At 42.2% G+C, this 288,358-nt stretch overlaps 1 protein-coding gene and 1 long non-coding RNA gene across 3 annotated transcripts; one reads left to right on the forward strand and one right to left on the reverse strand.

Annotated features, from left to right (window-relative positions):
• Nucleotides 1–4,378: 4,378 nt before the first annotated feature.
• On the reverse strand, nucleotides 4,379–231,811 carry PRSS12 (serine protease 12). Its single transcript, XM_040330091.1, has 13 exons — nucleotides 230,174–231,811; nucleotides 159,330–159,474; nucleotides 150,570–150,742; nucleotides 129,882–130,038; nucleotides 111,972–112,150; nucleotides 110,209–110,350; nucleotides 99,113–99,309; nucleotides 81,390–81,531; nucleotides 70,227–70,432; nucleotides 51,694–51,769; nucleotides 49,897–50,019; nucleotides 8,446–8,726; nucleotides 4,379–4,971 (listed from the first exon to the last, which is right to left on the reverse strand). The coding sequence occupies exons 1-13, from the start codon at nucleotides 230,595–230,597 to the stop codon at nucleotides 4,664–4,666; spliced, it is 2,553 nt and encodes an 850-aa protein (XP_040186025.1). The 5' UTR covers nucleotides 230,598–231,811; the 3' UTR covers nucleotides 4,379–4,663.
• LOC120918492 lies at nucleotides 19,549–20,365 on the forward strand. Of its 2 annotated transcripts, XR_005744384.1 has the most exons (3): nucleotides 19,549–19,657; nucleotides 19,835–19,974; nucleotides 20,140–20,365. It is a non-coding gene; the product is annotated as an uncharacterized LOC120918492 (long non-coding RNA). The 2 variants fall into 2 exon arrangements; XR_005744383.1 differs by having other exon boundaries at nucleotides 19,549–19,974.
• Nucleotides 231,812–288,358: the final 56,547 nt, after the last annotated feature.

Raw genomic sequence — 288,358 nt, forward strand, 5'->3', positions numbered from 1 at the left:
ATTTTTTTCTAAATAAAGTAGGCATTTTTTTTCTTTTAGAAGCAATAATTGTGATAATTTAGTAACTGCTATTGTGTTCTCTACAGGTTCCTAACCTCTTATATGTCAACTGATAAATATTTCATTTATAATTAGGCAACACAAGTAGGAAATATACTCATTTATACAGACTGCAACATGGGCCACAGAACTACTTCAGAAAAATAGCTTGGGTACATTTCAGTGTCAATATACATTCTGTACGTGAGTTTATTATTAATATATTATGAAACATATATATGTGACAAGAGTTCTTAAAGGAAAAATGCACTTACAAATATCCAGGTAACTCATTGGAAGGAGGTCAGCAATGACAACCTGCATATTTCTCCAATTTTGGTTTTCTCCTTTAGTTTGATATTTTTTGTGGTTCCTTTGTTGAATGATTTATTAACATATTTTTTTTAAATATTGCAATGTGGAAAATTAACAAAAGCATTACCATATATACTTGAGTATAAGCCGAGTTTTTCAGCACATTTTTTGTGTGCTGAAAATGCCCCCCTCGGCTTATACTCGAGTCACCTTTTTGCGCCTGATCTTCCGGACTGGCTGGCCGTAGGTCCCCTGGACCCCAAACTTGGCACACATATAGCCCCACTCTTCCTCTAAAAGTGTGCAAAGTTTGTTGTCTGGGGAACCTACGGATGGGGGGAAGCACCGATTTTTCAAACCGATTTTTCCATAGACTCCCACATTAAACAGTCATTTCTCTGGTGACTTTGGGGACCCGGTACCGGCCGGTCGTAGGTCCCCTGGACCTGGAACTTGGCACACATGTAGCCCCTTTTCTCCTCTACAAGTGTGCAAAGATTTTTTCAAAGCCGGGTAGCCCTTCCATAGACTACCATGTTAAACGTCAGTCTAGTCATGGACACAGTGAGGCATGGGCACAGTGAGGCATGGGTACAGTGAGGCATGGACACAGTGAGGCATGGGCACAGTGAGGCATGGGCACAGTGAGGCATGGACACAATGAGGCATGGACACAGCGAGGCATGGGTACAGTGAGGCATGGGCACAGTGAGGCATGGACACAGTGAGGCATGGACACAGCGAGGCATGCACATGGACACAGTGAGGCACAGTGATGCATGCAGATGGACACCCTAGGCTTATACTCGAGTCAATACGTTTCTTCGTTTTTTGTGGTAAAATTAGGTGCCTCGGCTTATATTCAGGTCGGCTTATACTCAAGTGTATACAGTACTTTAACTGGACCTGTAGTAGCATTATAAATGACTAAGATAACCTATACGGCCAATATGATATTTCTCCTCTCTGTGTCATTGGGGCCTTTGATTTTTTGGAATTGACTATTTGCATGGTTTCCAGTACCTTCCTGTTCCCAAATGTTTGAACCTGACAACAGACTGGGCAGGCAATTAGAGCTGTCATATGAGGGAATGGGGTATGCCTAGTCTACTCCATAACCCGGGAAGACCCAGGAAGACAAGAACTCCAACATAACAGTGAAGATGGTCATTGTAATACTAATACTAAGATCTGGCATAGAGTAAGGGAGGGTTATAACCCCTGTCAGGTTTTATTTTGCCATGTATGTGTCCCAATGGGGAGAATTCCCTTCACTTCCTCTCCCATATCAAAACAAAAAGTGTAAAGGAAAAAAAACTAAAAATGAACGGAATCTCTTGGGGTTCCCCCAGGTCACCAGAACAAGTGTCCCCTTTGGAAAATGTCCCCTCTATTACTGTTCTGGGGACAACCCAAAGTTTGATCTTTTATTTTATTTTTACTTTGAATGATAAGGATAAACAGGACAAATAGAGATAATCAATCTCCCTAACAGGAGCAGAGAAAGCAACAAAAATCTGACAGATATTCAAATACCTCTCCACTCTGTCCAAAACTAAAAAAAGTTTTTCCTTTAGTTATACTATAATACATTTGAGGGCTTGCTTTACAATAGATTGCATTTTAAATATTAAAAACAGGGAGGAGACTTTAAACTTTTTTAGCCTCGGGGGTAGACTGCTATATAAGGCAGGCAATACATTTTGCAATTTTCTTTCCTTCCCCATCAGCAGAATAAAATGATCACTGCTGGCTGCTATAGCCGCAGGCAGTGATTGAATGAAAAAATCAACTGGCTGATTGTACTGAAGTTGATTAATGGATCAATGTCAGTACAACCAGCCTGGTCATAGACAAATAGAACTGGCCAAATTTTGATCCGTCTATGCCTGGCTTAACCTCCTGGGCGGTGTTCCCGAGTCTGACTCGGGGTGAGATTTTTGGGCAAGGATCGGTAACCCCGAGTCAGACTCGGGCTCGCCTCGCTGGATGTACAGGGAGTTTCACTTACCTTGTCCCTGGATCCAGCGATGCCACCGCGCTGTGTGAGCGAGCAGGACCTCGCTCGATTCACACAGTGCCTCCGTGTGACGCCGATCTCCGTTCCCTGCGACGTTACGACGCACGGGGACGGAGAACGGCGCCAAATTCAAAAAAGTAAACAAACACTATACATACAGTATACTGTAATCTTATAGATTACAGTACTGTATGTAAAAAAAACACACCCCCCTTGTCCCTAGTGGTCTGTCCATTGCCCTGCATGTCATTTTATATAATAAAAACGTTTCTTTCTCCCTGCAAACTGTAGATTGTCCATAGCAACCAAAAGTGTCCCTTTATGTCAAAAATAGTTTTAGATCAGCTAAAAAACAGCGATAATAAATTATAATCACTTGCAGAATTGTGCGATAGCGATTTGTGGGGAAATTCGTCATAAAAAAAAAAAAATAATGACAGCAACAATTCTGCAACTGAGCAAATTTCAGTGATTTTGATTTGATTACATTATTGAATAATTTTTATTATAATTATATTATTATTTGTTATATTGATTTATAATTATTTATTATATTATAATTTATAATTTTGTTTTTAAAAAAATTTCATACCCGGGATGCCTATTAGAAGCTTGTTTGGTCAGATTTAAGTGAGTTATTTCTAAAAATGACAGACCTACAATATAAAACGCCAAATTTCCTTGCAAATAATGGTACCGCTTTCAGCATGTTTTTTCTGAAAGAATCATACCGCCAGGGAGGTTAAGGAACAATGAGTATTTAAAAGACACAATGAGGGATATTTACGCAAGGCAAATCCACCTTGCACTACAAGTGCAAACTACATGTGCAAAGTGAACTTGAAATTGCACTGAAAGTGCACTTGGAAGTGCAGTCGCTGTAGATCTGAAGGGGACATGCAATGAAAATAAAAAACAGCATTTTAGCTTGCACATGATTGGATGATAAAATCAGCAGAGCTTCCCCTCATTTCAGATCTACCCCTCTGATTTACAGCGACTGCACTCCCAAGTGCATATTCACTGCAATTTCAAGTGCACTTGTAGTGCAAAGTGGATTTGCCTTTCGTAAATAACCCCTAATGGTTCTTTTTGACTTGAACAGCTTTTGATAATGTAGTTAAGATGGATATATTGATTTCTAGAGGTACATCATGTCAGTTATCTGGCTGATAGTCTGTTACCAAAGCTAAATCTCACAAATAGCCTTAAAATTCCACAATATAAAATGTTGTTGTACCTAATCCAACACTTTATTTTTGTTATTCTAGAGCATTTGCTTTTAATTCCTTCACAACCATTGACATAAAAATGATTAAAACTGATGCTATACTTTTCATCATATCGGCAACAATTTAGCACAATTCTTACCAAACTGTACATTGTCAGAAATGACATTTTATTTTATGGTCTCCAATCTTCTTGCTGTCCACCAAGTCTTATTGGGCCAGATTCACAGAAAAAGTATGTCGGAGTATCTGCTTTTGGCTAAGATCCGACAGGCATACGGCTTTGTACGCCTTCGGATCTTAGGTGTAATTCTCCGGCGGCCGCTGGGTGGAGTTTGCGTCGTTTTCCAGCGTCGGGTATGCAAAGTAGCTGATTACGGCGATCCACGAAGGTACGCGCGTTTGTCGCATTCGCTTACGTCGGTTTTTCGCGTCACAAAGTTAAGAGTACTATTTACATGGGGTAAAATTACTCCTTCATGTTAAAGTGTTAAAGTATGGCCGTCGTTCCCGCGTCGAATTTAAATTTTTTTTTTTTTCGTAAGACGTCCGGGAATACGAAATTACATTACGCACGTCGTCGTTCAAAAAACACGTCGGGGCACCGTAATTTCGCGCAAAGCATGTGCAGAACGTTCGGCGCGGGAGCGCGCCTAATTTAAATGGTACACGCCCCATTTGAATACAGGTAAGTGCTTTGTGAATCAAGCACTTACGCTGAAAACTTGCGGCGGTGTAACGTAAAGGGGATACGTTACGCCGCCGCGCTGCTACGTGAATCTGGCCCATTGTCTGTAAGAGTGGCTTACTCTAATCTAGCATAAAGGCTGGCCTTTTGTCATTTTTATTTTTTTTAACAGCAGCTACAGAGAGGTAATACCAGTCCCACATTTTTTTTTACAACATGACCGATAAGGAAATAAAACTGTACATTTTAAACCCAAGCTAGTAGCCTAGAAGAGAAATCACAACATACTAGCTCCAACGTGCCTTGCTGTCAGTGTGAAATCCATGACAGTTTGGTCTGGCTACATTGAAAACATTTAGGCTTTTGCGATCTTTACAAATTGGTCAAACTTTTTATCCATGGTATTAAGGCAGACACTTTTGTGTATACTCCAGGAGAGTCTTTAACACCACAGCCATAACCCCAGGAGGTTACTCCATATACTACCCAGCTGCCTCCAGTTCGTTCACACACCAAAGGGCCGCCACTGTCTCCTTGACAGCTGTCCACGTGTTTCTGCTCAGGAGGACTTCCTGCGCAAAGCATCCTCCCAGTAAACCGACCCTTGTACCGCTCTTCACAAATCCGCTTTGGTAATAAAGTCACGGAAGCTTGTTGCAAAGTCCTTGAATATGCTCGGCCTAAAAACAAATGCATCAAAAGCAAATTAAGATGCACATTTTTTAAGTGACAGCATTCACTGTCAATTATTTTCTAAACCAGCAGTTGGGTGACGTGTCTAGTACTGTTGATATTTTATGGATCGGAGCCTCTGCAGGAGGTCAGAGAGGAGAGCCTAGAAAAACATTTGCCAGAACAGGGCTGTCAGTGACTGATGTACTTCCATAATGGGGATGACTTCAAGGAACACACTATGATTGACAGCTCTACTTCTTAAGAGAATTTTTTGGCAGTTACTTTATATTCTGGGACTTTGCAGTAAAGACTTTGCATTTTTTACAGATGGAAATGTAAAGTCCATTAATAAGTTGTCATTGAGACCCTGAGTCATCACTAATATAAATGTAACCTGTGTATTAAACTTAAAGCAGTATTAAAGCAACAAATATATATTTGATATATTGCAACATACCAATATTTAGATGTGGTGGATGTATTAGTTTCCTTTTCTTAGGCTTTTTTTGCAGTTATTTTCACCTTTTGATCTTTTCACCTTAAAGGAGAAGTACAGCCAAAGCTCATTTGACTGTACTCAGGGCCGGATTTGCTCTCCCTGCCGCCCTAAGGCCAGGTTCCGCAATGCACCCCCTCCCTGCCAACCGAATCACCCCCCCCCCCCCCCCAAATCAACGGAGAATGGTAACCGGATAGCAGGGGCAGAACGGTTAGTTCAAATATTTTTTGTTTCTGTCTTTTTTACTTTTTTATTACTTTTTTTATTTATTTGTAGCTTGTCGTTTACCTTTTTTTGTATGCTTTTCTTTTTTTCTATATATATATTATTTTTCTTATTCTTTACTTTTTAATTACTTTTTTATTTTATTAATTGAATTATTATTTATTTTTTTTTTACCTAACTTTATTGCTATCGCACAGGAGAAAACAATTCCCTGTGTAATAGCAATTGGAGGTGGCAGGTTCTCTTTATTGTCCCTGTCACCTCCAAAACAGGAGTCCTAGCACTGTGCTAGAACTCCTGTCACAGCTGAGATGGGAAGAGCACAGCTCACCCCTCTCACTGTGTACATCAGGGGGAGGGACAGGAGACAGATTAGGTGGCTAGGGGGAGAACGGAGTCCCGAAGACAGAGCCAGCAGAGAGAGGTATGTGGGGGGGTGGAAGGGGAGGACGGATGGCAGCACACATTTTACAAGTGATTTTGGCGACATCGCCACAATCACTTGTTAACGAGCGTGAGGATTGCCCCACACTACATTTAGTCCTGCTAGGAAGCAACTTACCGCCCTTAACTGTGTGTTTCGGTCGTCAGGAGACTCCATGCCGCTGCCGCCCCTCTGTGCCCTGCCGCCCCAAGGCCTGGCCTCAGTGGCTTTGTGGGAAATCCGGGCCTGACTGTACTTCTCCTGTGGATCACAGGAGTGAAGATCGTTTTGCACTACTGTGACCCGTTTTCGGTTGATGTCGCTACCGTGTGGTCAGAATCCCCCCACATGCCTGGACTGGCACCAGGCTCAGCCTCTATGCAAGCCACTGGGAGCCTGAGCGGGCCACTCCCACCCCCTCCACAGAGTGACCCTCCACTCAGTGAGTGCAGGAAGGTAGAGCAGAGAGCAATTACCAACTTTTCACTAAGGGAGCTCTGAGAACGGAGCAACCAGTGGTGTTTGATCGCTCGGTTCTCAGCCATAGAGCCTGCAGGGTACAGATGCAGCATCGGACTGATGCTGCATCCACCTAGGTAAGTATAATTAATAAAAAAATTCCCATACTTCTCTTTTAAGTCTGTTATTTTTAAACCTCTTTTAACAGACCAAGCTGTAGAGCAAAAGGGGCAGTTAGAGATTTGAGGCAAGCCATTTAACACTGACAGGGTTACTTACAATGGTCAAGCTGGAGTTCATCTGTAATGTGTTACTCAAGTCCATCTACAGTGAGGGAATAAATCATTTGTTCCCATAATGATTTTGTACATTTTGCCCACTGACAAAGAAATGATCAGTCTATAATTTTAATGGTCGGTTTATTTTAACAGTGAGAGACAGAGTAACAACAAAAATATCCCGAAAAACGCATTTAAAAAAAGTTTCCCGGGTGATGCACACTGGCAGGATTTGATGGGGCACAGTAGAGACAATTGATGGGCACACTGGCAGCATTTGATGGGGCACATTAGCGACAATTGGTGAGCACACTGGCAGCAATTGATGTGTACTGTGGCTGCATTGATGGCACAGTGGCTGCACTTGATTGGCACAGTGGCTGCGTTTGATGGGCACAGTGGCTGCGTTTGATGGGCACAGTGGCTGCATTTGATGGACACAGTGGCTGCATTTTATGGGCACAGTGGCTGCGTTTTATGGGCACAGTGGCTGTGCTTGATGGGCACAGTGGTGGCAATTGATGTTTTTTTTTTATTATTATTTTGTTTATTTTATTTATTATTTATTATTTTTATTATTTATTTATTATGTTATTATAATTATAATTTATTATTTTTTATTTATTATTTATTATTATTTTTTATTTATTATTTATTTTATTTTATTGATGTTTTTTTTTTTTTTAGTTTGTTTGCACCCCCCAAATAAATCTTTTCAGATATTTATTTGTAAAAAAAATTGAAAACCATTAATCATTTTCCTGCGATTTGGAAATGTCAAGGGGTATGAATACATTTTCAAGGTACTATATATATATATATATATATATATATATATATATATATACAATTATAGAGAGAGAGAGAAACAGAGAGACAGAGAGAGGGAGAGATTTTTTTTTTTTTACTTTGAAGCAGTACTATCAATAATTTGTAGGAGGTAAAGAGAAGAATATCAGGAGCTTAAAGCGGGGGTTCACCCCAAAAAAAAAAAAATTAACATTACATTCAGCCGAGTTGTCATAATGGCAATCGGCTGTTTTTTTTAATTTTATCCCCGTACATACCGTATTTTCACCGCCGCTTCCGGGTATGTCTTCTGCGGGACTGGGCGTTCCTAATTGATTGACAGGCTTCCGACCGTCGCATACAGCGCGTCACGAGTTGCCGAAAGTGCGCAGGCGCCGCATAGAGCTGACTGGCAGTCCGGCTTCTTTCGGCAACTCTTGACGCACTGTATGCGCGGTCGGAAGCCTGTCAATCAGTTAGGAACGCCCAGTCCCGCAGAAGACATACCCGGAAACGGCGGCGAAAATACGGTATGTACGGGGATAAAATAAAAAAAAACAGGCGATTGTCATTATGACAACTCGGCTGAATGTAATGTTAAAAAAAAAATTTTCGGTGAACCCCCGCTTTAAGTTGAAAAAGTGTAGTCATTCTTTTATTACTGCGCTAGAAGAAAAAAGTGCAGTCTAATGAGTTTCTATGATCCAAATACATGCTATAGAATTAGGCTTATTCTCAATAGAATAAGGCTTATTCTCAAAGAAAGCAATACATGTGCAATGTGTTAAAGAATACAAATAAATACCTGTGTCACCCCATCCTGTAATATAACAATTTGATGCTGTTTTCTGTGGCCTCTCTCGCCTCATAGGTAGACAGGCTGGTAAGACGTGGCTGCTGAATGTCACACACTGGTCTGGAGCTCCTTCTAGTCTTATTAAAGCAATATCATAATCACTTCCATCTGGTCTATAGTCTTTGTGGATAATGATCTGCTGGATTCCCAGATCCTCTTCGTACTCCTCTGGGACAAGTGTGTGATAATCTCCGACTCTTATCACATAATTACGAGTACTGTTTCCATATCTACGGTAAAAGGGAAACATGAAAGGATGGTGATTACAGAATCTTACACAGAAGTAATGCCCAAGCTGTAAGTTACCAGGTCCGATATTTACCAACAGGTCTCCAATGTGATATATGGTGCTCTATAGGAATAAAATAGAAAAGACTCTCTTCACAGTGCTAAAGCCAATATATTTAACCACTTGCCGACCGGCTAACGCCGATATACGTCAGCAGGATGGAACGGCTGCGTAAAGAATTGTACCTTTAAGTTGCTTTGAATTTGCTGCAGTGCGCGCATGCCCGCCGCGTGCTCCGTGACTGTGCCCACGGGCAGGGCCGGTGCAAGGATCTTTGACACCCTAGGCGAATCCTAATTTTGCGCCCCCCCCCCCCCTCCCCGCTGCGCCCCTGACATCACTTTACTCTGCCCTTGCAACACATGTGACCTATCTGACACCCCCCTTATCTGACCCCCCTTACCTGACACAATGACCCCCCCTCACCTGACACACTGACCCCCCCTCACCTGACACACTGACACCCCTTACCTGACACATACACTGACCCCCCTTACCTGACACATACACTGACCCCCCTTACCTGACACACTGACCCCCCCTTACCTGACACACTGACCCCCCCTTACCTGACACATACACTGACCCCCCTTACCTGACACACTGACCCCCCCTTACCTGACACACTGACCCCCCATTACCTGACACACTGACCCCCCCCCCGTACCTGACACACTGACCCCCCCCCATACCTGACACACTGACCCCCCCTTACCTGACACACTGACCCCCCCCCCGTACCTGACACACTGACCCCCCTTACCTGACACACTGAAACCCCTTACCTGACACACTGACCCCCCTTACCTGACACACTGACCCCCCTTACCTGACACACTGACCCCCCCTTACCTGACACACTGACCCCTCCCTTACCTGACACACTGACCCCCCCTTACCTGACACACTGACCCCCCTTACCTGACACACTGACCCCCCCCCCTTACCTGACACACTGAAACCCCTTCACCTGACACACTGACCCCCCCTTACCTGACACACTGACCCCCCTTACCTGACACACTGACCCCCCTTACCTGACACACTGACCCCCCCTTACCTGACACACTGACCCCCCCTTACCTGACACATACACTGTGACTGGCCCACCTGACTCTCACACACACCACACAGACAGCACCCCCACTCGGCACTCCACAGACAGTGTAATGTAGTTCGGAAGGGATCCATCCTCCTCCTACCTCGGCTGTTTGTGGCTTCATCGTCATCGACCATCATCCAGTCTCTGCTCTGGGGCCAGGCTAGCGCCATCCTCCCGCTCCACAGTGTCCCCGCCGAGACCAGGCCAGCGCCATCCTCCCGCTCCACGGAGGTCAGCTGCTCCTCTCAATGCTCCGGGCTCCCATCTCCATTGAGCCCCGCCCCTCCGCTGCACACACAGACACACAGCGCTGCACCAGAGGGACAGGCTAGAGCAAAGGAGTCCCGAAGCAGAGCTGTGTGACCATTCTAGAAGATGTAACAGTGCAGTGGGGCGCTCAGCGGGACACATGAGGGATTAGTGGTGGCAGCGCACAACGAGCGCTCAGGAGAGGAGAGCCGAGCTCACACAGAACAGGGGCTGTGGTTGCGCCCTAGGTGGTAGTGCGCTCCAAGCGGCTGCTTACTTCGCCTAGTGGTAGCGCTGGCCCTGCCCACGGGACCCGATGTCCTCCGGGTGCCCGCAATCGTGTCACAGAGTAAACAAGGCATTTCCCTGTTCTATCTAACTAATCTACACTCACCTTTTTTGTTAGAGGTTTAGTATTTACTAAAAATGATGAATAAATTCCCTCAATATCAAAAACACACCAGTTCCTTTGACCTTTTAAAGTGTTACTAAACCCACAACAGTAAAATCACCCTATATATGTAGTAAAGCATGCGTGTTATAGTCACTGTGGAACCTAAGGGGTTAATCCTCTGCATTGTGTTAATAGGTTGCTTGATCTTGTCTTCTCTGATCTGCCCCTTCTTCTACTGTCCAAAATCCATCTGCTGACAGAACAGAGCCTTTGGGGGCAAGCTGCATGTGCTCAGTTTGGTGTGTATTGCTAGAGAGTTTTTGTTTTTTCCTTGGGAGAGTGCATGTGATCAGCACAGGGCCAATCAGCACTGTCCTGCAGCCTCATAGGACAAACAGGGGAGAATAAAAACTCCTCCTACTAGCTTTAACCAGACACTGACAGAAGTCACAAGACTGCTATATACTGCTGATGAGAAAGGGTATTTAGCAGTCTATATTTACTAGAATAATTGCATTTCCATGTTCTGTGTAGTGTGGGAGACCAGATATAGTGAATGCAGGGTCCTGGGTTTAGTAACACTTTAAGTAGTTTTACTGTATCCCATAGTCGTGAATTTTAATTCACAAAGAATGGAAGTGCAGTCAACACTAGACATGTGCAGGACAAAAAAAAATGTGTTTTGTTTCGGTTTGTTTAAAATCGTTATTTAAATAAAGTTTTGTTACATTCAGTTTCAGAATTCGTTTTGTTAATATCCTATTCGATTTTAGAAAAATTCAACAGCATTAAAAAAAAATTTTTAGAAAAAAGTTATTGCAAATATGCATTTGAATTCAATTTTTTCCATTTAAATGCAGCTGTGGAATTAGGCTATTGATACTAACCATTTTCCAAAATTTGAATTTTGAATAGAATGAATTTGAATAGAACAGATTAGAATAGAATAGAAATAATAGACTAGAAAATAAGAGAATAGAATAGAGAAGAATAGAATAGAAAAACAATAAAGTAGAAAGAAAATAATATATAACTATTTTCCGAAAATCGAATTTGAATAGAAAAGAATAGAATAGAATATAAAATAATAGAATGGAACATAGAATAAAATATAATAGAAAATCAATAGAACAGAATAGAATAAAACAAAACATATAACCATCTTCTGAAATTTGAAGTTGAATAGAAAATATTGGAATACAATAGAAAGGAATAGAATTGAAAATAACAGAAAAGAATAGAAACAAATAGAATAGAAAATCAATAGAATGGAATAAAATAAAATAGAAGGAATATAACAGTTATATTCTTTCTATTGTGTGTTATTCTATATTAAGTTTTTTCTATTCTATTCTATTTTCTATTATATTCTTTTTTTTTATTTTCTATTCTAATCTTTTCTATTCAAATTCATTCCATTCAAAATTTGAGTTTCTGAAGATGGTTATAATCTTTATATTTTATTCTATTTTATTAATTTCTATTCTCTTATTTTCTTTTATTTTGGATTCTATTGGTTTGGATTATATTTTAATCTATTCTCTTCAAATTAAAGTGTATTCTATTCAAAATTTGAATTTCAGAAGGTCGAACTCTTTCTATTCTATTCCATTCTATTGCTTTTCTATTCTTTTCTCTTATTCTCTATTATATTCTCCTATTTTATATTCTATTCTTTTCTATTATTTTCATTTCTATTCTATTCTAAACTTTTGTTTTCAAATTCATTCACATTTATGAAGATGGTTAGGTTATATTCTATTTTATTTTATTATTTTCTACTCTGTTGTTTTTCTATTCTATTATTTTCTATTCTCTTATTTTCAAATCTATTATTTTGGTACACTGTGGCAGATGTTGATGGCACACTGGTACACTGCAAAATGTGTTGATGGGGCACTGGTGCACTGTGAAAGATGTGCATGGGGCACTAGTGGTACCCTGTGGCAGATGTTGATGGGGCACTGGTACACTGTGACAGATGTTGATGGGGCACTGGTACACTGTGACAGATGTTGATGGGGCACTGGTACACTGTGACAGATGTTGATGGGGCACTGGTACACTGTGACAGATGGTGATGGGGCAATGGTACCCTATGACATATGTTGATGGGGCACTGGTGCACTGTGACATTTGTACATGGAGCACTGTGATACTCTGAGACAGATGTTGATGGGGCACTGGTGGTACACTGACAGATGTTGATGGCGCACTGGTACACTGTGACAGATGTTGCTGTAGCATAACTGTTACATTCTATTTTATTCCATTGCTTTTCTATTCTATTATTTTCTATTCTATTCTTTTGTATTATTTTCTATTCTATTGTTTTCTATTCTATTCTAATCTGTTCTATTCAAATTCATTCTAATCTAAATTAGAATTTCGGAAAATAAATAGAATAGACTAAGGTACAATAAAATGGAAAGGATATAATGGTTATATTCTTTCTATTTTAGTCTATAATAATTGTTTTTCAATTATTTTCTATTCTATTTATTTTTTCTACTCTAGTCTGTTCTATTATTTTCAATTCAAATCTTTTCTATTCAATATTCAAAATTCAAATTTCTGAAGATGGTTATATTCTTTATATTTTATTCTATTCTATTGTTTTTCTATTCTATTCTCTTAGTTTATATTCTATTATTTCCTATTATTTGAACTTTTTTTAGAAAATCGATTTCAAATTTCTTCAAATTAGATTTCGATTCAAATTTGTTTTAGAATATTATTCGAATTTGTTTTTGAATTCGATTCAAATTTGTTTTCGAATTCTATTATAATTTTGTTTGAATTTTGGTTTGTTATTTCGGATTCGTTTAAATTCAATTCAGGAATGCGGATGCATACAAATTTCCGAACAATGAAAAATGTGTCCGAATTTCGGAAACGAAACATGTCTAGTCAACACACTACGGGCTAGATTCAGAGAGACTTACACGGCGTATCAGTAGATACGCCGTCGTAAGTCTGAAAATGTGCTGTCGTATCTATGCGCTCATTCTTAAAATGAGCTACGCCTGAATGTTGCCAAGATACGACCAACGTAAGTCTCCTACGCTGTTGCATCTTGGGTGCATATTTACGCTGGCCGGTAGGGGCGCTTACGTTGATTTACGCGTCAAATATGTAAATGAGCAAGATACGCCGATTCACAAACTTACATACACCCGTTGCAGTAAGCTACGCAGTTTACGTAAGACATACGCCGGCGTAAAGATAAAACACCTCTATAGGTGGCGCAGCCCATGCAAGGTATGGACGTCGGAACTGCCATCAAATTTTACGTCGTTTATGTAAGTCGTACGTGAATGGGGCTGTGCGTAAGTTCGGTTCACGTTGTAGGCATTGAGCCGTTGTATCGTAGGGAGTATTTGCGACGTGATTCTGAGCATGCGCGTGCATGCGCCGTACCAACGGCCCTTCATTTACATGGGGTCACGGTTAATTTACATGTAGTACGCCCACTACCTGACTAATTTGAATTAGGCTGGCTTACGCCGGCCCATTTTCGCTACGCCGAGGAGCAAAGTGCTATGTGAATACTGGCCTTGCCTCACTATGTTACGTCGGCATAGTGCAAATGGGATGCGATACGCCGGCCAAAAAATGCGCCCAGGTACGTGAATCTAGCCCTACATGTCCACTGTTTTTTTAATAACCGAGCAAAGGTGCACTGAAGCCCAGTGAGAAAGCTGCTTTCATTTTCCTGACCACACTGAGGCACTGAAAAGTAATTTATTACCAACTGCCTCACTTTGTGGCACATCACAGTCTCATCTCTGAGCTAGGTGTAAATCATTGTTCTACATCATCTGTATGCAGTTTAAACATACAAATATGAAAAAAAAAAATGTATCTGTCTATGTTTTTGTAAAGATACATTTATTAGAGTGCTGTGACCTTACGAAATGTTCAGAGGTTACAGACTGATTATATGGAAGTCATCTATATGCTCATACAAGAAATCTTCTAATAGACACAATTTAGGACAGATCCTGGATGTTACTTTGCAATATGTTCACTGTCACTCTTTTCAGGGAAGTGATCCCTGTCATGGAATGCTAACCACTTCCTGTCATTAAAGGAGATCTTTCTACCAACTAATGCCATACCAGCGTCCCTAACTGATGTGGGAGGTTCACAAGTGTTCTGGCAGCACTTGTCATTTTACATGCCAATGACTATAAATATACAGAAAATAGTGAAGTCACTGGCCGTCTTCCACTATCTCGGCGCTATGGAATTCACAGACCCTTTATAATAGAATGTTAAATGAAAATAATGTTATCATTATCATTTAAAATGAACACACATCCAAACTTCAGCAGCCGCTTTAAAAGCAATAAATGCACATTAATAAAACCAAAATAGTAAAACAACAAGTCCTTAAAAGTCTTGCAAATTACTAAAGCAGCGCTAATTGTCACTACTAAAACGTGACCAATCTTTCTTATAATAGTTCATAAGAGGAATGGAGGATAGAAGATGTGTCATGCCGCGTACACACCGGACCGTTTTCATCGGTTAACCGATGAAGCTGACTGATGGTCAGTCATGCCTACACACCATCGGTTAAAAAAACGATCGTTTCAGAACGCGGTGACATAAAACACAACGACATGCTGAAAAAAACGAAGTTCATTGCTTCCAAGCATGCGTTGACTTGATTCTGAGCATGCATGGATTTTTAACCAATGGTTGTGCCTACTAACGATAATTTTTTTTTCTATCAGTTAGGTATCCATAGGTTAAATTTAAAACAAGATTGTTTTTTTTTAACCTATGGATAAATAACCGATGGGGCCCACACACGATCGGATTGGTCCGATGAAAACGGTCCATCAGACCGTTCTCATCGACTTGACCGATCGTGTGTATGCGGCATCAGAGTCCAGGTAAACCCACAGGTGCTTCTAGACTACGAGGTGCTCTTCCCTGCAAGTAGCTTCCACCGTGTGCCACACACCCATTTCGGGTTTGTACTCACCAGAAAGTTGAGTTTATCAGGCACTGTCAAAATAGTATATTCAATCGTCCTCCATATCCAGACTGTACTCGATCCCAAAGCACTCTCCCAATATCCTCAGGTTTAAAAAGGGAAGAAAGACTCACAATAGTGTAATCCCCTTTTCTCCTTTTTTATTAACAAGTCCTTGGTAACATCCATAAAATCGATACAGTTCATTACATTTAGATTCAGTATGTATTTTTCAAAAAGACGCGCCATCCGTAGCACCATGGAGGCAGTGTGTGTATGTGCTGGTCACGTCTGCAGCTTACCAACAATACACTACTTCCTTACTGTGGAGCGCATATGGAACGCACAGCGTCACTTCCTACTGCCGCAAGGCCGCGCCCGGATGTTTCGTCCTTACGACTTCCTCTGAGGAAGTCGTAAGGACGAAACGTCAGGACGTGACCTCGTGGCAGAGGAAAGTGATGCTGTGCATTCCATATGCGCTCCACAGTAAGGAAGTAGTGTAGATCGAGTACAGTCTGGATATGGAGGACAATTAAATATACTGTTTTGTCAGTGCCTGATAAACTCAACTTTCTGGTGAGTACAAACCCCAAAGTGGTGTGTGTCACACCGGGGAAGCTACTAGCATGGAAGAGCACCTCGTAGTCTAGAAGCACCTGTGGGTTTACCTGTACTCTGACACATCTTCTATCCTCCATTCCTCTTATGAACTATTATAAGAAAGATTGGTCACGTTTTAGTAGTGACAATTAGCACTGCTTTAGTAATTTGCAAGACTTTTAATGACTATAAATAACCTGATGTAAAGGATTGTCTTCTGTCTGTAAACTGTGATAGTCAATAAAAAAACAAGATACCGTATTTATTTAGAAAAAAAATCAATAAAAAAAAATTTAATATATATTATCTGAATTCTGTCGCCCCCTACAACCCCCTACCCATCACACACCACAATAGAAAAAAAACAAAGGTATTCGTCTATGGTCCCTGAGTTACAGATATTTTTTTAGATATTTGGCATGCTCAGAAACGCAAAAAAAGGGGACATATTATCATAGGCTTTTTATTTGTTACCATTTTAAGGATGGCCTTTCTAAAAATATACACTTTCTGTGTATTTTTCACAAAGCGTTGAATTTTTTACTTGGCGGGATTTGTTAATAAAGCAGTATTAAAACCAAAAGCCAACAATTAATATAATGTTTTCTTTTATAGTCTTCCTTCCTTTTAGGCCGGATTCACACTTGCGATGCGAGAACCCTGCGAATCACCTCCATTTCAGCCCGCATATCGCACTGCGAACTGACAGTTTGGACATCAATTGGATCGCATAGGTGTGAACACTCATGTGATCCAAATCGGGTGCGTGTTTGGTCCAAATGCGGTGCGATATCAGCCATTCTAGCTGTATGGCTGAAATCGCATTGCACGGACATCGCGTGTGATTTGCACTGCAGTGTGGTGCGAATCACATGCGATCTCGCACAACACACCAGTGTGAACCCAGTCTAAATGTCCTCCTGTTGATCCTGTCAATAAACTTGTTTGTTTTTTAACACAAAAGGCTATCCTGCAGATAGGGTTGAGACAAACCATTTACCACTTTACCACCATTTAACTTTGGCCGTGAGCCACATAGGTTTTATTTTTAGCCTTTTAAACTTATTGCCCATGGGAATATACTTTGCAGTGAGTTCACAAACAGCCTTTTTTGAGGAATTCACATTCATGTTCTGTGCCCATTGATGCCAATATTCCCTCCCAGTCTAAGTTCTGGAGAGCAGCCCTCATCCTTGGAAAATTTGCTCTCTTGAAATTAAGTGTTTTTATAGCAAAACGTTAAAAATATTATGTTTTTTTTTTCAAACTTGTCACTCTTCTTTTGTTTATAGCGCAAGAAATAAAAAATAAAAATACCACCAAAAGAAAGCTCTATTTGTGGGGAACAGTGTTGCATGACCGCGCAATTGTCATTCCAAAGTGCGACAGCACTACAAACTGGAAATTGGCCTGGGCAGGAAGGGGGTGAAAATGCCCTGTAAGTGGTTAATACTATATGGTGTTCTTTGTTGATTTCTACTATTTTATCATATTGTTATAATAAAATATATATTTTGTACCTACATTTTGGTCTGCCTGTTAAAAAAATCCATGAGGGGTTTTACCGTGCTATATGCACCAGGTGTTTTTTGTGTATATATATATATATATATATATATATATATATATATATATATATATATATATATATATATATATATATATATTATTATTTTTTTTCGATCTATCCTGCAGTGCCTCTAATTCTCTTTCACATTTTTAACTGCTTAAAACTCATGTCACATACTAAAGCTCCAGGCACCTTTAACCTAATTAAGTTCTCACCAAATGTAACATTTCCATCCCTGCATCTGTATTCCTTTTGAATAGACACTATATCATTGATAGTGACAATGACACTCATCTTATTTAATTAAATGTGTCCGTTGTGTTTACAAAACCATGAGGCAAGAATCATTTATGCTATTATCACCGGCTTATTTGGGATTTTATGGAGGTTTTATACCAGCAGTTGTCTGTTCCTAATTTTCAGATCGCTTCTGAGCTTTTTGGCACGCTGCTGAATCTCTTTATTGGCGAGCCACGGATCTGGAAAGTGATGTAATCATTTTCAGAAAGTGCGTTCCAAGAATGAAGGGCGAGGGCGGCAAGATGCTATCGCTAGCCGAGAAATGTTATGTCCTGTCATCATATACCACGCTGGCACTGTTTCATCTATTCTTACAGGGGGAGAAATGTAACTCTCCAGTAACACGCAGTGTTAGCAGAGAAGTCATCAGGTCATGGAGCAATGTAGAATTTAAAAACAGTATTTATTTCCTCTGCAAAAACGTAATTCCATGCCTTGCTCTGCTGCCCTGGCATCACCCTGCTGCAAAAAGGGCATAAAATAAATCAGTCTAACCCTGGCATTGATTAGAAGGGCAGAGTAGACACAGACAATACCAGAATAATTATTCAGAGTGCTGCTGCCCATATAAAATGACCACTGTCATCAGGTAATAGCAACCAGTCTTGAAAATATAAATTTAAGTTTATTGCTGCTGCCTGGCTGGTAGCCAATGTTAAGTTATGGTAAGGGAGCTGGAACATAAAACAGAAGTCCAATGAAAAATTAATGAAGCCCCCACTCACACAGGGACTGGGACCCTGTATTCTCATTGAAGGTAAAGGCTGTTCACGAGTTATGCCTTGTACACACGGCTGGTTTTCCCGAAAAAAATAACTGCCTGAGAGCTTTGGTCGGGAAAACCGGCCGTGTGTATGCTCCACAGCAGTGTTTCCCCATAGGAAAACTGCGGGGAAAAAAATGCTGCGATTCACGACGGGAAAAAATAGTTCTAATTTTTTTTCCTGCAGTTTTTCTGTTGGGAAAACTGCTAGGGAGCATGCACACGGCCGGTTTTCCCGACCAAAAGAAGACATGACAGTTTTCCCGTCTGGAAAACCGGTTGTGTGTACGAGGCATTACAGTTTCTAACCTGGCATTGTCTAGGTGTTACCGTTCCTCAATAGTAATTTATTTTGGAACTTAAAGCGTGAGTTCACCCGAATTTTTTTTTTTAACATTAGATTGGGCCTAATTACGGGAAGCACAATCGGGTGTTTTTTTTTTTAAATCAATGCAGTACTTACCGTTTTAGAGATAGATGTTCTCCTCGGCTTCCGGGTATGATCTTCGGGACTGGGCGTTCCTATTTGATTGACAGCCTTCTGACCGTCGCATACAGCGCGTCACGAGTTGCCGAAAGAAGCCGAACGTCGGTGCGGCTCTATACGGCGCCTGCGCACCGACGTTCGGCTACTTTCGGCAACTCGTGACGCGCTGTATGCGACGGTCGGAAGGCTGTCAATCAAATAGGAACGCCCAGTCCCGAAGATCATACCCGGAAGCCGAGGAGAACATCTATCTCTAAAACGGTAAGTACTGCATTGATTGCAGTGATCTCTGCCTGTGATCACCCAGCAATCCACCCTTCCTGAAACATAGGATAATCTGGGTAGTTTGTCTCCTTGTGGCTGAACTTTTGTTCTCTGGCACATGCATACCCTCTCCTATATGGATTCCCATATCTGGTAAGTTACTCTCCATTTTTGGATTACCAGCTCTATGGGGTTACTCTTTTTTGCTATAAATGTGTGTCTGCATTTAACTCTTTGAATGCAACAAATAATGATATATGCATATTATATATATATATTATTATTATTTTTTTTTTTTTTTCTTCTTTCCTCTTTCCCTTCCTTCCCTAGGCGTGGACCTTTTTGGTAGGCTATGATTGTATATCCTCCCCGTGAACACAGAGACATTGATCTCCATATACAGCATTTTCCCCTTGTTTTTGGCGTACTTTCACACTGAGACAGGACTCTATCTACAGATCTTATTGACTGTAAGTAACTCATATCTGTTTTGATAAATGACATAGTTGTATGGCTGTCCTTTTCTTGTCTCCCCCTTCCCCATGTTTTTTAACAATTTCGGTCACTAGAGTTGTAAATATTGTTTAAGTTGAATTTTTTCTATGTAATATGTGTATATATCTCTTTTCTAATAGACATGTATTTCTCTGACACAATGATCGTCTGTAATACCCCTTGAAGAAGGATCACAGATACCGAAACGGCTGTCGGGTTGGACCAATTTTTGTCTCATGTCTGTTTTATTGCTTTACAAATAGGATCTGTATACCACTTGCATGTGGTTTTTTATCCTTGCTAGGACACTGTACGATGTCCTTACTTAAATTGTTTAAATAAATTTGCTATATATTTTTCTACTCATTCACGTGTTTGTGTCACTTATAAAGTCCCACCCTTGAGGGGGTATTTCATGTTTTTTCCTACATTTAGAACACACCCAGGGAACATACTTAACCCCTTCCCCGCCCCCTAGTGTTAACCCCTTCCCTGCAGTGGCATTTTTTTTTTTACCAAAAATACGTAGAAGAATACATATCGGCCTCAACTGAAAAATAAATTCATTTTTTTATATATATTTATTATTGCAAAAAGTAAAAAATATTGTTGTTTTTTTCAAAAAATAAAAACCACAGAGGTCATCAAATACCACCAAAAGAAAGCTCCATTTGTGGGGAAAAAAGGACATCAATTGTGTTTGGTTGTAACGTGGCACGACTGCGTAATTGTCAGTTAAAGTGACGCAGTGCCGAATCGCAAAAAGTGTTCTGGTCAGGAAGGGGGTAAATTCTTCCGGGGTGAAGTGGTTAAAGGAACAAGATGTTGTTTTGCACAGGAGTGAATGATTGAACGCATCTTTACCAGATTCACTAAGCTAAGTACATGTTTTTTACCCCTTATAGTATTATACTAAAGGCACTTGTTGGAGATATTCGCATTCTCTGCACCCTGATCCCACCCTATTTTGAAGCCTCTGGCTCTAATCAGGTGGTTAAAAAAAAAATACCATTGTAATTCATGCATCTGGCATCCTGCAAGGGGCCGAACAAATAGATAGGGGGAGGCTGTGATGCGTCCTTAATGGATGGGCCACCCCTGCAGGAGTAGAATGGGAACCTTCTGATGAGGACACTAGTTCTGGTGACAACCAGGGATTCCATCACTCTGGAAGGCTTTCCTCTCACTTTCTATTTTGGCTATGGGGCAAGAAGTAAACAGAAGTAAACAGAAATATCCACAATGGGACACCATTGGCAAAATAATAAACTGATAGGAGATGTAACCCTCCCTTAACCACTTCAGCTCCAGAAGATTTACCCCCTTCATGACCAGGCCATTTTTTGCGATATGACACTGCCTTATTTTAACTGATTGCGTGGTCTTGCAACACCATACTCAAATAAAATGTATGTCCTTTTTTTCCCCACAAATAGAGCTTTATTTTGGTGGTATTTGATCACCTCTGCGTTTTTTTTTATAAAATATATGCAGTAAAAAAAAATGTCATCCTCAATTTAGGCCAATATGTATTCCGCAACATATTTTTGGTAAAAAAAATCCCAATAAGCATCTATTGATTGGTCTACAAACTATGGGAAATGTTTTGCTTCTTTTAGCAAGACTGCGATATTGCGGTGGACAGTCGTTACTGACACTTTTTGGGAACTAGTAACACTAATACAGTGATCAGTGCTAAAAATATGCACTGTCACTGCACTAATGGCTGGGAAGAGGTTAACATCAAGGGCAATCAAAGGGTTAACTGTGAGTCTGAATAGTGTTTTAGTGTGCTGTGGGAGGTGCTTTTACTGTGGCCCATGGAGCCCTGTGATGTGGCCCACAACCTCCTGCTCTGGGATGGCTGGTTGGCAAGCCCAGTCATGTGAATGAATCCAGTGGTAGAGAAAGCAAGTGGCTGCAGAGCAGAGCCGCATAAGCCAATGCTTCTTGTATAGCACCGACTCCTGTCACAGGTGGAGTGATACCAAATATGGGCATATCTGTTCTGTAGTTATCAAACTGATCCGCATGTGCACCACCTACTTCCAATCCGATCAGCTAAAAAATAAAAACAGAAGGGGATCCATCCCCTTCCGCCTGAGTGGACTGAATCGAAAGGGCCCACAGAGTAGAGTGGGCTGTGTCTGTGTCTGCTCCGATATGCAGAGTGGACACAGACCTGTCATCTGCCTGCTCCACTCATTGTGGCCTGCGACCGGTTACCAAGTCACTTAAGTGGCCCTCGATCTTCAAAAGGTTGGGCATCCCTGCTGTACTGTATCTATTGAGGAGTATATGTCACCCTAAGAAGGTCACTTCCGATCTGCACTACAAAATACCTCTTCCCGCTCATGTGCAAACAAAGGACTTGTTGAAAGAAAAAGAAAGCAAAGTAAAGAAAGTTACGTTTATCAGTCTACTGTTTTCCCTTTACCAGTGGCATCTCCAGCTTTCATATTTAGGGGGCGCACATGGGGGACAGGGACAAAGGTAGGGGGGCCAACTATAAAATGCAATTATATATATATTTATATATCCTGGGCAGGGGTCAATATGCGCCCACGATACGGCGGCGTAGGCAAGTTACGCCGATCGTAGGAAGACTATTTTTAGGCGTATCTTAGTATGTGGGTTGGTGCATAGATACGACGGCGCACATTTGTACTTACGTCGGCGTATCTTAAGATACGTCGGCGCAAGTGCTTTGTGAATCCGGGCCATGGTCTGCAGGTGAGTCATCTGTACAGCCATGGCCAAAAGTTTTGAGAATGACACAAATACTAATTTTCACAAAGTCTGCTGCCTCAGTTTTTGAGATGGGAAATTGCATATACTCCAGAATGTTATGAAGAGTGATCAGACGAATTGCAATTAATTGCAAAGTTCCTCTTTGCCATGAAAATTAACTTAATCCCATAAAAAAATATTCCACTGCATTTGTGAAGAAGGCTTCAGGGTGCCCAAGAAAGTCCAGCAAGCGCCAGGACCGGCTCCTAAAGAGGATTCAGCTGCGGGATCGGAGTGCCACCAGTGCAGAGCTTGCTCAGGAATGGCAGCAGGCAGGTGTGAGCGCATCTGCACGCACAGTGAGGCGAAGACTTTTGGAAGATGGCCTGGTGTCAAGAAGGGCGGCAAAGAAGCCACTTCTCTCCAAAAAAACATCAGGGACAGATTGATCTTCTGCAGAAAATATGGTGAATGGACTGCTGAGGACTGGGGCAAAGTCATATTCTCCGATGAAGCCTCTTTCCGATTGTTTGGGGCATCAGGAAAAAGGCTTGTCCGGAGAAGAAAAGGTGAGCACTACCATCAGTCCCGTGTCATGCCAACAGTAAAGCATCCTGAGACCATTCATGTGTGGGGTTGCATCTCATCCAAGGGAGTAGGCTCACTCACAATTTTGCCCCAAAACACAGCCATGAATAAAGAATGGTACCAAAACACCCTCCAACAGCAACTTCTTCCAACAATCCAACAACAGTTTGGTGAAGAACAATGCATTTTCCAGCACGATGGAGCACCGTGCCATAGGGCAAAAGTGATAACTAAGTGGCTCTGGGACCAAAACGTTGACATTTTGGGTCCATGGCCTGGAAACTCCCCAGATCTTAATCCCATTGAGAACTTGTGGTCAATCCTCAAGAGGCGGATAAACAAACAAAAACCCACTAATTCTGACAAACTCCAAGAAGTGATTATGAAAGAATGGGTTGCTATCAGTCAGGAATTGGCCCAGAAGTTGATTGAGAGCATGCCCAGTCGAATTGCAGAGGTCCTGAAAAAGAAGGCCCAACACTGCAAATACTGACTCTTTGCATAAATGTCATGTAATTGTCGATAAAAGCCTTCGAAACGTATAAAGTGCGTGTAATTATATTTCACTACATCACAGAAACAAGTAAAACAAAAGATCTAAAAGCAGTTTAGCAGCAAACTTTGTGAAAACTAATATTTGTGTCATTCTCAAAACTTTTGGCCACAACTGTACACAATAGGGCAGAGCTGGGCAGCATTAGTAGCAGCACTTCACACTGAGATATCAGGACACATCACAGGACTAAAACTTCAACAGACAAGGGAATTTAAACTGGAAAGTTGGCAAGTATGAGGCAGCTGCTTTGGGCCCCACAACAGTGACAGGGCCCAGGGCAGCTGCACCTTTTGCCCTGCCTTAACCACTTCCATACAGGGCACGTATACACCTTCCCGCCCAAGCCAATTTTCAGCTTTCAGCACTGTCGCACTTTGAATGGCAAGTGCGCGGTCATGCTACACTGTACCCAAACAAAATTGGCGTCCTTTTTTACCCACAAATAGAGCTTTCTTTTGGTGGTATTTGATCACCTCTGCGATTTTTATTTTTTGCGCAACAACTAAAAAAAGACCGAAAATCTTGAAAAAAATTACGTTTTTATTTTTTTCTGTAATTTTTTTGTAAATAAGTACGTTTTCTCTTTCAATTACGGGCACTGATATGGTGGCACTGATGGGCACAGATGAGATGGCACTGATGGACATCGACGAGGTAGTACTGACGGGCACAGATGAGGTGGCACTGATTGGCGGCGCTGGTATGCGGCACTGATGGGCACACATAGGCGGCACTCATGGGCACACATAGGCGGCACTGATGGGCACTCATGGGCAGCACTGATGGGCACTCATGGGCGGCACTGATGGGCACTCATGGGCGGCACTGATGGGCACTCATGGGCGGCACTGGGCACTCAAAGGCGGCACAGATGGGCACTGTGGGGTGGCACAGATGGGCACTGTGGGGTGGCACAGATGGGCACTGTGGGGTGGCACAGATGGACACTGTGGGGTGGCACTGATGGACACTGTGGGGCGGCACTGATGGACACTGTGGGGCGGCACTGATTTACTTGTTGCCAGTCAGTGCCCATTTGTGGTCACTGATTGGCATCTCTTTTTTTTTGCATCTTTTTTTTTTTCAGACTTTTTTTTTTTTTACTTTTTTTGCCCCTTTTTTTTTTAGTTTTGCCCTTCCCTAGTGGGCATCCCTGGTGGTCCATGTGGCGATCCGAGGGGGGGCTGCGCTGATAAACAATCAGCGCGAACCCCCCCTGTCAGGAGAGCCGCCGATCGGCTCTCCTCTACTCGCGTCTGTCAGACGCGAGTGAGGAAGAGCCATCGACGGCTCTTCCTGTTTACATCGTGATCAGCCGTGGTTGGACACGGCTGATCACGTGGTAAAGAGTCTCCGTGAGAGACTCTTTACCGAGATCGGTGTTGCGGGGTGTCAGAATTTTTTTGTAAATAAGTACGTTTTCTCTTTCAATTACGGGCACTGATATGGTGGCACTGATGGGCACAGATGAGATGGCACTGATGGACATCGACAAGGTAGTACTGATGGGCACAGATGAGGTGGCACTGATTGGCGGCGCTGGTATGCGGCACTGATGGGCACACATAGGCGGCACTCATGGGCACACATAGGCGGCACTGATGGGCACTCATGGGCAGCACTGATGGGCACTCATGGGCGGCACTGATGGGCACTCATGGGCGGCACTGATGGGCACTCATGGGCGGCACTGGGCACTCAAAGGCGGCACAGATGGGCACTGTGGGGTGGCACAGATGGGCACTGTGGGGTGGCACAGATGGGCACTGTGGGGTGGCACAGATGGGCACTGTGGGGTGGCACTGATGGACACTGTGGGGCGGCACTGATGGACACTGTGGGGCGGCACTGATTTACTTGTTGCCAGTCAGTGCCCATTTGTGGGCACTGATTGGCATCTCTTTTTTTTGCATCTTTTTTTTTTTTTTTTTCAGACTTTTTTTTTTTCCAGACTTTTTTTTTTTTTACTTTTTTTGCCCCTTTTTTTTAAGTTTTGCCCTTCCCTAGTGGGCTTCCCTGGTGGTCCATGTGGCGATCCGAGGGGGGGCTGCGCTGATAAACAATCAGCGCGAACCCCCCCTGTCAGGAGAGCCGCCGATCGGCTCTCCTCTACTCGCGTCTGTCAGACGCGAGTGAGGAAGAGCCATCAACGGCTCTTCCTGTTTACATCGTGATCAGCCGTGATTGGACACGGCTGATCACGTGGTAAAGAGTCTCCGTGAGAGACTCTTTACCGAGATCGGTGTTGCGGGGTGTCAGACTGACACCCTGCAACAACGATCGCCGCGATGCGCGCCCCCGGGGGCGCGCAGCGGCTAAGAATCCTGAGGACGTCATATGACGTCCAGTCAGGATTCTACAACCACTTTGCCGACGTCAATTTGTCATTGGCGGGCGGCAAGTGGAAGACTGCCCTGGCATCAAGAGTACAACCACATACTGTATATATAATCAACCGTATGTTCATCTGCTATGCGGGCTCAATAAAAGCACTGATATTTAACACTAGGATTTGACTGGGAGCATCGCCTGGATTGCATCCTGATCAGCATGTCAGAGAAGGCTCCGCTGCTGCTAAGCAACCTGCAGGGAGTTCAACTGTCTACAACCATTAGAGATGGGCTCGGGTGTGTTTGAAATCCCACATGCCCAATCCCGCCAGGAAGCCAACACTCCACAGTGCTAATCACAGGCAGTGAGACGTTTCCTGATCTGTGCAGCTGCGGACCGGGAAATGTTTCACTGCCTGTGATTAGCGCTGTGCAGTGTGGGCTTCCTGGCAGGCTCTGGCATGTGGAGTTTTGAACATGCCCAGCCCATCTCTAACAACAAATTGTGCTGGCCCTCCTGTACATCAGCCCCATAAAGTAACCAGCTCTGGGTTCCAATGTGCTGCCGGCGCTGCCATGGAGACAGAGACCAGCGCTGTGAATAGCCGGGACAGGACAGCAACTCTGGTTATTCCAGCACTGGTCCACACTGGGAGGATTCCCCAATCCACCTATAATGTGTAGATAGGGAAATCGGATCATTTTTTTTTCATTCAACCTAATAGTTGAATGAAAAAAAGTGATCAATGTATGGGCTGCCTAAGAACTAAGACCAGCCATAGACAGTTTACATCTCAGCTGGTTCAGCAGGAATTGGCTGAGATTTGAACCATTAATGAGCAGATTCTCTTATGATTATGACTAGATTGCTATAGCCACTAGTGATAATCACTGTTTGTCGGGAGAATACAATTGCTGGGCAGGAGGAATATTCCCGTCACCACTGTCTGTGTTGATGGGGGAATCATGCAAGTTTCTTTCCTGCAATCTGTGGATGCAGGAAAGAAACGTGCACTGTATATTACCTGCCTAACTGAAAGTGAAAGTAAATTGTGAATGTCTTGAAAGAACAGGAGAGGGGGAGAGAGGCAGATGGGGAAGAGAAGGGATGCAGATAATGCAGTTCAGTGATTACAGTGTACTGAAGTCTGCAGTGAACACACTTAAATACGTTCCAGGCTAGAATTTCAGACATCATTCACACACAGCCAGGAATGCTGCTGATTTTCATATTTCCCGCCCAACGCCCACACATCCCCTCTCTTCAGATACAGCACGCTGGGATAGTGTGGGCGGGACTGGAAGGAGGAGGAGGAGCTGTATTCCTCCCTGCTCATATGTGAGGAGAGTGAGGGGGGGTGGCTGGACTCGCTGGGCTGTGAAAGAGTGTCATAGACTGACACTCGGCTCAGCTTGCAGTCACCACTCTCGGAATCGGCGGCTGTGGTTGTGTGAGCGCTCGCATTATGTAGTGTCAATGAGCAGAGGGAGGGGGGAGGAATCCCCTGCAGGGGCTGACTGGGGATGCTCTCCCTCTCAGGGGAGACTGTGTTACTCCAGTGGCAGCCTGAGCAAAATGCAAAAAAAATATATATATTCTTTTTTTTTATATATAATGTTGGGGGGGTCAGGGCCCCCTCTGCCCCCCCCCTAGGGATGCCATTGCCCTTTACTGTCCAATCATAGACTGGAAGCTAAGACAAGATCCTGTTGTATTACTGAGCTGCAGCTGAGAGAGGTAAAGTCAGACTGGCTGTGCTGTCTAGGAGAACTGTGTAAATGTCAGACATAAATGAAAATACAAATCCTTTGACAGTTAAAGTAACTCTTAAATATGATGGTTAATGAATAGCTTCTGGCAACCAGGTAAAAAATGTAATCATGGCGGTCATTGTCTTTTTTTAAAGTCACCCATGGGCAGCAGATATGACAGTTAATTAACTTCGAAAATATGTGCCACACATACCAAATGTCTGACCCATTGAATAGAACACTGAGAACTAGGAAATCCATCCTTGAAACTGAAAAACAGTATATGTTTCATGGGACTTTGATTGAATGGTGCATTCTCTGGACCTATTTCTTAAAACCCAGGAATTCTGCTGCACATTGCAGTTATAAATAGCAGCTAATAAGATTTGTTTTACTGGAGTCAGATCAGGACAATATGAATCTGGACATGAGTGCTGGCTGCGCTTTAGACTGGACCGCATTTAGCGAGTGATGTTCTAGACTCATGGGATCCCTCCTCTGGATCATTTTTCTTTCAAAATCTCCACAGCCTTTCATATATGATAACATTTGGCCTAACTCTGGAACTGAAATAAAGGTCATTTCATTTTTTTTCTCTTATCTGACTATGATTAAACAGAGGTTTTTCTTTTTCATGACGTTTCGTCAGACCAGTTTATTGGAAATATTGTTTTTGTTTGGTTTGGATTAGATACTGAACTAAGCAGAAAGTCAGCTCTTTTTGCTTTAACTCAAAAACAAAGCTGTATATGTGTGTGACAAAAGCATTACTACACCTAAATGTTGGGTTTTGATAGATAAAGGTTTCTTTATTAATGTCTTGATTGTCTCAGGAACTATTCTTTTGAGGCCTCTAAACCTAAATTCCCACACATCTTTTGCCACCTTTTCCAGGAGGGTCACAGAAAGATAAAAAGACAGAGGAAAGCTGGTAAATAAAAAAAAAATAAAAATAAAGCAACGGAGCAAAATATTTATTTTTAAACTTATTTATGTATTCATTTTTTATTTTTCTTAACAGTAAAACCATACTGGCTTTGGTGAGACTAAAGACAGAGGCGGCTCTCTAATTAGGCCAAGAAGGCGGTCGCCTAAGGCCTCATGCTTTCAGGGGCCTTGCGGCCACTTAATTTGCCTGCTGTGATAGAATGGGAGGGAATGTCCCCGGTCAGTGTCCCCAAGCTGGCAGGATGAGTGGATCGGGCAGGTAAAGGATTACCATCTTTCGTATAGAGCGCTGCCTGCTGCAGACAAATTTTAGAGGTGGAGGCAGAGCTGCCGGCCGCTGCTGAACCCACCAGGAGGTAGGGGCGGACTGGGCCGGGGAGAAGGGAGGTCTCTGTAAAAATGGTGTTAAATGGTTTTATCGCTTGAATTATTTTTCCCATTATGGGCGTGATTGGGGCCTTGTGTCTAAGTTTTGCCTAAGGCCTCGCAAAGCCTAGAGCCACCTCTGACTAAAGACTAAAGAAATCAAAACACCTTCCAACCAAATCAGTGCGTAGCACAGTAAAGCCTTTCTTATACTGAAGATATTTACAATATTCATTCTATCACATATCCTGAAAATCATAGAACTGTTCCTCATTTCAGGACAGGGCTGAACCAATTTAAATCATTCCTTTATGCCTCACAGCCAAATGTACTTCAAGAACTGCTGGTGTATAGTTTAATGTAGCCAAATACAGTGGCGGCCTGTCCATTAGTGGCACACAGGCCCCCCGCCACCCCTATCCATGCGTTCGGCCCTTTGATCTACATGCTGGGCGCCGGATGTATGGATTCCAATGGGGGGGCTGTGTTTTTTTGTTTTTTTTGAAGCACAGGATTAGAGCCAGAGGCTTTAAAAAAGGGTGGGCTTGGGGCGCAAAGCACTGCATCCGAAGTCCACCCAGTTGTGTGACAATAGTGAAGGAATGGTGGTGCTGTTCGTGACCCAACTAAACAGGGGAGGTGGAGGCGGGGAATCATTGGCCGCCCCCCCGGGTTATAAACAAGATAGGGGCCGGGATTCAGAAAGATTGGCGTTTCTTTAGAGCGGCGTAGTGCATCTGATATGCGCTACACCGACGTAACCTAGAGTGGCTCGTACTGTATTCACAAAGAACTTGGGGCCAGATTCACAAAAGAGATACGATGGCATATCTCCTGATACACAGTCGTATCTCTGTTTCTAACTATGCGACTGATTCATAGAATCAGTTACGCATAGATATCCCTAAGATCCGACAGGTGTAATGGACTTACACTGTCGGATCTTAGGATGCAGTACCGCGGCTGCCGCTGGGGGGAGTTTGCGTCGTAAACCAGCGTCGGGTATGCAAATTAGGAATTACGGCGATCCACAAAGCTTTTTCCCGTCGTTACGTCGTCGCGAGTGTTAGATTTCCGTCGCAAAGATAGGGCACCTTTAACATGGTGTACAAGTACTCCACCATGTTAAAGTATGCTTTTGAATTTTTTTAAAATATTTTATTTTTCCCGGCGTAAATCTTTTTTCACGTCGCGATTCACAAAATGTTGGCGCGTCGTAATTTTGCGCAAAGCACGTCAGGAAATTTGCGACGGGAGCATGCGCAGTACGTCTGGCGCGGGAGCGCGCCTAATTTAAATGGTACCCGCCCCATTTGAATTGAACTGCCTTGCGCCGGACCTGTTTACGGTAAGTGCTTTGTGGATCGGGCACTAAATCGGAAAAATTGCGGCGGTGTAACGTAAACCGGTTACGTAAACTTGCGCCCGCTGTACGTGAATCTGGCTCCCTTGCTCCCTTTCTTACGCCGGCGTAACGTAAAATGGCCGGCGTAAGCCCGCCTAATTCAAAGTAGGCTGGTAGTGGGCGTGTTGTATTATAATGAAGCATGACCCCATGTAAATGCATGGCCGAACGAACGGCGCATGCGCGCGCATGCTCAGAATCACGTTGAATTTACTCCCTAAGATAGGCCGGGTCCATTCATGCGATGTGAACCTCATAAAGCAGGGGTAAGTCATGTTAGGTATGGACATCGGAAACATTGGAACAGCTGTCGTATTTTACGTTGTTTACGTAAGTCGTACGTGAATGGGGCTGGGCCTACGCCCAGCCCCATTCACGTACGACTTACGTAAACAACGTAAACTAGCCGTTAATATGTGTTGAAGCCGAAGCAAGTGTAAATGAGCCCTTACAGTCAAGCTTTTACAAACTTTTGGCTATATATTGTATTTCACTGTGCCAAGGCCAGTAATGAGTTTTTAAAATAAGTTTATTACATGAAAGTTCCTCATTCGGCTGATGATTGCTGTATAATGTCAATGTGGAGGACATTTATAAACACTTCATCCTGCCACATACAAATAGAGGGAGTATTTGCAGAAGAATTTATTATCTGAGAGCATTAGCTTGCTGTGCACTTTAATAAATCATAGGTGTAAAAAGCTGAAGAGGTGGTTAAAGATGAAGACAAGGAGACGCCAGAGATGAACACAAGTTTACGTAACCCAATGAGGTAACTGGACAAGCAAACAAATGCATAATAAATGATATTTAGCCATTTAAGGTCAATTGACATCAGTTTAAAACCATATTTTACTGAAGCTACGAAGACACCTCACAATCATTTAAACATGCATCTTTTAAGGTAATTATAATTGTTTCATTATAGTGTTTGCTTATTTGATGATGAGACGAAAAGCCAATTAGCATTTTCATTGGAAACAAATAGATCTTGGATATTAAGTAATTATGGCTAAAAGACTGGTATATTTGGAACTGGTTTATTTTTATACCGTATATTTGATTAAAAGAAACGTGTAGTTAAATATCCCCAGTTATCATAAACTATTGTTATAGTTTAATTTGTCACAAATTATATAAAAAATTTCAAAAAGTGGAAATGCAAAAAATTACAGTAATTTAAAGCCCAACTCCAGCTTATAAAAATAAAATAACCCAGAACATTGTAAACTAAAATAAAAGCACCTCTCACTACAATTCTCAGCTTGTGTCTGGTACTGTCCAACGCAGATTCCCCGCTCTACTGAGGGCATACATAGGGGAATGTCATTAAGCCACCCTGGGCTCACAGATACAGTTCTGTAGCCTTATATCTGTTTTATGCTATCTTTGTACAACCTATGCTTCACAAATAAAAATGTAATGTATGAAAAAGGATTTTCAGAGCACTATGGGTTAAAGATACAGCACAACAGATGACATCTGCTTTGAGGCTGTGGTTGCCTGCATGAAACTCTGACCTCAGCTTTCAAGTAAAGCCTCGTACATACGACCGAGGAACTCGACGGGCGAAACACATCATTTTCCTCGTCGAGTTCCTTGTTAGGCTGTCGAGGAACTCGACAAGGCAAGTTTCTCCATTTGCATCGAGGAAAAAGAAGACATGCTCTCTTTTAGGTTAGACGAGATCCTCGACAGTTTCCTCGTCGAAAAATGTACACACGACCGGTTTCCTCTGCAAAAAAAATCCCAGCAAGTTTCTTGCTGGTTTTTGCCGAGAAACTCGGTCGTGTGTACGAGGCCTAAGAGATAATTTGCTGGGATGATGTAAATGTAGACTTCAGCTTGACCTACTGAGTTTTATAATCAGCAGGCTTTGCAGAGGTAAAGCCTGGAAGACATGTCAAGGAGTTGCTAAAATGTCCCCTAGATGGCGCCAAAGAAGATTGCAAAATATTAATACACAGTGGGGCAGATTCAGGTAGGACTTGCCCCTTTATTACGGAGGTGCAGCGCACCGTTTTGCCGCTGCGCCTCTGTAAATTTCTTGCGCTACGCGTGATTCACGGAGCAGTAGCTCCGTAAATTGCGTGTGCGCTTCTCCAAAATGCCCGTGTGGCTGTTCTCTGGCTGCTGCTGGAAACCAACACTGTGGTTCCTCCCTCCAGCTTGTATGTCCTGTAGTCAGGGGTCAAGTCCTGGGGAAAAAAGTGTGGGAACTTCCACCCAAGATCCACTCCCCCACCAAAAAAAAATTATACGCTCATACTAAACCTTTTTTTTTTTTTCGATCCACTGTACCTTAGTAATTCTTTTTGTTACTGGCCGCTTCCTGTATATGGATTCATCGGGTAGTGTGCGGGTATTCCGTCACTTCCTCGATGCCGCAATGTCTCTTGGGAGCTTTTGTCATTGTTCCCAGGAGGCATTGCGGAGGTCTGCCTGGAGTTATCGCGGGATTTAGAAAGAAGCAAATTCAGTGACTCAAGCTGGGCATCGCCGCTTAGTGAAGGATTGGCTCGGGCGGCTCGGCTGCTCTCGGCTGCTCTAGTCCTGCAAAGGGAACTGAGTTCCTGTTGTGAAAAAAGTGCAGGGACTCCGTTCCCATGCGTTCCCGCAGGACTTGAGCCCTGCCTGTAGTGATGTACAAGCCAGAGGGAGGAACCCTAGCATGCGGCGGGACCAGCAAGCAGGCATTCAACACAATACAGGTCTATTGCCTGCAGCAGTCGGTGAACAGCAGCTCCCCAGAGTTTTTAACACACAGGCAGCCAGAAAAGTATACGCACTGAGGTTGATTTACTGAAACTGGAGCTCCCAGAATCCAGTGCAGCTGTGCATGGTAGCCAATCAGATTCTAACTTCAGCTTGTTCAATTAAGCTTTGGCAATGAAACCTGGAAGATGATTGGTTTCTATGCAGAGCTGCAGAGATTTTGCATTCTCCAGGTTTAGTAACCCCCCCCCCCCCCCCCCCACACACTTTTCTTTCACAGGCTGTGCTGTCTGTGGGTCACTTTAATATTAGTGTGGTCTTTCCATAGTTTTTCTTTTCAGTTAATTACATTAATCATTTTACATTTATATTTTTGACTGACCATGACTGCTATATATGACCATTTCAAGCAGTTCTTGAACTGGTAAACTCTCAAGCAATAGAACTCTTAACTCTAAAAAAAAAAACTAGGAGTGAAGAGAGCAAAATTTTGGTGCAGCTTTTCATAGAAACCAATCAGCTTCCAGTTTTTTTTTTGTGTCAAAGCTTAATTGAACAAGCTGAAGTTAGAAGCTCATTGGCTACCATGCACAGCTGCAAACAGATTTTGCACTCCCCAGTTTTAGTAAATCAACCCCACATTGTCAGGTTTCTAGTGCTTGCTCAGGCCTCGTACACATGACCGAGGAACTCGTCGGGCGAAACACATCGTTTACCTCGTTGAATTCCTTGTTAGGCTTGTCGAGGAACTCAACAAGCTTGCTTTGCGTACACACTGTCAAGCCAAAATCTCCTCGTTCTCAAACGCGGTGACATACAACACATACAACGGCAGGGGAAGTTCGATTCCACTGGCTAAACTCTTGGGGCTGCTTTTCCTAATTTCATGTGTTTGCGTGTTAAGTAAAAGTTTGGTAAGAGACGATTTGCACTTTTCAGTCTGTTACAGCTTTAAAAATGTGTTATCTCCATTACAAATGCTACTTTTACTCCCGTCTCATACTTTAACCACTTGCCGCCCGCCAATGACAAATTGACGTCGGCAAAGTGGTTGTAGAATCCTGACTGGACGTCATATGACGTCCTCAGGATTCTCAGCCGCTGCGCGCCCCCGGGGGCACGCATCGCGGCGATCGTTGTTGCGGGGTGTCAGTCTGACACCCCGCAACACCGATCTCGGTAAAGAGTCTCTCACGGAGACTCTTTACCACGTGATCAGCCGTGTCCAACCACGGCTGATCACGATGTAAACAGGAAGAGCCGTCGATGGCTCTTCCTCACTCGCGTCTGACAGACGCGAGTAGAGGAGAGCCGATCGGCGGCTCTCCTGACAGGGGGGGTTCGCGCTGATTGTTTATCAGCGCAGCCCCCCCTCGGATCGCCACATGGACCACCAGGGATGCCCACCAGGGAAGGGCAAAACAAAAAAAAAGGAAAAAAAAAGTCCAAAAAAGAAAAAAAAAGTCGCGGCGATCGTTGTTGCGGGGTGTCAGTCTGACACCCCGCAACACCGATCTCGGTAAAGAGTCTCTCACGGAGACTCTTTACCACGTGATCAGCCGTGTCCAACCACGGCTGATCACGATGTAAACAGGAAGAGCCGTCGATGGCTCTTCCTCACTCGCGTCTGTCAGACGCGAGTAGAGGAGAGCCGATCGGCGGCTCTCCTGACAGGGGGGGTTCGCGCTGATTGTTTATCAGCGCAGCCCCCCCTCGGATCGCCACATGGACCACCAGGGATGCCCACCAGGGAAGGGCAAAACAAAAAAAAAGGAAAAAAAAAGTCCAAAAAAGAAAAAAAAAGTCTGAAAAAAAAAAAAAAAAGATGCAAACAAAAAGATGCCAATCAGTGCCCACAAATGGGCACTGACTGGCAACAAGTAAATCAGTGCCGCCCCACAGTGTCCATCAGTGACGCCCCACAGTGTCCATCAGTGCCACCCCACAGTGCCCATCAGTGCCACCCCACAGTGCCCATCTGTGCCACCCCACAGTGCCCATCTGTGCCGCCCATGAGTGCCCATCTGTGCCGCCCATGAGTGCCCATCTGTGCCACCCATGAGTGCCCATCTGTGCCACCTATGAGTGCCCAGTGCCGCCCATGAATGCCCATCAGTGCTGCCCACGAGTGCCCATCAGTGCCGCCCATGAGTGCCCATCAGTGCCACCCATGAGTGCCCATCAGTGCCGCCTATGTGTGCCCATGAGTGCCGCCTATGTGTGCCCATCAGTGCCGCATACCAGCGCCGCCAATCAGTGCCACCTCATCTGTGCCCGTCAGTACTACCTTGTCGATGTCCATCAGTGCCATCTCATCTGTGCCCATCAGTGCCACCATATCAGTGCCCGTAATTGAAAGAGAAAACGTACTTATTTACAAAAAAATTACAGAAAAAAATAAAAACGTAATTTTTTTCAAAATTTTCGGTCTTTTTTTAGTTGATGCACAAAAAAAAAAATCGCAGAGGTGATCAAATACCACCAAAAGAAAGCTCTATTTGTGGGTAAAAAAGGACGCCAATTTTGTTTGGGTACAGTGTAGCATGACCGCGCAATTGCCATTCAAATTGCGACAGTGCTGAAAGCTGAAAATTGGCTTGGGCGGGAAGGTGTATACGTGCCCTGTATGGAAGTGGTTAATCTGAGCAAGCGCGGGTTTTCTTAGCATACAGATGTCCGAGTTTCTCATCGAAAACCAGGATCTCGACGAGCCAAATCAGACTCCCATCGAGGAAATAGAGAACATGCTCTCTTTTTGGCTCGACGAGGTTCTCGACAGTTTCTTAGACGAAAATGTACACACGACCGGTTTCCTCAGCAAAAAAATATCTCCCAGCAAGTTTCTTGCTGTTTTTTGCCGAGAAACTCGGTCGTTTGTGCGAGGCCTCAGTGAATAGAATGGGTTCCTATATATATACACACACATATTTTTATTTTTTGCTGCCTGAAAAAATACAACATATGGATATAATACAAATTAAATCACTTTTAGGGTTTTTGAGTTTGAAGAACTCGGGAAGCATTTTAATTGCAAAGAAAAGCCTCCCAAACATGATTTTGAGTCTGAAGATAATTTGGCAGTTTATCTGTAGAGTCTATACAGTTTCATTCCCAAATTAATTGTCTCACTGTTTCTGTGAGCAAGACAAATAACTGTGTATTGTCAAACGCAGGTCATCATGACTTTTTATTCATATCTTTAATGTACAGTACTAAGATAACTATATAAGTTGCAATTTGCTATGTAGTCTAACATTGTAACCTAAATGTCATATTATACTACAGGAGGATTGGTGGAAATGTTCTTCTAGATTTGTGGAAAGTTGTGCTGCAAAAATGATTTTTATCAACAACGATTCCATTTTTTTAGGTTGTATTCACACCCACTGCATATATGTTTTTTGAGCCTGCCACCAGTGTATTGCGAAATACCCCAATGTATTTTAAGGGGATAATGACTCAACTCGAGAAATGTCAGTTCATCAGCCTGGCTTTACCTTCTGGCTGGCCTTTAAAAATCTCAGGACTGTCTGGACAAAATTACAAAACCTTTGATTGGAAAAACAGAATATAAAAATGTAGCTGTATTTTAGTTGTGTTTTTAGCTGTTTGCCTGAAGTTCAGCTTTTAATTAGAAGTATGACATGTTCATAACCCATCTGAAAGCAAAATACAAACTGAGCTATCTTTTGGCATGCAATAGGGAAACATTTATATCTGTCCTACCTAAGAATTCAATTACCTACACAATATTAATAAACAACTTTCCTTCCTTAGTAAAATTGTTTACTGAAAGAAAGGTCCTCACATTGTAGCTAGGACAAATACCTGCTATAAGAATTGAAATCTTGCCACATTTGTTACTGTACCTACTTCCTTTTTAATCCCACACACAAAGCCAGCCACCTTCTGAGCGTAGTTTAGGCCAATAAGGCTCTGTACACACGACCAAACCGTCCGCTGAAAACGGTCCGCCGGACCGTTTTCAGTGGACAGTCGTCTGCCCGATTTCTGTTTGATGTGTGTACTCACCATCAAACACGCATGCGTCGAATCACTTTGACGCATGCGAGGGATGGCGGCCGATCGGACATGTCCGGTGAGTCTGTACAGACGACCAAACATGTCCGACGGACAAGCTTTCAGCGGACAGGTTTCTTAGCATGCTAAGAAATTTTTGTCCGCTGGAAAACGGTCGGCTGGACAAATGTCTGCTGGAAACCTGTCCGGTCGGCCGTACACACGACCGAACTTGTCTGCTGAAACTGGTCCGCGGACAAGTATCAGCGGACAGATCCGGTCGTGTGTACGGGGCCTAAGACTCCCAGGGTAAGAAATTTGCACACTCACTTTTTATTGGGAAGTCACAATTATGGGCATACTACAGAACTCAAACTACTGTTCAATACATAGTGATACCTCGGAATAGGAGCGTTTCGCAAGACGAGCTATATATATTTTTAAAATCCTGACTTGATTTGCGAGCGCTGTCTCGCAAGACGAGCAGGACTCAAGCCGCTGGTGTATGTATTACTGTATGTGGCCAGAGGTCCAGGGGTGCTGGAGAACTCGGAGACGATCAGAGACACTCCCAGGTCGGTGGGGCGGACGTAACGTATGTCTGAGCACCCAAAAGTGTAAACAGTTTCCGAGAGTCTCTGATCCTCTCCGAGCGTCACCAGTGCTCCCGTACCTCTGGCCACATACAGTACTGCATACACCAGCAGTGGTTGTGGAACAAATCGTTTGAGTTTCCATTATTTCTCATGGGGAAACACGCTTTGATATACGAGTGCTTTGGAATAAAAGCATGCTTCTGGAATGAATTATGCTCGTAATCCAAGGTATTACTGTACTTGTACTCAAATTTAATATATTGTCACTTTATTTACAATCTCTTTTATTAGAGACATTTTGAGTTCCTTAGCCAACAGATACACCTACTCAGACTAAAAGGTCCCCAAAAAATCTAAACCAGACGGACATTCTACATACTTTTAAATCTGGGATCATTGTAAATCTAAGCATTGATTAAAGCGGTGGTTCACCCAAAAATCAAATTTCTGTCACTAGATCCAGCATACTGCTGACATCTGCAGTATGCTGGATTATTTTTTATTTTTTTTGTACTTATCATTTTAGCCGTATTTCTTCTCCTGCACGGAGCGGCGTATCCTTCCGGGTATAGGCGTTCCTAAATAAAGCGCAGTTGATTGACGGGCTTGGATACCGCGTCACACCATCCGGAAATAGCCGACGTGACTCTCTGCAATTTACGGCGCCTGCGCAGTCAGCTCTACACGGCAGGCGCAGGCGCCGTAAGCAGCGGAGAATCACGTCGGCTATTTCCGGATGGCGTGACGCGCTTATCAAGCCCGTCAATCAACTGAGCTTGATTTAGGAATGCCTATTCCCCGACGGATTCCCCGCTCGGAGCTGGAGAAACGATAAGTACAAAAAAAAAATCCAGCATACTGCAGATGTCAGCAGTATGCTGGATCTAGTGACAAAAAGTTGATTTTCGGGTGAACCCCCGCTTTAACCTCAACATCTCTGCATATACTTGAAATCAATTATAATGTTTTATTTCTTCCTTCTTATGGAATTTTTTCTTTACAGTCTTAAGCTCTAAATATCTAGGAAATGTAAATAAGTTCATTACTGGGTACAGTCTAAAACCCCCCACCCCAATCTCCAGTTCATTTATAAATACAGCTTATAATACAGAAATATTTTAATATATTCAAATGAATAGCTCACTCTACCAACTGGTCCAATAACTATAAAAAAGCACTTAGGATAGAAAAAAAAATCCTAAATATATATTTCTATAGCCAATGTATTAAAATACCCCTGTTCATATGATTATATTGGAGGTTATTTATGAAAAGGAAAATCCACTTTCTACTACAAGTGCACTTGAAATTACACTGAAAGTGCACTTGGAAGTGCAGTCGCTGTAAATCAGAGGGGTAGATCTGAAATGAGGGGAAGCTCTGCTAATTTTATTATCCAATCATGTGCAAGCTAAAATTCAGTTTTTTATTTTTCTTGCATGTCCCCCTCAGATCTAAAGCGAATGCACTTCCAAGTGAACTTTCAGTGCAATTTCAAGTGCACTTTGCACTTGTAGTTCGCACTTGTAGTGCAAAGTGGATTTGCTTTTAGTAAATAACCCCCCATAGCGTCAATGGGTTTTTCTGTTCTATTTTCTGAAGGAAAGAAGGCAACCTCAACAAAACCTGGCTGCAGTACAAAATAAGGCTGTTAAAGGGGTTGTAAAGGTATATTTTTTTCCCCTAAATAGCTCCCTTTACCTTAGTGCAATCCTCCTTCACTTACCTCATCCTTCCATTTTGCTTTTAAATGTCCTTATTTCTTCTGAGAAATCCTCACTTCCTGTTCTTCTGTCTGTAACTCCACGCAGTAATGCAAGGCTTTCTCCCTGGTGTGGGCACGACACTCCACACCAGGGAGAAAGCCTTGCATTACTGTGTGTAGTTACAGACAGAAGAACAGAAAGTGAGGATTTCTCAGAAGAAATAAGGACATTTAAAAGCAAAATGGAAGGATGAGGTAAGTGAAGGAGGACTGCACTAAGGTAAAGGAAGCTATTTAGGTATTTTTTTTTTTTATGTTTTAAATTATGTTTTCTCCACACATACACTGGTTTAAGGCAGTAGATGTCATTCTACCATGCAGCTGTACACGGTAGCCAATCAGCTTCTAACTCAGATTTTTCAATTAAAGGGGTTGTAAAGGTAAATGTTTTTTCACCCTAATGCATCCGGTACCGCCCCCGAACCCCCGTTTTACTTACCTGACCCCTCGAAAGTCCCGCGCGCATCCACGTGATCCTCTTCGATTCCCAGCCTGGCCGTTGATTGGCTAGGCTGGATTGATTGATAGCAGTGCAGCCATTGGCGCGCCTGGGGGCGGGGCTGAGTGATACAGTCGGCGGCTATGCCCGCCGCTGTATCACGGGAGTGCGCTCTCAAAAGCTTTTCACCATGCTCACTCGCTCGCATGAAGGTGGAAAGCTTTTGCGAGGAGGAGCCGAGACAGCCGCCGAGGGACCCCAGAAGACAGGGTTAGGGGACACTCTGTGCAAAACGAGCTGCACAGTGGAGGTAAGTATAACATGTTTGTTATTTAAAAAAAAAATGTTTTGCCTTTAGTGTTCCTTTAAGCTTTGACAAAAAAAAACAAAAAAAAACTGGAAGTTGATTGGTTTCTCTGCAGAGCTGCACAAGATTTTGCATTCTCCAGTTATACTAAGACAACTCCGTTGTGAACATGCATGTGGGAGGGGAGAAAAGGGATGGCTTCAACAGTGTTCTGCTGCTCTCTGTTGTCCAGGTTCAGGTTAGAAACATAGAAGAGCAATGGCAGAAAAAAGACCAAGTGGTCCATCAAGTCTGCCACAATTTTTTTTACTTTTGTGTCTGCATGATGTCTGAATTCCACTTTTAACCTAATTTTCGCTGCTGGAAGTCTATTCTAAGCAGGTTGGAAGAGCTCTGCACCCAGCTGTTTTCTTTAACCGCATAGTAGTCTGCTGGTGGGTCCATAATATTTCTATGCTGACTGAAAGGGGTGCCTGAATGGACAGAATTATGAATTCTCTGGCAGGCTTTGACAGGCAAGCCAGTTCTCATACATGAACAAATGTGTATTTAGCAATCTATCCTAAAATCAGATTCAGTTTGACAATAGACTGTGTTTCACTTAAAAATGTATCTATTTCCAGCGCTATTGCCGTTTCATATATCTCTTTTTCAAGATTCTTAATACATTTATACAAAAATATATACAGTAAAAGCTTGGATTGTGAGCATTATTCATTTCAGAAACATGCTTGTAATCCAAAGCATTTGTATATTAAAGCAAGTTTCCCCATAAGAAATAATGGAAACTCAAATGATTCGTTCCACAACCATGTATTCATAGTTTCTTCAGTTTATAGTCCATATACAAATATTATAGCAATGTGACCAAGTTGTGATAACCATAACATGTCCATCCACAAATGGCAGCCTCCACAAGGGGATTAGAAGCAAAATCCATCAGGAGCAACAGAGTATAAATGGAAGAAGAGGAATTATGGACAGCCGCACTCCAATGAAAAGTAAAAAGGTTATGCCTTTTATTCTAGTAAAAAACACTACAAAAGCAAAAAAAAAGCAAACAGTGGGGTAATAGAGCTGACGCATTTCACATTGATAAACAATGCTTAGTCATAGCAACAGAGTATAAAAGCAAATATGTTGCTAAATATTGTACCTTCATTAAATGTAACCATATTGCTACACTTGGAGGCGCCTCTCGTCACTTTTATACTCAGTTGTGACATGACAGTACTTGTATATCAAGACATCGCTTGTATATCAAGTCAAAATTTATAAAAAAATGTTGCTTGTCTTGCAAAACACTCTCAAACCAAGGTTTTACTGTATATAGATTTCTCTGCGGGTACACTAGCCATAATGTGCACATTATGACAGACTTTTCTTTTCTGCACCACTGAGAGGTCCACGCTCATCATTGCCTGTCGATTGCTGCCATCTTCTTTAGAACTTTTTTCTGCCCACTACACAGCCAGTGGTGATGTAACTCCTGTGCATGCACACTGGAGCTGCATTATTCCAACTAAATGTATCCATGCAGATGCCAAGAGTGTACACTGCATTGTTTGTTAGGCCTCGTACACACAACCGTTTTCCTCGACAGAATCCATCAAGAAACTTGGTGGCAGAGCTTTTTTGCTGAGGAAACCGGTCGTGTGTACGTTTTTCTCTTTTTCCTCGACGAGAGTCTCAATTTCCTTGTCGCGTTCCTCGTCTGGTTTTCAACAAGAAACACGATCGTGTGTATGCTTAGAAACCCGCGCATGCTCAGAATAAAGTATGAGACGGGAGTGCACCTTCGGTAAAAGTAGCGTTTGTAATGGAGATAGCACATTTGTCACGCTGTAACAGTCTGAAAAGTGCAAATCGTCTCCTACCAAACTTTTACTTAACACGCATTAACATGAGATTAGCAAAAGCAGTGCCAAGGGTTGTGCCAGTGGAATCGAACTTCCCCTGCCGTCGTATGTGTTGTATGTCATCGCGTTTGAGAACGAGGAGATTTGGTCTTGACTGTGTGTACGCAAAGCAAGCTTGTCGAGTTTCTTGACAAGCCTAAGGAACTCGTCGAGGAAAACGATGTGTCTTTTCTGACGAGTTCCTTGGTCGTGTGTACCAGGCCTAATATTTGGCAAAAACAACATGCAAAGTCTCTTCTACCAAAAAAACTATCCCCTGGCAACATTTCTCAACTTTAGTTTTGCTTCTAACTTATTCAATTAGGATCGTTTCTTAAAACATATTTATGAATGTCAAGAAAAACAGCAACCTGCATAGAATTTAGGCATAGAAGCCAATAAATTAAGAGTTTATGTTTATCTATGCATTTTCTCCTTATTTTCTCCTTGTTTCCTCTTATAATTCAGAAACAGCGGAGTGACCCATGTTGTTGTAGAGACCTGCTCTCTCTACTGTGATAGCTATGCACTAATTGAGATCTATGGGCACAATCCAAATGATTGCAGACGTGTGCAGTACACTGTAATAACTGATTATATTTCCCCTTAGATCACTGTAGAACAATAAATGATAACTGCTGACTGATTTCTCTGGGACATTTTTCAAATTGCTTTTTGTCTTTTGAACTATATCCCACTCCAGCAAATACAAAGTATTGTCTATTTACTTCAATCCTGGTTCAAGCTCTGAGTCATAATGTGGTAATTCATTTTTCCACTTTAATAATACATGTCTAAAGATCGCTTATGAATGTATGACATCATGTTTAATAATTTAACATTGGGGGGACTGAAAAAAAATTAAATGTATATGCCAGAAACAATTAGGACCATTGCCAATTATGATCTCACAATTACTTAAAAAAGAAGCAAAACTCCTTTGTGGATAGAATCACTAATTGTACAGCAAAGGCTCAGGATAAAGAATACCAATGGGAGAAAAATAATCCTAAAAGAAAATGTCATAAAGGCACCCAACAGAAGCAACAAACATTTGACATAAAGGCTAAAGGTATGTTATAGAGAATTTATAAAGGATTAGGGTCAATTTGATTTTTTTTTTTATGTTTATATATTTAAACTCATGTTTCATATCTGCTTTCACTATATATATAAGGAGCCGCTGGTTGCTTTTGGGATCAGCGAATTAAGTTACCTCTAATCGTTGTCTAGGGTGATAGCAGTGAGCAGAGCAGTAAACGAATGTCCAATCAGCGAAATAGGTTTTCTGAATGCTTTATTTCCCGGCCCAACACGACCAACATCAACATGAAGTAGGACAGGAAAGGTTGATGAGGTAAAGAACTTTGCGGTATCAGGCTTGGATGAAGGAGAAAGCAATCCTGCTCTCGGTAGTAGTAGTACAATTCGTCGCCACTCCAGCCAGAGTGGGTGAAGTGCCCCCGTACAGACCCCTGCCACGGGCCTGGAAGCCGAAGTGTCACTTTAAGGTTGCTGGGAGGAGCAGGTCTCTGCCACAGACGTGACTCTGATGGAGCCTCTGCCACAGGCCTAGAACTTGGGTGAGCTAAATGGTTGAGCTTATCCTCCCAGTAAATTTGAGCTAGGGTCACTGGTTGACAGTGGAAGTGTATCTGTCAATGTCCCGGTCACCAGATCTCCGATGGTTCGTTCAAGCCTTTTTGGACAACCTGCCCCCGGGTTCTCCTCAAGCCGACCCCCCATCGAACGGCATACAGCCTGGGATCTCCTCAGTAGAAGGGGGACCCAGTCAGTCACTGGGGCCCCTCTGTGGCATCAATTGCTCCAGGCCAGGAGGGCCCAGAGTCAGAAACTCTGCGTTGCGCGCACACCCTAAAGGTGGGTGCCGCACCCGGAACCCGCGAAGAACCAAGAGCAACGGCCTCCGCCACATAAATACTCCTCCCCAGCATGCCCCGCAAGGAAAAACTCCTCTAATTGGCTGCCCGAGGAAAAGCGGCTCCACCTGGACCTCTCTGGCACCACCTGCCGCCCAGGGATGGTACCGCATCCCTAGAACGCAGTCTAGCACACAGAACAAATCCAGATTTGGCGACAGCCAAATTTGACATAATTCGGAATGGGAGCAAACTATCTCTCTCATTCCTCACTAACTTTAGCGTAGCGCCTTTACTGAAAGTAAGGGGGCGGCAGGTAAGGGTTCACGTATACTTTAACAGGCTTAGATGGGCAAATGCAACATGCCTTTTGACCTACAGCTGACCTTCTACTGAACTGCATTTGAACTGCTACAGATTCTTTTGCGTTCCATACGCTTGTATGGGGAGAGAAGCAGTTCTTAATGCAACAAAAGCCCATCAACAAACTGGACTTTAGAACCATTGTCTTCCCATCACCAACATTCGCATTCAAAGGGCCGTTGTTTAGATAACATTGGTTTTAATAGAGCATATACACTATGCTCTCAACTAGGGATGAGTTCAGTGTTATGGTCCCACCTAGGGATGAAACAATTGGGACCTTTGGGTATGATATGATTTTTAGGGGGACCTACTGCATTTTTTATGTTTTTTTTTTTTGTGTAAGGTACCCCCTTAAAATCTATTCCAGACTCAAATGGTCTGATTTTATTTTTTTCACTATTGCTTTATTGTGTGCTACGGCAAAAATGGCATTTACAAAGAAAAAATAGCACACAGACCCCTCCAAATACAAAGCAGACCCTTGGAGGGGCCTGTGTTCTATTTTTTTGGCATGTTATTTAAAGGAATTGTAGACATTTATGCTGTTTCACTTTATCATTTAAAACTATTTATTTTGTTCGCTCTGTTATATGTTCCTCAGGACAGTGTTCACCCCACAAGTTTAGCATCTGAGCCTCTTTTAAGTTCGCCAAACCCTGCTAGAATTGAGCCCAGGGCAGTTTGACTCATCCCTACTTCAATAATGTCCAATCATGTCTTACCTCCCACCTTAGGAGAGTAATATCACATCCCCTGAGGATCTACTCTCTCCTCAATTGTTAACCAATTAGAATTACAGTTTTTGAACAGGCAAACCTCTCCAATCACATGATACATTCTGTTAAAAGTCTTTGGCCTATTGTATTTGGCTCAGGCCTCGTACACACAACCGAGGAACTCGTCGGAAAACACACATCGTTTTCCTCGACGAGTTCCTTGTTAGGCTTGTCGAGGAACTCGACAAGCTTGCTTTGCGTACACACTGTCAAAACAAAGCCTCCTCGTTCTCAAACGCGGTGACGTACAACACATACAATGGCAGGGGAAGTTCGATTCCACTGGCACAACCCTTGGGGCTGCTTTTGCTAATCTCATGTTACTGCGTGTTAAGTAAAAGTTTGGTCGGAGACAATTTGCACTTTTCAGTCTGTTACAGCGTGAAAAATGTGTTATCTCCATTACAAACGCTACTTTTACTCCCGTCTCATACTTTATTCTGAGCATGCAAAGTTTCTTAGCATACACACCATCGTGTTTCTCATCGAAAACCAGCCCGACGAGGAACACGACGAAGAAATTGAGACTCCCGTCGAGGAAAAAGAGAACTTGTTCTCTTTTTTTCTCGTCGAGTTCCTCTATGGTTTCCTCGGCAAAAAAGCTCTCCCACCAAGTTTCTTGATGGATTCTGTCGATTTTCTCGGTCATGTGTACGAGGCCTAAGACAACTCATTCTGAATGTAACCCTCTAGTTTGATTGTATCCTCTCCCACTCTTCCACTGGTCTGCACTCACAGTGTGCGTGAAAATAAGTGTTCCCTGGCACATTTACATCATCCAGACCACATCGATCCCTGTTTCTGTACTCAGTGATCTATGGAGAGTTCTGTGCTCAGGCACAGTTTTGCTCACAATGAAGTGAATCGTTCTGGACCACAAGTGAAACATGCCCAGGACCATATTTTTCAAGTGGTCCCAGTATGCATAACCATTCTTGGGCATGGTTCAAAGCATTCACACTGCACAAACGAACCAGACCAAGGGGGTAAACAATGCTCGGACATGGTTAAAATTGCCGGTGTGAGTGCACCCTTAGTGACACAGCTAGTCCAACTTCTCCAGCAGCAGAATGCCAGTTCAAATCTCTTCAGAGGCAAGAAGATCCTAGGGTTATATCTCCTCCTGCCCCACACCATCTCCTTATGCCTGCACTTTTGTTCTTAGCAGGAATTTCAGAGAAGACCCAGTGTGAATATCCATCCACAGAAGTGAATTTTGGCATCCACCTTGCTGAATCGTTGTCAGAAAGAAATGCTGCATGCATGCATCCAACACATTTTCCTATATCAATTTTACTTATTGTAAACAAACAAGTGTGCAATTAAAGCTAAAGCAACTAAAAACGATATACATAATTGCAGCTTGTCTATCTGTTCATTTGGCTGACAGAATGGCTGTGGTAACAGATGTGGCCTTCATCTTACAATGCAGACAATATGGATCTGGAAACTACTCAAAGAAGCAATGGCGAGCTTTACTTGTTTGGGAACAACAAAAGAAAATTGTATTCTACTGTAGTGTTAGTATTGGAATGTAAACAGCTTTATTATGCTGACTGAAGATGGTACACTTGCTAGAAGACTCTTTTGGATCAAGGGTTTTATTTTCCACCAAGAGCAGAACATCTGTTTCATATTCACTTTACATAAAGATAGCCAAGTGTCTTTTACAAGAATGTTAAAAGATTTTCTTTTGCATTTCTGTCTGTATGAATTCAGGACAGGTATTGTGTCAGACATTGTTTTAAGCTTGTCAACGTATATGTGCACTCTGGTATGCAAAAATACATATATTTATTGAAATGAGAGCAATTGTGTTTTTTAAGGGAACAGGAATGTATTATCATGTTAGCACAAGATAGATTTTGTAATACAAAAGTGTGGTTTTTGGGAGGACTTTTTGAAGGCTATTCATTTATTACTTATCCTTTAACCACTTGCCGACGGCGCATCGTCGAAATACGTCCACAAGGTGGCTCTGCTGGGCGAGAGCACGTAATATGATGTCCTCTCTCCCAGCCGCCACTAGGGGCGCCTGCGCGCGCCGCCGGAGGCGCACGCGCGCGCCCCCCGCTCGCCCCCGACTCCCGTGCGTGTGCCTGGCGGGCGCGATCGCCGCCGGGCACACGCGATCGCTCGGTACAGAGCGGGGACCGGGAGCTGTGTGTGTAAACACACAGCTCCCGGTCCTGTCAGCAGGGGAAATGCTGATCTTCGGTTCATACAATGTATGAACCGAGGATCAGTGTTCCCCTAGTGAGGCCACCCCCCCCCCACAGTAAGAACACACCCAGGCATACTTAACCCTTTCCCCGCCCCCTAGTGTTAACCCCTTCACTGCCAGTGGCATTTTTATAGTAATCCAATGCATTTTTATAGCACTGATCGCTATAAAAATGACAATGGTCCCAAAAATGTGTCAAAAGTGTCCGAAGTGTCCGCCATAATGTCGCAGTACCGAAAAAAAAGTTGCTGATCGCCGCCATTACTAGTAAAAAAAATATAATAAAAATGACATAAAACTACCCCCTATTTTGTAAACGCTATAACTTTTGCGCAAACCAATCAATAAACGCTTATTGCGATTTTTTTTTACGAAAAATATGTAGAAGAAAACGTATCGGCCTAAACTGAGGAAAAAAAATGTTTTTTTTATATATTTTTGGGGGATATTTATTATAGCAAAATGTAAAAAATATTCATTTTTTTCAAAATTGTCGCTCTATTTTTGTTTATAGCGCAAAAACTAAAAACCGCAGAGGTGATCAAATACCACCAAAAGAAAGCTCTATTTGTGGGAAAAAAAGGACGCCAATTTTGTTTGGGAGCCACGTCGCACGACCGCGCAATTGTCTGTTAAAGCGACAGAGTCCCGAATCGCAAAAAGTACTCTGGTCTTTGGGCAGCAATATGGTCCGGGGGGTAAGTGGTTAAAGTGAACCTGACCTTGCCAAATACAATGTAACAATAATGATGGCCATTGTCATTGTTAAACCCCACCCTTTCCAATGTAAAACATGCCTCTGAGGGATAATGTTGAAGAACTAAAAATATTGGGCCAGATTCACAGTCAGCTTACGCCGACGTATCTGTTGATACGCCGCGTAAGTTCTGTGATGCGCCATCGTATCTATGCGCCGTATTCAGGGAACAAGATACGTCTGAATTTTGCCAAGATACAAGGGACGTAAGTCTCCTACGCCGTCGTATCTTGGGTGCATATTTACGCTGGCCGCTAGGGGCGCTTCCGTTGATTTACGCGTCGAATATGTAAATGAGCTAGATATGCCGATTCACGAACGTACTTGCGCCCGTCGCAGTAAGCTACGCCGTTTACATAAGGCGTACGTCCGGCGTAAAGTTACCCCTGCTATATGAGGCGCAGCCAATGCTATGGACGACGGAACAGCCGTCGGATTTTACGTTGTTTATGTAAGTCGTACGTGAATGGGGCTGGGCATAGGTTACGTTGACGTAGTTGCCATTGAGCCGTCGTATCTTAGGGCGTAAATTCGACGTTCATACGACGCTTCATATACATGGGGTCACGATTCATTTCAATACAACACGCCCACTACCAGCCTACTTTGAATTAGGCGGGCTTACGCCGGCCCATTTACGCTACGCCACCGTAACTTAGAGAGCAAGTGCTTTGTCAATACTATACTTGCCTCTCTATGTTACGTCGGCGTAGCGCATATGAGATGCGCTACGCCCGCACAGAGATACGCCGATCTCTGTGAATCTGGCCCATTATATTTTCTATCCCCTGGAATAGTTTGTAATTTCAGGGTTAAACCCTGTACACATGGGATGAATGTCGGGTGGCATTGGCTGGTTTAATAGAAACCGGCTGACATTTTGCCCATGTGTATGGCAGTCAGACCGGCTGGCTTCAGTCGAAGGGGCGTGACCAAAATAGGTCTGCCGACCAGCCAATGGCTGAGAGTGCTGACTGGATTGTTCTGGTGGGGAGGATACCCCCCTGTCAGAACACAATAGAACAGTAGGGGAGATCAATGTACTAACATTGGTTTGTTAGTACAGCGCCTCTGACCTGAGCTGTCAGTTTTTTTTTTTTCATTCAGCCCGTTGATTGAACAAAAAAAAACGACTAGGCTTTCTTAGAGTATGTAGGTTGCCTTGTTGTCCGTGTTCTCTTTGCTACATATTAAATAGCTTGTAAGGCTTTTCAAACCCTACAGAAAGTGCAGTAAATAGATGTGGTGTCAATGACAAACAAGAAAAAGTAAAACGTAATCTAACCATTTTATTCAGCACTCCTAATGCTAGCCATGTTCCATTTTTCGAAACAACGTGCATCTGTAGCATATATTTCAATATGACTGAGCTGAAGCAAGGTATATACACCATCATTTAATAATGCAGTATCTTTTCAGTGTATAGATATCTAGAACAGTAAAAAGCAGTAAAAGTCTATTTTCTCTGTATGAACATACCTCTTAAAGCAATGTGCAGCAGTAAGCACCCAGCAGCTTCCGATAAGAGTAGCTCCACATAACAACCTTCCATCACTATGAGAAGATTTCAGTCTTAGCGCTACCTGCCAGGGCCATCCACCTCTGTGTGGAAACAAATAATTGTCACTTATTACACCAGATAAAAATACAGAGTGTGTGTGTTATTCTCTATAATCAACACTGTGGCTAGAATCCTTTAAGCTTGCAAGATGTTTTTCCTTTGACACAAGACAGATTATTTTCCGGCTAATATTTCACTTTTAACAACCTATTATATATAATTGAAGTGTATTCTACGTGCTCTAGAGGAAGCTTAATGTCAAAATAGTAATCCTTTTTTAAGATAACCTGTCACTTTGCCCATTCAGGGAAAACTATAAGATTTTTTTGATAAGGCACCTTCCATGCCCAGTGATACTTGTGTAGCGCCTGGTTACTTAAAAGGTACCAGTGCTAGTCAAATTTAGAGGAGGATCAGAGTGTTAACTGACTCTGATCCAATTATTAAGTTCTAAAACGGGTCTCTGTCTCAGCTTGGCTGTGCTGTGGGCTGTCTATTGTTACTGGGGTGTAGTTCCTACCCCAGGGAGGTGGGTGGCAGCAGTGCAGTTGAGGTTTGGGTGCTCTTCCCCAGTAGCCAATCAGGACGGTTGAGCCTCGCTGTGCATACTGGGGTGGGTATTTATGGGGCAGACGCCATTAGTCTGGGTTCTTCTTCGGAGTGCAGCACCCACCTTTAGGGTGACTGTGCATCACGGCGCCCCGGCGAAATGGCCTTCCAGGCCGGGGTGCGCGTACCACGCGGTATTCCTGGTTCCGGGACCATGTTGGTCCGAAAAATTTGAGCTGTGGCAGGGAGCCCAGTGGTCAACTGGGTTCCCAATCCTGAAGATCCCAAGCGGGATAGCTGTTCGGTGGGGAGTCCATCTGAGGAGAGCCATTGAGAGGCTGGCGATCCAATAGGGTCTCAACAAACCACCGGGGGTCAAGATAGCTGGACACTGAGAGACTGGTCACCTTTCAGTCGGTACCTGAAAATTATCTGAAGGAGTTCCAGCCGCAATTCTATCAAGGAGGATCATCTCCGTAATCACAATCACAGAGTGGCAGAGACTTTTCCTTCAAGTCCGAGCGGTTCTCTGACTCCCAGGTAAGTCAGAGTAGGCCTGTCCAGGTACGCTATACCCACTCTGGCTAGAGTGGTGAAGAATACAAAGTATTGTTGGAAGCAGGACTGTTTCCCTGCTTCCAACTGCTAGGGGTCACCAATAGGTTTCCTTTAAACCTGGCTTGACTTTTACATGAATTACACAGTTTCATGAACAGGACAAAAGATTCATTTAAAAAAATAATAATAATCTTTAGAGGCCTAAAGCTCAAGTTTGAGCAAGCAAAATTTTTATTTTATTATATTTTTATTAAAATGATTATTTCCAAATGGTTAAATGTGATTATTATTTTTTTGTTTTATTTGATTTCAGGTTTTTTTTCACTACATTTTATGGTAGTATGTTTTTTTTCTTAATTATGCCACTACTACAAGACAGCAAATGTTATTCCTTGCAGTAGTAACTATGGGCTGCCATCAGTGCACCTTGCCCTGGAGAAAGGAGGATTTAAACAGCCATTTGTTTCTGTGTGCTTAACCATATCTCCTTGTTCTAACACATGGCAACCCCTCATGCACAGTAAATATAATCTGTGTAAATGTAAAACATATTATATGGACTTATTTTAATAATTTAAATTAATGTGCTACTTTGAAAATCCACTTACCGTAAGGAATTTCTGCCCCCAATAATGCGTTTAGGGCGCCGATGTAACAACCTTAATCCACAAACATGGGATGATTCTGTTGATTAAATTACAAAAAATAAACATTTTCACTATTTTCAAATGTTTCCATTTGACAGAAGTTTAAAACTAAGCCCCCATTCACACTGGATCCGACTTTCAAATCATGCAACTTCACTTGGACATCGGTGTGGCACCACAAAGTCGGAGTCGCACCGATTTGAACAGTTCCATTGCCGACAATAGGGTGCGACTTGTCATGAGATTTGGACCTGTCAAATTGTATGACAAGTCGCACGGGTGTGAACGGGGGCTTAAACATGGTCAGAAGGCATGTACAATTACTTCAAGCACCGTCTAACCTTTAGATTAAATTCCAGGTATATTAGAACAATAGGGCCCAGATTCTCGTACAGCAGCGTATCTTTGAGCGGGCGTAACGTATCCTATTTACGTTACGCCTCCGCAACTTAGAAGGGCAAGTGCAGTATTCTCAAAGCACTTGCTCTGTAAGTTGCGGCGGCGTAGCGTAAATACTCTGGCGTAAGCCCGCCTAATTCAAATGTGGAAGATGTGGGCGTGTGTTATGTAAATGCTATGTGACTCCACGTAAATGACGCTTTTTACGAACGGCGCATGCGCCGTCTGTGGACATATCCCAGTGTGCATTTCTCCAAAGTACGCCGCAAGGACGTATTGGTTTCGACGTGAACGTAAATTACGTCCTGCCCCATTCACGGACGACTTACGCAAACAACGTAAAATTTTCTAAATTCGACGCGGGAACGACGTCCATACCTAACATTGGTACACTGCATGTACGCCTCATATAGCAGGGGTAACTTTACGCCGGGAAAAGCCTAACATAAACGGCGTATCTGTACTGCGTCGGCCGAGCGTACGTTCGTGAATTTGCGTATCTAGCTGATTTACATATTTCTATGCGTAAATCAGCGTACACGCCCCTAGCGGTCAGCGTAAATATACAGTTAAGATCTGATGGCGTAAGAGACTTACGCAGGTCGGATCTAATACAAATCTATGCGTAACTGATTCTAAGAATCCTCGTTTGAGAATCTGGGCCTGGGTGTATAAAGTCTTATAGCTGCACAAGTAGAAAAGCCTGTTCGCCACCAGCATGCTGTAGAGAAAGACCCTTTCTCTCTGTGTGGAATCAGTGGTCTCTCTACAAAGGTCTGGCCCACCACCTGCTAAGTAAGATTTATTGGTCTGCAACCAACAAAACACATGCTCCAGGCTGACCGGAGATCTCTAATTGATTCAGCATGTGGAAGAGTCAGAATCTGCAGAGAGGCCACTGATTCCATGCAGACAGCAAGGGTCTAACATTACAGTAGGCTATCAGGGGACATATTTTTCTACTCAGGTTATGGCACAAAATGGCTAAAGGAAACTAACTGCATGACTTTGCAAATCTTTTCTTTTATGCACTTGAAATGTATTTAGCTAAAATAAATGAAATGTTTATTTTTTTAGGTTTTAGGTTTTAATATGCTGTAAGGGCACTTCCCTTTTAAAAGTCTAAAGTTAATGATGTTATGGAAAGAGCTGAATCAAGGTTGCAATGAACATGATATAATAATCTATGTAATCCAAGAAGGAGAACACAGATTCCAATATTTATTTTACCACCCCGTAAGCAAAGTCCCCTGAATACCAAACATGTTTAGACAAGAGACCAAGACGTAGTGATATTTTAGTCTTTTTTTAAAGTATTGGCTCATTATTTAAAATTGCAATGTAAATAATTCCACACAAATTATTTCATTAGGATCTCCTATACAAGTGTGCAAGGTAGCTTTATCTTTAACTATTTTATAAATATGGACCTATTTCAATTACAAAATGTATTAGTAAGGCTTTCCAGGAAAACCCTCTTATTTCCATACCCATTCCGTACTATTATGGTTCACATGGAAAGGGTCCACCAAACAGCAAAGGCAAGTTTTAGCTGCAACACCACTGGATGGTTAACTCTGGTTATGTGGCAGATTTATAAAGCATAAAGTTCCACAATGAGATACACTGTATTTCACCAGCTGGACTGCAGTATGCCTTCAAAAATTCAATAGCAAGATATGCTGATGTCTACAACGTGGCGATTCCACAAGAAGTAAGAACATTTACATTTAGGGTATTTCCATTTATTTAGCTAGAAGGTTAAGTTATATGCTTCTTTCATTGCTCTCTCCACCTACAACTTGGTTTACAGACAGACCAAGGTAAACCAGAAGTAGATGGCTCATTCCAAGTTTCAGTGAGAAAAAGAACCATGTCTCATTTGGTGTCTTTTTATCTAACCCATAAATAGACCCCTTTCACACTGAGGCGTTTTTTTTTTTTGGCGTTTTAGCACCTGTAAAGCGCCATAAAACCGCCTTTCATTCATTTCAGTGTGACTTTTCACAATGGGGCAGTGCACTTGCGGGTTTGGGAGCGCTGGTGTTTAGCACTCCCAAAATGCCCTGCCCATTAAAATCAATGAAATGAATGCGCCTAAAAAGTGTTCCGGAAGCGCTGCAGCACAAGCATTTTTAACCCCTTCTTTGGGGTTAAAAGCATCCCACTAGCGGCCAAAACAGCGGCCGCTTAAAAAGCTCTAAAGCGCTGCTAAAACTACTGCAGCCCCAGTGTAAAAGAGGTCTTCATGCTTCTGGAATCCTTGTTTTACAGGTTTATTAATAAAACAAGGACTGTATACATACTGTACAATAAAAATTGTGTTAAAAAAACGTAATCACTTATACAACAACATGCCTTTTTGCTATCATTTGTTATACATAGGAACTGTTTTTGTAGTCCAACAGCCACCACTTAAATGGCAAAATTAGATTTTTAGAACTGTCAGGCTCTGCTTTCATATGCATGTTTGAGGTCAGTGATTTAAAAAGTAGTAAAGTAAGATGATCAGAAAGGCTCCCAGGCATCTAGAATCTTCTGAAAGAGGTCTGCATTAATAGCCATATTCCTCCCAGCACAAGTTTACTTTAAAGTGAAGCAATTACAGTTGGGATTATTCAAGACTCTTACTTATTATAATTGTGTAGACTTACTTGTAAAATAATTTAATGAACCTCTCTACTTAGCCTAACATTGAGTCTCTTTTTTGACCTTGAGAATCATAGGCCAGTGGCAACCGAAGTCTGAAAGTTACTGCTTTGTCAGCTGCCTGACCTCAAACATGGTTTTCCAACCTTTGAGTATGCATAACAGTATGAAAAAAAAATTCCTGTTTTTGTATAATTTTTTTTAAAAGTTGAGCTTTAGCAATTATCTTCGAAAAAGGAGCGCACAAAGCAATTGTAATGTGTCAATAATAATTACATTTATCCTCATACAATTCTCTCCAAGATACACCACACCAAGCCCCTGCTGTAAGGTTTTATACAGCTACCTCTGGTCCCTGTGCCCTTTCTAAATGGAAGGATTCAGCAGCACTATAGATGTCTATCTTATTTAAAGTCCAACTCTTGCCTATCTTTTTTTATTCAATCTAAAGCACAAGATGCTCTAAGTCAGGGGTCTCCAAACTGCGACCCGAGGGTCAGATGCCTACCTTTATCTGGCCCTTGGGGCACTATTCCTCCCACTGACACCAACAATGGGCCACTATTTCTTCCACCAATACCAATGACGGGATACTACTCCTCCTCCTAATAGAGCACTACTCCGCCTCTTTGACCACCAACCCTGAGGCCATATTTATTCTCACTCATGCCAGGCCCATGACATTTCTACCCCTGCTGGCCACACTCTCCGGCCCTTCTAAAGTCTGAAAAACAAAAAACTTGCCCTTTGTTTAATGGAGTTGTAAAGGAAAAAAAAAATCTGCCTAAAATTAATGTCTTCAAGGTAGACAGACAGAATAGTGTAATGATTCTGTTAAAAAACAAGTAAATACCTATTAAATTCCTTCATCTATATCACCTCCGGCGTTCTAGTTTCTCTTCTCTCATTCACTTCCTGGTTTGCGGTGCTCGTTCATGTAAGAACTACATTTCCCAGTATGACTTGTGGCACGTCCAGTAATTCACACCTCCTTGAAGTCTCTAACACGTAGAGAGCTTCCTGCCGCACAGATGTAGTTCCCAGGAGGGGGTGAGCACGTCACTGACCACCGCAGTAAAGCCTCCCTTTACGGTGGTCAGTAAAATCAGACAAGCAGGAAGTGAACAGAACAGAGAAGAAATAGAGAAACTTCTGAGCAAAAACTAACAATGAGGAAGTGAAAAGAGCAATGTCTGCAGGTAAAGGATGCTTATTATGAAAAACGTTTTTTTCCTTTACAACCCCTTAAAAAGTTTGGAGACCCCTGGTCTAAGTCTTTGGAGTTGAATGACAGGGGGCCATGGCTCCACCTCTTGATCACAGCACCTTGCACTCACAGAGTATAGATGCAGGGAGCATCACTAATGTCATCACATCAGCGATGATGTCTGCATCATTCAGGACTGATGAGGAAAAGAACCCATTGAGTCAAATGGCCAAAGATATTTCAAAACGTTAAAGTGGATGTAAACCCGAAATGTTTTATTTTTTTATTTTTGATGTCACAATGTACAGTATAAAATTTCCTATCATCTGTGCCCAGTCTTGTCACACAGAGTTAATCCAGCTCTGAGAAATCCTCTTTTATTGTTCAGTGAAATAAAACGGACTTACAGAGAAAAACCTTAGTCTGTTCCGCCCCCTTGCTGTGAATGACAGGTTATTTACATATCTCATGCACTAGCCTGGAGACAGGCATTATTTTTTAATTCCCACCCCCACTCCTTTTTTGAAGTCATGTGGTTACTTTTCTGGATTTTGACTGGATGTTAGTGATCATAGCAGAATTTAGTGTAAGGGGAGTGTAGAGGTGGGTGGGGTCTACTGACAACATATCCACCCACGGAATTGCAGTTTTTCAGTTCTTATAACAGACAGAGGGGAGACATTTGACAGGTAAAGATACATGCAGGAGGCATCTATATCCTTATACATCAGCACTATGGCAGTAGTTTAGAAAGGATGAGAGTGGCTTTACATCCACTTTAAGTGACAAGAAGCATAAAATCCTGCAAGTAGAAGCCTTTTTGGGGAAGATGGTGGACCATTTGAACTCAGAGCCTGGGTGTGATTTTAAGACTTCAGTGCACTCACAGTACTCCTAGTTTATTTTATATATAACTGAATGATTTTAATAATTTAAATATCAATATACTTTATTAATCCTAGTTGGATAAAAACAGACGTTTGGGAGTATATTCATATTATAATAAAAACAGAATGACATTCTATGCCTATTATTCTGATGGCAAATCTAACTCCCTGTTGGCTATTCGCCACATGTGGTATATAGGTTTTTTTTTTCATCAGCATGTACTTTACATCTCTATTTAGTTTTTTTTAATAGTACCCAGAGTACAAACAAACCTGCTCTCAACAGTCTTGTATTATTCATTTTAACAGTACTTTCCATCTGTATAGTGAGCTGTTTGTGTACGTAATTACCAAATAAAGCAGAAAACCTGCTGGCCTAGTTAAAACAGCTATAATATTGTGCAAATCCATTACTATATAGACTTTAATAAACAATTTAAAATGGAAACTAAAAGAAACTATTTAATTGAGCTTCCCGGGGTGTTTCATTTGCTAAATCCTTGACCCCTCAAAAATATGGTCTTTTATGGATAATAAAACTACACTTATCAATTTAAAAGACTTCCTAAAGTGTTGATGCACGCAAAAACAGCAAAACCTCACTTACTTGACATTTGTGTTGGTTTTCATCTTCCATCACAACAGTTTTGTTATGAAATTAGAATAATTTTAGTATTCCATTGGGCATTGATCTGTCTGACTGCTATTCAAGGAGATCTGACATTTAGGCATTGTAAGGTTGCAGATTAATCAAATCCATGTGAACTTTTCTGTCTATGCTATAGTTGTCAGAGTCTATTTAATATTTAATAAATGGGGTTTCATACACATATTATGAAATCTACAATACTAGATGACTGTTCTTTTTTTTTTCGAAAGCGTCAACATATTACACCAGATAAAAAAATAAATAAAAAATCTTTAAAATGCAAATTCCAAGCAACAAAGACAACACGCAAGAAGAGATCTTGCCTGAATGAGCTTGCAATCTAGAGATATTTAATTATCCTATGTGTTTGATCTTGTTTTAAGCAACTCTGATATTTATTTATTTTTTCTTTAAATCTTCTTTTATTTGATTTTCAAGAAGAAAAAATAACATAAACAATGGAAGTACTCCCTCTGGTTTTAGGACCAGCACATAATACAACACAAGGTATCAACAGGCATTGCAAATAATTCACAGTATCATCTCCAGGAGAAAAAAAAAAAAGGAACATAAACATTTTGTATATTCCTTAACTCATCATAACTCTTCTTTCCCGACCTCATTGACCCAAAGTCTACTCAACTAATACCCTCTATAGATCTTGGATTCCATTTCTACACTCCTATGGTCAAATAAGCCCCAAACCCTCCGTGTACCCTATCTCCCTGAAGAATTGGGGCAATTTATCCTTCCCTTGTTCTGTATCTCTCTGCTTTACCACCCCTGCCCACCCCCCGCCCTTCTCCCCTAGTCCTTAAACAACATTTCCCTCTCCATCGCACCCCCCGCCGCCGAATCCGACCGTCAATTTGCGTGTATCAAAGCCTTCCCTCCTCTGAATACCTAAATACATTCCACTCCGCCCATGTAGCCAGATACACCTTCCTCTTCTGCCTTGAAGTCCATACCAAATCCTCCATTCTATTCAAATCTTCCACTCGTTTAAGCCAAATCCTTACCGTTGGTGGCTGTGACTGTTTCCACATCCCTGGAATACAGGCATGGGCTGCGTTTAAAAGATGACAGACTACAGATTTCCTATACCGCCTAACTGAAATCTCTGTGTCCTGTAGCAAGTAAAAGGACCACTCTTCTGGTAATTCCTCCTCGCTGAACTTTTGCACTATTTCCCGGACCTTTACCCAAAAACTTAAAATCTTAGGGCAGGCCCACAGGATGTGCATTAAGGTTCCTCCTTTTCTCCCGCACCGCCAACATCTGTCTGGCATATCTGGGTAACACCTGTTTAATACTACCGGGGTGTGATACCACTGAGATAGAATCTTAAAATTCATCTCTTGTGTCTTCACATACACCGATGATTCAAATATGTTCTGGAGTATTTTGATCTTTTGCTCTTCTGTAAAGGGTCTACCCAGCTCAACCTCCCATTTATTAAAAAAGGGTATTTGAGAGTCCTCTGCAGGTGCGTTCAGTAGCTCACTAATTCTTGAGAGAGAGTGCCGAAGCATCCCACTCCCACTACAGTACCTCTCAAACATTGTCAACCTGTGTCCAAGAAATGTTGCAGCTGTAGCGCCCTCCAAAAATCCAATTGATAGGGCATCACACCCGTTAACATCTCCTGCATAGTATACCATGTTCCCTCCTTCAGAAAGTGAGATGCTTGAAACAGCCCCTGTTCTATTAGTCCACTAAATGATCCCTTCAACAATCCTGGTTTGAACTGTGGGTTCCCCAAGATTGGAAAAAGCGGTGAGTCCACTGTTTATTTATTTGTTAACTAAAAAAAAAAAATCCCTCCCTGCAAAGAACACTGCCAAACTTTCTGTCTTGAATAAATGAGCTTATATTTTTTTTTTTTGCATCAGACACGTTGGGGTATGTCTGGTGCCTGAGTTCCTTGCTGCTGCTTTCTTCCACTGGTCTCTGTGCCACTGCAGAACACATCAGTGATGTAGAGACCTGACACACAGAAATGTGCTGAATGAAGAGCTTTATGCAAGCGTGTCCCTTTAATACAAAGAAGTTTGATGCGGGGGACAGATAAATATTCAATTTATTTTAGGAAGGACTTCTTTAAATATTTTTTTAAATAGCAAAATATGATAGCACATGCACAAGTCTGACTAAAGTACCTAGGGAATGACTGCATGGGGGCACCCTGAGCAGCAAAGAGTGGGCGAGGTTTACTAAAAGTGGGCTTGGTTAACTAGGCATGGTTTATTCTCAGGAAGCATCATAAAATAGGGATATTTTGGGTAAAATCTGTTTTTGATCACAACATTTTTTATTCAGGCTTTCTGTAGCAATACAAACAGTTTTAATTGTCTTATCGATTTTTTTTATATAAATTGAGCAATGCATATTTTACCCCTTCCTGACGAGCGTATGCACTTATGCTTCCTTGGCTTTCAGGGGTTATACCGGGATGATGCCCGCAGCTGCAGGCATTATCCCGGTATCGTTTTATAGAGTGGGCGATCGCCTTTCCAGTGATAACAACAGATGTGGCTAAAAGCCGCTCGGTTGTTATCCCGGAGGCCGCTCTTACCGTGCCTCCTGTCCCACCGGGAGACCCGATCCACGCTGCGGCACTTCCAGCGCCTAGCCACGGCTTCGTTCCAGTCTCCTGAATGTAAACCCGTAAGCAACGTCACAACGTCACTTCCAGTTTACTTGGCTGCCAATGGCGCCGGATTTAAAAAAAATATACAGTATTCAGAATCACACTTTTCAGCGATCTGAATACTTTGAAGTGCAAAAGAGGGATTTGGGATCTTTTAGACCCTCGATCTCTCCATAAAGAGTACCTGTCACCACCTATTACTGTCACAAGGGATGTTTGCATTCCTTGTAAAAGCAATAAAGGTGATCAAATTAAAAAAAACACAATTTAATAATATAAAAATAAATAAAATAAATAAGAAAAACATTTTTTAAAGCGCACTCGTCCCCGCAAGCTCACACAGCAAAGAAAATGCACAAGGAAGTCGTAAGCGGTGTTTAAATCACACATGTGAGGTATCCATGCAATCTTCAGAGTGATAATTCTAGCCCTAGACCTCCTCTGTAACTCTAACCTGGTAACCGTAAAAAAATGTTAAAGCATTTCCTATGGAGATTTATAGGTACCGTAGTTTATCGCCATTTCACGAGTGCGTGCAATTATAAAGCGTGACATGTTTGGTATCTATTTACTCGGCATAACATCATCTTTCACATTATACAAAAAAATTCATATAATTTCACATTATACTTTGAAGTGCAAAAGAGGGATTTGGGATCTTTTAGACCCTCGATCTCTCCATAAAGAGTACCTGTCACCACCTATTACTGTCACAAGGGATGTTTGCATTCCTTGTAAAAGCAATAAAAGTGATCAAATAAAAAAAAACACAATTTAATAATATAAAAATAAATAAAATAAATAAGAAAAACATTTTTTAAAGCGCACCCGTCCCCGCAAGCTCACACAGCAAAGAAAATGCACAAGGAAGTCGTAAGCGGTGTTTAAATCACACATGTGAGGTATCCATGCAATCTTCAGAGTGATAATTCTAGCCCTAGACCTCCTCTGTAACTCTAACCTGGTAACCGTAAAAAAATGTTAAAGCATTTCCTATGGAGATTTATAGGTACCGTAGTTTATCGCCATTTCACGAGTGCGTGCAATTATAAAGCGTGACATGTTTGGTATCTATTTACTCGGCATAACATCATCTTTCACATTATACAAAAAAATTGGGCTAAATTTACTGTTTCATTTTTTTTTTTATTCGTGAAAGTGTATTTTTTCCCAAAAAGTTGCGTTTAAAACACCACTGCACAAATACCGTGTAACATAAAATATAAAAAAAATCGCCATTTTATTCTTTAGATTCTGTGCTAAAAATATATATATATATATCATGTTTGGGGGTTCTAAGTAATTTTCTGGCAAAAAATACGGATTTTAACTTGTAAACTCAAAATGTCAGGAATAGGCTTAGGCATGAAAGGGTTAAATCCCTAAAGATACATTGTTTTACCTATAGCTTTAATGCAAACATCATCTTTCACCCCTTCGCTTAATGTCTGTATGCAGAAGAAGTATCAAAAGATAGTAAGGACAGCAACCAAAGTTTTGATGGTAAATCTATGGTGCATTTGTAACCTCAAAGATAACGTCAACCCTAACGACAGTAACATTGGCCCTATGGAAAAGCCCAACTACCTCTCACAGGCCAAATGATGTGCAAGTATCTCTGCTTTCTTAGAGTATGTTAATAGCATGCATGTTTCCATATGTATTTCAGAATTTTGCACTGAAGAAAAAATACTTAAACAAATGGGAAGTCATTAAAAGTTCTGGAGAGTCATATCAGGAGTTTGGCAGAGTCTCCAGAAGGAACCACGTTTGATTGGGATTATCAGGAACGCAGACCTCTAAAAGCCGGCTAGGTAAGCTGACCTTAAGCTTGCTATATTTTCTGCCCTTCCTATGTATCCTATATGTATTCTATATGTCGATTCTCAAGGAAACCAGACCACTCTCTTACCTTTCTGGTTGGGTAACTTGTGTGTATGAATGTGTTTGTGTCCCCCTTCGCGGGTTGGATTGTGTGTGGATAGGGAGAATCCTCTGCATTTCCCTGCGTTGACTCCTTGTAGGCGACCTGGGTCAGAGATGCATGGTAGGGTCAGGAAAAGCCCAGAGAGAAGAGATGAGGAGGGTTTCTTAGTGTTTTGTCTATTGTCATAAACTCCTTCTATCCACGTAGATAAGTAGAGACTATTCTCGTAAATTTGCAGATTTGCTGTACTATTTGTTTAAGAGGCAAGAGGGTGTAGGCACAAGTAGAGAAGATTGGCCAGTCATTATGGGCATTAAATTGTAACAGGCGCTCCGCGCGCCTGTTTCTTCTGTAATGCGTTCCATGCTGGAACGCATTACAGCGACCGCGCGATGACGTCATCGCGCAGCGCCCTGTGTGTTCCCCCGTGAACGCAGAAGTGCGCCGCACTATACAGTGCTTCTTTCAAATCACTGTGAATGTATTACAGCTGTCTGGTACCTGTCTCCTGCCTATAAAGGCATTCATCTGGTACACAGACAGCGTTCTATTATTGTCAGCTGTAGCTCGGCCACGCTACTCATACTGCTGCCATCGCTCCCCATGCTGCAACACCACTCCAGGCAACAACTACTACTTTGGTGCTCTTGCACCTACTGCAAAACAGAGCCATTGCTGGAGACAACCTTTGAGGCCTTCTTGCTGAACACCCTACACCATGGAATCCCTATTTTTCTACATTGAAGCCTGCAAACGGATAAGTAACTATTGTATCACTTGTAGTCCTATAGGATGATCTGCTGCTTATGTTCCATCTAATACATTTGTTGTTACTTAATATGCTTTGTGGATATCAACATACTAATTGGGATATACTGCTGTGCTAAGGACTGTTTGCTAAGGAATACTTTAAAGGGTCAGCTACCCTCAAATTACCTGAGCTATATTGCCTCTCATATGTAACTACTATTACTGTACGTGTGCAATATTCATCTCCTGTATGCAACTATAATTATCTGAGCTATATTGCCTCTCATATGCAACTACTATTACGTGTGCAATATTTACCTCATATATGCAACTACAATTATCTGAGCTATATTGCCTCTCATATGCAACTACTATTACGTGTGCAATATTTACCTCATATATGCAACTACTATTACCTGAGCTACACTGCCTTTCCTACGCAACTACTAGTTGTCACTACAACTCCTATTTACTATGAGCTTGACATATGTACAAATCTCTTCTAGGCCTTGTCCTAATTGTTTGAACATGTTCGCTCTAACTTTTCTATGCTAGGGGTTGATGGTATTTTATACCATCTCCCTTAGTGGCCTAATACATCCCGATATGCTCAAAGTGATATGATGTAGAGAACCCCCAAACTCCTGTTTGTGTGGAGTGACGCCTGGGGTCCCGTACTGATAATCAATTGCATATAGAGGTGTATTGGAATCTTGATCTTTAAAGTATATTATATAATTTTAAACGCTAAGCTCTGGTCGCATGTTGTAATGCGTCCATCCTTAGTAGCTCAACGCCTTTCTTTATGTGACAGAGTGATGATGTAGAGATCCCCCAAACTCCTGTTTGTGAGGAGTGATGCCTGGGGCCCAATACCGAGTTGTCACATAAAGAAGCGCATTGAAATCCTTGCTAACCACAGTTGTGGTTCACTCCGTTCACCAGTGCTGTTACATAAATTAAATAAGGGAATGAAGGGTCAGAGATCCTCAGAAAATGCCCAGCGCAAGATGAGCGCTAGAGCAGTGTTTCTCAACTCCAGTCCTCAAGGCGCCCTAACAGGTCATGTTTTCAGGATTTCGCTCAGATGAAATGGCTGTGGTAATTACTAAGGCGCTGAAAACTGATCAAATCACCTGTGCAAAATAATGGAAAGCTTGAAAACATGACCTGTTGGGGCGCCTTGAGGACTGGAGTTGAGAAACACTGTGCTAGAGAATATATGAACAGATAGTATGGTTCTGCCTATACCGAGTCCCTAGATAAATGGGTAGAAGGGACATTTTAAACACCGTAATTACGTCCTGTGAATCTGTTCCTGAAATTGCAGTATTAACTTTTGTTTTTAGAGTCACAATCAGAAATGTTCCCATAACAGTTTTACAAAACTTGCTGCATCCAGTACATGCTGCATTATCATGTGTCCCCCGGCATTGTTCCAGCACTGCAAGTCACACATATAAAAAAATACAGCAAAATGTGTTACAGCAACATGTATTGCTTTGTCCAAGAGGATAAATGGACCATTAGAAGGTTTCAGCATCACTGTGATTCCGTATTGGACATGCATGGTGCTGTCACTATGTGTCTGTGCACATAGCAGGACAACAGTCATGACAAGTTCAATCAATCTGCCTGGATGGATTGTAAACAACAATGGAACAACTCAAGTGATATGACTCTTCAGCAGGGCTCGGGTGATAATTTTTAATATCCCAAAGCTGCTGAATAAGTTCTGTAAATAGATGAGCACAACTGGAGTATGTGAGCAGCCTAGAGAGAGGTGACAGGTCACACTTCAGCAAATAGTCTTTGCCCTAAATGGGGCAATTTGTGAAATACTCCCAATCTCCGATAAGCCGTTCTGACCCTAACAAAACATAGAATGGTAGCATTTCTCAGCATTCCATAAAAGCAAGTCTTGGAGGTTTATGTAAAAAAAAAAAAAAATTGAATTGAAATAATAATAAGAGAAAGAAGAAGAATGATAACAATCAATCTTTCATAGATGAACTGAATAGCTGAAATAAAAAAAAAACTTAGATTTCATTCCTGACAGTTTTCAAACACTGCATTAATTTAGACGTCAGACGGCATAATGAGCACCATGCCAGCCTTCCTGCTCTAAATATCTTTCAGAGATTTTTAAAGAATGGGAGTGTGGCAACAAGTAACAATAAATTCTTGCTAATAACCTTACAGCATCTGATTAGGCTCCTTGTAGCTCATATTTCCTAAAGTCAATGTACAACCAGGCATTATGTTCACAGCATAGTAAAAACTCTTTCATGGCCTACAAACCTTAATGCCTTAGGAAAAATATACCTTCAAGTTAGTGGAACTGGATGCTTACATTAACAACTACAGGCAGTCCCCGGGTAACGAACAATATAGGGTCTGCAGGTTTGTTCTTAAGTTGAATGTGTATGTAAGTTTGAACAGGTAAATGTTTTAAGTGTAAGGCCTTGCACACACGCAAACCGCAAGAAAACTGATTCTTGCCGAGATTCCCGTTCGTGTGTATGAGGCATTCAGGTTTCTCGTTAGGAAATCTGTCCAGAATCTCGACGAGAAACCTGCTCTCTTTTTTCTCGTTGAGATTCTTGTCTGCCTGTTTCCTCGACGAGAAACCCGAGCGTATGTATACTTACCTGTCGCCGTGGTGCTCGAAATGACTTTGACGCATGCGCGGAAGCTTCCATGGCATAGGTAGGGTGAAGCAAGATGGCTGCGACGGCATCGAATGTGAAAAACCACGGTTCTTTTGAAAGGACAGTCAGTACACTCCGGCGGCAAGAGTTTCTTGCCAAGAATCTCGTCAGGGAAAACTACGGGTTTTTCCTGACGAGATTCTCAGACGTGTGTACAAGGCCTAAAGCTGGTTGGCTTAGGAAGTGCCTATCAGAGCCAGCCCACACACAATCATTTTAAATTACGTTTTTAAAAACGTCATTTTTTTTCATGCTGAAAAACGATCGCGTGTACGCGGCATTAGGCTTCATGTACACTGCTGCTGGTAAACGGACGCTTAGGAGCAGTTGGGCATTTTTGTCAACTGCTTCTGAACTCTCCTCTATGTTATCTTATTCCAGTTATTTCTAAGCAGTTGAGTTTAGAGGCTTTTTTTTTTGGAACACAAAAAAATGGGTACAGAGGCTGAGTTTAGAGGCATTTCAAGTGGCAAACGCTTCTAAACGCGGCTAAACGCGGTAACTCACATTTAGCCGCATTTCGTTTACAGGCTTTTTAAATTTTTCCTATATTAGAAAAAAATGCTTCTAAACGCAAACACGGCTAAACGCGGCATTTAAATGTGGCAAAACTGACGTTTTAAGCGTGGGTTGCTATCTGTCAGGAGAGGTTGTAAAAACATCCCATGTACATGAAGCCTAAGGGAATATAGTGCAGAAAAAAGTATGATACTGGAAATCTCTGTATTAACCACTTGCCGACCATCGCCAGTACATATAGGTCATCAGAATGGCACGGCTGCGCAAAGCAATGTACAGGTACGTTGCTTTGAATTTTCCGCCGTGCGGGTGCACACCCGCTGTGTAAAAAAGGCATTTCCCTGTTCCTGTCATCGGGAGCAGTGATCAGTGTCGTGTCACTGGTAGCTCAGCCTCCACACAGTTAGAATCACTCTCTAGGACACACTTAACCCCTTCCTCGCCCCCTAGTGGTTAACCCCTTCCCTGCCAGTGGCATTTACACAATAATCAGTGCATTTTTATAGCACTGATCGCTGTATAAATGACAATGGTCCCAAAATAGCGTCAAAAGTGTCCTGTGTGTCCACCATAATGTCGTAGTCACGATATAAATCGCAGATCGCCGCCATTACTAATAAAAAAAAAAAAAAAATGCCACAAAACGACCCCCTATTTTGTAGACGTTATAACTCTTGCCCAAACCAATTAATATACGCTTATTGCAATTTTTTACCAAAAATATGTAGAATACGTATTGGCCTAAACTGAGAAAAAAAATGTTATATCTTTTTTGGGGATATTTATTATAGCAAAAAGTAAAAAATATATTTTTTTTTTTAAATTGACGCTCTGTTTTTGGTTATAGCGCAAAAAAATCTAAAAAAGCAGAGGTGATCAAATACCATCAAAAGAAAGCTCTATTTGTGGGGGAAAAAGGAAGTAAATTTTGTATGGAAGTCATGTGGCACGACGTGCAATTGTCAGTTAAAACGACGCAGTGCTGAATCGCAAAAAAATGGCCCGGTCATTGGGCAGCCAAATCCTCCAGGGCTGAAGTGGTTAAAGGTGAATATTGCAGCAATGACTGGTTTTGTTATTTTATCTTTCTAGATCTGCTAATTTTTATCTTGTTATTTTTGGCTGAAGTTCTAATGTTCAGCTCCATTCAGACCACATTGTATACTGACATCATCCATGGTGCCTACTGAACAGCTAATTGGTAGACCTGCCAATATAACAAGTATAAGACAATGAGAAGATAATATGTATGGGTGCTTTAACAGTTGTGAGCACCTAATATAAGTTCTAAACCAAAGTAATAACAGTGTAACAGCAACAGCAACAGCCTAGAGCTATGCAGTTTGATATGGATGTAACAGTCACGTTCTGGCTCTATAAACTGGCACTGCAGTGGCATTGCTGGCCTCATCTGACAATGGGCTTTGGCTATGAAAGCAGAAACACATTTCCCCAGTAGGACCAGAAGTCCAACACAAAGCCAGTTAAATATTAATACAGCATGAGACTGCAATAAAACAATAAAGAAGTGAGGCCAGGACAAAGAGGAGCCATGTTGACGGATTTTACTACTTGTATGCCATTTTGTGTGCCATATACTATTAACATTAACAGTATGAAGCTCATTCTAATCACAATCAAAATTGTTATTGTAGGGCAATATCCAATAGCTGAGCCTTTCAGAATATATATGGGGATATTTTTACGTGAGCCAGAATGACTTGCATAGCTGATGGGATGATTCATGAAACTGGTCCAAGAAAAATTGGAATTCCTGTTCATGAAAACTAGGCAGGTCCCTGGTTTCATTTATACAATGAGGCTTGAAATAAAACAACTGGACAGGTTGTCACAGGCAACCATCCTATTTTACACCTGCTCCATCTTTCAGAAAATAAGACCCAACAGATCTCGTTATTTGAGAATATTTTTTTTTTTCTATGCGCTAAACCTTTCCTATGCAAGATTAACTATATTCTGCCATTTCCTACATTCAAGGCCTAACTACACTGCCTTAAAGTCTGATAATTATTTCTGCTGTGAAGGAAATGGATTGCACTGTCCAAAGCTTTCCATTGTTTGCAGAAATCTATGATCTTGCAAAACTTCATTTATCCTAGGGAAATAGGCCTATCACCTAGCAACAGCGCCCATAGCATCCCCTGACTCCTAATTGGTACTGTAACTTGGCAGTTGCCTACTTGTGTCTGATTGAGGCTGTTAATAATGTATCTATTTGATTCTTCACTCCACAGGCTTCAGCCAAACAGCTGTGACTGTGACTAAGGAGAATGTCAAGTAAATGAAGTTTCTGACCTTCCTCTAGACACAGTGAACTCATTTGCCTGTGGTCGTCTTGTAGGCACAGGGAAAAAAAAGGGCAATTTTCTAATAAAAAACAATTCAATTTGGAGGAGAGATATATGAAAGGTACTGCTGCTATCATCAAAAATAGAAGACATATTTATACTTTGCTGTTCTGCTAATGAGATTTGCACCAACTTTCATGAGCAACAGAAATACCCTGTATTAAATACAGTTTTTCTTTTCTTCCTGTTCCTATTTAGCCATAAACTTGTTCTTGAAGAACATTTGTCAGTTAATGAAATGTATAAAACTGGTAAACATAACAGATCTTAAATAAAGGACCTCGCAAATTCTACTCTTTAAGTCAGCCATAGGTGGTTCGAATCTTGGCAAGTATAGCAGGGATTGGCTGGGATTCTAACCATCTATGGAAAGGCTGATTGTACCTAAGTCGATTTATTGATTGACTTGAAAAGAATTAGCATGTCAGATTTCTAAATGCGATTATTGCCAGCGGCTATACTCGTTTGCAATAATCACTGTGTTTTCCCGGCAGCAATGGCTCCCCCCTTGGAGAAAACAATAGCTCCACAGTAGGGGTTTCCCCATCAAAACTGTGTCAATGAGGGAATTGAGACATTTTCTTCATCATCATCTATGGCTTGCCTTAGGCCTCGTACACATGGGCAAGAATCTTGTCAGGAAAAAAACATAGTTTTTCCCGACGAGATTCTTGGCAAGAATCTCTTGCCGCCCGAGTGTACACACAGACCTTTCAAAAGAACCGCGGTTCTCTTAAAGAGCAAGAACACGGTGACGTCATCGCGTACGACGAGCGTGCGCTCGTCACATTCGATGCTGTCGCTGCCATCTTGCTTCACCCTACCTATGCCGTAGAAGCTACCGCACATACATCGAAGTCATTTTGAGCATGCGCGTGTTTCCACGGCTACAGGTAAGTATACACACTCTCTGGTTTCTCGTCGGGAAACAGGCCGACAAAAATCTCGACGAGAAAATAGAGAGCAGGTTCTCTATTTTTCTCATCGAGATTCTGGCCAGATTTCCAGATGAGAAACCTGAAAGCCTCATACACATGCTCGGTTTACTCGGCAAGAAAGCTCTGCCAGCAGTTTTCTTGCCGTTTGTTTCCGAGAAAACCTAGCGTGTGAACGAGGCTTAAGTCTTGGATGCAATATTAATGATACGACCATATATAAGGACTTTATAGCCTGCTTAGGGCCCAGACTGGGCAAAAAAATAGGCCCAGGTATTTTAGACTGAGCAGCCAACTTTTTCAGGGACCGGGGTTGTTGGTAGACATTTGCGGGGGTGGCTGGTGTCAGTCCTCCACACTGTGATATAAAGGGAACTGCACTGTAAAGGGGCACTGCAATGATTACAGTGCAGTGCCCTTTATATTACAGTGTCCCAGTTCTTTCCGGCGCCGAGGATGCCCTGGAGGAAGTGGGAGCTGTATGCCTCTAAAAAGAGAGGTTCTTCCCCCCCCCCCAAAAAAAATGACATGCCAAATGTTATAAACTGTTTATACTCACCCCATTGGCCAAGTGCAGCTTCAAAACCACTGGGTGTATAGCCGTATAGTATAGGAGCATTTATTCTATTACAGATTTATTTAGACCAAAAATTTCCAACTTGATGAAATTTTATTTTCTTCACATTTTGTGAGATTTGTTTGGCTTTTATTTGTTATCACCATACATGCATTACAATATTGTATTATTAAGGCATCTCATTGTATTACATCTCTAAAAATACATCCACCTTTAGTTCTAATAAAAAATTGAATTCAATTATTTTTTTATGCCATTTCCATACCTTTTGGTCCAGCTGACATCATTTTCTTACTTAAATAGTCACAGATCACACCAGCATCTTCACTATGGCGACAATTGTGCTTTCCGATATCTTGTTTAATGCAGTCTGCCAATGATCTCTCCACCCCTGTACATTTAACATTATCCACATGAATAGGACCTTTTCCTTCTCCAAAATACGCCATTGTTCTGGCCTTTGCTGGACCCCTAGAATGATTGTTTAAGTCACAGTTATAGTTAAAGCCAACACCAAGAGGAAGATGTATAATACAATCAATAAAGAGAGGATCAGACCAATTTCCTAAAGGATTAGAAAATATTCACTTTCAAAGCTGATTGCTCACTTATAAATGTTCACTAAGCTTAGTATATAAGGTGAAGCTAAGTGGACAGCCTTTACTCCTTTTGTAAATCACCCTCATTATATGTACATCTATTTACTGTAAAGATTCTGAACACTCTAGAGCCGGTCATAAAGGGATCAAAATTTGACTGGTTCAGCAGTAACCGGACAAATTGTGATCTATGTATGGGCTTCCTGGGTGTACAAGTCAACCAGCTAGTTGGGTTCTTCCCCATCGATCAGTGCCAAAGGCACTAAAGGCTCCACACCATCAGAATAAAATAGCATATAAATGTGTGGATGGGGGAATCATATTTTTTTTCTTTCGATCAACTCATTGGTTGAACGAAAAAAAAAAAATTATGAATGTATAACCTGCCTAAGACTCCAAGGCCCAATACAAACCCAACTCAAGCCAAAACCTTTTTTTAGTTTTAAATAGTGGGGAAGTTAATGATATCCTATAAGGTTCTTATTGTAGTCTGAATTGCCATTTGATAAGATTTCCCTTTAATTTATAATCTTAAAATACAAAGGAGATCTCTCTAAAGCAAGGGAAATCCTCTACTAGTCTGTTGTCACTAAAACACCCACATTGGAAGACTTTACCTCTATTGTAATTCCAAATTTAGTAGGGGATTTATTAAAACTAGTGCACTAGAGAATCTGGTGTAGCTGTGCATGGTAGCCAATCAGCTTCTAACTTCTAACTTCAGCTTGTTCAATTGGGCTTTGACAATACAACCTGGAAGTTGATTGGTTTCTACTCAGAGCAGCACCAGATGTTGCACTCTGCAGTTTTAGTAAATAACCACCAGTATTTTGGATTTCAATTCCCAGGAAGACACAGACAGCAATTAAAAAAAAGTCCAACCTTCCCCTACTTTATAAATAACAAAAAAAATGGGCCTTAGATACACTTTTAATTACTTTGAAAGGGTTGTCTATACATTTTTCTAGTGAATACTGTATTTATTGGCTTATAACACTCACTTTTTTACCGTGAAAATAGAGGGTAAACTGTGCCTGCGTGTGAGGCCGTTTTCCTCGACAGAATTCATCAAGAAACTTGGTGGCAGAGCTTTTTTGCCGAGGAAAACGGTCGTGTGTATGTTTTTCGTCGAGAAAACTGTCGTGGAACTCGACGAGAAAAAAAGAAAAAAATTCTCTTTTTCCTCATCGGGAGTCTCAATTTCCTCCTTGTGTTTCTCGTCGGGCTGGTTTACAACGAGAAACACGTTCGTGTGTATGCTTAGAAACCTGTGCATGCTCACAATAAAGTATGAGACGGGAGCGCACCTTCGGTAAAAGTAGCGCTCGTAATGGAGATAGCACATTCGTCACGCTGTAACAGACGAAAAAGCTTGAATGGTCTCATACCAAACTTTTACGCAGTAACATGAGATTAGCAAAAGCAGCCCCAAGGGTTGTGCCAGTGGAATCAAACTTCCCCTTTATAGTGGCCTCGTGCGTGTTGAACGTCACTGCGTTTGAGAACGACGAGATTTTATCTTGACGGTGTGTACGCAAAGAAAGCTTGTCAAGATTCTCGACAAGCCTAACAAGGAACTCGTTGAGGAAAACGATGTTTCATTTATGACGAGTTCCTCGGTCGTGTGTACGAGACCTTATACTCAGGGGGCTGTGGAAAGTTTTCTCCTGAAACTTCCCTCTTAAAGTTAGGGTGCGTGTTATACTCCGATAAATATGGTGGTTATGTTATACCAGTCAGGCGCCACACATGGATGGAAATTCAACCAGTTCAGCAGGGCTTGGCCAATTTCAATCCATGTTTGGGCAAGGAGGTTCTACCAATCAACTACTGTACAACCATCCTGTCAGATTTTCAGGTTATAGCCTGCAGAACTGATCAGTGTATTCTTATGTCAGACAGACAATAGCTCAGTGAGAGGGATTCCACCATCCACCTCAAATGTATGGATGGGGGAATCAGGTCACTTTTTTCCATTGAACCTGCTGGTTGAACGAAAGAAATTGGCCTATTTATGGACTGTCTTAACCAAAACAGGAATTTGTAATTTATTAGAAACAAAAAGAAGTACATTTCATAAGCAGCTGACATGTTTAAGAGCTGTTATCAAATAACTAAGAAAGTGATTGTGCTATGTTGCTGCGCCTTACAAGTTAATGTCTTAATACCATAAATTAAATCACAGCAAATAAAATATTGAATGCAGAGCACACACCTCTCTGCTTCATTTTTATTCCCTTTGAAGTATTTATATATTCAAAAAGTTTCTCCTGGAAGAAACCCAAATTCTTTCCTCTAACAGTAATCTTCTGCAAGACAAGAAGTGTTCAAATGAAGATAGCTGCATTCATGGGAAGCAAAATGCAATTAATTATAGCACTTTCCAGATAATTACCTTCACCAAAACCATTGGCAGAAAAGTACTAAACTCATCATGTTGTGTTTAATAGCACACTGGAGTATTGTCCAAGAACAGTGTTGTAGTTTATTTGCTCCATTATGCCAAGGCAGAACCTGGTAAATGAACTGTACCTGGCTTAAAGCGGAATTCCAGGACAATGTGAAAGACATAAATTAATGCAGTTAATTGTGCACAATTTATTATTAAATGTATTTTTTATGCAAGCAATGCAGGTACCTGCTTTTCAATAGGAATCAACCTTTGCAATCCCCTATACAGCAGAGTTCAAACTGGTAGATGAAAAAGCAACAAAGGGAGCTAATGTGCTTCAGTGTTCAAGTGCTTGCTAATGAAATGTTGATAGGAATAAAGGGCTGGATGAGGGACAAGAGCTTCAATTGTCGGCAAAATTAAACCAGGAAAAATCAGGTCTCCTGCCCTGCAATGCGTGGATGTGATGAGTGGTAGAGCAGTGAAGATCCCAGGACTGGGTTAACTGAAGTACAAATCTTTTCGATGGTTGACCAGTTCCTGTATATGTATTTTATCTGTGTGTTTATCTGTTTGGCTGGAGTTCAGCTTTAAACCTCTTTTATACTGATGACTGCATTATATACATAAAAAGCCAAGTAGCAAATGGTCATTGTGATATAGGTCTCCTTTGCCAAGGCACTTCTACCCAATGTGTATGATACAAATAAACAGAAACAGAACAAGCATGTATCACACTTTGTAATCCAGATGACAGACATCAGGAGGAAAAGTATAGTTGTAGTACTCACACTGCAAACCGCTAAAGCGATAGTAAACCGCACTCTTTTTTTATTTTTCAAAACCCTGCAGGACAATGGCATAATGTGCTGCTATGTGTCGCTTATTAGCACATTATGAAATACTTACCTTAGAATGAAGACCTCTAGCGGTGTGCTGTCACCCTTGACAGGGCTTCCATCTTTACCCAGTACTTCTTCCAGGTTTGAGTGCTCCCGTCGTCTGATTGGCCGAGCCACAATGATGTTGCTCCCACGAATGCGCACGGGAGTCGCGGCTGTGGCAGAGCTCTGAAGGGATGGTATGCCGTCCCTTCAGAGCGCATGTGCTAGTGATGTCACCAGCTGCATTCAGTGTAAATAATCCTAAACAGTGCAAGTTTAGGAGATATTCACTATATCTACAGGTAAGCCTTAATATAGACTTACCTGTATATACAAATCAAAAAGAAGGCTTTGTTACCACTTTAAGAAAAAAAACTGTGAAAGAAAAATTAGCATTGGACCCTCAGGAGTCATATGAGGTGCAACTACTTAAACTTTTGCTCATGGTCATTGTTAGTTCAGCAGGTGGTCAGTAAAGTATACAGACTACATTATATACCTTTATAAGCATTAAGGCAAGAAAGTAATACAATGATCTCGGGGGTCTCGCGGTCAGTCATCCAGCATTTACCCGTCTATGTTCGGGGTGGGCAGCGCTCCTACGGGCAATGGGTGGTAGACGTCCCCTTCTCCTCTGAATCACGGCGGCTTCCGCCATGCACCTCCTGTCTCTTGTCTCCTCCCTCCTCCTCCTAGGCAACCAATAGGATTGTTTGTCCTTTTAGCCAATCGGGTGACAGGTCGCATGACCCACTTCCTGATTGGCCAGGAGGAGGATCAGTGTGAGAAAAGCTGTAGTTGTGGCAGTAAAGGTGTATTAGTCCATATCCAGTATAGTATCCATCCCTTAAAGGAATTGAGGAGTTAGGAGAGGAGGTGTCCCAAAGACTGGCTGCATGGGACCAAGCTGGGAGCCTGACCAGTTTCGCCACACATGCCGGCTGCTTCAGAGGCAAATGTCACCTTTCCATGTGGGGGAGAATATATGAGGAGACTAAGGGAGGGGGCTGAGAAGTTTTAACCAAACTGAGCTGGCCCTTTAAAGAAAACCTGTACTGAGGAAAAATTAGGTCATTGCTTACCTTTCCTTTTGAAATGTTAATTTCCTGGCTTTCATGCTGAATTAATATTTCTAGTACACACTAAGTAAAAAGTATGCTGACTATGAGCCCTGATTTCATTTTCCTTTCCTGATCAGCATGCATGTTTTGGCTCATTGGCTCAACGTATCTAAATCACTGATTTATAGGCAACTAGCATTTTAGGAGTAGATTAAAAGCATTCTCCTTTTTCCTCTTCAGAATCCCTTATAAAACAAACCATTCCTAAAGTTATACTTTAGATTTATGAATATTCTGATATCTTAAATCACATACTGGCTTTTTTCAAAGATATTTCTCACCAGCTGCTATGGTACCATGGCAATTAAAAAGTTAAATGCTGGAGTTACATTTCCAATAAGTTTTTTTTAATACAGAATAAATAAATGGGGGGTAAGCCACAAGAGAGTAAAGGTCCATTCACACCTATGCCATTGCCCTGCAATGTCGATGCATGTTGCAGGACCTGTGTCCATTATTTCCTATTTAACTTGTGTTCATGTACCAAAAAAAACGCACTTTGCTTTCTAACACAGCATATGTGCTTGTTGGCGTATGCATTGTTGTGAAGGTCAGATGTATTGTTCAGCATATTTGAGGGCCATTAGGCACATAAATGCACATGGTAACACATGCTTATACAGTAGGTGTGAACTCCCCGATAACAGCAAGAAATATGATCACTGTTGCATGTTGCTGATCGAAGTAGATCAAATCTACTCTGACCTGATTCTGTCCGCCTGCACTGTATTAGAAACTGTACAACGGCTGCACTGTATTGTATACTGTGTACACCACCAGAAGTGTATTAGAAACTGTACACACTGTATTAGATACTGTGTACACTGCCTGCACTGTATTAGAAACTGTACAACGACTGCCCTGTATTGTATACTATGTACACCACCAGAAGTGTAGTAGAAACTGTACACACAGTATTAGATAATATGTACACTGCCTGAAGTATATTAGAAACTGTACACACTGTATTAGATACTGTGTACACCACCTGCACTGTATTAGAAACTGCACAACGGCTGCACTGTATTGTATAATGTGTACACCACCAGAAGTGTAGTAGAAACTGTACACACTGTATTAGATACTATGTACACTGCCTGAAGTGTATTAGAAACTGTACAGACTGTATTAAATACTGTGTAAACCACCTGCACTGTATTAGCAACTGTACAACGGCTGCACTGTATTATATATTGTGTACACCACCAGAAGTCTATTAGAAGCTGTACACACTGTATTAGGTACTGTGTACACCACCTGAAGTGTATTAGAAAGAATTTTATTGTCAAAGCCTAATTGAACAAATTGAAGTTAAAAGCTGGTTGGCTACCATGCATAACTGCATCAGATTTTGCACACTCCAGTTTTAGTAAATCGACCCCACAGTTTGTTAGGCGAGACTAAAAAAAGTTAATAACATACTCCTAAGAGTTTTAGTAAAAAGTGATTTTTCGGGCCACTGGATATGTCATATTGTATTTTCCAAATGGATCACCACTGTATTAGACTGTAAGCTTCTATGAGAATAAGAGTTAATGTGTGTGGTTCTGTATACTTTGTAAATGAGAAATATTTTGGTGCTATATAACCCCGGAAAATAAATAATAAAGTGATATCACCTCAGTCATATATTAATGACATTTTCCTATATGTGCCTTCAAGACAACAGTAAATTGCCCTCAATATAGTAAAAAAAAATAACACATTTTTTTTCCGGACATGAAACTTGCATCCATTAACGTTAGTGTCACAGATGCCAAACATCTCACCCTAAATTTCACTCCTTTGTTAAATTGGCTGCATGTTGTCAGATGCTGTAGCCAGTCTTCAGACATTATGTAATACAACAGATAATGTGTGTGTGATCTCATGCAATGCTTGACTGCACCGTAATAAGACATTCTGATGTATTTAGGCTCTTAATGGCTCTTTTCTAATTTGGAAGCCAGTCCCTTAATATGATTTAGGCTGTTCGTTTTACTCAGCATCATATAATGGCATTGTTGGCTCACAGGCAATACACTGCAGTACCCAGTAACCCTTACTAGGCCAGATGGATTGGGATAATGTTTTCTTAATACAGTTTCCAACCCTGAAGCATTTTTTTGCAGCTCACACAGCTTCTTTGATACATGCCTCTCTTAACAATATCTATTTGTTGTAACTATCTAGAGTAACCATACTGAAAAAAAAGTGCTGTATTAAAGAGCATGGCTTTGGGGCACAGCTTATTCTCATAAATATAAAACATATACTATAAAAATCCTTGTTGCGTGTGATTTTCATCAGTGGTTCATTCGCACATCATCTTACACGTGTTCTTATGTTTAAGAGAAGATTTAATGAGAATATATCAAATCTTATTAAAGTTGCACCAGTGCTTTGTTAGAAATGTAATATATTGAATTCTATTGCAGGGTGATCATTTCAAGAAGAATTCCACTAAGCACTGTTAAATGGCCACATTATATAAACCTAATACAATTTACACGTGTTTTTGGAGGAAAACATATTCCTATTGAGTTCAGCACCAACCAGAAAGTAATGGGCTTTAGGGAGTAGGAATGGCCTGAGTGTTCAGTCCAAACATTCACTGGTCAGACAAATCCCCAACTTTTAGGATATTCATCCTGAATTGCTCCGCCAAACATCACATAGAGCCAAGCTTTATTTTATTTGGATTTTATTGTTGTTGGAGTCTTTTATTTGCTGATATTTTTATAGAGTGAGCACCAGCAGGGTAAATCTATTGGTGTCACTACAACAATCACCACTTGTTTGCAGTGGGGCACTAGAGGTTGTTGAGATGTTGTTTAGTCCACCAATGCCCACAGTTACAGTGCACCCAAGCACCACAGTTACAGTGCACACAATCTCCACTTTCCCCATACATCTCTTCAATAGCTGCGAATAAAACTAGGGAATAAGTCTCAAATTATTAGCATCCCATGCAGCTATGAAGGGGGTGAGCAGCCTCTGAGTCAACAGGCCAAAACAGTGGGCGTGAACATGGTGCATCAGCTGCAGGCAGGGAACTTTGTTTCGGGTGCTGGACATGCTATACATCATCATCCTCATCCTCCTCTGTCCACCACAGCTGCCAAAACACCCTATTTTGCATCCTCCTCCACAGCTATTCCTGCTGTTGCCCCGCCAACTGTCATAAAGAAATCATCTGAATTAGTTACATACAATGTGAGCCAAACACACATGATTCTCTTTCAGAAGTTTTCAGCAATAATGATAACAGTATATCAAGAAGTGTCTACCCTATGGCTCCTCCAGCAGGGTTTTTGCATGGGACTAAACAAAGTAGGGGAAAAACATAGGTTGCAACCTGATTCTGCCAACCCCACCTCACCAACTGTAGCATTGAGCAGGCAAGCTTTGCTGCCCTAGCTGCTAGAACAAAAATGCACCCCCTAGTCACCTCCATGCCCAATGCCTAAATGTCAGCCTGGCCAAATTGTTGGCCTTACAACTCTTGTCTTCCCAGTAGGTGTATTCTGTCCCCTTTTTGGAAGTTGTGGCAAATGCTGTGGCACAGTGGTAGGTCCCCAGCTGCCATTGTTCCACCTATAAGGCCATCCCAACCCTTCACCATCAAATATATGGCAATGCTTTCACCTTAATGAACAACATGGTTAGCAGCAAGGTTCACATGACCACAGACATCTGGTCCACCAAGTACCGGCACTGGCACTATATATTATTCACGGCCCACTTGGTAACTCTCCTGGCATTAGGGAATATATTAGGACAGGTCATACCAATGAGGCCCCTCCACCTCCTACTCCTCAATCCCCCATCCACTTAGTCATCCTCTAATCCACCAGTCTTCCTTAAGCATTCAAGGGGCTACGCAGCGGCTCAGGCAAAAAGATGCCATACAGTGCTGCAGCTGATACACCTAGGAGACAGGAACCACAATGGGGTAGATATTCTTTCAGCTTTGCAGAGGGGGTCTAGAGGTGCTTAACCCTGCAGCAACGTGTGCCAGAATTAGCAGTGTCTGCCAATAGCATCAAGCAGTTGTCTGTCCTCGGGGCAGTCAGACACTTAAGAATTTCACCCAGCCAAACACTGGCTGGGTAGGACCTATTGAAATGACTATAAACTCTTCCTGCCTCTTTTTAGAAGATCTTGTAATCCAGAGTACCTATCCAGCAAACGCTGCACCACCACATTGTGGACATGTGCCAGGCAAAGCATGTGTGTCAACCTTCTCTGCTGGCAGGGAACGTTTCCAAATAAACGTTTCCAAGTGATGATCCCCAATCATCACTTGGATACTTTTATTTGGATATGTTTACTCACCACTTGGCACAAGATTCAAAATGGACTTGTTCATTTGTTAATTTTTTGATAATTTAAGGTATTCAGCTTACTGAGTACTGCAATTTCTGTCTAAACTATACATTGTATGGCTATAATATCATACTAAGTTGGGAACAGAGAACAAAAAGACAAATGAAAGATGAGAGGTGGGTTGTTCAATGCCAGTGAGTGAAGTGTATCACCCAAGTTAGAAATTCAACCTGCATTAGACAGAAATGTTCTAATATTGGATGATCTGACTCTAATCTGTTAGTGTTCAATCTCCTGACCTTTTCTTTCTTTTTTTAATCATTAGATTAAATACAAAAATGTGCATTTGCAGCCATCCAGGAGACTTCCTTATGCCTATTCCATATGCATATTCCATATGTATTCATGGTGACTGCTGTATGCCTATTCCTTATGCCTAGTATGCCAGGCTTGATTCTTAAGGGATAGGCAACCATCCGCTATTTTTAAGAGAGGAGAGCCACAGTGAGAGTATTTTTTTGTGTACAATAAACCTGTAAAAAAAACGATTTCATAATATCTATATACATATGTGATTATAAATGATTACTGCTTTGGGCTGATTTACTAAAATAATTGTGTGACTATTCACTTCAATCATCTAGTTTTTCTAAGGCAAACTCCTTTTTATATGGAATACCCCTATACACGCAGATGAAATAAATAAAAAGGAATTTGTGTTTCACAAGATTAGATATTTTTATTGAATTTTCGTACAATTTATTGAATACTGTTAAATTCTTTAGTAAATCATCCAAGTATGCATTCTCCTTAACAGACAATCAAATTCTTCCTTTTTACTTCTAAACTTTCACAACTAACATGCTTACGTTATACATATTCTGGGATTATTTAGATGTAGTCAAGGCTTTACTAGCCGTTAATAGTCCATTTAACCCATGTAATGCATATCTGTCAATAATTAAAGTGTTGATTTGGCATAGCAAACTGGCATTTAATTCCCATTACACTGGTTTAAATTAGAAACGAAAAAAATGCCAGAGGAGGTGAAATAAATCTACCTGATGACAAGCAAGCAAATGGTCAATAGAGGTAAACCACGTAGCAGTGTCTTACATTCTGAAGCATTCAGGTGGCAACACTTCCGCACTCAATTCCCCAGGTTTGTGCATTTGCAAGGCCCATCACAAGGGGCTTTGCTTTACTGGTTGCATTTAAATGACACACTAAGCATAATGCACGTAATCCATGGGAACAGTCAAAGATAGGCAGAATTGCTCCACATTTGAGTTGGGAAATACGGCAGTGATATTTTATAATTGGAGTCCCCAAGAGATGATTCATCCCACCAGATCAACATATAACCAAAATATCACTTTGGTGGACTGACCCTTTAAGTTTGAGAAGCCCAATTGAACTTTCAGCTTCAATTTGCTAAATGCATTCTAGGTGTGTCAAAACAGAAGTTGTGCAAAGTATTACAACGTGTTTTGTCTGCCACAGCCTGAGTGGAAGATCCTGTGTCCTGCCAGCATGTTGCAAAGTGGAACCCTTGGTCCTTGTTGGGAAGCAGTGGTCTGACATATCTCCTGCTATGTCAGAGCCAGAACTCTCCAATCACTTGGGAGCATGAGTTTTGCCATTTGTAGAGCTATATGTCTATCTCAGTAGGGGGTGTGTTGGAGTTCTCCAGAGAGAACAATTCTCCCACGTATAGAGCGATGCTCCCTGTCTGGAGCTGATGGCAGGGGTCATACTTTCCTACTCAGGCTATTCTTTAGAAGGAGAACAAACTATAAGGACAATAAACATCATTTTGACTTGATGCACTTGGAATGTTCAACTGGGCTTTAATTATTTCATGTTTATAAAGTCAGTATTTTGTAATTACATTTTGACCATGCATGTATTTTTCAGTAAAGAAGGTCATATGTACATATACAAGGACTGTTATGTAAGTATAGCAATATGTGATTTACTACTGCTGTATAATGAATTTTCACATGCATTACAAATTCATATTTATTAATGTCTCTTTTCTAAAGAACTGAAAGCCCTCCAGCAGTGCCCTGGAAATATATTGCTTGTCAAGGAAGTACTGTACACTAATAGCATCAGACTTACTTGTAGCCAAGCTGCCGACACACAACAGACGCATCTTTATCGGTCCATCCATCATCACAGATTGTCCCCCACTGGCCATTGAGATAAATCTCCACACGCCCCTCTTTCTTTGTTTCACCATCCATCAACCTCAGAGGAGGACCTGGAACAACGGCAGCAGTGAGATAAAGACAAAGGGACACAGAGCACAGACCTCATTTACAGAGGACAAATGTGTGAGGTCATATCAAAATTACACAGCTCTCTAAAGATGCTTTAAGCTGAATAACATATTGTAATTAAAAATATTATTTTAATATGATACATGTAGTTCTAGATACTTGGCTGATATTTTCACAGGTATTTCTCATCTCTTCATGCTGTACAACTACTGTGTGTATATATATATATATATATATATATATATATATATATATATATATATATATATATATATATATATATATATATATATATATTACAAATGTTGAGGGTGGAGTTCACACGTTCCAACGTAGCAGTGCTAATCAATCAGGCCATATATATAGTAAAACGTATGCCTCATACACACGACCGGTTTTCCTGCCGGGAAAACTGCCATGAGAGCTTTTGGCTGGGAATCCCGACCGTGTGTATGCTCCATCGCAGTTTTCCCGACAGGAAAACTGCTGGGAAAAAAAAAGGGAACCAGCTTTCTTTTTTCCCCCAGGGATTGCTGGTGGTTTTTAAGCCGGCAGTTTTCCTATGGGAAAAAAATGTGGTGGAGCATACACACGTCCGGGTTTCCCAAACAAAGCTCTCATGGTAGTTTTCCTGTTGGGAAACCCGGTCGTGTGTAGAGGGAAAAGGTTACTGAGCAGGTTCTCGGTTTTCCTGGCGGACTTTTTACCGCCGGGAAAACCGATAGTGTGTACTAGGCATTACAAAAGGGATTGCTGCACTTAAAAGTGTATTTGAAAAAGACATAAATTCAGTGTCAAAAGAATGACGGTTTAGGGTTGTAGGGTTTCAGAACAAGACACATAAAACAATGGTGGTCTTTACAAGCATCTATATACACATTTCTTTCATATGGTATCAATGTAGCACTATAATTAATCATTCAATGCCAATGAGGCTAATTAATAAATGGAAAAATCCATGTAGACATATGTGGGATCATGGGTCATCAGGTGCTACCGCTTTTCTCATTACATTCAATATGCACTAAAGAAAAACAAACACATATCAAGAATGTATGTATATAACCAACTGTTTTCAAAATAATGATATTTGTATCATTATTTTTACAAGCCTAAACCAGAAAAAAGGGGGAAAAAAAGTTTTACCTTTTTTCCACAAAAATTTAAATTTTGCCATTGTCTGCCTATCGTAAAAAGATTTTTATTTTACAGTTATGTCCCATATGGGGCAAAGTACATGTGGTACTTTGTCCCATCATTCGAAGTGTTTTCTAACCCGAGTTATGAGTACCAACTTGCCCCCTCCCTACAACAGCCTGAAGGCGTTTGTTGATTCATATCAGCAGCTTTTCTCAGCTGTGAACACATTCTCTAGGCAAGTAGTGGCAAGAGGAATGCAGAGATTAAGAGGTCTCCCCTCCCCCTACTTTCCTCTTGCCACTTAGAAACACGGGACAAATTACTACATGTACTTTGTCCCATAGGGGGCAGAACTGTAACATAAAAATTCTAATGCCAGATCTTCTTTAACTAACATCAACCAAAATAAAGGCCGCTTACATCACCAATCCATATTACAATAAGACATTTTAAAGCCAAGGTTCCATTGTCATTTAATGATTTATTGTGTAAAGCTTTGTATCCAGGATAAAAAGTGATGGCAAATCCAACATTTTATGGCTGTCACAAGAATAGGAAAAGTATTGATTTTTTTCTAAAGAGGTTACCTGCTTCAAGAATATGAGTTTACTTTACTTCCTGTTGTGTTTCTGGGACTGGAAATGAGAAAAATCTCCCAAATGCCAAAAACAGACAGTAAAAAAATTGAAATATGATTTAATCTTCCCCTCTCTATCTAGGGCTAAGCATGATCTAAACATGATATTTCATTTATGAGTGGACAATAATGGGATAAACGCCTTACTGATATCTTATATATTTTAAGGTTTCCAAAAGCAAAACTCCCTTCACAAAGAATAACATTTATTCCGCTGAGGTAGTGAAAGATACAGTAGTTAAAAATTCACAGTAACTAAAAATAAATAAGAAATATCTAACTGAGGTAGTACATCTTTCTTATAATGGCTCCAAGAGGTGTAAACCTAAGTTTAAAGATCTTTCACTTGAATGCCAAAGAATATAAAGATCGTATCAGGGGAGTCAATTAGCCAGCATTTTACATCTGAAGTCATTTATTAATTACTAGGCCATTAATTACTAAATGGTATAGTAAGTAAAATGCTCAATTACTTGAAATTACTTGGTTATTTTGGAAAATGTGTTTCGACATACGTTATGAAAAATGTTATGGAACTAATTTTACACAGATTACTAATTCTGCATAAGCAACATATGTCTATCAAAAACTGTTAATCAACATATGCCTATCATTCTCCCTGTTTTCAATGTATTTATTGCTTTCTAAAATGAACAAGAATGTAAATATTTACATGTACACAATGATATACAGTATAGACTATATAGCTAAGTGTTTGTGAACACATGGCCATCACACCTTTATTACATGGGCAAAAGTATGTAAACACTCCTCCAAATGATTATGTTCATGTGTTTTAAGTGAAGGGTAATGTTAACCGCTTGTCGCCCGCCCGCTGTCGTTTGACGGCAGCAGAATAGCTCCCTTGCGCAAATTGCAGTAGCTGTACGTCGGGTTCTTTAAGGGCTATAGGGGGCGCGCGGCGTCCCTCATGAGACAATGCATGTGCCCAGGGCTGGACTGGGACAAAAATTTGGCCCTGGACTTCATACAGACTGGCCCACTTTGACAGGTCTCTCTCATAGTGGCCGGACAACTCCCGCACCCCCCCGGCCACCCAAGCCCCCTCTCCCCCTTCACTAGCCACTAGCTAGAGTAGAACAGCTGGTATTCTTATAGGCAGTACCAGTGGGGAAGCTAGACATTATTTCACCCGGGGCAAAGAATCAGTTTGGTGCCCTCCCTTTATGGGACAAGATTAGGCAGAAGTGAGAAACTCCCAGGCCATAGCTGTTGAGTCAGCTGTCTGTCCCCTCCCTCATGCCCCTCTGCCGTCCCCCCTGCTCCTCTGGTCCTCCCTCTGCTTCTTTGTTCCCCCCAGGTGAGCGCTGCAGGAAGGGAGAGACAGAGGAGCGGAGGGGGGGCGGCGGTCCGCTGTCACTGAAGCTGGCCCACTGAGCCATCGGCCCACCGGGAAACTCCCTGTAGTCCCAATGGCCAGTCCATCCCTGCATGTGCCCAGTGGGCGCGATGTCCGACAGGCACCCGCAATCGCTCCTAACAGAGCCAGAAAGGGGATTTGTGTGTGTAAATACACAAACTCCCATTCTGTCAGGGGTGAGGAGACAGATCTGGTGTTCTAAATGCTTAGGAATAACAATCGGTCCCCTCCCTCAGTCAGTCCCATCTTCCCACAGTTAGAACACACACTGAGTGTGCAAACCCATCGTTTTCCCTGACGAGATTCTTGGCAAGAAACTCTTACCGCCGGAGTGTACTGACTGTCATTTCAAAAGAACCGCGGTTCTCTTGAAAGGAAATAACGTGGTGACGTCATTGTGTATGACAAGCATGCGCTCATCACATTCGATGCCGTCGCCGCCATCTTGCTTCACCCTACCTATGCCGTGGAAGCTTCCGCGCATGCGTCAAAGTCATTTTGAGCATGCGCGGGTTTCCACGGCGACAGGTAAGTATAAACACGCTCGGGTTTCTCGTCGGGAAACAGGCCGACAAGAATCTCGACGAGAAAAAAGAGAGCAGGTTCTCTTTTTTCTCGTCGAGATTCTGGCCAGATTTCCTGACGAGAAAGCTGAATGCCTCATACACACGAACAGGAATCTCGGCAAGAATCAGTTTTCTTTCTGGTTTTTGCCGAGAAACCTGGTCGTGTCACAGATCAATGTACTTAGAGTATCATATTCTGGGGAGTATAAAAAAAAAACAAAGAACACACGTACTGTTTACTAGCAAAACTGTATTAGGTAGATTCAGTAAGAGTTAGGCCGGCTTATCAGTAGATAAGCCGACCTAACTCAGAATCTATGCCGACTTATGTTTAAGCGTATGCTCAAACAGAGATACGCTTAAACATATGTAAGATACGACGGCTTGCGCCGTCCTATCTTAGATTGCAATATTTTGGATGGCCGCTAGGTGGCGCTTCCATTGCGGCGTAGAATATGTAAATGAGTAGATACGCCGATTCGCAAACGTAAGCCCGGCCGACGCAGTACTTTTACGCCGTTTACGTAAGAGATAGGCCACGTAAAGTTAGAGCTAGGCCCTATTATAATAGTAATGTCAAGTATGGCCGCCGTTCCCACGTCGATATTTGATTTTTTTTACGTCGTTTGCGTAAGTCGTCCGTGAATCGGGATCTACGTCGTTTACGTCCACGTTAAAATCAATAGGCCCGTGCGGCGTACTTAGCCGCAATGCACACTGGGAAGTGTAGGCGCCCGGCGCATGCGCAGTTCGCAAAACACGTAAACAACGTAAGGTCAAGCCCCATTAACATACAACACGCCCCCCTCAAACACATTTGAATTAGGCGCCCTTACGCCCGCCGATTTAGGCTACGCCGCCGTAACTTAGCAGGTAAGTACATTGTGAATCATGTACTTGCCTAGCTAACTTACGGCGGCGTAGCTTAAATGCCTTAAGCTACGCCGCCGCAAAGTTAGGCATAGGTACCTGAATTTACCTATTTGTGTGGCTCAACATTTAAAGTTAAATGTTAATACATTTTGCTTTGCATGCAAAAGAAGCACTAAGAAGTCTACAAAATGAACAAAACCAAGATACAAATACAATTATTTTTTGCGAAATTCACTCTAACAGTAAGAATGGTGGGAAGAACTAAAACAAGAGACATTCCTGCTTTTGTATGACCTGGCATGATCCAACTTCAATTACAATTAACGGTTAAGTCAGCACAGATGGTTCATGTCTTTACAGACAGTTTGCATATTCTATTCTTAAGAATATTTCAGGTTACATAGACATTAGCCAGCTTTATTTATCAAAGTCACACTTAATTATTGCCCTTGTTACTCCCCTGGAAAGGGAAATCATTCATAGTATAGCCAGACCAGTGGTAATCTACAATTGAAGCAACAAGAACATCTGCAATTGCTATCTGCCTATGGGATAAACTGGAATAGTATTTCATTTTAGGAAACCAGCTGCAAGGTTCTGCATGATATGAGTCCACATGAGGCCATCAAATCATCAGCAGCTGCTCTTGAAAGGGATCACACCTATTTTGTTATATTAGAATTTGCTAAATAATTCCAGGAAGGTAAAGAACACTTCTAATTCGAAAGATCAGCAATTTAAAACCAATAAGTGTGAAGCCAAGGTGCACTTATCTTTACTGTATGATAACATACATGCTGAGTTCATTGAATTCTAAAACAATATTTATGGAGCTATGTCTATCATTACGATATAGCTAAGGTCCCATTTGGTGGCAGCTTGGGAGCTTTTTCTACATGACGTAATTGGAGGATACTATTAATCGTCAGTCAGGCAGAAAATTGGCAGTCAGCAACACTCTTGGGTCTACTGCCTCAGTGTCAATCATTTCTAGACCAGCTGTAGTATTACCCTATGTTTCATTAATGGAACATCTTTTTGCTGAGCCACTTATGGATTTGGGATTCTGTGTTTTACTGGTAAGCTCATGACCTGTTCAACAAATATTAGCATATATGGGATTTCTATAACTTTTTTAACATTTCATGAATGAGCTTTCAAACAAAAATTGGATTTTAAACATATACTGTACAGAATATTTTAACACAAGTATATGAACATTGCATTTCAAGCAAATTGCGTTATGCATAAATTACTGTATACTTGTAACAAGTATGTAATTGTGACCTAAAGAGTAAAGTTTCATACACACGGTCGGACTTCAAACAAATGTTTCCGTGGATTTTTGTTTGAAGGGTGTTGGCCGTGAACTTAGTATGCATATACACCGCAGGACTTTTTCAACAAACTTTCCCAAAATCACGTGGTTTTTCAGCTCATTTTTTCTATTTAACACCACCCTTTGGTCAACTTCTGCTATTGTTGGTTGATTTTAACATTGGTTCTGAGCATGCGTGCTTGTACTTTGAACTAAAGTCAGATGGACTTCTGTACACACGATAGGAGTTTGCACCGTAGGACTTTTGTTGCCAGAAGTTTGTCCGTTTGCAAAGCAAACTTTTGTCCGATGAAAAACGAAAAAGTTTGTCCGATGGAGCGTACACGCTGTTGGATTTTTTTGAAAACTTGCTCATTTTGAAGTTTGTTGTCAAAAAGTCTGACCGTGTGTATTAGATACTTGCCTGCAGGACAGCAAATCAATAATTACTGAAACTGAAGGATCCTTAAAGAGGAGTGCTGTAAGCATAGTTAGTGTAGGGACCAGTAATGTAGAATTTATCAGGAAAAAGGAGAGCAGAGGTGCCAGGAGTAAACCTTTAACCTTATTTTCCACCTATCCACTCTGTTACCAGTAGCTTACCAGTCCCTTTCAGCCTCAACAGATTTTTTTAGGTGTATCTAAAGCCCCATACACACGGTAGGACTTTTTAAAAACAAACTTCGAAATGAGCAAGTTTTCAAAAAAATCCTACCATGTGTATGCGCCATCGGACACATTTTTTCAGTTTTCATCGGACAAAAGTTCGCTCTGCAAACGGACAAACTTTTCAGGAACAAAAGTCCTATTGTGTGTAAAGAAATCTATCAGACTTTTGTCTGAAATACAAATACGCATGACCAGAACCAATGTTAAAATCAACCAACAATAGCAGAAGTTGACCAAAGGGTGACAGTAAAGTGCAGAAAAGAGCAGAAAAACCACCTGATGTTGGGAAAGTTTTGGGAAAGTTTGCAGAAAAGTCCTGCCGTGTGTATGCTATGGGTGTGCCCGGCCAACTCCCTTCGGACAAAAATCCACGGAAAAGTTTGTTTGAAGTCCGACCGTGTGTATGAGGCTTTAGATACAGGATTGCCAGACTGCAGCAAAAGTTCAGGGGTCACTACATCTACTCTTAAGGCCCGTACACACGAACTGATTTTCCGACGGGAATTGTGAGATGGCAGGCTGTTGTCGGAAAAAATCTGACCATTTGTACGCTCCATCTGACAATTGTTGTCAGATTTTCCTCCAACAAATGTTGGATAGCATGCTTTTTTTCTGACAACAAATGTGTGCTGTTGGATTATCCGATCGTGTGTACGCAAGTCCTTCGGACAAAACTCCAAAGTACAAACACGCATACTCAGAAGCAATGCTAACCATAACACAACATTAGCAGAAGTTGCCCGAAGGGTGGCGCTAAAGAGCTGAAAAAACACGTAGATTTGTGTTTGTTGGCTGACAATTCTTTGCCGTTTGTATGCAAGACAAGTTCACGGCCAACGCCATTCGGACAAAAGTCCTACGCTTTGTCCGATGAAAATACGATCATGTGTATGAGGCTTTAGATTGATAGGAGTGCCAGACCATATGGGGTGGGTTTACTAAAACGGGTGCACACAGAATTGGGGCCAGCTGTGCATAGAAATCAATCAGCTGCTAGGTTTTAGGCCTCATGCGCACTGGACGCTTTTACAGCTGCTGTTTTTGGCTTTGGACATTTTTTTCTGCAGTCAATAAACTCCCCAGCATGTTATCTTATGTGTCCATGCACACATAGGCTGTTATTAGCCCTTTTTGGCAGGGGCATTTTTTAGCTGGAAAAAAAAGCCAGAACTAGTGGGTTTTGAGAAGAGTTTTTCAGCTGGAAAAATGCTCTGAAAAAAGCAGGAAACAGTTTAAAAACGCCAAAAACGCTGAAAACTGCGTTTTCTGAGCCATAAGCTCTTATGGGAGCATAGTTTTGCTTAAAAAAGCTAAAAAAAAGGCAATCGATAAAAAACGCAAATAAAATGCTGAAAAACGCTACTACAAAAACGCTGAAAGACCCACTCTACAGCTACAACTTTCTACAGCTAAAATTACTGGCTATTTTATAATGTTGTAAAGGTAAAACAAAATCCCTAAATAGCTTCCTTTACCTTAGTGCAGTCCTCCTTCACTTACCTCACTTACAGTAATGCAAGGCTTTCTCTTGGTGTGGAGAAAGCCTCTTGAGGGGGCGAGCAGGCAAGTCAGGACACTCTCTACTTTGCAGATAGAGAAAGGAGCTGTGTGTTAGTGGGCGTCCTCACACTCCTGCTCGCCCCCTCCCCCTCAAGAGGCTTTCTCCACACCAGGGAGAAAGCCTTGCATTACTGTGTGGAGTTACAGACAGAAGAACAGGAAGTGAGGATTTCTCAGAAGAAATAGGGACATTTAAAAGCAAAATCGAAGGATGAGGTAGGTGAAGGAGGACTGCACTGAGGTAAAGGAAGCTATTTAGGAAAACATTTTTTTTACCTTTACAACCCCTTTAATTGAACAAGCTGAAGTTAGAAGCTGATTGGTTACTATACACAGCTATACCTGATTCTGTGTGCTCCAGCTTGAGGCCCGGTTCACACTGGTACAAAAAACGCTCCGACATTGGGAGCTCATGTCGCATGACGTGTGAAAATCAATGTTTCCCTATGAGAGCCGTCTTAACTGGTCCGACACAAGTCGGTCCGACTTTGAAAATGCTCCCTGTACTACTTTGGTCCAACTTTGGTCCTACTTCAGCCCATTGAATATCATTGAAGTCGGATCAAAGTAGGATCCTTGTCCTAACCATCCGATTTTTTACATCCGACATTGTGATTACAGCAGCAGTAAAATTAATTTATCTCACTCTGGGATTGTTTTGATTGGTCAAAGAACAAGTCAGACTATCACAAAGTTGGATCAAAGTAGTATCCTGTTCATGAAAGTCGGATGGATGTCGGACCAATGTAGGACCAATGTAGGACTGATGTCGCAGAGCAAAGTAGGATGAAAGTTGTATGACTGTCGTGTCATACCAGTGTGAACCCAGCCTTAGTGAATACCCCCCTATGGCTGTTTGCTACACAAAGAAAGCAATTGTGGCTAGATAAACCAGCATCTTACCTACTCCTTCTGTGAATTTACATCAGCTAATTTTTTTCACTGAATAATTCACAGGGATAAACTGTAACTGCATCCTAAACTGCTTTCTAAACCCTAATGATACAGTACTGTATCTCAGATATCTTCACATGGACATACATTTTCTATGTTAAATTTGCTTCCCTAACAGTGGCGGCCCATCTATCAGGGGCGCACAGACGCCGCCCCCCCTCCCCCCATCAATGCATCCGGCCTGATCTACAGGCCGGGTTCAAACTATACTACACGACTTTCATCCTTCTTTGCTCTGCGACAATGCTCCTACACTGATACTACATTGGTCCTACATTTATCCTACATTTGTCCTACATCCATCCAACTTTTATGAACAGGATACTACTTTGATCCGACTTTGCCCTGGACTTGAAGTCCGACTTTCAATGAGCAGGGATCTGACTTGGATCTCTGCCAATATCAGGCACTGTGTTTGATATGAATCTTGAGGGGGAACTCCACGCCAAATTTTAACAAAAAAACGGCATGGGTTCCCCTTCAAGAGCATACCAGGCCCATGGGTCTGGTGCGGATTTAAAGGGGAACCCCCTACGCTGAAAAAACGGGGTGGGGGTCCCCCCAAAGCATGGGGTGTGTGATGGAACAGCGGGAAGGAGGCGGCCGCCAACATCCTATGGAGAGGGTCACAGAAGGAACATGTGGGCCAGCCAGTGGAATAGCCTGCGATGTGCGGGAAGCAAAGACTGGAGCCGAGTCAATGGGGAGGGAGAACCCGGAGGCTCCGTGCCGTCTGCCGTCATCGCACACCCCATGCTGTTTACCATTGACCTCTGCTGGGAACTGTTGACCCCTCGTTACTCTGAGGACCTCAGGTGATATTGCAAGATTTCCATTTTATATTTATTCAGGACTGCATTATAGTTTCACTTTGGTTAAATAAAGCATCTACTTTTTGCAACCGCCAAGAGACTGCCTGCTCTTTGTATCCCATGAGCGCTGGATTATAGTGTTTTGGTTGTTTGTATCCGTAGTCCCCAGTTGCGGTTTTCTTATCCAGCAGCACTGGGTTCACATCTCTCTTCATTGACTGTTCCCTCCACCCTATTGGATTTGTTATTTTTATCTATATATGTCCACAGTTCTAGAGCTGGTGACATTGTTGTATACCGCAGCATATCAGTGTGAAAGCACTTTTGGCACGATCAGTCCAACCCGATTGGACCCTTCATTCACCTCTATTGAGCCTCAGAATTAAACGAACTTGTGGCCGTTTACACCCACCTAAATCTAATTTGATCCGCAAAAAAGGGGGGATCCGTCCTCTTCCATCTGGGCAGATCGGATTGGAGGGCCAATAGAGTAGTGTGGGCTGTGCCCCTGTCTGCTCTGCATATGCAGAGTGGACATGGACCTGTCATCTGCCTGCTCTGTTCATTCTGGCTCGTGACCGGTTACCAAGTTGCTTAAGTGGCCCTCGCTCTTCAAAAGGTTGGGCACCCCTGCTTTACTGCATATGCAGACTGATTATACTGTTGTGGGTTTAGAAAAATTGCGGTATAAATATTTAAAAAATAAGCCAGAACATTATCTTCCAGACAAAATTGTTCGTCCCAAGAGACCAATGAGAGAAAAAGGGGATGGTAAGCACATGGGGCCAAATTCTCAAAAACCTGTGTAAATTTAGGATTATCTAACTTATGTCATTTAAGTTACGGCGCCCTAAGTTGGTGTCGTAAGTACCGTATTCTCAGTGCATTTGCGCACAAAATTGCGCCATCCTTAACTTAAGTTTCAATGCGTAAGGCGTGGTTATGGCAAGTGGGAATGAAGTGGGCGTGCTTCATTGTAATGAGCCGTGACCCCATGCAAATGAAGTGCCGGCCGTACTGCGCATGCGCGCACGAATCTGGACCTCACTGCGCATGTGCAGAACTTTGGTCAGCGCAATCAGTGAGATAGGTAAAAGGCTAAGCGTACTTAGTTTGAAGATCGCCCTGTGTCTAAATAGCCCCAGTCAAACAGACTTCTATTGCAAAAGTATTTCCCTGTGTTCCCTTCCTAAAGCAAGTTGCTTCTGCTTTGAACGTTTGTCAGTGTTTGTTGGTAAGATTTGTTTGTGAGAAAAGTGTTTGTGGAGTTGGAGGGTATAGTTGGTGTTTGTTTTTGCTAATTTGTTCTTTGTTTTGATTTTTTGCCTGTTTGTTTTTGATAAGTGTTTGTTTTTTGGTGTGTGATTGTTTTTTGTTTTCCTTTTTTGCCTGTTTGTTTTTGAATTTATAGTAGCTGTCTGTATATTTTTTATTTTTGCTTGATTTTATTTTCTTTGTTGTGTGTGTGTATTGTTGTTTGTTTTTTGGGTGAGTTCCCTGTTGCTGGGTGTTGTCTGTCATGGCTCCCAAGCGCAGGAAGCTAAATTTTACAGTGGCAGAGAAGCATATACTTGCTCAGGGCGTCATTAAATATGGGCGATTTCTCCATGGCCCTGAGAGCCACAACACCACCCCGGCCAGGAGGAAGGAGATCCTTCAAAAGATCACCGATCGGATCAATGCGGCGGGGGGGGGGGGAGACCAGGACCATCGCTGGAGTTCAAAAAAAAATTAATGACTTGAGGAGCGTGTCCCGGAACAAGCTGGCAACGCTGCATGCCCATACCAGGGGCACTGGAGGAGGGGGACCCTGCCCAGTCAGGATGAGTGAGGAGGAATGGGCAGTGGCCCAGTGTTTCCACCCACAGCAGGTGGTGGGCCTGCCTGGCTTTGACAATGATCCTCTTATGAGGACAGGTAATTTTTTGGAATTTCTATCTGGTGATTAGCATGTGTGGGTGGGGGAAGGGAAGATGTGCCAAGTGTGTGGATCCAACAACCTGTGATTGTTTTGTGTCCTCCCCAGATGGCCAGGAGGTGGCAGCCCCATCAGCCCAGGAGGTGGCAGCCCCATCAGCCCAGGAGGTTGCAGCCCCATCAGCCCAGGAGGTTGCAGCCCCATCAGCCCAGGAGGTGGCAGCCCCATCAGGTCAGGAGGTTGCTGGCCCATCAGGGCAGGCTGCTGCACCACCCCCAAGACAGGCTGATGCAGAGTCCCAAGAAGGGCAATATTCGCCATGGGAGGGGAGTGCCCACAACTCCCCTAATTTGGATGTTGAGTGGGAGGAGGATGAGGGGGAGGAAGATGACAATATTGTGATTGGGCAGGAAATAATGATGGGCCAAGATATGACCTTTAAATCATCCCCTGAGGGAACCCCACAGGCGCCCAGCAGTCAGGCCACCATCATGGGTCGCCCCTTCCAACCCTCCTCCAACATGCAGCAGCACCCATGGCTCACTCCAACTCCTCCTCCAAGGCCACAAGCCTCAGGGGCAAGTAGGAGGCCGACCCCGGAAAACTGGGGGGGGTTGGTGCGTCTGCCGGTCAGTCTGTTGAGGGACAATGTCCGGCAGACCCGCAGTCTGTCTGCAATCCAAAAAACAATGACCAAGGTGGAGCGCAGCCTGGGTGCAATGAGGGAGTCACTGGGTGACGTGGCCACCAACTCCGTGGGGGTCATCACCTGTTTGTGGGACCTGAGGAACGCCACAACAGGCGTGGCGCAGGAGGTGACTGCCCTCACCCAGGCTGTGCAGGCCAATACCCGGGCTGTGCAGGCCAATACGGCTGACATTACTTCCTGTCTGACAAGGATAGCCGTTGCCTTGGAGGGAAGGCCAGCAGGAGGACAGACACCAGGGGAGGCTCCTTCTTCCCCTGCACAGACCCCCCCCCTGAAAATACTCCCTCCCCTGCACAGACCCCCCCCCCTGAAAATACTCCCTCCCCTGCACAGACCCCCCCTGAAAATACTCCCTCCCCTGCACAGACCCCCCCCGTGAAGATCCCCCAGTCGGCCGTGGCCGTCCCCGTGCCCGTGCCCGTGGCCGTGGGCAGCCCAGAAGGAGCACTCGGCAACATCCTTAATTTGCAGGGGTACTTTTGATTTTTTTTTTTTTTTTGCTACTGTACTTATGATTTGGTGTATGTGTGTGAATGATGTGTGAATGTGGGGGGGTGGCATTCCTGAAAACATAAGGGTGTCACCCTCAGTTTTGGTGGAGTATGGATCCCCAGGACCAGGGAGAAGTCATCCTAGGTTCCTGAATGGTGTATGAATGCACAGTGACATAATTGGAGCCGTGGCGGGGCGTTACTGCTCCCAAGTACCAAAGGGGGGGGTACTTGGATCTAATCCAATTCGATGTGCATGTGATGTGTCTGTGCTAGGGACCACAGTGACGTGCATTCATGCATTCTCATTGTGAGATAATTAATGTGCGTTTTGTTCCAAAAAAAAACATTCTCATTGTCATATAAGTAATGTGCATTTAATTTGCAAATAAAATATTTAAAGGTCACATAATCTCTGTGATTTATTCTGGGCAAAGCAAAAAAAAAAAGATAATTAGGGTCCATTTACTGGGCAAAGATGCCTTCAGCCAGTTGTCTCCTTATTACCTGGCCCTCTGCAGCCCGGGTAGAGGGGTTTGGGGGGGGGGATTGCCTGGGTGGGGGGTTAGGTCAGGACATATCTAAACATCCAGGCCCCGTTTCAAAGCAAAATTGTGGAGGATGCAACATGCCCCAATAATTTGGCAGACAAAGTCTGGGGAATACAAGAGTGTACCCCCAGTCTTGTCAAGGCATCTAAATCTGGACTTGAGAAGGCCAAATGTCCGCTCTACTATTGCCCGGGTCTGGATGTGCACCTCGTTGAATTTCCGTTCTCCGGGTGTTTGGGGGTTCCTAAAGGGGGTCATCAGGTGGGGTCCCAAGGCATATCCTGAGTCACCTGTAAGGGAAAAGACAGGAGGATATTAGTCATGCATGTGCCCCTTGTGATGTCTGCATCATGGGGGGGGCATACCTGACACCAATGTCACTCACCAATCAGCCAGCTGTCCCCATACACATTCTGCTCCAAGTCTTGGTAGACCTTGGTCTGCCGTAGGATGTAGCTATCGTGGCACGACCCCGGAAACTTGGCACAAACGTGCCAGATGAGGCCATGTGCATCTACGATCACCTGGACATTGATCGAATGCCAGCCTTTCCTATTTCTGAACAGGTGTTCAGTATCATGGGGGGGCTGTAGTGCCACATGGGTGCAGTCTATCGCCCCGATGGTCCTTGGAAAGCCAGCAATGTTATAAAAGTCTGTCATGGCTTGCACACGCTGGTCCTCCTGGGTGGGCATGACAAACTGGTTGGTCATGCGCCGCAGTATGGCAGGGACCACCTGATGGACACATTTGCTCATTGATGACTGCACCATCCCAGCCACACCTCCAGATGCACGCTGGAATGAGCCACTCGCTAAAAAATGGAGGGTTGCCATCACTTTTTCGAGAGGTGTCAGGGCATGGGAACGTAGGGTTGGGGTGATAAGATCCTCATGAAGAAGTTGGGTGATCTCCAGGATGGCCTCCCTATCAAAACGGTAGTTGCCAATCACCTCATAATCTGGCATTTGCCAAATATCACGCCGTGGACGATAAACTCGCGCCTGTGCCCTCATCCTCCTCCTCTGTGCCCTCCTCCTCCTTTGTGCCTGTAAGGCAGCAAGTGCCGTCACAATCATAGCTGGTCCTGGCATTTTTCCAAAAATAACCTTCACAACTATAGCTCTAAGCTCTAGTCACTACCTACAGCAAACCCTTCCACAGCATGTGTAAAATTAGGGCTGGTTTTATAATGTGGAAATTTAGTCTGAAAAACTAACAGGTGCGCACAGGGCGGAAAATACGGCACACACACTTAATTCTGAGAATCGCCCTAACTCCCTCATTTGCATCTTTGCCTATCAAAAACAGCGGCGAGCCTAGCGTAATTTGCGCCCGGGGATGCGCAGGTGTAACTAATTTAAGTACGGCTGAAAATACGGAAATGTTTGCTTAAGTCGTTTTGACGATCGTGCGCAAATATACGCGCCGTGTAAATTTAGAAAACTGGAGTTAAGTCTGCGTATCTCTTTTGAGAATTTGGCCCATGGATCTCATTGCTTTTTATCTTGCCCCAGCAAATTAGCTTTAGAGGGAATGGGGTCGCTATTTCTATTCAACAATTCCATGTGGAAGATAGTGTTCTGGCTCCTTTTGTACATTTTTTATACCCAGTTACTTATTACTATGATTACCATACAGAACCTAGCATAATCCCAATTGGGAGCACTGTGAGCTTTTTTTATCTGTCTGCAACCAGTACCACCTTTGATATAGCTGGGGCCTGTGGTTCTCTACACTGGCTTTTTTGCCCATCGTCTAAGTAAGTTTGAATCTTTATATTTTGTTTGTGTGACTATATTTACACATTTTCATCTCTTTCTATATCATCTCAAGTTGCCTTTTATATTTACATGTAGTATGTATCTAGTATACCTAAATGACATTATAAAAGTAATAAATTAATCTATAGAGATTCCTCTTTAGATGCTTTATTACTGCCCCTATATATTTTATACCATTACTAAGCATATTTTATCATATTTTTTGTCACCATAATACCAAGAATTTTTCCCAATCGCAATATTTCTTTTCTATTCTCATTATTATCGCTTGGGTTACCTAGTGTGGGACAAGTCTGGCCTGCTTTCTTTTTTGCTCCAGTGCCGACCCATCCTATCATCCAGGTGAGGTAAATGTGCTGTTTATTTAATTGCAACAAAATGTGATGTGTTATATAATTTGTTTGGTTGATGTGTATACAGTATAAATTTACTTATACATATTTTTTCATCTATGTAGTGCAATCAGTGTCCTTTACCCTCTTTGTGTGTCCTGAGGAAGCGGGCTCACTCACCTGATAGCATGTAATAACATTCCTGTTTACAACTGGGCTTGTTATAGGAATTTATTGCATTTGTATGTGTTTATTTTTTAACATTGCACTTTATGTGATTTTCTATGAAATTTGTACACCAACATTTTTTTTGATTTTATCTATGTTATACATTCCATTTTGCTTTTAAAGTCTGGTCCCATTTTGCTATTTTTGATCTAAATATGTTTACAGATGTGGCATTGGAGTACATCCCCAGTGTTTTGATGTTGTGGGTTTAGTAACACTTTAAGTAAATATTCAGAAAACATTTTTCACTAAACTGCTGATAGCTAATAGCTGACTGGTTACTATGGATTACTGCATGATATTGCTCTTTGTGTCAAGGCATTCAATAAAGACCACTGCAACAATACTTACTGTTTAACCATTACCAAGGTTGGTTCTTAATATATTCAATTAAAATATCTCTGAAGCATGTTTAATTAGGACCTGACGTAAGAAATATTGTTTGAGGTTTCTAGACACTACTCATCTCAGTCCTTTATTCTTCTACTTAGAAACAAAACCAGAGCAACCGCCAAGGAATTGCTATTACTTTAAGTTTCTTTGACTGTGCACAATGGCAGTCAGCCAGAAACACAATGAATGGCAACATTAAGATGTCACCTTTAATATTTTTAGGCTCAAAAGTAACTGTAAAATGTGACAATTTATAATCACCATGTCTTAGATAGTAAGAGAGAAATACTTCAAGATCTTTTGTTTTTGTTTTTTTCATTTTAAGGCCTCGTACACACGACCGAGGAACTCGTCGTAAATGAAACATTGTTTTCCTCGACGAGTTCCTTGTCAGGCTTGTCGAGAATCTTGACAAGCTTGCTTTGCGTACACACTGTCAAGGACAAATCTCCTCGTTCTCAAACGCGGTGACGTACAACACATACGACGGCAGGGGAAGTTCGATTCCACTGGCACAACCCTTGGGGCTGCTTTTGCTAATCTCATGTTACTGCGTGTTAAGTAAAAGTTTGGTAAGAGACGATTTGCACTTTTCAGTCTGTTACAGCTTGACAAATGTGCTATCTCCATTACAAACGCTACTTTTACGGAAGGTGCGCTCCCGTCTCATACTTTATTGTGAGCATGCGCGGGTTTCTAAGCATACACACGAACATGTTTCTCGTCAAAAACCAGCCCGACGAGGAACACGACGAGGAAATTGAGACTCCCGACGAGGAAAAAGAGAACTTGTTCTCTTTTTTTCTCATCGAGTTCTTTGACAGTTTTCTCGATGAGAAACATACACACGACCGTTTTCCTCGGCAAAAAAGCTCTGCCACCATGTTTCTTGATGGATTCTGTAGAGGAAAACGGTTGTGTGTACGAGGCCTTCGTTTTGGGGGGTATGCAAGGACCTAGGGCTGTCATAGAGTTAAATTGGTTACTCTGTGACTCAAAGCCAGCTAAATGTTCATATTTTATGGTTATATGTCATTATGGAGCAATCTCTGGCTGGGCATTTGACATGTCTTGGAGTGGACCTTTCGCAATTAAAAAAGGGACACATGAAGCCCAATCATCTTCCATTGGCAACACCATGAACCACACTTCCCCAATTATCATATCTTACAAACTTGGAACCCACTAACTTAAAAAAAGGGAGAATTTGAGAATTTTCTTTCTAAAGATAGGGATATTTACATACCAGGCAATGGCCTATGCTGATCAGTTTCTGGGTTGCAAGTTATATAAACATCTTCTTGATGGCTACAGTCATGTTTGCCCCAGTCTTTCTTAGTGCACTGTGTGAGAGTAGACTCTTTTCCTGTGCAAATCACATCATCCAGCCAAATGATACCAGAAGTCTCTGCAAAATCATTCTCCAGCGAGATCTTTCCATACCTAAAATATAAATGAACAGGTTTTTTATTAAATCACTGTTACCTCACAATCAATTTGAGGAGCACCCCTCATCTTACTTTACTGTACAGATCTGTAAGCTCAGCTAAAAAAGTCAATTCTACTAAAAATAACAACTATACTGAGACACAGACAGATCTTTAAAACCAGATAAGAAGTGTTATCACCAGTAGATTGACTGAAGGAGCTCATTAGCAGTCACTCCAGTAATGGGAGCATTCTTTGTACTTAAAGTGTATGTCAAGGAAATATAAAAAAAAATATTAACATCATGATAAAAAGCATAATAAACCTCTATAATACATGCACATTTCACTACATTTAATCTCTCTAAACATGCTAGTATAGAAAAACCACTGTCCATATGCCAGAAATATAGTGTGCTCCTACCCCCTCTTGGATATGACAACACAATGTATTTTTGGCTCTGAATTCCAAAGCATATGTTGTCAGCTATGTTTACTTCATTTTGATGCATTACAAAGAACACAGACCTTTCCTCTTTTCCAACCTCCCTCTTCATCTTCATAACCCCTCCTTATGCACCTTATGTACAGACAGAGAGCACAGGCAGTTATTAGCTTATATGTTTTCTGGAAAAATCAACAGGTATTTACTGAACAGAAATAACAAAACACTTTTAATTTTATCTTTAACAGACCAAAATGGAGCAAATACCATATATATTCGAGTATAAGCCGAGTTTTTCAGCTCATTTTTTTGTGCTGAAAATGTCCCCCTCTGCTTATACTTGAGTCACCTTTTTGTGCCTGATCTCCCGGATTTTGGGCCCGGTACCAGCCAGCCGTAGTTCCCCTGGACCCCAAACACACATGTAGCCCCACTCTTCCTCTACAAGTGTGCAAAGTTTGTTGTCCAGGGCACCTACGGCCGGGGAGCAACGATTTTTCAAAGCCGGGCACCCCTTCCATAGACTACCATGTTAAACGGTAACTTCTCTGGTGAATTTGGGGACCCGGTATCGGACAATCTTACTTGGCACACATGTAACCCCTTTTCTTCTCTACAAGTGTGCAGAGTTTTTTGTCTGGGTGACCTATGGCTGGGGAGCACCGATTTTTCGAAGCCGGGCACCCCTTCCATAGACTTTCATGTTAAACGTCAGTCTAGTCATGGACACAGTGAGGCATGGGCAAAGTGAGGCATGGGCACAGTGAGGCATGAACACAGTGAGGCATGGACACAGTGAGGCATGGGCACAGTGAGGCATGGGCACAGTGAGGCATGCACATGGGCAAAGTGAGACACAGTGAGGCATGCAGATGGACACCCTAGGCTTATACTCTAGTCAATACGTTTTCCCAGTTTTTTGTGGTAATCTAACAAAACGTACGTCGGTGGCGGTACCTGGTCACAAGCTCACCTGACACCATCTCCGGCGCTGTGGATGTTATCTGATCTGGAGGAAAGCACCTACCATGGAGGTGGAAAGAGAACCAACTAGCAAGGTCTACAGCCCCAGTGCCGAGTAGGCACCAACTATGTAAGAGGCCACTTGGCACATTTTTTTATAATATTTTTAATTCAATAAACAGTATTACGCAATGGGTTTTCCTCCTATTTTTTTATATATATAACCTGGGGATCCGAGGGAGAGGTTCCCAAATCAATTTCCTGTTCTTTCTGGAAAGTGTGCAGGCACAATCCTGCTAAATCTCTATTTGACTTTCTTTCTAATCAAAGAGGTCAGGTGGCTCTGGTAAGCGCATTTAGTTTTGAGCACTTTGGGTGACGGCAACTAATAATGTTTGGTGGAGGAATGAGATCACTCTAAGCAACAAGTACTTCACAAGCTATCAAGAGAATCTGTTGGTGGATTCATTTGAACACTCATATTGGGACTCTATTTATATATTTATTTATTGGAATACACTTACAGCACTATGTATGGTGGATTACATACTTAATATTTTAATATTTTTTATGGCATTGGCACTTATAACCAAATGTTAATTTGCTATTATTATATGTATTGTGGATTGTTAATATCAGGCACTTTATTGTAATATAGCGCCCTCTATATACACTTTTCATGACTTCATGTAACATGAAGGCTTGTCTTACTTGTGTCTGATGTATGTGCAATATATATTTTAATTAATATACTATCCTAAGTGATTTTACACTATCAGTGGCTTTGTCTCTACTTTTATTCCTGTATGTGGAGTTTAAAGTCGAGCATCTGAACAGAGTGTGGCATTTAACAGCGGCTCTTCAATTAAATTATTTGAGTTAATTTGTCAATCGAGAGTGAATGGCAACAGTATCTGGTGAGCCTATTTCCTAAGGAAGTTGAACTCCCACTTATCACTGTGGAGGAGGCATTAGTGTTATTTTATAATTTTTTTTGCACTTTTCAAGAGGACTGATATTTGTGTTTTGTGTGGAATTGCAAGATATTTTCAATTTTTTTTTGGCATGTATTTATGATTATATTTAGTTGGACACATTTATAGATGTGAACTATTTTTCTTTGAGCGCTACTGTAAAAAAGTTATATATGTGCATTCTCATTTATTTATTTTTTCACTTGTTGGTTTAAATTTTATTGAAGTAGCAGCACTTATTATCTTTGGTGTTTTAAGCGCGGTGCACCTGGATTTATTTGAGGAATTGGTCGTCACAGTCAGACTGGCACAAAGGAAGATTGTTGGGCTGCCAATTACAGACCAGTGACGTTACTTTTGGGTATCTCCAAGACATGGAAGTTTACCACAGAGAATTCATCACTGCCGGTCCTAATATCTTAATACATGCTGTATACAAGACCTGTTACATGTAAGTGCATCATCTTTTTTCTTTATTAAATCGTATTATAAAAACATATTGCACTATGAATGGATTTTACTTATGTGTTTGAGCCAAATCTGGAGTTTAAAGAGGACAAACGCAATATGGATGTGTGATTATGAACTGCATGGTGGACTAACAAGTCCAGCATCTCTATATGCCTTCATTGACCTCTATGGTCAACAGCGGAGGTAAGAAAGCATTGCATCTGGTGTTTGGTGATTGGAAACACATTTGGATATTCACTTCAAAGTATATATTGTTTGACCGGAGCACTGTCCTCACACTGGACATTGTATTTTGCAATTGGGAGCACATTAGTTACTGCATTAACTTTTTATTGTAAGTCTTTTTGCAATTATCATTATATTCATATTGTTATATGTTGTGTTAAGGTGGATGTAGTTAATGCATTTAGAATGTATTAGAAGTCAGCGCACCATTTTTGTTTATCCGAAAGTCAGCGCACCATTTAATAATCTTTCAATTATAGTATTACATCTGGCCCAGAAAAGAAAGGAAATGCACATTTCTATACATTCAGGCACTGCTAAAGCTATACAATCAAAAGACAAGATACAAAGGCAAGCAGCAGACACCACACAGAAGTCTGCAAGTGTATGCAAGTGTGGGCTCCATATGTATGAATGCAAGCTATGAAAGTATCATTGTTCAGGATGAATACACAAGTCACCATCGTGGGTGGCATAGCCCTCTAAAACATGTGTTGAAAGATCTTAAAACCACAAGGGTCTTCAACATAAAATAATGACCCATCATATTTCTGCAAAGCCTGTTTTACAAGACAAGTTTTCCCTTTACCATGCACTGACATTGAATATATAGCAGAAAACTATTTTATTATGCATTTTAAACAGATACCAAAGTCAGTGTCCGCAGTCAAACCAAACAACAATTATCAAAAAGAATATTTTTTCCTCGAAAAAAACAGGTCATTTTTATTTATGTATTCATATATATTACATATTTCCAAAGCCACAGCATTGAAGAGATAAACTCTTGCAGACGTAACAATACTGAAAGCAAATGTCTGTGAAGATAGGACTATAGGATTCTGTTCAGTTCAGGACAGTAAAGATTTAACCCTGAACTAAATCATCAATGCTGTTTTCTGCATCAGATAACCAGAAGGTTTGGGTGGTCCCTAATGTTTTCAATAATCCACTGGTATTCAAAGGATGAGCCAAAAATAATGCAAAATTGAGCACTGTTCTTTTTTTTCATTGCAGGTAAATAGTAGATTCCAACAGAAGCAACATGCCATCACAGAGTTGAATGAATGAATGAATGAAAAACTTATATAGCGCGACTCATGCGAACTAAATCGCCTCTGGGCGCTTGTTGTTCCTGTATCCTTTGATATCAAAAGAGATGAGTCTTGATCTTTCTCCTGAAGGCTAAATGGTTTTCCTCCAACCAAATGCTGGTTGGTAAAGCATTCCATAGTCTGGGACCTTGGAGCGCGAATCTTCTTTCTCCTTTGGACTTGTAAATGGCTTTCGGTATCTGGAGCAGATTTTGGTTGGTGGATCGCAGAACGCGATTGGGGTTGTGAGCTTTTATTTTTTCGCATAGGTAATGGGGAGCATTCCCATGGATACATTTATGTGTTAGACAGAGTGCTTTAAAAGCAATTCTGTCTTTTACTGACAACCAATGAAGGGCTCTCAGTGAAGGTGAGATTGATTCCCATGTTTTTTTTCCCAGTCACAAGTCTGGCGGCCGTATTTTGAACGACTTGCAGACAAGCGATTTGGTACTTTGGGAGTCCGAGGTAAAGGGCATTGGCATAGTCCAATTTGGAGTTTACAATTGTTCCCACCACGACCGCTATGTCTTCTTTGGGAATAAAAGGAATAAGTCTGCGTAGTAGGCGCAGCAGATGGTGAGATCCACTGACTACTGACCCTATTTGTGCATCCATTGTCATGTAGGTGTCAAAGATGACACAGAGACTTTTGACTTTGGAGCTAGGGGTGATGATTTGGCCCAGAATGGGCGGGGGTGTCCGAGTTGTTGCAGGTTGATTCATACGCTTGGCGTGAAACAGGAGAAGTTCTGTTTTTGCTCCGTTGAGTTTAAGATAACTCTTTGTCATCCAATTTTCTATCAAAGAGAGGCATGTCTCTAGATTGAGATGATGATCCTTTTTGTTGCAAATGCGGAAATACAGTTGCGTGTCGTCTGCATATGAGTGATAAAGCAGTTTTTGGCTGCTGATGATTTCAAAGAGTGGGCGAAGATAGATGTTAACCACTTCCCTACCGCCTCATTGTGAAATGACGGCGGCAAGGACCCCTTCTCGATCCGGGTGGACGTCATATGATGTCCTGCGTTCCCGGCGATCTAGGCCGCGATTGCCGCCGGGTTCCCGCGATTGTCGGTAATCACGGCAGGAGTGTGGATCTGTGTGTGTAAACACACAGATCCACCTCCTGTCAGCGGTGAGGAAACCAATGTGTGTTCCCAGTACAGAGGAACACACATCGATCTCCTCCCCTTGAGAGTCCCCTCCCCCTACAGTTATAACACATCTTAGGACACATATTAACCCCTTCCTTGCCCCCTAGTGGTTAACCCCTTCCCTGCCAGTCACATTTACATAGTAATCAATGCATATTTATAGCATTAATCGCTGTATAAATGTGAATGGTCCCAAAAACGTGTCAAAAGTGTCCGATGTGTTCGCCGCAATGTCATGGTGACAGTAAAAAAAAATCGCAAATCTCCGCCAATACTAGTAAAAAAATTAATAAAATAAAAATGCCATAAATCTATCACCTATTTTGTAGACGCTATAACTTTTGCGCAAACCAATCAATATATGATTATTGCGATTTTTTTTTTACCAAAAATATGTAGAATAATACGTATCGGCCTAAACTGAGGAAAAAAAATGTTTTTTTAAAAAAAATTGTGAGATTTATTAAATAAAAAAGTTAAAAATATTGTGTTTTTTTTTAAATTGTCGCTCTTCTTTTGTTTATAGCGCAAAAAATAAAAACCGCAGAGATGATCAAATACCACCAAAAGAAAGCTCTATTTGTGGGAACAAAATGATAAAAAAAATTGTTTGGGTACAGTGTAGCACGACCGCGCAATTGTCATTCAAAGTGCGACAGTGCTGAAAGCTGAAAATTGGCTTGGGCAGGAAGGTGCGTAAGTGCCCGGTATGGAAGCGGTTAAACAACACCGGCGACAGAGGGGATCCTTGAGGGACTCCGCACGACACTGTGCGTTTTTCAGAAGTGAAAGGTCCCAATTTCACTATTTGTGATCAGTTTTCCAAAAAAGAGGAGAACCAAGATAAATCACCTTCTGCGACTCTGGCTACTTCAGCTAGCCGAGTCAGTAGTAGTTTGTGGTCTACAGTGTCGAAAGCTGCACTTAGGTCCAACAGAACCAGAAGACAAGATTCTCCTTTGTCTGCGGCCTTGAGAGCGTCGTCCCATATTTTAAACAATGCTGTTTCCGTCCCGTGTCCGGGACGGAAACCCGATTGAAATGGATCAAGTAGGTTATGGGTATATAGATGCTGTTGCAGCTGTTGTACCACTACTTTTTCCATTACCTTGGAGAGAACATTTAGGCCTGATATGGGACAACGGTGAATTGGGTCCTTGGGGTCTAGGGTGGGTTTCTTCAAGATGGGTTGGATTATGCCCTCTTTCAACTGGGAGGGCACTATGCCCTCCTTGAATGACTGGTTTATAAGCTGCGTGATAGGAGGTGCCAGGATGTCGGCACATTCCTTCAGCAGTTTGGTGGGGATAATATCATTTGGCGCTGTGCTGTTCCGCAAAGTACCGATGATATTTTTAGTGGCATCGATGGCTGATTGTGGGGAATTTCTATGAGTATTGTGTGAATAATTGCGAGGGGGGCTGAGGGGGGTATTGTTTTGCTGAATGCTTTCCCGGATTCTCTCAATTTTATTAATGAAGTAATCCGATAATTCATTGCAAAATTCTTGGGTATCCGAATTGGGGGCTTCAAGACATCCTGGATTCATGGTCTGAGTGACCAGCTTGAAGAGTTCGCGGGGGCGGTTTAGGGCGCTGTTGATAGCCTTGGAAAAGTAATTTTTCTTGGCTTTGAAGATTTCTTTGTGGTATTTTCTTGTTATTACCTTGTAGATGGTGAGGTTTTCCTCTGACGAGCTCCTTTTCCAGGTGGCTTCCGCCCTTCTGCGCTCTTGCTTCAGTAACGACAGCTGGTTGTTAAACCAGCTGGCGTTGTTTTTCCGGATGCCGGTTTTACGTTTTGGCGCTATTAAGTCGGCTGACTGTAATAGGGCTGTGTTTATGGCATCCAGTGTTTCTGAGGCCGTTTGATGTGTTTGAATTGTTTTTATTTTTTTCCCTAATGTGGTTTTGAAGAGTTCCGAATGGAGCTTCTTCTGACATCTAGTCCAGTGTGTTGTCACTGGTTTTGATGTTTTTGTTAAGGGAGGGATTTTGGAAATTATGAATTTAATTGCATGGTGATCTGTCCATGGCAATGGTTCATTTTCCCAAAATGTTTATTTCCAGATCTTGTCTGAAAATAAGATCGAGTGTGTGACCTGAAGCATGTGTGGGCCCACATACTAATTACTGTAGCCCTAGCAGCATTTTTTTCAACCAGGGTGCCATGGTACCCTGGGGTGCCTTCTGGGTTCTTCAAGGGTGCCTTGGCAAAACACCTAAAAATTGTTCTCAATTGTCCAAAAAAAATGGGGGAAAATGTACAAGGTTATGGATAAAGAAACTCCTTTCTCAGGGAGGGCAAGGAAATGCCTATTAAAGCAACATGAATTATTTGTGTTGTATTATGCCACCCCTTTTCAACCAGGGTTCCATGTCACCCTGAGGTGCCATCTGGGTTTTTAGAGGTGCCTAAAACTGCCCCAAAATTGTTAACAAACCAGTGGGTGGATCAAGTCTGCCTTTTACACAAATGCACAAGTTTTTGTTGTGCAGAATTACAAACTTTTAGCACCATGCAGGCCAGCTGCTGGAATCCTAACAACTGATGACGCCATCGGTTGATAATGAGGACGTCGGTTGCCTGACATAATTCTTGTTTGCCCCTTTCCTGCTGCTCTCTGTCAGCACTGGGGTCACATTAGCAGAGTGAGGGGAAGAAACAAAGGGAGAAGATAAAGTTTGGAATAGTAGTCAGTACCAATGTGCAAAGGTGGAGGAATAAACCACCTCTAACGTTCGATGTCCTACGTGTGTGGATACTGCTGCAATATGTAAATCTATTAGTTTAGTGTTTTATATTTTAGAATGGGTGCCTTAAGATTGTGCCTTGACTGAAAAAAGGTTGAAAAACACTGTTATGAAGATCTCACCATTGACATGAGCGATGTGCACAGATGGATAAAGATGGATAGTTTAACCACTTCATTACTGGGCACTTAAACCCCCTTCGTGTCCAGACCAATTTTCAGCTTTCAGCGCTGACGCATTTTGAATGACAATTGCGCGGTCATACAACACTGTACCCAAATTATATTTTTATCATTTTTTCCCCACACATAGAGCTTTCTTTTGGTTGTATTTGATCATCTATGCGATTTTTATTTTTTGCGCTATAAACAGAAAAACACCGAAAATTTTGAAAAAAAACACAATATTTTTTACTTTTTGTTATAATAATATCCCTTTTTTTTTTTTTTTTTTTTTAATTTTCCTCGGTTTAGGCTGATACGTATTCTTCTACATATTTTTGTTAAAACAAATCGCAATAAGCGTTTATTGATTGGTTTGCGCAAAAGTTATAGCGCCTACAAAATAGGGGATAGATTTATGATTTATTTATTTTTATTTTTAATTTTTTACTAGTAATGGCGGCGATCTGCAATTTTTTTTGTCAGGCCTGCGATATTACGATATTGCGGCGGACATATCGGACACTTTTGACACAATTTTGGGACCCTTCACACTTATACAGCGATCAGTGCTATAAAAATGCACTAATTACTGTATAAATGTGACTGGTAGGGAAGGGGTTAACACTAGGGGGTGAGGAAGGGGTTAAATGTATTCCCTGGGTGTGTTCTAACTGTGTGGGGGAGGGGGGTGACTGGGGGAGGTGACCGATGCTGTGTCTCTATGTACAAGGGACACAGATCGGTCTCCTCTCCTCTGACAGCACGTGGAGCTCTGTGTTTACACACAGAGCTCCACGTCCCTGCTGTCACCGACGATCGCGTGTACCCGGCGGACATCACGGCCGCCAGGTACACGCATCGGCTTCCCAGCGATGCGCCGGGACAGTGTTTACCCGCTGCGCGCCCCCCAGTGGCGCGCGCGGGTAATGTAAACAAAGGACGTCTAAAGACGTCCACTCGGCACTTCAGGTCCGCGCAGCAGACGTCTTTTGTCTATAGCGCGGATCTGTAGTGGTTAAGAATGGAAAACCAGCATCTGCTGGAAACATTTGAAGCCATTGAAGACAAGTTTTTCGCAGATCTGGTAACAGGGGTATGGCATCACATCTCATCCCCAAGGCCTAAGTAGTTCAAAAGCCAGCCACAAATAAGGTAAAAGTAGATGCGAAAAAATGGGTACAACCATTAACACCTAATATTTTTTAAAGAGGATTTAAGAGTTGGGTTCAATGATGGTGCAAATGCATCACTTGTGATGCAGAGTATGCTGATCAGTACCATTGTGTAGAGGAAGAGTTATGCCTTGTACACACGATCAGAATTTAAAATGAAAAAAGTCAGACAGAATCTTTTCTTTGGATATTCCGACCTTGTGTGGGCCCCATCTGACTTTTTTCCATCTGAGTTTAGAAATAGAACATGTTTTATTTTTTTCAGATGGAAAAAAATCCTATCGGAAAATCCGATTGTCTGTGTGGAACTCCGACGGAGAAAAACCCACGCATGCTCAAAATCAATTTGACGCATGCTCGGAAGCATTAAACTTAATTTTTCTCGGCTCGTCATAGTGTTTTACGTCAACGCATTTTTGGCGGTCGGAATTTGGTCTGACAGTGTGTATGCAAGACAGCTTTAACAGAATTCCAACGGAAAATTCCATCGGATTTTAGCCCATCGAAAATTTTCAGGGCAAATGTACAGGGCATTACTCTACCAGGATGTGAAAATTGATCGACCTACGTAAGTTAATAAAAACGTTATACCCACTTTCGCATTACCTTCATTACAGCCCTTGTACAGTTTCTATATTCTGGGGAATTTAAGGGAGGAGTTCTTCTTACCAACCCCCCCCTCCCCACTGCCTCAAAAATTGAACAAGCAAAGTAATGTCATTTTAAATGTGGAACTGAGTGGTACCTGCATAACAAAATTTGTGGTACCTGTCAGAAACCCTAAAGCCCTGTACACACGGGCAAGAATCTCGTCAGAAAAAAACATTGTTTTCCCTGACGAGATTCTTGGCAAGAAACTCTTGCCGCCCGAGTGTACAGACTCTCGTTTCAAAAGAACCGGGGCTCTCTTGAAAGGAAGGAACGCGGTGACGTCATTGCGTACGACGAGCATGCGCTCGTCACATTCGATGCCATCGCCGCCATCTACCTATGCCGTGGAAGCTACCGCGCATGCGTCAAAGTCATTTCGAGCATGCATGGGTTTCCACGGCAACAGGTAAGTATACACACTCTCGGGTTCTCTTTTTTTCTCAACGAGATTCTGGCCAGATTTCCTGACGAGAAACCTGAAAGCCTCGTACACACACGAACAGTAATCTCGGCAAGAAGCAGTTTTCTTGCTGTTTTTTGCTGAGAAAATGGTCATGTGTACGAGGCTTGAGACATAAAAGAAGCAATTCAACATACAGGCATCTTTTTTCTTTTTTTTTCTATTTTACTGCAGCATTGCGGCATGAAGGAGATGCATAAATTAACGAATTTGCTTCTTTTTTTTTTAAATATGTTTTAAACTTTAATAGTGTGTACTCTCTTTTATTTTGATACACTAATGCAGTAACCATCTAGGCCAAACAAATATTTAAATTAACTATCTGAAGTGCAGACTTTTGCATTATATCCTATTTTTTACATATAACCATTATTTACCAATCTTACTTAAATCCAAGCTGGCGGCAAACAACGTGCGTATTCATGTCATTCCACCCGTCATCACATACTGTTCCCCACTGTGCCGTATGGAACACTTCTAGACGTCCTTCATGGCTACCTTTACCTCCTGCTAGTCTAATGGAACCATCTGCATGAAACATTTATAGGCTAAATTAATGGGACACCACTCTGCATAATATTAAGTAAAAAAAAACATATCTAGGTAAAACAATATTCAGTTTGGCATATTTCTAAAAATATACAAACTAGCATTAAAAAATAGAAAAATCAGATCAAATGCTGCATCTGGTAAACATTAGCTCATCATTTTGCATAATACAGTTTTATAAAACTATAGGCTGAATGTAATTCTGCTCAATGTGAATTTTGAACCTAGAAAACAAATACTTGGCACTAGGAATAATAGGTACAACTGCTCATGAAATAGTGTGCGCACTCATTGGTATTAGGGACAGCAGTGAAGAAATGTCCTCTGCTAATCTGCTGGTCACAATGTCGTTGTAGGGTAGGCTAGAAGAAGCAGCGAGGGAGCTAACAGGCACAGGGGTTAAATAACTGAGCTGCCATTCTGAGTGGCGCTGTGTTACTGACAAGCTCAGGGAGATAACTGGCAGAGCTGCAAGGAGAGAGCCTAAGATCAGTACAGCTGGGATTTCTGCAGATCCTGGCATGAAGAATTAATACACAGCTCCTGTGGTTTGCATCATGCAGGCTTGGTTCTGACGCTAACAAAATGAAGTAGGCTGGGTAGCAGAGTGGCTGTAAAGTGCTGAGATGTCTCTAAGGCCCCGTACACACGACCGAACATGTCCGATGAAACTGGTCCGCGGACCAGTTTCATCGGACATGTTCGGTCGTGTGAACGGCCTATCGGACCATTTTCCAGCGGACAAAAGTTTCTTAGCATGCTTAGAAACTTGTCCGCTGGAAACCTGTCTGTCGGACATGTCCGCTGGTCAGTATGTCTAACCAGTGGACCGAAATCCCGCGCATGCATCAAATTGATTCGACGCATGCGTGGAAGCATTGAACTTCCTGGTTTGCGCACGTCGCCGTCACCGCCACGTCACTGCGTTCTCTGTCCGCGGGGATTTTGGTCTGATGGTGTGTACACACATCAGAACAAAATATCCCAGGAGACATGTCCGATGAAAACGGTCCGCGGACCGATTTCATCGGACATGTCTCCTCGTGTGTACAGGGCCTTAGGCAACATGTTTGACTAGGAGACATCCCCACTCTCTAGCCTGGACTGAGCCCCCCGGCTATACCAATCTCCTTTAAGTGCTTGTAGCTCTGCTAGTTATCTCCTCAACCCTTTCAGTCCTGGTCACACTAGCACAGGTCAAGTGCTTGCAGCTCTCCACATGGACATCTAGCAGCATGTCTCTCGAAGCCTGTCAGCTTCACAGTGGAAGCATCGCAGACTGGATAGGAACAGCCAAGGGGCCCGATGTGGCCTGGTGCCCATAAAATGCCAAGTTCTGATCTAAGACATGGAGCACAGAGCACTGGAGTGGGAGAGCAGGGAAATAATTTCTATTAAAACAAATGGGTAATTTCTGGTATTTTCAAGTGCATAATAATAAATGTGATACAGTGATATAAAAAGAAAAAGGTGTGAGACTTTATTTGGACAAATACAAATATTGGTAATGCTCTTATAATGAGCTATTCCACTATAAAATTAAAACAAATGTTTAAACATTTTTAAACATCAATTTCACTTTTCTACCAAAATGGGATACCTGCCAGTGGTGTACAGGAGACTCCAGCATCTTCATTGTGTCCACAGTTGTGTTCACCCCATGTACTGAGCTGACAGTCCTCTATAGACAGCTCATTTCCTGTGCATTGTACTTCATCCAGCAATATAGGACCAGTGCCTTCTCCAAAATGAGCCTGATTCCATGCCTTAGCAATACCCCTGTGGATTAAACCAATATAGGTGAGTGTCAACCAGAATATGTTACAATGTAGGATCCACAGTATAAACTTTGACATCACACTGCCCCAAGCCCCATGCACACCTGAATGATGAATGGTGATAAGTCGTGATTATTTTAGTGAAATCGGATAGAAAACAGCATTTTGCTCTACATGCAGGGTTATATTTCTATTGTACAGGCCACCAAAAAGAGAAATATTCTCTGTGAGCATTCTGTCTCCTCTCATTGATTCAACTCTCAATTTGAATCAGCTAAGCACATTCCATGTGAATCAGAACAAACATTTTTCAATATCGTATAGTGATTTTTTTTTCTAAAGCTGTAGCCTGAGTAGCAAAGCCTGTCCCCTGCAAGCAGCTCATGGATGGGACCCCTACTCTCTATGGAGAAGCAGCAGTCTGTCTTGCAGTTTGTATTCTTCATGAAGCAGTTATATGCTGAGTAAAACAGCCTAGTTTTTGTCAGCATGCTGCAGAGTGGGACACTTACTCTCTGAAGAAGTCCGACAAAAAGCGGTGGTCGGTCAATAAGGGGCGTCACCCCCCTAATCTCTATGCGCCGGCCCCAAATCTTCATTTTTTTAAGAACATGATTAGAGCCAAAGGCTCTAATTGACTTCAAAAAGGTTGGGCTCGGCACGCAGGGCACTACGTCCCGAGCCCACCCACTTGTGACATTAGCGAATCAACTTTCGCAATTGCCTTCCTGCTTCTCCTCCTGGCCAATCAGGACAGGAAGCAGGTCCTAAGACCAGATTGGCCAGGAGGAGAAATGATTGGATTGGCCAGGAGTAGAAGCCAGGGAAGCCGGGGAAGACGCCCACGACCTGGATGGGGTAAGTGAGGGGCTGGCGGGCTTGCGAAGCTGGCGAGTGGGTGGGGGGAGGGGTGGGTTTGTTAGTCGCCTTCCACCCAAAAAATGGAGCACCAGCCGCCACTGCCAACAAACCCCCCTGCTAGGTCAGACCTTTAGCCAGGCTGGTCAGTCAGCTCCGCACTTACCCCATCTAGTGGTACTTCCTTCTGGTCGACGGGCGGTGGCTTCTCGTGCATCTCCTCATGGTGGCCGTGTGTCTCATCCCTCTTTCTAGGCCAATAGGATTGATTCTCCTTTTGGCCAATCAGGACTGGGTTGGCTCTGGGCGCAGCTTTAGGCTCTAATCATGTGCTTTAAAAAAATAAAAAACATTGGAATACATGTGTCCGGCGCCCCGCATGTAGATTAGGGGGCCGGACGCATTATTAGGAGGGTGGCGCCCCTGGGCCCCTAATGGATGTGCCGCCACTGGCTTTAGCCCTGCATTCAGCAAAGCTAAGGCTGTTTGCTGAATGCATTGCTCTGACTTAGGATGGGGCTTGTCTGATTACTGCAGAGAGACTACTGCTGAAGATTTTAGCACTGTCACTTGTTCAAGACACAGTGGTGTGATTTCCGAAAAGAATATATATATATATATATATATATATATATATATATATATATATATATATATATATATATATATATATATATATATATATATATATATATACATATATATATATATATATATATATATATATATATATATATATACACATATATATATATATATATATATATATATATATATATATATATATATATAGTGTGTATATATATATATATATATATATATATATATATATATATAAGAGACTATTGAACACAGATTTTTTATATAATCTTTTTATATAATTTTATTTTGTGCAATGTTTTTAAGAGTGTATATGTAAAGAATTGTGCTGCACTGTTCTGATAATAATATGCTATCTATTGTTTTGTTATGTACTGTCCTTGTTGAAATGCAATAAAGATTAAAAGTGAAAAAAGAAGGTAGAAACAAATATTGTATTTTAAAAAATGGTAGATGTTTGATTGATCTTTGAAAACACATATTACTGAACATGTTGTTAAATTCTTTATAGGCTTTTTTAAGCATTATACAGACAGAGATGAAGTAGCCAGAGGTGCATGGTTTGGAGTAGATAGCTCAGGGAGGGTGTAATACCGTATGTGACAGAAGACAACTGTGAACAGCATTGTACTCAAGTTTAGTAAGAAAATCCTCATTGAAATAAATACAAAAATAGCAAAAAAAGGCTTCTTTAACCGCCACTCTCCCTAACTCCCTAAATAAAACTTTTAGAATTCGAAAACGAACCAACTTAATTATAAAGTAAACTTTAAAAAAAAAAGAACTATAGAAACTCTACAACACAGGCTCTTGGTAGTGGATGTAATTATGGGGCAAGGAAAAGTCTTAAATAGTGAAAAACAGAGATTAAGAGATTAACTTCAAATTCTAAAGTCAGACTCATAACTGGTTTGTGTTATAAAATGATAAAATAATTCAACATTCATAAAGGTCTGTCTTGTTTGACATACTATTCTCTATGCAAATGGTTCCACCTGTTTCTGCAAAGATATATCAGTCACACATCATGAGCAAAATAACAACAGATGGACCCAACTACTTTTAATTATTCTGCAGTCATGAGATGGGTAGCACTGTTCATAAATTATTGTGTCAATTATCCAATAATTATACAGTTAGAACACACATCACTACATCTAAAACAAAATGTTGTGAAAAGCATGTCAAAAGTTCACTACTAACTACTTCCAACTGATTTTGCACACTAATAGGAAAATTTGGGAGGAAATATATAAATGTTTTAATTCCCCATATAAATGGAAATTAATAATATAACTCGTGCAAACATGACAACATCTATACCCTTGTAGGTAGCAGACACTTTTGACATAGTGGATCCCATATTTCCATTTGAAACATGTAGAGATTCTAGAACATTGTGGGAGATTTGCCTTTGATGAACAATTAAAGTGGGACCTAATGTATCTGAGCACCACGAACTGAAAATGCTTTTTTAATTTATTTTGAACCATTGACCTCTGGAATATTTACAACCCCCCCCCCCCCCCCCGTTACTTTAACTAACAATTGCGTGGTCGTGCAACACTGTACCCAAATAACATTTCTATTTTTCCCCACAAATAGAGCTTTCCTTTGGAGGTATTTGATCACCTCTGCTTTTTTATTTTTTGCATTATAAACCAAAAAAAAAACATATCCAATAAAAAAATAACTACTTGGTAAAAAAAAAAGGTGTATAATGATTGGTTTGCACAAAGGTTATAGGATAGGATATATACAGTACTTGCATTTTTTACTAGTAATGGTGGCAATCAGCAACTTATAGCAAGACTGCTATATTGAGGTGGACATTCTGACACTAACTGATGCTTTGCAGGGAAAGAAAATCCACCACTTCCCCATTGTCAGGACAGAGCTCTTCCTTGTTTACATAGGCAGAGCTCCATCCTGTGTCTTTCCTCGGTGATCAGCGGGTGCTGGCAGACATCCATTGGCCAGCACCCAATGAGCGGCTTCTGCTGTGACAAATCAGTAAATCTGCTGCAGGGCGGTCAGCAAGTGGTTAATATTCACAGCAAACACACCCATCCATCCAGGTCTAAGAGGTCTGCTGAGCAATCACTTTGAGAAACATTCCCCTTGCATTCCTGGTCATGGTGTATTGATTAAAGGAGAGATTACAGTGCCTTGCAAAAGTATTCACCCCCTTGGCATTTTTCGTGTTTTGTTGCCTCACAACCTGGAATTAACATGGATTGTTTGGGGATTTGCATCATTTGATTTACAAATTTGAAGATTTTTTTTCTTATTATTGTGAAGCAAACAACAAATAGGACAAAATAACATAACAAGTCAATGTGCATAACTATTTACCCCACCTAAAGTCAATACTTTGTAGAGCCACCTTTTTTACCACTGGGATTTTTGCCCATTCCTCTTTGAAAAACTGCTCCAGCTCCTTTAAGTTGGATGGTTTGCCCTTGTGAACAGCAATCTTTAAGTCTGGCCACAGATTTTCTACTGGATTGAGGTCTGGGCTTTGACTAGGCCATTCCAACACATTTACATGTTTCCCCTTAAACCACTCAAGTGTTGCTTTAGTAGTGAATTTGGGGTCATTGCGGTACAGGTTTTGCTCAAGAATATCCCTGTATTTTGCACCATCCATCTTTCCCTCAACTCTGACCAGTTTCTCAGTCCCGACTGCTAAAAAACATCCCCACAGAATGATGCTGCCACCACCATGTTTCCCTGTGGGGATGGTGTTCTTTGGGTGATGTGATGTGCTGGGTTTGCGCCAGACATAGCGTTTTCTTTAATGGCCAAAAAGTAAAATTTTAGTCTCATCAGACCAGAGCCCCTTCCTCCATACATTTTGGGAGTCTCCTACATGACTTTTCACAAACTCAAAACATGCCATTTTATTTTTTGCTGAAAGTAATGTCTTTCTTCTGGCCACTCTGCCATAAAGCCCAACTCTATGGAGCGTACGGCTTATTGTCATCCTATGTACAGATACTCCAGTCTCTGCTGTGGAACTCTGCAGCTCCTCCAGGGTTACCTTAGGTCTCTGTGCATGTTTGCTGTTGTGCCATGTTCTTTCCATTTGGTTATGATAGATTTGATGGTGCTCCTAGGGATCATCAAAGATTTGGATATTTTTTTATAACCTAACCCTGATTTGTACTTCTCAACAACATTGTCCCTTACATTTTTGGAGAGCTCCCTGGTCTTCATGGCAGTGTTTGGTTAGTGATGCCTCTTGTTTAGGTTTTGCAGTCTCTGGGGCCTTTCAAAAAGGTGTGTATAAGTAATGACAGATCATGTGACACTTATGCCCTGTACACGCTATCGGTCCATCCGATGAGAATGGTCTGATGTATTTTTCCATCGGTTAACTGATGAAGCTGACTGATGGTCAGTCGCGCCTACACACCATCGGTTAAAAAAAACGATTGTGTCAGAACGCAGTCACGTAAACCACGTACAACGGCACTATAAAGGGGAAGGTCAAATCCAATGGCGCCACCCTTGGAGCTGCTTTTGCTGATTCCATGTTACCGCATGTTAGTAAAAGTTTGGTTAGAGCTGATTCGCGCTTTTCAGTCTCCGTGCTTTGCAGATAGTTTTTTCGGGTTCAGTTTGTGCTTGTGGGTTCGTATCTGTCTTTCAGTGCTTGCAGTCAGGTCGTATCTGTTTTGCAGTGCGTTCCTGTCCGCTCGATTTCTGTTTTTCAGTTCGTTCTTCACAGGCCTTGCTGTACTTGGTTGCTTTCTGTTTTAAGTGTTCTGCCATCATACAAGTGATGCAGAAGGTCTATATTAAGGTAAGTTGTCTCCTTTCACATCACAATCTATGTCTTTAACCACTTCATTACTGGGCACTTAAACCCCCTTCGTGCCCAGACCAATTTTCAGCTTTCAGCGCTGACGCATTTTGAATGACAATTGCACGGTCATACAACACTGTACCCAAATTATATTTTTATCATTTTTTCCCCACAAATAGAGCTTTCTTTTGGTGGTATTTGATCACCTCTGCGATTTTTGTTTTTGCGCTATAAACATAAAAAAATGTAAATTTTGAAAAAAAACACAATATTTTTTACTTTTTGTTATAATAATATCCCAATTTAAAAAAAAAAAAAAAAAAAATTCCCTCGGTTTAGGCCGATACGTATTCTTCTACATATTTTTGTTTAAAAAAATCGCAATAAGCATATATTGATTGGTTTGCGCAAAAGTTATAGCGCCTACAAAATAGGGGATAGATTTATGATTTTTTTTTTTTTTTACTAGTAATGGCGGCGATTTGCGTTTTTTTTTTTAGGCCTGCGATATTGCGGCGGACGTATCGAACACTTTTGACACAATTTTGGGACCATTCACATTTATACAGCGATCAGTGCTATAAAAATGCACTAATTACTGTATAAATGTGACTGGCAGTGAAGGGGTTAACACTAGGGGGTGAGGAAGGGGTTAAATGTATTCCCTGGGTGTGTTCTTACTGTGTGGGGGGAGGGGACTGACTGGAGGAGGTGACCGATGCTGTGTCCCTATGTAAAGGGACACAGATCGGTCTCCTCTCTCCCTGACAGCACGTGGAGCTCTGTGTTTACACATAGAGCTCCACGTCCTGCTCTGTCACCGACGATCACGGGTGTCTGGTGGACATCGCGCCCGCCAGGCACACGCATCGGCTCCCGAGCGATGCGCTGGGCACGTTGTTTCTCCGCTGCGCGCCCCCAGCGGCGCGCACAGGGAACAACAACAACAGGACGTCCAGGGACGTCCACCCGGCACTTGAGAGCCGCGCTGTGGACGTCTTTCATCCATAGCGCGGATCCCAAGTGGTTAATGTATGCTAATGTCTTGTATTTCTTGCATCATTCCCTAATTACCATGATTGTAATATGCTGTGAATGTCCCATTTGTCCCCATGCATGTTGTAAGCTTTCCTTGCTCCTTTTTTTGGCCTACATGCATATTTTCCTTCACTGACCTGTCCAGCATGCTATCCTAGGCCCAAACACACTTAGCCTAGTCTGTTTCCAACTTCTTTTTGTCTGCTCCATTGTAGCTCTGCCCCCCCCCCTTAAAATGTGTCCCTTTTTTATTTTCACATTCAATTCAGGCCGAGTGCTAGAGGGATTTTTTTTCTGGGCCCAAACTCAGCTAGAACACCCCCCCCCCCTTAAAATATTTAATGGCCCATCAGAGGGGTGAGGAGTCTGATAAGTAGGCCTATTTTAGTTTTGGCATGAAATTCTCACTCCACTAATAAATGTTATACTGATGTTGGACAAGGATGTCTTTTGTATTGTGATTGCAATGTTTATGTGCCAAAGTACTAATTTTTATTTTTGTTTGACTCCACAGTTTCCTTCCACGCCACAGGAAAGGCAGACTGTGGCTTCCCAATTCCCAATAAAAAAAAATATTTTGAAGATCTGGCTTGTTTTGTATCGGTTAGGAATCCATCGGTTAAATTTAAAACAAGTTGGCTTTTTTTTAACCGATGGTTAAATAACCGATGGCGCCCACACACGATCGGTTTGGGCCGATGGAAACTGTCCATCAGACCGTTCTCATCGGTTTAACCGATCGTGTGTACGCGGCCTAAGATTGTACACAGGTCAACATCATTTCACTAATTATGTGACTTCTGAAGGTAATTGGTTGCACCAGAGCTTTTTATGGGCTTCATAACATAATGCATATGCCACTTATCAGTTTTTTATTTCTGAAAAATAGTTTTATGTTTATATTTTTCTAATTTTACTTCACCAACTTAGACTATTGTGTTCTGATCCATCAGATATAATTCAGATTAAAAACCATTGAACCAAAGACTGTAATGTAACAAAATAGGTAAAAAGCCAAGGGGGTGAATACTTTTGCAAGGCACTGTATTGGAATATGTTGGGCATTCTACTTATCTTTGATAAATGTAAGCTAGTGCTGAATCTTTCATTTATGGACACCTTTTACAATATGCATTTGGGTATAGAATTTTCTTTTTTAAGTATCTGATTTTTTGTAAAACGAAAGCCTTTGTGTATAGGCTTTTTTTTTTTAGAAATGGCTTAATGATTACCTTGGTGAATAGCCAGCTAGAAAATCTATATTATACAGTACTACATATTTAAAGAAAGCTAAAAATAAATGCAATCATGCATTACACTTTCTTTATATGCAGTGTTCCCTAACTCTCCACAAACAGCATATGTCATGGGAAAAACAAATTAGCCTTAATTACGCCCAAATATCTTCTGTCTGCATTTTATGTAATATGCTGTAAAACTCTGTGCCAAAGTACTGCAAAAGGCTGGCACATGTGAATGAGGACACTTACCATTTAACACATCACTAGGTGTTTATAACACTGTTTGTGATAAAAGCAACTGTGTGAGAAAAAACAGCATTTTCACAGATGGGTAAATAAAAGTAGTTAAGGTCAAATTTTGAGTTTCAAGGGAAAATAAGGCTCAACAAATATAATGCGAGGCATACAAAAAGCTATTGGCTGGGAATATTCCAAATTAGTTTAGCAAATATATACTTGATATTTTCTTCATCTAAACCCGGGGTCTCCAAACTTTCTAAACAAAGGGCCGGATTACTGTCCTCCAGACTTTAAGGGAAACAGACTGTGGCCATCAGGAGTACAAAATCCCCCATCATTGGTGTCATTGGACCCCATCGTTGGTGTCATTGGACCCCATCGTTGGTGTCATTGGACCCCATCGTTGGTGTCATTGGACCCCATCGTTGGTGTCATTGGGAGAAATTCTGCCGCATCATTGGGAGGAATTCTGCCCCATCATTGGGAGGAATTCTGCCCCATCATTGGTGTCATTGGGAGGAATTCTGCCCCATCATTGGGAGGAATTCTGCCCCATCATTGGTGCCAATGAATAAAAACGCACCCCATGGGCCGGAAAAAATCAAGCAACGGGCCACATCTGGCCCCTGGGCCGCAGTTTGGAGACCACTGATCTAAACCAACAGTCAATTGGCCCATTTGTCACCTACAGTTTATACACCCCACTACGGTTGTAAACTTCCCTGAAACTTATGGATGATCTATAAACAATTCTATCCATGGAAAACATCTATGTTTGTCCCAAGCATGTCTAAATCCACTTACTGTTAACTGATTAACTACCTCTGGTCTATTCCAAGCATCAGCTACTCTTTTGTTTAAATAACACTTTCTTTAAAATGTCCTTCTTCTATTTTGAAACCATATCCCTGTGTTATTGATCTTGGCTTCATATTGGAAATACTGCCCTTCTAAACCTTATTCACCCCCTTCATGTATTTAAAGATTTCAATTATGCCTCCTCTTTCCCTTCTTTCCTCCAGACTGTACATATTAAGTTCCCGAAGTCTCCCTTAATATGTTTTATACCCCACACCTTTCACCATTTTTGTTACCTGTCTCTGGACTCGTTCTATCTTATTAATATCTTGGTGTAAGTGAAGTCTCCAGAACTGCACACAGTATTCTAAATGAGGTCTCACTAAAGATCTATATGGGGGAATCAGGACCCCCTTCCTCCTGCTGGTGATCCCTCTAGTGAGGCATCCTAGAATTATATTCACTTTTCTAACTGCCTGGTCACACTGTTTGCTCATTTTGCAAACATCTGAAAAAAAAGTACCCCCAAATCTTTTTCCTCTGTAGTGTTGGCCAATACTGTACTCCCAATATTGTACACTGTCAAGAGATTCCTTTTCACAAGGTGCATTATTTTACATTCGAAACATTGAACTTCAGTTTCCATTGATTTGACTAATCCTCTAGCAATGACAAATCATGTTCCATGTTACAGACTCCTCCAGGGATATAAACTCTATTGCACCCACCTTTGTGTCATCTGAAAAAAACATACCTTTCCCAACAAACCTTTAGTTCTATCACTAGATAGAACATGACCTAGTACAGAGCCTTGTGGTATATCACTAGTGACTGGTTTCTTTTACACTGAACCCCATTTACAACCACACTCTGGTATCTAACCATTAGCCAATTGCATATCCACTAAGTGACTCAAGGGTTGAGGCCGTGCTTGTACAATTTTTTTCTAGATCATTATATGGATCTGTATGAAATGGTTTGCTGAAATCAAGATAGGATAAGTCCACAGCACCACCCGGGTCCAAAACATTAGTGATATAGTAAAAAAAAATTAATCAGATTGGTCTGATATGATCTGCCCTCAGCAAAGTCGTGTTGCTTTGGGTCCAGCAAGTTGGTGTGTTTTTAAGTGATCAGTTATCCTTCTTTTCAGGAGTAATTCCATTAACTTGATGTTAAATTCACTGGCCTGTAATTGCCAGCTTCTACCTTGCTGACCTTCCTGTGGATAGGAACAAGATTAACTGTCCACCAGTCATGGGGAACTTCTCCTGTTAGAAGAGATTGATTAAAAAGATCAGTTAATGGTTTAACAACTATAACTCAAGGTTCTCTTAGAACTCTGGGATGAATAGCATCAGGGCCTATTGCTATATTAGCTTTGACCGAGCCAGTTCCTCTGCTACCTCTGTCCCCAGAAATCTTGAAAATGAACTGTCGTTACTAGAACCAATATGATCTTCCAACTTGTTATTGTTTGTGCAGTTTATCTCTGAGAAATTAGCTGTCTCATGTAACAGTATTGGTACTTGGTAATAAGTCCAGCACTGTCACATGGGGACAAGGAGAGAGTCATCCCTGTGTAAGCCATGCTGTCTTATTTATACTATTCCTCTCTTTACTCTGGACTGCAAAGGGTGAATTAAAGGGAATCTGCTACTTCACCCTACATGGGCAAAACACAGGTTTCATTTAATGCATGAAGTATTTTATTACTGTGTGATATAACAATTTTATGATTGAAAATGGTAACCCTTTTTAAATATGTATAGCTTTAGGCAGGGGATTGATATAAGTTTAATGGGTGATCTCCTGAGGAGAACAAGAAAACAAGCTATTTAAAGTGGTTACAGGTTATAAATGTATAGGAAAATAAAATGTTCAACAATTAGATAACAATTCCCTCTACATCAGCCAACCTCATCCTGGGTTCCATAGATCCCCGGGGTTCTTCCAGTGGTTGGGAAGGGGATCCTTAAGCTGTAGCAGACTGACCTCCTATCACTTGGCAGAGTGGCATGCTACCAATGATCTTTTTAGATATCTTTAATGATAGCATTCTACGAACTGACACTTCTCCACTGACCACTGTTTTTAATTTAGTGGTTATTTCTGTTTGCTTACTTTGCATTTTGTAAAATGATAAAAATAATCTATTAAAATATTTTTTTTTTAAAGCATTGTTACTGCCTTAAACTTTTGAACAGCACTGTATAGCATACTGATAATAATTCCAAACTTCCCCATATGCACGTGCCAAGTTTTTTTTTCTTAACCTTGTCCTGTGGTGTGGATTTTCGGTTCTTTGCTCTGGTGTTGTCATAACAGGGGCTAAAGGCCACCTTAGAGCACCGGAGCCAGGATTAAAGAAGATGCCCTATGGTATTTTTTTATGAAATAATGCACCTTGTTGGACCATGCTTGCTCTTCTCCTCAAATGATGTGAAAAGTGATTTGCTGTCAATCACAACAGGAGTGTGGAACTGGGCATGCCCTACACTGACTGCCATTGAGAAGGAAGGATACCAGCAGTGACAACATTAATAGCCCTCCTCCTCCTCAATGTATCTATCATATATCAATGTAGTCAATATAGTCAATGTAGTCCAGCTACAGCAACTGCGCATGATATCAACACTGCAGTGATTTAACTGCAATACATTTTGTGCTGTCACCCTTTTAGAGAAACTACCTCTTTTAGCAAGATCACCAGGTATTTCTTATATAGGGAAAAAAATTTTTATACATATAAAAACTATGCAGTATGTATATCAAGGCAAATTCGTTTTTTACTTTTGTTTCACTTTAATGCAAAAAATACTAAAACCACGCTTAAGTGATATTTAATTTTGTGGATTTAATTTGCTTGGGAGAAAATTATCACAAGATAAAATAAATGAGCCTAAAATGACTCATTCATCTTAGTGAACTGAGTCTATTGTGTGCAGTTCAGCGTTGTTTTTAGTCTTCTTTGTGTGTTGACAGCAAAGGTGATGTATTTAGCAATGAAGCTGACTGGTTTTTGTTTTAGGATATAAGTGGAAGAGAGGCTTGCATTTCAACACAAAAAAAACAGAAGCAGTGAATCTTCCACAGACAACAGGTTTTCAAATTATCTATGACAGGCATAATAGGTTCATGATTTACAAACAGAACTAAAAACAGTAAGAATGAGAATGTGAAAATATAAAAGTGTTTTCTATGTTTATTTTATTATCTGAAAACCCGTCTTGGTATATAACATTATGTACTGCATGAAGGTATGGTAATGTAATTCAGATAGATGGTCCCTTATACTCATACTAGTACACAATATGTAATGACTGAACACAAGCACGTAGTATTTGCAGTTACTATGTTTAATTTAATTTCTATTTCCCATTCTTTGACAAGTCTTATTTTTTTACATGAAAACACATCTTCATGAATTATTGCTCATCCCTTACTGTTATGTTGTAGATCTGATGAATCAGCACTCTGAAATAATACATGAATAATGACCCATTTTCACATACTCATTTCTTATACATGGAAGATGTAAAATGATTCAAAATAGTTTGGAAACAATGAAAAGAACATGGAGATACGTGCAATATGATCAGAAAAAATAAATATTTTTGTGTTATTTTACAAATTTTGATGCTGCTAAATTTTTTGGATCCCCACTTGGCAAAGCAAACTTCCATGCCAGTTTTTTCTTTCTACTAGCTCCATAAAATGTTCCCTTTGACCCCCAAGAACCCAGGATTTAGTAATAAAGATAATCTGTTTTCTTCTGGACACAAATCTAAAAATTAATCAAAATTACCCTAGGCTTCCTTAATATAAAATGTCCTAAAGCGTGACTCTTGGGGCTGATGGAAGAGCTTCCTAATGCCACCTGTAAGGCCGCGTACACACGGTCGGACAAAACCGATGAGAATGGACCGAGGTTCAGTTTCATCGGTCCAAACCGACCGTGTGTATAGCCCATCGGTCTGTTGTCCTTCGGTCCAAATTTTAAAACATGCTTTAAAATCGAACCGATGGCCCGCTGCCCGATCGTTCCAAACCGATGGTTAGTACAGAAAGCATCGGTTCAAAACCCGTTCATGCTCAGAATCAAGTCAACGCATGCTTGGAAGCATTGAACTTCGTTTTATTCAGCACGTCGTGTGTTTGACATCACCGTGTTCTGACCCGATCAGTTTTTGGAACGATGGTGTGTACGCACATCAGATCATCAGGCCACTTCAGCGGTGAACCGATTGAAATGGCTCGTCGGACCATTCTCATCGGTTTGGAACGACCGTGTGTACGCGGCCTTAGAGTATTGCACTTTTATGCCAAACAAATGTCTAATTATGAGGAAAAAACATCTTCCTCCTACCTTATCTGAGTGGGAAAAAAAAATCAATTTGGTGCTCCCTCTTTACCAGCTCACATAGAGGCTCTCCAAAGAAATTTGGTAAGATTTGGGGGCCCTTGGTCCTGTTCCCATGTAAATGTAAAAATATAGTTAAGCAAACCTTTTGCTTTGCCTTGATTAACTTTATAATGTACTATTAAACTGTGTGCACAATTACTAGGCAAGGGAGTATTTTGACTTGTTCAGTGGTGGTCGGTGTTTAGCCTTCCTAATCTTGGCCTTGTCTCGGAGCACTGAACACCTTGGGCTTCTGGGCACTCCAGGTAGGTTTCATTTTTGAAATATGACCACACTGGAGTATAATGGGTTGCTGGCAGATTCACATTTGATGCTTCTCAAATCTTGGCAGTTAATTTGCATCTTCTTTTTTCAACATGTTTCTAGCGACCCTGTTATATAACTATTTGCAACAAAACAATTTATGGTTCTGTGATCACGCCCCAATATCTTAGCAATTTCAAGAGTGCTGCATCCCTGTGAAAGACTTTTTAAAATGTTTCATTTTTCATAGTCAGTTAAATCTCTTTTTTGGTCCATTTTGCTTGAGGAAAAGAAGCTGCCTAATAATTATGCACACCTTGATATAGGGTGTGGCTCTCCTTTGGCCACACCCTTCCTCATTACACCAATACACCTCACCTGATATACTTAAAGCGGATGTGCCATGGGGAAAAAATATTAAAAGCCAGCAGCTACAAATACTGCAGCTGCTGACTTTTAATATTAGGACACTTACCTGTCCTGGAGTCCAGCGCTGATCGCAGCAGAGCACGAGCGATCGCTCGTCTCTCTGCTGCTCCCCCCGCCATCCACACTGAGGGAACCAGGAAGTGAAGCGCTGCGGCTTTACTGCCCGGTTCCCTACAGCGCATGCGCGAGTCGCGCTGCGCCCGCCGATTGGCTCACACGCTGTGTGCTGGGAGCTGAGTGTTCCCAGCACACAACGGGCGACAGACGGGAAGTCAGAAAAACCCGTCTTTTGCCCGTAGCGTGTGGCCGGAAGTGGGTGCAAATACCTGTCTTTAGACAGGTATCTGCACCCCCCTCCCCCCTGAAAGGTGTCAAATGTGACACCGGAGGGGGGGAGGGTTCCGATCAGCGGGACTCCATTTTAGGGTGGAGAACCGCTTTAAATCCAATAAGCATTCACGTTTATACAGCTTGGAGTTGGACAATATTCATAAAAATGATGATTAAGTCAAAATACTCCCTTGCCTAGTAATTGTGCACACAGTTTAATAGTACATTTTAAAGTTAATCAAGGCAAAGCAAAAGGTTTGCTTAACTACATCAACCATGAGGCCAAACAAAGATGAGATCACTCTTTGTAAAAAGCCAGAACGCATACAGTACATGACGAGTCCCCACCTACAGACTGTCCCTCTCTGATGAGTTTTACCCTTACGTGCTTAATCGTAAAGCTGGGTACACATTGTGAATGTGTTTTTTTGATGAACCAGAGGGCTGGACAAAAAAAAAACCTTTACAGATTCCTGTATCCATACAAGCATTGTGGATGCAGGATTGTCCCCTTCTGTTTTATTGTATTCTGACAGCGAAGATTTTGTCATTGGTTGCACTGGCTGATCGAATGCAGATTTTCTAGTAAGACTGTTCGACAGAATCTGATCTAACAAACAGATCAGAATTTGCCAGGTTCCCGTTGAACTAGTCAATTTTCAAACCGTGTGTACCCAGCATAAAGATGGAGGTGGCTAGGGCAGGGCTTATTCTTATACTAACAATAGATAAAAAAAGGCAATAAAATGAACCCTACACCACATGAGACTTCTTCCTAGTTTAGTAATATATGGTAAACCTAGGTTTACTTAAAGTGGTATTAAACCTAGGTTTACCTAACCCCTTCATGCCTAAGGCTAAAACTACTTTGTGCATCCAGGTGGATTTTACCTTGTTTTTTCAGGACAAATTGGCCTTTCATTTGGCAGTAAATGAAAAAGGATATCACCTGATTTTTTATTTATTTTTTATCAAAGGAAAACTGCTCCAAAATGTAGCTGTATATTTCTTGTTACTACCATAACTTACCACCAAAAAACAACCCAAAATAAATTCTCATGCTCTTGACGATCGCAGCAATACCACATATGTGTATGTCAGTTGTTGTTTGTAGCCGTAGTACATAATAGTGCGCATATTGCTTTTCCTTTTCTCCTACCTAAAATACACTGACATTTACTGACACAGATGCTAATTTGAAAAAAATCCTGCCCAAAATATACTGACCCTGACCTTTGCCCCTTACATGACCCAAACACTAACCCTGGCACTGACCTAGATCAAACCTTGATGTAGGTATTTATTCTTTATTTGTTATTCATTTTTATTTGTATTTTTTACACACACTTTGTTTTTCCTCTTCGCAAGGTAAGAGAAAGATAAAATGTATATTTCCTCTCCATTCACAAAGAGAGAAAAACACAGGGCCAGACTTTACAGTGACTGATCACTGTGGTAGCCAATCAGAGGCTACCACAGCGATTAGCTAACCCAGAATCTGGAGGTCCGGGTCCGATCTTTAGTACGGGTCCCGGGGGGTTTCAATGAGACCCAGTCGGAGTGGGCTGTGTGGCATGCTCCCAGTACAAAAGGACATATGTATGTATGCGGCCCACAGAGAAAAAGCCCAGTGCCGTGGAGCCGCATATATGTGTTATATAGATGGAAAGTGGTTATAGAGGTATTAAACATAGGCCTACTTAAAGCGGGAGTTCACCCATTTATTAAAAAATGTTTGTTCTCCCCTTAGATTCCTGCTCGTTCGGTCTAGGGGAATCGGCTATTTGTATTAAAATATGAGCAGTACTTACCCGTTTTCGAGCTGCATCTTCTTCCGTCGCTTCCGGGTATGGGTCTTCGGGAGAGGGCGTTCCTTCTTGATTGACAGGCTTCCGAGCGGCTTCCGACGGTCGCATCCATCGCGTCACTCGTAGCCGAAAGAAGCCGAACGTCGGTGCGGCTCTATACTGCGCCTGCGCACCGACGTTCGGCTTCTTTCGGAAAATCGTGACGCGATGGATGCGACCGTCGGAAGCCTCTCGGAAGACTGTCAATCAAGAAGGAACGCCCATTCCCGCAGCCCATACCCGGAAGCGACGGAGAGGATGCATCTCGTAAACGGGTAAGTACTGCACATATTTTAAAACAAATAGCCGATTCCCCTAGAGAAAACGAGCATCCAGCTATGGGGAAAAAGTGCCCTCTAAGGGTGAACCCCCGCTTTAAATAGGTATCAAACCCAAAGCCAAAAAATGGGACAGCAGCATTATTAATCTGAGGGAAGGGTAGTGTTAGATGCACTAGTAGATTAGGATATACTAACAAATTGAAGCCGAAATCCAGCTCAGACTTTTTAAGCAGTTACAGAAACAGTTTTTGTTTCCCTTTTAAGATAAAGGTTTTACATACATAAATAAAAGTTGATCACTGTAAGCGCACATTTCAGTGTTAAATTGTTTGTCTCAACCCTTTACTACATCTGCAGACAGCTTGGGCTTTTGAAAAACAACAGACCTACTGGCCAGGTCAATAGGTGAAAATAAAAGCCAGAAAGCCTTAAAAAAGAAAACGAATGCTGCCACATCTAAGATTGGCTAAGCATTCATTAGAACTGATAAGCCCCCCAGCAGAACATATTCTCTTCACATCATAACCCCACCACTCTGTTTAGACACCAAGATTGAAGAGAAATACCCTCATTGCTCCAACATGATAAGTCATTGGTCCAGCCGTGTCATATGGTGGAGTTGGAAGAGTTCTCTCTGCCCTGTGTAATGCCGCGTACACACGATAATTTTTCGGGTTCTAAAAAATGACGTTTTTCAGGCTCTAGAAAAAACAATGTTTTTTTCAACTTGATCATTAAAACGGCCTTGCCTACACACGATTGTGAAAAAAAATGCTCTAGCAAAGCGCGGTGATGTACAACACGTACGACGGCACTATAAAGGGGAATTTTTATTCGGATGGCGCCACCCTTGGGGCTGCTTTAGCTGATTTTGTGTTAGTAAAAGACGAATTTGCGCTTTTCTGTCTGTTACAGCGTGATGAATGTGCTTAGTCCATTACGAACGGTAGTTTTACCAGAACGAGCGCTCTGAGCTTGCTCGGATTTTTCACGTCGATAAAGCCCACGCACGAAAAAATTTTACAACCCGAAAAACGACGTTAAAAACTTTGGTAAAAAATAGAGCATGTTCGAATTTTTTTTTTGCCCATTTTTAGAACTCGAAAAATGCTCTGAAGCCCACACACGATCGTTTTTAATGACATAAAAAAAAACTTCATTTTTTAGAACCCGAAAAATGATCGTGTGTAAGATCTAGTAGTTCTTATTACTAAACCTACGAAGACCTATTATTATCCATAGAGCAAAAAACTTCTGGATCTGATATTAGCAGACAAAGGCATCAGACATGCATACCTAAATATAATATTATGTAAGAATTTCCTCTGACTGGATATCCAGTGTAATGTGATGGAATAATGACCTTTCTCAGCAATGAACTTTTGTTTCCGACACATCTGCAAGCTTTTTAGTGGAAGTTTATGTAAGCTTTCTAAGGCCACAATTAAGAACACAGATATTGTTTTAACATTTAGCTCCTTCATATAAACATCATTATGGGCTGGTTTTTAGGCAGATATTTTTTTTGTAATCCAAACTTTCTAAATTCCAGCTTTGACAAAACACTATGACATAATAGAAGATCCTCACCCAAATCCTAGCTGCCTGCAGACAACTTCAGCATCAGCATCATCCCACTGGTCATCACACACTGTCCCCCACCGACCAGCATGAAACACTTCAATCCGTCCTTCAAATGCTGAGCTTCCACCAACGAGCCGAGTGGGGATGAAAGCAGAGTCTGGGACTACAACAAGATTAAATGACACATAATGAACATGTTTACTGTTTTTTTAATTTAGTAATAAATTAAACCAGAACTAGATGAGGGTGCGCTTCCCTATGCACCGAAATGTCACTTACCTAAAACGTAACCTTTATTGTAAATCATAAAAGGTATGTAAATGACCAAAGCAGGTATACCTATAGGATGAGGTCAATGCCATTTTATATGAATCAACGGTCTATCTCTATGTGGTAATATTAACATCTACCAAGTTTAAATGGTAAAACTTCTCTTGATATATACATATAGATAATATGAGGGAAATAATCTCCTCCTATATTCAATATAAGGCTCCAGGCTGTGTAGAGGATATTCAATGTCTATTCACCAACACCAACTGGTATCAAGAGGTGGCGGTATATCAGTCTCTCCTCCAATCTATTGGCCACATATAAAAATGAGATAAACAGAAAAAGAGAAAGTATGCTAGAAAATGCTGTCTTACTGAAGATATAGGCTATATGTCTTCTGCCCTATGAGGTTATCTATCTCTCAGATATTGTAATACAGGTACACTCATCCATGTGGATACAAATAACCACTGATGGAGACAGTAAGGCCTCGTACACACGACCAATTTCCTCGACAGAATCCATCAAGAAACTTGGTGGCAAAGCTTTTTTGCAGAGGAAAACGGTCGTGTGTATGTTTTTCATCGAGAAAACTGTCGAGGAACTCGATGAGAAAAAAAGAGAACAAGTTCTCTTTTTCCTCGTCGGGAGTCTCAATTTCCTCGTTGTGTTCTTCGTCGGGCTGGTTTTCGACGAGAAACACGTTCGTGTGCATGCTTAGAAACCCGCGCATGCTCAGAATAAAGTATGAGACGGGAGCGCACCTTCGGTAAAAAGTAGGGTTCGTAATGGAGATAGCACATTTGTCACGCTGTAACAGACTGAAAAGCGCAAAACGTCTCTTACCAATCTTTTACTTAACACACAGTAACATGAGATTAGCAAAAGAAGCCCCAAGGGTTGTGCCAGTGGAATCGAACTTCCCCTTTATAGTGCCGTAGTACGCGTTGTACGTCACCGCGTTTGATAACGACGAGATTTTGTCTTGACAGTGTGTACGCAAAGAAAGCTTGTCAAATTTCTCGACAAGCCTAACAAGGAACTCGTCGAGGAAAACGATGTTTCATTTACGACGAGTTCCTCGGTTGTGGGTACGAGGCCTAACAGAATTGTGACAGTCAGTCACTCTTGGTTGCTAATTTTCTTCACTTTTCTTTGATTGTGTTTTTTTTTACCACTGATGAAGCTCTATTTCAAGAGCGAAACATGTTAGGTTTGGGGGATTTAATTTTAGGAGCACCTTCTGACAGAGTCTTTCCCCCCTCCACTCCATTTTTCTTTTTTGTGGGGTGAGATATGCCTTGTGTTAATGCAGTCTTAATTAAGAGAGAAGCTGTTTTGTGAATATGGTGATATATGGGACTTGTACATCAGTGGTTATTTGTGTCCACCCATATTACATATCTGAGAGATAGATAACTTCATCGGACAGAAGACAGATAGACCATATCTTCAGTAAGACAGTATTTTCTAGCATATTTTCTCTTTTTCTATTCATCTCATTTCTATATGTGGCCAATAATTTGGAGGAGAGACAGGTATACCCCATTTTTTGATACCAGCTGGTGTTGGTGAATAGACCTTGAATTTACATATGCCCTACACCCAGGGCTGCTGTTAGAAATCACGGGGCCCCGTACAGCCTACCTGGCAGGGCCCCCCTCAAATATATCAAACCAAGATTTTCAATTAAAATATACTAAAATTATTCTTAGCGGACACAAAGATAACAGAGAAGCTGTGTGAATTAGCCCTTTTTTAAATAGGTTTTTTTTTTCTTTTAACAAAAACATTTAAATGTTTTGAAAAAAAATATTTGACAAGTTTTATAAAAAAAAAACATTTTTTTTCCAAGAATTTTATTACATTTTACAAGGGTTTAAAACAATACAGGGTAACAATTTGTATTTTTTTTAATGAGACAGGGAAGCTGGCAGCTGTGTCCGTGTCTCTCCCTGCAGCAGCTGAAAGTTGTGGGAGGGAGAGAAACCGGGTTCACATTGGGCATCCTGTATTTGCCCCTCCATCCGACCGCACTGATTCCTTCTGCTGTATGGGCCCCCCTGTGAGCCCGGGCCCCCTACAGGAGGACTGGTGGTCCCCCCCTATCAGCGGCCCTGCCTACACCTATAGCTCTCATTATGTCTAATTGTACTGTATAGATCAAGAGAAGTTTCGCCATTTAAACTTAGTAGATGTTAATATTAACACATAGAGATAGAATGTTGATTCATATATAATGGCATTGACCTCATCCTATAGGTTTACCTGCTATGGTCATTTACATACAATTTATGATTTACAATAAAGGTTAAGTTAAGTGGCCCTTTGGTGCATAGGGAAGCGCACCCTCGTCTAGTTCTAGTTTATTTTTGCCACAGTTAAGTGTTATCAATATCACAGGCTTTTGTATATAAGTAATACATTAAAGTATATGTAAATCCACAATTTAATATACGCTTTAACATGTCAATGTGATTTCAAAAGTAACTTTTACACTGCATTCACACCTAGGCGACAAATTGCCTGAAGCGCGACGCTCGTGCCGCTGGAGGGGAGAATTTCCATTGATGTCTATGAGATGGTTCACATCTCATAAACGCCGTACGCCTGCCGCCTGAAAACAAGTCCCGGACCCTTTTTTTCAGGGTGCATTGGCATTCGGCCATAGACATCAATGTAAATTCTTTGTGAAAAAAAAAAAAGTAACCTAATCGCGGCAAAATACGCCGCGTACGCGGTGTTACAATGTGAATGGAGCCTGAGGGCCTGTTCACACTACATGCAGTACATGTGCATTTTTATTCGGCATAAAAGAAACATGAAAAGTAGGTTATATGGGTTTCAATGGCATAGTTCACATCAGTGCATTGCATTCCAGTTCTTTTCAGTTCCAGAAAAAAAAGCACAACATTCTGCTTTTTTCCTGCATAGAACTGTACTGGAATGCGGTAAAAAGCATAAAAAAGTGTTAAAAACACGCAAACAGAAACACATTCAGGACGGATCTAGAGGATATTTTTGTGTTGTGAACTGGCGCTTAATGTTCTTAAATCTGTGGCTTTCATTCAAATAATACCTAGTGATCCTTCCATGAAGTTTCTTTTTCTGACACTTTCAGTCAGCAAGTAAGTGGTTAAGGAACACCCCATAGCAGAGTTACTGCTACAGGGCGACCCTCCTGCACAAAAACACGTGTATATATATATATATATATATATATATATATATAAAAATATACACACACATGATTCTGCACTTCCGCCTGGAGGCAAGCGTGCCACCGCCAGCCTGCTTCTGCTGTGATTACTCACAGCAGAAGCCAATATGGATGCCTGCCAGTACCCGCCGATTGGTGGGTAGAGACTCAGAACGGAGATCTGTCTATGTAAACAAGACAGATCTTCATTCTGACATGGACTTTGTGCCCCTGCGAAGCAGGTAATAAAATAAAAGCAGCACACATAGTACAGTAAAACACTTGCTATGCACACAGTTAACCTTTTGATCGTTCTAGCTATGTTTAACCCCTTCCCAGTCAGTGTCATTAGTACAGTGATAGTGCATATATTTAGCACTGATTACTGTATTAGTGTCACTGGTTCCCACAAAGTGTCAAAAGTGTCAGTTATGCCCCGTACACACAATCGGAATTTCCGATGGAAAAAGTCTGACAGACTTTTTCCATCAGAAATTCCAACCGTGTGTATGCCCCATCGGAGTAATTCTATCGGAAATTCCGATGAATTCCATCGAAGTTTACATAGAGAACATGTTCTCTTTTCCTCCGATGGAATTCCGATGTGAATTTGGACGGACAAAGGTTCGATTGTGTGTACGGGGCATTAGTGTCCGACTGTCCGCCGCAATATCGCAGTCCCACTATAAATCGCTGATAGCCGACATTACTAGTATAAAAAATAAATAAAAAATCCAGTATGTATTCCGTACTTTGTAGACGCTATAGCTTTTGCGCAAACCAATCAATATATGCTTATCGGGATTGTTTTTACCAAAAAAACGTAGCAGAATACATATTGGCTTATTTTTTATTGGATATTTTTATAGTAAAAAGTAAAAAATATGTATATTTTTTCATTTTCAAAATAGTTTTTTGGTTTATAGCGCAAAAAAAAAACGCAGTGGTGATCAAAAACCACCTAAAGAAAGCTCTATTTGTGGGAGAAAAATTATATCATTTTTTGGGGGGGGTACAGCATTGCATGACCGTGCAATTGTCAGTTAAAGTAACGCAGTGCCATAGTGGAGAAAATGGCCTGCTCGTGAGGGGGGTAAATCTTCCGGAGGTGAAGTGGTCAAAGAGGTCAAGTGGTTAAAGAATTAAATAATTTACTTTCTGGCGCTTCAAGCTGTTTTAGTTCACATCGTTATTTCTACTTTATCCTTGCGTGTAATACCTTTCCCTCTCCCTACCTCGCCCACTTTTTTTTTTTAAATACAGGTTAACTTTTATAATATGAAATGCCTACATTCCTATAGCTGTTTAGCTGTCCTTAGCAAGAACACCTTGACTGTGACCAAGATAATTCATAGCTATCTTCAGATAAATGTCTGTAATCACTTTAAGCATAGAATTATCCACCTTGCTATATTGCTACTTTTTGATCATACTGTCCGCATACTGGCTTAGCCTGGGTTTCCACTATTGCGACCTGAAATTCACGTAGTTTTTTGATGCGATTTGGCCACGATTTTATTGCAACTTGAAGCAATATCTGTGTATTCTTGAGGTATATGGACCTCAAGTCGCATCAAAGTGGAACCAAAGTAGTGCAGGGACTACTTTAAACTCGCTGCGACTCGAAGTGACACGTATATGAACGGCACTTAATTGGAAATTCTGGGGTACGACTTGTCATGCGACTTTGCAGCCCCAAGTCGCAGGAGTCCTTACTGTCATTGTATTCCTGTATTTTGTTATAATTTGCAAACATCATTAAACGTTTCCCTGGTATTTTCCATCGCCCTCTCCTCAATATTTCAGAATACTGTTCCCATTATTTTTCCAAAGAATCAGACTTTGCCTTCTTTGTTTGAGTGGCCTAAACCCCCATACACACGATCGTAATTTCCGATGGAAAAAGTCTGATGGACTTTTTCCATCGGAAATTACGACCGCGTGTAAGCCCCATTGGAGTTTAGATAGAGAACATGTTCTATTTTACTCTGATGGAATTCCGATGTGAGTTTGGCTGGGCAAAAGCCCGATCATGTGTATGGGGCTTACCAGGTTTCTATTGTTTTGACTTTTGTTGACTGTAGGATGTGTGAATATTTTTCATTTTAATGTCAAAATACTGTATGTCACCGGCATTTTTCTAGATTGGCTTCAGAGCCCTATGACATCTTCATGAACTGTCAGTGATAAGCAGCTGCAGGTTAGAATGACATCAACCCACAAGTCAAAATACTGTACATCAATTTGTAAAAGAGAAGGTCATTAAAGGAGCATTTTAGTGGCATAAGATCTGGTGAAATTCCCAAGACATTTTCCAAACCTGAATACTTTCCAAGCTATCTTTGTACTGCTAAATTTAACATGTGAGCCAAGCAAGTATTTTTATTTTTTTTAGTTACTATAAATGCAGTGCAGCTACAATCTCTGCTGCTGCTGCCACTGACCATATCACCCAGTTGAATATTTCTCAACCCCAAAAAACAAAAGTACATATTTGTTTGTCTTAAAAAAAAAAAAATATATATATATATATATATATATATATATATATATATATATATATATATATATATATATATATATATATATATATATATATATATACACACACACACAAACTATATTGGCAAAAGTATTGGGATGCTTGCCTTTACACGCACATCAACTTTAATGGCATCCCAGTCTTAGTCCGTAGGGTTCAATATTGAGTTGGCCCACCCTTTGCAGCTATAACAGCTTTAACTCTTCTGGGAAAGCTGACCACAAGGTTTAGGAGTGTGTCTATGGGAATATTTGTTCTTACAGAAGCACATTTGCGAGGTCAGGCACTGATGTGGACCAGAAGGCCTGGCTCGCAGTCTCCGCTCTAGTTCATTCCATAGGTGCTCTATTGGGTTGAGTTCCGGACTCTATGTCTTTTTCGACCTTGCTTTTTGCACTGAGCGCAGCCATGTTGGATCAGGGAGGGGCCATCCCCAAACTGTTCCCACAAAGTTGGGAGCATGAAATTGTCCAAAATGTCTTGGTATGCTGACACCTTAAGAGTTCCCTTCACTGGAACTAAGGGACCAAGCCCAACCCCTGAAAAACAACCCCACACCATAATACCCCCTCCACCAAATTATTTGGACTCGTGCACAAAGCAAGGTCCATAAAGACATGAATGAGCGAGTTTGGGGTGGGGGAAATTGATTGGCCTGCACAGTCCTGACCTCAACCCAATAGAACACCTTTGGAATGAATTAGAGTGGAGATTCGAGCCAGGCTTTTTCATCCACATCAGTGCCTGACCTCATAAATGGTCTTCTGGAAGAATGGTTAAACATTCCCTAGACACATTCCTAAACCTTGTGAACAGCCTTCCCAGAAGATTTGAACCTTTTAAACCAGAAAAGGGATATAAAAATCCAATATTTTTATCCAATTCCTTGGACAAAAATATCCAAGGAATTGAGAATGACAATCAGCAGTGTTCAAACTCTAATCAAGAAGTGGAAAATTAGGGGTTCTGTTAAACCCAAACCATGGTCAAGAAGATAAAAAAAAAATTCAGCCACAACTGCCAGGAAAATTGTTTGGGGTGCAAAGAAAAACACAGAAATAACTTCAGGTAAAATACAGGACTCTCTGAAAACATGTGGTGTGGCTGTTTCAAGATGCACAATAAGGAGGCACTTGAAGAAACATGGGCTGCATGGTCGAGTCGCCAGAAGAAAGCCATTACTACGCAAACAAATGCTACAAAGTATCCTGCTTACAATATGCCAAACAGCACAGATCAATGTGACCGAAATGTAGCTTTTTGGCCACAACCATAAATGCTACAAGTAACACCATTCCTACTGTGAAACACGGAGGTGGATCGCTGATGTTTTGGAACTGGAGGCTTTTTGCCAAGAGGAATGGGCAGTTTTACCATCTGAGAAGAATCTCATCCACAAATACCACAAAAGACTTCAAGTTGTCATTGGTGATAAAGGGGGCAATACACGGTATTAAGAACTGGGGTATGTAAACTTTTGACTAGGGTCATAAAAAAAAAATTAATTAAGAACTAATTTTATTTTATTTTGAACAGTATTCATTTTTAAGAAGTCTAAAAGTGCAAACTGATTTTATTCCGTTTTGAACAGTATTAGTTTTTGAAAAGTATAAAGTGCCATAAAAGTCTAAAAAGTATAATTTTTTTTCTATAGTTTGTGTCCTTTAAGATGACACTAAAATGATGTCTCCAGCTATAAATATGACAGTTATTTGCAAAAAAAAAAAAAGAGCAGTTAAAATTAAATTGTATGTAAGGATGAATAATGGTGTGGGAAGTGGCCTCTTCCCACTTCCTGTCCCCCATGTGGGACACATGTGGGATTTTTTGGGTGGTTCTTATAGGCATGCAGTCTGGTATGATACAGGAAGGGGTAGGCCCATGCCTAGATATGGGTCTGGTTTGAATGTTAAAGCGGTTGTATACCTGCATTTTTTTTTTTACACCTGTAAGGCAAAAGCCATAATGAGCTAGTATGCACCGCATATTAGCTCATTATGAAATACTTACCTTAAAGGGACACTAAAGGCAGATTATTTTTTTTTAAATAACAAATATGTTATACTTACCTCCGCTGTGCAGTTTGTTTTGCACAGAGTGACCCGGATCCGTGTCTTCTGGGGTCCCTCGGCGGCTGTCTCTGGTCCTCCTCGCAAAAGCTTTTCACATTCATGCAAGCTTCTTCGCATGGTGGAAAGCTTTTGCGAGCGCGCTCCCGTGATACATCGGCGGCCATAGGATGCATTAAGGTAAAAAAACTTTTACCTTTACAACCCCTTTAAAACGAGGTGTAGAGAACTTACCTGGTCCACGCCGAGCGAGATGTCATCTTGCCTGGCGTGTCTTCTGGGTATCTTCGCTCCAGCGCTGTGATTTGCTGGAGCAGCGATGTCGTCACTCCCGCACATGCGCGCAGGAGATTTCATTCCAGCAAGGTCCGGCGGCTGCCGGTCCTTTAGCCGAGGATCCCCCCTGTGCATGCGCCGCTGCAATCAGCGGTGCATTGTGGAGGGAAATATCTCCTAAACCGTACAAGTTTAGGAGATATTCTTTATACCTACAGGTAAGCCTTATTAAAGTAAAATATAAAAAATGGGGTTGCGAGTGAGTAAATAGATAACAGAGGTCAAATCTTAAAACTGTGCGATATCATTGGTAACTATTTTACCCAGAAATCTCCAAAGGTAAACCTTTAAATGCCTTTACTGCTTATTATTTTGGGTTAGCTGTGACCTATGGTTCTAAAATTATTTCTCCCACTCTGACATCTGCGGCCATACCTCACCAGTGTGGTGCAACTGCAGTTTACATGCCCTGGTGTGCAGGGCAATGGGGGTTATGTTTTTACTTGCTTTAGTACATTTAATTTGATGTTTTTCTCTTTTCTAATTTTTTATTTATTTGTAATCAACTTTAATGCTATCGCAATGGGGGGACCGATTAGACACCAAGGGCCAGATTCAGAAAAGGGCCAGATTCAGAAAAGAGAAATGTTTACGTTGTTTGCGTAAGTCGTTCGCGAATACGGCTTTACGTAATTTACGTTCACGTCGAATCCAATACGTCCTTGCGGCGTAATTTGGAGCAATGCACACTGGGATATTTTACGGACGGCGCATGCGCCGTTCAAAAAAAACTTAAAAAATGCGGGGTCAAGTACAATTTGTATAAAACACGCCCCCAACATCCCCATTTGAATTACGCGGCCTTACGCCGCAACACATACGTTACGCCGCCATAAATAAGGGCGAAAGTTCTTTCTGAATACAGAACTTGCGCCCAAAGTTACAGCGGCGTAACGTATCTCAGATACGTTACACCGGGCGGATAGATACACCAATGTATCTGAATCCAGCCCAATGTGTCTCCCTTTTGACTTCATTCACTGCAGAGGAGAATGTATGTTCCTTAGTCTCCTCCCATTCACCAATCCTGAAGTCCTCCAATGTGGTCCAAGGCTCCCGGAAAGAGCATAAGAGCCTGGGAGTGACAGAAGTGGGAAAGGGAAAAACCTGCGAAGGGGAAACCATACTGCCCACGCTGTAAAAGTGATTGGGTGGCTATAGAGCCACCCTGTTTACCAGGAAGCGACTGAACAAAATGAGCACAAGCTTATGGCTGCTGCTATTAGCTTATGCTTAACCCTTCTCTCTCTGGATGTACTACATACAGTGCATTCAACACTGAAAACAGTACAGTGTTCCACAGGGCTCAGGACCTCAGCCTGGGACATACGTTCACCTTCCAACATGCCAATGATCCTAAGCACACAGCCAAGACAACACAGAAGTGGCTTAGGGTCAACTTTGTGAATGTCCTAGAGTGCCCCAACAGGAACCCTGACCAGAACTCTATTGGACATTTCTGGAGAGACATGAAAAGGGCTGTCCGCCGATGGTCCCCATTCAACCTGACTGAGCTTGAGAGTATTTGCCAGGAAGAATGGCAAAAAAATCCCCCAATCCAGGTGTACAAAGATTGTTGTGTCGTACCCAAAAAGACTCAAACCTGTAATTGCTGCCAAAGGTGCTTCAACAAAGTACAGGGTCTGAATAACTGTACATGTGATATTTCAGTTTTTTTTTATTTTTAACAAATTCACAGACATTTCGAAAATTCTGTTTTTACTTTGTCATGGGGTGCTGAGTGTAGAATAATGAGAACAAAAATTAAAAAAGTGAAGGGGGGTCTGAAAACTTTATGTTACCTTTAAAGCCTCATCAAAAAATCCTTTCCCAAACAAATATATATATATATCATTTATTTTTTGCAAAAACTCATGTCCCCAATGGCTGGGGCAAGCTGGCCTATACCCCTCCCCCCCCCCAACACACACACACCACCACAACAAACCCCCACATAGATTTTGGAAGACATGATGTGGGAAAGCCTCAAGTGATTAATCCATTGTACCATTCAGTAATATTCAAAATGTATATGAAAAAAAAATAGACCCATATGTGTTTGCTTTGTTTGTTTTTTTGCTTTTTTTATATATATTTATAGAATTTTTTTATATTCAATGTTTTTTTAGCTAACAAAAAAAAAAGCAACAGTGTCCGTGGCAGAGGGCAGCACAGCAGTGCCAACTGCTCAGGGTGTAGAGTCATGCCGCGTACATACGATCGGTCCATCCGATGAGAACGGTCTGATGGACCGTTTTCATCGGTTAACCGATGAAGCTGACTGATGATCAGTCGTGCCTACACACCATCGGTTAAAAAAACGATCGTGTCAGAACGCGGTGACGTAAAACACAACGACGTGCTGAAAAAACGAAGTTCAATGCTTCCAAACATGCGTCGACTTGATTCTGAGCATGCGTGGAATTTTAACCGATGGTCATGCCTACTAACGATCGGTTTTGTCCGATCGGTTAGGTATCCATCGGTTAAATTTAAAACAAGATTGTTTTTTTTTAACCTATGGATAAATAACCGATGGGGCCCACACACGATCGGTTTTGACCGATGAAAACGGTCCATCAGACCATTCTCATCGGTTTAACCGATCGTGTGTACGCGGCATTATCGTAATAACACAATAGAAAAAAAGTAATAAAAATGTTATGATAACAGGTGCTTTGGAGGGAATATAACCAGGAGGTGTAACTGACAGATAAGCCCTGACTGTGAGGCCCCGTACACACGTCCGAGAAACTCGACGGGCAAAACACATCGTTTTGCTCGTCGAGTTCCTTGTGAAGCCGCCGAGGATCTCGGCGAGCCAAGTTTCCTCATTGACTAACGAGGAAATAGAGAACATGTTCTCTATTTGGCCCGACGAGATCCTCGTCGGCTTCCTCGGCCAAAAGTGTACACACGACCGGGTTTCTCGGCAGAATACAGCTCCGATCGAGTTTCTGGCTGAATTCTGCCGAGAAACTTGGTCGTGTGTACGGGGCCTAAGTGTAGGACCAAAGATGAGAGTTGATCTTCCTGCAGAAATCACAGAGAGTAAAAAAAAAAAAAAACGGGGGGACTTAAAAGTGGCTCCAAACAAAACAATAAAAAACATTTCGGTGAACATGCACCTTAACACAAATATTTGGCACAAAGGTGCAGGACAAGGGCACAGTCATCACAGCTGTGTGAAAAATAAAAAGATGGTTGCCAAAGAAAAAAACACAACAGTCTCACTGCTGGTACGGAATAAAAAAAGGATTATTATACATTTTTGCTACTTGAAATTATCAAATTATCAATATCTTACAGAGCATTTCGCTTCAAGAACATTGTACACCAAAACCTTCTAAAACCTATAAATACTACAATATTGTGAAGAAGTCTTTTTTTGTGTGTGTGTCTGATGCACACTAAAAAAAGTTTTAAAACATTAGGAAATTCTCAAGCAATAAAAATGTACTGTATGACATCCTTCTCAATCCCGTTGCCATTTATCAGAACAAAAACCTGTAGTAGAGAGACATAAGAGGTCCACAGCAGGGAGCTAGGAGGGCACTAACTGTAATCGTTCCATTTGATGCTACAAAAGAGGCAACATCAGACTAGGAGGATGAGAACCCTTTAGTCTTCTTTTGATATGTTACTTAATGGCACAAACCTGCTGCTCTGGTTTTAATGTACAGATCTTGAATTATAAATGAGATCGCTGCTGCAGCTCTTGTAATGGACACAGCTGCATTCCCCTCACAAGGCTTAATTGATCTGTTTGATGCACAAGGAAATCGCCTACTGGGACAAAATGTCTTTCTTCTTCTCCGCCTTTTGACAGTGTTGTGTCATCCTCTTTGACTGTTTATAGCTATATTGTGTGTTTCAAAAGGATAGATGTAATCTGGCGTTAAAGAAACAGCATAAAAGTCCTGCCCTAAGGTCTACAAATGTAAAATTAAAATACAAAAAATAAGTGCCAAGACACTTTGTAACCATTTACAAGTCAAGAACCTGGCATGCATTTTTATATTTTGCATTGTACAAAGACTACTTAGATAATAAATGGAGTACTGTAAATACTGCTACTTTTTAAGCTTTACAACCCCTTTAAAACAGAGATAGACATTTGATAATAAAAACATTATTTGTTTATTATAGCTATTTGGGCCCTACTTCTCCTGGAAATCACAGGAGTGCACTTAGTTCTGCACTCCTGTGACCCAGATTCAGCAGACAGAGGGTTTAAGTCTGCTGTCAGCTGATGTCACATAGCCTCTCCAGGCTCTGCAGGGGTCCCAACAATAATGCTGGGATCTGCTTAGATGCCTGACCGGAAGCTGGCTCCGCCATTCAGTGAACTGCTGAGGGCCTGAGCCAGTCGCTCCCTCTCCCTCCATAGTCTGGCACTTCAATGAGTGCTGGAGGGGCAGAGCACAGACAGCAGACTGGTCTGTGCTCAGAGCGGACCAGAGAACTGAGCAATTAGCAATTGCTCAGTTCTTGGTGTAGAGCCGGCAGGGGGCAGCTGCAGCTCAAATTGATGCTGTAATTGATCTGTAATTTAAATTTTTTTGGATCCCACTCTTTGATAAAACATTTTTCTACATTAAATTTATTAAGCATATGTTTACTACTGTTTGTGTAGTACCAGAATTTGACATGGTATAACCTTCTTACAGAAGGTACAGTCGCACTAAGCCTGGATGGGGAGGAAACAGATAACAAGGAACAAGTTAACAGGAGGAGAGTGTAGGCAAGTGCAGTTTGTTTCTTCCATTGCAGGTAGCGCTCAACTGCAGCGGCTTTGCAGCTGGAGAGGAAGTCAGGAAGAATCTGGTTCCGTTATGTTTCCTGCGTCACCACGGAAGTGATCTGGTTGGATGCAGTTGTCACATGTGACTCTGGCTGCCATTTTGGATCAGGCAAAGCCTATTTAAGACCCCGGCTCCCAGGACTTGCATGCTTTATGGGAGTGGGTGGGTGCATGGAACAATACCCGCTCTGTTAACCCCCCTGGCGGTATTCCCGAGTCTGGCTCGGGGTAAGATTTTTATACCAAAATCGGTATCCCCGAGTCAGACTCGGGCTCGCCACGCTGCAGCCAGAGACAAAGTTACTTACCTTGTCCCTGGATCCAGCGATGCCGCCGCGCTGTGTGCGCGAGCGGGACCTCGCTCGATTCACACAGTGTCCTCCTGTGCCGCCGATCTCCGTTCCCTACGTTACGATGCACAGGGGCAGAGAACGGCGTCAAATTCAAAAAGGTAAACAAACACATTACATACAATATACTGTAATCTTATAGATTACAGTACTGTATGTAAAAAATACACCCCCCCCCCCTTGTCCCTAGTGGTCTGCCCAGTGTCCTACATGTACTTTTATATAATAAAAACTGTTCTTTCTGCCTGCAAACTGTAGATTATCCAAAAGTGTCCCTTTATGTCAAAAATAGTTTTAGAGCAGCTAGAAAACACCGATAATAAATTATAATCACTTGCAGAATTGTGCGATAGCGATTTGTGGGGAAATTCGTCATAAAAAAATTTAAGTGAGTTATTCCTAAGAATTACAGGCCTACAGTATAAAACGTCAAATTTCCTTGCAAATAATGGTACCGCTTTCAGCACCTTTTTTCTGAAATAATCATACCGCCAGGGAGGTTAAGGAAAGTACTAGCAGTAGAAAAAGACTCTGACGAGGAGGGAAAGAGTAGGGTCGCAGCTCTTCTGGATATCTTACCAAATTGGGCACGAGCTGGCCAGGCACATTATGCTCCTCTCTACTGTCATTCTGGCTAGAACCTGCTCTGTTCACGTTACTGTAACCGTAAGTGCTCCAGGTTGGTCAGTCTTCCCACAGGGATTTCTGTGAACCGTTGCACAGGGATTCCGAGGAGGACTAAAAATGCTGGCGGTGTGGTTGCTATAGACACCTATCAAAGAACTGCAGGTGGTCTGGATTCAGGAACCCACCCATTATTAAACTACTAACTCCTGAGGCAGAGGAACAACCCCAGAGACAGACAACTGAAAGTCCTAACAAAGCTGAAGACGTGGTATCTCCAAGCCCAGTGGAATCCACCCTAATCAACAAGCAAGAGGCCCCATATTTGATTGACACCGGGTCAGAGGTCACTGTCATGGAATATGGCTTTTATGTACAAAGGATCAGAGCCCGGGAACAGCTGCACTCCTGTTGGCTATATCTCTGAGCAGCAAAAAATCTACCTATACAGGACAAAGGCATCACCTTGGTGAAGATTCAAATCAAGGACTAGGTGGTAGAATGGGTTTGGGTAGTCTTGACCCAAGGCCCAGTTAATCCCACAGTGCCCATAGTGCTGGGCATGAACATTTTGAAAGACCTAGACTTGCCCCTGCCTACTGGCCAGATATGAACATTCGACCCAGCAGGCCCGTGGCTGTAGCCTGCGAGAAGTATGGCTCAGCGTACTTCAAGTTTACAAGGCCCAACGCAGAGCTACCAAGAGACAACCGGAAAAATTAGGGGTGGTTTGTAAACTCTTCTTTGCTTTGGAACTGGCCAGTGGCTACTAGCATGTCCTCATACAGGACAAGACAGGGAGAAGACACATTTTTTACACCCCTGGGATTTTTCGAGTTTAATTGCATGCCCTTTGGCCTTAGTAACGCTCCTGGAACCTTTCAGCGCCTAATGGAGCAATGTCTTGGGGATTTCAATTTTGAGGCGCTACTGATTTACCTCAATGACATTATCATATTCTCCAAGACGTTTGAGGAACATGTGAAACATTTGGACAGTGTCTATCAAGAACACCAAGCACACTAGAGAGAGCAAGTTGGAGCCCAAGTGCACCCCGTCTCGGGTGTTGGGGAAACCTTTCCCACCTACCCCAGTCTATAGCCTGGTCTCTGAGGGGCCTGATCCCATCAAAAAGAGTCTGCATCGAAAAATGCTGAGACCTTGGGTGCTGGGTGGTGACTGTCCCAGGGGGCCCACCGATGACCAGGACCAGGAGGCATTTGATGCCATGGATCGTCCCCCAATGCATGTGCTTGTGACGTCGCCGGCTGCTTCTAAAGTAAATATCTCCTAAACGGTGAAATATATTGTACTTATAGATAAGCCCTATTAAAGGCTTACCTATGGGTAAAAATCAGGGAGTTAATTCCTGCTTGTGTGATTGGCTCACCAATTTTTCCAGAAGTCTGCCTAAGATACAAGTCAGATTTCAGGCAACCTCTGCACCAAAAATGAAATTTTTGGAGAGATACTCCCAATAGGAACACTTCTAATGCCGCGTACACACGATCAGTCCATCCAATGAGAAGGTACCGATGGACCGTTTTCATTGGTTAACCGATAAAGCTGACTGATGGTCCTTTGCGCCTACACACCATCGGTTAAAAAAACGATTGTGTCAGAACGCGGTGACGTAAAACACAACGACGTGCTGAAAAAAACGAAGTTTAATGCTTCCAAGCATGCGTCAACTTGATTCTGAGCATGCGTGGATTTTTAACCGATGATCGTGCCTACTAACGATCGGTTTTGTTCTATCGGTAAGGAATCCATCGGTTAATTTTAAAACAAGTTGCCTTTTTTTTAACCAATGGTTAACTAACCGATGGCGCCCACACACGATCGGTTTTGACCGTTGAAAGCGGTCCATCAGACCATTCTCATCGGTTTAACCGATCGTGTTACGCTGCATTAGGGGATGCAGGCCCAGCAGATTTCCTCATTAGTGCTCTGCAGCTGCACACCTGGCAGTTAATTATGAAACCACTCCCATGAGACCCACTCAGTACAGAGACACAAACAAACACACATGGATTACTTCAGAATAACAAAAGGTAGGAATCTGCAACAAAGTTTGTTATAAGTATATAAGTTGTTATATATATACTTAGATCACTCAGAGGGGAATGTTTTTTTCTCAACAAAAGTGGAGTTACGCTTTACCTATACATGCATGGTGTTAGCTCATATCCAATTCACAATGCAATAGAAGCTCACTTCAATAACCAATAAGGCACTCTACTGGATAACGAACAATGGGAAAATAAATGCTGCAGTATGCATTTACTTAAAAACAATGCTAAGCAATCATTTTGCATAAAATGTGTCTTTAAGCAATCTTTCATCACCATATGCTAGATAGAGTGTGTAATAATATTTTTTTACCAAACCCTATTTTATTACTCTCCTACGAAAAAACAACTAATGCTTAGCAGAGGCATAGAATTACTGCAATCTAATAGCATATCAAAAGCAATGGGATCTATAAGTATAAGCCAAAGAGAAAAGCAAAACTAAGGATAGCCAAACATATCTCAGTCCCAGCCAAATGTATAGGCTGCATCAGAGGGTAGCACTTCCAACCAAAGAGATTTTCTATTTTGTTGTGAGTGCCAAACTCTCCTTAAGCGTTAAACGCATGATTAGTTCTATTCCATGGTGACTGAATCTCAAAGATGATTTCGATAAGTTTCAGTGAGGATGAGCAGATATGTCACCACCTGTCGTTCTTGGTGAGGCAACTGCTCATCCTAATAACTGTATATTCCCACCCTAAGTCTTGAAGATATTAACCAGAGAGCTACAATCATATGGGAGCCGTCAGCAATATCAATGACCACAAATATGCATCACTTTATCAGAGCATTTCCACTTGTACACAAATATGTACTTAACATGAAAGTCAGTATAGAAATCCATGAAAAATTTTAAATTTTAAATTTGCTGTTCTACTCAATGTACATTGTTTTGGAGAAAGCATATCGCCTGCTGCTTAATTTGTTTCTACCTAGCAAAAACAAACACTTTAATGGTAGAAGCACATTTATTTAGGTGTGAACTTCAAGTGTATGTCTGGGAAAAATGTATAAATAAAAAAACATCCTGAACATTACACTATGGGTTTTATTTACTAAAAGTGGAGAGTGAAAAATCTGGTACAGCTGTGCATAGAAACCAATCAGCTTCTAACTTTAGTTTGTTCAGTTAAAGGGTTTGTTAACCCACATTATTTGCTTTATCCAATATGCTCGGTCTCCTAATTATATGTCCCCATGTGTGTGTTGTATAAAAAAAAAATGCTGTATATACCTTAACTGTAATCAGTGGTCACGTTATGCGCCAGATCTCTCCTCTCCCTGTCTGACAGATACAGTGGGAGGGGATGATATTCCTCCACTGACGTGAGTCTGGAGGGGAGGAGGAGGGAGGAGGAGAGGTGGAAAGAGCCAGAGAGATCCGGCGCATCACGTGACCACTGATCAGCGCTCCCAGATAAGGTATATATGGCTTTTATTTATACAACAGAGACACACACACAGGGGGACATATCGTTAGGATACAGAGTAGATTATATAAAGTAGTCATGATTACCGTGGTAAGTTTACGGTGAGAAACTGACAGGATGAGCGTTTTTTTTTTTTAGGTGTTACAGGGGTCCGAATTGGGGGGTTAACATATGCTCTAAGCTTTGACCAAAAAATCTGGAAGCTAATTGGTTTCTATGCAAAGCTACACCAGATTTTGCATTCTCCAATTTTAGTAAATCAACCCCTATTTGTTATCCCATTACAACACTGCAAGAAAGATATTTGTTTATCTGCCATATGTTTGGATTAATAACGCAATGGGGTTCATTTACTAAAGACAAATAGACTGTGCACTTTGCAAGTTGCACTTATTTTCCCCAGAGCTTAGTGTTTTAAAGCTTCAATTTGTAAAGAATACCTGATTGGGTGCAAGGAAAAATAAAAAATAAACATTTTTGCTCGCACATGATTGGATGATGGCAATCAGCAGAGTTTCACCACATTCACTGAGCTCTGGGGGAAAATAAGTGCAACTGTCCTTGCAAAATATACAGTTTAATTGCCTTTAGTAAATCAACCCCAATGCCTTTGCAGTGTTATCAGCCCTGCCTGCTGTACTACAATTCTGCACCTATTTTGACCTATCGTCCTTACAAATCATAAATTTAAAGTTAACCATAAGTAATGGGCCTAGAATTATTGCTCTAACTCAAGCATGTGCGGCAATATGTAACATGTATAGCGCAACCAGCACTTTCATGCATAGGCACCCCTGGCGCACGTGTTTTCTTTTGTATGCATGTTTTTTTTTTTTTTTAGGGTGATTTAAGTTCTCTCCACTAAAGCTAGCAAAGTACAAATCATGCTTTATTAGCTTCTTCCCCAGCCACAGTGGGTGGGGAAAGTGAAAGTGAAACCCAGAAGATAAAGAGGAGCTCCAGGCCTCTTAAGAAAAAAAAAAAAAGTCAGCAGCTAAAAATACTCTGCTTTGCTACAAAGCGGGGCTTTGTTAATGGTAGGGAAGGAGGAGGGGGGCCGAATTTCTGGGTGACTTTGCTGTAGAGAAGACACCCAGAAGTGGGAGTGGGTACCTGTCAAAACCAGGAACTCCCCCCCCCCCCGAAAGGTGCTAAATGTGACACATCGCTCCTGGGTTCTTACTAGGTAGGGGAGATCACCGAACGGACATTCATTTGTTTCCCAGAGCTCCATTCTTACAGTAGGGATGTGATGGATTTTCTTTCCCTGTAAAGCATCCATCAGATCCCTTAGTAAAAACACCACACACAGTACACAAAAACACTGGTTAAGCACACATTTAACCCTTTGATCGCCCTAGATGTTTAACCACTCCCAAACCAGTGTCATTAGTATAGTGACAGTGCATATTTTTAGCACTGATCACTGGTTCCCACAAGTGTCAAAAGTGTCAGTTAGTGTTAGATTGTCTACCGCAATACAACAATCCTATAAGTCGCTGATTGCCGCCATTACTAGTATTAAAAAAAGAAATACAAATCCAATATATATCCCATTGTTTGTAGATGCTATAACATTTACCATTATTGGGATTTTTTGTACCAAAAACATGTAGCAGAATACATATTGGCCTAAATATTTGAAGAAATTCGATTTTTTTACATTTTTTATTAGGTGTGCTTTATAGCAGAAGGTAAAAAAAATTTTTTCAAAATCTTTGTTTCCTTTGTTTATATAGATGACGTGGCGACGTGCGTGGCCCTGGAAGTTCGATGCTTCCACGCATGCGTCGAATCAGTACGACGCATGCGAGGGATGGCGGTCGGTCAGACATGTCCGGTGAGTCTGTACAGATGACCGAACACGTCCGACGGACAGGTTTCCAGCGGACAGATTTCTTAGCATGCTAAGAAATATTTGTCCGCTGGAAACTGTCCGATCCGCCGGATAATTGTCCAGTCGGGCCTACACACGACTGGATCTGTCAGCTGAAACTGGTCCGTCGGACCAGTTTCAGCGGATAGATCCGGTCGTGTGTACGGGGCCTTAAAGTCACACAGTACCGTACAGCAAAATGGCCTGGTCATGAAAGGTGGTCAAATGGTTAAAGTGTGTAATGACCCGGATGGGGAGAAGAGGTCTAGGACCCCAGCTGCGCATGACGGCCATGTGAAAATAAGCTGGGCCCTACCTTACAAGTTGCAGGGCTGCAAGAAAGGGGTGAGTGGTGGAGAAATAAAGAGGTTGTAAACCTCTCTGTGAAAGTTGTACCTACAGTAAAGCCTATAATAAGGCTAACCTATAGTTACTGTAAATATCTCCTAAACGTGCGCCGTCCAGGAGATGTTTTCTGATGTCATCGGCGCATTCGCTGTGAAGAAACGGCCCCCCAGTGCCATTTTTTTCACAACCGAGTGCCGTGACTGGTGGCTCCCACGTGGGAGTGATGTCACGCCAGTCACAGAGTCAGAGTCTGCCCCCCCAGAAGGAAGAGGGGCGAACATGGATGTGGCCACTAGCAGGGACAGCATGGGTTTCGTTTGAAGGTAAGGGTCACATAATGTGCTAGTATGGAAGGAAGTTAGTAAAACCCATCAGGGTTTACTTCCTCTCTAAGTTCCACTTTAAGCACCATACGGTGAACCTTGGCACCCCAGATGTTTTGGAACTACATTTCCCATGATGCTCAACTACACTGAAGAGTGCATGAGCATCATGGGAAATGTAGTTCCAAAACATCTGGGGTGCCAAGGTTCACCATCACTGACTTCGGACATATTTGACAGCTGTTGAGGAAGGTGGGTACTCATTTTTTCCCCTAACAGTGGAATCGGTAGTGTCTGCAGTACTTCTATCATTCTCAGTAATTTAGTCAAGGTCATCACAATGGTATAGTGCAGAATATTTAGTATATAGAGAGTTTAATTTTCTGTAATTGTCCGTCTCCCTGTAGTGTAGATAGGAATTGCATGCTAAGTAATGTTTATTTACCATGTGTAGAACTACATGTGACTGCAGCTGCAACTTCCTGCGGACATGCCCCACCCAGCCAGATGTTTTTTTCACACATAAGAATATGTTCTTCACCGCCACGGCAACGTACGTCATTCCAGATAGCTGGAATCCTTCCAGATATTGGTATCTTCTTCGCTTCTCCTCTATTTCTGAAAAGACATAGAATGGAATTCAGCAATTATTTTATTAACATGTCATTCACATTTTCATGCAAATGACTTAATACAGAAACAACAATTTCACTAAAACTATATACCGGGCTAATTTGATAAGAAATTTTAAATTACTATACCCAGTGTTCAATAATCCATAGCAACCATTCATTTTCTGAACATTTTAATTGGTAAGACTGTTGCCTCGTACACATGGCCTAACTTTCAGAGAAAAAAAGTCAGACAGGCTTTTTTTCTTGCAAAGTACGGCAGTGTGTAGCCTCCATCTCATTATTTTCGTCGGAAGTCCGACAGACCTTAGAATCTGTTCTCTTTCTTTCCGTCGGACTTCCGACGGACTCACGGCAGACTTTTGCATGTTCAAAAGTCCGTCCGTGTGTACAAGGCATTAGGAGTATTAACTGAAAACTGAACTCTGGCCAAAAACATATTTTTGGTGATTTGCATTATAAAAACAAATGAATGCTAATGAAGTGTGCGCAATGTGCAGCCATTGCTGTGTTGCGTAAAACACTTTTTATCCCTCGTACAGTACAGTTAGCGCCGAACGTCCGGTGCTAGAACTTACAATTAAGCGGAGCTCCAGACGTAATTTTTTTTTCTTTAAAAGACCCCCGTCATGTTACTAACTTTTACAGTGTCTTAAAAAAGTATTCATACCCCTTGAAATTCTCCACATTTTGTCATGTTACAACCAAAAACGTTACTTTATTAAAAGTACTTTATTAGGATTTTATGTGATAGACCAACACAACGTGGCACATAATTGTGAAGTGGAAGGAAAATGATAAATGGTCCTCCAAATTTTTTACAAATAACTATGTGAAAAGTGTGGTGTGCATTTGTATTCAGCCCCTCTGAGTCAATACTTTGTAGAACCGCCTTTCTCTGCAATTACAGCTGCAAGTCTTTTTGGATATGTCTCTACCAGCTTTGCACATCTAGAGAATGACATTTCTGCCCATTCTTCTTTGCAAAATAGCTCAAGCTCTGTCAGATTGGATGGAGAGTGTCTGTGAACAACAATTTTCAAGTCCACAGATTCTCAATTGGATTTAGGTCTGGAATTTGACTGGGCCATTTTTAACACATGAATATGCTTTGATCTAAACCATTCTATTGTAGCTCTGATTGTATGCTTAGGGTTGTTATCCTGCTGGAAGGTGAACCTTTGCTCCATTCTCAAGTCTTTTGCAGACTCTAAGGCCCCATACACACGATAGAATTTATCCGCGAATACGGTCCAGCGGACCGTTTCCGCGGATAAATCCTCTCGTGGATTTCGGCAGATTTTCATGCGATGGTGTGTACACACCATCGCATTGAAATCCACGCTGAAATCCTCTGGCGATGACGTGTCGCGCCGTCGCCGCGATTATGACGCGGCGACGTGCGCGACGCTGTCATATAAGGAATTCCACGCATGCGTCAAATCATTATGACGCATGCGGGGGATCCCTTCGGACGGATGGATTCGGTGAGTCTGTACAGACCAGCGGATCCATCCGTTGGGATGGATTCCAGCAGATGGATTTGTTGTGCATGTCAGCGAATATCCGATCTGCTGGAATCCATCCCAGGGGAGATATATCCGCGGATAAAGATCCGCTGGCGTGTACACACCATAGGATCTATCCGCTGAAACCCATTTGCTGGGATTTATCTGCGGATGGATTCTATGGTGTGTATGGGGCCTCACAGGTTTTTTTCTAAGATTGCCCTGTATTTGGCTCCATCCATCTTCCCATCAACTCTGACCAGCTTCCCTGTCCCTGCTGAAGAAAAGCATTCTCACAACATGATGCTGCCACCACCATGTTTCACGATTGGGATGGTGTGTTCAGGGTGATGTGCAGTGTTAATTTTCTGCCACACATAGCGTTTTAGGCCAAAAAGTTCCATTTTGGTCTCATCTGTTCAGAGCGCCTTCTTCCACATGTTTGCTGTGTCCCCCACATGGCTTCTCGCAAACTGTAAATTGAACTGCTTATGCCTTTCTTTTAATAATGTCTTTCTTCTTGCCACTCTTCCATAAATGCCAGATTTGTGGAGTGCACAACTAATAGTTGTCCTGTGGACAGATTATCCCATCTGAGCTGTGGATCTCTGCAGATCCTCCAGAGTTACTATGGGCCTCTTGGCTGCTTCTCTGATTAATGCTCTCCTTGCCCGGCCTGTCAGTTTAGGTGGACGGCCATCTTGGTAGGTTTGTATTTGTGCCATACTCTTTCCATTCTCGGATGATGGATTGGATTGAACAGTGCTCTGTGAGATGTTCAAAGCTTGGGATATTTTATTATAACCTAACCCTGCTTTAAAGTTTTTCATAATTTTATCCCTGACCTGTCTGGTGTGTTCCTTGGTGTTCCTGATGCTGTTTGTTCACTAAGGTTTTCTAACAAACCTCTGAGGGCTTCACAGAACAGCTGTATTTATACTGAGATTAAATTACACACAGGTGGACTCTATTTACTAATTAGGTGACTTCTGAAGGCAATTAGTTCCATTAGACTTTAGTTAGGGATAATAGAGTAAAGGGGGCTGGATACAAATGCACACCACACTTTTCACATATTTATAAAAAAAAATGAAAACCATTTATCATTGTCCTTCCATTTCACAAACATGTGAAACTTTGTGTGGGTCTATCACATAAAATCCCAATAAAATACATTTATGTTTTTGGTTGTAACATGAAAAAATGGGTAAAATTTCAAGGGGCATGAATACTTTTTTCAAGGCACTGTATAAATGGTAATTCTATGCAAAGTTGCTGTAGTATTGCAGATTTCTTTTGCTAAAACTAACCTTTATATTCGATTGTCATCGCGTTCCAATCTTAACTGTGGGCATGTGAAGCCCACTAGTGTGTTCTTCCGGGATAAGGTTTTGCTGGTTACCCAGCATGCAACTCCCGATCTTGCTCATGCGCATAAAACACAAGATGCGGTGCGCGATTGTGTCTCTGGTTGGCAACAAGAATTTGTTAGCCCTTTTTATAAATAGCGCATAGCACGGCCTTGCATCGCATCATTTCCTGTTTGGAAATAACACAATGCTATGCGATGTCCACTGACTCCTGGGAATGATGACACACATCTCCCAGGAACTCAGGCGCCGCAGGATATGACTCACCTCATCGCGGCACCCTTAACAGGAAGAAAAAAACACTACACCATGGAAACCCGGGTACACAAAGCTAGAAAAAAAAAAAGAAGAACGTCCAATGTTGTTTTACTTTGCTGTATTGAAGCGGATGATGCAAAGATTTTTGTTTAGCTTGAAGTCGTTTATCAATTATAAAACAGTATTAACTATTCTATTATACAAAACAGAACACATTTACAGGTTTAATATTTTACTGTGACCATTTTACAGATTAAAACTACTAGTAATAATGCGTATTAGGAAAACACTAGCTGCATTTGTTTATTACTATGTACAAATCATGATTGTGGGAACACTGATAAAAGGCAACCATCATCTAAGTAAAGGGTGACCTTAGAGGAAAAAAGTCATGCATTTAGCGGCTTACAAGTTAGCAGCCAAAAGTACACATTAGATCATTTGTTTTGCCTTTGGCTTAAAAAGAACACTTGTTCTTTTAGTCCTCTCCTGTTTTAATAATTTTCTTTACTTGAACAAGCGTGAGATTTGAAGTGTAAAGTTAAGTGAAATGAAGTGCAAAGGTATGTCCATATATGTAAACATACGTCCTAGTTCACACGGGAGTCATGCTGTGCACATGGATTTTACTGCTACTAACTGGCTAATAAACAGCAACCATTCGGGAACTGTGCAATGTACAACTGGAAGGCACATGGGTCTTTTTTTACGTTTTTTAAAATGAAACATGTGTAATGTCTTTCAGTGCAAATCCTAGTCCTAGTCCTAGAAATTCAGACATAGGCCCGGATTCAAGAAGCAATTGCGCCTGTGTAACCATAGGTTACACAGCGCAATTGCTTACTTGCCCCGGCGTTACGAATGCTCCTGATTCAGGAACATCGTAACGCTGACTGCAGCCAAAAATCTGCGTGGCATAAGGCTCTTATGCAACGCATATCTTAGGCTGCATTCTTGCGATGGCCGCTAGGGGGCGCTCCCATTGTGCTCAGTGTATAGTATGCAAATTGCGTACGCAATTTACGTCGTTTCCATACGGTGTGTTTAGCGTAAGGCTGCCCCTTCTAATAGCAGGGGCAGCCAATGCTAAAGTATACTCGTCGTTCCCGCGTCGCGACGTTCGAATTTTACATAATTTGCGTAAGTGATTCTTGAATGGCGCTGGACGCCATTCACGTTCACTTTGAAGCAAATGACATCCTTGCGACGTCATTTGCCGCAATGCACGTCGGGAAAGTTTCCCGACGGAGCATGCGCTCTACGCTCGGCGCGGGAGCGTGCCTAATTTAAATGATTCCCGCCCCCTACGGGATCATTTACATTAGGCGCCCTTACGCAGGGCAAGTTTACACAGCGCACGCGCAATTTACGGAGCTACTGCTCCGTGAATCGCATGTAGCGCAGGAAATTTCCGGGGGCGCAGGGCAAAAACGCTGCCCTGCGCCTCCGTAACTAAGGGGCAAATCTACCTGAATCCGGGCCATAGTTGCAAAGAAATCTGCCTTGGTCAAGTAGGTCGCTAGTTGTGTGTCTGAATCAGATTCAAAGACCAGTGTTAAAATAAGGTTCTGCTTCAGTGCAATGTCACGCAGAACAGTTTGAGTGCTTTGCAGCCCACTGGTACAGAGAATGTATGCCTGAGCTTTTGCTGCAGTTCCCTTGCACCTGGTTTCCGCCATTTCTATCAGTGAGGGTATTTGCCTGTGGGATACTAATGAAACAGGGTGCAGAATTGGGGTAAGCTCTGTTGGCCATACTTATTCTGTGTATCACAGGCAAGCACTCAGTTCTGCACTCCTATTACCCGTATTCAGCCGACAGTGGGCTAAAATCTGCTGTCAGCTGACATCACTCAGCTGGTCCAGATTTTAGCGGGATCCTGACTTTAATGTCAGGATCTACTCAGATGCCTGACTAGAAGCTGGCTCAGCCTTTCAGTGTGCCACTGAGAGCCTGAGCCAGCCTCTCCCTCCCCCTGCACAGCCCAGAGCTCCAGTGAGCGTTGGAGGGGCAGAGCAGAGAGCCGGTGACTGACAGTCACCAGCTCTCTACGCGATGAAGACTGGGAACTGTGGTCTTTGATTGCTCAGTTTTCGGTCTTAGAGGTGATGGGGTACAGATTCAGCATCACAACATGGCTGCATTCACCTAGGTCAGGATGTGTGTTTGTTATTTTTAAATTATCCTTCTCTTTTAAGTCTCATACTTGCTATGAGGATTCGATAATGGACTGATAACAGACTGACCTTTCTTTCCTTTCCACATTGCTGATCCCCCATATGGGTCCAGGCTTTAGGGTCTGGGAACCATAGGAATGGACCACATTCCTGTACCTGCAGCTAACTACACACATTGTTCCAAGGTGAGTGAACAGTCTGCCACTACAGTGTGGGGTCCAGGTACAGTTCCCAAGGTATTACAGAGGTTGTACCAATCTGGATGCACTGCTTCTATCGTTAAAGCAGAAAGCAGTTATGAGCTTATTGAGTTGATTGAATAATTTAACGTAATTAAGAACTAGTTAAACATGGGAGCTTCTGCATAAGGAACAGAGGTCAACCATCTACATGATACTACCAGAGAACTGAGGTCTCGTGGGGTGGGGCAGAAATAAAGAAGTATGCCCAAGGGGGCATGACCAAATGCTTTGCCAGCATCCAATCCCCTGAAATGAGCAGCCTTTAACTCAGGGTCTATCTTTCCTGTGTCTTGTACTGTACAAGATAAGAGCTTTTCAAGTTATTATGGGTGATCAGAAACAGACAGGAAATTGTTTAGTAATTTGTAGAAGCATTTAAAGAAAACCTGTGCTGAGAGAAAGTTAGGGGCTGCCATTTCTGACCAGTTAATGAAAATGCTACTTGCCTGGCTTTCTCCAACCTCAGTTTTTCAGAGCCCATAACTTAAAATATGTGCGTAGAAAGTTAAAATTGCAATAAACTATTCCACCGAAATAGTAGTTAAAATATATATATATACTATATATACTATGCCTCAAATCCCCACTTTTCAATTACTTTCGTTAGACCTTCCTGCCTTCCTCCATCAATCTTCCCTGAACTTAATCCTGGGAGTGCATCCTGTGCACAGATGTGTCCAGCCATCACATGGGCAATAGATACAAAATACAAGACATACAGTATGTGCAGTATGTCCGAAGGCTGAATGCACACAGCACATGTGCAATACTGGCCACTGGTCTTTCTATGCTCTGGCACTGTCCAGCTGATGCATGTGCAATACTACACTTAGAAATCTAAGTGCAGTACTGTGTATGAAACAGCCAAACATAGCGCCAGCGACCTATACCATGTATAGTCCAGCCAGACTCTGCACCAGCAGCTTGTACTGTACACGTTAAAAAGCAGTGAAAACAACATATTAAATTACAGATCATTGAGAGAGTCCATAATGTTCATAAAATGAATGATAAAACACCACAACGTGTCCAAATAGGTGCTTCTATAGACGAGATACAAGGTGATCATGTGACAACGTCCACGGCGATATTCTCAGCAGCTCACCTCAATGTGTGGACCCCTGAATCAATCAGTGACACAGGCATTTCCCCCCACAAGGGTGTAACAGCTGAATCACTGGATATGCTAAACGCTGGAGAGAAGTATACTCTATTGATAATAAGATCCCCTGTATTCTGACCGCAAGCTCCGGTTCATTGGTACATGGAATAGAAGCAGCAGAATATAGGCCTCTCCATTTGATAAAATCATTTATTTTAATTAAAAAGTTGCACTTACAAGCATCGCACCGAACCCAGTGTCAGGTGACAAGGCAGAGGGTAAACAAACCCACGAGGATCAACGAGAAGACACGGGTGACATCACGCTATTCACATGGTTCCGTACGCGTTGCGTCCTAGGGCGCTGATGAAGTCCCGCACACTGGGATGCAACGCATTTGGAACCAAGTGACTAGCGTGACATCACCCCTGTCTTCTCATTGATCCTCGTGGGTTTGTTTACTATCTGCCTTGTCACCTGACACTGGGTTCAGTGCGATGCTTGTAAGTGAAACTTTTTTAAATCAAATAAATTATTTTATCAATCGTGGAGCACTATATTCTGCTGCTTCTATTCCATGTACCGATGAACCAGATCTTACGGTCAGAATACATGGGATCTTATTACCAATAGAGTGTATGGTACTTCTCTCCAGCGTTAAGCATATCCAGCTGTTACACCCTTGTGAGGGAAATGCCTGTGTGACTGATTGATTCAGGGGTCCACACATTGAGGTGAGCTGCTAGGAATATCACCGGTGGAGGTTGTCACATGATCACCTTGTATATCATCCATAGAAGCACTTATTTGTGTTATGACTGTTTTATCATTCATTTTAATGTGAACATTACGGACTCTCATTTATCTGTAATTTAATGTTTTTTTTGCACTGCACTGCTTTTTAACATTATTGTCATTTGGGGATTTGATAATTTGACCCTCAGTGTTCAGCTGCTGTAGCTAGGTTTTCAATTGCGCTGATTGATCTGTAATATATACTTGTACTGTATGCGCACTAAACATCAGTGGCCCCCGTTGCACCAGCCAGTAATAGTGCCAACAGCCTGTTCTGCAAATGCGCAAAGCCAATAGAAGCACAAGCGCCCCTACTTCATGTGCATCCCAGGAGCAAAGAACCAAGATGGGGGTGTGTGTACAGTCTCGGCCACTTTGGGGTGGCACTAGGGAAACACTAAAAGGTAAAGGGATCACCCTACAGACAGAAACTACACAGAGAAAACTTTCACAGGCTGTTTATTCTGTAGACCAGTGGTCATCATCCCTGTCCTCAGGGCCCACTAACAGGCCACTTTTGTAAGATAAGTGAAATACATGACAGGTGATATCATTTGCTCCTCAGTGATTGCAGTATTCTAGTCTGCATCTCCCCAAGGTAATACATAAAACCTGGCCTGTTAGTGGGCCCTGAGGACAGGGTTGTTGACCACTGCTGTAGACCAGTGGTCATCAACCCTGCCCTACAGGGCCCACTAACAGGCCAGGTTTGCAAGATAACTGAAATACATCACAGGTGATATCATTTGCTGCTCAGTGATTGTTGTATTCTAGACTGCATCTCCCCAAGGTAATACATAAAACCTGGCCTGTTAGTGGGCCCTGTAGGGCAGGGTTGATGACCACTGCTGTAGATGATGACATCAGGTATGCAGCTACATTTATTCTTTTATTTTTTTCAAGGAGGGATTATTATCACTTTAGGTAACAGTAAAGTCAAAATTCCCAATTTGCCTATTTGTTATGAGTCAAAGTATTGTAGCCTTTGGATCAGCAGAACAGCCAGGCAACCAGCACTTTCAATAGAAAAGGTCAGAAATGGCAGCCTACATATTTTCACAGTACAGCAGGTACCCTTTAGAATAGTCACTATTGCATACACAATTTATAGAAACACTTACCCATATTCAAGCTGACGACATACGACAGAGGCATCATTATCATCCCACTGGCTGCTGCATATGGTTCCCCAGGCACCATTCACATAGACTTCCACTACGTTTCCCTCTGACTCGCTTTTCTGGTTCCCTCGTAGACGCACTGACCCTGTTAATTGTTAAAAATGCATTTAGATGATGTAGTATGGCTAAATAAATGGCATCCTACTGAGTTTAGAAATGTATGTATTCCCCTGATGCTGACAATCTGCTTGAGGGTAAAGACTCTATTCACATCACAGTTAATTTGAAAGGCACAGACATAAATTGTAAGGTCATCAGAAATATTTGAAAAGGAATGTTTTCTAAATGTAAGGATGTAATAGAGTGCATTTTATATCTAGGTCTGATATTATTAAACACAAAGGCTTTGTTAGCATTGCAAAATATATCTCTTTATCATACTGTACAAACGTTTATAGCTGCAGTGAACGAGCAGAGTTTATGTGTCCTTGATTCTTTAAGGCTCCATGCACACTAGGAGCAGAAAAAACGTCAACGTTTTTAGCTTGAAAAACGTGGCATAAAAGACGCAAAATGAAAGCATATTGTACAAAGTTTAGGCGAGTCTATGAGAGTTTAGTTTATAGGCGTTTTTTGCACTACACTCCCCTCTGCAAAAGTTTTTAGGCTCCATGCACACTGGACTTAAAAAACGTTGATTCTACAGGCGTTTGACATTTTTTTCTCCTGCCTCTAGAAGCACTTCTATTGTGCTCTATGTGTCTTTGCACATTATTGACTGCTACAGGCGTTTTCTGTCAGGGACGTTCAGAAGCAGGAAAAAAAAACCTTCTCTATCGCGTTTCCTGGAGGAGTTTAGGAGCTGTAAAAACGTCAGTCTCTCCTAAACTCCTCTTATCTCTTCTGAACGTCAAGTGCCAACGTTTTTTTAGGACAATAGAAGTGCTTCTAGAGGCAGGAGAAAAAAACGTCAAACGCCTGTAGAATCAACGTTTTTTAAGTCCAGTGTGCATGGAGCCTTAGGCCCAGATTCACGTAGGAGATACGACGGCGTATCTCCAGATACGCCGTCGTATCTCTGAGCGTGAGGCGTCATATCTTGGCGCCTGATTCAAAGAATCAGATACGTCAGAATTTGTATAAGATACGACCAGCGTAAGTCTCCTACGCCGTCATATCTTAACTGCATATTTATGCTGGCCGCTAGGGGCGTGTACGCTGATTTACGCTTAGAAATATGTAAATGAGCTAGATACGCCTATTCACGAACGTAGGCCCGGCCGTCGCAGTACAGATACGCTGTTCACGTAAGGCTTTTTCCGGCGTAAAATACCTGCTCTATGAGGCGTAGATGAGGCGTACCAATGTTAAGTATGGACGTCGGGCCAGCGTCGAATTTCCCGTCGATTACGTCGTTCGCGAATAGGGCTGTGCATAATTTACGTTCCAGTCGAAAGCATTGGCTTTTTGCGGGTTAATTTGGAGCATGCGCACTGGGATACTTTCACGGACGGTGCATGCACCGTTCGGAGAAAGCGTCATTTACGTGGGGTCACAATACATTTACATAATACACGCCCACATCTTCCACATTTGAATTAAGCGGGCTTACACCGGCCTATTTACGCTACGCCGCCGCAATTTTGCTTTGAGAATACTGCACTTGCCTGTCAAAGTTGCGGAGGCGTAACGTAAATAGGATACATTACGCCCCCACAAAGATGTGCTCTCCTATGTGAATCTGGGCCCTACTGTTCAGCCAGAAGCCTGTGAGCAGGGAGGTGACACCACTGTATTCTTTAACTCTGCCAGAGAAAGTGTTGTCACTGTCCAGGTTGTGCTGTCTTGCAGATGTGTGTGGATCACAAAAGTAGTTGGACAATATCACAAATTCTTTGACCGATAAAAAACAGTTCAACTGTGTATTTAGCTGTTCTTAGTGCTCAGCTTCAAAGCCTAGCTCAGGCACTAATAATAAAAATTGCTGGCTCCATGCTAAAAAAAAAAAAAATTGATTGCTCCTTTCTTGAAAAGGATGGGTTAGCAAACAGTAATACTGATCTTACTTCTCTGCCCTGTAATATTCTTCCTTCTGGTTCCAGTTCTGATGACCGGTCTGCAGATCCAACTAGTATAATTGCCTCCCCTCATGCCAGCATCACTATACCTGTACTGTAATCAGTGCTGGACCAGTGGCCACATTATGACAATGAGAAGTGGACACTAGTAGGAGTGCCTGCCCACATTCTAGCGCTAAAAGAGCAGAGAACTGGACCGCCTGCTTTGGCACCATGGAGTCCAGTCAGTATTTCTGTGTCTAGACTAAAAATACCTTAGAATATAACAAAAACTACAGTGTATATACAGTCCCTGATAAAAGTCTTGTTGCTTCTCTATTTTGTAGAAACTCCTGCTATTAACCTTACTTTTAATTAATCAATTGGTGTTAGAAATAGCTCATATGAAAAGCTAAAGCCCTCCCAAATGATGTTTAATGCACTGAAATAAATTTATTGCACTGAAAAAAGATTTATCATTTAATCAAGACAGAAAGGTCACATTTTGGCAAAAGACAAAAGTTTTGTCGCCTATACAGAAATTGAACAACTTTACTGAAAATCCAAAAATATGTCAGTAAATTAAGTAGTGGTGCTGTGAGATGCAAATGTAATATCTTGTATGACTTCTATGAGCTTAAAGGACAGCATCTATGCGGTTTGGCAAGGATTCATACAATTTATTGATGAAGTCATCAGGAATAGCAAAGAAAACAGTCTTGCATGCCTCCCAGAGTTCATCAATATTCTTTGGTTTCATCTACCATGCTTCCTCTTTCATCCTACACCACATACTGTATGCTCAATGATGTTCATGTCTGGTGACTGGGCTGGCCAATCCTGGAGCATCTTGATCTTCTTCGCCTTAAGGAACTTTGATGTGGAGATGGAAGTATGCGATGGAGCACCATCGTGCTGCAAAATTTGGCCTTTTTTATGGTTGGGAATATAAGAGGTAGCTAAGATTTCTTGGTATTTTAGACAATTGATGTTGCCTTCCACCCTGCAGATCCCTCACACACCCCCATACTGGATGTAACCACAGACCATGATTTTGCCTCCACCAAACTTTACTGTTTTCTGGGTAAATCTCGGCTCCATGCGGGTTCCAGTAGATCTCCTGCAATATTTGCGGCGACTGTGGTGTAATTCAACAGAAGATACATCTGAAAAATCCACCTTCTGCCACTTTTCCAGAGTCCATCCTTTTAGCAGGATGTGGCCCTTGGCAAATGCCACACGGTTTTTCAATTGTCTTTTATTTAGTGCTGGCTTATGGGCACTGATTCGACCATGGAGGCCATTTCGAGACAGAATCCGACAAACTGTTCTGGTTGACACAGGGACTTCAGGTGACCAGGTCTCGTGGAGCTCTGCTGCAGTGGAAAATGGTCTGGCCTTGGATTTTGGAGCCAACAAACGGTCCTCTCGAGCAGTTGTCTTGCGGAGTCGGCCTGACCTGGCCTTGTCCAAAACGTCTCCAGTCTCTTCAAATCTTTTTTTTATCCTCTGAACTTGACGGTGAGACACATTGAAGGTGTCTGCCACATCAGCAGTGGATCTGGTCTTCAGCCTCTTGATAATCAACACTTTAGTCTCCGGGTGAATCTTAGGCCTATTTGCAGAGGTCTAGTTGCAGTTGAGAAGGTCTAGTGTACTGGTGTTCTTTTTATACACACCTGAGACCTAATTGATCCATTATTAGTCACAGGTGAAGCTCATATAACAAGGCGCCAACACTTATGTCTTGGCAAAAATTGACTCAATGGGCTTTACCAAGCTGTGAATATTAGAATACTTTTTGGCAGTTTTGTTTTGCACTGAAACATTATTACAAAAGCTGTTGGGATAAAAATGACCCATTTCTTGTAACAAAATCGTGATTAGAAATATATTTTAGCGGAACTTCACGTCAATTTGTACACAAGCGACAAGACTTTTGTCAGGTACTGTATATATATATAAATATATATATATATATATATATATATATATATATAAATATATATATATATATATATATATATATATATATATAAAACGATATATATATATGTATATCTATTTACACAAAAGTGAGTACAAACCCTCACATTTTTGTAAGTATTTTACTATATCTTCTTTATGTGACATCACTGAAGAAATTATACTTTGCTACAATGTAAAGTAGTGAGTGTACAGCTTGTATACCAGTGTAAATTTGCTGTCTGCTCAAAATAACTCAACACACAGCCATTAATGTCTAAACCTCTGGCAACAAAAGTGAGTACACCCCTAAATGAAAATGTCCAAATTGGGACCAAAGTGTCAACATTTTGTGTGACCACCATTATTTTCCAGCACTGCCTTAACCCTCTTGGGCATGGAGATCACCAGAGCTTCATGGGTTGCCACAGGAGTCCTCTTTCACGCCTCCATGATGATATCACGGAGCTGGTGGATGTTAGAGACCTTGCGCTCCTCCACCTTCCATTTGAGGATGCCCCATAGATGCTCAATAGGGTTTAGGTCTGGAGACTTGCTTGGCCAGTCCATCACCTTTACCCTCAGCTTCTTTAGCAAGGCAGTGGTTGTCTTGGAGGTGTGTTTGGAGTCGTATTCATGTTGGAATACTGCCCTGCGGTCCAGTCTCCTAAGGGAGGGGATCATGCTCTGCTTCAGTATGTCACAGTACATGTTGGCATTCATGGTTCCCTCAATGAACTGTAGCTCCCCAGTGCCCACAGCACTCATGCAACCCCAGAACAGGACACTCCCACCACCATGCTTGACTGTCTTGTCTTTGTACTCCTCACCTGGTTTTCCCCACACACGGTTGACACCATCTGAACACCAGCAGGCTGACCCCCCACCTCTGTAGCAATGTTGGCAGCATTCATATGTCTATTTTCCAAAGACAACCTCTGGATATGAGGCTGAGCATGTGCACTCAACTTCTTTGGTCAACCATGGCGAGGCCTGTTCTGAGTGGAACCTGTCCTGTTAAACTGCTGTATGATCTTGGCCATTCAAGGTCTTGGAAATCTTCTTATAGCCTAGGACACCTTTATGTAGAGCAACAATTCTTTTTTTCAGATCCTCAGAGAGTTCTTTGCCATGAGGTGCCATGTTAAACTTCCAGTAACCAGTAAGAGAGGGTGAGAGTGATAACACCAAATTTAACACGTGCTCCCTATTCACACCTGAGACCTTGTAACACTAATGGGTCACATGACACTGAGGAGGGAAAATGGCTAATTGGGCCCAATTTGGACATTTTTACTTAGGGGTGTACTCACTTTTGTTGCCAGCAATTTAGACATTAATAACTGTGTGTTGAGTTATTTTGAGGGGACAGCAAATGTACACTGTTATATAAGCTGAACACTTACTACTTTACATTGTAGCAAAGTGTAATTTCTTCAGTGTTGTCACATGAAAAGATATAATAAAAAAATTACAAAAATGTGAGGGGTGTACTCACTTTGTGAGATAATGTGTTTGTGTGTATGTATATATATATATATATATATATATATATATATATATATATATATATATATATATATATATATACAGACTGTATATAATAAAATATATAATATAATAATAAAAAAAAAAACTATGTTCTCCATTAGTAGGGATGGGGGTTAATATTTATGGCATGAGTTAGACTTTAAAGTAATACTGTTAACTGGAATACTGAATAGAAATGAAATGCAAGCTTGCAAGAATCTTCACTAGTGATAAACAAACGGTTTCACAAATCAGATTACATTACATACGCTTTAATTTGTCTGCATATATGCATAAAGGTTTTTTAAATGTACAGAATTCTACAAAGTTCATTGAGTGTATTCATGAATGATCACTTAGACTGGCCATTTACAGCTCACATTTCATCCGTCAGTGCTACCCAGGGCCAAAATTCATGCCCTGAATGACCCTGTCATACTATTTGGCTCGTCAAACGCCAATAGAAAAATCAAGGAGCCAGGTGTAAAACTGTCGGCTGAACAGCTATTGCATCCTATAAAAAACTGTCACATTTTCAGGTATCTAGACAGCTTCAGGTACTGTGATTGTCTGAATACAATAGCTGGCTAGAGAAATCTATTAGATCTCATTTATTCAGCCTACAGGCTGAATAAGAGAAATCTATGCATATTGTATATAACTATCCTTAGTAAAATATACAGCACATTTACTTGGTCTTCTAGATTTCTGAAGGGCATTATTCTTTACAAGTCAGACAGATCTGCACACAAATATTAAGGAAGATCAAAAATCATTTTTTTTTTATCTTATTATCATTACAGGACGGCACAGTGGTGTAGTGGATATCCCTTTCGCCTAGCAGTAAAAAGGGTCACTGGTTTGAATCTCAACCATGACACTACCTGCTTGGAGTTTGCATGTTCTCTCTGTGCCTACGTGGGTTTCCGGCGGGTACTCCGGTTTCCTCCCACACTCCAAAGACATGCTGGTAGGTTAATTGAATCTTGTCTAAATTGGCCCTAGTATTTGTATGTATGAATGTGAGTTAGGGACCTTAGATTGTAAGCTCCTTGAGTGTAGGGACTGATGTGAATGTACAATGTATACAGTATGTAAAAGCGCTGCATAAACTGGTGGCGCTATATAAGTACCTGAAATAAATAACAATTAAATTACTCTTTACATCTCTTTGTCAGATAGGATTTGCTTATGATAAGCTCATGGAAGTAATGTTGTTTTAAATATGAGCAATTTCTTTGCCTCCATCAGTAATCAGCCTAATAAAACAATGCGTTACCTCGCACAGAATGATGCTTATAAATATTCATGTGTTGACTGTTTAAAAATTAGTTTAATCCATTCCTTGAACAAAGGAGTAACAACACATTCAAATAAATCCTCCACTGCAGATTGCCTTAGGTGGTTTCAAATGTATAACTAGCTTTAATAATCAAGTTTTACACTTATTTGAACACAACAGCTGTTTATCAGGAAATTGCATATTTTTGGATCAATAATAAGTCCGAAAATTGCCCTCAGAAATCTGGCAGCGCTTCACATATTTTTGTTGTTAGAAGGAAATGACCAAAGTTCTGAAACTGACAGAAAAACAAATCATTTGAAGTGTAGCACAGTTTATTGATTAAGTCATCTTTTATATCAAGCCATTGTAGAGAGCAGAAAGCCTTTCTATATCAATAGGACCATAAAAAATACATTAATGTTGCAGATTAATGTACCTCTATGTGGGATTTTATATTTTTATCCCCTGTAACTTTTAGTTCTCACTTGTTGTTTTGTAAAGTTCATTGGAAGTGCATTTATATCATTTTGTGGTAAGTTTGATTTTTTTTTTTGTTTTTGTTTGATGGTTTATTCATTTTTACAGAAAACTCTGCTGATATAGATGACCTAGAGGCCATCATTCAATTAACAGGGCAGTAAGTTTGGGAATATCCCGTCCTATTCAAAGTATGTTGGCTGGAAATAGCTTTTGCAATTTAAAAGGATTTTCCACTTTCACAAAGTGAAAGACTCTCCCGTTTGTACCCCTATGAGGGTCGGCAGAATGCTGCACTGCTTGGGTTCCATCTGTTCTTAGTCGTTTAAGTGGCAGCAGCTTTCAATGAGCTTCCGAGGACAGAGCTACTTTGTGCCAAAAAAAATGAAAGCCTCGGAGCTCTTGTTGAAATGACTTAGGAAAGCAGATTGAAGAAGTCTAGGGTTAAGGTGAAACTGCAGCACCACTTTAATATTGCATCAAAAATGTGTCTGAAAAGAAAAGTATCTTTCTTGCCTGAAACAAGTCAGACTAATCATTTTCCTAAAATGTGCAATAAATTTTTTAGCTAGAGTCTTATTTCATGCACAGGGCTATAAAAACATAATAAACCTTTAATTCACAGTAAAAGCAGCACAGTATATTACTATCCGTGGTACAGCCTGCTAGAGTACTATAATGGTAATAATAACACAAATCATAGGAGTTTAATATTGTTAGTCAAACCCTACTAACTACTTCACTTTAAATCAGCGCATCTTCACATTAGTCACTATAATAGGGCTGGTGCCTAAAGCGGCAGTAAACCACAGTTAAAAAATTAAAAAAATCCCCTGTGTTGTGGAAATTTTATTATATTGACTTATGTGGACATTTTATTCTAAGGTGTGTGTTTTATAGATTGTCATCTGTCTCCCTGTGTCTGATTTAACCGAGGAGCGCTCTAGCAGAGCGCACTTGGGTTGAATCAGGACCAGCGGTAAAACCATCAGTATGAAAACCTTCTCATGGGCTTGGAGACGTGTTGTCGGTGTGTTCCCAGTTTGTAAGTATCAAGCGCAATGTGCTGGGCTTCTTGCCTTTAAATGTCTATGCACATTAAAGAAGCAAAGTCTGCATAACGAGAGTAGCATATTAATTCTCTGTTGTGGTTACGTTATCGCTTTTGGATACATATCTGCTTTTATAAGAGGACATTGATATCTGCCTTGTTGGTACACTTGTACCTTATATTGACAACAGCAGTTGCAATGTCCCCGCAGATCGCCTCAAGTCTGTAAGAACAAATAGAATGATCTTACTAGATACTGGATATGCTGAGCACTGAGCAGTATTGAATAGGCTCCATGCTGACCAAGATGGTGGATGTGAATGCATGTGGCTGGGTGGGGGGCAGTGTACATGCCTCAAGTGGGTGAGACATGTGCACTTCTCCCCTCCCACTCCTACGGATGCCCTCCCATTTACTGTTGTAATTTCCTGTGTTATCATTTCCTGTGTTGTCATTTCACATGGAGGAAGTGATTGGCTGTTGGGGCCATGAATTCCTGTTTGTCATTCCTTTTGTTGCCCATGAATGAAAACAAGGTGGCTGTGCTTGGGAGAGGCAGGCAGTCGAGCTGTGGAGCTAATGATGTAAGGATTGGGGTCATGTCTGTGGTATTTATACGGGAAACAGGAGTTAACCAAGATGCATTATACCAAGAATCTGAAAGGACGATGTGTTAGCGCAGGAGACATGGATTATGTGCAGCGTAGAGTGGAATTTTCATGACACCTGCAAGGCAATGTCATAATGTTCCAGTATGCATCACATGCTAGCACATTATGAAAGACTTACCTTAAAGTGTTTGTTACCCTAAAAAATAAAATAATGGGTCCTGTTCCTTTAAAGCATGAATAACAGCACAGTGTTTGTGCTGTGTAATTTGGCCCTTCAATCACCTAAAAAACCTGTCTGATCTTGCCTGGTTCTGCCTTCTCCCCTGTATATCATGGCTGCTGAGCCCTGACACTGTGGTCAGTTTACGTGCCTCTGTCAACTGCAGCCTGCTATCTGCTCTTGTGTGCCTCTCTCTGTTCTCCTCCCCCCTCTCCTCCCCATGGCTACAAAACGACGTGATCTTTATATCATCCCCATTGTTAGATAATAACCTGTGTCCTAGTGTTTGTGCTTTATTAATTAAAAAAAGCTGATTTCTACCTGATCTCACATCGCCTTCCAGTGCTCAGATGACTCCCAACTCTCTCCTCCCCGGCTGACGCCAGAGGGGGTTCTCGGCCCTGCATACTGGAGCTGTCAGACAGGGAGAGGAGAAAACCAGGAATCACGTGAGCACCGGGAGGTGCTGTGAAATCAGGTAGATTTTTTTTATAAAGCACAAACACTATAACAAAGGTTGTCATCTATCAATTGGGATGATAACAACCACTTTAAAACAATGTCCTCCAGCGTTGCGCTGTTACCGCTGAGAGGGCTTCCATATTCACCTGGTCTTCCTTCCGAGTTCGCAGCCTCCAGCTACATGAGTGTCCGGCGGCACGATGACGTCTGTCGCGGCCAGGAGCCGCCGCTTACGGCACGGCTCTGAAAGTCTGGCAAGTTTAGGAGATATCCACAGTAACTATAGTAAGCCTTATTACAGGCTTACCTGTAGGTAAAAGATGAAAAAGTGTGTTTATTTCCACTTTTATCACTTTATCCGGGAAACCCTACAATGGCGATAAATAACCTGGTGCCACCTCTCATTTGACCCATCTTTACATTCCTTGCTCCAACCCACTTATCACGTTGTTCTGTCAAACCTTTGACATCAGTACCCCCTTTTTTGGGAAAAACAACAACTTTCTTTTTTTTAAGACTTCATTGACACATAAAAAACACAGTAGTATTTAATCATGGATCTGAAAGCAGTTTCCTTGTTTTCAATGGAGCCATTCACACAGGTACGTAAACATGAGCTGCTTTTGCGTAACACAGAATCCAAAAATCGCCATCTAAAAACATGTGCTTTAGGCACTTACGTGTATAAACGCATGTATAAGCATTTGTTAGTGCATAGATTAAGTCTAAACAAAGGAGAAAAATTATTTATCATGAAAACAAGTGATGTACACATATGCATCTTTACGTGTTTAAACACATCTATACGGTAGTATTGTACTGATCATTACGCAAAAACTTTTCTCCTAGAACACACATGTAATAACATCAAAAATCTTAATAATAATACAACTACAGTATATCACAATGTAGTTTCAAACAAGTAGTGGGTGAAAATATTTGGTTACATAGAATGAGTCGTCTGAATGCAACAATATACAGTACCTTGAAAAAGTATTCATACCACTTGAAATGCTCCACATTTTGTCATGTTACAACCAAAAACGTAAATGTATTTTATTGGGATTTTATGTGATAGACCAACACAAAGTGGCACATTATTGTGAAGTGGAAGGAAAATGATAAATGGTTTTCAAAAGTTTTTACAAATAAATATGTGAAAAGTGTGGTGTGCATTTGTATTCAACCCCCCTGAGTCAATACTTTGTAGAACCACCTTTAACTGCAATTACAGCTGCAAGTCTTTTTGTATATGTCTTCACCACCTTTGCACATCTAGAGAGTGACATTTTTGTTGCCCATTCTTCTTTGCAAAATATCTCAAGATCTGTCAGATTGGATGAAGAGCGTCTGTGAACAGCAATTTTCAAGTCTTGCCAAAGATTCTCAATTGGATTTAGGTCTGGACTTTGAGTGGGCAATCCTAACACATGAATATGTTTTTATCTAAAACATTCCAATGTAGCTCTGGCTGTATGTTTAGGGTATTTTTCTTGCAGGAAGGTGAACCTCCACCAGTCTCAAGTCTTTTGCAGACTCTTAAAATGTTTTCTTCTAAGATTGTCCTGTATTAGGCTCCATCCATCCTCCCATCAGTTCTGACCAGCTTCACTGTTGCTGCTGAAGAAAAGCATCCCCACAACATGATGCTGCCACCACCATGTTTCACGGTGGGGATGGTGTTCAGGGTGATGTGCAGTGTTAGTTTTCCTCCACAAATAGAGATTTGCTTTTAGGCCAAAAAGTTCAGTTTTGGTCTCAATTGACCAGAGCACCTTCTTTCACTTGTTTGCTGTGTCCCCCACGTGGCTTCTCACAAATTGAAAACCGGACTTCTTATGGCTTTTTTTCAACAATGGCTTTTTTTTTGCTACTCTTTGTGAAGTGCTACTCTTTGTGAAGTGCACAACTAATAGCTGTCCTGTGGACAGATTCTGCCACCTGAGCTGTGGATCTCTGCAGCTCCTCCAGAGTTACCATGGGCCTCTTGGCTGCATCTCTGATTAATGCTCTCCTTGCCCTTTTTCTAAGTCCGAGCGACTTGAGTCGCTCCTATTAGAACAGTTCTATTGCAATGTCAGGTGGCTAAGTTGCCTGACAGGTCGCCTCTGTGTGAATCGGCACTTACAGAGAATGTTTTTACAAAGTCTAGCAGAATAACAGTGAGAAACTTAGTCCCCTTGACAAGGAATAGTATATATATATATATATATATCTCATGAAACATTGGACAGGTTAAGGTGTAAGTTAGAAGGGGAAATGGTTGTAAAAGGAGGTGGACATGAAGGAGGGCAGGAAGGTGACAGAAAGTTGGGGTAGGGTGTGGGCTTGTGCAACCTGGCTTACCTTCACCTCATCTAGACCTTTCCGTCCGCATTTGGCGAGACTAAAAGGACGCAGTAGCAGTGAAGTAAATCCAGGATAACCAAATAGATCTAATTTCTCCTCTGTATTTTCTCTAGCAACATTAAGAAGTTGTTTGTTAAGGCTGGCCATACATAATACATTTTATTTTCCCTCAACCAGTGGGTTGAGTGAAAAAACAAATGGGCCAATTCCCCCATCCACACATTCGCTGTAGATGGGGGAACCCTTTCTGCTAAGCTATTTTATTCTGCAGATGAGGAGCCTTCCCGGTCGGCAGAATACAATGATCATTGTTGCCAGCCATAGCCGTGGCACTGATTGTTCGGGAAAAATACAACAGGCTAGATGTACACAAGTCGATCAATAGAAAACCAGCATTAGATCATTGCTTGACTGTCAGAATACAACAGCATAGTAGGAGAAATCCATGCATCGCACATTGTTTTTTTTTTGTTCATTCAACCAGCAGGTATAATAATCTCAGCATGTATACTTGGCCTAACTTAACCAACCAAAATGGTGGTAAAGCTATTCTTTTGATCTATTAAATATTCCAAATTGCTACAACAGTAAAACTGTATACATTATATAAGTATCTCATTGTATGTTGTTTCCTTTTTTTTTTTTCAAGAAAATCAAGCAAATTCAATTTGTAGATTTACTACAAAGTCCCTGTTTGTAATTTTTTACCTGACATATACATAAAGTATAGGCAATATCGCAGATGTTACCTGCCAACTGCATCCACGTCCCTGAACAGCTGCAATATAGCATCAGTACATTTTATACATTATTCATAGCTTCAAACTACCTAATATACTCACTTGGAGTAAATCATGAGCAGCTTTGCCACACTAGGTGGTTTTTAGTCATTTCTTACTGATTAACTGCACCTCTAAATGTGAATAAATACATATAAGATGTTGTTTTGGTGCTTTTAAATATTGTAGTTCTTTGGATAATTTTATAGGAATGTTAAGGCTTTATTTTTCTAGTTTTGGTAGGAGTTGGGACACTTTTCTATCTGGAAACCCTAACCAAGAGGGCCATATCAAGTTTTAAAAAGCACTGTACAATCAGTTTTTGGTGTTTCTTAGCCAACCAACCCAAATTACTGGACATCTCTGTGTTTTAACTGGCTTTACACCATATTTGTTTTCTATATGACTGTTTTCATTGTGTTTTCTAGGTTGTGCGATGTTAATATTTACACATGTAGCCTTGATGCGATTTAGTTCGTGTTTGTATCGCTATACAAGTTACTCATTCATTCATTCAGGTGTCGGCTACTATAGTATAATCCAGAGGACATTACCTCCATTAGGCTATAAAATAAGTGATCTGAACAAGCCTGCTCTCTTCTCCCTGGGATTGATCTGTGGGTGTTCAAATTGCCGCTTGGCCGCTGTGTTTGCGGCCTGCCAGGAGCCTGGGAGTCATTGCTGCCCCCACCTGTGAGGGATCACATCGCTGAGCAACATCATAAGACCTTTAGCCCTGACATGGGCGAATGAGGGACTGTGCCGAGGGTTCCCACATTGACCGTTGAATCTACATCCACGCTGCATCCATCCTGCCTGTGTGTGCCAACTGCCTTCAGGATCTGGTGACCGGGCTACTGCCAAAGCCGCCTTCTTGTCAGCAACACATGGACACTGTATACAGACATCATAATCCAGATCTCAGAGAAATTTGCCCCTTTTACTATACCCACTATATTACCTGCTAATTGATTTTCCTTTCCTACGTTCTGAGTTCCACTGTCCTGTTGAAGACTGTGTTCAGGCCTGACACATGGACTACTTTTATCCCATCAGGTGCAGGGCATGAGCTGGCCCAAATACTGCCTAAATCTCCCTATAGGAGTAGAGTTCTCTGCAGGCCAGCCCTTTTGTCTAGTCACAACCTCATTATAATTGAGTTGTTTGGGCCCATTCAATTATTCAATGTATTTACTTTTCTTTTCTGCATATTTAACTGTTACCATTCATTACTGTCTACTCCTGTAAATACCTGATTGCTGTGTTTAACTCTGGGTGCTGCCTGAGAGTTTGGCTGCTGTACACTTTATTACACTCACTGTTTCTTTGCCAGTACAGAAAGTTTGCTGTGTTCAGTTTATACTGTGTCTGTGGTTCATATAAATGGGTGTACATTATGTCCGAACCTAGAGTGTCAGAAGTGTTGGGAAGTTCACAGGGTCAGAGGAGCACAAGAGGACAAGCATTATCCAGTGTGCCTTCTGGGGGTAGGGCTAGATATAATACTGGTCTGTAGATCATATTTTAGAACTAGTCAGGCAAAATGTGCTATGACAGTCTTACCAGCAGTAAGGTATAGGGGAAAAGACAAAGAACATCTGAATAAAAATAACAGTGATTGTCTAGAGAAAGGCCATGTAACATACCAACCAGTACAACATTAGAGCTCCCAGATGGCAGAATAAGATAAGACCTGTACAGCTGGAACATACAAAAGTAACTGTGTATGCAAAAGCATTACTGTGCACAGATGCTCTCACTGCTGCAGTATAAGAGACTAAAGCTGGGTATACACTATTAGAGTAGGAGATTTTTAAAGAAAATTTGAAAATTTGTACAGAATCTGATGGGTTGATAAATGTCATTCTTTTTGTTTTTTATATTAGATTTTTGGAATGAATAGCATTTCCCAAATGAAAAAAAAAATTGAGAAAAAATTCCATCCTTCTTTAAATTTTCCCGTCACTGTGATTAAAAATGAATTTCACCTCAATGAAAATCAAATTAACATTCTTAAGACAAACATTTTAATTAGAAAAACTACTAGTGTATGCCCAGCTTAACCACTTGTTGACCTTGCTTTAGCCAAATGATGGCTCTAGCGCGGTCATATAGTTTTGGGAAGTCGTCATATGACGGGCGACGTGCTCTGTGATTGCAGTATCCTCTGGACACTGCTGATCACAGATTGAGTTAAAGAATCAGTCAGTGGCTCTTTACCACGTGATCAGCTGTATCCAATCACAGGAGGTAATCAGATGCCGGTTATCACTCATTTCATCACGCTGACAGCATGAGGATCGGAAAAAGAGAGCCAATAACAGGCTTCTCTAAAAAAAAGGACAACTACACTGATAATCAGGGCACTGATTATCAGTGCAGTCTCAACAGTGCCCACCAGTGCTGTCAATAAATGCCCATTAGTGCCACCCACCAGTGCCCATTAGTGCAGCCCATTAGTGCCACCTATCAATGCTGCCTATTAGTTTTGCCTATCAGTGCCACCTTACAGTGCCCATCAGTGCTGCCTATCAGTGCAGCCTCATCAATGCCCACCAGTACTGCTCATCAGTGCCCATTGGTGCAGCCTATCAGTGCCCATCAATGCTGCCTCATCAGTGCATCCTATCAGTGCCCATCAGTGCAGCCTCATCAGTGCAAATTAGTGAAAGAGAAAAATGACCTGTTTGCTAAATTTTATATCTCTATAGCTCTATTTGTGTGAAAATAAAATGATAAAAATTTAGTTTGGGTACAGTGTTGCATGACCATGCAATTGTCAAGGTGCAAAAGTGCTGAAAGCTGAGAATTGGCCTGGGCAGGAAGAGGTAAAAGTGCCCAGTAGGCAAGTAGATAAAGCTGGTCATACAGATATAGATTTTTTTTTTCAGCCTGTAGGCTAAACAAAAAAAATCTAGTGGATTCCTCCATCCAAGCTATACAGTCTGAATGGACAAATCTCCCGCTGTGAGTGTGACTATTTTGTCTTCTTTCTGTACAAGACTGAAGGCAAGGCTGGAGTTCAGATTTAAATCATTTGTTCAGTAAAAATAGGGAATTTGCTCATGTTGTAATGTTAGCTTTCATTATTATAACTTAAGCTGTGTACACATGATCAGTTTGTCCGATCAAAAAAGACAGATGGACTGTTTTCATCGGACAAATCGATCGTGTGGGGGCCCCATCGGTCTTTTTTCCATCGGTGTAAAAAAATAGAACATGTTTTAAATTTTTCCTATGGATAAAAAAACTATAGGAAATTCCGATCGTCTGTGTGAAACTCCATTGGAGAAAAATCCATGCATGCTCAGAATCAAGTCGATGCATGCTTGGAAGCATTAAACTTAATTTTTTTGGGCTCATCGTAATGTTTTACGTCACCACGTTTTGGCACGGTCGGAATTTAGTCTCATAGGGCCAGATCCACAAAGAAGTTACGCAGGCGTATCTATTGATACGCTGCGTAACTTCTAGGATGCTCCGGCGTATCTTTTTTCTGTATTTAGAGAACAATATACGCCGGAATTTTGCTAAGATCCGACTGGCGTAAGCCTCTTACGCCGTTGTATCTTGGTTGCATATTTATGCTGGCTGCTAGGTGGCACTTCCGTAGAATTACGCGAGGAATATGCAAATTAGGTAGATACGCCGATTCACAAACGTACGTCCGCCGGCGCATTTTTTTACGTCGTTTGCGTAAGGCTTTTTCCGGCGTAATAAGTTACCCCTGCTATATGAGGCGTACGAAATGTTAATTATGAACGTCGGGCCACCGTCAAATTTTTTATGTTTTACGTTGTTTGCGTAAGTCGTTCGCGAATAGGGCTGTGCGTAAGTTACGTTCACGTCTAAAGCATTGGCGATTTGCGGCGTAATTTGGAGCATGCGCACTGGGATTCGTTCACGGACGGCGCATGTGCCGTTCGTAAAAAAACGTCAAATACGTGGGGTCACGATTAGTTAGCATGGAACACGCCCCCAACCCGTTTTTTTTTTAATTAGGCGGGCTTACGCCGCCCGATATACGCTACGCCGCCGTAACTAAAGGCGTAACTTCTTTGTGAATACAGTACTCGCCTTTCTAAGTTACGGCGGCGTAGCGTTTCTGAGATACGCTACGCCCGCCTAAAGATAGGCGCATGTACGTGGATCTGGCCCATAGTGTGTATGCAAGACTGATGAAAGTCAGTATGTACAGGGCAGAAGATTTTTAAAAAAGACCACATTGCTGAAAATAATCATGCAGCAATCCAAAAATGTCTAAGCATTAACAAACTTTTTCCCACAGATGTATTATTATTATTAATCGTTAATTATTAATCATTTAAATGCACTAGTCTTTTTATTTGCTTTGCTAAATGAGACAAAACTATTACATATGCTAACACCATTATAACAAGATGAGAAAAGAAACTGACTTTGGTAATGTTTTAAAAATATTACATTTATTATGTGAAAATAGCCGTAACTAACAAGCTGACTTAAAAAAAAAAACAAGTAGTACTTGCAAGAATTTTGAAAGCGCACATCAATCATTATTTGTAGCACGCCAACTGCACTGCAAATTAAGAGATGTAGCCGGTATGCTTGTTGTGCCTAAACTGGCATTGCATAAAACATATTAATGACTTGGAGAACCTGTAATAAAGAGCAGAAGACACAAAACCTAGTTTCATTCTCTCTACAAACATTGTACTGTAGGTTCCATCCTCAAAAAGAAGAGTAAAGAGAATGGCCCTCTCTGTTGGGTTATTGATGATGACTTATTGATATGTTGTTTAAATGGAAAAAAAAAAAGCCACAAGACTTTCAAATTATATGAAGAACCTAATACCTTTCCACTTCAGTATCCAAGTTAATCTAGCAGTTTGTTGCTCTGGGTCTCATAAAACAACCATTCTAGTGTTACACTACACACCAGTGGTCTGTTAAATCCAAATAATTTACAGCCTTGAAATCTCTCCAAATGAACATGTTATCCTTTGCAATTGTTCTCAGGTTCTTAAGGCATGCTGTTTTTTTTATTATTATTATTTTAAATTGTAATTTATATATTCATATAAATTAGGGCTGTTACTGATCAAAATGTTTCTGTTCGATTAATCGTTCTTTTTTTATCGATTAATCGACTAATTTCGATTAATTATAACGCACATACATATCCAACTACTTTTAGCTAATCTCCTTGCAGGCTGATTCCCAGTGCAGCTACCAACAACTGGAAAAATGGATAGCAGGATACAAAAAACACACAAAGGCAGTGCTCGATGGGAATAGCATTAAAACCTTTATAGTCTTCAAGTAGGTAACCAAATAAATATAGCACTGGAGATAAAATCGATGCTACATAAACAGTAAAAATGGTGCGAGTAATACCAAACGGTACCAAAAGCAGTCCTAAAAACATGTAGCTAAGTATGATACTGGTGTAAAAATGTATACAACGATACCACTGCTGAATCCAGATGAGGAGAGGTTAACATCAGTCCGTCGGCATGTACATGTCCCATGAAGGGAACTATCATAACTCCCAGTGGATGGTTGTAGAATCCCAGGTTGATAGAGGGAAGTGATAGAGGGAAGTGTAACAGCCCTTGCGTGTGGCAGATAGTAAGGTCCCGCCGGCATGCAGATATGAAGGCACAACGAAGGAGCCCTTCAGATGGACACGGCAAGCCCCGCCGGTGTCCGTGACGTTACTGGATCTCCGACGGAACTCCCTGAAGGCCCAGAAGCCGGCGGAGAGGTGAGTACCAGTCAAAAGAATTTAAATTGTTCAAAAAGATTTTGATCGATCAAAAAAATTAAAGAGTAATCGATTAATTAAAAGTTAATTTGCACAGCCCTAATATAAATATCTATCTATATATAGATAGATATATAGATATATATAGATATATACATATAGATATATACATATAGATATATAGAAACCCAGACCAAAGTTAGTAATGCAGCTTGGGGGAGAATTACTAAAACCAGAGCATGCAAAATCTTGTGTAGCTCTGCATAAAAAACAATCAACGTACGTTTTTTCTTTTTGTCAAGGCTTAATTGAACAAGCTGAAGCTAGAAGTTGATTGGCTACCATGCACAGCTTCACCAGATTCTCTGTGTCCCGGTCTTAGTAAATCAACCCCTATGTGTCAATCTGTTTATATTTAACTCTCCTAGCGGTATTCCCGAGTCTGACTCGGGGTGAGATTTTTATACCAAAAGCGGTAACCCCGAGTCAGACTCGGGCTCGCCTCGCTGCAGCCACAGACAAAGTTACTTACCTTGTCCCTGGATCCAGCGATGCCACCGCGCTGTGTGAGCGAGCGGGACCTTGCTCGATTCACACAGTGTCCTCCTGTGCCGCCGATCTCCGTTCCCTGTGACGTTACGACGCACGGGAGCGGAGAACGGCGCCAAATTCAAAAACGTAAACAAACACATTACATACAGTATACTGTAATCTTATAGATTACAGTACTGTATGTGAAAAATACACACCCCCCCTTGTCCCTAGTGGTCTGCCCAGTGCCCTACATGTACTTTTATATAATAAAAACTGTTCTTTCTGCCTGCAAACTGTAGATTGTCCATAGCAACCAAAAGTGTGCCTTTATGTCAAAAATGGTTTTAGATCAGCTAGAAAACAGCAATAATAAATTATAATCACTTGCAGAATTGTGCGATAGCGATTTGTGGGGAAATTCGTCATAAAAAAATAAAAGTAATGATAGCGACAATTCTGCAACTGAGCAAATTTCAGTGATTTTGAGTTGATTACATTATTGAATAATTTTTATTATAATTATATTATTACTTGTTATAATTATTTATAATTATTTATTATATTATAATTTATAATTTTGTTTTTAAAAAAATGTCATACCCGGGATGCCTACTAGACTCTTGTTTGGTCAGATTTAAGTGAGTTATTCCTAAGAATTACAGGCCTACAGTATAAAAACGCCAAATCTTCTTGCAAATAATGGTACCGCTTTCAGCACCTTTCTTCTGAAATAATCATACCGCCAGGGAGGTTAAAGTGGTTTTAAACCCTTTTTTTTTATTAAAATCACAAACATGTGTATACTTACCTGCTCTGTGCAATGATTTTGCACAGAGCAGCCCCTATCCTCTATTTCTGGGGTCCCCGCCAGTGATTTAGTAGGTGCTCCCATGGAAAGCTGCTTTCCATTGGCGCAACTGTGCATGCTCACTCCCGAGTCCTGCTGCTGCGTCCATTGACACAGACAGTTGGACTCTGCCCCCCTCCGCTCCAGTGTCACAGCATTTGATTTACAGCAGCGGGAGCCAATAGCTTCCACTGCTATCAAGCTATCCAATAAAGAGGTAAAATGCATTAAGGTGAAAAAACGTAATTCTTTAGAACCACTTTAACAAAAACTATAGTATATGCAGAGCTGAATTTTCATTAAGGGTCCATTTACATATTTATGATGTGTTTATTACACAGGTGTTAACAAATGTTAATGTGTGTTGCATTAGGACCTCGTACACACGACCGAGTTTCTCGGCAAAAACCAGCAAGAAACTTGCTGGGAGATATTTTTTTGCCGAGGAAACCGGTCGTATGTACATTTTCGTCAAGGAAACTGTCGAGAAACTCGACGAGCCAAAAAGAGAGCAAGTTCTCTATTTCCTTGACGGGAATGGAGAAAATTGGCTTGTCGAGTTTCTCGACAGCCTAACAAGGAACTCGACGAGGAAAACTATGTGTTTCGTCCGTCGAGTTCCTCGGTCGTGTGTACGAGGCTTCAGTTGTTAGTTCACCTTTGTTAAAAAAAAAATTGCAGGGCAATCAAGGGACCCCAGTAGTTTTCAAATCTTGCTTCAGTGTTTAGAAATCGGCGGGACTTACGTGTGCGTTCGCTTCTGCGTGCGAGCTACCGGGGACAGGGGCGTTTTAATTTTTTTTATTATTATTATTTTTTTTCTTTTTTTTTCTTTTATTTTTTTTTTTACACTTTTTTTTTTGTTCACTTTTATTCCTATTACAAGGAATGTAAACATCCCTTGTAATAGGAAATGTGTGTGACAGGTCCTCTTCATGGAGAGATGCGGGGTCAATAAGACCCCACATCTCTCCTCCGGGCTGGAAAGCATGAGATCGGTGAAAAAAAATTTCACCGATCTCATGATTAGTGTTGCTTACTAGCCGCAATCGCGGCTTTGTTTATTATGGGTACCCGGGCATGATGTCATCACATCGCGCCCGGGCCTCCGACGGTCATAGAGATGACTGGTGACCATCTGGTCAACAGTCATCTCTATGCTTCCTGCCTGCGCCGGACGATTCTTTCTCCGGGGCCCCCGATGGCACGGGAGAGCCCGGAGAAGCACCGGATCTGATCATTCTTATGTTGCACAGAATCGCCGGCAGAAGAGAAGGATATCTGAATGATGCCTCTAGCTGCAGGCATCACTCAGATATCCCCCCACAAAGCCCAGGACGTCATATGACGTCCACCCAGGATGGGAGATCCCATCTGTGGACGTCAAATGACTATGGGCCTGTATTGAAGTGGTTAAATTACATACTTGTAAGCACCACTTCGGCAAAGCCTAACTAATAAATTAGTATTCTGAGTAATCAGCACCATCCTGGTACATTGAGCTTGCCCCATCATCACAGAAAAAAAGCATAGAGCTGCTTTATTGCTCATCCACAAATCTATACATGCCTCCCTCCTCCGGTCACAGCAGCACTGAGCTACCCATTTATATAAATGGGTTGACAAACACAATAAAACACACCAAAACATGTGTATGTAGCATATTTGCCAGTGCACAGCATGTTGCACTGTACTAGAGTTAGATTATCCCAGCATTCTTCTTAGCTTATGGATGCTAAAAATGGGCCAGGGCTGTACAATGCACTGCTAAAGTGCTGCAGTCATTGTAAAGGATATGAGGGATGTATTTGGGCTACCATTGCTGGACTTCTTATAAAATGCTAGTTTCCCGGGTTTCTTACACACAAGAGTCAGTTGCTTAACTGGCCTTTCTGCAGTCCAGACCTTTCACTATTTGAAAATGTCAAATTAAAAATATGACAAGGAAGACCCAGTACAACTTTTTTGAGATGTGTTGCTGGCATCAATTTATTTTTCATTTATTATTACAGGTACTCATATAGTAGCTCTGTCAGTTTACTTAGCACTTCACATATATATTGCACATTCACATCAATACCTGCCCTCAAGGAGCTTACAATCTATGGTCCCTAACTCACATTCATACATGTACATACTAGGGCCAATTAACCTCCCTGGCGGTATGATTCTGTCAGAAAAAACATGCTGAAAGCGGTACCATTATTTGCAAGGAAATTTGGCGTTTTATACTGTAGGCCTGTAATTCTTAGGAATAACTCACTTAAATCTGACCAAACAAGATTCTAATAGGCATCCCGGGTATGAAATTTTTTTAAAAACAAAATGATAAATTATAATATAATAAATAATTATAAATAATTATAACAAATAATAATATAATTATAATAAAAATTATTCAATAATGTAATCAAATCAAAATCACTGAAATTTTCTCAGTTGCAGAATTGTTGCTGTCATTATTTTTTTTTTTATGACGAATTTCCCCACAAATCGCTATCGCACAATTCTGCAAGTGATTATAATTTATTATCGCTGTTTTTTAGCTGATCTAAAACCATTTTTGACATAAAGGGACACTTTTGGTTGCTATGGACAATCTACAGTTTGCAGGTAGAAAGAAACGTTTTTATTATATAAAAGTACATGTAGGGCACTGGGCAGACCACTAGGGACAAGGGGGGTGTGTATTTTTTACATACAGTACTGTAATCTATAAGATTACAGTATACTGTATGTAAGGTGTTTGTTTACTTTTTTGAATTTGGCGCCGTTCTCCGTCCCCGTGCGTCGTAACGTCGCAGGGAACGGAGATCGGCGTCACACGGAGGCACTGTGTGAATCGAGCGAGGTCCCGCTCGCTCACACAGCGGGGTGGCATCGCTGGATCCAGGGACAAGGTAAGTAACTTTGCCTGTGGATCTAGCGAGGCAAGCCCGAGTCTGACTCGGGGTTACCGCTCGCAGCAGGAAAATCTAACCCCGAGTCAGACTCGGGAACACCGCCAGGCAGGTTAAGACAGAATCCAATTAACATAACAACATTTCTTTGAAATGTGGGAAGAAACCAGAGTACCTGGAGGAAACCCACAAAGGCACAAGGAGAACATGCAAACTCTAGGCAGGCAGTGCCCTGCTTGGGGTTCAAACCGGTGACCCTAGTGCTACTAGATGGAAGTGCTGATCACTTAGCCATAATTTCAAATTTTATTTTCCACATATGATCGCGGAATTGAATATCAAGTATCAGTAAAGTGGTAACCATAGACGGTGGATACGGAGGTGTAATGAATGCTGTTTGAAACCTTACATCTGGTGAGTGCATCCCCTGAAGGGGACTAATCCCCCCACGTGGTGAACATCCCTTGGTGAAAGCAGCACTTATGTTAAAGCACAGCCATCCCTGTCATCTTCACTGACTGTTATTTACACAAATGCATTGTTTGTAGCGCCGCTGCAGGGCTTTTTGTGGACTCTTTGGGAGTTTTTCAATATTTCTGCATTTTGATATACATCTTATAACTTTAAGCAGTTGCTTTGCTTTGGTATCAACATCTGACCAGTTGTGTTAAAGACATCTTTGACATCTTTGTAGCTTATTCCTGAGTGCTGGGCTGTACTATTGGGTAGGGCCAGTTTCCAGTACTTCTGTGTATACATAGTTTCAAATTTGCCTTATTTATTTCTCAGTTTAAACATTTGTTTTCTATTTTCCATTGTGAATGCAATATAAGTGTATGAGATCTGCAAATCATTGCATTCTGTTTTATGTAGAGTTTACACAGCATCCCAACTTTTTTTTAATTTTTTCTTCTTGCCACTCTTCCATAAAGGCCAGATTTGTGGATGACACGACTCAGGCCTCGTACACACGACCGAGGAACTCGTTGTAAATGAAACATCGTTTTCCTCGACGAGTTCCTTGTTAGGCTTGTCGAGAATCTTGACAAGCTTTCTTTGCGTACACACTGTCAAGACAAAAATCTTGTTGTTCTCAAACGCGGTGACGTTCAACACGTACGACGGCACTATAAAGGGGAAGTTTGATTCCACTGGCGCCACCCTTGGGGCTGCTTTTACTAATCTCATGTTACTGCGTGTTAAGTAAAAGTTTGGTGAGAGACAATTTGCGCTTTTCAGTCTGTTACAGCATGACGAATGTGCTATCCCCATTACGAACGCTACTTTTACCGAAGGTGCTCTACCGTCTCATACTTTATTCTGAGCATGCGCGGGTTTCTAAGCATACACACGAATGTGTTTCTCGTCGTAAACCAGCCTGACCAGAAACACGACAAGGAAATTGAGACTCCAGACGAGGAAAAAGAGAACTTGTTCTCTTTTTTTCTTGTCGAGTTCCACGACAGTTTTCTCGACGAAAAACATACCAAGTTTCTTGATGGATTCTGTCGAGGAAAACGGTCGTGTGTACGAGGCCTAATAGTTGTCCTGTGGACAGATTCTCCCACCTGAGCTGTGGATCTCTGCAGCTCTTCCAGAGTTACCATGGGCCTCTTGGCTGCTTCTCTGATTAATACGGTCCTTGCTCGGCCTGTCAGTTTAGGTGGATGGCCATGTCTTGGTAGGTTTGCAGTTGTGCCATACTCTTCCCATTTTTGGATGATGGATCGAACAGTGCTCTGTGAGATGTTCAAAACTTGGGATATTTTGTTATAATCTAACCCTGCTTTAAAATTCTCCACAACTTTATCCCTGACCTGTCTGGTGTGTTATTTTGCCTTCATGATGCTGTTTATTCACTAAGGTTCTCTAACAAACCTCTGAGGGCTTCACAGAACAGCTGTATTTATAATGAGATTAAATTACCTATTATCTGTTTACTAATTAGGTGACTTCTGAAAGAAATTGGTTCCTCTAGATTTTACTTAGGGGTATCAGAGTAGAGGGGGCTGAATACAAATGCACGCCACACTTTTCATATATTTATTTGTAAATAAAAAACAGATGCTCTCCATCAACTCTGACAGAGCTTGAGGTATTTTGCAAAGAAGAATGGGCAACAAAAATGTCACTCTAAATTTACAAAGCTAGACATCCCCAAAAAGACTTTCAGCTGTAATTGCAGTGAAAGGTGGACTCACTATTGACTCTTTAGTCACTTTTTAGATATTTATTTGTAAAAACTTTTGAAAAACATTCATCATTTTCCTTCCACTTCACAATTATGTGCCACTTTGTGTTGGTCTATCACATACAATCCCCATTTACGTGTTTGGTTGTAACATGAAAACATTTGGAAAATATCAAGGGTTATGAATACTTTTAAAAGGCACTGTATTTACTGTGATTCTGTACTTGCCAAAAATGCTGCAGAAATCTCCCTCCACTAAGTCTGGCTGCAGCCATTTTAACTGTGGGCATCTGAAGCTGCTGCCCGTTCCACTTCCTGGATTTACACAGACACACAGAGGCGCTCTGCAGCCCTGCAGCTTTCATTGGCCCTATTATGACTGTACCCCCTCCCTTCCTGGCAAACTCTCATGAGCGTGAGAGAGAGAGCTGTGCATGATGTCATAAGCCTAGGCTTTTTACCAGACAAGAAACAGAAAGTGGGCTGTATAAGGTATTTACTGGCATTTTTTTTTTTTTTTACTATTCAAAGTTAAAACAAGAAGGGCAGAGGATTTAATAGATGGAAAGTTGAAAAAAAATACTGAAGGTCCGCTTTAAAAGTCTCTCCTAACTATAATTTCCATAGATAACTGACCTTTCCACCTGATCTGGTCATTTGCCACCAGCACACCAGTATCAGTTTTTAGAGTTTCAAATTTAAAACTGCTACCATAGTCTAATATTGTAAGCTATCATTGTCATTTTTTTCCATTATTATACCTATCATGAGTCAATGTTCCATGTAATCCCACCATATAAAAGTGCAGACACATAAACCTATGCTAAATACAATGCATTGTAGCCAATACCCAGTTGAAACTTTTATTGTTACAATTTAAACCGCCATTGCCCAGTTAACTGTGACATTTAGGATTCCAGCAGTCAGCAGTGCAGGCGATCATTTCTTGCCTTTCCTCACTGGAAAGAAAATATTAACCGCTTCAGTCCCTTTGGTGAATAGCAAGAGAAGTAGCGGCAGGGTCCAATAAGCCAGAAAATGAGCATATGTCTCTCTGTCCATCATTCCCGGTCTACTTCTTCTTGTTTATGCCCAAGTCCTAACATGCTTTGCATAATACTCTTGCAAATATTTCCTGTAAGATTTAGCACATAAAATAATTAACACAAATTTTGCTATCAAACTCTGTTCTGCTGTATAAAACCAAATGCGCAAATAAAGTTACTGAAATGAAATGATATCTTCTACCCACTAGACAGATAAAACTATGATACATCAGCCTATATATCCTTGGAAACCCATGAAGACACAAGTGAAATGATTACGTGTTTCTGCTTGAACTGAATTCCTGTAGTCTCCAATCAGTTCCAATCTTCCATAGTATGAGAACTTGGCAGCTGTTGGTATTTAATTGCAATTAAGGTTTTTTTTTTTTTTTTCCTATTTAGCACGTTCATTTTTTTCAAATTACACTTCTGCAAACAGACAACATAAAGCCTCATTTAGTCCGTTCTCTGTTTTACTCCTCCACGATACGACAAAGGAAAACAGTCTCCAAATCAACACTTTACAGAAAGTTTAGCTACGGTATGTATTTAGCTTCTTTATATAAGCATAATCATGGGCTAAACAAACAATTTGATATAAAGAAAGGCATTACATTTATGTCTGACTAAAGAACACCATCAAGAACTGGAAACAGAGTCAGTTGAATGTTAGATGGCACTGATTTACTAATGAAGTTCCGATATCAAAGTAGAGAAATCAATACAGTACTGTGCACTGGTGACACTAACTAGGCTCTTGGAAACGAAATCCTACTGCAGTGGCCAGCGCCGGGACAAGGCCATCTGGTGCCCAGGGCGAAGATGGCAAACTGCGCCCCCCCGGTATAAAGAAAGAGTAATGCCGCGTACACACGATCAGTATTCTCGTCGGGAAAACTGTCATGTTTTCTCTTGGATGAGAAAACCGTCCGTGTGTAGGCTCTCCAGCAGTTTTCCCGACGAGAAAACCGCAGAGAATCACGACGGGAAAATTTAGAATGCAAAATGAAGGAAAAACGTTCTGGACAGCCAAACTCCAAAAAATAAATTGCTTTTATTTTAAAATAAAAAAAACACACAAAAAGCATGCCACAGCAGACGGGGTAAAAAGATGATGCGTTTCACACCAAACTTTAGTGCTTATTCATAGCTTAAGTAAGCACCCTTGGCTTTGGATCAGGTGAGGAGACTTTCTGATTAGTATCTTAGAGCGGTGATTCCTCTTTTTCATTTTGGGAAAATTTAGAACATGTTCTAAAGTTTCTTGTCCCGAATCACTGCTTTTTTTTCGGTAGGTTTCCCATAGGGAAACACTGCTAGGGAGCCTACACATGGCCGGTTTTCTCGACCAAGAGAAAACCTGTCAGGAAAACTGTCAGTGTGTACACAGGGAAAAGGGACTAAGTTGGTCCTCGGCTTTCACGTCTGGTTTCTTGGCGGTGTTTTCACTGCCGAGAAACCTGATCGTGTGTACGCGGCATAAGTTTCCTTTCAAAACCAGACAACACTTAAAACAATACAATACAACAATAATATACAATAGCTCCGTCGCAGTATATAATACTGCGTCTGCAGCGGGTTTGGCAAATGGTTAAAGTGTAAGTTCACCTTTCTCGACAGGACACCGGCAGCTCTCTATGGTCCTCTCTCCTACCGCCTCCCGGCCGGCCTCTCGGTGACGTCACGTCATGCCTCACCGAGACTTAGAAGCGCCTGTCAGGCAGAGATTACCCCGCTGCTCTGCCTGACAGGGAAGGGAAGAATGAGTCCTTTGCTTGTGCTGGGTGCAGGAGCGCACTCGGCACATCTTTGCAAGCAGGCGCAGCTCCGCAGTGTTGGGTGAGGAGAAAATTCTGGACAGCCGTATGCAAAATCAATGCCTTTATTAAAAAGAGGTAATAATCCAAAAAAAAAAATTGCCGGAGCAAATAAGCGGTGGCTTGCATTTTTTGGATTATTACCTATTTTTAATAAAGACATTGATTTTGAGTGTGGCTGTCCAGAATTTTCTCCTCACTCAATTGCCTATGCTTAGCCTGCACCTGCTGTTCCTATTCTGAGGAGAGTTACATTTCCAGACACTCTTCCTAGAGTGGCATCCCTCTTCCCTTAGCTCTGCAGTGTTGTAGGGGCGGCCGGCGGTAGTCAGTCACTTGTTGCCCAGAAAGTTTAACCGCACATTGCCAGCACTGCGCCCCCCTTCCTACAGTAAATTGCTCCGCCCAGGGCATCCACCGTTCCGCTCTCCCCTTGTACCGGCCCTGGCTAGGCCCTCCATGTGATTGCTCAGTGGGTTCTGTCTGTCCTTGGGAAAACACAAAACAAACGTGTTCCTCCAGGGAGTCCCAGGGCCTTAGAATATGGAAACAGACTCCTAATTCTGCTAGGTTATGCTAAAGCCTCGTACACACGATCGGATTTTCAGACAACAAATGTGTGATGGCAGGGTTTTGTCGGAAAATACCACCGTTTGTATGCTTCATCACACAATTGTTGTCGGATTTTCCGACAACAAATGTTTTATAGCATGCTCTGTATCGGACAGTACGTGTAGCAGGAAGCGGAAAGACGTCACTACAAGGGCCAGCATAAGGACTTTCCATGCCGGATATATAGTACATATGTAAGTGGATTATGTCACCTATTGTCAATTAAAGTTACATTGTCCCTAACCCGTAGGCGCCCTCTTTTCTTTTCTTTTTTTCACATGTTGGAGTCTGCTCTCATCTCCCTTTTGGAAGGCTTGCCCCGGAACATGGATTTGAACATGGGTTTGAAACTCTATATATAGGACATAATCCCATTCATTCATCCCGTTTTTTTTTCTTGCCATCTATCCCCAGTGTTACTATACACTCTATTACAACATCTAAAGGACCTATATAAAACGGAATTGTGTTTTTTAACTCCCATATTTCACTGACTAACAGCGCCACTATCCAATTTGTTTAACAAAAAATGTGTGATGTCGGATTATCCGATCGTGTGTACACACATCCGTCGGAAAAAAATCCAAAGTACAAACACGCATGCTCAGAAGCAATGCTAACCATAGCACAACATTAGCAGAAGTGGTGCTAAACAGGCAGAAAAACCATGTAGTTTCTGTTTGTAAGCCGAGAAAAGTTTTGCCGTTTGTATGCAGAACAAGTTCACAGCCAACGCCCTTCGGACAAAATTCCACGGATTAGTCCGATTGAAATCCGATCGTGTGTACGAGGCTTAAGACTGATGCTAAGACTGATGCCTCCCCCCATCAAATCATTCCCTGCATCTAATACCTGTTGTACCACCACCCCCTCCCTTTGGAATGTAAGATCTAAGAGCATGGCCCTCCTATCCCTTCTGTATTGAACTGTACTGTAATTGTGCTGTCCCCCTCTACATTGTAAAGCGCTGCGTAAACTGTTGGCACTATATAAATCATGTATAATAATAATAATGTTACAAAGTTGAAGTAAAGTTGTTCCTCCTTATTTCATTACACGTTAGGAAGTTGTCAGTGAAGTGTCATGGTAAGAATGAAAAATATCTATGTTTAAAGTGGTTGTAAACCTTTACATATACCCAATGAAGTGAATGGCCTCAGGCGATACACAGAAAATAAACAAATCCTCCTGCATAAGTTGTACCTGTTTATCTACTTTCGTCTGGCCATTACATCCATTCAAAAAGCAGAATTTACACAGGATTTATCAGCTCTGAAAAGCAGGGGGCTGAGGGCTGAAGCTACATCAGGGAGGAGAGCTCTGAGAGCTGATTGGAAGGAAGGCACTCACACTCCTTCACACAGAACAAAGGAACATAGCTGATGTTGTCAATCAGCTGGAGATCCCTCCTCTGTCATCATTATTCTTTTGATGTCAGGAAAACTTTCCAGAAGTGATTCATGTTTATAGCAGAGGAACGAAGCAGCAGAAAGAAATTACACTTAGTACTCTGGATTGAGACAAGTACACACTATGGGGTAGATTCAGAGAGAAGATACGACGGCGTAGCTCCAGATACGCCGTCATATCTCTGAGTCCGGCCGGTCGTATCTATGCTCCTGATTCATAGAATCAGTTACGCATAGATTTCTATTAGATCCGACCGGCATAAGTCTCTTACGCCATCGGATCGTAACTGCATTTTTCCGCTGACCGCTAGGGGCGTGTATGCTGATTTACGTGTCGAAATATGTAAATCAGCAAGATATTCACGAACGTACGCCCGGCCGACGCAGTACATTTACGCCGTTAACGTTAGGCTTTTCCCGGCATATAGTTACCCCTGCTATATGGTGACGTAAGTGTGGCGTACCAATGTTAAGTATGGCCGTCGTTCCCACGTCGAATTTTGAAGTTTTTACGTCGTTTGCGTAATTCGTCCGTGAATGGGGCTGGACGTCATTTACGTTCACGTCGAAACCAATGACGTCCTTGCGGCGTACTTTGGAGCAATGCACACTGGGAAATTCCACGGACGGCGCATGCGCCGTTTGGGAAAAACGTCAATCACTTCGGGTCAAGCCTAATTTACATAACACACGCCCACCTCTTCACTATTTGAATTGGGCTATATGGTGGCGTAAGTGCGGCGTACCAATGTTAAGTATGGCCGTCGTTCCCGCGTCAAATTTTTAATTTTTTACGTTGTTTGCGTAATTCGTCTGTGAATGGGGCTGGAAGTCATTTACGTTCACGTCGAAACCAATGACGTCCTTGCGGCGTACTTTGGAGCAATGCACACTGGGAAATTCCACGGACGGCGCATGCGCCGTTTGGGAAAAACATCAATCACGTCGGGTCAAGCCTAATTTACATAACACACGCCCACCTCTTCACTATTTGAATTAGGCGGGCTTACGCCGGCCTATTTACGCTACGGCGCCGCAACTTTCTTTTAAGAATACGGCACTTGCCTGTAAAAGTTGCAGAGGCGTATTAAAAGGTCCCCCCCTCGAGGCGCCGTCATGGTGCGCACGTGCACGTGTACGTGAGGACGCGCGCGCGCTCGTAGGTGGGGGGAGAGAACAGCAATGAGACTGCTCGGCTGGAGGACGGACCGCGCCGATGAATGAGAGGAGAGGAGGAGGAGAAGGCACCTGTCACCCCTGTCGTCCCAGCACGCCACACGCTGAGTACCGCAGCGTATCGCCCCATAGGAATCAGCACACGCTGCCAAGCTGCACTAAGCCACGCTGCTACACTGTGGGTATATGAAACAGCCTGTAAGGAGCAGGGACAGGTGAACAGAAGGACGGCGCGAAGCTGGAAGCTGGACACGCAGCGGGTGGTGTGATTGAGTACACATGGAACCCCCTCATTTCTGGTAAAGCAGACATCAAAGCAAGGAGAGGCACATACAACGTGAGGACGGAGGCAGCCGACCCCACGGATGGACACCTTCAACTACAATAAATAAGGTCAGATCTTAGCCACCTGCTTTTTTAAAGGACAGAAACAATGATGGAAATGTAGAGGTAAGGTAAATCTCCTTGTGGAAAGGCAAAGGAGGGTTTGGAAGGAAAGGGGAAAAAATAATGTCAAGCTATGAAGGAAGAGTGAAAAGGATTTGTCATTAAATATTTATTGCCACATGATAAGTAAAGGGCGTTTTTAAAGGCGGATGAAAAACGGAGCATAAGAATTGTCTGATAAACTTTAAATTAACTTATTTGATTGTGACTGCCCAAAGACAAAAGTTGATAACATTAAATACTGCAAATACACTGTACGAGGAAGGGGGAATAAGCAAGAGGAGATTTGGATTGCGGTCTGGGGATAAGAAGGGGTTAAAAAGTGACCCTTAATTAAATAACAATAAGCAAAAAACACGTAACCCCACTGTATAAGACATTTTACACAGTGTATTAAAAGTGGCCCCCCTTCTTTCTTTTTTTTTCCCCTCTTCATAACCCTCACTTGCATAAGGCACTTTGTGGGCCGAGGGATTAAGGATGAAGAGTATATCCCCAAGAAAGTTGATATGAGTCAAGGGGATCTACCATTATAGGATAGGATCTGTGCAATCTAAAAACTTGGACATTGAAATCCATAGCAGGAGCAAAGGATGAAAATTGATGACTGATTAATAACCAACTGAGCGGGGTGTTTTTCCCCTTTTTTCTTTTTCTGTTGTCCCCTTTTTTTTTCTCTCCCCTATCCCCCTTTTTTTGTCCCGGAGACCTGAAGAAAGGGGCGGGAGAAGAAGGGGACTAGAGGGGAATGGGGAACATTGGCAATTAGTATTCACATCTTATTTGCTAAAACTTCATTCTAAGACTGGGTGGAGAAATTTAAATAGATCTAACCGACACATACACTTGGGATCCATAACCCCAAGCGTAGCATATAGGGTAAGGGACGGACACCCCCACCCCCCACCCCCGCTGTGCATTATTTTATGCGCTTCTCTCTATCGAGGAGATCATTTTCCTGGGGATCCTGGTCGCCCCCTTTTGCTCCGAAAGGAGGTCACTGTCACTGTCACGGTCCATGCTCACCCTGAGAGCATTCCTATTCCCTGGATTAAATAATCAAATAATATAATATTTGGCAGGGTAGGAGTCAAGGGGGGGTAAAATTTACGGTCTAACCCAGCCCGGTGCCCCCTACTGGCCTCCCCCTTCTTTACTGGATTCCGTATTAATCTGTTGGGAATAAGAGGTCAAGCTGGGGAAGAGAATCAGAAGGAAGGAGACTAACATGAGCAGAATGACGAGTAGATCAACAAAAGGGGGTCCCCCAACTACTCCAAGCAATACTACAGCAACAAGCTCAATAAGGCCATTTGTGACTAGAGGGGAAAGTCCGCGTGTCCCTGGTGCCCAGGGGGTAACAAAGCAACAACAAGCAAATAAAGTCAAAAAGGCCGAAAATAAGAAACCCCAGAGTGACAATTCCAGAGAAACATCCATAGAACTAAGGGAGGAAGGGTCCACAGGAAGTGGAATGGAAAGCAGCAGGATGGATGAACGAAGTGCAGACACCCAGTCCCCCTCAAAAGGAGAAATGGCAGAGATGTTGTTAAGATTGGAAAACGTGATAAAAAGTGAAATACAGAGCTTACGGACCGATTTTGGCCACATGCTGTCCAGAATAGAAACAGTAGAGGAACAAATAGAGAAACAAGAACAGGAATCAATTACACTAAAAACCCAGATGGACCAGATTCAACTACAACAGAGGCGTATTCTTTACAAATTGGAAGACCAAGAAAACAGAAGCCGGAGACAAAACTTGAGGATAAGGTCTATACCAGAGAAGAGAGGTGAGGACCTCAGGATAATAATGCAGACGTTATTTAACCCACTATTGGAAAGAACAACAGACAATCCAATTGGGATCGAAAGGGTCCATCGAGTAGGAAATCCGAAAAGAGGGACCTCCGAGAGAACAAGAGATGTTATAATAAGGTTCAGATTTTATGAAGATAAAGAAGCAATTTGGAAGAAGTTGAGGGGACAACCCCGATAGTGCTTGAAGGGACGGAGCTGCAGATATTCACCGATGTGGCCCCAGAAACCCTGGCCAGGAGATGGTTGTTAAACCCGCTCCTAAAACAGATGATAGACCTGAATATTAAGTATAACTGGGGGTTCCCTGCTTGCCTAATTGGAACAAAGGAGGGGAGATCGGTGACACTAAGATTTCCTGAGGACTTAAACGAATTCTGTAGGAAACTGGATATTCAGGTCCCGACCTACCAGGTTGGGGGTAGGAGGGGAAGCGGAGGTGGGAGGGAGAGGGGAGGAAATGGAAACTCCCCTCTTCCCCCCCTTTTTGCTTTGCTTTCTCTGGTTACACTTTGGTCTTCTTTGAGCCCCTCTTGATGCCCCCGGCTGGCTTTTTTCTCTTTTTTTTTTTTTTTCCCTCTCCTTTTATGGCTTGTTTCGCCTTCTCTCTGATCTCTGGCTTGGGTCCGGCCCCACCCCCCCTCTCCCGGGAGGAAAACCGGGAGGGGGGGAGGCAGTCTCGGGCCCCACCTGGAGCGATCTGAACCAAGATATGGAAGATGGTTCAGGGGTCTTTAATAGGCCAAAGAGGGGGGGTGGGAGGGATGGTTGGAGGGAGTGGAAGGGAGGGAGGGGGGATGGGAGGGATGGGTTGGAGGGAGGGGATGGGAGGGAGGGGGAGATGGGAGGGATGGGTGGCAGGGAGGGAAGAAACCCTATCTCACCAAAACAATCAGGAGAGAGCGTAACCCAAAGAAAGGAAAACAAGGATGCCAGTGATTAAATGTCTATCATATAATGTGAAAGGCCTCAATAGCCCAACCAAGAGACATAAGATACTAAAGGAATTGAAAAGGTATAGGACAGACATTGCCTTTTTACAAGAAACCCATCTTACTCTAGGATCAAACATAAAGATATACTCCCCCGATTTCCCCAGATGGTACTATGGAGATACTATTTCCAAAAGAGCCAGAGGGATAGCAATTGGAATAGCGAAGGGGACGCGGTTTGTACTAACAGACAGAATGACAGACCCGGAAGGGAGATTCCTCTTCTTAAGAGGAAAACTGGAGGGGTTGGAATATACCCTAGTAAATATATATGCCCCGAATACCTCCCCGATGAAATACTTGCTGGGAATATTAGGGAAATTAAAAGACTTTAGAAAGGGAAAGTTAATATTAGGAGGAGACTTTAATTTTTGTATGGATCCGAAAGTAGATAAGACTCACCAGACACCAGAAACCCAAGACATACAACTAAGAAAAGTAAAAGAAAGTTTATATAGAAATCAATTAGTGGACACATGGAGGATTTTTAATCCAAGCCAACGAGATTATACGTTTTATTCTCCGGTTCACGGGAGCTATTCTCGGATTGACCACATTCTGGTAGATCATAGAATGCTGGAGATGGTGGTCGAGACAAGAATAGAGACCATGACGATCTCGGATCACGCCCCCATTAGCATATCCATAAACATCTCAGGGAACCAAAGGCCTTATCAAAACTGGAGACTCAATGAGGAACTAATAATTGAAGAGGAAAGTTTTTCAAGGGTTAAAAAAGAATTGGAAGAGTATTTTAAGACAAATGAGACAGATGGAATCTCGGTAGCAACACTATGGGACGCCCATAAGGCGGTGATAAGAGGGGTCTTGATCTCCGAAGGAGTAAGGAGAAAGAAAGAAGAGAGTAGCAAAAGAGAAAAACTAATAGGAGAGATCTTGAACCTCGAACAAAAACACAAGAAAATGGGAAAACAACGAGATTTATATCTGAATCTAGTAAGTAAGCGAAACGAACTTAAATAACTCTTAGATAAGGAAACAAAAAGGGAATTCAACTTGATAGCCAGGGAAAGATATAGATGGGGTAATAAAACAAGCAAACACCTAGCTCGGATGGTACAAAAAAAGAAATCAAGGAATTATATAGACAAAATTAAAAACGGAAAAGGCGAGACCCTACATACAACAAAAGATATTGCAGAAACCTTCAGATTATACTATGAAAAATTATACTCAGTAGAACAAAAGAACTGGCAAAAGGGTGAGAAAGAAAACAAGATCACAACATTCTTAAAAGAAGCAGGAATTTCAAAAATTGGTCAAATGGAGGCAGAAGGGATGGATAGGCCCATTACAGAAAATGAAATTAAACTAGCATTAACAAACTCAGCCGTAGGTAAAAGCCCGGGCCCGGACGGCTTCACAGTGATGTATTACAAAAAGTATAAGGAGATTCTCCTCCCGAAATTATGTCAATATTTTAATGGCCTTGGAAGAGAGTACAAATTAAGTAAAGAAGCATCAGAGGCAACTATCACTGTTATCCCAAAGGAAGGTAAAAACACGGGAAGCTGTTCAGGGTACCGGCCGATATCTTTGTTAAACACAGATATAAAATTGTTTGCAAAGGTACTGGCCGGAAGAGTTAGACAGAAAATGACAAAACTGATACACCCGGATCAAACGGGTTTTGTCCAAGATAGAGAGGGGAGAGACAATGGAGTAAGAACACTCTTGATACTCCAAAGAATGAAGGCAATGGGGTCCCCAGGTCTACTCCTGTCGATAGACGCAGAAAAAGCGTTCGACAGGGTAGACTGGGGACTCATGTTGCTCACTCTAAAGGGCATGGGGTTTGGACCAAGAATGATGGATTGGATTGCAGCCCTCTATAAGTCCCCCACGGCCAAAATAAAGATTAACGGTAGTCTATCTCAAACTTTCTCAATGGAAAACGGCACAAGGCAGGGTTGCCCTTTGTCGCCACTACTGTTTGTTCTTTCATTGAAACCTCTCCTCGCCAGGATCCGTAACTGCCAAGAAATAAAAGGGGTTAAAATTGGAGAGGAGGAACATAAACTTTCTGCTTTTGCAGACGATGTCCTCTTCTACTTGGAGAAACCTAAAACATCAATTACAAACTTATTAAATTTATGTAGAGATTACGGGGAAATCTCGAATTTCAAAATAAACATTACCAAAACGGAGATTATGAGTATAAACACAAGTAAACTGGAAGAGCAATTCCTGAAAGCGAAGTACCACTTCACATGGGTCAAAGAACTCAAATGTTTAGGGATTTTGTTAGCAAATTCCATTAAAAAAATGTATAAGATAAACTTTATACCCTTACTAAATGAAATTAAAATAGAAACAAAAAGGGTGGAAAATAGAGCAATATCATGGATAGGACGAATCAATTATTGTAAAATGGTTATTATACCTAAAATTCTATATAAATTTCAGATGATCCCCATAGCCCTCCCTAAGACATTATTCTCAGCACTTAAAAAATTAATTATGAATTATATATGGAGAAATAAGAAACACAGGATATCACTCCAGACCCTAAAACAACCAAAAAAAAAGGGGGGATTAGCGGTCCCGGATGTCAAACGATATTATGATGCAGTGGTATTAACAAGAGTGGTGGAGTGGGCCAGAGCCAATAAAGAAAAAAGGTGGGTAAGTTTAGAAAATGAATTATCACAGGTGAGGTTGGACAAGATTATTTGGAACCCTCCTCAATTTAGGGCACTAGATAAAAACGCACACGAAATAACAAAAAATGCACTTAAAATATGGGACACTGTTTATAATAAGGAATATAATTCACCTCTTATAGCACTTAAAAATAATGATTACTTTGCACCAGGTAAAATACAAGTAGGGGGTAATTGGATCAAAAAGGATACCGCACAATTAAGGGACATAATGAATGATGGGCACATAAATACACTGCAGGAGATAAAATCTAAAAATAATTTAATGGAGATCAATGAATGGAGGTACCAGCAGCTCAAACATTTTATTCAGGACCTTCCACGCCCGTTGAGAACGGGAGATCAATTAACAGAATTAGAAAAAATGTGCTCCACAGAAAAATCTAAAGGAACCACTTCAAAGTTATATAAGATTCTACTGGAAATGGACGAGCAAAATGTACCTCCATACATTAAAAAATGGGAAAGGGAACTCGGGACACAGCGGGATAGGGTCACAATAGACAAAATGCTGGCTCTGACACACTCCTCGGCGGTAGATAGCCGTACAGCGGAGATGTGCTTTAAATGCATATCCGGATGGTACATGACACCGGATAAGCTCAAAAAATTTAAGGAAGGACAGACAGGAGACTGTTGGAGGGGCTGTGGTTTACCAGGAAATATGGCACATCTCTGGTGGGGATGCCCCAAGGTTAAGAGGTTTTGGGAAAAAATACTGGATTGTGTGGAAGAGATTACAAAGAAAAAGATCAAGATGGACCCATGGGTCGTCCTATTTCATGGGGGGGGAAGAAGAAGGCATAAAAAGTTACAGGAAAACACTTGTACCACATTTACTTAATGCCGCCAAGAGACTTATCCCAAGGAAGTGGCAAGAGGTGGAGTGCCCCTTAATTTGGGAGTGGGTAGATGCGGTTGAAGAAACTTATAAAATGGAAGAACTGAAAGAGGGCTTAGAGGGGAACAACATCTTACAAAATACGAAATGGGATAACTGGAGGACTTTTAAGAAATCATGGAGTTACGCAGAAAAGTTAAGGGAAGATACTTAAAAGATATAGTAGAAGAAAAATAGAGAGAAGTAGAAGTATAAGAGATTGTTTTTGGTGAGATAGGGGGGAGGGAGGGGAAGGATAAGGGGGGGATTATGTAAATGTAAACTTTATGCTTTCTCTAGTAAAAGGAGATATAATTAACAATATCCCTTAAATAAATATATATATATATATATATATATATATATAAAAAAAAAAAAAAAAAACACACCACACAAGAAAAGCGACACTAATGATGCAAAACCAATATAGAGATGCAATGGGCTGGCACGCAGAACATGAGCATATAACGCTCACTCTATGAGGTTGAGTCTGAAGTGTGAAAAAAAAAAAAAAAAAAAAGTTGCAGAGGCGTAACGTAAATAGGATACGTTACGCCCGCACAAAGAAACGCCGATCTACGTGAATCTACCCCTCTATAGGGATATGCTTTGTTCATATTTATTGTCTGAGGTAACCAGTCACTTGAATTCAATGGTTCTATAAAAGTAGCTGGGCAGGCTGGATATAAATTGAGTGCAGACCTAGGATGAAAGTGATCCAGATCTACAGTGTACAACAGCAATACTGAAATAGCTACACTGGGCCAAAAGTTGTATTCCTGTTGGTCTAGAGCCCATCGTAGTAACTTTGAAGGAACAAAAGGTCATCATACTGAAGCAGATGTGATTATGATTCCTCCATCACTTCACTGGGTTTGACCCTAATATATATCAGATCACTCCAGAAATATTCCCCCACATGCACCCATTCAAACTACACTCTGATAGGTGCAGAGTTCTATAACTTAAATCAGATGGAACAGACTTTTTCAATCTTTTTTACTGAGGATCCCTTGAAAAAAATTATCAGGTCTTGGGGACATGTGATCGATATGTTAAAGAAAGTTGTACCTAGCATGTTTGACACCATTGCATATAATTGGATTACTAACTCATGACAAACATCTTTTTAGTAATATTCTTAAAATGAATAGAAACTGTAGAAAAAAATACAGATAATAAAATTGCAGTGTCTTTTAGTATTAGTGATGGTTGTTTAAGTGCACCTTACATTGGTAGTTAGTGGAATGTTGCCCCCTTGTATTTGTGGTCAGTGTAGGTGGAAGTTCAATCCAACATTGTTCATTGCTCAGGGAACAGGTAGTAACCTCAAGAGGAACCCCGGTTAAAGCGGGAGTTCACCCATAAATGCTGTTTTTTGCTCTTTTACCCTTAGATGGATGTTCATTTAGTCTAGGAGAATCGGCTAGTTGTTTTAAAATCCGAGCATTACTTACCGTTGTAGAGGGCGATCTTCTCCGCCACTTCCGGGTATGGGTCTTCGGGACTGGACGTTCCTTCTTGATTGACAGTCTTTCGACAGGCTTCCGAAAGGCTTCCGACGGTCGCATCCATCGCGTCACGAGTAGCCGAAAGAAGCCGAACGTCGGTGCGGCTCTATACTGCACCTGCGCACCGACGTTCGGCTACTTTCGGAAAATCGTGACGCGATGGATGCGACCGTCGGAAGCCTTTTGGAAGCCTGTCGGAAGACTGTCAATCAAGAAGGAACGCCCAGTCCCCCAGCCCATACCCGGAAGTGGCGGAGAAGATCGCTCTCTAAAAAGGTAAGTAATGCTCGGATTTTAAAACAACTAGCCGATTCCCCTAGACTAAATGAGCATCCATCTAGGGGTAAAAACAGCATTTTACCGGTGAACCTCCGCTTTAAAAAACACTGGGGTTGATTTACTAAAACTGGAGAGCAAAATTTGGTGCAGTGCTGCATAGAAACCAATCAGCTTCCAGTTTTTTTTTTTTGTTAAAAGCTTAATTTAACAAGCTGATTGGCTACCATGCACAGATGCACAAATCCTTGCACTCTCCAGTTTTAGTAAATCAACCCAACTGAGTTAGAGGGTAGACGGAATGGCTGTCTTTAACATGAAGGCCAGAAAAAAATAAGTGAAGCTAGCCATAGAAGGAAAGAAAAAAGCTTCTTACTACAAACTCAAGTTGCAAGACTTCTCAACTTTGCTCCAAACTACTATTTATTTTTTATTTTTTAATCTCCTGCTGCATTCTCCTTATCATAAAGTAAAAGACAGCCATGGCAGGTGGGTGGACAAAGGAACTCGAGAAGAGAGCTCTTGCTATACAAACCCTGGAGATAAAAGTATGTGGTGGGTAGCTGAATGAATGCTTTGGGAAGGGCTGCCGATAGACATTCTTTACCTCTGCAAACTCTGAGTTATACAGGAACAATAGAAATTGTTGCATCATTACTGAATACATGTGCAGATATTGTCTTCTTGCATTTATACATGCCATCCCGGCAAACATTTTGTGTGGGAAAGTCATCTGCACTTTTTGTACAGGCAAGTTACTGATAGGTAATGTTTAAAACAATTTACTTTCTCAGATATTTGTCCTATACATGGGTATCCTAAAGTTTAAGTTCTCCTTGTGCAACATTTTTCATAAAGCCCCCTATGCAATTCTATATCTTTTGAATAGTACATAGCAATGCTCCTTCTGTTTTAAATTCTGCACCACCACTTATTAGGCCCCGTACACACGACCGAGTTTCTCGGTAGAATTCAGCCAGAAACTCGATCGGAGCTGAATTCTGCTGAGAAACCCGGCATGTGTACACTTTCGGCCGAGGAAGCCGACGAGTTCCTCGTCGAGACAAATAGAGAACATGTTCTCTATTTCCTCGTTGTTCAATGAGGAAAGTTGGCTCGCCGAGATCCTCGGCGGCTTCACACAGAACTCGACAAGCAAAACGATGAGTTTTGCCCGTCGAGTTCCTCGGACGTGTGTACGGGGGCCTGACATTTTCAGCTGTGGGGCCTCTCTGCAAAAAAGTGCTGGCCCCTCGACAGGTTGAGCACTATAATTACACGCCCTCTTTCGGCAGCTGCAGGCCATTCACACTGTGCACATGTGCAGTGCTTTCTCCTGAGTTTAGTTGCTGCAGGTAGAGAAGGAGAGAGCGGACTACATACTGGCTCAGCTTTAATGACCCAGAGTGGACACCAGTGTTGCAACCGTCAGTATTTTTACTGGAAGCCAGTAAAAAATGGGGACTTTTCTCCTGCCAGTAAATGCCAATGACAGGAAAATGTTGCCAGTAAAAAATATGGCTGTAACGCTTGGCTTAGAAGTGCAAATGCGCAGTTCAGAGACATCCGAGTGCCTGCTACAGTGTGTTCGGTTGGCACCAGCGGGGGGGGGCTGATCTTGGCGAAGGAGGTGCCTGAACATGTCGTGTGATATTGTGAAAGGGAGTGGAGCGTCCGGAGCCTCATGTGCGGGTCTGTGGGACAGGAGCAAGGCAAGTCAGGAACGGGACTGTGAGGCCTCATACACACAACCGTTTTCCTTGACAGAATCCATCAAGAAACTTGGTGGCAGAGTTTTTTGTCGAGGAAACCGGTCGTGTGTATGTTTTTCATTGAGGAAACTGTCGAGGAACTCGACGGGAGTCTCAATTTCCTCGTCGGGCTGGTTTTCGACAAGAAACACGTTCATGTGTATGCTAAGAAACCCGCGCATGCTCAGAATAAAGTATGAGACGGGAGCGCACCTTCGGTAAAAGTAGCGTTTGTAATGAAGATAGCACATTTGTCACGCTGTAACAGACTGAAAAGTGCAAATCGTCTCTTACCAGGGGCGGACTGACCATTGAGTCACTCGGGCACTGCCCGAGGGCCCCATGCCACTAGGGGGCCCCATCCGGGTTGTCAGGCTCAGTAAAACCAGGGACAGTATGTAAAAATCTGTGTTTTTTTTAGATCTGTCCCTGATATGTCCGAAAATGACATGCTTTTAATGTGAATATCCCAAGATTTTAGCTGCCCGCCTCTGCACTACCTCCTGGCGTGGTGGCCATCTGTAAGCCAGAGGGGCCCCATACTCTTCTATTGCCCGGGGGCCCCATGAGTTGTCAGTCCGCCCCTGTCTCTTACCAAACTTTTACTTAACACGCAGTAACATGAGATTCACAAAAGCAGCCCCAAGGGTTGTGCCAGTGGAATCGAACTTCCCCCTGTCGTTGTATGTGTTGTACGTCACCGCGTTTGAAAATGAGGAGATTTGGTCTTGACCGTGTGTACGCAAAGCAAGCTTGTCATGTTTCTCGACAAGCCTAACAAGGAACTCGTCGAGGAAAACAATGTGTCTTTTCCAACGAGTTCCTCGGTCGTGTGTACGAGGCCTGAGTGCTGTATGGAATGGGGTGGACTGAAGGGACCACTTGGCGTGGAGAGAGACTGTCACTGAGACTCAGGAGGGGACGTGCCCTGTTGGAGAGGTGTCATCATCATCTGTGCTGCTGCACACTGCTGTCAGAGTGAGAGAGTCAATTTCATATGTGTGTGACTGCTCATTCCAATTTCCTGCCCTCCTGAGCTGAGTCCTGTCACTAAGCTACTTACTTACTATGTCGAATATAAAATAAGAAATATGTTTTTTTGCCATCATATCTACCTTAACCGCTTCATCCCCGGAAGATTTGGCTGCTCAATGATCAGGCCACTTTTTGCGCGACGGCACTGCGTCGCTTTAACTGACAATTGCATGGTCGTGCTACGTTGCACCCAAACACAATTAACGTCCTTTTTTCCCCACAAATAGAGCTTTCTTTTGGTGGTACTTGATTACCTCTGCGGTTTTTATTTTTTGCTCTATAACTAAAAGAATAGCGACAATTTTGAAAAAAAAACACAATATGTTGTACTTTTTGCTATAATAAATATCACTAGATGTTTTTAAAAAAAAAGCAAATATTTTTCTCAGCTTAGGCCGATATGCAATAAGCGTATATTGATTGGTTTGTGCAAAAGTTATAGCGTCTACAAAATATGGGAAAGATTTATGGCATTTTTATTATTATAATTTTTTTTTATTAGTAATGGCAGTGATCTGAGATTTTTATCGGGACTGCTACATTATGGCAGACATATCGGACACTTTTGACACATTTTTGGGACCATTGACAATTATACAGCACTGATTACTGTGTAAATGTCACTGGCAGGAAAGAGGTTAACACTAGGGGGCTATCAAGGGGTTAACTGTGTTCCCTAGTGTGTGTTCTAACTGTAGGGGGATGGGAGTGACTGGAGGAAATGACAGATTGCGGTTCCTAGCTAGTAGGAAATCACAATCTGCCTCTTCTCTCCTCACAGAACAGGGAGGTGTGTGTTTACACACACACCTCCCTGTTCTGCCTCTCATTCCAACAATCGCGACCGTGCATGGCCGGAGGTCATCGTGACTGCCGGTCACGCGTTTCGGCACCCCCGCAGTGCAGCGGGCACGCGTGTGCCTGCTATCCTACTTAAAGGGGCCGACGTACAGCTCGCGGGATAGTGCTGACCTGCTGCAGTATAATGATGGCGGCTGGTCGGCAAGTGGTTACTGTATATACTCGAGTATAAGCCAAGTTTTTCAGCACATTTTTTTGAGCTCAAAAATGCCCCCCTCGGCTTATACTCGAGTCACCTTTTTGTGCCTGATCTCCCTGATTTGGGGATCCAGTACTGGCCAGCCGTAGGCCCCCTGGACCCCAAACTTGACACACATGTAGCCCCACTCTTTCTCTACAAGTGTGCAAAGTTTCTTGTCTGGGGGACCTACGGCCGGGGAGCACTGATTTTTCAAAGCTGGGCACCCTTTCCATAGACTCCAATGTTAAATTACCATGTTAAAACGGTAATTTCTCTGGTGAATTTGGGGACCTGGTACTGACCGGTCATAGGTCCCCTGGCCCCGGAACTTTGCACACATGTAGCCCCATTTCTCCTCTACAAGTGTGCACAGTTTGTTGCCTGGGGGACCTACAGCTGGGGAGCACCGATTTTTCCATAGACTCCCATGTTAAATGTCAGTCGAGGCATGGGCATAGTGAGGAATGGGCACAGTGAGGCATGGGCACAGTGAAGCATGGGCACCGTGAAGCATGGGCACAGTGAGGCATGGGCACAGTGAGGCATGGACACGGTAAGGCATGGACACAGTAAGGCATGGACACAGTGAGGCATGCACATGGACACAGTGAGGCAAAGTGAGGCACAGTGAGGCATGCAGATGGACAGCCTAGGCTTATACTCGAGTCAATAAGTTTTCCCATTTTTTTGTGGTAAAATTAGGTGCCTCGGCTTATATTCGGGTCGGCTTATACTCAAGTATATATGATAAATCACATTGTTAATTGCATATTGTACTTGTTTGTAGCCAAGATTCTGAAATATGCACTTAATTTTGTAACTTTTGGAAATTCCAGTAAAACTTGGGCGTTGTGTCAGTAAATTTCAATCTAGGTAGGTTGGCAACACTGGTGGACACTATTGAATTTAGCAAGAGAAAGAGAGAGCACATTGATAACATGTGTGGTTCAAAATGTTAGTGTTCTGCCCATCCTGCATACGGCAGGGGATAGGGGAGAGGTTCCCTCCACAGCTGCATCTATAATGGGAGGAGGTGCAGCATTTGAAACAAGAGGAGCTCTGGTATGTACTGTTCAGAAGATATTGAATTGCATAGGGGGATTTGTGGAAAAATGTTGCTGAAGGCAAGTTTACAAGTCGTTCTCAACCTTTTTATCATGAAGAAACCCTTGAAATCAATTTCTGGTCTCAGGGAACCCCTGCTAATAATTACTATAAAGGTCACTGGTAATAAATTTGAGGTCAGTGGAAAGAATACCCTTCTTACAGATAGCTAAAAATATAATTGTTTCATCGGTTACTTTCCTGAGAGTCAGAAATTGCTCTTTGTTCAAGGAACCCCAGGCAACCTCTGGAGGAGCCCCAGGGTTCTACAGAACCCTGGTTGAGAAAGGTTGCTAAATGTAATAATTGGTGTCTTGTTTACCACACCAAATCCCAGCTAACAATCTCTTCTCGGTGTCAGGTATAATCATGTTCTATATAGGAGGGTGTATTTAGCCCTAAAACTTCGTTCTATTATCCTTAAACATTTGTAGTCCGCTTGGGCTTGACCTTTACCCTGCCCACAAAGCAAAGCTGGAAAATACTTGAAATAGCATGTAAATAAATCATTTTGTTCAGCTGGAGGCATTTATTGTGCATTTTATTTTTCATGACTGGTGCGATCTTAGCTGACAGCAAAGGCGTTCGAACAAGTCTGCTTACTTTCCTTCATGAGACTGCACCTCAGGGAAATCTCTAGTAAGAGATAACAGTTTATTAAACAAACCCAGCTTTATTGTGTGTTTTATAAAAAGACGCCTACCAAAACAGCACACAATCCCCGCTGATAGCATGAAGAAAAAAGTACATGCTACTGTCTTCCTATGACACAACAGCTTTCACTGAGACATTTTCTGCTATCTGAATGTTTTTCGATGACATAACGCAGTCTAGCTTCATTTAAAAAAAAAAAATATCTAGAAAAAAAAATCAATAGTTAATAGTAACATGGCTGTGTTTGGAGCTTGCACAGAAACAAAAGGAATAAGACGAGATAGATTGTATGAGACAGACTGTCACAGTCTAGGGCAGGCAGCTTTGTTTAGACTCAATCTGCAGCTCCCAATAAAACCCATATAAGTGGCATGCCATGGGCTGTACTTGTTTTGCTGCTTTGCAGCTAAAAAACATCATTTATTACTGTCACTAGTACTATATAGCTTGGAAGGTAGTATTGTGTTAAAGGGTCACTCATATTCAGTATTTTTTTAGCTAGGCCAGGACAGTCAAATAATCAACTGTTGTCTGTATATGGTCATTGTAGGACCCTTTTTATTTTTCTAAATTTTCTTGTCCAATTCAGTGGTTTTCAGTGTTAAACTGTAAGTTTAGATTAGACTGTATTCAAGTCTGTCAGGGCTTGTTTACGTTTGAGACAGCAATCCTGAAAAGCGTCCTGCAGTTTTAACTCTTAAAAGCCCACAACGCTACGCAGCAACTGCATGCATTGCAAGGTGGTTGCAAGGCAGCTGCGGCACAGCCTTGTTTACTTGACTGGGTTGTGTCTGGCATTGGTACTGCCCACAGAACATGGCGGGGGTATCATTTTTGCTGCTGCAAAGCATTGCAGTCGCAGCATGTATACAACCCTGTCCAACTGCTTTGCTGGTTAACCACTCCCCCCCCCCTCCCCCCATAGGATGTCATATGTGAGCTCTCCAATCCCATCGGGGGCATGAAAGGGGAGCCCAGGACCGATTGGACCAGCGGCATCCAGCGCACTAAACACAGAGGGAGGAATTCACCTTATCCCTCCCTCTCTGTGAGATCAGAAGCTGGAAGTGATGAGAATCTCGTCACTTCCAGTTTCGTTCTGGCGTAAACAAGCTGCTACCAGCTAGGAAAGCATCTGATCAAACCAATGTTAATTGAATCAGATGCTTTGGAGGCCAAAAAATAAATCTGGGGTCTAATAGACCAGTGCCAGACCTCATGTGTAACTCTAAACTGGTAACCAGTAAAGGCTTTTAAAGCATTGCCTATGGATAGGTTAATGTACCATATTTTTTCATTTGCAGATATAAAAGTGTAACAAGTTTTGTATCTATTTACTCAGTGTGACATCATCTTTTATATAAGAAGGAAGTGTCACCAGCACACCAGGATCTCCAAAATTGGTCACATGCCTGATGAAGGGGTCCTGCGTGGCTCCGAAACGTCGCTTTTATTTTTTGATACTATGTGATTAAAATTTCTTCACTTCCTTCTCATGATTGCAGTCGGTTCCAGCCTTTGGTCATTTCAGCACCCAATCTAAGATACAGACAATTGTGCAGGAACGTGTGCGTTGGGAGTATTGCATTGGAGGATCATCTTTTATATTTCACCCAAAAATACAAGGGTACTATATTTTATTTGTATGCATAAAATTCATCAAAGTACTGTATATTCTTTTCAAAAAACTAGCATTTAAAAAAATTCCTGTGCAAATACCAAAAAAATTGCAACCCCCCCCCCCCCCATTTTATTTTCTAGGGGCCTTTGCTTAAAAAAATATATATACTGTTTGAATTGGCCAGTGGCAAGTGGCTAAAGTCATATTAAAGGCAGTTTCTTTTTGTTTTGTTTTTTAAAGTGGTAATACCTATTCTGTGCAGCAATATTGCACTTTAGCCCAGAATGGTCTCTTTCCTCCTCCTTTTGCAGTCTCCACAGGAGCTTAAAATCATTGAAACCCATAAACTGATATGTGGCATATCAATGAAACATGGGGAGAAAGGGGTTTGGTCAATAGTTAATCGCATGCCTGACGAAGGGGCCCTGTGTGATTCTGAAACGTTGCACTGTACTTGTTATGTGATCATGCAATAAACAATCTGTTTTAATGCTACTTCGTTTATCCATTATGTGCTGGCAAATATCTCCTTTGTGAATTTCTGAACCAGTTTCCAGCCGGTTGTTGCTGCAGCACCCAAACTTTTAAAAACTTATCCAGGAATGTAGGCGATGGGCATATGGAGTATTACGGTTAATAGTTAACTACTTGCCGACCTGCCTCCGTCTTTTTACCGCGGCAGGTTGGCTCCCCTGCGCGAGAGCCCGTAGCTCTACGTCGGCTCTCTCGCAGGAAACTAGGGGCGCGCGCGCACGCCCTCCGCTCGCCCCCGAGTCTCATGCACGTGCCCGGCGGGCGCGATCGCCGCCGGGCACCCACGATTGCTCGTCCTGTCAGGGGGGGAAATGCTGATCCTCTGTTCATACAACGTATGAACAGAAGATCAGGGATTTCCCCTAGTGAGGCCACCCCCCCCCCCACAGTAAGAACACACCCAGGGAACATACTTAACCCCTTCCCTGCCCCCTAGTGTTAACCCCTTCACTGCCAGTGGCATTTTTATAGTAATCCAATGCATTTTTATAGCACTGATCGCTATAAAAATGCCAATGGTCCCAAAAATGTGTCAAAAGTGTCCGAAGTGTCCGCCATAATGTCGCAGTACCAAAAAAAAATTGCTGATCGTCGCCATTACTAGTAAAAAAAAAATATTAATAAAAATGCCATAAAAATACCCCCTATTTTGCAAACGCTATAACTTTTGCGCAAACCAATCAATAAACGCTTATTGCGATTTTTTTTTACGAAAAATATGTAAAAGAATACGTATCAGCCTAAACTGAGGAAAAAAAAAGTTTTTTTATATATTTTTGGGGGATATTTATTACAGCAAAAAGTAAAAAATATTATTTTTTTTCAAAATTGTCGCTCTATTTTTGTTTATAGCGCAAAAAATAAAAACCGCAGAGGTGATCAAATACCACAAAAAGAAAACTCTATTTGTGGGGAAAAAAGGACGCCAATTTTGTTTGGGAGCCACGTCGCACGACCACGCAATTGTCAGTTAAAGCGACGCAGTCCCGAATCGCAAAAAGTGCTCTGGTCTTTGGGCAGCAATATGGTCCGGGGGTTAAGTGGTTAAGATACAATTGGTTAATACAGTTGCATCTCTGTTTCCACTAGGTTATCTCATAACATGATTGCTCAAAATATGATATGATATATATTTATAAAGTATCTCAGTATTGCTGATTGAGGCCTCATACACACAACTGAGTTTCTCGGCAAAAACCAGCAAGAACCTTGCTGGGAGATATTTTTTTGCCAAGGAAACCGGTCGTGTGTACATTTTTGTCGAGGAAACTGTCGAGAACCTCGACGAGCCAAAAAGAGAGCAAGTTCTCTATTTTCTCGACGGGAGTGTGATTTGGCTCGTCGAGATTATCGACGGGCTGGTTTTCAACTAAAAACCCGGACGTCTGTATGCTAAGAAACCCGCGCTTGCTCAGATTAAAGTATGAGACGGGAGTAAAAGTAGCATTTGTAATGGAGATAACACATTTTTCAAGCTGTAACAGACTGAAAAGTGCAAATCGTCTCTTACCAAACTTTTATTTAACACGCAAACACATGATATTAGCAAAAGAAGCCCCAAGAGTTTAGCCAGTGGAATCGAACTTCCCCTGCCGTTGTATGTGTTGTATGTCACCGCGTTTGAGAACGAGGAGATTTTGGCTTGACTGTGTGTACGCAAAGCAAGCTTGTCGAGTTCCTCGACAAGCCTAACAAGGAACTCGACGAGGAAAACAATGTGTTTTGCCCGTCGAGTTTCTCGGTCGTGTGTACGAGGCCTGATAGATATTTTTCTGCCCTGGCCCATTTTTAGGTTGGTGACAGGGTTTTTTTAAAGGCTAAGTTCACATTTTGGTACATGATACACATTACACCCATATTTAGAGAGTGTAATATGCTCCAGCAGTACCCCCAACCGATGCACACCCCTGTGACAGTGGGTGGGGGTTCTTTTTCCTGCTTGTGCTGTCACTTTACAAAAACAGCGCAACTGTGCTGAAGGCGTTGTTTCTTCAGAATGATTTTTAATGAACTCAATGTACTGTGAGGGCGCTGATGAGCACACTTGTAGTTGATTCACAAGCCCTGCATCTTTCAAACTAACAGCCCATATGGAGGTACAGGCTGATTACGGGTGCAATGCTTTCTAGGCTCCTATAGGTAAAAAAAAATGTGCATTTTTTTCTCCAAAAATATATGCTTTAATTATTTTTTCTCAAAAAGGTAAACTTATCCTTTAAAAGTAAAGGTGCCCATAGACATGAGATAATTGCTGAAGGATGCTGCTGATTATGGTCACAACAGGAAACATTGCAATTCTATGAGCAGTCTGTGACCTCTGTAGACTCCCCTCTGCTAATTGATCTTAAGAGAAAAACTATTTGTCTGAGATGGATTTCCCAGACCGATCACTATTGTACCTAAGAGATAATGCTGAAAAAGAATCTTTAAACTGAAAGAGTGGGTGAGCCATTGACTGTTCTATACTTACAATAGTTTTCATATGTAACATTACAGGAAAGCTAATGATGTGTTAACATGTGTGTGAACCAGACAACCACAGAAATCTGGAAAATTAAGTAAAGTAAACAAATAGCAATACATATGTAATAGTAAAATGAAACCATCAAAAAGGCCGCATTTACAAAGGGCTGAACATTAATTTCTATTTCAAATAAACACAGTACATTTTGTAGCCGTGATCAAGCAGTCTGTGAAATTCATAAAAAGTGTCATAGATACTCAAGAAAAATCTGTCTCAGAATCGTTGTGACAGACTCACCAGGGACATCACAGGACCCTCTCATGTCTAAAATCATTCTATGTCCACTAGGGGCATAGGATGACTGAGGAACGATATCTTGGACTACCTGAGATGGGATAATTATGTAATTATTATCCACAATATATTCCAGGATATCTGTAAAGAACTATTTACTGTTTGTTGATTCTGAACTCAACGGGTTAATTGTAAGAGTGACTCATCCATACTGTTGGGACACATACTGTTAGATGCTAATGCCATCACCTCCAGCCATCTGTCTGTTCTCTGTGCTAATTTACCCTGCTATTGTGTGAAGATGTCCTGTGTTTACACTTATGATAATGTGTATTGTATAGCAGGTGAGCGGAGACGTGACGTCTACTCTGAAAGCTCATATCTGAGTCGCCTAGTCTGGGTAAATGATTAGTTAATTAGCTCATGTTAATTTATGTTCTGGTTACCTCCTCTTTAAACTGTATATAAGGTTGCATTATTGGTTCTAATAAACACTCCATGTTTAGCACACAAACAAGTCTCCTCTCGTTGTGTGTTGAGAGCAGCTGGAATATCCGATATCTATATCCAGAATGATAAGAAGCGGTATATGACGGAAACACTCAAGCGGAGTATGGGACGTTCTGTTACATTGGTGGCAGCAGTGGGAAGCTTCCTGCAGTCGGGGACATCTAACCTCCACTTGGCTCCAAGGTTCAGATAGCAGGAAAGGGGAGGTACAAATACCAGCCGCCATGGAAGAGGAATTTGGAAGGAGGTTGCGAGAGAAGCAGATACAGCACAGAGGACCAGTATCACAGCAGGTCCTGCTGGGATGGTTTGATTCTATTCGCTGCGAACTCTGGAAGGAAGCGCTAGCCCGTGAGCAGCGAAACCAGGAAAAAGTTCTCCCCTCCAACCGGGAAAGGTACTGGTCGCAGTATGGATTGCGGGTGCTGTTGTTGGGAGAAAAACCGCACAAGGAACAGACAGCTGAATTAAGCAGGCTGGTCTGGGCAGAGATGCGGCTGGATGAGAGCTACAGAGCTCTTGGGTGGCATGTATCCCAAGCATGTCCCTGGATAGCGGATGACAGCCCAAGGGAAGGCTTATGCTATGGCGGCCTGGGACTGTTGTATGTGAAGCTGACAGGGGACTGTAACTTTGGGAGTGATATGGAGTGGCAGTTGGACGAAATCATGGATTTCAGAGAAGGGCTACTGAATGTCTCGGAAGTGCACTGGGCACTGGAAGATTTGGAGTTTCTGGCCGTTTAGGAATGAGAGCTGGAGATCGCCTACAGACGGCTGCTAGACTCTGCTTAGCGCCAGGACTGGGTTCCCTTTGCCTGGGACTATCAGGAAATACCAGTGGACAACTCTGAAATCCTGGCTGAAGAGTCTGCAATGTGGCAGAGTAACAGTGTGCTTTGTCAACCTTCCCCCGCAGCTATGGACGCGAAGGTCTTACGGCGGATGCAGCAAGTGCTGACTGACCTTGATGATCCTGTTTCTGCATGGGATGATCTTGGATGGAGGAATGTGCCTGTCCAGCCTGTCCAGCAGAATGCCAGAGAATCGGCTGTGGAAAATCTGGATATTGCCATCCCCAAAGATGAAGTGCTGACAGCAGGGCAGAGTACTGCTAACCTCTTCCCAGCACCGATAGCATCTTCTGGGTTCCACGAACAGGAGATGGTGAACCCCTATCCCCAGACACCAGTTGCAGAGACAGGGGATTTGATAGACTTTTCTGCTAAGGAAGAACAACTTGATGAGCCTCCAGCAGAAGAGCTGTTATCAGGGCCAAACTTCACTGTGCTCTTCCCATCACCAAAAGCAGTATCTGTGGAGTTGCAAGGAACTTCCCCAGCAGAAGTGCTGGCAAAAAGGCAGAGCGCCGCTGGCCCCTGCTTAGTACATACAGTGTCTCTACAGCTTCAGGAAGCTGGGGCGGTCGGCCCCTCTGCCCTGCAGCAGACCAAGCCCCGGAATGTTAAAAACCACCCAGCTGAAGCGCTGGCAGTCGGACAGAGAGTCAATGACCTCTGCCCCACACCTACTGGTGTCAACTACTCCTTGCAGCCAAGATTGGAGGTCATGCGGACAGACTATGTGAGTTCACTTTGTCCGACTAACGCATGTCCAAACCAGGTAGGGGTCTGGGACCTTGCTAGTCGACTTTTGATGGGGAGAAATGTGACAGACTCACCAGGGACATCACCGGACCCTCTTATGTCTAAAATCATCCTATGTCCACTAGGGGCATAGGATGAGTGAGGAATGATATCTTGGACTACCTGAGATGGGATTAGTATGTAATTATTATCCACAATATATCCCATTGCCAGCATCTGTTTTACATGTGCGAGAATACCTAGGGGCAAGATCAGACTAGGACATCTTTCCCACCGAAAATCCTCTGGGTTACTGGGTCTTGAGGATGGATCACTGGCCAGAGCTTGCACAGTATGCAATTGAGCTACTGGCCTGTCCTGCATCCAGCGTTCTTTCGGAATGCCCATTCAGTGCTGCTGGAGGCTTTGTAACCGATCACAGGGTGCAACTGTCCACCGACTCGTTCGATCGACTGACCTTCATAAAAATGAATCAGTCTTGGATCACCACCAGCTACCAAGCACCTGATGCTGATAATTTTTTTTAAATGTCCGATCCCTTCAAAACTGCCTATGCTGATGCTGAGTGACTATCCTGTTATGCTGAGTGACTATCCTCTTCCTCCTCAATGATCATGCTGATAGCTTGTAAGAACATTTTTGGTTCTGGGCACCGCCACCAGTGGCTAAGGCCCAATTTTTCTGCCCCTGTTTAACAGGGGCATGTATTTACAATTTTTGATGCAATACTTTGCAGCGGGCTCATTCCTGCGCTCCAACTACAGTATCTGTGAGGGTTTGCAGTGTTGTGGCACCAGCACCAGTGCCTAAGGCCCAATTTTCCTGCCCCTGTTTAACAGGGGCGTGTAATTACAATTTTTGATGCAATAGGGCTCATTCCTGCGCTCCAACTAGAGTAACTATGTACAGCGAAAAAAAAAAAAAAAATACCAGCATACTGTACATGTCGGAGTTATTCTGGATTAAATGGTATATAGATGTTTTTTAGGGTGAACCTCCGCTTGAAAAATAGATTTTTTGGCTGGAGCTACACTTTAAAAAAGTACCAGTTCAAAAATACAAACAGATTCTACTTAACAACAAGCCTACAGTCCCTGTCTTGTTTGCACCGCCTGTATACTGCTGTTCAGAGTATATAGAGCCTGGGGGCCCCACGCCTTTCCTTTTTTTAATTTGGGCGCATTTTTCTCAATGATTTTCATCCATATTGCAGGGACCAGACATTACATTAAAGCCACAAGCCGTTTTAAATTACTTTTTTTACTATAGAAATTTCATTTTGCGCAGGGACAGTTCTAACCATGGGAAACATGTGCCACTTCACATGCATACTATAGACACCAGCAGGTATGATATTTAAAGGAATATTTTACTTTTTTTTTTCACTTTAAGCATCATTAAAATCACTGCTCCCGAAAAAATGGCCATTTTTGAAACTTTTTTTTGCATTGATACATGTCCCCTAGGGTTCTAAAGTTTGTGCAAACTTTCGGTCCATTCGCAGGTTCTGGTGCGAACCGAACCGGGGGGTGTTCCGCTCATCCCTAGTGGGAAGCCATTGCACTCAGAGGAGGCATGTAAGGACTTGTGGTAGGATGGTTTGGCTTAGTGTATTGTACAGTGCAAAGAAAAACATGCTTATCTATCTAAATACAGTCAGACTATACATTGGGGTGAATGAGAGTGCTTGGCAACATCCAGAATACTCTGGTTATAAGAGAATTCTGATATATGAATAGCAGTAGGATTAGTCCATTATAACTCTGCTTGCAAACTTTCAACACCAAATGGCATCTTTGAGGGCTTTGGTTGAGGCCACAGGTTCAAAGCTTAAAGTGGTTGTAAAGATTAGCTTTAATTTTCTAAATAGGTTCCTTTAAGTGCATTGTTGGTTCACTTACCTTTTCCTTCGATTTCCCTTCTAAAAAAATGTTTTCTTTGTTTTCTTTGTCTGAATTTCGCACTTCCTGTTCCTCCCCAGTAAGCTGTTCTGAATGACTAACCCCCAGCCAGAACGGCTCTGATGATGGGGGCAAGCTTACTGAGGAGAAACAGGAAGTGAGAAATTCAGACAAAGAAAAAAAACATTTAGAAGGCAAATCGAAGGAAAAGGTAAGTGAACCAACAATGAACTAGCTTAAAGGAACCTATTTGGAAAATAAAAAACAAACCTTTACAACCCCTTTAAAGTGGAACTTACCGGTAATCCACTGATTTAACAGTTTTAAAAAAAAAACAGCTAGTTTCTTGGCACGTGCTGGGAATTTAACTGACACATTGGTTGCTCTGTCAACCAAGTTATCAAATCATTGAATGGCTGGTGTCATAACTGATCACATATGCAGCATCACGGCAGTTGAAAATCAAACAGAGGCCAAGATGGCAGCTTCCTTGGCTGAAAAAGGTAGGAGGCTTTAGTTCTACTTTAAAAAAAAAAAAAATTGCATGAATATATACACTCACTGTCCACTTTATTAGGTACACCTTGCTGGTACTGGGTTGGAACCCCTTTTGCCTTAAGAGCTGCCTTAATTCTTCATGCCAAAGATTCAACAAGGTGTTTAAAACATTCCTCAGAGATTTTGGTCCATATTGACATGATAACATCACGCAGTTGCTGCAGATTTGTGGGTTGCACATCCATGATGTGAATCTTCCATTCCACCACATCCCAAAGGTGCTCTATTGGATTGAGATCTGGTGATGGTGTAGGCAATTGGAGTTTGTCATTGTCATGATCAAGAAACCAGTTTTAGATGATTTGAGTTGTGTGACTTGGTGCCTTATCCTGCTGGACATCTACTGCTGTAGCCCATCTGCTTCAAAGTTCAATGCGTTGTACGTTCAGAGATGGTATTCTGGATACGTTGGTTGTAACAAGTGGTTATTTCAATTACTGTTGTCTTTCTATCATCTCAAACCAGTCTACCCATTCTCCTCTGACATCAACAAGGCATTTTTGTCTACACAACTGCTGTTTACTGGATATTTTCTTTTTTTTTGACCATTCTCTCTAAACCCTAGGGGTGGTTTTGCATGAAAATCCCAGTAGATCAGCAGTTTTTGAAATACTCAGACCAGCCTGTCTGGCACCAACAACCATGCTATGTTCAAAGTCCCTAAAATCCCCTTTCTTCCCGATTCTGATGCTTAGTTTGAACTTCAGCAAGTCCTCTTTACCACGTCTAGATGCCTAAATGCATTGAGTTGCTGCCAAGTGACTGTCTGACTAGCAATTTGTGTTACCAAGCAATTGAACAGGTGTAGCTAAAAAAGTGACCGGTGACTGTATATTATATTTTCATCCTGAATTCAATATGATCAAGGCTTTCTAGGAACATGCTGTATATGGGAACATAGATTGCAGATACAAAAGCAGAAGAAAAAAGTTGCAAGATATTAGGATAATGTGATGGCGGACTGAATAAAAGTAAGTTATTATGCAAAGGCTTCCATGCCACGATAAGCGCTGAGGTGATTACAATCAAATCTGCACCGGTTCATATACCTTCAAAGTTTATTTTTAGAACAGAGATGATAAAAAAATTAAAGCGATCACGACAAGAGATGTGAAAGTTTTATATTTATCTGCTAAAAGTACAAAAGGTGGAAAAAAAGGAGGCCATGGAAAATGGACAGGATTACATGGGGACCAAGTTCAGATAGGAAATCAAAAAGTTATATATATATATTGAACGGATGACCTGATTTATTTATAATATTTCCAGAATACAAAAAAGAGTCTATCTTTTCTGTCTTCTCATACAGTGCCTTGAAAAAGTATTTCAACCCCTTGAAAACAAAAAAACGTAAATGTATTTTTTTGGGATTTTATGTGATAGACCAATACAAAGTGGTACAAATTGTGAAGTGGAAGGAAAATTATGAATTGTTTTCAGTTTTTTTTTTTTACAAATAAATATGCGAAAAGTGTGGCGTACATTTGTATTCGGCCCCTCTGAGTGAATACTTTGTAGAACCACCTTTCGCTGTAATTCGAGATTTTCCTAGCTTGTGACGGAAAATATTAATTATATGAAGACAGGAGGCGAGTATCTTATGCATTATCTTTCTTTAATAATGCCCATAGCAGAAATACAACTTTTTCAGTGATTTCAAATAGAAAAACGTTTTAACTGAAAGAAAAGAAAAACTACAACACCCAGCAGCCCTCAGGCTGGGACTGCCAATCATGAGGCAGGACAGCCGGCATATAAGGGGCTGCCTCCTTAGAACCTTCCTCTTTCTTGAGGCGAATCGGCAGGTAGCCCGGAACAGCAAACAGTTCGAAAACACCGGGACCCTGATAAACTGGACCTTCGGTACCGGATTCGGTCAACAGCATCCCGACTCCGGATCTGGAGCGCAGTAGGAATCTCCCTCTTTGGTCTGCGATGAACTAAAACCCATGGATCGAAACGGAACAGCAATCTCAACTCCTGGGGCGTATCAGCCTCCGACTTGCAGGATGCGTGGTTCAACAGCCTAGAACGAGAGAGAGACAACACCGTGATAGGGTTGGGTCGGGAGGGAAGATACTCGCCTCCTGTCTTCATATAATTAATATTTTCCGTCACAAGCTAGGAAAATCTCGAATTATATATCAGACAGGAGGCTCATATCTTATGCAAGTTCAAAGCTATGACAATGTATATATAAATGATAGCAATCGGAACAACTACAAACTGATACAGATATGTGTTCCTCCGGTCTGAAGCAGAATTGGCGGAAGGTGGTCGGGACGACCAGTCCGCCGCTAGCCGTAATTCCTAGAGGGAGCCGTTCGAGGTGACGACCCTAGTGATGGGCACCTAATGGGGTTATGTCAAACCTAGCCCTAAGCATGAACGACCGTGCCCCTCTGGCTAGCGTAGCCGCGAAATCCAGAAACTGAGGATTGACGTAGGAGATAAGGAATTGAGAGAATTGCGAGGATCGCAGCGGGACCGTCAAGGGCTCGTAAGCCTGTATAGAGCGGAGCACGCCTAGTTGTGGGTGCGCAGGGAAGAACGGGTAGAAAGCCGATGGAAGACCCGTCGCTGGCCTACACATGATGGAAAAAACCTGACTCAGTGAAATGAGACCCGACGCCTGGCTATATCCAAAGTCGTGAAGCCCGACCCGTAAGGCGGAGTGAAGTGCGTTGAAACTTAACGCCTGTCAAAGTCGGTACACCCATGGATGTTCCCCCACCGGTAGTAAGACTACAAGGGAGCGTTAGGCTAGAGTCGCCGAGCGATAGATGTTAAGGGAGCCATAGGACCTCCCGGATTCCAAATAGTCCGTCAGATAGTTGGTGACTACAGGCAGACGTCCGAACAGGCCAACCTGTCCTTGATCACACCAACTAGCGTCCCCAGGTAGATCGAGATGTCGACCTAGTCCCGGGGCCCAGGTCCAAGCAAGGAGACCCCAGCTGAACTTTTAAAATCGCTGTTCGCGACCGGCACCCCGAAGTCACCCAAGCGGGGCGAGGTAGGATGAGCGTCGTGAGTAGAGGGTGCAGATCCCCGTCCGGACTGGCAAGGAGATGAGGGGAGCGAGTAAACAACCCGGGAAGATCCATCGACCTCCCCAGGAGGAGGGAAAGCCTTGGTTACGTCGGCCACCGCAGAGTGAACCGCACGACTGATGTTTTCATGTTTGTACAGTGAAGGAGGACCCTGAGGGTCAACGAGAACGGGGGAACGCGTAATGTGTCCCCTGTGGCCGGGTTTCGGCGGAGGGCGTCCACAGAGTGCGCCACCGGATCCGGCCTCTGGCTGCAAAAGCACAGGAGAGACGAAAGACGAATAGTCCATAGTTTTCAGCAAGGATCCCATAGGTGAGCGAAGGTCAGGAGCATTGACCGGCGAAGCCGCCAATTGCCGGAATCGATTGGGTAACGAGAATTCCAATCCGCCATCATATTGGAAATGCCTGAGGCTTATTCCGTAACCGTAACGATGTTGTGCTCCAGGTATATTGCCAGAAGTTTTTGGACGATCTGCTAGGATACTGGATCTGGGACCCCCCAAGCGATTGACGTACCGGACCGCGGTTACGTTGTCCATGCCCAGGAACACACAGTAGTTGGACTCATGTGGCAGCAGATTCCTGACGGTAGGAAGATCGCCAGAAGTTCTACGTGTTGACATGCAGCAGAGACTCCGCTGCGGGCCAAGTCCCTCTTGCGGACGAGTGACCGCACCGAGCACCCCGCCGAGGCGGATGGCATCAGACTCTATGACAAAGTCCGTCATGGAATTGAAGATGGTCTTGCCGTCCGAACGCCGGCCTGACGCAACCACCGTAGGTCCAGTATGGCTTCTGTGCCCAAAGCGATTTCGTCTGCACAGTGAAGCCCCTAGCGAAAACGCAGGGCCCTGAGTTTCTGGAGGGCTCGATAGTGAAGGGGTGGTGCCGGAAAAATGGCCTGGTTTTACGCCGATAACAGGCCGACTAGGCGATCCAATCCGCGTAAGGAGACCCGTAGTTTGCCCAGTAAGATACTGACCTCTTGCAAATGGCGGTCAATTGGTCATGGGTAGCCGAAGGACCGCTCGGCTGGTGTCCACCAAGAACCCGAAAAAACTCTATCCCCTGTGACGGGGAGAGGCTAGATCCCTGTGATCTATGGGGAGTTGTCCGGGAGACGTGGTCACTCGTCAGGCGAGGAGGACGAGCTGTTAAGAGTAGGTCTTCCAAGTAGATAACCAACCTCACCCCTCTGAACCGCAGAGGTGAGATTTACCGCAGGGCGATAACTTCCACCCCAACCTGGCCAGGAAGATGTTACTGAGGAAGCCCGGAGCCCTACCGACTTGTAATAAGGTTATCAGCGTGGTCCCGAGTAGTATGCCCTCGGTGGTATGACCGGGGTCTGATTCGGCTAGGTGGAACCGCTGGGGATCAAGTCTCACTGAGCTTGAGCGGCGGTGTCCTGTCGGACACGTAATGTTCGTGCATCCCAGGAGGCAACTGTCCCTTGGGCTCAGCCCCTGAGTTGGACTGGGTCGAACGTTTGTTCAGCGGCAGTAGTCCGTTCGGTAAGGCGTAGGTTGTGGTGATAGGGCCAAAAAGGTCTAAGAGCCTGGACTGAATGGTCCGAAAGGACTTCTCTATTCTCTTTTGGGATACTTCTCGTGTTTGGTGAGATACCTCCAGAGTATGGGGTCCACCCCAGGAGTGTGCACGACCTTATTTGGTAATGGAAGGGGGTAGTACGCCCTCAATTTGTTTCGGTGGGGTTTACCGACCGATGTCCGGGACCAGTATTGATATATATTGGGCCACCTCGGGTAGAGGTGCCCAGTCACCGGAGTGAGGATGGCAATCGCCCCCGGATCGACATGGCTCTCCATGAGAGTCCAATAGTGTTCCACCCTGGTCCACAGGGTTGGCGCCGTCATGAAGCGTCATGTGCCCACTGCTCAAATAGTCATCATCATCCTCATCCTCAGACTCAAAAGTGTTAGCCGCCTCGGACGACTCTGGAAGAGTCCATGAGTGGGTCTGGCTAGTCCGTCTAGCGGATCGCTGCCTCAGCCTGTGCATCTCCCCGAGGCTCGGGGTCGATCGGAGTCTGGGAGAGCAGTGGGTTGGCAGTCCTGGTGGGGTACTGCCTGGGGCATGTTATTTACTTCCCCTGCCGGGGAGTCGGGGGCCACAGAAATGTGGCGGTGTTTTGGAGACACCTAGTCCCTCTTAGGGGCGGTAAACCGTTGCCGGACGGTCCGGACATAGGGGGCGCAGGCGGGTTGGGATAACCGACGCCAGGGCGGCCCGGACGGATCTACCGATCAGATATTTGGAAACCTGTGGTAAAATCGTCCATTGGTATAATTTATTATTTATATGTATAATTTTATACATTTCTATGTATATTAACGTATTTATTTATTTAATTGTTCAGAAGAGTACATGCCAGGGGAATGAATTCCCCAGAGACATAGCCGATGATTAGTATAATGTATTCATTAAATAATATTTCATTTATTTACATAATATGATCTATATTTCTAAAATATACATCATATATTTGTCATATCAAATTAATCATATAATCATAAAACACTTATTCACCAATATAATGTATTATTATTCATTTATTAAATGTATTCATTTGTTTGTGATAGTACAGTGAGGGGAGATTTTCCCCACCCAATGGAGCAAAGCATGAGGACCCGCGTCCTGGGTCTTGCATCGCACGCCGCACACTGGCGTAGCGATACAGGGGGGAGCGAGGTCCTGGCTTGTATAAATTATGTAATTTATTTGTTATTATATATATTTATTTATTTAATTATTTATTTTGATTCGATCTTTAAATTATCTATTTATGTATTTAAATTCAGAGTAATTTATTAAATTTTATTAAATTTATTCATTTATTGAAGGAATAATATTTCATTTATTTACATAATACAATGAGAAAATATACATATATATATATATATATATATATATATATATATATATATATATATTTATTTATATATTTAAATATAGGATATCTAGAGATTTTATTCAAATTATTTGATTTACTGGCAGTAGAGGGCGCACGGTGGCAAGCTGTGTAAGCAGACCCCCCTGGGGATTCGAACCTACGAGCCTATGGGGAACAGCCTTGCCAAGCCTGCGTGCTAGCCACTAAGCTAGGAGCACTGCCACTGCAAAGGAGAACGATCGCAGTGCCTGCCTGCCTCCCACACCGCTGGGTTAGCTTGCGGTGGGAGGAGATGCGAGGAGAGTCTGACGGGGTTCAACTCCAGAGGCGAAGTCTCGCGAGACTACGGCCTCTGGAGTCCCTATTGAGCCGAGGGTTTGAGGGACAGAGCGGACGATGAGGTCCGCTCTCTCCCGACCCGCTCAGAGATTGGGGCGCGATCGCAGTGTCTGCCTGCCTCCATGAGACTGTGAAGGAGGGGAGCGGCCGCGATGGAGGCCCTGCCCCCCGACAGAGAGCGCGAAGGCGAGCGTGGGGAAGAAGGAGGGGAGGGACAGTTGCCCAGAGATGGCGCCTGTTGAGGGAGCGAGGGAAAAAGCACGGACCCCTCATGGAGGAGCTGCAGCGCTCCGGCGTCAAGGAGGGGAAAGCCCAAGTCAGGATGACTGCAAGTAGAAATAAAGTACAGACATGACTCGAATACAACTACCTGACACCAGTAAAAATAAAGTACAGACATGACTCGAATACAACTACCTGACACCATTCAGTATCAGGGAAAAACAGACAAAAGGTGCAAAATCGGGGGATACCAGGGAAGAACTCCCCATATCCACAATCTTCCAAATAAAAACAATCAGAATTTCCAGCAAAACTTACCTGACACCGGGACATCCGGTATCAGGGAGACAATATAAAATCACAAAATCGGGGAAATACAAGGGAAACCCCCAATATTCCACAATATGTTAAAATCAAATTTCATAAAAGTACCTGAGACCAAATTCGGTATCAGGGCTAAGATATACACAAATCAAGCTTAAAGATACATGAAATACTTATCTGTATGCTCTGCCATGAGCAGAAAGAAAGAGGAAGGTTCTAAGGAGGCAGCCCCTTATATGCCGGCTGTCCTGCCTCATGATTGGCAGTCCCAGCCTGAGGGCTGCTGGGTGTTGTAGTTTTTCTTTTCTTTCAGTTAAAACGTTTTTCTATTTGAAATCACTGAAAAAGTTGTATTTCTGCTATGGGCATTATTAAAGAAAGATAATGCATAAGATATGAGCCTCCTGTCTGATATATAATTACAGCTGCAAGTCTTTTTGGGGTTGTCTCTACCAGCTTTACACATCTAGAGAGTGACATTTCTGCTCATTCTTTGCAAAATAGCTCAAGATCTGTCAGATTGGATGGAGAGTGTCTGTAAACAGCAATTTTCAAGTCTAGCCACAGATTTTCAATTGGATTTAGATCTGGACTTTGACTGGGCCATTCTAACACATGAATAGGCTTTGATCTAAACCAGTGGTCTCCAAACTGCGGCCCGGGGGCCAGATGCGGCCCTTTGCTTGCTTTTATCAGGCACTTGGGGCATTTCATCCACTAATATCAACATTAATTCCCCCCCCCCCCCACTAAGACCATTGAGGGGGCACAATTCCTCAAAATTACACCAACAATAGGGTACAACTCCTCCCAATGACACTAACAATTAAAAGGACACCAATGATGGGCTACAATTCCTACCACTGACACCACAACTCCTCCCACTGATGTTGGGCCCTTTCCTACTCCCAATGGCCACAGTCCGGCCCCCCCTAATAGCTTAGAGACAGTAAACTGGCCCCCTGTTTGAAAAGTTTGTAGACCCCTGATCTAAACCATTCCATTGTAGCTCTGGCTGTATGTTTAGGGTCGTTGTCATGCTGGAAGTTGAACCTCCGCCCCAGTCTCAAGTCTTTTGTAGACTCTAATGCCTCGTACACACGACCGGTTTTCTCGTTGGATAAAAAAACAATGGTTTTCCCAACTGAATTCCTCTCAAGCCTGCCTAGCATACACACGATCACACAAAAATCCAGTGAACTTTTGACTGCCAAGAACGCGGTGACATAAAAAACTACAACGAGCTGAAAAAATTAAGTTCTATGCTTCCGAGCATGCGCCAAATTGTTTCCGAGCATGCGCGGTTTCTTTCCGGTCGGAAAAGCATACAGACGAACGGTTTTCCCGCTAGGATTTTTTTCTGACGGGAAAAAAGAGATCCTACTCTCTTTTTTTTTCCACCAGTTTTCCTGTCGGAATTCCCAGCCAAAAGCTCTCATCGCAGTTTTTTCAACGGGAAAACCGTCGTGTGTATGAAGCCTCATACACACGACCGAGGAACTCGATGGGCGAAACACATCGTTTTCCTCGTTGAGTTCCTTGTTAGACTGTCGAGGAACTCGACAAGGCAAGTTTCTCCATTCCCGTCGAGGAAATAGAGAACTTGCTCTCTTTTTGGCTCGTCGAGTTTCCTCGACGAAAATGTACACACGACCGGTTTCCTCTGCAAAAAAAATATCTCCCAGCAAGTTTCTTGCTGGTTTTTGCCGAGAAACTCCGTCATGTGTAGGAGGCCTGAGGCATAACAGGTTTTCTTCTAAGGCCCCGTACACACGACCGAGTTTCTCGGCAGAATTCAACCAGAAACTCGATCAGAGCTGAATTCTGCCGAGAAACCCGGCCGTGTACACTTTCGGCCAAGGAAGCCGACGAGTTCCTTGTCAAGCCAAATAGAGAACATGTTCTCTATTTCCTCTTTGTTCAATGAGGAAAGTTGGCTCGCCAAGATCCTCGGCGGCTTCACACAGAAGTCGACGAGCAAAACGATGAGTTTTGCCCGTCGAGTTCCTCGGACGTGTGTACGGGGCCTTAGACTGACATGTATTTGGCTCCATCCATCTTCCCATCCACTCTGACTAGCTTTCCTGTCCCTGCTGAAAAAAAGCACCCCCACAACATGATGCTGCCACCACCATATTTCACGGTGGAAATGGTGTGTTCAGGGTGATATGCAGTGTTAGTTTTCTGCCACACATAGCGTTTTGCTTTGAGCTAAAAAAAAGTTAAATTTTGGTCTCATCTGACCAGAGCAAATTTTGCCACATATTGCTGTGTCCTGTACATGGCTTCTCGCAAACTGCAAAAGGGACTTCTTATGGTTTACTTTCAACAATGGTTTTCTTCTTGCCACTTCCATAAAGGCCAGATATGTGAAGTGCACGACTAATAGTTGTCCTGTGGACAGATTCTCCCACCTGAGCTGTGGATCTCTGCAGCTCTACCAGAGTTACCATGGGCCTCTAGATTGCTTCTCTGATTAATGCTCTCTTTTCCTGGCTTGGTAGGTTTGCAGTTGTGCCATACTCTTTCCATTTTTGGATGATGGATTGAACAGTGCTCTGTGAGATGTTCAAAGCTTGGGATATTTTTGTATAACCTAACCCTGCTTTAAACTTCTCCACAACATTATCCCTGACCTGTCTAATGTGTTCCTTGGCCTTCATGATGCTTTTTGTTTACTAAGGTTCTCTAACAAACATCTGAGGGCTTCATAGAACAGTTGTATTTATACTGAGATTAAATTACACACAGGTGGACTCTATTTACTAATTAGGTGACTTCTGAAGGTAAATGGTTCCACTACATTTTAGTTAGGGGTATCAGAGTAAAGGGGGCTAAATACAAATGTATGCCACACTTTTCACATATTTATTTGTAAAAAAAAAATGAAAACCATTTATAATTTTCCTTCCACTTCACAATTATGTGACACTTTGGGGATTATGTACGTAAGGCAAATCCACTTTGCACTACAAATGCACTACAAGTGCACTTGGAAGTGCAGTGGCTGTAGATCTGAGGGGGACATGCAAGGAAAATCAAAAACAGCATTTTTGCTTGCACATGATTGGATGTTAAAATCAGCAGAGCTTCCCCTATTTTCAGAGCTTCCCCTCAGGCCTCTTACACATGACCGAGTTTCTCGGCAAAAACCAGCAAGAAACTTGCTGGGATTTTTTTTTTTGCAGAGGAAACCGGTCGTGTGTACATTTTTCGACGAGGAAACTGTCGAGGATCCCGTCGAGCCAAAAAGAGAGCATGTCTTCTTTTTCCTCGACGGGAATGGAGAAACTTGCCTTGTCTAGTTCCTCGACAGCGTAACAAGGAACTCGACGAGGAAAACGATGTGTTTCGCCCATCGAGTTCCTCGGTCGTGTGTACGAGGCTTCAGATCTACAGCGATCTACAACAACTGCACTTTCAAGTGTACTTGCAGTGCATTTGTAGTGCAAAGTGGATTTGCCTTTTGTAAGTAACCCCCCTTGTGTGGGTCTATCACATAAAATCCCAATAAAATACATTTACGTTTTTTGGTTGTAACATGAAAAAATTTAAAAAATTTAAAGGGTTATGAATACTTTTTCAAGGCACTGTATGTGAAGACAGAAAAGATAGACTTTTTTTGTGTATTCTGGAGATGTTATAAATAAATCAGGTCACCCGTTCAATATATATATATAAAACTTTGTCAATTAAATCAAATTAAATCAATAAAAAAAAAAATATATATATATATATATATATATATATATATATATATATATACAGTGCTTTAAGTGGGCCAAAAGAGGTGCCGGTACTCTATTAGGCGCCGGTGCTCCCCCCCCCCCAATACTGAACATGAAAATACCCTTAGAAAGTACCCTGAAAAAGAGCTACTGTAGAAAGAGCTACTGAACATAAATAAAATGTGCAAAAGGCTGCGCAATGCATAGGGCAAGGCTGCTCAATGCATAGGGCAAGGCTGCGCAATGCATAGGGCAAGGCTGCGCAATGCATAGGGCAAGGCTGCGCAATGCATGGGGCAAGGCTGCGCAATGCATGGGGCAAGGCTACGCAATGCATGGGGCAAGGCTGCGCAATGCATGGGGCAAGGCTGCGCAATGCATGGGGCAAGGCTGCGCAATGCATAGGGTAAGGCTGCGCAATGCATAGGGCAAGGCTGCTCAATGCAATGCATCTGCTGGGTGTGAATGGGCCCCTACCTACTTGTTGCGAGTCATCTTAATGACATTACACGAATGCTAATGGGGGAACTGTCAGCAAGCAATTCCTTGTGTCAGTGGGCAGGATTCAGGGTCATTTTCCAATACTAACAAATGTGTGTGGCCAGAGATCAGACATTGGGAAGAGACTTGTTCAGTAATGGAGGGGGGGGGGGGGTGCTCTGAGCTCCTCTTCTCACACTGCCTCCCTGAATAGCCTATCTGTGCAAGTCTCCAGCTGCAGTGGAAGTGGAACCACAAGTCCCAGCATAGACACCCACTGAACACTTGTCCTAACTGCTCTACAATAACACACACAGCACCTATTCTTCTGGTTCGTACAATGACAGCATGACAGGATTATACAGAGGCAACAACCCTCTCCTCCCTACCTGCTCTTCCTCTATCCTCAGACTCGACATCTACTACATTCCCCGCTTCCTTCTCACTTTCCAAAAACACGGCGCACCACATACACGTCAGGGGGAGGAGCGAGGCTTGGGATGCACATACTCTTCCGCTTTGTGCCCCCCGCCCCCAATGTTGCGGCCGGTGCGATACGCCAGTGCGTTCCGGTACTGGAAACCCACGTACTGGGCGCACGGAGAGGTGCTGGTACTCTCCAGGGCCATTTTTGGAAGTGCCGGTACTGAGTACCGCCGCGTTCCGGCCCACTTAAAGCACTGTATATATATATATACATACAGTTCTGTATGTTTGTGTATGCTCCACAATGTGTTAGCAAAGCAACTTAGAGGGCATCACAATGAAGATATTTTTTAACTTTTGTGCAAAATTATCTTTTTATAAATTTTATAAAAATGTACAAATCTAAGAAAATACATATTTAATTTTTTTGCAAAGGCATACGTAACATGTTTTTGGAAAACTGTTTTTGAACAAACAAAATGTGAAGTGAATGTGAGAAAACTGTCCCAGTATAATGAAGTGTCCTACAACTGCTGGAAACTGGGTCACATTTACAGTAATAAAGAATTCTATTCAAAATAAAATCTCAGTGGCTGTCAAATCACTCTATGCTCAGCTATACAGACATCTAACGTGAGTCATCTAACATAAGGCGACATGTTTAGAAAGGCAACGCTAAAGGCAATATAAATGTGCAAAGTATGGTGACCTCTAGAAAAAAAAAAACAGAATTCAAATTATAGTAGTCCTATCAGGTAAAATACATTTTACTGGTTGCTATGGGTTATTGTCATTTTGAGGTCCTCTGAATAGTCCAACAGTCTTGCACCTTTCAGTAAAGCAGACATCATATATTTAAAGTGTGTGAATGTAAATTAAGTTATAACAGTTCAAACTAGACGCCATGACCAGACCTATTTATCATTGATGACGTCATCGGATAGCTTTCATAATATATGATTGGACACGGTCACTATTGTCTATCCACATATACTATTTAAGCTATCACCAGAGCCCTGCAATAACAATGATTTGCAAAGAGAAGTAACTCATCACAGCCAGCAACTAATCCTCTCCTAACAGAACTGACCGCAGCAGTCTGAAATCTGATTGGTTGCTATGGATTGCTGCACTTTGTACATCCTGATTACTCTTTCCTACTGGAAAAGCCTATTAGGTTTATGTTCTGAATAGGAGAAGCTTTACTTTAGACATTATTTCAGCACATTTACTTCTTCTTTTCCAAAACATTTTTTCCATACAGGTTACCCATATATTTTAGTATTTGTACACACTCGTCAAATTGTCAACACATCTCAGAGAGTAGTACATGTAACAGGTCCTGGTCCTGGTCTTGGTCCTGGTCCTGGTCCTTTCAAAGTGGCTTAGTGATGAGCACTCCTGCCTTGCAGCACTAAAGTCATGGGTTCAAATCCCAACCAGGACCCAGAGGCCACGTACACACGACCGAGTTTCTCGGCAGAATTCAGCCAGAAACTCAATCACAGCCGTATTCTGCCGAGAAACCCGGTCATGTGTACACTTTTGGCCGAGGAAACCGACGAGGATCTCGTCGGGCCAAATAGAGAACATGTTCTCTATTTCCTCGTTAGTCAATGAGGAAACTTGGCTCGCCGAGATCCTCGGCGGCTTCAAAAGGAACTCGACGAGCAAAATTATGTGTTTTGCTCGTCAAGTTTCTCGGACGTGTGTATGGGGCCTGACTGAATGGAGTTTGCCAGTTTTCCCTGTGCTTGAGTGGGTTTCTTTAGGATACTCCAGGTTCCTCCCACCCTCTAAAAACATGTTGGTTGTCTTGTCTCCTGTCTAAATGAACCCTAATATGTGAGCTAGGAACCTTAGATTGTAAGCTCCTAGAGAGCAGGGACTGAATATACAATATGTACATTTTTAGTACTATATAAATAATGATAACACTGAATAAGATTTCTCTGAGCTAAAGTGCTCACTTTAAATTGGTTCTTCAGTCTTACCCAAATTTTTAGCTAGCTGCTGACTTTTAAAAAAGGATACTCACCTGTCCAAGGATCCAGCACTCCTCCCCACCCGGGCCGCTTCTTCGCCGGTCTTGGGGTTCCTGGCGCCAGCATGTTAACTTAGGGAACTTTATGCGGCTTCACAGGTGGCTTCTCACCGCACATGTGCGAGGTCTTGTTGCACTTTTTGGCTGGACCCGCAGACTCCTGGGACCAATGGCATGTCCCAGAAGGTTGCAGGCAGGGGGGGAGGGGGGAAAACTTCCGCTCTGATTACCAAGATGGTTAGAGCAAAAGTGGGAGAGGGCACCTTCTTAAATTAAGTACTTGCTAGACCCCCCCCCCCCAAAAAAAAACTCCAAAGTGGGAGAAAAGGGGGGATAGAAGTGTTAAAGTGGAACATTCCTTTTAGGGTAAAGTTCCACTTTAAACATTGACACACATCTGAACAGATTTTGGGGGTTATTTAATAAAGGCAAATCCACTTTGCACTACAAGTGCAAAGTGCACTTGAAATTGCACTTGGAAGTTCAATCGCTGAGGGGGATATGCAAGGAAAATAAAAAACAGCATTTTAGCTTGCACATGATTGGATAATAAAATCAGCAGAGCTTCCCCTCATTTCAGATCTACCCGTCAGATTTACAACGACTGCACTTCTAAGTGCACTTTCAGTGCAATTTCAAGTGCACTTTGTACTTATATAGCTAGATTCAGAAAGAGTTAGGCCGGCTTATCAGTAGATAAGCCGACCTAACTCAGAATCTACGCCGACTTATGTTTAAGCGTATGCTCAAACAGAGATATGCTTAAACATATCTAAGATACGACGGCTTGCGCCGTCCTATCTTAGATTGCAATATTTTGGATGGCCGCTAGGTGGCGCTTCCATTGCGGTCGGCGTAGAATATGTAAATGAGGAGATACGCCGATTCACGAATGTACGCCCGGCCGACGCAGTACTTTTACGCCATTTGAGTAAGAGATAGGCCGTGTAAAGTTGGAGCTAGGCCCTATTGGAATAGTAATGTCAAGTATGGCCGCTGTTCCCGCGTCGAAATTCACATTTTTTACGTCGTTTGCGTAAGTTGTCCGTGAATCGGGATTTACGTCGTTTACGTCCACGTCAAAATCAATAGGCCCGTGCGGCGTACTTAGCCGCAATGCACACTGGGAAATGTAGGCGCCCAGGGCATGCGCAGTAAGAAAAACGTAAAAAACGTGAGGTCAAGCCTCATTAACATAAAACACGCCCCCCTCAAACACATTTGAATTAGGCGCCCTTACGCCCGCCCGCTTTAGGCTACGCCGCCGTAACATAGCAGGCAAGTACATTGTGAATCATGTACTTGCCTAGCTGACTTACGGCGGCGTAGCCTAAACACGCCGCCGCAAGTTTGCACCATTGTACCTGAATCTAGCTAGTAGTTTCCACTTGTAGTGCAAATTGGATTTGCCTTTTGTAAGTAACCCCCAATGTCTGTAAATGGAAGCTGTGCACAAAATACCTGTGTGTTGAAAGCTCAGCTGTAACGTGTAATAAGGTGAGTGCTGGGCTGCATGCTAGCTTCATTATATTAGCACATACTCAGCTATCCTACAAGTGATGTCATTGCTCCAGGTTTAGCATGTGGTCAGCGAGGTAAATAAAGGCCATGTCACAAAGATTTTTTCTTCATAGCAGAAGGGTTGATTTACTAAAACTGGAGCGTGGAAAATCTGGTGCAGCTCTGCATAGAAACCAATCAGCTTCCACTTTTTTTTTCAAAGCTTAGTTTTAGTAAATCAATCCCAGAGTCACTTTAAGGTTGACTAATGTGGCATACTCCTGTAAATATGCAGCAACCTGCATTCTGTATGGGTAGCAGAGCATTGCAGTAGCTTATGTTCAATCTCCAATGTATGAGCATGTTTTTTGTGTACTATGGGTCATACTAATAAGATAATAATAATAATAATAATAATAATAATAATAATAATAATAATAGATATTATCCATGACTACCAATCAGTTGTTTTTATTTTTGATTATGCACTCTAAACATGTAATCTGTAATCTGATTGGTGGATTCAGAAATTTGAATAATGTATCATAAAGTTTCATACTTCATATGTCACACTAATCACTATGCAACTGTGGCATAGTAAACATTTTATTTTTATTTTATAGCTTTAGATCACAGACTTTTAACTGGTTATAGCCTAAAACTTTACACTTCAGGAAGTGATACTTTAAAACTTTACTTCAACACAAATTGGACATTGCAAACTTTTTCTCTAATGTTTATAACATGCAGTCAGCTATTGATATTCTCAAATTAACATCAAGTATGATTAAATACATTTTTTAATTCTCTAATTAAAGCGATATCAGATGAATAGAATATGTAAACACAATCTGCACGTTCCAATCTTAATTTAAAGATGGCAATTTTCTCTAATGTTCATAACATGCAGTCAGTTATTGATATTCTCGAATTGACTTCAAGTATGATTAAAGACATTTTTTAAATTTCTAATGAAATAAATATCAGATGGTTAGAATATGTAAACACAATCTGCATGTTTCAATCTTAATTTAAAAATAGATTTTTTTTAAAAGAAAGTGGTTACCTTGTTTGCAGTCACAGTATGCCCAGTCCACTCTACCATGATTGTTCCTGAAGAAGCACCAAGGTTTACTCCTCCCATCCGGGTTCCTGCAGAAGTTGTGGTCCCCCAATCCTTTACCTGGAGTTCTTTCCAAGTAAGTGGGAATTTCCAGCCAGTTTAGGCAATCGACACCAAACTCGGTAACATTGATAAAGTCACCGATAGAACCCTCTCGACCTGTGTACTTTGGGCAGCCAGTGTGATGATGTTGGTGGGCAGGTAGGGGGTGCTGAGGCGGGGGATGATGGGCAAGTTGATGAGACCTACGAACTGTCTGATGATTTTGGAGAAGATGATAAAGGGATGAGCTGGCAGACTTATCAAAGCATCCCACTATAGGAATGCTCCCTAAAATTAGAGCTACAGTAAAGCTGGGTATTGTCATGCTGCCAGTACTGTCTGTTTTGTTCCATCTCCACCACTAATCTAGTCCTGAATCTGATGGGGGAGGCGGAGTTGCCACTTCCCCCTAATCCCATCCAGCCCATTTCATATTCATGCAGGAAAAATGCAGGTCTTCCCAGCAAAAGTCAGCAGAGTATAGCGGGGCTGACAAAGACAGACCAATCCTTATATGAGGAAAAGGAGAAGCTGGTAAAGGAGGAGGAGGAGGAGAAAGGAGTCTACGTGGGCTAGGTTATTTACTGAAACAGAAACAAGTTCTATGAGAAAGACAGAGAGACAATTAGGAATTCCTCAGAAGGCACTAAAAAGCTGTGTCCTCAGCCTAGGCTTTTTGTTTACACTTGAAAAAAATACAAGTCTCCAAATTCCAGTGCACGTGGATTGCCAAGTTTTGCATAGGAACCGCGCTGAAGGTATGTGAGCCAGCATGAAGCATCTGAAAGTTACAGCACTATACAACAAAGTTAAATGAAGCCATTTTCTGCATGTACTTTCCAATGTCAACAATTCACAAAGAGAATTAGAGACAGATGGTGCAAATATTTTTTTTTTCTTTTTCCTTTAAGCAATGTCATTCCAATAATTGGGGCTTAACTCAAGGAAGTACGGGGCATCAATCAAACATGCGAATGACATTTCTACCAACGCTCCAGTATAGTTTTTTTTTTAAAGGAAAAGATTTCAGTAAATATTTCCAATGCTGTCTAGCAAAATGTAACTGTGATAAATTGATGAAGCAAATGAGAAAAAGAAAGAAAAGTTGTCCCACAGCAATCTGTGAATGAGCCAAAACTTTTTTCTGTCTTAGAATTTTCCTCCAAAACAGTATATTAGAATCCTGGACGAGTAACAAAAAAGATGTGCAGAGTGCCTACTCATGCATTTATATTTTCCAGACATCGAACTATGAGGCTCAATAGCTGCAGGTGAACAGAGCTGTCAGGAGGACTCAGACGATGCTGGAGATTTAAGTTTTTGTGTCCCGTTAAACAGCTCATCTTATGTTTTCTTCAACTGTTCTTTCTTCTCCTGCTGTTAATGCAGCCAGCTATTCCCCGAGAACTTGTTTGCCCATTTATATTGATTGAAAGGCTCTTAGTTCACTTACTGGAATAATAGCAGAGGGCTGTACCTCTACTAAGAGTCTGCTCTCTCCAGCTGTTTTAAGGAGCATGCATCCAGGCAGAGTGCAGCTAGTCAGCTGCTCCAATGAAGATAGGATTTCAGTCATCTCTCTACGTGCTGCAAGTGACTAAAATAAAGATGAACCCAAACTTGGTTATGGTGTCTTTGTCTCTCAAGGGAAAACTAGAATCAATTAAAGACTCATTTGAGTTTAGAGTTGCTGTAAGAAAAATAGTATGACATAATAAAAATTCCAATGGCCTGATCAAAAAAAAATCAATATCAGCTTGCTACTGAGTTAATAAAAAAAATATGAAGCGCATTGCCTAACATTAGGGGAAACGTATTTGTGACAAGCTATGCAGTAGCGTATTTGATTTTTTTTTAAAATATATGTCTCAAAATGTGCATATTGGCATATATATATAAAACAAAGTAAAATAAATACATAATAAAGTAAAATGCATACAATAATAAATGTAAAAAAAATATTTCCTCCTTAAATTTTTTATATAGGTTTGAAAATATATTTATATAAAAAAAATTGGGAGATGCAATTCAGTCTTTGCAATATTTGCTTTAACTTCGAATCTTCATGCATATTACAAGCAATAAGCGACTGCACAGTTTCAAACGTAACTGCGTTCTTCATCAAGCGCGTTGAAGAGCATGGTGATGTTGAAAACGGTGTAGTTGCTTATTGCTTATATAATGTGTGAAGATTTGAAGCAAAAGCAAATACAGTAAAACCTTGGTTTGCGAGCATAATTTGTTCCAGAAACATGCTTGTAATCCAAAGCACTTGTATATCAAAGTATTTTTTTAACATGGTATAAAAGAGAAGAGAGGCACATCTAAGTGTAGCAATAAGTTGCTAAATGTTGTACCTTCATTAAATGTAACCATATTGCTACACTTAGAGGCTCCTCTCTTCGTTTTTATACTCAGTTGTGACATGACGCTACTCTTATATCAAGACATCGCTTGTATATCAAGGCAAAATCTACTAAAACATTTTGCTCATCTTGCAAAATGCTCTCAAACCAAGTTACTCTCAAACCAAGGTTTTACTGTATTGCAAAGACTGAGATTGCATCTCCAATTTTTTGATACATGTCTGGTGGAAAACGAAGGAGATCCACATTGGATATATTCTTATGAGATGGATATTGGCTACACGGCAGGAGTGTCCCACCCTGTTTTTTCGTTTTATATACGCTATATATATCTATATAGATATAGATATACCGTATTTATCGGCGTATAACATGCACAGGTGTATAACACGCACCCTAACTTAAAGAGGGAAGTTTCAGGAAAAAAACTTTCCATAGCCCCCTTTGTATAACATGCAGGCACAGTTTATCCTCTATTTTCAGGGTAAAAAAGTGAGTGTTATACGCCAATAAATACAGTATCTATATCTATATAGCAATATATACACAGTAAAAAGAGAAAAATGAGAACAAGGGGCCAGATTCACAGCGGAGATACGACAGAGTATCTCAGATACTCCGTCGTATCTCTCAGAGTATCTATGCGACTGATTCATAGAATCAGTTACGCATAGATATCCCTAAGATCCGACAGGTGTAATTGTTTTACACTGTCGGATCTTAGGATGCAATACCGCGGCCGCTGCTGGGTGGAGTTTGCGTCGTATTTCAGCGTCGGGTATGCAAATTAGCAGTTACGCCGATCCACGACGGATTTTCGCATTCGGTACGTCGTCGCTAGTATAGTTTCCCGTCGCAATTTTAGGCGTCGTTTGACCTGCCCTAACTTTAGACAGCACACGTATGTGCTGTTTAAAGTATGGCCGTCTTTCCCGCGTCGAAATTTAAATTTTTTTTGTCTTGCGTAAAACGTCCGGGAATACAAAAGTACGCTACGCACGTCGCAGCCGTTCGAAAATATGACGTCACTTCACGCAAAGCACGGCGGGAATTTTGAAACGGAGCATGCGCAGTAGGTCCGGCGCGGGAGCGTGCCTAATCTAAATGGCACACGCCCATTTGAATTACGCGGGCTTACGCCGGAGGCCGCCAGCGTGGGTTTTCATTGCAAGTGCTTTGTGAATCTACGATACGTTACGCCGCCACACTTCTACGTGAATCTGGCCCAAGATCTCCATGTCTTCAAATGCACATCTTCATATTTAAATTAGCACTCTTTTTTTAGTATGGAAGGTGATCTGCACCTGGCTGTAGAGAGAACCGTACAGCTAGGTTTTCCCAAGTCGCCATAATATACAGTACAAAAAAAATCTGAATTGTAGGATTTATTGTTGGCAGAAGTGCATTATTTGGGGCTTCCCCTGTTAAGGGCCCTCAAGTGCTTACTCTTTCTACATTGTGTATTTGTGTATATTCAGTATTAAAATATATTACAAAAAGTCCAGCATTGTGGCACATGAAAGAATTTATTGAAGAAAAACTAATCTCAGAAGTGTTTCAGTTCCTATCTAATAATGGAAACACTTTTGTTATTAGTTTCCTTTAATAAATCCCTAAAGTGCCACAATGCTGGACTTTTTGTAATAAATTTAATACTGAATATACACAAATACACAATGTAGAAAGAGTAAGCACTTGAGGGCCTTTAACAGGGGAACCCCCAAATAATGCACTTCTGCCAACATTTTGAATGATTCAACAATTTTACATGAATTTATACAAGTGCTGTTCAGAGGCAGAATCACTAAGTGAAAAGTCCATTAAATTAATTTGATGGGGAGAACCATTTATTAGATATGCACTTTTCATAAAAAAAGGGGCAAACATTGTCACAATAAGGTTCCATGCACACTGGACGTTAAAATAACGTTATAAAAACGGCAGTAGCTTTGCAGTGAGTTTTTGCAATTGCGTTTATTAGCGTTTTTCTTTTTTTAAGATTTTTTATAATGCATCAAAAACATTAAAAAACACCGGTGAGACACGTTTTTGAGCATGTATCGACGTTTATCGGTGTTTAACGTTTTTAAGTGTTTTTTTTTTGCAGTCAGAAAAACAGCTCCTGAACGCGATTTTAGGACGTTCAGAAAACAGCCCATAAACTCCACTGCTGATAAACGTCCAATGGACACATAGTATAACATAGAGGGGAGTTTACGGGCTGTTAATAAAAAACACCCAAACTCCAAAAAACTTCAGTTTATGAGCTTTAGTGTGCATGGAGCCTAATGCCGCGTACACACGACTGTTATTCATGTCATGGAAAAAAAAGAAGTTTTTCTCGACGTGATTTGTCGTGATTGCTCTCAAGCCTGCCTTGCATACACACGTTTGTGAAAAACAATGCTCGAGCAAAGCGCGGTGACGTACAACACGTACGACGGCACTATAAAGGGGAAGTTCCATTAGAATGGCGCCACCCTTTGGGCTGCTTTTGCTAATTTCCCCGTCTCATAACTTGCTTCTGAGCATACGCATTTTTTCCCCCTCGTTAAAGCGTACACACAGCCGTTTTTCACGACATGAAAAAGAACGACGTGAAAAACGACATTAAAAAATAGAGCAGGTTCTAAAAAAAAAAATTGTGTATTTTTCTCATCGAGAAAAATGCTCTGGAGCCTACACACAACCGTTTTTCACGACCAATTACATTTTTTTTATTTTTCTCGTCATGAAAAACGGTCGTCTGTACGTGGCATAAAAGAAAGAATGGTGTAAAGCTGGTCATATATAGGACAATTTTCATTCTAAGCAACAAAGATTCTATGAACCTGTTAAAAAAAATTGGTTTGCTTCACATTGAAAATAACAACAAATAAACTGTCAGGTCTCGTACACCCGACCGGTTTCATCGGCAGAATCCATGAAGAAACTTGGTGGGAGATTTTTTTTGCCGAGGAAACCGGTCGTGTGTACATTTTTCATCGAGGAAACTGTCGAGGAACTCGACGAGCCAAAAAGAGAGCATGTTCTCTTCTTCCTCAACGGGAATGGAGAAAATTGGCTCGTCGAGTTCCTCGACAAGCCTAACAAGAACACGACGAGGAAAACGATGTGTTTCGCCCGTGTGTACGAGGCCTCAGATATTCTGAATGTGCATCACAAATAGAAAACTATTCTCAGCAGACTGTTGTTCCTGTACACACAATGAGATTATCGGAGGAATTATTATTTTTTTGCATGCTAATCTCCTATCAAAAATGAAGAGGTTACTAAAGTTACAAAAATTCTCATAAGACAGAATACAAATCTGGAAGTGATGTAATGTATTGCATTTGCATTGTATTTGTATTGTATTTTCAGATGACAACTTTACTGATTAAATGAAAATCGTACGTATGAGAAAAAAGTTGTCCCTTCGAATAATATCTGATAATCTGTTGTGATCGGCACTCGAAAGCTGTGTACTAACGGTCAGCTGTATTTTTCGTATGATTTTTTGATTGTGTGTACGGCCATTAGTATGAAATACTATCAATCTGCACAATTAAATATGTTGTTGGCAGAGTAACCACAATGAGAAATCTGCAGCTATACCATTAGCAACAACAGTTTGATTTCTGAGTACTGATTTTCCAGGGGCAGACTGACAACTCATGGGGGCCCCGGGCAATAGAAGATTATGGGGCCCCCGGGCTTACAGATGACCACCACGCCAGAAGGCAGTGCAGAGGCGGGGCAGCTAAAATCTCTGGATTTTCACATCAAAAGCATGTTGGTTTTTGGACATATCAGGGACAGATGTAAAAAAAACACAGATTTTTACATACTGTCCCTGGTTTTACAGAGCCTGGCAACCCTGATGGGGCCCCCTAGTGGCACGGGGCCCTCGGGCAGTGCCCGAGTGCCTCAATGGTCAGTCCGCCCCTGGATTGTCTATATTTTTTGAGCATTGTTCAATTTTTGGAATCATCTGATTTGATTAGGTTGAATCTTTGTTGCATCTTTTTGAAAGATGACGTAGTCTGTGGCCAGCCTGAAGATCCATGAAACCAAGGAAAGCATACCTGGGATGTACCCTAATCAACTGCACTAATCACGGTGGTGGCCAACACGAAAAAAGGGCAGGCAAACTGCTGAAATAAAAAATAAAAACGTTTTCTTTTCTTTTTAATACTGTAAGTGATCCAACTTGTTTGATTTCTTCCATACTGTAACAGCACCTCTGTTTTGTTTCAAACACTTGGGAAGTTCAGAAATGTATTTTGAAAAAAATAAATAAAACTTAGCTGGAAGTTACTTGGATAGTTCTGTCCAGGCAAATTCACTGGAATGTGTATTAGCATATAAATTGCTGCCCGTTTTAGGTTTACTCTGCTTTAGCCTCTGGCTGTTTTTGGATTGGAAGGGATCAGGACAATGTCAGGTATGTTCATTAGCTGTTCCTTTTTAACTGCTTCATGATTCAAGACACTTGATAAGCTGTGATATTATTCATATATATGGAAATACTGTAAATAGTACTGTACACAAAATTATTATATAGTAGTACCTTGGATTATGAGCATAACCCATTCCAGAAGCATGCTTGTAATCCAAAGCACTCGGAAACCAAAGCGAGTTTCCCCATAGGAATCAATGGAAACTCCGATAATTTGTTCCATTGTCACTGCTAGTGTATGCAGTACAACATGTGGCCAGAGGTGTGGGGGGGGTACCGGAGACACTCGGAAACATTTGGAGACGATTGGAGACACTCGGGAACAGAGTATTTCCGATTTTTTTAGAGCGAATCCAAGTGTCTCCGAGTGGCTCAGAGTGTCTGCGAGCTTTACCGGTGCCCCTGCACCTCTGGTAAAATGCGGTACTGCACACCCCAGAGGCTTGAATCCTGCTCCTTTTGCAAGACAACGCTCGCAAACCGAATCAGGATTTTTTTTTAAAAACAGCTTGTATCGCGAAACGCTCAGAAACGGCATTACTTGCAATCCAAGGTTTTACTGCACTGCTACACAGTACAGAGAACATGCAAATGCAATAGTTTTAGTAAATATAAACGGCTAAATACCTCTTCTCATCAGTAGTATATATCAGTCTTGTGACTTCTATCAGTATCTGGTTAATTCTTGTAGCAGGAGTTTTCATTCTGCTCTGATTGTCCTATGAGGGTGCCGGACCCCTGATCCTATGTTTGGACAGTGCTGATTGATACTGTGCTGATCACATGCAGTCTCCCAAGAAAAAAAAAACTCTAGCAATACACACCAAACTGAGCTGTGTTCTATCAGGAGATGGATTGGGGACAGAGGAAGAAGGGGAGGATCAGAAAAGATAGGATCAAACAGCCTTTTTACACAATGCAGAGGACTACCCCTTCGTTTTCACAGTGATTATAACAAGCATGCTTTACTGCGTATACAGACTGATTTACTATTGTGGGTTTAGTAAAACTTTAAAGTATAACTAAAGCCACAACTGAGTGAACCCAATGATCTATGACGTCTGTGACCCAGAGGAGTGCAAACTGTAGCTGACGACTTCTCACTCTTAAGAGTGGGGGTACCCCTTAAAGTGGTGTGCCACCCACAATTTTTTTTTTAAGTCAGCAGCTACAAACACTGTAGCTGCTGACTTTTAATAAGGACACTTACCTGTCCAGGGAGCCCACGATGTCGCCCCCCTGAGGCCGATCTATCCCTCGGATCGGGTGCAGGTGCTGCCATTCTAATTAAGGGAAAACAGCAGTGGAGCTTTCCGGCTTCACTGCCTGTTTCCTATTGCACATGCGCAAGTCACACAACGCTTTGTGAATGGCCGGCTGTCTTCTGGGACACACACATCCGCGGCCAAGCAGTTCCTTGGAGACAGTGATGTTATTCCAGCAGCTGGATTGGCTCCAGCAGATGGCCTCAGAGCAAGGTGTGGGGCGCAAGGAAACAGGGGGATAACGTCACCAGTAATGGACGCGTTTCGTGAGCATGTGCACTGCGATGGAAAGGCAGTCGCACTCCTTTCTCAACAGACCCAAAAAGAAGAGGATCAATGCTGCTCTGTGCCAACCTATTTCACAGAGCAAGTAAGTATTTTTTTTTCTTTAATTACAACCTTTTAAATCACTTTAAGGCTAATAAATTCTTATATAGTTGTAAGATTCAGAAATGGGGTAAAGTGCACTGCAAGAAGTGGAGATACTAAGGGGGTTATTTATGAAAGGCAAATCCACTTTGCACTACAAGTGCACTGCAAGTACAGTCGCTGAAGATCTAGGGGGGACATGCAAGAAAAATAAAAAACAGCATTTTAGCTTGCACATGATTGGATGATGAAATCAGCAGAGCTTCTCCTAATTTCAGAGCTTCCCCTCAGATCTACAGCGATCTACAGCAACTGCACTTACAAGTAGTGATGTCACAAACCTAAAATTTTCGGTTCACGAACGGCGAACGCGAACTTCCGCAAATGTTCGCGAATGGGCGAACCGCCATAGACTTCAATTTTAAAACCCACAGGGACTCTTTCTGGCCACAATAGTGATGGAAAAGTTGTTTCAAGGGGACTAACACCTGGACTGTGGCATGCCGGAGGGGGATCCATGGCAAAACTCCCATGGAAAATTACGTAGTTGTCGCAGAGTCCGTTTTTAATCCATAAAGGGCATAAATCACCTAACATTCCTAAATTGTTTGGAATAACGTGCTTTAAAACATCAGGTATGATGTTGTATCGATCAGGTAGTGTAAGGGTTAGGGTTAGAGACAGGGTTAGGGTTACAGACAGGGTTAGGGTTAGGGTTACAGACAGGGTTAGGGTTTACAGTGACAGACCAAACTCTGACTATGTCCTCAGAACTTTTCGAGTTCAGGGTATGTGGCCTCTGAACACTGGGCATTATTCTAGGGCCAAAGGGATGGCCTGCCTCTGCCTGTCATTTTTTTTAGATTAGTTTATTTGTACTATGCGTGCAAGCTACTGTGCCACCAGATATGAGATAAATAGTGGAAAAATGGATATTACCGCGCTTATCAAAGGAGGGGAAACAGAGAGGGGAAGAAAGGGGAGGGGAAATGAAAGTGATGAGAAGTGGAGGTACAGCTGCGGCACTGGAAGGTGTATCAAACCATAAGCAATTGAAAATGGGGAGGGTAGTGCTGCGCTAATCAGTGGTGAATGGATAAGTGAATAAACAGGTGGGGGAGGGGAATGAAAGTAGGTGTAATTGAAATGAGGAGCAATATAGCCCAAATGGCATCAGCATAAAAATAAATATAAATGATCAGTGAACAATAACAGTAATGGTGCAAATCATATAACTACACAGGTTCCTCTTAATGTGATGAAATACACTATAAGTAATGGTGCAAAAAAAAATGGTGCAAAAAAAACCAAAAAAAAAAACAAAAAAAACCAGGAAGTCACATGATAGTGGTGCAGAAAAAAACAAAAAAAAACAGGAAGTCACATGATAGTGACGAATGCGCATGAGTCCACTGAGAGGTATCGGAGGTGACGTTGGCGACAGATTGCCCCTCTTTTTTACATGCTCAATTGTATTTTGGATTATGTGAGTACCCCTGTCTATTTTCTTTGAGAATTAAAATTTTTAAAACGGTATCACACCATCGATGCTTTATTTCTTTGGGGCGAGAAACTGACCAATCTGGGACGAGAACTCCAAGGAGGACCTGCCGTTGTTGGATCAGAGCCCATCGAGTGAACCATCTAATGTGGTTGGATCTATATGCTGTTACCTTACAGCAGTAAGGTAAGGGGACATCCTTACTTACCCTAAAAGGATCACTGGATACCCATTTTCCTCTCACTCCATATTGCGGACCTACACTTGCACTTTTGCTTTCTTGGACTTTTGAAATTTTACTTATATTGTTTGCTAATATTTTTCAAACTCTGTTGATGGACTGTTTATCACCAGTATAGGAGTGTCACTTAGCACAGATATGAGATATGGCACTGGACAGGTGGGCACAGTTTACCCTGTGAGGCAAAGACACCCTGGCAGACAAATGACTACTATTATGTATTGCAGTGAATTTTGTTTTTATATCTTATCAACTGTGCCAACACAATATAGATGAGATGTGCCACTGGACAGATGGGCACAGTTTACGCTGTGAGCCTGGGCCCCTTACATTACACAGCACCCCACAGCTCTGGACCCCTTTACATAGCACCCTGCACCACTGGACCCCTTTATATTACACAGCAGCTTGCACCACTGGGCCCCTTTATATTACCCAACAGCTTGCACCACTGGGCCCCTTTATATTACCCAACAGCTTGCACCACTGGGCCCCTTACATTACACAGCACCCCACAGCTCTGGGCCCCTCTACATAGCACCCAGCACCACTGGACCCCTTTATATTACACAGCAGCTTGCACCACTGGGCCCCTTTATATTACCCAACAGCTTGCACCACTGGACCCCTTTATATTACACAGCACCCTGCACCTCTAATCTAACTAAACTATACAGTGTATAAATATATGTACAACTCCTGGGATTTATATATATCCTCTACACACTGTAACATTAACTGACTAGCCTGCCTGCTCTATCTAATGACAAAAAATGACAAATGACTCTCTCTCTCTCTCTCTCTCTCTCTCTCTCTCTCTCTCTCTCTCTCTCTCTCTCTCTCTCTCTCTCTCTCTCTCTCTCTCTCGCTCTCTCTCTCTCTCTCTCTCTCAGCACAGATTACAGAGGAAAAAAAGCAGACTGATTGATTAGCCCTAACAAGGGCTGTTTGGGGTGTTGTTCTAACAGCAGAGATCAGATGAGTCTTTCAGGACTGGAGTACACTGGCCTTGCTATCGCTTTCCCTATAAAATCAGCAGCAGCAACTCTGTCCCTCCTCTCACTAAGAATGCAGGCTCAGAATGAATCTAAAATGGATGCTGCCCTAGAGGTGGGAGGGTCAGGGAGGGAGGGTATGCTGCTGATTGGCTGGAATGTATCTGCTGACTGTGAGGTAGAGGGTCAAAGTTTGCTCAATGTTAATTAATAGGAGGCGGGTCGAACATTGCATATGTTCGCCGGCGGCGGCGAACGCGAACAAGCGAAAATCGCCGCAAACTATTCGCCGGCGAACCATTCTATACATCACTACTTACAAGTGCACTTATAGTGCAAAGTGGATTTGTCTTTTCGTAAATAACCCCCTAAGTCTCATACTTTCTGTAAAGCTATAGTATTGATCCAATAACAGTGTTAACCTGTCTTACCATGCCACTGGTCACTATATGGGTCCAGGCTTTGCTCCTCACAGTGGTTAGGTTATACCCCCGGAAGGGTCTTCAGGCTCTGGGAACTATAGGAAAGGACTACAGCCTTGGAATGCGCAGCTTACTACACTTGTTGCACGCAGTGCCAAGGTGAGTGCCCAAGCAAGATCCAGTGCTCAAAGCAACATTATAGGCCATCTTTACAGAATTTCGTTTGGGTACAAACTACAAAACTATTCCCAAAGTATTACCAAGAATGCACCTTGATAAAGAGTAAATAAAGAAAACTAGTTAAGCATAGAAAACTTCTCCATGAGAAGAGACCCAAAACCTAAGTACACTAGACTGAGGAATCACAAAGTGGGTGGGATTATAGGTGTACACTTGAAGATACCAGCCTATAGGCCAGGGTATATATAAAAAAAATAGGCCTTTGTCCTGTACTGTACTGTACGTTTAAAGTGGTTGTAAACCTCTGAAACAAAATATGAACAAAGCATATCCCTCTACAGTGTGAATTTGTCTCAATCCAGAGCACTGAGTGTCATTTCTCTCTGCCGCCTCATTCCTCTGCTATCTGAATTAGTCACTTCTGACAGGTTTTCCTGACACCAAGAGGTAAAAAGGTGAGAGGAGAGGGAGCTCCAGCACACAGCCTATGATTGACAGCCTCGGCTTTCTTCCTGTGTGAAGGGGGTGTGTCCCTTTCCTCAAGTCAGCTCTTACTGAGCTCTGCAGAGTGTAAAGTCAGTTCCCCTTCTGCTTTCTGAAAGCTATTACAAGTTGTGTAAAGTTTGCACTTTGAACGGCTGTAGAGAAGAGAGGTCTGCAGATAAAACAGGTACAACCTACTGTATGTAGAAGGATTTGTTTCATCCATGTGTATCACCTGAAGCCAGTTACTTTATCAAATATAGGCGAGGGTTTACAATCACTTTAACCACTTGCCCATCAGCCGTTATACCACACACTTAGCCCCTTGATCGCCGCCTAGTGTTTACCCCTTCCCTGCCAGTGTAATTTTTACTTTGATCAGTGCATTTTTATAGCACTGATCAATGTAGTAATTTCACTGGTCCCCAAAAAGTGTCCTTTTGGGTCAGATTTGTACGCCGCAATGTCGCAGTCACGTTAAAAATCTCTATACGCCTATTTTATTTACCAAAAATGTAGAAGAATATATATCAACCTAAACTGATGAAAAACATTTTTTATATATATATATATATATATATTATTTTATGGGGATATGTATTATATCAAAAAGTAAAAATAAAATAAAAAATTGTCATTCTTTGTTTATAGCGCAAAAAATAAAAACCGCAGAGGTAGTCAAATACCACTGAAAGAAAGCTCTATTTGTGGGGAAAAAAAAGATGTCAATTTTGTTTGGGTACAACGTCGACCGCGCAATTGTCAGTGCCGTATAATGGCCTGGTCATTAAGGGGGGCAAATCCTTCCGGTCCTTAAGTGGTCAAGATAGTAGCTTTCAGACACATCCTCTTCTCTTGAAACTTCAGACTGAGCTTTCTGATAATAATTACTCCATTGACTAATCTACTTGTGTGTGTAAATTTGACATTGACCGAGTAGCGCATTAAGCAGCATCCACTGCCTAGATAAAAGTCAATACAATTTATGCTTATCTGTAATATTTCATCTTCTTTATTAAAACATATTTTTTTTTTTTAGTCCTGTGTACGTAAATAAATGACAAAACTCCCATATATCTCCTTTAGGAACCTTTCACTAAAACATACCCATGGGTTGAACTCAACCTTTCTAAAATATTAAAATGTTATGGTAATGATAAAAATATAAACAGGTTTTCAAAAGATAACCAAAAAGCCTTTCTTAAAGTGGATGTAAACCCAATTCATGAAATTTGAGCTGGTTACCTATCTGCAGTATTTTGTTATTTATTTTCAAAGAGCTGTAGCCCTCTCCTGACCCGTTCCTCTGTTATCAGCCTGATAACTCATGACAAATTCTCGGACACTTTAGATAAAAGCAGCCTGAAATTTCTGTCGGGGGAGGTGTCTAAAATAGATTAGCAGGGAGCTGGCCCTGTTACAAAACACCTCTAATGCCACGTACACACGACCGTTTTTCACGATGTGAAAAATGACACTTTTTTTAATGTCATTACAAACGATTGTATAGTTTTTAACGTTGTCATTTTTAACGTAGTAAAAAGTGGTCGTGTGTGGGCTTTAAAGATGTGAAAATAATGCGCATGCTCAGAAGCAAGTTATGAGACGGGGGCGCTTGTTCTGGTAAAACTACCATTCGTAATGGAGATAGCACATTCGTCACGCTGTAACAGACTAAAAAGCGTGAATCGTCTCTCACCAAACTTTTACTAACACAAAATCAGCAAAAGCAGCCCCAAGGGTGGCGCCATCCGAATGACACTTCCCCTTTATAGTGCCGTTGTACGTGTTGCACGTCACCGCGCTTTGCTAGAGCATTTTTTTTTTCACGATTGTGTGTAGGCAAGGCCGGCTTAACAATAATCGGTTGAAAAAAACTTTGTTTTTCTAGATCATTAAAAATGGTCGTGTGTATGCGGCATAAGAGTCTCTGCCTATGATGAGAGGGGGTGTGTGCTTTTCCTCCAATCAGCAAATTTAGCTATCTTGGCTGTATACCCAGACATCACACTCTGTGTTAATCAGGAAGAAAAAATCTCCTAACACGATCTGAACTTTCTAAACAGTATATAAATGTGGAGACAGCAGATATACATGTAAAACCTATGTATGGAGATTTGGTTCATTTCTGTGTATCATCTAAGGCTGTTCTCTTCACTGGGTGTATGGGGGGGTTTACATCCACTTTAACCTAGAACAGGCCCGTTTTAATCTACAGAATGTAGGACGTTTTCTATTAGTTCAGCCTTTTCAAGATGCTGCAACAATACAAGGAAATATTTTGAGAGGTCATTCATCATCTATTTGGTTAAATGTAAAAGTCTTGAGCATTTTTCGCTCTAACTTTACACTGCCGTGTATTCTTCAGGTTGTTTTGTAAGTGGCAATGTTCAATTTCTGCAAAAGTCTCAGCACTACAGATCTAACTATCTCTACAGTTATGGCAGAAAATGCTGGGAATTCACACATTCAAAGTGGTCCAATCACCATAAAATAATATTTTGGAATAGAGAATTTTTTTTTGTATCTATTATTTAAGCTATAACAAAACTACTTGAAAAGAAAAGCATTATAAAATGTCCAGTAGCCTTCATTACCCTTCATTTTACACCAAACAGGGCACAGGCCATGGCGGATGAGATGTGAGATCATAAGAGCTTCATAAAAGTAACCTTTTAAGCATTCAATTTGTTTTATGCTTTCAAACAGAACCTTTTATAGTATTCCTTACTGTCATTTTACATCACCATGCCATATTTACTATAGGACACTAATGGAATTGTTTAAAGCGAAGACAAAATAAAATCTGAAATGTACAGTTTGATTTTGTATTTTTTTGATTTCCCCTTAATTTAAACACCATTTATAGTTCAAGTGGTACCAAAGACAAAATATGAAAAATTCCATACAGTTGAACCTCGGATTACGAGCATATTTCGTTCCAGGAGTATGCTCATAATCCAAAGTACTCGCATATCAAAGCAAGTTTTCCCATTGAAGTCAATGGAAACGAAAATAATTTATTCCGCATTGACTTCAATGGGATGCAATACCGAATGCGGCCAGAGGTGGGGGGCACCAGAGAGCGCTGAAAACGGACGAAAAGGCCCGGGGATACTTCAGTTTGTTTCTTGCGCCCCCCCCGTACCTTAGGCCAAATGAGGTGCTGCAGGCCAATGTTCAGCTTTTCTCGGCTTCTGCGCCCCCGTACCTCAGGCCAAATGAGTCAACACTTACAAACCGAGTCAGAATTTAAAAAAAAGTTGCTCGCAAATCAAAACGCTTTCAAACCAAGTTACTCTTAAACCGAGGTTCCACTGTACTTGATGCAGTCTGTTACTACTTTTAACACCACAGTTGTCATTTGTGGTCATCTCTGCTTCATAGATGTTTGATCGACTTCTGCCGAAGGGACGCGTTGAAAAAATTTCCTTCGACCAGCAGCTTCAACTAATAAGCTGCAGCCACTGATCGGTGTATTCGACCAGCAGCTTCAGCCAATCAGCTGCAGCCACTGATCAGTGTATTCGACCAGCAGCTTCAGCCAATCAGCTGCAGCCACTGATCAGTGTATTCGACCAGCAGCTTCAGCCAATCAGCTGCAGCCACTGATCAGTGTATTCTGACAGTGGCGGGTTCCGCTTACAGAATAGCCTGGCAGAGAGGCTTTAGTTTTTTTATTATTTTTTTCTAATCTGTTGATCCTGCTGTTATTTTTCAACTTACCGAACCAAGCTGTGTAGTAAAAATTTGAGTTTTGAGGCAAACCATTTAATGCTGACAGGGGAGCTTACAATGATCAGCTTTTATTCATTTAGGTAAAACCTTTATCACAAAAGAGCAAAAAAAAAATAAAAAATTCCTGTAACTCCTTATAAGGTATTAGCTGGCATCAAAATGTAAAGTGTTAGGCCGCGTACACATGGTCGGTCAAAACCGATGAAAACGGACTGCAGGACCTTTTCATCGGTCCAAACCGATCGTGTGTGGGCCCCATCGGTCAGTTATTCTTCGGTCAAAAATGTTAGAACTTGCTTTAAATTTGAACCGATGGACGTCTAACCGATAGGTCAAAACAGATCGTTAGTATGCAAAAGCATCGGTTAAAAATCCACGCATGCTCAGAATCAAGTCGACGCATGCTTGGAAGCATTGAACTTTGTTTTTTTCAGCACGTCGTTGTGTTTTACGTCACCGCGTTCTGACACGATCGTTTTTTTCAAAACGCTTTCAAACCAAGTTACTCTTAAACCGAGGTTCCACTGTACTTGATGCAGTCTGTTACTACTTTTAACACCACAGTTGTCATTTGTGGTCATCTCTGCTTCATAGATGTTTGATCGACTTCTGCCGAAGGGACGCGTTGAAAAAATTTCCTTCGACCAGCAGCTTCAACTAATAAGCTGCAGCCACTGATCCGTGTATTCGACCAGCAGCTTCAGCCAATCAGCTGCAGCCACTGATCAGTGTATCCGACCAGCAGCTTCAGCCAATCAGCTGCAGCCACTGATCAGTGTATTCGACCAGCAGCTTCAGCCAATCAGCTGCAGCCACTGATCAGTGTATTCGACCAGCAGCTTCAGCCAATCAGCTGCAGCCACTGATCAGTGTATTCTGACAGTGGCGGGTTCAGCTTACAGAATACAATGGCCTGCCAGAGAGGGATTCCTCCCTTCACCAGCTTTAGTTTTTTTATTATTTTTTTCTAATCTGTTGATCCTGCTGTTATTTTTCAACTTACCGAACCAAGCTGTGTAGTAAAAATTTGAGTTTTGAGGCAAACCATTTAATGCTGACAGGGGAGCTTACAATGATCAGCTTTTATTCATGTAGGTAAAACCTTTATCACAAAAGAGCAAAAAAAAAAAAAAAAATTCCTGTAACTCCTTATAAGGTATTAGCTGGCATCAAAATGTAAAGTGTTAGGCCGCGTACACATGGTCGGTCAAAACCGATGAAAACGGACTGCAGGACCTTTTCATCGGTCCAAACCGATCGTGTGTGGGCCCCATCGGTCAGTTATTCTTCGGTCAAAAATGTTAGAACTTGCTTTAAATTTGAACCGATGGACGTCTAACCGATAGGTCAAAACAGATCGTTAGTATGCAAAAGCATTGGTTAAAAATCCACGCATGCTCAGAATCAAGTCGACGCATGCTTGGAAGCATTGAACTTTGTTTTTTTCAGCACGTCGTTGTGTTTTACGTCACCGCGTTCTGACACGATCGTTTTTTTAACTTATGGTGTGTAGGCACATCAGACCATCAGTCAGCTTCATCGGTAACCGATGAGAACGATCCGAAGGACCGTTCTCATCGAATGGACTGATCGTGTGTACGCGGCCTTAGTCTCTTATGTAAAGTCTACAAGTCCATCTATCCAGCCAATGCAGCTATCCTAGGGTGAATCCGTTGCTCCTCCATAAGTAGAAGTGCCACCCTAAGACAGGAAGTGTGTTACTGCTGGATCAAGTGTAAATGATGGAATTAAAAACCTTAAAGTGGTTATAAAGCCCTAAGTTTTTTTAACATTGATGCAGGGGTCTCCAAACATTCTAAGCAAAGGGTCAATTTACTGTCCTTCAGGCTTTAAGGGGGCCGGACTGTGGGCAGTGGGAGTAAACAGTGCCCCATTATTGGTTATAGTGGGAGGAATAATGTCCCATTGTTGGTATTCAAGGAAGGAATTGTGCCCCATTATTGTTGTCAGTGGGGAAATAGTGCCCCATCATTGATATCAGTGGGAGGAATGGTGCCCCATCATTGTCATCAATAGCAGGAATAGTGACCCACCATTGGTGTCAGTGGGAGGAATAGTGCCCAATCATTGTTGTCAGTGGAGGGATTAGTGCTCCATCACTGGTGTCAGTGAGAGTAATGGTGCCCTATCATTGGTATCAGTGGGAGAAATAGTGCCCCACCATTGGTGTCAGTGGAAGGAATAGTGCTCCATCACTGGTGTCAGTGGGAGTAATGGTGCCCCATCATTATTGTCTGTGAGAGGAATGGTGCCCCACTATTTGTGTCTGTGGGAGGAATAGTGCCCCATCATTGGTGTCAGTGGAAGGAATAGTGCTCCATCACTAGTGACAGTGTGAGTAATGGTCCCCCATCATTGGTATCAGTGGGAGGAAGAGTGCCCCATCATTGCTGTCAGTGGGAGGAATAGTGCCCCATCATTGATGCCAGTTGAAGGAATAGTGCCCCATCATTGGTATCAGTGGGAGGAATAGTGCCCTATCATTGGTGTCTGTGGGAGTAAAGGTGCCCCATCACTGGTGTCCTTGGATGGATTGAATTGTGCCCCTAGGGCCAGATAAAAGCACGCAAAGGCCCACAGTTTGGAGACCACTTCCTTAATGCATTCTATGCATTCTCCCCCCACCTCCCTCTTATACCTATGTCAAATCTCGAACCAGCATAATGTGCATGAGAGCACTGTCTCTCTCCCTCCTCAATGGGCAGATTGATAGGCCATCGTATTCCGTCAATCAAATCCTGTGACGAAGGAGCAACAGTCGGTACCAATCTGTACGGTCCGTGTCTATAGACATAGGGGTGGGTGGGGATACTGGACTTACACTGTGTGAGAGCTGATTGGAGAAAAGGGACACCGCCCCCCCCCCCCCCATAGGTAGTGGAATGAAGGAACACGCAGAGCTGTACTGTGAATTTTCAGCTACTGTTATCTCATGTGTCGGAGAACTTGTCAGAAGTGACTCGGCTGATTACAGAGCAACAGTGCACCAGAGAGAAACGATACTTTGTCAGGGCTGGGCTCAGCCCTTCCTTCTCTGAGCTAGCCGCTCAGCTGTCGGCTAATTGCCAGCTCCTATCTCTACACAGTGACTTACCTGTTGATGATATCCTGCTCGTCACTCTTGCCTACTTAAGCTGTCCAGCTCAGTTGTTCTCTGCCTTCGCCTTGGTCAACATCACATAGACTATCTCCTGCATTCCTGTTGAAGACTTGCTTGGCTGACGTTCCTTCTGGCTCCAGATCCTGCTTGCTGTTCTACTACGTTTATCTCTGGCTTTATGACATTTGGCTTGGCTAACTATCTGATTCGGTTCCTGAACTCTGGCTATGTTTTGACTACGCTTACTTTGTTTAAGTTTATTATTATTATTATAATTATTCTCCTGAAGCCAGCCACTGGGAGCTGATCACGTGACCAGACTAGAGCATCCTGAGAATAGGTAAGTATAAGCATCTTCCTTCTACAGCAAGGGTGTCAAGCTCAATTTCTTTGTGGGCCGCATCAGCATTATGATTGCCCTCAAAAGGGCCGGTTGTATCTGTAAGATTAGATGTCCAGCGCATCCCCTCCCCTACATTAGATGTCAAGAGCCACCCCACCATCAGAAGTTGAGTCCCCTAATCTCCCTTACATCACATTGCACCCCCCTTCCTTATGCTGCTGCTGGGAAGAAGCTGGATGCATTGTTTGAAAGCAGAAGTGGGGGTCTGGAGGAGGGCTGGAGCTCTCCTGCAGCTGCAGGAGAGGTGCGAGGGCCACATGAAATGGCCTGGAGGGCGGGATTTGACCCACAGGCCTTGTGTTTGACACCTGTGGTCTACAGCAGGGATCTCCAAACTACGGCCCTCCAGCTGTTGCGGAACTATACATCCCATGGGGCATTGTAAAACGCTGACATTCACAGACATGACTAGGCATGATGGGAATTGTAGTTCCTAAACAACTGGAGGGCCATAGTTTGGAGATCCCTGGTCTCAGGGTAGTTAGAATGGGATTTAAGAAGGGGAGTGGGAGTCATTTTAAGTTTAGTTTGAATCTAGGCAATTGCAGTTTAACAATATGATTTTTATGGTGTATATATTCCTATATTATCTAAAACTGAAAAAAAAAAAGCTTTCTTTTTAAACAAAAGCATTTTTGCTTTTAATAAAAAATACTTGTGCTTTAATAATGTCGCAAAGCAGCAGCTAATTTAAAAAAAGATTGAGATCCATTGTTTAGCTGAAAATATCACTGGCATTTCATGCAGAGCTAAATCAAAAGGGAAACTAAAGAAGCACTTGAGGTGATTATAAAAAGGCACAAACATTTTTAAGTTAATTTATTCTTTTTCTAGACAGTGGGGTGGTTTGCTGTAGCAATGACTACTTGTTATTTCTCTTCAAGGTAACTTATACACTGATCAGCCACAACATTATGACCACCTTCCATAACCCGTCAAGCATGGGAGGTAGGGTTGTCACCTGTCGGGATTCACCCGGACAGTCCGGGTTTTGAATCATGTGTCTGGGTTTCAGTCCACCTGAAACCCGGACACATTATTCAAACAGAAGTGTGGCTTGGAATAGGGCCTGACAGAAGGGTGAGGGGGCACGATGTGCACCACATTACTGTTTTCTTTGGAGTGCCCAAAGATGTCCCAGAAATGTTAAAATCCTATAGTGCAGCCCTCAAAATTTACACTCGTCTGCTCGCATTTTGCGAGTGCATTTTGAGGGCTGGCGAGTGTGGGCTGCCTGGGAGCAGGGGGGGCGAGCAAAGAGTGAATATAGGGTAACTTGGGAAGAGAGAGAAGAGGAGAGTCGCCGCCGCTGCTGTCGCCGTTGCCGCCACCGCCGCCTGGTTGTTCAAAGCGTGGGGAACATAACAGCTTTTAATTCAATAGCTGTGTTCCCCACCGTGCGCCGTCATATACAGCCCCTCCCCCTTGTCCAGGCACTTTGATAGACAAATCACCCATCCCAGGATTGGACGGGTCATCAGTCTATCAAAGTTTCCAGGACAGGGGGGGGGGGGGGGCTGTTAATGACGGCTCACGGCGGGGAACACAGCTATTGAATTGAAAGCTGTTATGTTCCCCGCGCTTTGAACAACCAGGCAGCGGCGGCTCTCCTCTCTCTTACCCAGCACAGGTAGGCTGCACTGGGGACACATGGTTCCAATGTGGACACAGGCTGCAATGTGGACACAGGCTCCACTGGGGACACAGGCTCCACTGGGGACACAGGCTGCAATGGGGACACAGGCTCCACTGGGGACACAGGCTGCAATGGGGACACAGGCTGCAATGGGGACACAGGCTGCAATGGGGATATATGGCTGCACTGGGAACACATGGCTGCAGCACTGGGGACACATGGCTGCAGCACTGGGGACACGTGGCTGCACTGGGGACACGTGGCTGCACTGGTAGACATGGCTGCATTTTTGGGCACGGATAAAGTTGTTGCTAATATTTATTTTTATAACTTAATTCTGCATAAACATTTAAGTGTCATTTCATGAGATAAATTATGAGGGCGTGTCTAGGGGCGGGACATGGTGGGGTTGGGTTTGGCGGGGCAACTGGTGGCGAGTAACCCTTAGGCCGGGTACTCACGACCAAACATGTATGGTGAAAGCGGTCCGTCGGACCGTTTTCACCATACATGTCTGCCAGAGGGCTTCTGTACGATGGTTGTACACACCATCGTACAGAAGTCCGCGCGTAAACAATACGCGGGGCGTGTCCGCGGTGTCGCCGCGTCGATGACGCGGTGTCGCCGCGACAATGACGCGGCGACGTGGGCGGCCCGCCTTTAAAATGCTTCCACGCATGCGTCAAAGTCATTCGACGCATGCGAGGGACGGCGGGCGCCTGGACATGTACGGTAGGTCTGTACTGACGACCGTACATGTCCGAGCGGGCAGAATTCCAGCGGACTGTTTTAAAACAAGTCCAGGAATATTTGTCTGCTGGGAAAAGGCCCGGCGGGCAAATGTTTGCTGGAATTCGGCCCGCTCGCGCCCACACACGACCAAACATGTCTGCTGAAACTGGCCTGCGGGCCAGTTTCAGCAGACATGTTTGCTCGTGAGTATGGGGCCTTAAGGGCCTGGCTAGTAGTTCAGGACTTGAAATTTTGAGCCCTGCTAGTGTATACTATAAAAAAAAAAATTCTTGTGCATCGCTAAAGTGTTCAGGTTTGGCTTGAAGGAAAAGTGGCAAACCTAACGGAAGGAGGTGACGAGGGAGCAAGAGAGCAGGGGGCCTTGGGTGGAACGAAAAGGACGATTTGGTAGGTATTTTAAGACTAGGTTAGTGATGTAGCTGGGGATAGACTTGTGAATGGCTTTGTAAGTTGTTGTTAGTATTTTGAATACATTTGTTGGGTGAGCAAAAGGGGACACAGTCGCCAGCAAGGAACAATCTCTCCTGTTATCAGAGTCCAGGTTCTGCTGAGACTGAAGAAGTACCAGAGCAGCCTTTTTCACTAGCCGGGGATGGTGAAGAAATTGGGAAAGTTTCAGCAGAGTCAAGCTAGGAACCCAGAGGACGAGTGTGGGTAACACTTGCCGAGGATTCAGAAAGTTAGCTGAAGAGACAAGTCAGGGACCCAGCGAGACAGTGTGGGTGACACTTGGAAACAACAGCAGGATAGTTGTGCAGGAGCTTAAAGGAGTTGTAAACCCTTGTGTTTTTTCATCTTAATGCATCTTATGCATTAAGGAGAAAAAACACCTTGCAGTGACCGGCCCCCCAGCCCCCCATTTTACTTTCCTGAGCCTTGAATTTCCCTTGGCACGGACACACTGTCCCTCTCTCTATGGGGTCCCGGCTCTTGATTAGCTAGATTGATAGCAGCGCAGCCATTGGCTCCCGCTGCTGTCAATCAAACCTATGACGCGAGCACTGGGGGGCGGGGCATAGTCATACATTCGGCGGCTATGGATGCCAACTGAATGACTCGGGAGCGCGCCCACAAGGTAACCCCCCGGGAAAGCACTTCACCTAGGGGGTTATCTGATGCGGGGAGGAGCCGCGACTGCCACAGAGGGACCCCAGAAGTCGGTGTTCGGGGCCACTCTGTGCAAAACGAGCCGCACAGTGGAGGCAAGTATGATATGTTTGTTATTTTAAAAAAAACTATAATTTACAATCACTTTAGTGGCGGCTGGGATCTGAAGAGTCTAGTGAGAGGATCTACAGAGAGGTTACACGCAGTGCATAGGTAGGAGAAAACAAGATCAAGGCTGTTGCAATCAGTGTGAGTAGAAGCATGTATCCATCACTTCAGGTCAAAAGAGGAGGTTAGACTGAGAATTTTAGAAGTGGGAGTGTTTGTATTAACAGGTATGTTGAAATCACAGAGAATGATTGTGGGAATTTCAGAAGAGAGTAGTGTAGCCAGGCCAAGTCTTTAAAAAAAAGTTGATACTGGTCCAGGGAGTCAGTAGATCATGGATATTCTGGAGAAACTGGAGAGAAAAAACAAATGTGATGCCTTAAATGAGCTGAGTAAGGCCCCTTTCACACGGGCGGACCGTCTAGCTCCACCTCTCAGTTTTTTCGTGGACCTGAACGGCTGCTCCATACTTCACTATGGAGCGTCGGATGTCAGCAAATGCAAATGCAAATGCACCATCCGCATAGCAAACAACATAGAATGTTTTTAAAGTTTTATATTAATTAAATTTTTTTAAATTTGTTTATTAAAATTATGTGTGTCTATGCATCGACATTTGATCTCACTAGAATTCAGCTATGTGAGTAAAGTTTTGCCGCAATGATGTTTGTCTTTCCCCTTGGTTGCTCACACTAATGTAAACGCTGTCAATGAGAAGGCTATCTAAACCCCAAGCCATTCTCATAACGTAGGAACCCATGAGTAAGTCGTGTGCCTGTGACGTAACGCGTAGGGAGGAGCCTGCGATCGAATCCGAGTGCATCGGATCGAGCTGAGGAAACAGCATACTGAGTGGCGTTTTCATGCTTTACTGAAAGCGGGGATTCGTGAGTGCATATGTCAATGCTCTGATTACATTTTTGATCTGTCATCAAATATTGCGCAATGAGGTTTTTTCTCTTTTCTTTCATGCAATCCCTGTCTGTGAGTGCCTGTATCATCTGATCACAGCGGTGGAGGGCTGGATTAGCATTCAGATTGAAGAGAGTGATTTTTCCCTGCATGGAATCCTGCTAATCACTGTGCACTAATTAAGGACATATTAGTAATTCACAGTTTATGGAGTGTTCTCCCTGATTAGTTTTTTTTGTACGTTTTATCACCTTTTAAGTTAATATTAGCGCATCTATATTTTATATGTTTCACTGTTTGGATTTGGTATCACTCAAGATAGCAGCTATATTATTTGTTTTTTTATTTAGGTGCACGTGGAATTGATTATTTAATTAGCGCTGTAGTAAATTTTTCACATTATCCGATCCAATCCGTCCGCTAAAATCAGACGGATGGCGATACATCGCCATCCGTCCATGGCGGATCGGATCAGGAGAGATCTGATGAAAACGGACATGCTATCCGTTTTAGTCCGATCTCTCCATAGGAGACAGCGGCGCTCGACAAGCCCCACCCCGCTCAGTGAGCAGAGAGGGACCTGTCATCCACCGGCTTAGCGGAGATCAACTGAGAGCTGGCGCTGGCGGACCACTGCAAGCGGATCCGCCCCACGCGGAAGGGGCCTAACAGAGAGGGAGGTGGGAGAAGTACCTGAAAGGTGTTGTGGGGATAGAAGGACTCCCACTCTACCTTCCTTCCATCCACTGGGTCTGGGGGAGTGAGTACAGAGAAGCCCACCATAGGTAGGATAAGATAAGTAGGATTGTTGGATTCATGAAGCCAGGTTTCAGTAATGGCAAGTAGATTAAGTGAGTGAGTGATAAAGAGGTCGTGAAGTGAGGTGAGTTTGTTACAGACAGTACGAGCATTCCAATATTCCTACATAAATAACCCCCACTTATGGCACAAAGCCATCAGTAGCAGATCCTTTAAGTCCTGTAAGTTGTGAGGTGGGGAGCCTCCATGGTTTGGACTTGTTTTTCCAGAACAACCCACAGATGCGCGATTGTGTTGAGATCTGGACAATTTTAAGGCCAAGCTAACATCTCAAACTCATTCTTTACCTCAATCCATTGGTCTAGTTATGACGTTCACATGCCCATTCAGGTGCCTTTAGCTGTGGACATGTGTCGACATGGGTGTCCTGACTGGTCTGCTGTTTGGCAGTCTCATACGCAACACTTGACACTTTTCTATCAGAACCAGTATTACTTTTTTTTAGCAATCTAAGCTTCAGTTGCTCTTCTATTGCATCTGGCTACATGGGCCAGCCTTCACTCCCCACGTGCATCAGTGAGCCTTGGCCGCCCATGACCTTGTGACCAGTTTTCTTTCCTTGGACAACTTTTGGTGGGTCCTGACTAGGGATGAGCTCCGGCGTGTTCGCACAGTCCATGTGCAGAGCCCACCAGGAAGTCTGCACAGTGCTGCGCTAACCACAGGCAGTGAGACATTTCCCGATCTCTGTAGCCAAGCATCGGGACAATGTCTCCCTGCTTGTGATTAGCGCAGCGCAGCGCTGTGCAGACTTCCTGGCGGCTCTGCACGTGGACTTTGCGAACACGCCGGAGCTCATCCCTAGCCCTGACCACTGCAGACCTAGAACATCCCCACAAGAGCTGAAGTTTTGGGGTTGCTCTCATTCAGCCATTACAGTTTGGCCCTTGTTAAAGTCACTCAAATATTTAAACTGCCCCATTTTTTTTGCTTTCAACACATCAACTTCAGGGACATCATGTTTACATAGCCCACCTGATTTCAGGTGCCATTGTTACAAGATAATCAGTATTGTTCATTTACCTGTCAGTGGTCATAGTGTTATGGCTGATTGGTGCATATGGCATATAGAATAGAATCACTCAGCTACAGATCACTCCGCCAGGGAAGGAGAATAAGCAACGGCTCATCGAATCGGGCGCGGGATGCAGTGCGCATGCGCCCGAAATAGAGAAAAAAGTCCCTTCACTCCCACATCAGGGAGAAGGGCCCCGGAAGATCTTAGCAGCAACACACCCCCCCTAAGCTAGTAGGAGCGGCTGAGGGGGGTGTGTATTACAGGAAGCCGTGCTGTGCTGTCTATGAGGCCGTTCCAAGCAAGGATCACGTCTGCCCGGGGGAGACATGAGCAGGCACAGCCCGCACGGATGGAGTTAAAGGTAAGCTCAGCAGCACGTAGTTAGACTGGGAGGGGGGGGGACACGGCGCGCTATAGGGAGAGGGAAGCCTGCAGTACATGCCAGGCAATTTTAAAGCAGGAAAAAATGTCTCTTTGTCGTATAAGACGCACCAACTTTTCCCCCCCAGTTTTGGAGAAGAAAAAGTGCGTCTTATACGGCGAAAAATACGGTATATTAAATGCGTCTTTGCATTATGCAGCTATGCTTTGTTGGATTGTGTAGCTGTGGTGAAGATAATATTAATGGTCATCAGCTCAGTTTTACATAGAGTTTACATAAATATACCGTACTTTGAGTGAGTGAGAAACTTATATAGCGCAACACATGCGAACTGAATCGCCTCTGGGCGCTTAGTATCCATTCTCTGAGTGAAAACTTTTGCCCTCAGAAGAGATATGTTTTGATTTTTCCTCTGAAGGCCAAGTGGTTCACCTCCAATTGGATGCTGGTTGGTAAAGCGTTCCATAGTCTGGGTCCTTGGACTGCAAATCTCCGTTCTCCTTTGGACTTGTATCTGGCTTTGGGTATCTGGAGTAGATTTTGGTTGGTGGATCGCAGAATGCCATTGGGGTTGTGAGCTTTTAGTTTTTCGCATAGATATTGTGGGGCATTTCCTTGAACGCACTTATGCGTTAGACAGAGTGCCTTGAAAGTGATTCTGTCTTTTTCTGGCAACCAATGAAGCAATCTCAGTGAAGATGAGATAGATTCCCATGTTTTTTTTCCAGTCACCAGTCGAGCGGCCGTATTTTGAACGACTTGCAGATGAGAGATTTGGTATTTAGGGAGTCCGAGATAGAGGGCATTTGCATAGTCAAGTCTGAAGTTGATAATTGTTCCCACCACGACTGCTATGTCTTCTTTTGGGATGAAGGGAATGAGTCTGAATAGTAGGCGCAGCAGATGGTGCGATCCGCTGACTACTGACCCTATTTGTGCATCCATTGTCATGTAGGTGTCGAAAATGACTCCAAGACTTTTGACTTTGATGCTAGGGGTGATGGTTTTACCCAGAATGGGCGGGAGTGTCCATGTTGTTGCGGGATGATTCTTTTGATTGGCGTGAAACAGAAGTTCTGTTTTCGAGCCGTTGAGTTTGAGATAACTCTTCGTCATCCAGTTTTCTATTAAAGTAAGGCATTTCTCTAGTCTGAGATAATGATCCTTTTTGTTGCAGATGCGAAAGTACAGTTGTGTGTCATCTGCATAAGAGTGGTAAAGTAACTTCTGGTTATTGATAATTTCAAAGAGAGGGCGGAGATAGATGTTGAACAGAACAGGCGACAGAGGGGATCCCTGAGGGACTCCGCATGACACTGTGCGTTTTTCAGAAGTGAAAGGACCAAGTTTCACTATTTGTGATCGGTTTTCCAAGAAGGAGGAGAACCAAGATAAATCACATTCCGCGACTCTGGCTACTTCCGCTAGCCGAGTCAATAATAATTTGTGGTCGACTGTGTCAAAAGCTGCGCTTATGTCCAGCAGTACCAGAAGACAAAATTTTCCTTTCGTCTGCTGCCTCGAGAGCATCATCCCATATTTTGAGAAGTGCTGTTTCTGTCCCGTGACCAGGACGGAAACCCGATTGAAACGGATCGAGTAATTTGTGGGTGTCTAAATGATGTTGTAGCTGTTGTACAACTTCTTTCTCCATTACCTTGGAGAAGACATTTAGGCCTGTTATGGGTCGACGGTGGTTTGGGTCTTTGGGGTCGAGGGTGTTTTTTTTTAGAATTGGTTTGATTATGCCTTGTTTCAGCAAGGTAGGCACTATGCCCTCCTTGAATGACTGGTTTATGAGCTGCGTGATAGCAGGTGCCAAAGTATCGGCACATTCTTTCAGCAGTTTAGTGGGGATGATATCACTAGGCGCTATGCTATTTCGCAGAGTATCGATGATCTTTTTAGTGGCATCGATGGAAATGGGTTTTAGAGTGAAATAAGTTGATTGCGGCGGATTGATGTGGGTATTGGCTTTGAAAAATTGGCTTTGAAAAATTATAAAGTGGTTCATTAAAATGAAGAAATAAATGGTATCTTATTTTATCGTTGTCCTTTTCTTTCCATGACCAATATTTATGCATACAATTTTATAAATTGTAGTAATGGTATTGTAACTGCTGCAAAATACTGTATGTATTTATATAAGGCTTGAAGAAAAATAATTTTTGTCTAAAGCAATATAGTGCTATACATTTTTATTGTTAAACACATGGCTTTTTACTCTTTAAGTGATTTTGACATAATTCACAAGACATAACCGGCTCAAACGTTTCAACATGCCATAACATTCTACAAAGTGGGCTGAAGATTTCCTGAGGCTCAATAGGACATACACCAAATGCCCCCTCGGCATCATTTTACCTTGTGTAAAGATATCTGTCTCACTTTTACAGCTCTGGGCCTCAGGCATGGACCACGCAATTGTCTGCAAGCCATGAGATGAACATTAGAAGTGAATATTTGCAATCGTCAGCAATTATTTGTAGCATTAGATGTCCTTGGAAGTTGGACTATTTGTCATGTTGGCTAAGGATAAGCCGTTTGTGGCTAGAGTATGCAGATCCCACACCATACAAGATTCTTCAGCCATTCATTACAATATGAACCTATGCAGGGATTTTAATTTCAATGTGAGAATAACATAACAAGGTTATATTGTCTGCTGCTCTTTTTATATTTGTTAAATATTACAGGATAACCTATTTGTAGAAGCTGTGCCAAAAAAAGAAAAGCAAAGGCAAAGTGACCAGCATTGCTTGTAGGCTCTCTGCAGCAGATCTTAACCGCCATTCCTGATTTACAATTCCTATTTCGGAAATATGTCTGTGTAATGGAGGCGGCCACCTTGTTAGAGACAAGGCTTTGCTCCTAACGTGCGATTTTCTCTTTAATGAACGTGTGAGAAATGTTAAACCTTGCCAAACTTCGATCCATCTATGGCTGTTCCCACTCTACATATTCGACTTCTGTGTAACGGGAATGTTGGAATACATACATTCGATCAGCAGCTGCAGGCAATTGGCTGCAGCACTGATCAGTGTATTCTGACAATGGTGGAGTCCCTGCTGTCAGATTACAATGGCACAACCAGGAGAATTCCTCCATACCCCCTCATTTGAGACAATAAGACAAACCATTCCTTTTTTTTCAATCAGCCCACTGACTGATCAAAAAAAACAAAAAAAAAACATCTATGCCCAGCTAACTTTTCTGCCACGTACCCACATTGCTGAGGCCTCGTACACACGGCCGAGGAACTCGACGTGCCAAACACATCGAGTTCCTCGGCCAGTTCAGCCCTGAAGCCGCCGAGGAGCTTGGCGGGACGAGAGCTCCCATAGAACAACGAGGAAATAGAGAACATGTTCTCTATTTCCTCGTCGAGCTCCTCGTCGGCTTCCTCGGCCGAAAGTGTACACACGACTAGTGTTGCTCACGAATATTCGCATTGCGAATATTCGACTCGAATATAGCATATTCGAGAAATCGCGCTATATTTCGAATTTCGCGGTGAATATTCGCAATTCCGAATATTCGCATTTTTTCAATTTGATTTTTAAAACAGATCACATCCTATCGACGTCTAAAAGCATTGCTGGTATGATTAGAGACCCTGGGCCGAGTAGCTAAGCTGAGGCGATCCTATTATGTTGCCAAATTGAAAAAAAAAAAATTGCGATTTTTCGCTATTGCGAATGCGAAAATGATTGCGAATTTTCGATAACTGTGGTAGGAGAACTCTGATTGTCTCTGATGCAAAAGGGGGGGGCTTTGTGTATGTGTATGTTATGAATATTTGTATGTTTGATATTATTATTTTTTGTAAGAAGGAAAAAATTGCGCATACCTTAAAAAAGGGGAGAATACAGCAGCAACTCAAAAATGTTATACAACATAAATTAATACAAGACAGAAAATGGAGTCGCTCTACAAGAATAAAAAATATGTCTAGTGACAAGACATGTGGGCAAATTATAAAATAAGCAAGCGCAAATAACTTGTGAAATACACAGTGAAACAAATATATAAAGAAATATAGTCCCAATAATAGAAAAATAATCTTTCATAAAAATGTCTTTGATATGTGAAGTGAAAAAAAGTCCAAAGCATGCAGCATGAACGTGTTCAATCTTTAAGGTGTTTGATTGACAAACGGCTGTGACAGATGGATAGAGTAAAGAATCACCACCAATGCAAAACACTTTTTATTTTCTATTGTAAAATATCAAGAATATTCTGAGCCAATCAGAGTGCTCCTTCCGCATTTGCCGAATATTCGCAATTATTTTGTATTGTAAAATATCAAGAATATTCTGAGCCAATCAGAGTGCTCCTTCTGCATTTGCCGAATATTCGCAATTATTTTGTATTGTAAAATATCAAGAATATTCTGAGCCAATCAGAGTGCTCCTTCCGCATTTGCCGAATATTCGCAATTATTTTGTATTGTAAAATATCACGAATATTCTGAGCCAATCAGAGTGCTCCTACAGCATTTCTCGAAATTGCGCAATAAATATCGCATTCGCATGTTGCGATATTTCGATAAAATATCACGAATATTCTGAGCCAATCAGAGCGCTCCTCCAGCATTTCTCGAAATTGCGCAATAAATATCGCATTCGCATGTTGCGATATTTCGATAAAATATCACGAATATTCTGAGCCAATCAGAGTGCTCCTACCGCAGTTATCAAAAAATCACAATTATTTTCGCATTCGCAATAGCGAAAAATCGCAATCATTTACTTTCGATAAAATATCACGAATATTCGAATTTAGCGAATATATCTCGAATATTCGAATATATATTCGAGATATATCGCGAAATCGAATATGGCATATTCTGCTCAACACTACACACGACCAGTTTCCTTGGCAGAATTCAGCCAGAAACTCGGTCGGAAGCTGAATTCTGCCGAGGAAACTGGTCGTGTGTACGGGGCCTGAGACTCTGATAGAACACTAGCCTGCGTATGCATGACCAGGCCATTTTTTGCGATATGGCACTGCTTTACTTTAACTGACAATTGCGCAGTCATGCGACACTCTACCCAAATATCATTTTTGGCCTTTTTTCCCCACTAATAGAGCTTTCTTTTGCTGGTAATTGTTCACGCTATAAACAAAAAAAAGGCCAACAATTTTGAAAAATAAATAAATAATTTTTTACTTTCTGCTATAAAACATACCCAATTAAAAAAAATTATATATATATATATATATATATATATATATATATATATATATATATATATATATATATATATATATATTCTTTATCAATTTAGGCCAATATTATTATTTAGAAACGTATATAGCACCGTCAATTTAAGCAGCGCTTTACATATACAATGTACATTTACATCAGTCCCTACCCTCAAGGAGCTTACAATCTAAGGTCCCTAACTCACATTCATATACTGCAGAAGCCAATTAACCTACCAGCATGTCTTTGGAGTGTGGAAGGAAACCGGAGCACCCGGAGGAAACCCACGCAGGCACAGGTAGAACATGCAAACTCCAGGCAGGTAGTGTCATGGTTGGGATTCGAACCAGCAACCCTTTTTACTTCTCGGCGAGAGTGCTACTCACTACACCACTGTGCTGCCCAATATGCATGCTGGTACATATTTTTGGTAAAAAATATCCCAATAAGCGTATATAGATTAGTTTGCGCAAAAGTTATAGGGCCTAATCCTCAAAAACCCGGCGCAACGCAACTTTTTCCATTTAAGTTACACCGCCGCAAAATCTCTAACTAAGTGCCCGATCCACAAAGCACTTACCTAGAAATTTTGAGCGGTATAACTTAAATCCGGCCGGCGCAAGGCGTTCCTCTTCAAATGGGGGCGATTCCCATTTAAATTAGGCGCGCTCCTGCGCCGGCCGTACTGCGCATGCTCGTGACGTCATTTTCCCGACATGCATAGCGCGAAATTACGTTACGCCGAGCTTTGTGGATCGCGACGGGTCAATAAAGTTGCGTCGGGGAAAAAAAAAAGATACGGCGGGATTTTTTTTTTTAAAACAATAAAAAAAACGCGTCGCTGGACAGAAGGGTCTGCTTTTACAAGGTGTAAACAGTTTACACTTTGTAAAAGCAGCCCTAATTTTACACATGCAACTTAATACTTACGGAGAAAAAACGAAGCTGAAAAGCTTTGTGGATCTCCGTAAGTGCTAATTTGCATACCCGAGGCGGCATTTCGACGCGAAATGCCCCCAGCGGCGGATGCGGTACTGCATCCTAAGATCCGGCAGTGTAAGTCCCTTACACATGCCGGATCTTCTGTCTAGCTCTTGGAAACTGATTCTGTGGATCAGTTCCAAAGATAGAAACAGGGATACGACGGCGTATCAGTAGATACGCCATCGTATCTCTTTTGAGGATATGGCCCATAGTGTCTACAAACTATAGGATATTAAAAAATATATATATTTTTTTAATAGCAATGGTGGCGATAATGGTGGCGATAAGCCACCGGCAGCACACGCGCACGTCCCAGACCCGGAAGTCAGAGCGGCTGCCCTGCCACAGTAAATGTAGTGGTTAAGAAGGACCCCACATAAAAAGAAAAAAAAGAATGGGGTCGCCCCAAAATCCATATGGATTTTGAGAAGGGCCCCATGCTATAAAATAAAAATAAAAATGTGTAGAACCTGGGATGTATATGGCTATGATTAAGGCCCACACAGGGCTGAAACATGTAAGTAAGGAAGGACACTAGGCTTTTTAATCCTGTGTTAAATAAAGACATATTACGATCGCACTAGCATGTGCAAGTCTACAGCTTCATATCGTGGGATCTGGTATGGATAGTGGGGGGATCCCCACAATTTTTTTTCTTTACTGTTTACATACTGCTGTCAGCTGACAGCAGCAATGACTCACTGGTTGTTAAGGACGTGGTGGGTGCTGGCTCCTTAACAACCAGCAGAAATAACGGACATTTTACAACTAAAATCTTGCACCTTTTAAAGGAATAGCCCATGCAGTATTTTAGTAACATTTTTTTTTATTAATTATACCACGTGCTATTTTACCACAACTTTTGGTGCACTTTTTGTATTTTGTGAATTGAGCCCAGGGTAACAGGCAATTGACAATTGTCATCCCGAAACAGAAAGTTTTAGAACAGCTAAGGAATAAAAAAGACTGAAAACAACTTTTAAAATGACAGTAAAGCTTGGCCATACACTAGAAGAATTTTATTACAGAATTTTCATTTCAGGAACATTTGTTCGATTCTCAAATCCTTAGCGGGGTCAAATCGACTTTAATTTTCAGCCGCACTGACGAGAAAATTTGAAGGAGCAGGATTGAGAATTTTTCTCTAACTAATTAATTTCTAACTGTAAATGTGTTTTTCATTTGGGAAATTGCATCCATTCCGAAAATCGAATGCTTAAAATGAAAAACATTTTGAAGTGTTTTCAAACTACTGTACATGCATCAAGTCATTGAATATACTGATGACAATTTTCATACGAATGTTCATACAAGTGGTCATTCAAAAAAATCTACTAATGAATGGAAGCTTTACATGCTGACGCATATAATGAGATTTTAGTGATTGAGTTTACCTGTCATTTAAGAAAGCTGTGTTACAGTATATGGTGCAAGGCTGTGGACTGGACAAAGTTTTATTCTTGACGTACTGTATATCTAATACTGTCACAGAAAATACCCATCAGCTGATTGCAGCACCAATAGGGTGATAGGAGCTTCCCCAAGCACACATCAGATGAAGCTACTATTACTGCTATTAGTGACATAAGGTCACACAGACATCCGGTAGAGCGTGTGTCATAACCCTTGGCTGTAACTTAAGATCAAGTGACATTTCTGGTATATATAAATAATCACGGGAAGCATCCTGTTTGTGCTACAGAGACACACACATACACTGCAGGACCGATATTACCTTTTCCAGGGTAATTACTGTACTTCTGTCTTAAACACACATAGATCAACACAAAAAAGAAAATAGACAACAGACAGGAGATTTATGGTCACAGCACACATTTTTATTTTATAACATAAACTATGTAATAGTAATACAAACAATATACAGTAAGCTTACTTCTCCTTTCAATTTGTGTGCTGCGAGCCTGCTGGCCATCTCTTTCCACAATTTTCTGGATTTATCTGAATGCTTTGTGGCTTTTCCTCTGATATTTACTTTTCATTTCTAAGGACTACATATCCCATGGCACCTTGCTGCCTGCAAAGAGTGATAACTGTACTGACTCCGCCTTCTGAAACTCCTCCTCTCAGCACATCTGTTGCTCAGAAGGCAGGCACTGTGAAATGTGTGACACAGCAGTGCTTATGCACATGACATATTCAAGAAAGTAAATATGTGGGGTCCTCAAGATCATTCAGATTAAAGTGGTTCTTAAGGCAGAATGTTTTTTACCTTAATGCATGCTCTTAAAGTAAAAAAAACTTCTGTGCGCAGCACCCTGCATCAGCCCCCCCCCCCCCCTTATACTTCTCTGAGCCCAATATCAATCCAGTGTAGTGCCTGAGGGCAGTGGCTCTCTCCACTTTCTCCCTCCTTACAGGGCAGATTGATAGCAGCAATGGCTCCTGTTGCTATGGATCAAATTCTGGGACGGGGCCAAGTTGCACTGTCTACGTCTATTCTTATTGTGCCAAGGTGGGGGGGGGGTAAAATCCATAACTCCAGTCCCCAGGACCAGGGTAGAGCAGTGGTGCTGGCAGTGGATGATCCCACATCTGGGCAGAAAGAAAGGGGCTAGTGGCGGTGCTAGGCAAGCGTGTGATCTCTTTTAACTGTGGAGCATTGGAGCTGTAGGGAGCGGTACTCCCCCTTCCTTATAACAAGAAATCCCCCTCTCTTCTCATCCTGCTTCCCCGAGACTGCCTCTGCCAATCTCCTCATCTCCCGCCACTGGCTCCTGTTGTAGAGCACAAGTCAATGTAGTGCTCTGTGCTGCAGCCCAGTCAGTAGAAGCTGTTCTGCAAACTCATCTTTGTCAATGACCAGGAGTTGGCATGCTCACCTGACTCTTCAACAGGTAAAACTGTGTTGGCGGGGCTTGAGCGGCGAAAAAAACACAGGGGACGGCCGGAGATCTGCACACACAGAAGGGCTATTGACAGACAGGGGACATCCAGGATGGGGAGAAGAGATGCAGAGACTGTGCCCGGGGAGATGGAAGGGACACAGAGGGGTGCAAAATGAGGAGCCCAGCTGCAGGGATGAGTGGGAGGAGAAGGGGGAAATAATCCATGATTTTACATACTGCGTCTGAGTAGACAAAAATCCTTGCACCGGCCCTGCATCTATATCAATGATTGGCTCAAACTTGTGTTGCATACACATGGTCACACAAATGTTGTCAGAAATTCCGACTGCCAAGAACGTGGTCACGTACAACACTAAGACGAGTCTAGAAAAATTAAGTTCAATGATTCGGAGAATGTCTCAAATTGATACCGAGCATGCGTAGAATTTCTGTGCGTCGGAATTGCATACAGAACTTTTGCAGTCGGAAAATTTGAGAACCAAGTCTTAAATTTTTGCCATCAGAAATTCCGACAGAAAATGTCCGATGGGACCTACACACGGCCGGGATTTCTGACCAAAAGCTCACATCAAACTTTTCTTGTCGGAAATTCTGATTGTGTGTATGCGACATTACAATATTCTAGCAAAGGCAGCACATTAAAGGAAGTTAAAAGTGTTTTCTGGTAATGTTTCTGTGCCACAAGGAGAAGGAAATTTTGAAGTCTGGAAAGAGCACACTCTTCAATGTTTGAGGGAGTGGTCCTGCTCAGAAGAAGGCAAGTGACAAAGTGTCACTGAAAGTCTGCAGTCCCCAGCTGCAGAACTAATCTGCCTGTATCAAGACACTTGTCAGGAAAGGTTCCTCCTCCTGGTGATACTGCCTGATATTTGGCGTGCAGTACTGTGGTCCACCACCAGGTGTCTCCTGGCAGTCTGGAACTGCCAGGGGAGCTCTCCCCTGGTGGTATTATGTGATCTTTGGGCTACAGTACTGGCGTCCACCAGCGGGGGGTTCCTAGCAGTGTAGGGCCGACATCTCCTGCGATCAGGCGTCACCTGAGATGTGTATAAATACCTGGCAGTGACAATTAGACCTTGCCTTGATATCTTTCTATGAGCCTGAACCTGGTATCCTGTGAACCTGTACCCTGTACCTATACCTGTTCCCCCTGTGATCCATCCATCCCCTCCTTATCCTGTTTGTGCTCCCTTTCCCCAGCTGCTGACCTCCCGTTGACGATCCTGGCCTGGCCCTGTTGTGATTCCGGTTTGTCCCTACTACTTGTACATATTGGTCTATTAGGTGGCGTACACATGGTCGAACATGTCCGCTGAAACTGGTCCACGGACCAGTTTCCGCGGACATGTCCGACCGTGTGTATGGCCTAGTGGACAAGTTTCCAGCCGACAAAAGTTTCTTAGCATGCTAAGAAACTTGTTCGCTGGAAACATGTCCGTCGGACATGTCCGATGGTTAGTACACCTAATCGGACATGTCCGCTGGTTATGACGTGTAACCAGCGTCAAATTGATTCGACGCATGCGTGGAAGCATTGCACTTCCGTATTTGAGAAGGTCGGTGTCTTCTACGTCACCGCGTTCTCTGTCCGCGGGGATTTTGGTCTGATGGTGTGTACACACATCAGACCAAAAGCTCCCAGGAGACATGTCCGCGGACCGTTTTTATCGGACATGTCTCCTCGTGTGTACGGGGCCTAACTGTTATTATTTGTGGTTTCTGTTGGTGTTGGTTGGAGTGGTTTTGGAGGTTGTTACTTCAATATTATTTCACTATCCTTAATAAATTATATTTTCACTTAAAACACGTCTGAGTTCCCTCTGTTGCAGTCCACATAATTCTGGTCTCACCTGATACGTGACAACACTCATGAGGGAGTAAATGCAATACACTACATACAGGAACTGTCTATCACTTTAAGCCATACTATGATCATGAACAGATGGTTGCTGACTACTGTATGTCTCATCAGAAAGAAGGGGGAGATGTTTCCACTTTTATTAATTGATTACAGTTACTCCTGTCACGTTTAGGGTATCGCACTGCTACACTCAGTTAGTAAGAGGCTCAATACCTCATCATCTTCTTACACGGATCCTCAAAATGATGTTGTCTGACAGAATTCCTTTTCTCCATGAGTTAATCTTTGGTTGCTCAACCAGTTGGTTCACAGAAGGGGAGAGGACAATGCTGTTTTCATAAATGTATTATGTTTTGTTGCCTTTGACTAGATGTAGGATTTCACCAGGTGGCATGTGTAGGGATCTGCTGCCCTCTACTGTCTGTATTTATAAATAGCTTTTTCTTATTAATTACCACAGAGTTAGTTGGTTACCGACAGGCATTTCCTGTCTCTGTTAGGTGGGTCAGAAAAACTCGAAAACCTTAAAATACAGCAGCTCTTGTGTGTGTGTAAGTGTGTAAGTAGTGTCTACTTCCAAGAAAATCCCCTTTATATAACGTCAGTAGACACTACTTACACACTTACACACACAGGAGCTGCTGTATTTTACCCAGGCCAGAAGCAGAGACTATTCGGAAAGTACTCCTATGTTCTAATAGTTTAACTGCAGCTGCCCATAGATTCTTGAGTGTGTATCAAAATCCTCTTGTTATCATCTAGAATGTGCACTGCCAAAAGTAGCTAGGTCAGTTCTACTGTATTTGTGTAGTGGTTACCTTCCAGTATGTTATTAGGTGAACCTGTTTATTGCAATAGAGTTTTAACGCAGCTCCTGTTATTTTAGTTAGCCATGTTCCTACTAGTTTGGGATTCTATTGCTAGTTAGTTTTAGCTCAAGGCTCAATAACCAGTATAGGTTAGAGCCAGGTTAGGTATCCGATGGTGATCGATGGCCACTTCTGGTAGTTAGAGGTCCTGTTGCATGACAGATTAGAAACTACTATGGGCTAAGGCATAGCGTAGATCATCTGACTGAGTTCCAGCACCACACCACAGTTTCTGTCAGTGAGAAATTGTGTTCCATGCTGTTTGGACAACAGTTGGAGGATCTCCACCACCGCTGATCTTGTATTCAGCTCTCCAGCACAAGCATGGACGCTGAATTGCGATCATCCTCAGGGGTTCCTGAAACAGAACTTTGCTGCAACATTTATCTGGAGGTATGTTTATTAATAACTATATATACCCAGGTATATGTGCAGCACAATTCTACCAGGACTTGTGTTGGTCCCTTTGCTAATAAAACCTGTTTGCACATTGCATGTATGTACTAATAATAATATTTTCTTATACAAAGCTTGTAGTATTTCCATACTGGCATGCATCTGCATACCTATGGTTAATATTATATCCTGGTTTCAGTAGTTGCTCTGCTCCCAATTACTTAAAGGGGTTGTAAAGGTACATTTTTTTCCCTAAATAGCTTCCTTTACCTTAGTGCAGTCCTCCTTCACTTACCCCATCCTTCGATTTTGCTTTTAAATGTCTTTATTTCTTATGAGAAATCCTCACTTCCTGTTCTTCTGTCTGTAACTCCACACAGTAATTCACGGCTTTCTCCCTGGTGTGTCGTGCTCGCCCCCTCCCTCGAGGGGGCGAGCAGGAGAGTCAGGACGCCCACTAACACACAGCTCCTTTCTCTATCTGCAACGTAGAGAGTGTCCTGACTCTCCTGCTCACCCCCTCCCCCCTAAAGGGAGGGAGCGAGCATGACACTCCACACCAGGGAGAAAGCCTTGCATTACTGTGTGTAGTTACAGACAGATGAACAGGACGTGAGGATTTCTTAGAAGAAATAAGGACATTTAAAAGCAAAATCGAAGCATGAGGTAAGTGAAGGAGGACTGCACTAAGGTAAAGGAAGCTATTTAGGGATTTTTTTTTTTACCTTTACAACTCCTTTAACTACAGATTAGATTACTGGTTAATTTCCCAGTTATAAAGCAGCAACACATACCTTTCTCTCAGTAGGAAAACCATGTCATGCAGGTATATCTCTACACTGGTAAAATACTTTATTTATATGCTTTCACTGTACTTCCTGGCCACTCTGGATGTAAGCACTACAGGTCTCAAAGACCCCAGCACTACATATGTGTCTCCATGCCTCTCAACTTTTGATTATTCACAAAATACACAGCCCCAGGCTATAATTTGTGAACAGCCAAGAGGAGAAGGAGGTGGAGACACAACAGCAGCACTGGGGTTTATAAGCGGCTAGGAAGTACAGCAGGAACTATATTAATTACCCATATTTGTCCAATGACTTGAGTCACTGGCTGAGAGGAGCCTGATGGGGAATTGAGAACATAGCTTTGTATCAAGTTGGCCTTGTTTTTGATTGATGGCGGATGGCAATGGGTGAATTTAAAAAGCCACAAATTGATGGCATTGCAGCTTTGCATAACATTATGCTTTGTCAATTAACAGCATAATAGACCTGATGGGAAATTTGTCTCTCAACTCTCCATTCAGCTTAGCCCCATACACCCGTCTGTGTGACAGATGCACAGGCTGGGGAGGGAGCACACTGAGGAAGGAGAGTCCAGTATGTACACTCTGACCTTTTGTGCCAGGCTCTGACAGATTCACTTACCTATCAAGCTTCTAGATCTTTAAAGCCATTCTAAAGGCACAGATTTCATGGCATCCCTAATCTGAGCAATGGTTGCACAGAGAAGCCCCGGTTCTTATCTTCTTAGGTCCCCTGCCTGCACTCCTGGCTATTCAACACCCCCTCTTCCCACAGAGTTCCCCCATAGCAAGCCGCATGCTATGGGGGCACCCATGCGTTCTCACTCCTGAGTCGCCTCTTGCTCCTGAGTCGCAACTTCCCCGCTCCCTCCTCTTGGCTGTGATTGAGTCCCGGTTCACATATAGAGTTCCGGTTCACATATATGCGGTGCGGGAACCAGCATGATTCCAGTGCGGGTTCCCACATCACATGTCATCTGCCAGTGGTTCACACTGACATCTGCGAACATCTACGGTTGTCAATGCAAAGTTAATGACACCCCCAGATCAGTTTGCAGATCGCAGTGCGAACTGCCAAATGGTGCAGGATCGGATCACATAGGTGTGAAAACCCATTTGATTCAATTCCAGTGTGGACTAAAAAAACGGTCCTGCACCATTTCATTTCATTTTAGTGTGAATGCAAAGCGAATTCAGCCATACAATTCACACAGCAGTGTGGTGCGAATCACATGCGATGTCTAACATTGCACCAGTGTGAACCCAGCATGACAGCAGCATGAACCAATGCAATTTTACTGGATCATGATCGGGCTCAGTTAAGCATTTAGGGAGAGCTGGGGGCCTGCAGAATGTTTTTTACCTTAAAGGGGTTGTAAAGGTACATTTTTTTTCCTAAATAGCTTCCTTTACCTTAGTGCAGTCCTTCTTCACTTACCTCATCCTTCCATTTTGCTTTTAAATGTCCTTATTTCTTTTGAGAAATCCTCACTTCCTGTTCTTCTGTCTGTAACTCCACACAGTAATGCAAGGCTTTCTCCCTGGTGTGGAGTGTCGTGCTCGCCCCCTCCCTTGGACTACAGGAGAGTCAGGACGCTCTCTACTTTGCAGATAGAGAAATGAGCTGGGTGTTAGTGGGTGTCCTGACTCTCCTATGCATTAAAGGGGTTGTACCTTTACAACCCCTTTAATGCATTAAGATAAAAAATCATCTGCCTTTAGAACCATCAGTGTTCAAAACTGACAATAAGATCTGCCAACACAGTACAAGCAGGGTTAATTACGGTAAACATTAACCTCACAGCCACCTCCTTAACATTACATAGCAGGGGAAACCTTACGTTTTCAAGTTTTTAGAAAAGAGCACATAAAATGTAAGCACCAATTTTTTAATGATTATGCCATATGAATGAAAACTTGTAACAAGTATAAAATAGGTGTTATCCCAAATTGGCTGCAAAAAGTAGAATACATTTCAAGCTTGAAAAACACATTTGCCAACACTGTGTTTCACTTCTAATGTATCAAAGGACATTTGTGGTTGTGAACTCTACAAAGGCTTCCGAGGAAAAGTCAGGTCACATATCTGATAATCCCTAACAACGTTTTGCACTATGATGTTGGAAAAGGATATGGTTTATGTTGGCTGGGTGAATGTCTGTTAGTACCAAAGTGACACGAGCAAGCAAAATAAGTTAAATCTAGACACTTCTGTTTTATTAAAGGGACAACATTAGTATTGCAAAAAATGTTCAAAGCACACAGGGCCAGAGTGACAACCAGTTTCTGTTTACATTTCTCATACAGTATACGGTATGTAAAATATGCAACTTGGCCGATATGGGTTATTACACTTAATATACTGTGCTACGTTGCACCCAAAATGGACGTCCTTTTTTCCCCACAAATAGAGCTTTCTTTTGGTGGTATTCGAACACCTCTGCAGTCTTTATTTTTTACGCTATAAACAAAAAAAGAGCGAAAATTTTGAAAAAAAAAAGCAGTATTTTTTACTTTTTGCTGTAATAAATATCCCGAAAAAATATATAAAAAACATAAAAAAAACAAAGTTTAGGCCGATATGTATTCTTTTATAATATAATACAATAAAATCTGTCAGTGCTTCTAATCCCTCTCCACTCTATACAAAACAAAAACAAAAAAAGACTTTGCCTTTAGTTATACTTTTAACATGTTTGAAGATCATAAAATAGACTTCCTGAAAATCTGATAAAAGCTTATGTATTGCATAGATTTTTTGTTTTCCCAATATACTTGTCTAAGTAGAGGCCAAAATATAACTCTAAAGTCAACAACTTTGCTTTCACCTAATTTGGTTCTACCACGAAATCCAAGAATAATGAAACAGTAGTGTTCCTTCACGATCTAATGGGCTCCCCAGTAGGAATGGACCCCAAAATTGGCCTACTGGGCTTTACTGAACACCTTCACTTAGAACAGGGGTACCCAACCTTTTGAAGAGCGAGGGCCACCTAAACAAATTGGTAACTGGTCGCGGGCCACAATGAGCGGAGTGGGAGAATGACAGGTCCATGTCCACGGATACAGCCACTTTTCTCTATGGGTCCTCTGTTTCAATCTGATTTGCCCAGATGGAAGGGGGCAGATCCCTTTCTATTTTTTTCAGGTAGTCGGGTGTAAACAGACACAAGTCTGTTTATATCTGCTGCTCCATAGAGTTGAATAGTAAGTCCGATTGGGTTGGACCGATCATGTGAAAGGGGCCTAAGGCTGCTTTCACACTGATGATTTGCCCAAATCACGGGTGCACCTGTGGATTTTATGCGGGTTAGCTGCACTTTCCCGTAAACGTCTATTATATCCTGCAGGTGTGGCGCACTTTCTGAAAGCGCAACAAACCCGCAGGTAATAACAGAGGTCTATGACTCAGTGCAGGTAACCCGCAGCTGCACTGCACCTGCGGATCAGTTTGAAAGCAGCCCAGTAACCACTGCAGAACAGATATACCCATATATACTGTGAATTTTGAAGTAAACTTACCTTTAATAACCATCTTCCATTCAGGTATCGCCGGCTGTTGCTGTCCAAGGCGGAGTGCATTTGGTATTGCTCCGCCTGTGACAGGAGCGGGCGCTATACAGGAAGCATCAGCTTATGTGGCTCTGTTCCGCAGCCATTTGCTTCCTCTACCAGCGGCTTCATTCATTTTGTCAGGTGCGTGTTTTTAGTGACGAAAACTAAGCAAAAATAAAATTCAGTTTAAATTTAGATGACTAAAACTAAAATGGCATTTTAGTCAAAGAATAAATCGAAATTTGACGTCAAAATTAACAGTGGTCATAAAGCAATATTCTTGTCTGTTTAAGAAACTTTTATTCATCAAGGGCCTGATTCTCAAAAGAGATACGCAGACTTAACTGCTGTTCAGCCTGCGTATCCCTGTGCCTAACTTTGGAAACGATTCTCAAAAGGCTTTTTCCAAAGTTAGGCAGAAAATCTGACATGTGTAAGACACTTACACGGTCAGATTTTAGGATGCAGTACCGCATCCGCCACTGGGGGCATTTCTCATTGAAATGCAGCTTTGCGTATGCAAATGAGGACTTAAGCAGATTTTCAAAGCATTTCAGCACTTTGATTTCTGCGTAAGTTCCGAATTTGCCTGCGCAAAACTAGGGCTGGTTTTATAATGTGGAAAGTTAGTCACACATTGTAAAGGCCCATTCCAGCGACGGCATTTGGTATGCATTCCTGAGGGAGAACTCCACGGCAATTTTTAAATTCTAAACCGCCATGGGTTCCCCCCCAGGAGCATACCAGGCCCTTAGGTCTGGTATGGGTTGTAAGGAGACCCCCCCACGCCGAAAAATTGACGTAGGGGGTCCCCCTACAATCCATACCAGACCCGTATCCAAAGCACGCTACCCGGCCGGTCAGGAATGGGAGTGGGGACGAGCGAGCGCCCCCCCCCCTCCTGAGCCGTGCCAGGCCGCATGCCCTCAACATGGGGGGGTTGGGTGCTCTGGGGCAGGGGGGCGCACTGCGGGGCCCCCCACCCCAGAGCACCCTGTCCCCATGTTGATGAGGACAGGACCTCTTCCCGACAACCCTTGCCATTGGTTGTCGGGGTCTGCGGGCGGGGGCTTATCGGAATCTGGGAGTCCCCTTTAATAAGGGGGCCCCCAGATACCGGCCCCCCACCCTAAGTGAATGGATATGGGGTACATCGTACCCCTATCCATTCACCTGTAGGCAAAAAGTAAAAGTTATTAAACACACAACACAAGGGTTTTTAAAATAATTTATTATTCTGCTCCGGATGCCCCCCCCTGTCTTCGTTATTAGCTCAATTACCAGGGGGGGCTTCTTCTTCCACTCTCCGGGGGTCTTCTTCCACTCTCCGGGGGTCTTCTCCGCTCTCCGGGGGGGGGGGTTTCTTCTTCCGCTCTCCGGGGGGGGCTTCTCCGGACTCCGGGGGGCTTCTTCCATCTTCTCCCCTCTTCCGCTGTTGACTCGGCGAACCCCGGTTCTTCTGCAGCTCTCCAGTGCCTTCTTCTTCAGCGCTGGCTGCCTGCTATGTTTGTGTGTTAGCTCAATTTCAAACAGGCAGCCGGCGCGGTCTTCTGTGACGTCAGGGTCTCCTCTTCTGTTCTTCCGATGTTGACTCGTCGCCTGTTGTCGCTGTAATGATGGAAGCGCGCCTTGCATCACATTTATATAGGCATCACCGTCCCATCATGCTCCGGTAGGTACCCACGTGGTGGGTGCCTACCCACGTGCACCCACCACGTGGGTACCTACCGGAGCATGATGGGACGGTGATGCCTATATAAATGTGATGCAAGGCGCGCTTCCATCATTACAGCGACAACAGGCGACGAGTCAACATCGGAAGAACAGAAGAGGAGACCCTGACGTCACAGAAGACCGCGCCGGCTGCCTGTTTGAAATTGAGCTAACACACAAACATAGCAGGCAGCCAGCGCTGAAGAAGAAGGCACCGGAGAGCTGCAGAAGAACCGGGGTTCGCCGAGTCAACAGCGGAAGAGGGGAGAAGATGGAAGAAGCCCCCCGGAGTCCGGAGAAGCCCCCCCCGGAGAGCGGAAGAAGAAACCCCCCCCCCCGGAGAGCGGAGAAGACCCCCGGAGAGTGGAAGAAGACCCCCGGAGAGTGGAAGAAGAAGCCCCCCCTGGTAATTGAGCTAATAACGAAGACAGGGGGGGCATCCGGAGCAGAATAATAAATTATTTTAAAAACCCTTGTGTTGTGTGTTTAATAACTTTTACTTTTTGCCTACAGGTGAATGGATAGGGGTACGATGTACCCCATATCCATTCACTTAGGGTGGGGGGCCGGTATCTGGGGGCCCCCTTATTAAAGGGGACTCCCAGATTCCGATAAGCCCCCGCCCGCAGACCCCGACAACCAATGGCAAGGGTTGTCGGGAAGAGGTCCTGTCCTCATCAACATGGGGACAGGGTGCTCTGAGGTGGGGGGGCCCGCAGTGCGCCCCCCTGCCCCAGAGCACCCAACCCCCCCATGTTGAGGGCATGCGGCCTGGCACGGCTCAGGAGGGGGGGGGGCGCTCGCTCGTCCCCACTCCCTTCCTGACCGGCCGGGTAGCGTGCTTTGGATACGGGTCTGGTATGGATTGTAGGGGGACCCCCTACGTCAATTTTTCGGCGTGGGGGGGTCTCCTTACAACCCATGCCAGACCTAAGGGCCTGGTATGCTCCTGGGGGGGGAACCCATGCCGTTTTTTTCTTTGAAAATTGGCATGGAGTTCACCCTCTCAGGAATGCATGCTGAGTGACGCTGTCATTTTTTTTTATAATCATTTGTTTTCCCGGCGCGTCTTTTTTTTTTAACCGGCGCAACTTTAGTGTCCCGTCGAAATTCTCAAAGCCGCCCGGCGTTAATTACGTTCGCGCGCTGCACGTCGGGAAAATTACGTCACACGCATGCGCAGTACGGCCGGCACGGGAGCGCGCCTCATTTAAATTTTAAACGCCCCCAGGAGAGGAGGACCGCCTTACGACGGCGGCACTTAAGTTACACGGCCTGAAATTTCTACCTAAGTGCTTTGACGATCGGGCACTTAGGTAGAAATTTTAAGTCAGTGTAACTTAACTGCTGAAATTTAAGTTACGCAGACTTTTTGAGAATTTGGCCCCAAGTTGTTACTTGATACGTGTTAAACAGTCTAAGTTTTTATATTCAAGTAATATGTGCAATGGCACTACAGCCAATAGAGTTTACAGTTTTTCGGGTTTTTGTTTTATATTTTTTTTATATTTTAAAGTTGCACTTCTGTTTGCCAAAAGACAATATCCTTTTTTATGATACTGGAGCTTTTAGCTAACTAAAATGTACTGGAGATTTTAGTCAACTAAAATACAACTAAAACTAAAACAATTCCGATGACTAAAATACGACTATAACTAAAATGGCATTTTAGTAAAAAAATTACTAAAATTGAATTGAAATTTGTGGTCAAAATAAATCACTTGCCGACCACAAAAGATATCAGCCATAACCCCAGGACTGTTTTTTTCAGCAGACGGCCGGCTTTCTCATGAAGCTGTTCCTCTGCAGCTCGCTGGCATCTCGGGCTTACCGTTAGTACCGGTTTGCCTGAGAAAAAATCTGACTGTGTGGCTGTCTGCTCCCACAGGCGATCAATTAAACTTAACTCTATGACCTTGGAGGACCAGAGGGATGTCATGACATCACTTCTGGTCCAGGCTGGAAGGAATTTTTTTTATAAAAATTAAAGCGAAGAAAGATCCAAAAAAAATTATCGTTTTTGATTTTCTTGCTTTTAACGGTGAAGAAAAGACCTGGGGTCTTTTTGACCCCAGATCTCTTTATAAATAGGACCTGTCATAATTATTTCTATTACAAGGGATGTTTACAATCTTTGTCTCAGGGATAAAGGTGATCAAAACAAAATTAAACGGACAGTGTAAAAACAAAAAGCAAGATAAATGATTATAATAAAAAAACTTAATGTGCCCCCATTCCTCCGTGTGCACGTGCAGAAGCAATCACATACGTAAGTCATGCACGTATACGTAAACGGTATTTGAACCACACGTGAGGTATCACTACAAACTTTAGAGTGAGAGCAATAATTCTAGTGCTAGACATCCTCTGTACCTCTAAACAAGTGTCCTGTAAAGGTGTTTAAAGCGTCACCTATGGAGATGTTTAAGTGCCGTAGTCTGACTCTATTCCACGAGTGTGCACATTTTGTTAGGTATCTATTTACTCAACGTATCATCTTTCACATTGTACAAAAAAATTGAGAAAACTGTTGCGTTTTATTTTTTATTTTATTAAAGTGTATTTTTTCCCAAAAAAGTGCATTTATGAAACTGCTGCGCAAATACTGTGTAACATAAAAAATTGCAAGGGTAGCCATTTTATTCGCTAGGGTTGGTGCAAAAAAAATGTATAATGTTTGGTGGTTATAAAAGTAATTTTCTAGCAAAAAATACTGATATAAACTTGTAAACAAAAGTGCCAGAAAAAGCCTGGTCGGCCTGTGGTTATTGGTTAACACTGTTGCCCAGCCAAATATGACAAACTCTGGGGAAGATAACTCCTTAGTCTCAGGCCTCGTACACAAGACCGGTTTCCTCGGCAGAATCCAGCAAGAAACTTGGTGGGAGAGCTTTTTTTGCAGAGGAAACCGGTTGTGTGTACGTTTTTCATTGAGGAAACTGTCGAGGAACTCGACAAGAAAAAAAGAGAGCAAGTTCTCTTTTTCCTCGACGGGAGTCTGAATTTGCTCGTCAAGTTCCTCGCCGGGCTGGTTTCCGACGAGAAACTCGAGCGTGCGTATGCTAAGGAACCCGCGCTTGCTCAGAATAAAGTATGAGACGGGAGTAAAAGTAGCATTTGTAATGGAGATAACACATTTTACAAGCTGTAACAGACTGAAAAGTGCAAATCGTCTCTTTACAAACTTTTACTTAACACGCAAACACATGAGATTAGCAAAACCAGCCCCAAGAGTTGTGCAAGTGGAATCGAACTTCCCCTGCCGTTGTATGTGTTGTATGTCACCGCGTTTGAGAACGAGGAGATTTTGTCTTGACAGTGTGTACGCAAAGCAAGCTTGTCGAGTTCCTCGACAAGCCTAACAAGGAACTCGTCAAGGAAAATAATGTGTCTCGCCCGACGAGTTACTCTTCGTGTGTGCGAGGCATCACACTCAGAATCAAGAGTATCTCTGGATTACTATATTATTTTCTTCCCCTCTCCCCTTTAATTGCATTGGACCTCTCCTTGCCCATTTTCTTTCTTAGTAAAAGAACCACAAATGGAAAATGTTTGTTGTTCACCTAAAGGTTCACCTTGTACATAATTGAACATGCTGTTCTAGTTTTCTCTTTATATATTTCCTCCCCTTTAATACTATTCTGTATGTACACTATATTCATTACAATACAGTTTCCTCCGCAAAGCAAAAAGTTTGAATCTTGTGAACAAAAGGCAACTGTTGCAAGCACCCCTGGCAGTGCATCAGGTTGTCCCAATCCCTCTTATTACTTTTTCCTGTATTAAATTGTATTTAATTTTTTTCAATAAATGTACTTAAAGTGAAAAAAAACACTGAAGATGCTGAACATTAGTTTTGTTTTATCTATTAACAGCATGCCGTTCTGCAGAATATCATGTTCTTTAAAAGCATGTCCCAAACGTAGGCAACACAGACTGAGCAGGTACGCTATGTACACCACAGCGAATAGTTGGCCACATCGTACTGATAATAAGAATAGCTTAAAGTCTCAATTGTAAGTCAAAACATACATTTTTTATTAAGTTGTGGTCAGAGTGGGGAAAGTTGGAGGACAACGGCTGAGTTTTTACTGCTCCATTAGAAATTTACTCTCACTTACGGTATATGAGAACCACCATTTTACAAGGCTGAAAATGAGAAAGTCTGCAACAGGGACACAAACGGCAATAAATACCTAACAGAAGTTCTGGCCCTACCCTACTCATTTTTGTTTCTGCCTGTGAAACTGTTATCACCGTAACAGTAAAAAAAGGGAAATCTCTCTTACGAATCTCCAGAACACATAACACAATTAGCTGTTCTAATCCTGCCCCACGCTATACAAAACAGAAAAAAAAAGCTTCACTCTCTCATTGACTATTTTTAATTCTTATGCTACTATCATTAGCAAATAGATGGGAAATTATATTATATTTCTTTTTGTTTTACATTTCCTCAGTTAGTCTTCAGGAAGAGAGAAAGATTTTTCTCAGCTAAGCACACCCTCCTGTTTGAATGCTAAGGGCAGATGGATTCCATGAAGTAAATGCTACATGAATCCTCTACCCTTATTCAAGATGGCCATCGCCAGAAATTACATAGATACATAGTTAGTCAGGTTGAAAAAAAGTCCATCTAGTTCAACCATAAAGTAAATAAAATAAAAAATATCATACAATCCCATATACCCAATTCTATACCCACAGCTGATCCAGAGGAAGGCGAAAAACTCAATCAGAGCATGCTCCAATTTGCTACAGCAGGGGAACAAATTCTTTCCTGATCCCCTGAGAGACACTCGGATTTTTCTTGGATCAAAACGCTATGGGGTGTTTTTCAAAGTGATTTCTCAGCAAAGTAAAGCACAGAGACATGGATGGGTGGGTGAGTTTGCTTTGAATATTAAAAATGAAATAAATAGCGATTATGGTTTGTGGTGTTCAGGTGCAGTGTAGTGCCTCTTTAATTATTGTGCCGTGATTAAAGTGTATCTAACCCCATTTGCATATTACATATGCTTTAACATTTTAGTGTTTAGTGTTTAGTATCCTTAAGATCATGGTCAATATATCACATTAAAATTGTTATGAATACCGTAATATTAAATCTTTTAGAGGTTGGTCACATGATCATTATCTACTTGTTCCATAGTCAACTTGCAAAGTGGGGCTGGGATTGTGAACTTTTAATCCAGGTTGCTTCCACGCAGATGTAATTATATATAAAATATTATATATATATACATATATATATATATATATATATATATATATATATATATATATATATATATAAAATAAAGAGAGTGGATATATCATTTAAATATATATTAAATTGCATACTTAAATGCACTAAGAGACAAAAACTGCTAGAAATAAAAATAATTTATTCTTAAAATCAATAATAAAAAAATGTGTGTGTATATACATACATATATATATATATATACACACACACACACACACACACACACACACACACACACACACACAGTGTGCATTGCTTGTATCTTTTAACATTCTCTAATTCATTCCAGACAACCAAAGTTCATGTGGTAAGTCTGTTGTTATTATGTTATGTTCTAGAATTTGTGGTATATATGTGCATAGCTAGACATAATTTTTCATCATTATGACTATCTTTTATGTTTATTCTTGTAGCCCTCAGATGGAGCTGTCCTTGATACTCTGATAATTATTATCTGCTCACGTTTTTTAGCTTGTACGTCAAGTATGGAATGATTCTTTTTCATCACATTAAACGCAGATATCTGTTTTAATTTGTTTCCTAGACAAAGTTAACAACAAAAACAGCAACATCTGTAAAGCACAGGCTGCCTTTTTTTATGTGCATTTGCTGCAAAAGATTTACGATTAATAATTAATATTGATCTGCATGCTCACAGTAGGTACTTTATTCAGCATAAAAAATGAATAATCCTAATGAGTTAATCAGATTAGGAAAGTACTCTTCTCCGCCTGGCTCTAAACTAATATTACTTTAAAAGCTTTACTTTGCCTTTGTACTTCAACATGTAAGTGGGTTTTTGTAAGATTAGAGATTTATAAGCATACAAAAGCGAGTAATCCCATGTCAGACAAAGGTGTTTTTTAACAGCAGGGATAATGTACGTGAAGAGAGGTGAAATGAGTTAAACTCTAAGAAGACAAATAAACAGTAACCCAGACGCTGTGTACCAAGATCTGCTTTTCATTAGAGATCCCATCTACGGAGCTGTCTTTGCAGAAATTGTTCCAGCAAAGGCATATTGTCTTGTAACACTATACTAACTTGGCAGATTGTTTTCTAAAGAAACGTAGAGATGCATTCGAGCCTTTGCTTTGATCGCTCAGGAAAATGGAAGTGACAAGCTTGAGTAGGAAAAAACAGATAATGGTCTGATATCGTTGGACAAAACAAAGGATTTAATTCCCTTTACTAGAGATTGTCAAAAAAAAAGAAACATAATGCCTTGTTTACACAGGTATTAGTAGGGTTGCAAACACACGTTGAGAACCTTCTGAGTCCCCCTTTGACTTCAGAATGAAGAAGGTGTATTGAACTGGACAGCTAAGTACATACCAATTTTTAGGAAATCAATTTCTTTTCTATTGTGATGCTATAAACATTGCTTTCTATATATCTGGTCTATGCCAAAATCTGCCGACCTATTAACTTAATTTGGGGTCTCCACACTTTGGAAACAAAGGGCCACTTTACTGTCCTTTGTACTTCAGGGGGGGCAGATTGTGGTGAGTGGGAGTAGAAAATATCCCGGCGTCAATTGGAGTAAACAGGGCCACAGACTTGATGGTCAGTGGGAATAATAAAAATTACATAGCGCCTGTGGTCATTGGTTTCAGTGGAAGGAATAGTGTCCCATCATTGGTATTAGTGGAAGGAATAGTGCCCCATCATTGGTGTGAGTGAGAGGAATAGAGTCCCATCTGTGGTGTCAGTGGAAGGAATAGTGCTTAAAACTGAGCTCTAGGCTCCTTTAGAAAATATTACAAATACTGTAGCTGCTGACATTTAATATTAGGGCACTTACCTGTCCACAAATCAAGCGGTGTCCTCAATGGAGCTGATTTTTCAATCAGCTCTCAGGTGCTGCCGCTGCCATCTCAGCTAAGAGAAACCGGCAGTGATGCCTTGCGGCTTCACAGCCAGTTCCCTAATATGCATGCACAAAGCATGCTGCGCTTTGTGAATTGCTGGCTCCAGGGGAAGAGGAGGGGGGCCGAAATTTGTGAACTCAGGCAGCAGTGGGAGCAGGTACCCGTCAAGACCAGGTACCCGTCCCCCCCCCCCCAAAAAAAGGTAGCAAAAGTATCAGCGGAGAGGGGAAGGAAGCAGACAAGTGTAGCTTCCCCTTTTGGGTGGAGCCCCGTTTTATTATTGGTGTCAATGGAAGGAATAGTGCCCCATGATTGGTGTTAGTACGAGGAATAGTGCTCCCATTGTTGGTGTTAGTGGGCGTAATAGTGCCCCATTGTTGGTATCAGTGAGAGGAATCGTGACCCATTTTTGGCCTCAGTGCAAAGAATTATGCCCCGCTGTTGGTGTCAGATGGAGGAATTATGCCCCACTGTATCAGTGGGAGAAATAGTGCCCCAAATGTCGAATAAAGGCAGGCAAAGGGCCAAACTGGCCAACAGGTTGTAATTTGGAGTCCACTGGATTATAAGGTTCTTAATGTCAGAATGTGTGAAAGCCATGTAGAACTCATTCTGAAGTCATGTAGAAGTTGTATGTGCATCCAGCTCCTGTATGAACAAGACCTAAAGGTTAAACTAAGGTAATGTCACATATGGCATTTCACTTATCTGAAGAGGAAAGTTTGTGGAAATACTTTGTGGTTTGAAATAGGAAAAGTCTGGCCTTTCACAGGTATCCCTATTATTTTATAGAAAAACAGTAATCCATCCCTTACATCAGGGAAATTATTTATGCTGTACTTACAATCTCTTGAGATGTCATATCAAAGTAATATTCAACTGTTTAAGCATTTAGCGGGGGAAGGGACTCAGACTTTGACTAAAGTGAGATAAATTAGCCTTTGCTTAATTATTCCTTCAGCATCAGTTAGCATCTATCCAGGGTTCACTGCAGACATTTAAACCACTCACCAGTGTTTTTAATAACATCTACATCTAGCCTAAGATAGCTAATCACGACACAGTCAATCATTCCTCGCTACAGCGTGGAAACTACTGTTAGTTGCATTCGGGAAAAAAAGGGTAAACAAGCCCATTTTAAAATGAGGAACAGGTTTCCATTTACATTATTAGAAAAAAAAAATCTGACAATTTATATATGCACTATGTAGCCCTAAGCAATCATAAAACAAAGAATGCATAATTCCCGAACAATTTCCATAAAAGCCTATGCATAAGTTATCCCAGCAAGGCTACATTGCAAGCCACAAACATGAGCGCTCCAACAAAATATACTAATCATGTATGTTATTAATCAGACATGGGGCCATTCTCAATTGTATAGGTATGTGAACAGCACGCATTTACAAGAATAGTTCCAGGAATACGGCAATATTGCTTACTATTAGTGGTAATATGCATGTCATTTCATTATTTTTCAGGTTGTTGGTTCAAGAAAGACCGTATATCTTGTTTTTATAAAGAAATAAAAAAATAACAATTCTGACTTGGAAACATAAACGCCAGAAAGATGTGATTTAACCACTTCAGCCCCTGAGGATTCGGCTCCCAAAAGACCAGTGCACCTTTTGCGATTCTGCACGGTGTCGCTTTAACTGAAAATTGCGCGGCCGTGCGACGTGGCTCCCAAACACAATTGACGTTCTTTTTTCCCACAAACAGAACTTTCTTTTGGTGGTATTTGATCACCTCTGCAGTTTTTTTTTTTTTGCGCTATAAACAAAAATAGAGTGAAAATTTTTAAAAAAAAGCAAATTTTCTTACTTTTTGCTATAATAAATATTCCCCAAAAATATATATAAAAAAAATATAAAATGTCCTCAGTTTAGGCCCATAGGTATTCTTCTACATATTATTGTTAAAAAAAATCGCAATGAGCGTTTATTGATGGGTTTGCGCAAAAGTTATTGCGTCTACAAAATAGGGGATAGTTTTATGGCATTTTTATTAATATTTTTTTTTACTAGTAATGGCGGCGATCAGCGATTTTATATCGTGACTGCGACATTATGGCGGACACATCGGACACTTTTGATGCTATTTTGGGACCATTGTCATTTATACAGCGATCAGTGCTATAAAAAAGGCACTGATTACTGTGTAAATGACATTTGCAGGGAAGGGGTTAACCACTAGGGGGCAAGGAAGGGGCTAAGTGTGTCCTAGGGAGTGTTTCTAACTGTGTGGGGGCTCTGGGCTACGAGTGACATGACACTGATCACTGCTCCTGATGACAGGGAGCAGTAGATCAGTGTCCTGTCACAAGGCAGAACAGGGAGATGCCTTGTTTACAATGGCTTCCCCCCGTTCTGGATGCAGTGAGAGCAGTTTAAAGCCTATCTGAGGGGGACAGCTCAGATACGGAAAACTGATGTATTGTTTGTGCTGCTAGAAAACTTTATTGGTGCAAACTTTATTGTTTGCACCACCTGTATATTGCTGTTCACAGTATATAGGGCCTGGGAGCCCCACGCCTTTCCTTTTTTAAATTTGGGTGCCGAGTTCCCCTTAATATCCATACAAGACCCAAAGGGGCTGGTAATGTGCTGGGGGGGGTGCCCATGCCGTTTTTCTCAATGATTTTCATTCATATTGCCGGGACCATACTGTGCAAGCTCTGGCCAGTGATCCATCCTCAAGACCCAGTAACCCAAAGGATTTTCGGTGCGGAAGGTGTCCAAGTCTGATCTTGCCCCTAGGTATTCCTTCACCATGTAAATTAGACACTGGCGATGGTTGCTGGAACCGATCATACCTTGGGGCTGCGGACTAAAAGATTGTCTGAACGCATCGGTCAGACGGCCACCTTCTCCACCACTCCTTCGGTGACTGACCAAAGCCTATTGATGCCTATTGATGCTAGTACTTCTCCTCCCCGCAGGGTGGATACGACTGACCGGAATGACTCCATGCGAAAAGAGCGGATGTTTAAGAAGCGATTCAGATCCTTGAGATCTAGAATCGGTCCGACATCTCCATTTGGTTTTAGTACAGTGAAGAGATTTGAATAAAACCACATGCCCTGCTCTTCTGAGGGGGCCTCTATTATCACCCCCTGAGATATCAATCAATCTAGTACCAGAAATAAGTACTTTTCCTTAACTGGGTCCTTGGGAACGTTTGATCTTAGAAAACGAAACGGTGGAAACTCTTGAAACTCTAGCTTGTAGCGTAGGGCTACCACAGAGATGACCCACTTGTCTTGGACCACCTTTTGCCAAGTTTCTGAAAACCACCAAAGTCTTCCCCCCACTCGATCGAGCTGGGGTGCCCCTTCATAAGGAAGCCTTGGGATTCTGTTTTGTGGGCTTCTGACCCCAGGGCTTCTTCTGGCCCTGTGCTTGGCCATGAAGCTTAGCCTTTGACACCAACGGCGGAGGCCGTCGTGACTGCCCGTAGGCTGTTGCCCCTGGCACATTTGAATGAAAGATGCCCACTCGTTCTCTTAACCAGCAGAAGGGTACTCTTACCACTATAATTTTTTTAGGATGTATTTATCCAAATCTTCCCCAAACAACCTTTCCCCATGAAAGGGAAAACCAGCCAAGAGCTCCTTGCATGGAAACTCGACAGATCAATTATTTAGCTACAGAATTCTACGCATATGTACCAACATGAGCGCAAGGCGTGATGCCTGATGGAGAGAATCCTTAATAGCGTCCAACCCAAAGCATAAGGCCAAGGTAGGTCAGCTAAATCTTGGTCTTTTTCTCATTGAGCAGGCACCTTCTTGATAACCTGCTTAACTTCGTTCCTGAGGGATTGACAAATGCCTATTGCTGCTACTGCAGGTTGTGCTACTGCACCGGCTAGAGCAAATAAGGCCTTAAGCACAGATTTCATCTTTTTAATCGGCTGAATCTCTAAACACTTGGACATTGTCCACTGGCAATTTTTGCTAGGCTGAAAAAGGTTCTTCAGATGCTAAACCCTCAGAAGAGGAGTCATCCGTATGCCTTTCTGCCTGATCCCCCAAAAGGTATTTCAATAGCTCCTGCCCATTCCAGTTCCAATACTGGGAGGTCAAGGGCCGGAGAAGGGGATCTGCCGCATTTTCTCCCATCCTGGGAGGAAGATGTAAGCATCTCAGCTATCAAATCGTCCTTAGTGACGTATGCAGATGCTGAAATGTTGGAAGCAGCAACAACACCTGAGAGTCTAGGTGGCTCAGATTGACCAGTTGCTCCAGGTCCTTCAGGGGAGGATTGAATTGTGGATGTGCAGTGACTTTGCACTCCCCCTGCTGTATTCCCCCTTTTATTACGATAAGACATAGTCCTAAGCACAAAAAGTACAAAAAGCAGAAGTACTAACACAGTGCATCTACTGCCGAGCTTTAGTCCAGCAAATGAATATTATGCCGCTATAATTGCTCAGACTGATGCTGAGTAGACGTGCCTTAAGAATGCCTGTATCCAACACCCATATAGCTTACATGCTCTTGTATGCTCTGTGTCCCTCAGCCAACCAGACACATTGAGAGTGAAAAGCTTTGAAAGCCAGTAAGCCTGGCACCTGTGCCGTGTATCATGTGCATGCCGTGTATCACGTGCATGCCGTTTCCACGTGCGCGACTGCGGCTGATAAGCCCGGAATGCTTCCGCACCCTTTTTTTTTAAAGGAGAGCTCTTTGTGCCCGCAAACAGGCTGCAGGATACTGCTGGAAATCACGGACAGACCCAATCTTCACCCATCACGGCGGGCCGTGTCATGATAGACCTTCAAGGACCGTGTCCCCCTTGTATATGGGGTCCACTCCCTTGGACCTGTACAGCACCCTGCCAGAGCAACCCTTTGGTATAGTATATACGTGACCAAGGTGTCAGATCCCAGGGTCCAGCTCTCAAAAGAGAAGCATTACAGGCCGAAACCTTGTTCTTCCTCTTACTCCATTCACTGTTTGTGTATTTAGGTAGCTTCGGGTTCCACTGCAGCTGGGTACAAAAGTCAGCAGGAGTTATTCCCCCACCCAAGCTGTTTAGCATGGATGGAAGATTTTTTTTATATATAATTCCTTAATTTATTTATCAAAGAAGGCACCGTTTACAATCCAAGTTGATGACTTGGAACATATAATAAAATCAAATAACAAAAAGAAACGGGTCACATAAACATATGTGCATATTAACCACCCCCGCAATACACTGTACAGATGATTACATGAAAGATAACAGGTTCAAAATTAGTTAACAGCAGATAGATCCGGGAATATTAATGGGTAACTACGAAGAGGACCCTAGCATAAAAACATAAAAGTCAAGCTGTGCTGTAGAATGAGGTCTGTACAGTATCGGGATGCAGAGCGGCCAGTTGGAGTGGGGTGCTACCTCAAGTTAAGATAGGGGTGGACGCGGATATATACTACTTTCAGAGAGAATTACCCAACACTAGACTAAAGATCCATAAAAGCAAGGTAAAAGGAGGGGGTGAAACATGGTGAGGGGAGGGGGATGGAGGAGCGGAAGTCCCTAATGTAAGAAGAGAACGAATTCGAAAAAAGCAGGGAGAGAAAGGGGGATAGGCAGATAGTAAACAGATAGTGGAGAGTCAGTACCTCTCGCCCAGGCAAGAGGAACTAAGTCCAAGAGGTCAGCTAAATTGCGAGGCCTCCTGGAGGTGTGTGTCAGTACATAAAAAGTTATGCCAGGGTTTCCAGGTCTCACGAAAGGTCCCCTCCCGGTTGTGTAGGGTGGCGGTGAGATCTTCCATATCTCTTAGTTTGTTTATTTTAGAGAACCATAGGGCTTTGGATGGCGGGGTCTCTGATCTCCAACAGAGGGGGATGCATGCCTTTGCCACATTCAGCAACTTAATTGTAAGGGAGGCCTTGCATTTCTTGATCGGTCGCGGTGAGAGGTGGGTGGATAGGAGATTTGATTAATTTCTCTCGTTCAGCTCACAAGCTGAGCGAGAGAAAGATCTTTCCATGTATGGCTAGCTTTAGACTGCCAGTAGAGGCAATGACCTCTAAGATCCAGCTAATTAGCTGGCTGCATTGTCTCAGACTGCATAAAGTGTGTTGGCTTTCTTCAGGTGAATAAACATCCCACACATTTCCGGACTTGGAAAGTGAAGTAAGCTCCTGCAGTGGTGGGATTTTACAGTAAATAGTTTTCCTTAATGATTAGGTGAGATGTAGCTGGTTTTCCTATCCAAAAGATATAAAGGATTGATTTATGACTGTTATATTCTCCCTTGCGTTTGAAGGCATTCCTGTGGATTGTAGATCTTACCTAAAAGAGATTTTTTTTTCTGTTACCAATGTAAGCTTTCTGCTTTTTGTTCCAAGTTAATAAACATGTAAGCAGGTGTACTGTCTTAACTTGTGCAGGAACTTCAGATGCCGATGTCTGTGGATGAGCAACCTTTACAAATATAT

This window comes from Rana temporaria, chromosome 1, assembly GCF_905171775.1.
Source record: "Rana temporaria chromosome 1, aRanTem1.1, whole genome shotgun sequence".
In the NCBI taxonomy this organism is placed as follows: domain Eukaryota; kingdom Metazoa; phylum Chordata; class Amphibia; order Anura; family Ranidae; genus Rana; species Rana temporaria.

Bases quoted from the DNA above. Each gene is read 5' to 3' on its own strand.
- PRSS12 (XM_040330091.1), bottom strand. From the start codon at position 230,597: ATGACAATACCCAGCTTTACTGTAGCTCTAATTTTAGGGAGCATTCCT. The intron at 51,770-70,226 runs GTATGGAAATGG...TTTAATCAACAG, and splicing joins GATGTCAGCTGGACCAAAAG to AATCATCCCATGTTTGTGGA. The intron at 4,972-8,445 runs GTATTTATTTGT...ATTTGTTTTTAG, and splicing joins TACAGGATGGGGTGACACAG to GCCGAGCATATTCAAGGACT.